This window comes from Tubulanus polymorphus, chromosome 3, assembly GCF_964204645.1.
Source record: "Tubulanus polymorphus chromosome 3, tnTubPoly1.2, whole genome shotgun sequence".
Classification (NCBI taxonomy): domain Eukaryota; kingdom Metazoa; phylum Nemertea; class Palaeonemertea; order Tubulaniformes; family Tubulanidae; genus Tubulanus; species Tubulanus polymorphus.
Window position 1 is genome coordinate 15,696,807 of NC_134027.1, and position 251,545 is coordinate 15,948,351.

The 251,545-nt window shown below is 35.2% G+C and overlaps 3 protein-coding genes and 1 long non-coding RNA gene across 4 annotated transcripts; 2 read left to right on the forward strand and 2 right to left on the reverse strand.

Moving 5' to 3' along the window:
- Positions 1 to 71,362: 71,362 nt before the first annotated feature.
- Positions 71,363 to 72,474, reverse strand: LOC141902824 (uncharacterized). The gene is made up of 5 exons (XR_012618951.1): positions 72,325 to 72,474; positions 72,165 to 72,249; positions 72,003 to 72,085; positions 71,806 to 71,876; positions 71,363 to 71,518 (listed from the first exon to the last, which is right to left on the reverse strand). It is a non-coding gene; the product is annotated as an uncharacterized LOC141902824 (long non-coding RNA).
- A 366-nt stretch (positions 72,475 to 72,840) lies between these two features.
- LOC141902125 (uncharacterized) lies at positions 72,841 to 77,355 on the forward strand. Its single transcript, XM_074789764.1, has one exon. It carries the CDS (start codon positions 72,841 to 72,843, stop codon positions 77,353 to 77,355), a length of 4,515 nt encoding a protein of 1,504 aa, XP_074645865.1.
- Positions 77,356 to 77,535: 180 nt separating this feature from the next.
- LOC141902126 (uncharacterized) lies at positions 77,536 to 78,249 on the forward strand. Its single transcript, XM_074789765.1, has one exon. It carries the CDS (start codon positions 77,536 to 77,538, stop codon positions 78,247 to 78,249), a length of 714 nt encoding a protein of 237 aa, XP_074645866.1.
- Positions 78,250 to 118,221: 39,972 nt separating this feature from the next.
- On the reverse strand, positions 118,222 to 240,928 carry LOC141901192 (SLIT-ROBO Rho GTPase-activating protein 3-like). The gene is given in 17 exon segments (XM_074788302.1): positions 118,222 to 119,393; positions 119,996 to 120,176; positions 132,820 to 132,899; positions 142,012 to 142,227; positions 158,398 to 158,503; positions 170,366 to 170,497; positions 174,051 to 174,128; positions 178,667 to 178,830; positions 178,911 to 179,026; positions 179,177 to 179,344; positions 193,260 to 193,361; positions 197,684 to 197,905; positions 203,829 to 203,957; positions 217,637 to 217,849; positions 222,892 to 223,057; positions 227,110 to 227,293; positions 240,796 to 240,928. Coding segments are annotated over 17 exon segments (2,982 nt in total). The 5' UTR covers positions 240,896 to 240,928; the 3' UTR covers positions 118,222 to 118,768.
- Positions 240,929 to 251,545: the final 10,617 nt, after the last annotated feature.

A 251,545-nucleotide genomic window follows, 5' to 3' on the forward strand; every position in this document is an offset into this window, starting at 1 on the left:
GTAATTAAATGGTTGTGAAGGAGCGCGACCGTTATATTTCGAAATTGATTGCCGAAATCATAACCGACTCGTCTCCAGAAACCGAAAACTAGCGAATTGTTCAAATATTTGCGCGCACCACCGCTACTACTACTACTATTGTACTTATGTTCCACCACGGCACCACCGACAACCTCGAGTGATATGGTTTCTTTATATTTCATTTGTATTTCTACCCTTTGTTGTTTTCTTTCAGACTCAAAGCATTGTAATATTATGTAGGCAGGGAATTACGGAAGTGAGAAAGGGAATTGGGTAATGCCAATTAGTTACTTATATCACCGTATTAGGATAGGTTCTTTTTTCTTGAAAACTCCATCTGCACCGCCAGTGGCTAGCGTAAGACATGCACCTGACAAAAGACTGTACGTGCCTTTAATATTAAAGCTTTTCATGTACTTATCTCTATTTCTATCCGACGGCATACCTATTATACTTGTCCGGTTAGTATTATTTGTTATGGTAGTCACGTGCTTTATGATTGGGTGTCTGATGGTGTATGCATGGGTAAAATTCTTAGCAGCAAATAGCAAGCATACTTTCAATTTACGCAGTATCTACTTAACTATTTTGGCTATTTTTTCAGTGATCCTACTCCTGGGTAGCGGAAACTTAGTTTATATCTATAAAACACGCTATTATATTTTACTTCTATGTAATGATGTCGAAGTCAACCCTGGTCCTGAGACAACAACTGATCTTACTATTTTATTTTCAAATATTAGAAGCATCACTGCTGACAATGGACTACGTTTCGATTGTCTCAAATCCCGTATCACTGAATCAAAAGCAAAAGTCGTTGCTCTTTGCGAAGTTGGAGATATTTCAACAAGACTTGATGACTTCACAATAGAGGGTTTCTCCATAGGGTATTATACGCCAAATAATCGAGGATTAATTTTATATTATCACGACTCGTTAATCTGTAATGTTAGAAATGATCTGATTTCTAAGTGTAACCACTCGATATGGTTAAATATTAAAGAAAAGTTTAAAACGATGTTGTTGTGTATCACTTATAGATCCCCCTCACAACCTCCGAATGAACGGAAGCGATTTTTTGATTCGATGAAAGCTATTATATGTGACGAACAGAAAAAGATAAATCCACTGAATAATTGTATACATATTATAGGCGATTTCAATGCAAAAAAATACACTATGGTGCAACAGCGATGTTACAAATACACCTGGCCGCGAACTGTATCAGATCGCCAGGGATCTTTTTTCTCCCAAATAGTACATTCTCCAACCCGCGTTACAGCTAGCACCAGCAGCTGTATTGATCTACTTTTTACAGATTCTCCGAGTCTCATTAATGAATGCTCAGTGACCATGCCTATCGGCAATACAGATCGTAGTACTTTTTTGATCAATGCGGCGTTTCAAAACTCGAAACTGCTACTGAGACGGAAAATAGTCTGGAACTATAATGCTTGCGATATTACTCGCCTCAACGAATCTATTGAACAATTTGATTGGAATCTTATTTTTCAAACTTTGGACACAAACAGTTTGGCTGAGTCATTTACAAATTCGCTATTTGCTATTTACCCCTCTCATGTACCGCATAGATCAGTGCACATAAAATCTAACGACCAACCGTGGATAAAAGATTATGTCAAACAGGCCATGAACACCCGAAATAGGCTATATAGGCGCTTTAAAACTACTGGCTACGCTTCATACTATTACCGATACAAATCCCAAACCAATATTGTAAATTCTCTAATAAACAAAGCAAAACGCGAACTGGAAAATAATCTTATCAACAAGCTTGAAAACTCGTCAAAAACCAAGTGCGACTATTGGCATTTGCTAAAAACTTTTCTTGGAGATAAATTTTCATCTCAGATTCCTAGCATAATTGATCCTGCTACTTCAACCATGTGCGATACTGAAAGCGAAAAGGCAAAAGTGTTTCTCCGAATCATATCTGATAAATATCACTCAAACTCTAAAATTGATGCCTTGCCCCCCTTTGCAAATAGAAGCCCGCACGATATATTCATGCCACTTCGCTACCGCTCCGCTCCGCGACCAATTGATTTATTTACAATACACAAATTCATATAATCAAATATATTCAAATGATAATAATTATTCTATTATTCAACTGAAATACACACGGTTATGAAAATATATTATAGTTTTTAATTACTTTTAATATATGTTTTTAATGAACTCGACCATTCAACCTTTAACCCGAAAGCCCATTACCCCTATTACTCTTAAAATATTCATATATATGAATAAAATATAGATGAATAACTTCTAAAATCAATTTTAATAAAAAATTTAGTATTAAAATGGAAGCAAATAAGTACTACTGTCCAACATGTAATATCAATATAGATAAATCCCAAAAAGCAAGACACAATAAAACTAAAACACATTTAAAGAATAAATTGAAACTAGAATATGAAGATGATATATTAGAAACTAAATTAGAAGAATTAAAGAATGAAAAAGAAACATACAAATGTGATACATGTAATCAATCATTCAGTGATAAAAGATATTATAAAGAACATTTAAAATCTATAAGTCATATTAGAAATAAGAATAATGATATTTTAGGTGAAGATTATTTTGATAATGATAACGATAAGAAACAGAAGACAATTAAAAGCATAAAAAATAAATTAAACAATAAAAGACCATACATGGAAGATGTAAGAAATTATATTAATTCATTAGATAATAAAAAAGATATAGAGATAACCGAAGCATTTAAAAGTGATATTGGTCCAGCAGCTATCGAGTTTAAATTTCATAAAGGAAAAACATTAGAAGAAAATAAAAAACATTTAGAAAATATGAAAAATATTATAAAAATAATTACTGATGTTGAATATCCTAAAATTAGTATATCAGTTAAAGTAAAGTTTATAAAATCTGAAGATAAACCAATATATAATATAAATTCTCATTCACAACATATTATATCTAAACAACATATAGATGATAAATTAGATAAATGTTATAATGAAGTAAAAACTAAAATAGAAGAGAAATATTTTGAAAGATCTGGTTTAATATTTGATGAGATAATATTTATAACTTTACATGTTTATACAAAATATAATAAGTTAACTAAATCAAAACCAATTGATGAAAATAATTTATCATATTATAAAGATGATAGTATAAATGGAACAAGTTATATTAAACTACCATTTAAAACTAATGCTGTAATAAATGTACAAAATTTTGATAATAAATGTTTTCTATGGGCTATAATAAGTTGTTTACATCCTGCAACTTATAATATTTGTAGATTAACTCATTATAAACCATTTAAAAATAATTATAAGATAGATAAGTATCCTGTTATAATTAAAGACATCCCAAAAATAGAAAGAGATAATAATATAAAGATAAATGTGTTTGATTTAATCAAATTACCAAATACAAAAGGTAACAATATAAAACATTATACATTAGAACCTTTATATCTATCAAAAGATTATGATTCAAACGATGTTATAGATATACTATATTATGAGAATCATTATATGTGGATTAAACAAATAGATTTATTTTTTAAATCAGAAAATGATCACCATAAAATATATCTTTGTAGAAAATGTTTACATAGATTCAGTAATGAAAGTACATTATTAAATCATAAACAATTATGTGAAAATCATGATTATTGTAAATTAGTTTTACCAAATGAAAAAGATAAAATATTAGAATTCAAAAAATATGATTACAAAAATAAAGTACCATTTGTAATATATGGAGATTTTGAATCATTAAATAAAGAACTAACTGATCAAGATAGAAAAGAAATATATTATAAAAGAAAGAAATTAAATTCTAATGAAAATGATTTTTCAGATGAACCACCAAAAACAAATACTATTAAAAAGATTCATCAATCAGCTGCAGCTTTCGGGTTATATATTAAATCTGATTATCCAGAACTAATTGAAAGTGAATATTATAATTATAGAAATGAAAATGTTATCAATCATTTTTGTGACTTATTGATTGAATATGAAATAAGATTTAGTAAATTATTGAATACAAATATAGAAATTATAATGACAGAAGAAGATAAAGAAGTATTTGCGTTTGCAGATAAATGTTATTATTGTGAAAAGATATTTAATTATAAAGATAAAAAAGTAAGAGACCATTATCATTTGAATGGAAAGTTTAGAGGCGCTGCACATGAGAATTGTAACTTACAAGCTAAGAAAATTAACTTTGTACCAGTTATATTTCATAATCTATCAGGATATGATGCACATTTATTTATCAAACAGTTATGCTATAAAATAGAAGAAATCAATAATGAAATAGAAATATTAAATTCAAATAGATCAAAAGATAAAATACCAACTTATAAATTTAGAATGTTAGCTAAAACATCTGAGAATTATATATCATTCCAATTTGGTTGTCTAAGATTTATAGATTCATATAGATTTTTAAATAGTTCATTAGATAACTTATCAAAATCATTAGTTGATGATGAATTAAAGATATTAAAAGAATATTACCCAAATAATGATGATTTTAAATTAATGAGATATAAAGGAGCAATTCCATATTCTTTCTATAAAAATCATAATGATTTTAAAATAACTGAATTATTGAAAGAACAATTTTATGATGAATTAAAAAATGAATATGTTAAAGATGAAGTCTATAATAGAACATTGAATATTTGGAATCATTTCAAAATAGAAAATCATGGGCAATTAGTAGATTTATATTTAAAATCAGATGTATTATTATTAACCGATATATTCGAAAGGTTTAGAGATGTAAACCTAAAATATTTCAATATTGATCCTTGTCATTGTTATTCATCACCAGGATTAACATGGGATTGTGGATTAAAATTTACAGATATAAAAATGGATTTGTTAACAAATATAGATCAATTATTATTATTTGAAAAATCTATAAGAGGAGGTGTTTCAGGTGTATTAGGTGATAGATATTTCAATGTAAATGATAAACCCGGATATAAGTTATTATATATAGATGCAAATAATTTGTATGGTTGGGCAATGATGGAACCACAACCTTATGGAGTATTTGAAATAAGTGAAGTTTTACAGAATGAAAATAATGATAAATTTGATTGGAAGAAAAGAATTCTAGATATTGCAGATGATTCAGATACTGGTTACTTTTTTGTTGTAGATTTAGAATATCCTGAACATATTAAATTTAAATCTAGAAATCTAGCTTACTGTCCCGAACATAAAACTGTAACTCATGAAGAATTATCAAATTATCAAAAAAGAATTAAACCTGAAAATCATATTCATACAGAAAAGTTAATGGTAACTCAAGAAGATAAATATAATTATGTAGTACATTATAGAATGTTAAAGTTTTATCTAAATCAAGGAATGATTCTAAAAAAAGTACATAGATATATTTCATTTAACCAATCTAAGTGGTTAGAAAAATATATAGATTTTAACACCAAACAGAGAACTAAAGCTAAAACTGATTTCGAGAAAGATTTCTTCAAGTTAATGAATAATGCATTCTATGGTAAGACTTGTGAAAATATTAGAAATAGAAATGATATTGAGTTAGTTAGTAATGGTAAAAGAATTAGACATTTACAATCATATCCTAAGTTCATTGGTAACAGAATATTTGATGAAAATTTAGCCGCAGTTAAAATGAGAAGAACATCAATGAAATTTAATAAACCAATCTATGTTGGCGCTTCAGTTTTAGAATTATCAAAATTACTAATGTATGAATTCTATTATAATGTATTACAACCACTTTTTGGAGAAAAACATATAGAAATATTATATTTTGATACAGATTCTTACATATTAAAGATAAAAACTGATAACATAACTGATGATTTAAAAACATTAAAACATCATTTTGATTTTAGTAATTATCCTAAAAATCATGAATTGTTTAGCAATGATAATAAAAAAGTTCCAGGGAAGTTTAAGGATGAATTAGGTGGTGAAGAAATGATTGAATTCATCGGTATTAGATCTAAAATGTATTCATATAAAACTAAAGAACATGAAGCTAAAAAGTTAAAAGGAATAACCAAAAGTGTAGTAGAAAAGAATATTCATTTCAAAGATTACATCAATTGTATATTCAATGAAGAAGTTAGAAAACATAAAATGAGATGTTTAAGATCTGAAGATCATGAACTGTTTATTGAAGAAATTGAAAAGATAAGTCTAAACCCATTTGATGATAAAAGATATATTTTAGATGATGGAATTCATACAGTTGCTTATGGTTGTAATTTAGATGAATACTTAAAATTTAAAAGAGAAGAAACAAAAGAGAACGAGATAATGAAAAGAATTCTAACGTGTTAATCAAATTTTAATAAAAATATGTTATTAAAATGGAGAGTAAACAAGCGCACAGTGAGAACAACAAATCATTTCTAGATAGAATAAAAGATACTACAAATGTAAAATCTGTAGATTATAAATTCAAAAAGTTAACAGAATTAACAATCCATAAGAAATATCTACTTACAAATATTGATACAGTTACTAATAACTATGGAGATAAATTAGTTATACACTTAGAATATGAAGGATTAAAAGGAAATACATATAAATTCAGAACATATTTACCGGATAGATTTCATAGATTATCAAGTGAAGATTTAGAAGAATTATGTTCTGGAGATTTCTATTTCGTATATAAAGGTAAGAATGAAAAAGGTCACCATGAATTAGATTTCGAATGAGAAAATATGTAAAATAAATGGCAGAATTAAAAGAATACAGAATATTTGTTGATTCTAGAAGGCTTACAAATTATATATCACATAATTTAATAGTTCAATTAGATAGAGAATTTAAGAATTGTGTAGATTTGAAATTAGTTAATATAAGTTTATGTAATTGTTTTTACAATATATCGAATAAAACTATTGAACATAGAGCTTTTTTAATTTTTAATAAAAATAAAAATGAATGGGTCTATATATATTTAAAACCGGGGTTATATAATTTAGATACATTAGCACAAGAAATTAATAGAAAAGCCTGGCAAAAATTAGGTAGTAGTTCTGGGTTTAGTATTAGATTTTTAAAAAGTGAGAGTTCTGATAGAATAAAGATAAGGTTGTCTAATAGTGAAAAACATAAATTTATGGTAAAAAAACCTATAGCTAAACTGTTAGGAATTCTTCCAGATAGATCTTTTACAAATATTGACGCTACTACACCAAACTTAATACCTTACACACATTTTAATATTTATTGCAATTTAATCGATCCTACAAAAACATTCGAAGCAACTAAAGATATAACTTGTAATTCTGGTTTACTAAACATTTTACCATTGAAGAATGTTAAAGAATTTGGAACGCAAATAAATTATAATTTAACAGAATGTGATTTCAAACCATGCATTCCTCGTTTTAATAATTTTAGATTAGAAATTAGAAATCATAATGGATACTTAATTGATTTAAATAATTTCCCTGTAATTTATGAATTAGTTATAAGATGTAAAGAGTAATTTTTTCATTATATAAATGAATATAACTGTTGGACCGAGTATATGTTTTGGGTTTGATTTTAAACATGGTAAAGAAATGAGAATTAAACTAAATGATGTAATTACTGATATAAAAAGTAAATCATTTAACAATGCATCAATGATTGATAAAGAAAATTATAATATAGAAAAAGTAATTGATTTTATTAAATCACCTTTAGAATATTATGAATTAAATGAAGATGGAATTATTGATGATATTAAAAACATATTAACCAAAATATATGATAATCATAAAACTAGTAATGAAATAAATGTTGAAATAATCATCACTAAGATAACTAAATATTTTGATGATAGTAATTTTTTTGATAAATAAATGAGTGATAATAAGTGGATAATAACTGGATTATATAATGGAGCATTACTATCAGTTGGAACTGTTGGTTATTCAATGGTATTAAAAAAAGTATTCAAAATGGGAAGTATTAATGTTGATAGATTTGATATAAATGATATTTTAAAATTAACATTAGCAGTTACTTTATCTAATTTAACAATTGATTATTTGGAAAAACAAAAATATATTCCTCCCATATAAATGCATAATTTTTTTGCTAAATAGATGGCTTCTGCAATTATAACTATTATAGGATCGGCAATTGTTAACGCTTTAGCATTTACTGGTGGTGGTTATTTATTTAAACATATTGATAAAAATAGTTCATTAGGAGAACAAAGAAGGCATAACTTAGCGTTAGAGAAATATAATAAAGCTGCAGAAGAATATAGAGAAAAGAGACAAAACTATATGGATTACATCAATAAAGAATTATATGATCAGAAGATTTCACATAGAGATTTTCAATCAGTTGATGATGCAATGAGTTTACATAACGCGGTAACCAATAAAGAAAAATTACATCTATACAAACCTAAATTATCAGATTATTATACCCCAAGTAATGAACAGAAGAAATATGAAATAATTTGGATTTTAGGTGGAACAGTTATTGTTATATTTGTAGCATATAAATTTACTAATTAGTAATTTTTTTTCTAAATAAATGGAAGATAAAGTTGATAATATTGATATTATTCCTCATGATATAAATAAAACTAAATTAAAAATATATTTAGAAAAACAAATATTAGAATTTGAAAGTGACTTAAAAGTTAAAAAGAAAAAATATCTAAAAAGTAAAATTATATATTATTTGATTATAAGTGGTTCGGTTACAATTAGTTCTGTAATAACATTTTTAGCAATATTCAGCCCATTAACACCTTTAGCTATATCAATTGGTGTGTCAAGTGTTTTAACCGGTATAAGTTCAAAATTAAATATAAAAAGTAATAAAGAAAAAATTAAAACTAATATAAAAGAAATTAATAAATTAAAGAATACACTAGATTATATCATAAGTTTAAATGGTCATATAACAGTTGAAGAACAAGATAAATTATTAAAAGAATTAATAAATTATTAATGTTTTAGTATATAAATGGCAGATAGTTTTCCAAAAGCTTTCCAATATAATAAATCAATTAAATATAATATTCCAGCAATAGATTTTAATAAAGATATTACATATAGAAATGAAGTTTTAGATTCATTAACTAATTTAGAAATTTATGTTACTGAAACTAATAATTTTAATGCAAAGATGGAAAATATATTTCATGTATATTTAATTAATCTTAAAAAATTGAAAGATGAAAAACAATGGTTATTAAAATCTAATATGAAGTATTGGCAGAATCAATTAAATTTTGCTGTTTATTGTGCAACAACAGGTTGTGGAATTAGTTGGAATGATCATTTGAATAATTCTAAATATAAATTAATTCAAAGTTTATTTATATTTCATACATACTTTCAAATCAGAATAATATTAAATAAATTAGAGTGTGCTTTACCAGGATCTAGGTATTTCAAAGATTTAGATAATAATATTAATTTATCTAAGTTTTATAAAATTTGCAATGAATTTAATATAGATATAAATAATTCTGATTTTAGAACAAAAATTGGGACAATAAGATCACTTCCTTGCCCTAAAAAGATTGCAGAATATTGTGCACTTCCCATACCATCCAATAAATTAGGTTATGGTAAAATAGAAACTAAGGATTTAGAAACATTAAATTTCAATAAATTACCGAAATTTTATGATCATTTAAAACAAGAAAACAATAATGGTTGGGTTTATTTTATTTTAGAAAATAGTGAAGGTTTTACTAAATCAGGTATAGAAAGAATAAATCAATCTATTAGAACTTATTTGATTTGTATTCTAGGATCACAAGTTGAAACAAGATCACCGATAATTGGAAATTTGAATACATCATTCGAAACACAAAAACAATTTAAAGTTTTATTTGAAGATTCCATACATAATGATAAAAAAATAGATCGATTCCAGAAAACATTATAAGATATCAAAATTATTTAGATAAATCTCATGTAAGACTTAATTATTGTATAGGCCCTAATCTATTAATTATTTCTAATGATTTAGTATTAAAGATGGGAAACATAATTGGTTATAATAATCTAATTAAAACTGCAACAATAAATAATTCATTTGGATTGAATGATATAAATAAAAAGATTATTACTGCTCCAAAATTAATGGAAGGAGAAAAAAATAAAAAACATTCAATCAACTGAAACTAAAACTAAGAATATTAAATTAAATAATGATTCTAAAATAAAAGATTATAATACATCAGAAAATATAAAAACTGATATTATTCAACATGATATAATTAAACCAAATGATGATAATAAATCCCATGAAAATACTAAATTAGCTATAACTTGTATAGGAATTGTAATCGGAGGAATATTATATTTTAAATTTTAATTTTTTTATTATGTAAATGGCAGAAGGTGGGGAAGATATTCCATTTGATACTTTTGGTGATGAACCCGGTATAAGTGATGAACCAAAACCTGATTTTAATGAAACTAATATTGATAATGATGATGAATCAGCATATAATTCTAATATAGCAGATAGTGGTTCTAAAGTCCCATCAACAGAAAAAATGATAGAAGAATTAGATCGAGAATACCTGCTGAATATGAAAATCAAGGTTTATCGAGTCGAGATTTAGAAAATAAAAAATTTATATATAAATTCCAACCTGTATTTGAAAGATCTGGATATAATATAAATGACAGAGGGGCCAGATTTTTAGTAGAAGATTTAAAATATTTAGATGGTGAATAATATTATAAATTGAAAGATGATTATTATATTAATATCACTAATCAAAGTACAAGACTAAGTAAAATATTAGCAGAATCAACTTTGCTTAAGTTAGAACCAGATAGAATTAAGAGAATAATTAATAGTAATGAAATAACCAATGTTACACAAGAAGAAAGAGATGATAATATAAGAGTATTTAGTCAAAGAATTGATGACTTATTTGAAATAATCGATAATAATTTAGAACCAGAAACAAGTTCTGAACAGAATAAAACTTCCAAAACTAGTAGACCTAATTCAAGAGAAGTTCAAACTGAAAAAATTTTACCGAAGGGATTACTTGATGCAACAGATCAAGAATTAGAAGATTTAGATATATTTTCTGATAAAGCAATTAGAGAAATTATTAGTATAAGAAATGCATCTGATAAAATTGCGCATGATAAAAGTATAAGAGATTTTAAAATTAGAACTGTAGAAAAATAATTAACTGATAAAAATAAAGAAATAGAACAATTAAAATTAGATATAGATAATAAAGTTATTGAAGAAATTGAATATAGGCGAAAAGAATTACGCTTAGAAAAAGAAATAGATTATTTAGAATATAACATAGAATTACAAAAAGAAGAAATTAAATCATTATTAAAATCATATGATTATAATATAAATAGATTAAAAGATGTTTTTAAAAGATATCTAATAAAACCAGATTCTGAAATATCATTGAAAGATAGAATAAAGTTATTATTTAAATTAGAAGGAATAACAATTCTTTCAATTCTAACAGCTGTAACTATGTTATTTACAACAATAGGTTTAGCTATATCAAATGCTTTAAAATCTACTCCTACTCCCACTCCCAATAAACCAGATAAACCCCCAGGTAATAATTCTATACAAGATAAAGTTAAAGATGGTTTAAAGAAATTAGCAAAATATTTATGGGAACTATTAAAAAATCTGCTGCAGCTTTACCAGGAATTATTGCATCAATTGTTGGTTTTAAATTGAAATCTGCAGGAAACATTATTAACTTTGCTGCTGAACATATTATTTTATTTTTAATTACAGTTGTAAGTGCTATTATTTTTGGGTTAGTAAATATGATATCAAAAAATATCAAGTAACCATGATATCAAAAAACATCAAGTAAACCATGATCAAAAATAAATAATTAATTTTTTTGTTAAATAAATGAGTGGGAGTTATATCAATCCTTCTAAGAATCATAGAATATCTAATGCTATTAAAGCAGAAAGATCACATCATATAATTACTAATAACCTTTCAAATATTAATCCCGATGAAACTTTATACGTTAGAATCCCTCGATTAACACAAAATACTTTTTATGTTCCAAATAGTATTTATTTATCGGCCGATATAAAAGTAATCGGTAATAATAATAATTATGTTGTTGATAATGTTGGAAGATATTTGATTAAAAAGTTAACAATAAAGATTGGTCCAGAAACAGTTTTCTCATTAGATGATTATAATTTATTTATGCATTATAAAGATTTATGGTTAACTAAAGAAAATAGAAATAATATGATATTTCAGGGTATTCAATCAGAAAACCATAATAAATTAAGATCTGAAGCCAATAATGCAGTAGTAACTAATGCTGTAGATAATTTGATAAAAAAGATTTATGGAAGCAAATATAAAATTCCATTAGACTTTGAATTGATAAATAATAATGCACCTTTATATAAATACGCAATTCAAGAAGACGTTATATTCGAAATAACATTTGCTCCTGTTAATGAAATTGTATTATCTAGCGTTAATAAAGATATGAGTTATAAATTATCGAATATATGTTTAGAATATGATACAGTAACTGATGAAAATATTTCAAGTATAATTCAAACTAAATACAATCAAGGATTTTCATTATTATATGATTATATTGATAAATTTAAAACCGTAACTATTAATGCAAATGATGAAATAATTAATGAGAATATTAACTTCTCAAGAAGATCTATTAAAGGCATATTAATATTTTCTACCATTGCAACATATACTAATGGCGCAATAAATGTTGATAATTATTATAATCCTGAAATAACAAAAGTAGAAATAACTATCGAAGGAATAGCAAATAAAATATTTTGCCAAGGAATGAGAATGATAGATCAGTGGCCAGAAATTAGAAAACATTTTATGAATGAAAAAGTAAAATCATCTGAAAATTGTAATATTAATCAAATTGATTATTATACCGGCAATAAATATGCATTATGGTTAGATTTTAGAACAACAGAGGATAATTCATTACATGGTTCTGGAAAAAATTACAAAACACTAAAGATGGAATACAATTATTCATGACAAAGAATAAAGGAATCAAAAATTTTAAAATGCACATTTATATTATATCTGACGCGCAATTAAATATTGTAAATTCACAATTAGATAGTGTTATGTATTAAAATTTTAACTTTAATAAATATTTATTATATAAATGGAAGGAGGTAAAGTATATAAACATATTCCATACATCGATACACATGAAAATAATGATGGTTTATATTATGTAATACCTTGTAATATAGCTTTGATATTTGATCCTATTTTCAAAATTTATAAAACTAAACTAATAGAAATCGATAATAATAAAAGTGAAGTTGTTGATAATTTAAGTAATGTAATTGATGATAATGTAATACCTACTACAGTAATACCTACTACAGTAATACCTACTACATCTAATAATGTAATACCTTCTACATATAATAATGCAATAATATTAAATGTTAGTAAAAATAGAAATTATTGTGATTATTGTAAAGGTGAATTTTCAAACGCTCCATCAAATTGGAATAAACATATGAATACAAGGGTACATATAAATAATGTTATAGAACGTGTTGGTTTAAAAGAATTTATAGAACACCCATTTAGATATGTTACAAAGTTTGTTTCAAATCAAAAAGTAAATGGTAAAGAATTATATAAAGATTTATTATTAGCAACACCTAATAAAGATGAATTAGATCTAACCGATGCTAATGAAATATTAGAATCAAACACTGTAAATGAAATATTAGGAGCAAACACTAATAAAGATTCTATGAAACATAAAGTAGAAAATAATGATAACTTTGATTGGATGAATAAGCATAACAATGAAACAACTATTGATGATGCGGTAAAAAGGGCGAATAATAAGTATAAAAATAAGACAACTATTGATGATGATACGGTAGAGAGTTTGAATAAATTGTTAGGGTCTGATAGTGAAAGTGATTAAGATATTAATTATATTTAACTCAAATAATAATATTAGTTGAAAATTGTATAAAATAATATTTATTTTAAAAAAGGGGGTTTTAAGTATTTAAGGTATCTAATAGGGTATCAGGTATTAGGGTATCAGGTATTAGGGTCTCTAATGGGGTATCAGGTATTAGGGTATCTAATACATAGTCATACAAATAGTTATTTTATAAATTTATATTCATAGGGAAATTGTAGTCTCAGTAATAATTTTGAACCTTTATTATTCTTTAATTTATTCATATATTCATCATGTAATTCAGTAGGTATAATTTGATTTTCTTCCAATGATTGTTGCATAGATTTTTTATCTTTGTTATAAAATAAAACTAGAAATCTAATGTTTTCTCTAAAGTCTTTAACAATTGAATTATATTTTTGATTTAAAACCCAAGTTGTTATCCCAAAATGTCTTCCAGAGAAAGCTAAATAACATAACTCACTTTCTCTAACTTTTGAATTATGTAAATTTGCGCAATCATCTATAATGAATAATGTATTTGATCCTTTATAAGTATCAATTGCTATTTTAATACAATTATCTAAATTTTCTTTTACTGTTTTAGGATCTAATATAATAAACTTTTTCATCTTAACTATATCTCTATTATATGTTTTATTCATTTCATAAGTAGGACAGAATAATATTATATTATCAAAATGATTCTTATAAATAGTTTCTAACAAGTCTAATATGAAATGTGTTTTACCACAATTGGTTACTCCAGTTATTAACATATTATGCGGTTCAAATATAAATATATTAAAAGTAATTAAAAACTATAATATATTTTCATAACCGTGTGTATTTCAGTTGAATAATAGAATAATTATTATCATTTGAATATATTTGATTATATGAATTTGTGTATTGTAAATAAATCAATTGGTCGCTCCACTTCGCTACCGCTCCGCTACGCGACCAATTGATTTAATACAATATGCTTTTTAGATTATTGATATCTTAGAATAAATATTTAGTTTTAATATAAAATACACACGGTTATGAAAATATATTATAGTTTTTAATTACTTTTAATGTTTTGTTTTTTAATGAGCTCGACCCTTCGACCTTTGATCTGAAAGCCCATTACCCCTATTACTGCCATTTCACCAGTGCTAGCACGTCTCTTTAATACTTTAGCCGATCGCAGTAATTATATGGAAAATCGCTCAAGTTTCAGTAATCCATAAAAAGGACGCTCGTGATGACCCTAACAATTATCGACCAATTTCCCTTCTCTGCACCATTTCAAAACTGTTTGAAAGATTGATTTATCCAAATATATACAATCATGTTATAAATAATATTCTAATTTTCTCAAACCAGTCAGGTTTTCTTCCTGGTCATAGTACTACTGACCAACTACCATCTATTTCGGCCTTTATTAATGCCAAATTGGAACAGGGACTTGATGTTCGGGTGGCTTTTCTTGACATATCAGCTGCTTCTTATACACTACCTCATAAATTATTACTTCACAAGCTAAAGGCATATGGAATTAACGGCAAAATACATGATCTTATCTCCTCCTACCTATCTAAACAAACTGGAGAGGATTCACTACAGAGCTGCGATCCTTGTCTCCGGTTGTACCCATGGCTCAAACACTAATAAGGTCCTGCATATTTTGAACTGGCAAACTCTAGCCGCCAGGCTTAAAGAGCGGCAATTGCTGTATATGTTTAAAGTAAAAAACCGGTTTGTCCCACCATACGTAAATTCAATTTTCATAAATTTCCATAACGCGGCCAGCAACCAACCTCGTGCCCTTAGAACGCAGCGACCTTTTAGAATCCCAGCATCTTATTCTTCATTTATGAGGCGATCACCCCTTGTTCAACTTATGGAACAATGGAATTATTCCGAATAATGTTACACCTGAGCTTCAAAACTGCGATTCATTTTCCCTTTTCAAATCTAGAACCTGCTTTAATAAAGACCACTCCAATGTTCTTAGTTCAACCATAATAAAAAACCTCAATCGAAATGAAGAAATCTGCCTCAATCGTCTGCGTGTAGACCTCTTCCTGAGATCTCATTTCTATTCTCATAATTTCGTTGATGTAAGTGATCCTGACTGCCCCTACTGCAACCAAATCCAATCGACAACACATTTCCTTCATCAGTGTCGAGAACCTTTCCTCCATCATGACTTTTGCAATCTCCTCACTTCGCTTAATTGCCTACAACTACTTCCGTACTTCAATAGATTAAATATGTTGAATAAATGCGAATTCCTACTTTTTGGAAATTCCATTTATAACTATGATTTAAACTCGACAGTAATCTGTCTTGTTGCAAAATTCATTTCTAGGAACCAAAGAATCTCAAACTGATGATAATAATCATCATTATCATTATTATCATTATTATTATCATTTACTATTATTTATTATTATCATTACTTTTATTGTTACAACTCATTGCATATTATCATCCTTTAGTGTAATTATCAGTTTACGTGCATTTATTAATTTTCGATCACCGTCAAATGTCTCTGTAATTTCGATTATAATTGTAATTGCTTGTAATGTCCTCTGGACCTTAGCATGTATTCATTTTGTATACCATTGACTTGTTCAATAAAATTAATTTGTACTTTAAAAAAGAAATGGTTGTGTCACAAAGGGAGAAATTTGCCTTAGACATATCATCCCGATATCTGGAGTTCTGGGCTTAGTAACGCATATTTAGAATGGATTCTATCCGATATTCTTGTAACATAATGTCTTCTCTCAGCAAATTCCTGACGTTTTCTGGGTGCTAACGTTCAGTCGGTTCCTGAACTTCGCTGAAAAAGCTGAAACACTGAAAAGCTGAAATAAAAACGCTGAAATTTCAGGGAATTTCCGAAAAACGCCGAAATTTCAGGGAATTCCCGAAAAACGCTGAAATCGTGCTTGGTACCGGCAATACACGTTTTGAAATATTTTCCGGGCCGGTGTCCGCTGACGAGTCCTGAACCGTGTTTTATGCTCAACCTTCGGTTACAGAGACATGCCTTAAGGTCGTCGTCATGATCGACTTGATCGATTGCGGATTGCGTGGATTGTTAGATGTGTTTTTTGCCATAGTTTTATGTGCATATAGCGGTACGATCTAACAATGAAGTTATCAGTTCATTTGAATAAATACTTAATTACAGTAATATTAATTCACAATATTTTTTCTTATGTTTGGTGATTTCTTGCAACTTATCATTGCCAAGTCTCATACAAGTAGTAGCTGAATGATGAAAGTACAATTAGGCTGAACCTGATAACCCAAATTAAGTGCTAGCAGGGAACTAATGATTATTTTGATTCTATTTTCGGTGTCATTGAAATTCGTTAATAAAGGTTCAACCGTCATAGTATACTGTACTGTACTGCATTGCTACGATTGGGTGCCATATTTCTACAATTTCTACAAGGAGGAAGGAGTCTAAGTGTCTTTGTTCCCGGGTAGGGTACGGGGTAAAACCTGGTTTACTTTCTCTTTCGACTTGCCGGAGACTACTATCTGCATTGCATGCATCTGTATTGCATGCATTGATTTGTCTGGCCTATAGGAGTCGAACGATATATTCCCATACACAGGCTTGGCTTTAGTGTAGATGAAGGCTAGGCACTGCACATTGTGGATTGACTGGAACTCTTAACTCACAAAATTAAACGAGTCAACAAGAAAGATCCAATAATTGGACGTTTGTCTAACTATATTATCTAACAGCTTAGAATAATACATAACACATTCTGCAAGAGTACACAAAGGAAATCAGTTCTTACATTATATCAGAATCAATACTTCGCTTAACTCTGGCTAGAAATCTGGTTCCATTGCTTCATATTCTAATGAAACTCACTAGCATACCTTAGAATATCGCTTAGCTTAAGACTAAAAATTTGGTACCAGGAAACAGGGAAGAAAAGTGGGTGTACTGTACATCCGCAATTGACTTATTTCTCTCTGGTTGAATCCAGTTATTATTGAAATAGCATTCGAATAGCCATTTTATTTTTAAAAATTGTGTCGTTCAGCTATCCTGCTGCAAATTTCGCAGTTGAAATTTACTGGTGTCATCTGATTTCTCAGTATCTCAAAAAATTTGCACATTCTAAGCCTGAATCTAAAAATAGAAAAAGGTGCATTTTAGTAGGATATAAAAGATTAGTGGCTAATACACCCTGAACTATATAGCCTATGGGGTGGGCCTAGTTTGAAAGCACTGAGGTCCGAGGGAACAGCACTTAGTAAATAAATACTGAAATTAAACTTACAAAACACCCAGTACTTGAGATGATGTTCTTGACAAGAAGTGTCTCCAGCTAAGCAAATCAACTTTGTCTATGACTCCTCCTTTTATAGATTCAGTAGTAGTCTAAAAATAAGAATCTGTACATTCTAACAGTTGGTATGTCATTTCTTCAAAAAAACTAATTATTATCACGCCACAGCAAATAAATTATTCACAGTTGTTGAGTGGTTTGCCCGATTTAGATTAATTGGTTGACGCTAATCAGTATGACCCATACGTAGGGGCCTACTGCATGCCATTGGCGTCAATCCATTCCATTCCATTCCACAGTGAATTAAAAATAAATTTAGTTAGATCCCTTTTGTCCAAAAGCTGCATCATTTATATAACTAGCTGTCAAATTTAATTTACCTCCTTCAGAGAATACCATAGTGACATGGGCATGTCCGTCGCCCATCAACGTGTTGACAAAAGAAAAGTTGCTCCATGTTTTATACATGAACGTTCAAATAAGATATTTTGCGTCTTGCAGGGAATAATGAGCATAGTGTTTAAGTTGGCTTGCACGGTTTGTGAATGGGTTTTCCTCATTATGCTGCCTGTATGCATTAAAAATCCAGATTTCAAGCAAATTAATTTGTCCAACAGGTGGCCCTCTAGAAGTATACTCCACACATACTGTCCATGCATGTCTCTGTAACCGAAGGTAGAGACTAAAACACGGTTCAGGACTCGTCAGCGGACACCGGCCCGGAAATTATTTCAAAACGTGTATTGTCGGTACCTAGCACGATTTCAGCGTTTTTCGGGAATTCCCTGAAATTTCGGCGTTTTTCGGAAATTCCCTGAAATTTCAGCGTTTTTATTTCAGCGTTTCAGTGATTCAGCTTTTTCGGCGAAGTTCAGGAACCGCATTAAGAGGACCGCTATTGTGAAAATTGACCTTGAGAGGAATATTCCTCCCAAAGTCAATCGATGGAAACTTGACCAAGGGGTTCGATATTTAAAGAATTGACTTTGGGAGGAATATTCCTCCCAAGGTCAAACGAAGAGAATTTGACCTTCAGGTCTGATATTCAAAGTATCGACTTCGAGAGGAATGTTCCTCCCTATGTCAAACGAAGGAAAATGGACCTGGTCTGATATTCGAAATATTGTCATACGTCAACTGAAGGAAAATAAACCCGAGTCTTAGATTCAAAGTATATTGATTTAGGGAGGAATTTTTTCTCCCACCACTAAACGCTATAACCTGAATTTTTAGAAAGATAGGTATTGGTTTTTTGGGTGTAATTAGTTTTTTTAAAGCCATAAAGCCAGGTAGATTTATGAATTTCGAGTGATACGATACACAGTGTTCGAGGTAATGAGACGGTATGAGACATACATACAATCTTAGAAAACTAAATAGATTTTGTATTTTCTTTGTCTAACAGTAAATTGCTATAACTTTGTTGACAATAAATTGTAATCAGATTGTAATCAGGCACTTCTCGATAAACATGTAGAGGGGAAATCGTATTTAAAACACGTGCATATATCATAACATAGAAATTAAGTTTTGATTATACAGGGAATATATTAGGACTAGGTGATACGATACACAGTGTTCGAGGTAATGAGACGGTATGAGACATACATACAATCTTAGAAAACTAAATAGATTTTGTACAAGTAGTTAATCTAGCAAAACAAAGTAAATTGTTCATTACAGTGCATTGCTAAGGGTTAGCGTTAAAAACCCCAGAATGTTTGAAAATGGCCAAGGAAAAAATGGCCAGGAAAGAATGGCCAAATGGCCAAGGTAATTTGTCTAGGAAATAAATGGCCAAGAAAAAATGGCCACGGAAAAAAAGGCCAAGGAAAATTTATGAGAACTACTGCTAATGTTAATAAAACATTAAGCTTTCAATTTAATGACATCACATATTTTTCATGGGGCTAAAAACAATTAAAATCGGTATTAATGAGTTCAGAAATGTGATGAATTTACATTTCATTTCATTGCATATAATGAATATATCAAGAACTATCATGCAAGTGGTCAATGAATAAACTTACTAAAGATGAACTTAAACTTAATAAAATAACTAAGTCAATAATTCAAAACATCTAAGTAAGCGAGTAAAAATCCCCTAGGTAAAAATCCCCAATTCTTCAAAGTAGGTGATCCCCTTCCTTTGAAGGGATTATAGGTAGATACAATTTATTCATATTTTACTGTCGAACACCATAAGGATATCAATATGCCCATACAAATTACGCTATTTAAATTAAAACATACTCCAAATTATTAATTGATACTAAATTAGTACATATACATGTAGTTATTGCACAGCTTAGTAAATGGGTTCATCGCACATTTCAAATATATTACACTAGCTTGAATCTAAAATATTTAATATCAAAAGTACGTTATTTCTAATAGTTCATGGCATCGCACAGCTGAAATATACCACAAGTTAACAAGAGTCCGCAGTTCAAAAATATTCCAGTTCGAATCTTAAGATATTACAAATAAAAGTTTATTACTCTTATTAATTCTTACAATTTATTTTATCCGTAAGAATTTATCGCAACGAAAGATTTCATTTAAAAGTTCAAACATATTTCAGTCTCATTGCAAATTCGATAAACATCGTGCTTTGAAATGTTCTTGACAATCACCAAGTATGAATATTTGGGGGATTTTTACCCAGGGTATGTTTACCATGTTTACTTAGGGTTTAGATTTTTTAGATTTCTACATAGGAAATCTTTACCAGGGGATCTTTTTTGAACGGATGAAGGTATTTTGAAGGAGATATTCCGGAGGGATTTTTAATTGTCATATCTAGCTACGGTAGATACTTTTCTCATTGATTATTCGCTACGATACTTATTACATATCGCACGTGTCACCGCGTATACGCTAGAATCAATACTGTTAGCAAAAATCACTAAGAATCGCAATTTGCTCATTTTGTAATATTTTTGATATCGTCCAATTTTATTGCAGAGATTCCCCGATATATCACGAGTAATGAAACAGATATCACGTTTAAACGTAGATTTTTCTTTTATTTTGAAATACATACAGCAAACATTGGAACCTAATGTTATTGAACATAAAGCTCCCGACCCTCCCTGCATTTATACATCGAGAAATCCAACTCGACTATAATAGGCTTTTTATTATGGTGTAATATAGCTTGTGCAACAGGACGTCACTGAGTCATTACGTTAATTGTGAGGTGTTTATACATAATAGTTTCATGAGGAATTCATATGGTGGGATCATAATCGGGAAAGATCTGCCTTTAACAGTTTATCGCCTTAGGGAGTTTGAGCTTCTCAATAAAATTCCCCAAAAATAATTCAAAATCGCCCTATCCAATATCTAAAGGCCATTCAAAGCAATGTATTTTGTCAATTCTTTTTGAATTTATTCATAATTAGTAACATATTCTTAATAGTAATGATTTTATTATTAGCAATCTGATCTAATATATTTCTAGTTGTAAAACGTAGCGTGTAAACGGATGAACGAGCAATTATCTCATTAATGAGATGATCGCTTGTAGGTCGGATGGATGGACGTATTGGTGTGTACCGGTTTACAGTGTCTTTAATCAAAGATTCCATTTGATATCTGTCGTATTTCTATGAAAGAGTACAAACAGAAATATAAACCCCTATACAGGGTATAAATCAGAAATTAAAACTAGGACAATGGCTAATTTGCAAACATAAAGGGAAAGATTTCTCTCAACAATCATGACCCACATAAACCGCGATCACACGGAGACGATTTGGCCCGGGCCAAATTAGCACCGATCAGGCTCGGGCCAAATTTGGTAATTAGAGAGTGCGTTCACACGCATACCATTCACTCGATACTAAACAATGCTCAAATAAAGCGAAGTGGATCATTTACGGTGCTAGTTGCAATTCAAACGCAGTCATTTGTCTGGTGCTTGGGCCAGGTCCGACGTTTTTTGTCGGGCCAAATTTGGCCCGGGCCAAACAGACTCGGGCACATTTGGCACCCGTGTGAACAGTTGTTCCGGGCCAAATTTGGCCCTGGCCAAATATACACGTGCGATCGCGGCTATAGAGACGATTTGTCGGGGCTAAATTGGCTCGAATCAGGTCCGACTTAAATTTTACGTATGGCTCGCCAAAGAGCGCGCAGATTTTCATGTTCAAATTCATTTCACATTCAAATTCAAACCCATTCATTCGTTAATAAACAATGCTTAAACCATGGAATCTAAACCGAGTCCATACTTAAACCAAGCGAAGTGACTGTCTCCCAGAACCAGTTTAAATCAACACGCTTAATTTAATTTGACTCAGGTCTGGTCCGTCGTTTTTGGTCGGGCAATTAGGCACGGGTCCATTTTGCGCCCATTACTGTTTTTTTCGCCAGATCTCTCCGTTCCTACACCTTTTAACTTGATTTTTATCATCCACGTATTTAAATTTCGATTCTTTCAGCTGGTGTTAATTTAATACTCATGCAAAGCACACTGATTACAATTTGCAGCAGTGCGTTATATAATGAAATAAGTAATATTGATTGTTAATATCAATATCAAGTGTGAATTTGCAGTTGTAAAATAATTGATTTGATTAACAGTATAGTTTGATCTAGACCTCCCAGCGTCAATCAATGAAGAAAAAATTTAACTAGTCAAAGACTCAAGATCAAGTAAAGAAAAAGGAAGATGCATTCTAACAACTGATTGCGATGTGAAGACTATATTAGGCTTATTATTAGAACCTGCACTACAGCTATTCAACTTTCTATAAACCATTCGTCCCAGACCCTCAAGTACCGTGTACATTATCACTCAAATTGCCTAAATATGTCTGGTGTCGTCGCTATAGTATACTACTTATTAAAACAATTATTACACCAATATAATTAATATATATACCTATCATTCTAAAAGCTCAGGTTTTTAGCGTTTAGTGGTTTTGAAGAACATTCATCCCAAACTCTATATATCGAATAACAGACCAGGTCCAGTTTCCTTCGTTTGACATTCGGAGGAACATTCCTCCCGAAGTCGATACTTTGAATATCAGACCTGAAGGTCAAATTCTCTTCGTTTGACCTTGGGAGGAATATTCCTCCCTAAGTCAATTGTTAAAATATCGGACCCCATGGTCAAGTTTCCATCGATTGACATTGGGAGGAATATTCTTCCCAAGGTCAATTTTCCCAATAGCGGTCCTCTTAATTGGTGACACTCAAAGCGGTGTTGTCATATCGCGGAAAGACGGAATCGCGGAATTTTTTCCAAAAACGCGGAATTTCTTCATTTTTACTTTAAAAAGTAAACGGGTTTTCCCACGGGGATACCCACTGTCGGACAGGGCACCGGACCGATCGATGCAACGAGTTAGGTTCGAATCCCATTATTTGCAGGCAATTTTATATGGAATTATTATATTACGATAACGTTGACTGGGCCAAATTCGGTTTTCGTATCTAGTCAACTAGTGGTCGGAACTAATAACCGAATGCGCTTGATTTTCGAACTATTTCCGGAATATAGTTCCGACTATCGGACATTCGGTTTCGTTTAGTTCGACTATACTCGACTAACTCAGATAACCGAAGGTGGCCCTGGCTGCCACCTGTAGAAGAAGTCAGAATCAAGTGGGGTGAAAGAGACCAGGCACCTAATGTCTATTTCTACTAGGCAAACTTCGGTTATCGAAGTTCATCGACTTTTTGAGAACTTCAGAAACGAATATTATCAGATAAATATTGAGCACGTTCGCGGTGTCGGACCGTAGTTGTAGATGGTTGCAAACATGAAATCCTACGACCAAACAAGTACCGGTTCAAATTCCTTTGAAATTATTATAATTTTACGGCCGTCCAGTACCGGTACCAATAAGATTCTTTCGATCCAAATAATCAGCATAGGGACATATATGTTATAGCAGTCACAAAGTTAACATTAAAAAAAACGAAACCATTTTATAATCTTTCATATCATTTAATTCTAAAAGATAAACCACATTCGCTTATAACAACAATGTAGACACACAACACGCATGAACAATCCTAAGCCAGAATGAAATATACATAATGTCTATTTATTTTCGTCTGACATCGATCCAGTTCCACAGTTGTGAGTTAACTCACAGTTACTTAGAATCAATTCATTTCCAATGTTTTAAATCCAGAGACCAGAGTCAAATCTTAACTCGGAAATGAGTCCTGGAGAATTACCCATGGTGTCATCACAAATCCTACGTTTACGTACCATCGATTTGTATTCCTTCAGTTAATGCAGCGATACTCTGTATCACTGAATTCGCAAAGCACGTATTGCCTAGGTTCTCCATTATTTGGAACAGTATCGTTAAGTTGTTGACTGGCGATATAATAAATTATCAAATACTAATTCCCGGTGTTGAAAACCTGGGTCCGGTGCCCTGTCCGACAGTGGGTATCCCCATGGGAAAACCCCGTTTACTATTTATAGTAAAAATGAAGAAATTCCGCGTTTTTGGAAAATTCCGCGATTCCGTCTTTCCGCGATATGACAACACCGCACTCAAAGAACGCGCGGCTCAGATTTCTATTGTGCGCCTATCGCGCGCTGCGCGTGAATCACTTACGTGATCTTTTCTGTAAATGTGAAGACCTCGCGGGCATTATGTTCTCTAAAGCCCAATATTATCCCAAATTCCGGACTGTTAATAGGTTGATTTTACGGCAGAGTCGACATTTTTCAACAATTTTTAACTGTTCATTTATGAATATTTGAGGACTTATGAACTAAAAATTAGTTAAATTTTTGATACATATTGAGAAAGTCACAAAACATTTGAGACTGCGTTGAAGAAGAAATCGAACCTTTCCACGAAAGCGGTGCTCGTTCGACTCTTTGCCCATTGGCGTGTCGTTTCTTTCGGGAACTGGGGTTTGCCGCATCCGGGATCATTCGCCTCACATTAGCTATTGTCCCCTGATGTGAGCTAACGTGTCCAACTGAAGACGATGTGCCTCTCGATACATCTCCGCATAGCCGGTGCAATGAGCGCGAATGTTAGGTTGTACAAGCGAACAGCGTAGTCGTAGTTTACTTGGCGGGTCGTCGACTACCAGCCACGGTATCGCAAACGTGTGGAACCACGCACTATCCCCGTTATGCACTACACCTATTCTGTGAAAAGCCGAACCGTAGTTCGGCCTCAAAACTGTAGCTGGCGTTGACCCATAAGCTTGGGCGGACCAGAGAACCAGTAGTACGAGCGCAACCTGCATTCTGAAAAGATAACAATGAGCCGCGTCAATACGGCAAACTTTGGAACAGTCATAGTTCTTCTATCGGTGCCTCTTTTTAGTTTTCCGACCCATGGACTTGGACCTAGCCGCTAAGTCATCCCAATAGGCTTCAATAACTTCCGGGGTCTAGTTTTCAGCTGGCTCAAACGTATTGTCCCTGTTGTCACAACCAACCCATTGGATGAGGTATTTCAAAATTCCCTTTTCTATCTCGTAACGAATAATCTTTTCTACGTAGTAGACAGGGTCCACGTCACTCGTAGTTGGTCTGTCTGGCAGGGCCTGTCAGGGATATTCATTTGATCCCCCATGGTCGTCTGTCAAATTATTTGGCTGGTCGTCTGGGTGATCCTCGTCCTGGTCGCCATCGTTCCCATAATCGATATCGTCGTCGATCCTGTCCAACGGTCGAATGTCAGTAGAAAAGAAGTATTTCATCCGATTACAATGAATCGGCACTGCTAATTCCTTATTGTTTTCGTCCTCCAAGATGAAAGAAACAGGAGAAAGTTTTCGAACAACCCGATATGGGCCAGTCCATTGATGTAAGAGTTTCTTACTCAGCCCTTTTACTTTCTTTGGGGAGAAAACTAAGACTTATTCACCCAAGTCAAAAGTTTACGGGACTGCTGTTCTGTCCAGACGTTCCTTCATCCTTTCTTGAGCCCTTTTGATGTTATCTCTGGCTAATTTCCTGGCTTCTTTCAACTTCGGTAACATGGCCTGAATAAAACCTCCTGAGTTGAAGTAGACATCTTTCGGGTTGAGAAGAGCAACATCCATTGGGAGCTTTGGCTCTCGACCGTACATTAAAAAGAACGGAGAATATTGTGATGTGTCTGACGCTGGATTAACAAAAACCTGTATGCAAAAAGAATTGGATCTAAGTACGTATCCCAATCTGTCTGACGGTCGTTACAATACATGCTTAAAGCCTTGACCATTACCAAATTAATGTGCTCAACTTGACCTTGAGTCTGTGGTCTATAAGCACGAGAGCGTGCCCGAGGCGTATAACAGAGTCGCGACACCTCATTCATCAATTTACTCAAGAAATTGGTTCCGCGATCGCTCTGTAACACAGATGGGGCCCAGTGTCGGCAAAAGATTTGCTCATAGAATATTCTTGCAACTGTCGTTGCCTCTTGGTCTTTCATAGCAAATGCTTCGACCCATTCGATAATCAACGAAAACTAGAATATACTTATTCCCTGAAACAGTTGTTGGAAATCGACCATATACATCCATTGAGACCCTGTCCCATGGTCCAGTGACAGCGATTGGATTAACTGGGGCTCGTATTGGCTTTCGCAGCTTATTTTTGGTTGCACAGTCTCTACAAGATTTGATCCACTTTTCTATAGACCATGTTTTACGAGTATCGAAATTTAACATGAATGATGAATACAATCAAAAGCTAATCTGGAATTGGAAAAACCTGAGACCTCTTGAAAAGAAGGAAAATATTAGGAAAGGAAATGAACTAGATTTACAGTTATACTTGGAGCAATTAGATAAAGCAAATACATTTATTGAATTATGGAATAGTAGCTCGCAGAATTGCCCACATACTGAATCTTTAGAAGCGCTTATCATAACAGCCTGATAGCACTTAGCCTATATAGCTGCATGTAAATAGCTCTGGGTGTGTTTACTAAAACATCTGTTACCAGCTTACACTTCAATTGGAAAGAATCAATTAATTTCATTAAGCCTATAAAAGAACAGCTGTCAAGCGTTTCCATGGCACCAGACAGTGCCTTGACGTATTGAGACATAGTGAATCACCCACCTCTGGCGCATTACATCATCCTCGATCGCATATACAGGACGCATAGGATATTCTCTCTCGAAACACAGTTTACAGTTCTAAATCTAAATGTAAGTACCGTTTTTTGTAGTTATTATGAAGTAGGGAGAGGGGGTTACTAAATATTGCTAAATATACCTTTAAACATATCTAAGTACAGTAATTCATATCTAACAACAACGCTGTGAGTATAAGACTTCCGAAAGGGGTTATTTGTATTAAGATATATTCAACAACAGCTCTGTGACTTTGGAATACTCCGAGCTGTAATAAAGTGAGATAAGAGACACTTCCTAAACTCACAAGCTATGTTTTGTCTTGCTATTTTAAGCATAAACCTGGTTCAACTTCAAGTTAATTATGTTCTACGCTAGATATCTTTTAGATAACAAAATGAAGACCATTTGAATCAAGAAAGTGAAGATGGATGGATGTGGAATCAGAAATTATGGATATTTTATCTCAAGACTCTGAAGCTGTTTCATGACATTGTAATGTATATACCGGAATTGCAGTTGCGCGTACATTCGTCGTTCGGCTGTTGTTAATGGTGGCAGCTGCTCTGTACTGATTGGTGATTACGCAATAACCGGTCCTATAGGACCGCATTTCTATTGTTCTCAATTATTCTATCTTCGATCGTTGTTGATAGAAACAGCTTTTCTGTATTGATCGGTTACAGTTCTATGTTTGAATATTTTAGTTTACAGAATAAAAATATAACTATGTTTTACGCAATAACCGGTCCGATCGGACCGCTTATTGTTCTCCATTGTTCTATCTTCGATCCCTACAATTTGCAAAATAAATACATGTGTTTATGAAATAGTAATTCCACCCGGTGTTTTCGTTATATTACTTTTCAGTTGAGGATTTTTTATCGAGGATCCGAAATGACTTATCTGGACGGTTATAGTTACCGCTCCTATAGATAGACAAAAGTAGTGAGATATTGAATCCTAATTTAAATAAAATATATTTAAAAAACAATAACTTCAACTAGCTAGTGAATTCTATTATATTTCTAATATTTTCTTATGCAATTCTAATCAACACTAGATTAAATATATTTTGATAAGATTTGAATAAAAATTACATATCTTCAAATAGATAGTGAATTCAATTATATTTTCAATATTTTCTTTTGCAATTCTAGTTAACACTAGATTGAATAGATTTTGATAAGATTTGAATAAAAAAACAATAACTTCAAATAGATAGTATTCTTAGTGTTAACACTAGAATTCTTTAACTTAACTAAGCTAGTATTAACTAAAGAGTTACTAGAATCATTTGAAGAATACTTATAATATTTTTTCGCTTTTTTTCTCTAATATAAATGTCAAAGAAATTGAGTAAGAATAGTATTGATATTGAAAAGACAATTGAGGATTTAGGTATTACAGATAATAAGGATACGGTTGTTTCTAATTGTGCTCAAGTTGATGATAATATTGATTACGAATACTATTTATATTGTAAGCCACATCTAGAATTACTAATTGCCGGCGGCAAATCTAAGGATTTCTTGTGGAAAATTATAACTTTTCAAGAATAAGATAACATGAAACCAGATAAAGTAATCAAACATTTCAAAATATATGAAGAAGCTAGATTAGCTAGAACAAATGACTCTATAAGTGATAGTATTATCAAATGTTACTCTAAGTTATGTAACCGAGATAATTGTAATACCAATTGATGATGAAAATAAATTATATACTGATTTAAAAAATGATTACTTAGTTATGACAGAACTACAAAAATGGGTTGGGTACGCTTCATTCCAATTAGGTGGAATAATGACATTGATTTCTACTGGAGTTATAACATTTTCTAATATCAAACCTATAGAATGTAAAGATAAAAGTAAATCAGAAGATATTGAATCAGAAAAAAAATTAAGTAAAATAAATGAGTGATGATATTCAGAAAAAGCCTAGATCTGAGAAACAAATTAAATGGGCTAGGGAATTAGGTAAAAGATCTTCAGAATTAAAAAGAGCTAAGAAAAAGAAATTAACTGATATAAATGAATCACAGACTTTATCTGGTATTGATTCGAATGATAATCCATCTAATTCTTCTAATACTGGAAGAAATAATTACTTATACATTACAATTCGGTTAATCACAGTTATTATATTCTCTGGTGTAATATATAAATATAAGTATAAATCTGATGATAATGATAAACCTATTATACCAGAAAATAAGTCAAATGACAAATCTAAATTATTATTAATGGATTAAAATAAGATGAAAAAAGAACAATATTTAAGAGATTTATATTATAACCCAGAGAGTGAAGTATCATATTCTAGTGTTACAGAATTATGGGATAAAATTAAATTTGATAATGAAAATATAAAATATAGTGAACTAAGATTATGGTTACAAAATCAACCAACATATCAAATCCATAAGAAAATGCATAATAATTATTCAACAAGAAAAGTTATGGTTTCATATATTGATCAACAATGGCAAGCAGATTTAATTGACATGAACAACTTAGAAGAACACAATAAAGGATATTTTTGGATATTAAATGTTATAGATATATTCAGTAGATACGCATGGAGTATACCAATCAAAAACAAAACTGGTTTAGAAGTAACAAATGCTGTTAGAAATATATTTAAAGAAGCTATTCCAGGTAAGATACAATTTGATGAAGGTAAGGAATTTTATAAAAAACATTTCAAAAAATTATTATCTGATAACGATGTAGAGTTTTTTCAACGCATTCAGATAAAAAAACATCTATTATAGAAAGGTTTAATAAAACATTGAAAACTAGAATGTGGAAATATTTTACTGCCAATGAAACATATAAATATATCATATTTTTCTTTAAGCTTATTATATTCTTACCCTATATTCCTTTTCAGTGATATTGGTATAATTCCTAAATGATTCCCGAGTTTATATCAATAGAATGTTTCTCTTGAAAATATTTTTTCGAGAAATAATCTATAAATGTTTTTCTATACCACCGATAATCTAAAGGCTGGCGTATGTCGACAAGCTACGCGACGCCTACCGACTCCTACCGATGCAACTGAGAGCAACTGCGATCGCAGCCCAGCTTATGTCGACTGCGCTCCGATTCGCAGCAACTGAGGCCGACTACCGGGATATGAGATCCTCCCAGTTGCTTCCCTGCTTATTTCGGTTGCGATTACTAGTAACTGTATTGGCTCAAATGGTCACGTGATTAGCATTTTGAGAATAAATTTGAATTATTGGGAAATATATTTCTATTAGAAAAGCTATTTGTTTAAGACTTTGTTCTTTCTGATTCTGTTTTGAATACAACGTGCTAGCGACATTATATAAAGATGGCCGCTCACACCATAATTCTACCAATTTCGTTTCTAGATCTTCGGTCAAGTCCTCTGCCGTGCTGAAGGTTTGGTTTACGTTTTGAACAACTTGAATTTGAAAGTTTATGACTAATTACGAATGACGCTAACTAGCGGTGATAATTTGCACTATGTATATGCGGTCTCTCATTGGCTGGAACCCCTGCGCTCAGTTCCGTCGCGTCACAGATGAGCTCATGTCGGCTGCGATCGAAAGCAACTGTCCGCCCACCGTAGGCCGGAGTAGAACATGGGCAACTAGCCGGATACGGCTTGCGACGGCTCGCAAGCCGGCTTATGTCGAACCGATAGAGCAGCAACTGGCGGCCTCTCGTAGGCCGCTAGTTGCTGCTAATCGGCGATAAACCCAGTTGCGTCGGTAGGCGTCGCGTTGCTTGTCGACATAAGCCAGCCTTAATATATTCATTTTATTGAATTTTGGATTTATAATTAATGGATTTTCTATTACATTATGTGTACCTATATGTTTAATTGAGTATTTATGATTCAATTGTTTATCATATATTACATATTCTCTACATTTTTCACACCAAGATTTAAATACCTGTATTGCATGGGCTGAATCATTTCCACCTTTGGTTTTTAATTTATAATGTTTTGACCAATTAGGGAGCGTTCACAAATTACGTACCTCAAAATCTCCCGTTTTTCTGACCCCCCCTCCCCCTTGTACCACCTTTGTACCAAATTCACTGACCCCCTCTTAGGTACGTACCATCGCACCCATGACCACCCCCCCCCCCAATTATATTGATGCAAAGAATTAAGCAAGTATTGTTGTTTATTGATTTTATATACCCGGTACTAAAAGCCGATAAAACACCAACGGCTATTTTCATTTGAGTTTGGTACATAAAGTACGTACCAAGATTGATTAATACCCCCCTCCCTCAAAGTACGTACCTTTTTTGCTGACCCCCCTCCCCCATGTACCACTTTGTACCAAAATTTAGTAACCCCCCTCCCCCAACGGAGGTACGTAATTTATGAACGCTCCCTTAGCCTTTGTTATATACAAGTAATTGTAAAAGTGGGGTTTCAGACCAGAGGACGAGAGGACGACACACCACTCATCACCACAAGTAACTTTTCGGCATAATAAATGGGAGATAGAAAAGCATTCTTAGCAACAATAAATAACAGAACAAAACCAACAAAAAAACAATTTGAAATAAAAAAGTTAGTCGATGTTACAAAAGAAATTGAACGCAAAATATTGAAATTAGAGAAGATAAAAACTTATGGAGAGAAAGTAACAGCAAATTTAAGCTAATGTAATGTTAGTACAACGCGAGAATTTAAAGTATTTTTACCTGATAAATGGGTTTTATTGAGTACAGAGGAATTAAAAGATTTAGAAGGATTTAAAATAATTTACCATGGGGAAAATGAAGACGGGCACCATGATTTCGAAGTTGTTGACTAAATAATTAAGAAATAAAATAATTTTAAAAAAAATTAAAAAAAATGAATATCAAGAATCCGAAATGACTTATCTGGACAATTCAATAGCTCCGCGTAGATAGAAAAAAGTAGTGAGATATTCAATTAATTAAAATAAAATTTTTTTTTTTTTTTCTAAAATATTAATGCATTTCTTTTATTGTGAATTTTGGAATTTCAGAAGTATTTTTATTTTTAATAGCAGTAGTTTCAGAATTATTAATATCATAGATTTTATTTGATTTTTTATACCAACTACACCCAATCAAAATGAATACAATTACAAATCCAGTTGTAAAATATGAATATTTATCAAATATTCTATTATCAGGAGTATAAATAACAATATTATCAATATTAAAAGTGTGAGTAAAGTGTGAGTAAAATAATTTAGATTTTCAATATTAAAAGTGTGAGTAAAATAATTTCGATTTTCAATATTAAATATGTGAGTAAAGTGTGAGTAAAATAATTTCATATATTCGATAATTTATAACCTATATCTTTAACAACGCTGGATATTACTATTTCATTAACAGGAGCAAATGTTATCTCAAATATAATATAAGTCTAATGGAATTTTATATTTGCTTCTATAAATCTTTTTTATTGAATTATCTTTAGCATTAGTAATTATTGCATTATTAGCTTCAGATCTTAATTTATTATGGTTTTCTGATTGGATACCTTGAAATATCATATTATTTCTATTTTCTTTTGTTAACCATACATTTTTGTAATGGATAAATAGATTATAATCATCTAATGAAAAAACTGTTTCCGGACCAATCTTTACAGTTAATTTTTTAATCAAATATATTCCAACATTATCAACAACATAATTATTATCATTGCCTGTTACTTTTATATCAGCTGATAAATAAATACTATTTGGAACATAAAAAGTATTTTGTGTTAATCGAGGGATTCTAACATATAAAGTTTCATCAGGATTAATATTAGAAGGATTACGAGTAATTATATGATGAGATCTTTCTGCCTTAATAGCCTTATATATTCTAGAATTCTTAGAAGGATTTATGTAACTCCCACTCATTTATTTAAGAAAAAAAATTGATTACTTATATTTGATCATATCACTAATCCAAAAATAATTGCACTTACAACTGTAACTAAAAATAAGATTATATGTTCAGCAGCAAAGTTAAGAATATTCCCAGCAGATTTCAATATAAACCAACAATCGATGCTATAATTCCAGGTAAAGCTGCAGATTTTTTAGATAGTTCCCATAGATATTTTGCTAATTTTTTAAACCATCTTTAACTTTATCTTGTATTGAATTAGTACTCGGTGGTTTATCCGGTTTGTAAGGTGTAGGTGTAGATTTTAATAAATTTGATATTGCTAAACCTATTGTTGTAAATAACATAGTTACAGCTGTTAGAATTGAAAGAATTGTTATTCTTTCTAACTTAAATAATAATCTTATTCTATCTTTCAATGATATTTTAGAATCTGGTTTTATTATTAAATCTTTAAAAATAACTTTTAATTTCTTAATATGATGAAGATCAAATGATTTTAATAATATATCTCTTTCTTTTTCCTGTATATCTTTGTTATATTTTAAATCATCAATTTCTTTTTCTAAAGCTAACTTTCTGCTTTCATAATCAGGTTCCTCGATTAATTGAAGATCTCTATTTAATTCTAATTGTTTTAATTCTTCATTTGCATCAGTTAATTCTTTTTCTAACATGGTTATTTTAGAAAATCTCATCTTAATATTAGCAATTTTACCAGATGATTCTTGCATACCTTTAATTTCTCTACGCGCTTGTTCAGGAAATATTCTTCTTCATTTAAATCAAGTAATCCTTTTTCTAATAAATGTTGTATTTGATTTGTTCCAGTTTCAGTACCAGGTGTATCTAAAATACTATTCATCTCTTATTCAAATGAATGAACTGTATCTAACATGCTATCAAAATATTTTACTAATTGTAATTGACTTGAACCGTTATCAATTTATTGAATATCTCTTCTCGATGTTTCTGGTGAAGTTCTTAATTTATCTAATCGATCTCCATACTCTTCCATTTCTGGATCAACATAAGTAGGATTTAAATTTGGATTTTTAAATGGTGAATATTTGTTAATAGCAATACCAACATTTGGTTCTTCTTCATTTATTCTATCGAGTGCATTCCATATAATTCTGAGAAATTCTGTACCACCTTATGAATGTTCAATTGAAGATCCTGCTCGCATTTCAGGATGGTACAGATCTTCTTGCCCCATTTTAGAGAATTGAATTGATACAGTTTTGTTATTTAATTCAACATTATAGTACCATGAATCATTTTTAAATTCTAAATTATTCATGAAATGTATGTCATCTTTTGCTAACTTGTTCTGAAATATCTTCTGGTTCAATGTTATCTGTTACATTTTTTGGTAATAATTCTTCAATAACTGTATTTGTTACACTATGTTTTATGTATAATAATTCTTTTTTGAATTCAGGGTTTTCTGTTCTTTCTAATCTATTAATTAAATCTTTTCTTTCTGGTCTAGTTTTGATTATTATCTCATCGCGGGTTCTTAAATAATCTATTAATTTTTCACTTGTTTCAGTATCATCTTTAAATTCATCGTAATCAAATAATATAGGCCCACTAGAATCATCTTCATCATTATTTAAATTATTATTATATGCTGATCCACCATCATTATCAATATTAGTTTCATTAAAATCAGGTTGTGGTTCGTCCCCTATACCAGGGGTGTCACCAAAAGTATCCATTGGAATATCTTCTTCCATTTATATAATAAAAAATTAAAATTTAAAATATAATATTCCTCCTATTACAATTCCTATACAAGTTATAGCTAATTTAGTATTTTCATGGGATTTATTATCATTATTACTTTTAATTATTTCATGTTGAATAATATCAGTTTTTATATTTTCTGATGTATTGTAATCTTTTATTCTAGAATCATTATTTAATTTGATATTTTTAGTTTTAGTTTCAGTTGATTGAATATAATTTTTAATTTTTTCACCTTCCATTTATTTTTGAGCGGTAATAATCTTTTTATTTATGTCATTTAACCCAAACTTATTATTTATTGTTGCAGTTTTAATCAATTTATTATAACCAATTATATTTCCAATCTTTAAAATTAAATCATCAGATATAATTAATAAATTAGGTCCTATACAATAATTTAATCTTACATGAGATTTATCTAAATAATTTTGGTACCTGACTATATTTTCTGGAATTGATCTATTTTTATCATTATGAATTGAATCTTCAAATAATACTTTGAATTTTTTTGTGTATCAAATGAAGTATTATCATTTCCAACTATTGGTGACCTTGTTTCAACTTGTGCACCTAAAATACATATCAAATAAGTTCTAATTGATAGATTTATTTTCTGAATTCCAGCTTTAGTAAAACCTTCACTATTTTTTAAAATGAAATTAATCCATCCATTATTATTTTGTTGTTGTATATTATTATAATATTTTGGTAATTCATTCCAATTAAGTGTTCTTATATCTGTACTTGTTATTATTTTACCACATTCTCTAGTATATAATATTCCTTATCCGCCTATTGTACCTATTTTGCTCTTAAATCGTTATTTGAATTAATATTAAATTCATTACATATTTCATAAAACTTAGATAGATTTATATTATTATCCAGTTCTTTGAAATATTTTGATCCAGGTAAAGGACATTCTAATTCATTTAATATTAATTTTATTTGAAAATATGTATGAAATCTAAAAAGAGATAATATTAATGGTAAACTTGGTTTATTTAAATGATCATTCCAACTTATACCACACCCTGTTGTAGCACAATAAACAGCAAAATTTAATTGGTTCTGCCAATATTTCATATTAGATTTTAATAACCATTGTTTTGCCTCATTTAAATTTTTAAAATTAATTACGTAAATATTGAATATATTTTCCACCTTAACATTGAAATTATAAGTTTCAGTAACATAAATATCTAAATTAATTTATGAATTTAAAACTTCATTTCTATATGAAATATCTTTATTAAAATCTATTGCTGGAATACTATATTCAATTGATTTATTATATTGAAAAATTTATGGAAAACTAATTGCAATTTATATAATAAAAAATTAATAATTTATTAATTCTTTTAATAATTTATCCTGCTCTTGAATTGTTATGTTACCATTTAAACTTATTATATAATCCAGGAAGAAAGACACTCTAAATATTTGGATGGATATATGAAAGCTGTGGGTACTGGAGTGTGTAATGGGTAGTGTAGTGTGATCTGTGTGCATTTGTGGCCAGCACATTGTTCATTGGGGTTTGGTCCAGGACTCGCGAGATTTTCAACAACACGGAAGTAACGTGTAATAAATGATGACTTGAATTGCATGACTACCTACCACCCCTCATTATTGTTGGAAAACTAAACGTTCGGCACCGACTAAAAATTAGTAATAACATTTTAGAAATGGCCAGAATTTTAACTTAGGTTCTATCTCATTTTTATTTTACAATTGCGATTGGTATAATTTTTTTTAAACGGCCGTTAAGGCTTCATGTTTCGTCTGCAATTCACTGCAAATAGTTACGCAACTACGCACATTCCATTGTTTTGGCAGCTGTACACTCAATCGGCACCGTTGTAATTGTAACTGAACTACTAATAATAAAATAATATATAATATTTTTTCTTTTTAATTTTTAAATCATTTTCAAATTCTAATATTTGTTTTTCCAAATATAGTTTAAATTTAGTTTTATTTATATCATTAGGAATAATATCAACATTATCAATTTTATCATCCATTTAATTAGAAAAGAAATTACTTATTAGTAAATTTATAAGCAACAAATAATACAATTACTGTTCCACCTAAAATCCAAATTATTTCATATTTCTTATGTTTATTACTTGTGGTATAATAATCTGATAATTTAGGTTTATATAGATGTAATTTTGTTTGTTTGTTACTGCGTTATATAAACTCATAGCTTCATCGACTGATTTAAAATCTCTATGTGTAATTTTCTGGTTTTATAATTCTTTATTGATATAATCCTTATAATTTTGTCTTTTTTCTCTATATTCTTCTGCTGCTTAATTGTATTTCTCTAATGCTAAATTATGTCTTCTTTGTTCTGCTAATGAACTATTTTTTATCAATATGCTTAAATAAATACCCACCACCTGTAAATGCTAAAGCATTAACAATTGCCGATCCTATAATAGTTATAATTGCAGATGCCATTTATTTAACAAAAAAATTACGCATTTATATAGGAGAAATATATTTTTGTTTTTCTAAATAATCAATAGTTAAATTAGATAAAGTAACTGCTAACGTTAATTTTAAAATATCATTGATATCAAATTTATCAACGTTACCCCTTCCCATTCTAAATAATTTTTTTAATACCATTGTATAACCAACAGATAACAACTGATAATAATGCTCCATTATATAACCCATTTGATATCCACTTATTATCACTCATTTATTAATTAAAAAAATTAATTTCTTCAAAATATTTTGTTATCATACTTATAATTATTTCAACATTGATAATATTATTAGTTTCATTTTTATATATTTCAGTTATTATTTGTTTAATATTTGTTTCAATAATGAAATCTTCATCTAATTCATAAAATCTTAATGACTCTCTAATTAAATCAGTAATCTTTTCTACATTAAAAGATTCTTTATTTATTGTTGTTCCATATACAAATGTTGTTTCATTAAAAATGTAATATTTTTGATATGAGTTATTACATCATTAATGTTAAATTTCATTCACGTTTAAAATCAAATCCAAAACATATACTCGGTCCAACAGTTATATTCATTTATATAGTGAAAAAATTATTCTTTACATCTTATAACTAATTCATAAATTACAGGAAAGTTATTCAAATCAATTAAGTAACCATTATGATTTCTTATTTCTAATCTAAAATTATTAAATTTAGGAATACATGGTTTGAAATCACACTCAGCTAAATTATAACTTATTTGTGTTCCATATTGTTTAACATTTTTTAGTGGTAAAATATTTAATATACTAGACTTACAAATTGTATCTTTAGTTGCTTCAAATGTTTTTCAATTAAATTACAATTAATATAAAAGTGTGTAAAAGGCAATATATTTGAATTACCGTCTATGTTTCCTGTAACAGTATCTGGTGCAATTCCTAGCAATTTAGCTAATGGTTTTTTTTTGCCATAAATGCGTTTTGACTTTCATCATATACCTTTATTTTAATTTTTGTTGTGCTATCTCTTTTTATAAATCTAATAACAAATTTATTATCTCTTCTAATTTTCAACCGTGCTCTTCGATTAATTTCTTGAGCTAATGTTTCTAAATTATATAATCCTGGTTTTAAAATTAGATGAAACCATTTATTTATATTTCTAATATGAATTAAAAAAGTATTATCTTCAATAGTTTTATCCGTTATATTATATAAAAAGAATTACATAAACTTACATTTACTAATTTTAAATCTACGCAATTCTTAAATTCTCTATCTAATTGTACTAGTAAATTATGCGATTTAGAATTTAACAGTTTTCTAGAATCAACATATATTCCATATTCTTTTAATTTATCTTGCATTCATTTTACATATTTTTTTATTCGAAATCTATATCATGGTGCCCTTTTTCACTCATACCTTTGTATATGAAATAGAAATCACCAGAACATAATTCTTCTAGATCTTCACTAGATAATCTATGAAATCTATCTGGTAAATATGTTCTTAATTTATATTTATTTCCTTTTAACCCTTCATATTCTAAGTGAATAACTCATTTATCTCCATATTTATTAGCAGCTGTATCAATATTTGTAATTAAATATTTCTTATGAATTGTTAGTTCATTTAACTTCTTAAATTTATAATCCACAGATTTTACATTTGTAGTATCTTTAATTCTATCTAGAAATGATTTGTTGTTCTCACTGTGTACTTGTTTACTCTCCATTTTAATAACAAATTTTTATTAAAATTGAATTATAGCCGATTACCATGTAATAATCCTTTTCATAATCTCATTCTCTTTTGACTCTTCTCTTTTTAGATTTCAAGTATTCATCTAAATTACAACCATAAGCAACTGTGTGTATACCATCATCGAGAATATATCTTTTATCATCGAAAGGATTCAAACTTATCTTATCTATCTCTTCAATAAACATTTCATGATCTTCTGATCTTAAAACATTTCATCTTATGTTTTCTAACTTCTTCATTAAATATACAATTGATGTAATCTTTGAAATGAATATTCTTTTTCACTTCGCTTTTGGTAATTCCTTTCAATTTCTTTGATTCATGAGTTTTAGTTTTATATGAATACATTTTAGATCGAATTTCAATGAACTCTATCATTTCTTCACCTCCTAATTCATCCTTTAACTTCCCTGGCACCTTTTTATTATCATTGTTAAACAATTCATGATCCTTAGGATAATTACTAAAGTCAAAATGATGTTTTAATGTTTTTAAATCATCTGTTATGTTATTAGTTTTTATCTTTAATATGTAACTGTCAGTATCAAAATATAAGATTTCTATATGCTTTTGATATGATATGATATGATTTATTTGCATAAAAGATTGTTACAGAGTTTACAAATGAATACACAATATATGGAAAACAATGTACCAATAAATTATGCGAGGAATTAGAAGCCAAAGTTGGCTTAATCTAGTCCTAATCCCTCGTCCATACACTCTCACATACACACAGACATATACACCAATTCACATTCATTCCTAGTTTACCAAACAAACCAAATATACATAATATACATAGACAATTGCAGATAAAGTAATGTGGCACGTTATAAAAGATTACACAGATAATTAATAAGTGGAACGAAGATAACGCTGAAGCTGAATTTTGAAGTTGGATATCGAGTCTAGATATTTTAATTTCTCTGGTAAACTATTCCAGAATTTCGCTCCTTGAATTTTCATAGATGTATACTTGTATTTAGATTTAGCAAATTCTATTGATAAGGCCATAGGCCTGCGACTAGAACGAAGATTTTGGGTGTTCCTGGGAATGAAAAAATCTTTGAAAATAGTCGGTAATAAAAGGTTGATACTTAAGAAGGCAAGCGATCCAATTTGATGTCTGTAAATGTCATCCAGTTTAAGAATTTCTAATTTCCTGAAAATCGGGGATGTATGTTCAAGCCAATCTGAACGAGTGATTATCCGAAGGGCTTTTTTCTGAAGGATGTATAATGGTTGCAAATAAATTTTACAGGCATTTCCCCAAATAAGATTGGCATAATGTAGGTGTGAGTGAACGAAACAATAGTAGAGATTTTTTAGAATTTTTTCTCCAAAATGAGGTTGTAATACGTTATAATAGAATTCATACATTAATAACTTTGATATTTCTAAAACTGAAGCACCAACATAGATTGGTTTATTAAATTTCATAGAAGTTCTCCTCATTTTAACTGCAGCTAAATTTTCATCAAATATTCTGTTACCTATGAACTTAGGATATGTTTGTAAATGTCTAATTCTTCTACCATTACTAACTAACTCAATATCATTTCTATTTCTAATATTTTCACAAGTTTTTCCATAGAATTCATTATTCATTAACTTGAAGAAATCTTTCTCAAAATCAGTTTTAGCTTTAGTTAGCTTGTTTGTAGGATATCATTGGAAAAAGGTAGTTTTTGCCAGATGTTTGAAAGAATGTTTTGAGGTGAATTTTGATGCGGGGTTGGCGGTGTTTGTTTTGAAAATAAAGAATATGCGTGGTCGTAATACGTTGTAATACGAGGTTGTAATGCGAGAATGTAATACGTTATAATAGAATTCATACATTAATAACTTTGATATTTCTAAAACTGAAGCACCAACATAGATTGGTTTATTAAATTTCATAGAAGTTCTCCTCATTTTAACTGCAGCTAAATTTTCATCAAATATTCTGTTACCTATGAACTTAGGATATGTTTGTAAATGTCTAATTCTTCTACCATTACTAACTAACTCAATATCATTTCTATTTCTAATATTTTCACAAGTTTTTCCATAGAATTCATTATTCATTAACTTGAAGAAATCTTTCTCAAAATCAGTTTTAGCTTTAGTTAGCTTGTTTGTAGGATATCATTGGAAAAAGGTAGTTTTTGCCAGATGTTTGAAAGAATGTTTTGAGGTGAATTTTGATGCGGGGTTGGCGGTGTTTGTTTTGAAAATAAAGAATATGCGTGGTCTAAATATATGCTTTTTCTGATGTTGACTAAAGGAGATAAGTTTTCCGCGGTGAAGTAATTAGAAAAGTAATGGGGTGAAGATTTGATGGTGTTTTGAATAAAAAGTGCAGTTTTAAGGATGAGGACATCATTGATTTTGAGGATTTCAAGATTTTTGAAAAGTGGGTCTGTGTGTGCAGTGTACTTAGAGTTGGTGATTATTCGAACAATCTTCTTTTGGATTGGGAGGCATTTTTTATTATAAGGCGAGTGGCCCCAAGCCAACAAGCCATAGTTCAAATGAGGATAGACTAAGGTGTAGTAAAGAGAAAGTAAATTTTGTGTGTCTAGGATGTTTTTAGTTTTGTTTATGATACCAGTAATTTGTGAAATTTTCTTGTGTATTTTGTCGATATATGGTTTCCAGTTCAGATTTTCATGTATTGTCAAGCCGAGGAAATCTATTTGTTTTACTCTTTCAAGTTCAAAGTTGCCTATTTTGATTTGTTGTATGTGGTTTATGAATGGTCTTCTCTGATAATTATGAAATATGATATATTTAGTTTTGTTCAGATTAGGGGTTAGTTTATTAGCGATAAGCCAGTCATTCAATATGTTTAGGTCATAATTAATATACTGTATGAGTGTGTTGAGGTGTGTATGAGATACAATGCAATTTGTATCGTCAGCGAATAATATGTACTTCATGTTTACCGTGGAGGCATAGATATCATTGATGTATATTAGAAAGAGAAGTGGACCTAGGATGGAACCCTGGGGTACACCGATGTGTGAGGATAGTGTAGAGGAGTTGTAGGATTTGTACGAAACGTATTGTTGACGATTAGAAAGATATGAGGAAAACCAATCTCTTGCTATTCCTCGGATGCCGTAATGTTCAAGTTTATCTAGTAGTATATCGTGGTCGATATTTCAATATTCATATTTGTGTGAGTTAGATTTTTAAACATTAAAAGTGTTAAAGTAAAATTTATAAAATCTGAATATAAATCAATATATAATATAAATTCTCATTCACAACATATTATATCGAAACAACATATAGATGATAAATTAGATAAATGTTATAATGAAGTAAAAACTAAAATAGAAGAGAAATATTTTGAAGGATCTGGTTTAATATTTGATGAGATAATATTTATGACTTTACATGTTTATAACACAAAATATAATAAGTTAACTAAATCAAAACCAATTGATGAAAATAATGTATCATATTATAAAGAACCAGATATTGAAGCATCGAGTTATATTAAACTACCATTTAAAACTAATGCTGTTATAAATGTACAAAATGATGATGATAAATGTTTTCTATGGACAATTATAAGTTGTTTACATCCAACAGAAGATATTACACATAGTTTTAGATTAACTCATTACAAACCATTTGAAAATAATTATAAGATAGATCCTGTTAGAATGTAGAAGTATCCTGTTAGAATTAAAAACATCCCAAAGATAGAAAGAGATAATAATTTAAGAATAAATGTATTTGATTTAATCAAATTACCAAATACAAAAGGTAACAACATAAAACATTATACATTAGAACCTTTATATCTATCAAAAGATTATGATTCAAATGATGTTATAGATATACTATATTATGAGAATCATTATAGGTGGATTAAACAAATCGATTTATTTTTTAAATCAGAAAATGATCACCATAAAATATATCTTTGTAGAAAATGTTTACATAAATTCAGTAATGAAAGTACATCATTAAATCATAAACAATTATGTGAAAATCATGATTATTGTAAATTAGTTTTACCAAATGAAAAGGATAAAATATTAGAATTAAAAAAATATGATTACAAAAATAAAGTACCATTTGTAATATATGGAGATTTTGAATCATTAAATAAAGAATTAACTGATCAAGATAGAAAAGAAATATATTATAAAAGAAAGAAATTAAATTCTAATGAAAATGATTTTTCAGATGAACCACCAAAAACAAATACAATTAAAAAGATTCATCAATCAGCTGCAGCTTTCGGGTTATATATAAAATCTGATTATCCAGAACTAATTGAAAGTGAATATTATGATTATAGAAATGAAAATGTTATCAATCATTTTTGTGACTTATTAATTGAATATGAAATAAGATTTAGTAAATTATTGAATACAAATATAGAAATTATAATGACAGAAGAAGATAAAGAAGCATTTGCGTTTGCAGATAAATGTTATTATTGTGAAAATATATTTAATTATAAAGATAAAAAAGTAAGAGACCATGATCATTTGAACGGAAAGTTTAGAGGCGCTGCACATGAGAATTGTAACTTACAAGCTAAGAAAATTAACTTTGTACCAGTTATATTTCATAATCTATCAGGATATGATGCACATTTATTCATCAAACAGTTATGCCATAAAATAGAAGAAATCAATAATGAAATAGAAATATTAAATTCAAATAGATCAAAAGATAAAATACCAACTTATAAATTTAGAATGTTAGCTAAAACATCTGAGAATTATATATCATTCCAATTTGGGTGTTTAAGATTTATAGATTCATATAGATTTTTAAATAGTTCATTAGATAACTTATCAAAATCATTAGTTGATGATGAATTAAAAATATCAAAGCAACACTATCCAAATAATGATGATTTCCAATTAATGAGATATAAAGGAGCAATTCCATATTCATTTTATAAATCACATAATGATTTTAATATAACTGAATTATTGAAAGAACAATTCTATGATGAATTAAAAAATGAATATGTTAAAGATGAAGTATATAATAGAACATTGAATATTTGGAATCATTTCAAAATAGAAAATCATGGACAATTAGTAGATTTATATTTAAAATCAGATGTATTATTATTAACCGATATATTCGAAAGGTTTAGAGATGTAAACCTAAAATATTTTAACATTGATCCTTGTCATTGTTATTCAAGTCCAGGATTAACATGGGATTGTGGATTAAAATTTACGGATATAAAAATGGATTTGTTAACAAATATAGATCAATTATTATTATTTGAAAAATCTATAAGAGGAGGAGTTTCAGGTGTATTAGGTGATAGATATTTCAATGTAAATGAAAACCCTGGATATAAGTTATTATATATAGATGCAAATAATTTGTATGGTTGGGTAATGATGGAACCACAACCTTATGGAGTATTTGAATTAACTGAAGTTTTACAGAATGAAAATAATGATAAATTTGATTGGAAGAAAAGAATTCTAGATATTGCAGATGATTCAGATACTGGTTACTTCTTTGTTGTAGATTTAGAAATTACCAAAAAAGATCAAATTACCAAAAAAGAATTAAACCTGAAAATCATATTCATACAGAAAAGTTAATGGTAACTCAAGAAGATAAATATAATTATGTAGTACATTATAGAATGTTAAAGTTTTATTTGAATCAAGGAATGGTTCTAAAAAAAGTACATGGATATATTTCATTTAGTCAATCAAAGTGGTTAGAAAAATATATAGATTTTAACACCAAACAGAGAACTGAAGCTAAAACTGATTTCGAGAAAGATTTCTTCAAGTTAATGAATAATGCATTCTATGGTAAGACTTGTGAAAATATTAGAAATAGAAATGATATTGAGTTAGTTAGTAATGGTAAAAGAATTAGACATTTACAAACATATTCTAAGTTCATTGGTAACAGAATATTTGATGAAAATTTAGCTGCAGTTAAGATGAGAAGAACATCAATGAAATTTAATAAACCAATCTATGTTGGCGCTTCAGTTTTAGAATTATCAAAATTACTAATGTATGAATTCTATTATAATGTATTACAACCACTTTTTGGAGAAAAGCATATAGAAATATTATATTTTGATACTGACGGTTACATATTAAAGATAAAAACTGATAACATAACTGATGATTTAAAAATATTAAAACATCATTTTGATTTCAGTAATTATCCTAAAGATCATGAATTGTTTAGCAATGATAATAAAAAAGTTCCCGGTAAATTCAAAGATGAATTAGGCGGTGAAGAAATGATTGAATTCATAGGTATTAGATCTAAAATGTATTCATATAAAACTAAAGAACATGAAGCTAAAAAGTTAAAAGGAATAACCAAAAGTGTAGTAGAAAAGAATATTCATTTCAAAGATTACATCAATTGTATATTCAATGAAGAAGTTAGAAAACATAAAATGAGATGTTTAAGATCTGAAGATCATGAAATGTTTATTGAAGAAATTGAAAAGATAAGTCTAAACCCATTTGATGATAAAAGATATATTTTAGATGATGGAATTCATACAGTTGCTTATGGTTGTAATTTAGATGAATACTTAAAAGAGAAGAAACAAAAGAGAACGAGATAATGAAAAGAATTCTAACGTGTTAATCAAATTTTAATAAAAATATGTATTATAAATGGAGAGTAAACAAGCGAACAGTGAGAACAACAAATTACTTCTAGATAGAATAAAAGTTACTTCAAATGTCAAATCTGTAGATTATAAATTCAAAAAGTTAACAGAATTAACAATTCATAAGAAATATCTAATTACAAATATTGATACAGTTACTAATAACTATGGAGATAAATTAGTTATACACTTAGAATATGAAGGATTAAAAGGAAATACATATAAATTCAGAACATATTTACCGGATAGATTTCATAGATTATCAAGTGAAGATTTAGAAGAATTATGTTCTGGAGATTTCTATTTCGTATACAAAGGTAAGAATAAAAAAGGGCACCATTAAATAGATTTCGAATAAGAAAATATGTAAAATAAATGGTAGAATTTAAAGAATACAGAATATTTGTTGATTCTAGAAGACTTACAGATTATAAATCACATAATTTACTAGTACAATTAGATAGAGAATTCAAGAATTGTGTTGATTTAAAATTAGTAAATATAAGTTTATGTAATTCTTTTTATAATATAACGGATAAAACTATTGAAGATAATGCTTTTATGATTCATATTAGAAATGTAAATAAATGGTTTCACCTAATTTTAAAACCAGGATTAGCTCAAGAAATTAATCGAAGAGCACGGTTGAAAATTAGAAGAGATGATAAATTTTTAATTAGATTTATAAAAAGTGATAGCACAAATAAAACTAAAATAAAGGTATATGATGAAAGTCAACATGCATTTATGGCAAAAAAACCATTAGCTAAATTGCACCAGGAATTGCACCAGGTACTGCTACAGGAAACATAGATGGTAATTCAAATATAATACCTTTTACACACTTTTCTATTTATTGCAATTTAATTGATCCTACAAAAACTTTCGAAGCAACTAAAGATACAATTTGTAATTCTAGTATATTAAATATTTTGCCATTAAAGAATGTTAAACAATTTGGAACTCAAATAAATTATAATTTAACTGAATGTGATTTTAAACCTTGCATTCCTAAATTTAATAATTTTAGATTAGAAATTAGAAATCACAATGGATACTTAATTGATTTGAATAACTTTCCTGTGATATATGAATTAGTTATAAGATGTAGAGAGTAATTTTTTCACTATATAAATGAATATAACTGTTGGACCGAGTATATGTTTTGGGTTTGATTTTAAACATGAGAAAGAAATGAAATTTAACATTAATGATGTAATTACACATATTAAAAATATTGCATTTTCTAATGAAACAACATTTGAGTATGAAACAACAATAGATAAAGAAACTTTAAATGTAGAAAAGATTACTAATTTAATTAGAGAATCTTTAAGATTTTATGAATTAGATGAAGATTTTATCATCGATGATATTAAAAAAATAATAATTGAAATATATACAAATGAAACTAGTAATGAAATAAATGTTGAATTAATCATCACTAAGATAACTAAATATTTTGATGATAGTAATTTTTTCGATAAATAAATGAGTGATAATAAGTGGATAATAACTGGATTATATAATGGAGCATTACTATCAGTTGGAACTGTTGGTTATTCAATGGTATTAAAAAAAGTATTTAAAATGGGAAGTGTTAATGTTGATAGATTTGATATAAATGATATTTTAAAATTAACATTAGCAGTTACTTTATCTAATTTAACTATTGATTATTTAGAAAAGCAAAAATATATTCCTCCAATATAAATGCATAATTATTTTCCTAAATTAATGGCTTCTGCAATTATAACTATTATAGGATCGGCAATTGTTAACGCTTTAGCATTTACTGGTGGTGGATGTTTATTTAAACATATTGATAAAAATGGTTCATTAGAAGAACAAAAAAGACATAACTTAGCATTAGAGAAATACAATAAAGCAGCAGAAGAATATAGAGAAAAGAGACAAAACTATATGGATTATATTAACAAGGAATTATATGATCAGAAGATTTCACATAGAGATTTTCAATCAGTTGATGATGCAATGAGTTTATATAACGCAGTAACAAATAAAGAAAAATTACATCTATACAAACCTAAATTATCAGATTATTATACCCCAAGTAATGAACAGAAGAAATATGAAATAATTTGGATTTTAGGTGGAACAGTTATTGTTATATTTGTTGCTTATAAGTTTACTAATTAGTAATTTTTTTTGCTAAATAAATGGAAGATAAAGTTGATAATATTGACATTATTCCTCATGATATAAATAAAACTAAATTTAAAACATATTTAGAAAAACAAATATTAGAATTTGAAAGTGACTTAAAGATAAAAAAGAAAAAATATTTAAAAGTAAAATTATATATTATTTGATTATAAGTGGTTCGGTTACAATTAGTTCTGTAATAACATTTCTAGCAATATTCAGTCCATTAACACCTTCAGCTATATCAATTGGTGTATTAGGATTAAGTTCAAGTGTTTTAACCGGTATAAGTTCAAAATTAAATATAAAAAGTAATAAAGAAAAAATTAAAACTAATATAAAAGAAATTAATAAATTGAAGAATACACTAGATTAAATAATAAGTTTAAATGGTCATATAACAGTTGAGGAACAAGATAAATTATTAAAAGAATTAATAAATTATTAATTTATTAATTATATAAATGGCAGATAGTTTTCCAAAAGCTTTCCAATATAATAAATCAATTAAATATAATATTCCAGCAATAGATTTTGATAAAGATATTACATATAGAAATGAAGTTTTAAATTCATTAATTGATTTATATATTTATGTTACTGAAAGTAATAATTTTCATGTAAAGATGGAAAATATATTTCATGTGTATACAATTCATTTCAAAAATTTAAATGAGGCAAAACAATGGTTATTAAAATCTAATATGAAGTATTGGCAGAACCAATTAAATTTTGCTGTTTAATGCGCAACAACAGGATGTGGAATTAGTTGGAATGATCATTTAAACAAACCAAGTTTACCATTGATGTTATCACTTTTTAGATTTCATACATATTTTCAAATAAAATTAATATTAGATGAATTAGAATGTCCTTTACCAGGTTCAAAATATTTTAAAGAATTGTATAATAATATTAATTTTTCTAAGTTTTATAAAATATGTAATGAATTTAATATTAATTCAAATAAAGATTTTAGATCAAATATTGGAACAATGGGTGGATTAGGAATATTATATACTAAAGAATTTGGAAAAATAATGACAAATTCAGATATAAGAACACTAAATTGGAATGAATTACCAAAATATTATAATGATATACAACAACAAAACAATAATGGTTGGGTTAATTTCATTTTAGAAAATAGTGAAGGTTTTACTAAAGCTGGAATACAAAGAATAAATCAATCTATTAGAACTTATTTGATATGTATTTTAGGTGCGCAAGTTGAAACAAGATCCCCAATAATTGGAAATGATAACACTTCATTCGATGTGCAGAAACAGTTTAAAGTTTTATTGGAAGATTCCATTCACAATGATAAAAATAGATCGATTCCGGAAAACATTGTAAGATATCAAAATTATTTAGATAAATCACATATTAGATTAAATTATTGTATAGGCCCTAATCTATTTATTATTCTAATGATTTAGTATTAAAGGTGGGAAACATAATTGGTTATAATAATCTAATTAAAACTGCAACAATAAATAATTCATTTGGATTAAATGATATAAATAAAAAGATTATTACTGCTCCAAAATTAATGGAAGGTGAAAAAAATAAAAAACACATTCAATCAACTGAAACTAAAACTAATAATATTAAATTAAATAATGATTATAAAATAAAAGATTACAATACATCAGAAAATATTAAAACTGATATTATTCAACATGATATAATTAAACTAAATGATGATGATAAATCCCATGAAAATGCTAAATTAGCTTTAACTTGTATAGGAATTGTAATCGGAGGAATATTATATTTTAAATTTTAATTTTTGTATTATGTAAATGGCAGAAGGCGGAGAAGATATTCCAATGGAAAACAGGGGAAATAATGATGATGCCAATACTAACAATGATGATTATATGACTGCTGATACTAATATTGATAATGATAATGATACAACATATAATTCTAATTTAGCAGATAGTGGTTCTAAAGCCCCATCAACAGAAGAAAATGATAGAAGAATTAGATCGAGAATACCTACTGAAAATTTAGACCCAGGTTTAGAAAGAGAAAATTATGAAAATTATGAATTTAAGTATGAATTTCAACATGTTTTTAAAGAATCTGGATATAATATAAATGATAGAGGCGCCAGACTTTTAGTGAAAAAATTAAAACTTTTTAAAGGTAAATATTATTATCGTTTGGATGGTGATTATTATATTGATATCACTGATCAAAGAACAAAACTAAATAAAATATTAGCGGAATCAACTTTGAGAAAATTAGGTTCAGATAAAATTAAGAGAATAAGTAATAGTAATGAAATAACTGATGTTACACAAGAAGAAAGAGATGATAATATAAGAGTATTTAGTCAAAGAATTGATGACTTATTTAAAATAATCAAATATAATCCAGAAACAGAAATGGAAGATAGAGATTATAGAGATCGATTAAATAAATTAAGATCTTCAACACCAGAAACATCGAGAAGAGATATTCAACAAATTGATAATGATTCAAATCAATTACAATTAGGAAAACATTTAGATAACTTACTGGATACAATGAATTCATTTGAAGAAGATATGATTAGTGTTTTAGATACACCCGGTACTGAAACTGGAATAAATCGAATACAATCTTTACTAGAAAAAGGATTTCTTAAATTAACTGATGAAGAATTAGAAACATTTCCTGAAAAAGCACGTAGAGAAATTAAAGGTATACAAGTATCAGCTGATGAAAATGCTTATATTAAGATGAGATTTTCTAAATTACCATGTTAGAAAAAGAATTAGCTATTGCAAATGAAAAATTAGAACAATTAAAATTAGATAAAAATCTTCAATTAATCGAGGAAGCTGATTATGAAAGCAGAAAGTTAGCTTTAGTAAAAGAAATAGATGATTTAAAATATAACAAAGAATTACAGGAAAAAGAAAGAGATATATTATTAAAATCATATGATCTTAATCATATTAAAAAATTAAAAGTTATTTTTAAAGATTTGTTGATTAAACCAAATTCTAAAATACCATTAAAAGACAGAATAAGATTATTATTTAAGTTAGAAGGTATAACAATTCTTTCAATTCTAACATCTGTAACTATGTTATTTACAACAATTGGTTTAGCAATATCAAATGCTTTAAAATCTACTCCTACTCCAAATAAACCGGATAAACCCCAAGATAATAATTCTATACAAGATAAAGTTAAGGATGGTTTAAAGAAATTAGCAAAATATTTATGGGAACTATCTAAAAAATCTGCTGCAGCATTGCCAGGAGTTATTGCATCAATTGTTGGTTTTATATTGAAATCTGCAGGAAACATTATCAACTTTGCTGCTGAACATATTATTTTATTTTTAATTACAGTTGTAAGTGCTATTATTTTTGGGTTAGTAAATATGATATCAAAAAATATCAAGTAACCATGATCAAAAATAAATAATTAATTTTTTTGTTAAATAAATGAGTGGGAGTTATATAAATCCTTCTAAGAATCATAGAATATCTAATGCTATTAAAGCAGAAAGATCACATCATATAATTACTCATAACCCTTCTAATATTAATCCCGATGAAACTTTATATGTTAGAATCCCTCGATTAACACAAAATACTTTTTATGTTCCAAATAGTATTTATTTATCAGCTGATATAAAAGTAATCGGTAATAGTAATAATTATGTTGTTGATAATGTTGGAAGATATTTGATTAAAAAATTAACTATAAAGATTGGTCCAGAAACAGTTTTCTCATTAGATGATTATAATTTATTTATGCATTATAAAGATTTATGGTTAACTAAAGAAAATAGAAATAATATGATATTTCAAGGCATCCAATCAGAAAACCAAAATAAATTAAGATCTGAAGCCAATAATGCAGTAGTAACTAATGCTGTAGATAATTTGATAAAAAAGATTTATGGAAGCAAATATAAAATTCCATTAGACTATGAATTGATAAATAATAATGCACCTTTATATAAATACGCAATTCAAGAAGATGTTATATTCGAAATAACATTTGCTCCTGTTAATGAAATTGTATTATCAAGTGTTGTTAAAGATATGAGTTATAAATTATCGAATATATGTTTACAATATGATTCAGTAACTGATGGAAATATTTCAAGTATAATTCAAACTCAATACAATCAAGGATTTTCATTATTATATGATTATATTGATAAATTTAAAACTGTAACTATTAATGCAAATGATGAAATTATTAATGAGAATATTCACTTCCCAAGAAGATCTATTAAAGGTATATTAATATTTTTTACCATTGCAACATATACTAATGGTGCAATAAATGTTGATAATTATTATAATCCTGAAATAACAAAAGTAGAAATAACTATCGAAGGAATAGCAAATAAAATATTTTGTCAAGGAATGAGAATGATTGATCAATGGCCAGAAATTAGAAAACATTTTATGAATGAAAAAGTAAAATCATCTGAAAATTGTAATATTAATCAAATTGATTATTATACCGGTAATAAATATGCATTATGGTTAGAATTTAGAACAACAGAGGATAATTCATTACATGGTTCTGGAATAAAATTACAAAACACTAAAGATGGAATACAATTATTCATGACAAAGAAAAAAGGAAGCCTAAATTTCAAAATGCACATTTATATTATATCTGACGCGCAATTAAATATTGTAAATTCACAATTAGATAGTGTTATGTATTAAAATTTTAACTTTAATAAATATTTATTATATAAATGGAAGGAGGTAAAGTATATAAACATATTCCATATATCGATACACATGAAAATAATGATGGTTTATATTATGTAATACCTTGTAATATAGCTTTGATATTTGATCCTATTTTCAAAATTTATAAAACTAAACTAATAGAAATCAATAATAATAAAAGTGGTGTTGTTGATAATTTAAGTAATGTAATTGATAATAATGTAATACCTTCTACATCTAATAATGTAATTCCTACTACATCTAATAATGATAAGATTGAACCTGATATCAAAACCAAAAAGACAAATGAAAAATATTGTGATGTATGTAAGAAATATATATCATATAAAAATTGGGCATCACATAAGAAATCAAATAAACATATAGAAAAAGAAAATAATAATGATAATAATATATCTGATAATAATATAATAGATAATATCATAGATAATGTTAATACAATTGAAACAAATGATACCATAGATAATATAACAGATAATGTTGATACAATTGAAACTAATGATAATGAAACAATTGATGATTCTAAAAAACATTGTAACATTTGTGATTTAGATATTTGTAAAGGTAATTTTTCTAAACATAAAAAATCTCAAGCGCATATCGAAAATGAAAGGAAGTTAGAAGAACATGAAAAGAAATTAGAAGAAATAGAAATAAATAAAACGTGTCAATATTGTAATAAAAAAATTGAACCTGTTGATGAAAATACTCATTATAAATCAAAGTTACATCTAATTAATGTTTATAAAATGGTGAGTATGATACCATTGTTAAATAACCCAAATAAATATATCAAATATTATAATCCTAAAACTAACCAATATTATATATTCTATTAGTTGTTATTTGATAAATTATTAGCTTATGCAGAAGATAATCCTAAACAAATATATAAATTATTATATTTAAGAAAAATAGATTTAAGTTATCTAATAAATAATTTTGGACATCATTTTGATATTGATTATGATGATTTTGATGAATACTTAGAAAAATTAAGAGAAAAAGCTAATTTACCTACTAATAATTATGTTAAGATGGCTCAATTAAAATCAATAAATCTACCTTTTAAGACTTTTGGTGAATAAGATATAAACAGAGATGATTTTATAAATATATTAGAAACAAAATTAGAATAATTATTATAAAACTAATTTATATAACTATATACTAGACGTACGAGTAAGAATCCAAGAATCCAAGAATCCAAGAAATCTTACTTTCTTACTCGTACGTCTAGTACATAAATATATATAATAGTTTTCATAAAAATTAAAAACATAAAATTATTAATCTAAGTATAGAAATAGTTATAATATAATCTATTTTTATTATTATTAAGAGAAAACATATAATTTATTCATTTTTATATAATTCATTTAATAATTTATATATCTATATACTAGACGTACGTAAGAATCTAAGAATCTTACTTTCTTGGCAAGAATCTTACTTTCTTACTCGTACGTCTAGTACATAGATATTTATAATAATTTTCATAAAAATTAAAAACATAAAATTATTAATCTAAGTATAGAAATAGTTATAACATAATCTATTTCTATTATTATTAAGAGAAAACATATAATTTATTCATTTTTATATAATTCATTTAATAATTTATATATCTATATACTAGACGTACGTAAGAATCTAAGAATCTTACTTTCTTGGTAAGAATCTTACTTTCTTACTCGTTCGTCTAGTACATAGATATATAAATTAGTTTCTATAATATTCAAAATTATAAATAGTTATTTTATAAATTTATATTCATATGGAAATTGTAATCTCAGTAATAATTTTGAACCTTTATTATTCTTTAATTTATTCATATATTCATCATGTAATTCAGTAGGTATAATTTGATTTTCTTCCAATGATTGTTGCATAGATTTTTTATCTTTGTTATAAAATAAAACTAGAAATCGAATGTTTTCTCTAAAGTCTTTAACAATTGAATTATATTTTTGATTTAAAACCCATGTTGTTATCCCGAAATGTCTTCCAGAGAAAGCTAAATAACATAACTCACTTTCTCTCACTTTTGAATCATGTAAATTTGCGCAATCATCTATAATGAATAATGTATTTGATCCTTTATAAGTATCAATTGCTATTTTAATAAAATTATCTAAATTTTCTTTTACTGTTTTAGGATTTAATATAATAAACTTTTTTATCTTAACTATATCTCTATTATATGTTTTATTCATTTCATAAGTAGGACAGAATAATATTATATTATCAAAATGATTCTTATAAATAGTTTCTAACAAGTCTAATATGAAATGTGTTTTACCACAATTGGTTACTCCAGTTATTAACATATTGTGCGGTTCAAATATGGATAAATCTTTATTCATTTATTATTTTAATTTTACTAGATAAAATCCATTCATTAAACTTATCATCGTATCCTTTATATTTCACCAACGAATATTTTTTTCCTTTAAGAGTTTTTGTTTTCAATACTTTTTCTATTTTGTATTCTATTTCATCTGGATTTGGTACAAGTGATAATTCTTGTTCATAGAAATAACCTAATATTTCTTCATCTTTTAAATCTTCTAATTTATAAACAAATGGTTTAGTTAATATTATCTTTTTAATCTTGAATATTTCTTCAGTAAAATTTGGGGTATAACCTTTATAAAAGGTTTTTCTATATTTAGATATTCTTACGTGTTGTCCAATTTTAAATTTAGGTTCTCCAAAATCATGTGTAACAAATGCTCCATATAAATTATTTCATACTATTTCCGAATTATCTTCTTTTCTAGCTTGTATAGGTTTCATATTTATAGAACAATGTTTAGAATTATTATAACCTTTCACTAAATCATCTAATACATCGATATATTCATATGTTTCATTAGCAGTAAAATATTTCCACATTCTAGTTTTCAATGTTTTATTAAATCTTTCTATAATAGATGCTTTTTTATCTGAATGTGTTGAAAAATATTCTACATCGTTATCAGATAATAGTTTTTTGAAATGTTTGTTATAAAATTCCTTACCTTCATCAAATTGTATCTTATCTGGAATAGCTTCTTTAAATATTGATTTAAAAGCATTTGTTACTTCTATACCAGTTTTATTTTTGATTGGAATTGACCATGCGTATCTACTGAATATGTCTATAACATTTAATATCCAGAAATATCCTTTGTTGTATTCTTCTAAGTTCTTCATGTCAATTAAATCTGCTTGCCATTGTTGATCGATATATGAAACCATAACTTTTCTTGTTAAATAAGTTTTATCCATTTTCTTGTGGATTTGATATGTTGGTTGATTTTGTAACCATGATTTTAGTTCACTATATTTTATATCACCGTGTGGGTGCCATACGGCACCATTACCATTTTCATTATCAGATTTAATTTTATTCCATAATTCTGAAACGTTAGAATATGATACTTCACTTTCTGGGTTATAATATAAATCTCTTAAATATTGTTCTTTTTTCATCTTATTTTAATCCATTAATAATTATTTAGATTTAGTTTCAATGGCTTTATTATTTGACTTATTTTCTGGTATGATAGGTTTATTATCATTGGAATCATTATTGTTATAATCAGATTTATACTTATATTTATATATTACACCGGATAATATAATAACTGTTACTAATCCAATTGTAATATATAATTTATAATTACTTCCAGCATTAGAAGAATCAGATGGATTATTATTTGAATCAATATCAGATAAAGTCTGTGATTCATTTATATCAGTTAATTTCTTTTTCTTAGCTTTTTTTAATTCTGAAGATCTTTTACCTAATTCTCTTGCCCATATAATTTGTTTCTCGGATCTAGGCTTTTTCTTAACGCCATCACTCATTTATTTTAGTTAATTTTTGTTCTGATTCATTTTCTGTTTCGACGTTTGGTTGTAGTATAGCGTCATCTGTTTCGTTCTTACCTGATTTATATTCCATAGGCTTGATGTTCGAAAATGTTATGACACCAGTAGAAATTAATGTCATAACCGATCCTAATTGAAATGAAGCGTAACCAACCCATTTTTGTAATTCAGTCATAACTAAGTAGTCATTTTTCAAATCACTATATAATTTATTTTCATCATTAATTGGTATTAACTGGTTACATAATTTTGAATAACATTTGATAATACCATCTGAAATAGAATCATTTATTCTAGCTAATCTAGCTTCTTCGTAAATCTTAAAATATGTTATTACTTTATCGGGTTTCATAGAGTCTAGTTCTTGAAAAGTAATGATTCTATTTAAAAACTCCTTAGTTTTTCCACCGGCAATCAATAGTTCTAGATGATGCTTACAATATAAATAGTATTCATAATCTATATTACAATTAACTTGAGCACAATTAGTTACAACTGTATCTTTATTATCGCTTATACCCAAATCATCTAATGTCTTTTCAATATCAATACTATTCTTATTAGATTTCTTTGACATTTATATTAGAGAAAAAAAGCCAAAAAAAATATTATAAGTATTATAAAATGATACCAGTATCTCTTTAGATTAATACTAGCTTAGTTAAAGGTAAAGAATTTTAGTATTAGTTATTGTTTTTTTAGTATTTTTTATTTGTGATATAAAGTATTCTTTTTTGAAAAGAAAATATTAAAAATATAATAGAATTCACTAGCAGTTAAAGTTATTGTTTTTTCATCATATTTTATTCAAATTCTATTATTCTTCAACCACTCATTAAAGACTCAACGTATTGTTCATTAGTTGGATCATTGTTCCATTGATCAATAAATTTCTTTGCCTTTGTTAACTGTTCTAAATATAACTGTAAATCTAGTTTATTAGATTTAATTATGTTTTCCTTCTTTTCTAAAGGTCTTAGATTCTTCCAATTCCAAATAAGTTTTTTATTGTATTCATCATTCATGTTAAATTTAGATATTGGTAACACGTGATCAATATGGTAATAATCCCCATAATTATCTATATTCATTTTATCATCGAATTGAAATATAATCCATGATTTGAGAAATTCATCTGTACAACCCAACAAATTATATAATGTTTCTGAATGTGTTTCTTTGTTGAATAATTGTGTTAATCTAGATCTTAAGCATTGTTTTAATCTAAAATTAAGATCTGTTTGATATCTTTCTCACATATATTCTGTCATATAATCATTATAAGCTTCTCTATTATCTTCTCGGTATTGTTTGGTATATAGTTTAAAACAAGTTTTACAGCAATATTGAAAACCATCTTTGCTAATCTTACGCTCACTAAATTCTGTTAAAACTAATTTATCTAATTCACATTTAGAACACTTCTTGTAGTATATATTCATAACACCACCAGTGTTATTTGTAATATTGATAGTTTGTGGTTGTTCTGATTCCATTTATTATACATATTTTTTACTAAATTGATTTTAGAAGTTCAATGATTTATATCATGTATTATTTCAATCACACTTTACTAACACTTTTAATGTTTAAAAATCTAACTCACACAAATATGAATATTGAAATAATGTTGTAAATATATACTTTTATATCTATTCTACAAGAGCTCACACTTTACTCACACTTTTATATTGAATAATCTATCAATTTATATGTTATTCATATATATTTTATTCATGTATATAAATATTTTAAGAGTAATAGGGATAATGGGCTTTCATATCAAAGGTTGAAAGGGCTAGTGAGTAAAAAATGAAAAATATGAAAATAATAATAATTTCTATTTGAATTAGGAGTGAAACTCATATAAAATGAAAAATAAATTCGAGTGTGCGAGAATCATTTTTCATTTTATATGAGTTTCGCTACTAATTCAAATAGAAATTGTTATTATTTTCATATTTTTCATTTTTTATGAGCTCGACCTTTCGACCTTTGGTATGAAAGCCCATTATCCCTATTACTACTGATAAAATTTTTTGTGTATGTTTGTTTACTATTGGGTTTTTGTTTTGTTCTGTGACTACACGCAAAAGCGATAAAATGGTCCGAGAGTGGTGTTGTAAGGATGCCCAAGTAATAGTTATGTGAGTTAGTAAATATGTTGTCAATTAGAGTGGCACTTCGGTGAGTGACTCTAGTTGGCAGGGTAATGAGTGGAGTAAATGAGTTTGTGCTAAGTAATTCGAAAAAAAGAGAGCTTTAATTTTCTTGATTTGTTTTTATCAGGTCAATATTAAAGTCTCCACAGATGAGGATATCTGTATTCAAGGAACTGAGTTTAGCGATTTCCGTTTTCAAAGCTTGTAAAAATTGATGGGTGTTTGATGCTGGGGGTTTGTAAACTATTCCAATTATTTTCTGTGCGTGATTTTCATTTTTTTTCCAAATTTTGTAGAATTTCCATTGTACATTATTATCTGTTGGATTTGAGACGAAGTTACATTCTTTGTACTGAAAGGTTTTAGAAAGGAAAAGACCTATCCCACCTCCATGGGAATTTCTAGGTTCAGAGATGAAATTATAATTTTTTAGAAGAATTTGAGGTTCGATGATAGAGTTGAGTTTAGTTTCTTGGACTGCAATCGCGTCAAAAGATAATTTACAGTCAGAATTTAGAATGTTTAGTAAGTTTTGAAGATGGTTGAGTTTGTTCAAAAGTCCATTGCAGTTCCAGTTCAGGATTTTAAAGTCGGAGTTTTCATAAGGATGCTGTTGGTTTAAAGTTTCCAGATCATAGTAAGGGGAGCTGTTCATTTTAAGGGATTTTTCAGAGTCATCGGCATTTAGTAATGATGATAGATCTAGACTTTGATTGCTTACTCCATGGTTAGCGAGAATTTTGGATTTAAGATAATTTAGATTGTCTTGCAGAGAGGGGGTCATTACAAAGAAAGACAGTTAACACAAACGTACTAGTAATTAGCAGTAGATGGCGAGCTCGACTCATTGATGAATTAGTGTAATAATTAGGGGGTGACACATGAGTAGAATTGATAGAATAATAGTTGTTGTAGGTTGTTGATAGAGTAATTAAAAGCTGATAGTTAGTGTATGGTTTAAGTATTAAGGCATAGGGAAGAGACACAAGTTAGGTGAAAGATGGAGGATATGAAAATAGAACATAAGTAAATCACGAATATCAAACCATTATATCCATGTCCAAGTTCAATACTGATCAGTCCATAAATCGTTATTGTTTGTCCATTAGTCCCGAGTATTAGCGATTAAGTAGGTTCATAAGTAGAGATTTTAAGTCTTTCATATTCATGTTGTTTTCTGATCTTTGGACGTTTCTTGGTCGGCGAAGAGAAGACGGCGGATTTAGAGCGGATTTCCAGGCTAACGCTACCTTGTAAATCGAATCCTTATTCACGTGTTTGTTGTCGTAGAGTTCATCACGAGAAATACGATGTTTCACAAAATTAACATTATTTGTCTTACTATAGTTTTCCAATCGTTGATTCATAGCATCAATTTCCTGATCGGTTTTGTCCTTTCGAGGAAGGAGCGACGCAATTTTCACTTTGGCGTTTGGCCACGTTTTTTTAACGGTCTCGATGGATTTCTTCATCTCCTGGAGAACTTTTGCATCTGTTTTTGTGTCCCAATCGTTTGTACCGCAGTTGATGAGTACGGAATCAGGGCTGCACGGTTTTTCGTTATTCCTTGTCGTAATCACATCCTTAACGTCCGAAAGTGTAGAGCATGGATATACGATCGTTTTTCTGTTTTCCCCGGCTAATCCAGCTGGAGAAACAAATTTACGATTGCTGTCGGCAATGACGATACCAGTAACTTTGCGAGGTTCAGTAGATGCTAATGATGGTGGATTCTCGGATATTTTCTCTTCTTTAGTTATTTTTTCCTTTTCTTTTTCTTCGAGAAGAGTTAATCTTAGTTTGACTCACAACTGAGAGGTCGAGGGTTCGAATCCTAGTGAAACCATGCATTACCACAGTACAGCGCCGGCGCGCAACAATTGTTTTATTAATGAAACAACATGGTGGATAGTTGAAATTATTTTCGGCTTAAATTTATCGCGAGTTTTAGGACTTTAATGAATTTCACGAAACCATGATTTCTAAAATGAGTCAATTGATTAATTCTATTCGTAAATCAATTTACGTTGGCTACATTTCCTGAAGATTTCGGGGTCAAATCAACGTGATATGGACAGAAATTGTAGGAATTTTGGCGCTATTGCACTTTCGTACCCCCCTCCCAAAAATGTTTATTTTAGCATATTATTTATCAGTGAGGTCTTGGGAATAAAAATCAGTAATTTTTATCCAAAAAAAACTTACTTTTTTTGGGTCAAAATTTTAATATTTTGGGCCTGAATTAGAGCCGTTTTTCGACCGAATGAGACGCCATATTGGTTTCTCCGACTCCACAGTCGTGCTAACTACCCCCGAAAACCGTCCTATGGAGCACTCCCACTTTCGGTCAGAGAAAACTGCGGGGTCGTGGTTTTCGGGAGTGTTACAACTCGTGTATTTTCATATGGATTATTTCAATGAAGCAAGCTAGTGGTTCAGGCATAGCCAGCCATTTCTTGGATATTTAGGTTGGCCCTTAAAAGGGCCGTTTTGACGGAAGGATGACAGAGGGACTAGACGACTAGACGACATAAAGATCAGTTGCTATCTGATTCCAAAAGTTGAAATAGGCATGATCACCAAAACGTTGGACCCACATGAATTCGGCTAGGTAATCGGGTATCATCGCGCGATTTGACGGACCAGCCATCGCTTTAAATTTCGCCTTGGCTCGCTGCCACATCGCCTCCACACGGTTTGTCGTTACGGCTGTGGCTGGGTCGACGAAGTTGACCGTATGGTTGACTGTGCCGTGTTGGTACCCCAGCTGGCCAATCTGATTATATGCCTGCCACATATCAGACCATATGGTGGAGCCGGGACGAATCCATCGTTGTATGATTGGCAACAGCGTGGCAGCATCTCTCCTGGGTACCGGTACAAGGAAACCTTGTTTCGTCTCTGCCTCGTAGCCACCGAATATCCACTGCTCCGCCACGATTCGTCCCTGTTTATATTTTCGCCGAGCAAAAAGAGATTCGTCTATTTCTACCAGTCTACCTGGTCCACCAAGCTGTGTCGGATTATTTACGAAGTAGGGCACACAGACATCGCGGCAGAACTGATTCCAATCGACGATGGTATGCTCCGACTGTATTTCAAGCTCGTGCATGGTGTCGGCAACACTCATGCCACGGCTTGAACCAGCACTTCGGCTCCAGATGTAGGTGAGCCCCAGCAGCTGCCACAAGTGAAGATGCGACTTCTCGAAAAAACTCCCACGTCGAATACTAAAAACTCGCTTGCATCGTCGTGCTGTACATCTCCAAGCCACTCCGTCGACGTAACGCGCCATACCCTGTTCTCGGCATTGGCCTCCGCAGTTTGGACACACCATATTATTCGCCAGCAGGCCATGCTGTCTACACCAGCCGATCGTGTGTTCTCTGTCATCCTTGAAATTCGCACCGATCTGAATCAACGAAACAAAGTCGAACTCTGCCAAATCTGGAACGCGGGCCATCTTCTCGCAGAAATAAGACGTTATGAACGAATTGAGCAGACCCATGACGACTTATATACTATTCACCCGTGAGAAAATCCAGAAGTCTCACGGCCACCAGCACCGGGATTGCCTCATGTAAAGTCTTTGATCCTGGCTTGATTGACATGGGAACCAGTAACCCTTCCGATTTTTGTCACGTACGCAGAAGAAAATACATTCAAATTAAAAAATAAAATGCTCTAATTGCTGCAGAAAAAGAATAAACAAGTAGATGATACAAATTATAGCTTTATTTATATTTTTCCAATGTATATTACATATGTTCTATTTTTAAGAATCTGGTCACAGTCTGAAAATATCATAAACTCTAATTTAACCGATCCCAATTAGCAAACGATGCGTGGGCGGGTTGCAGCGCTTGACATGTGTCAATATGCGCGCGTCGCACGTGTCCGTTCGGTGACCGTAGCCGGAGCGCTCCATACGTGGGAGTGCTCCATAGGACGGTTTTCGGGGGTAGTTAGCACGACTGTGGAGTCGGAGAAACCAATATGGCGTCTCATTCGGTCGAAAAACGGCTCTAATTCCACAGGGACTTGTCACGATTGATAATGGATGAGACCAATGATGGGGGTACCAGTATCCCTGCAACTGTATAATAAAATAACAAGGTTGGCAACAAATTTTCAATCTGACAATGACTTCTCCACTTCAATCGACTGTAATTCCAAAAATTCTCAACCGATTCACATGAAATAAGCTTTAATACAACCTAGAAGACTTTCTGCTTCGAACGAGCCTTCAACCACCACTCTCCGATTATCTCACAACGAAATCACCTTTTTTGACGAGAGATAGCTCAAAATGGAGGTCTACCGATTCTATGGTGGACAGCAAAATGGTCGTTTTTTTCACTTCAAACGATGATTTCTATGTGAGATCTTAGAGAAAACCCCAACAAACCATACATTTTTTAAAACTACGCGGTCATACCTGTACGCTTATCTCATTTATTTGTATAATCCACGCGATGTTAATCATTGACTTGTTTTGGAGTAAACTGAATAGCCCTAAAAATACCAATGCCACGTGGCTTGGTGTCTATGCTCTACGAGACTGTAGTAATAGATTTTCACAACAAACTCATGATTTCAAATAGTATCCTAAGATATCTATATATTATTTCGCTCCTTACCTAAGTAATTCTTACATTTGATTGCTTAATTACAGATGGAAAGAGGTCAGATGGCATGAAAATCGACTGTGGCTGACTAATTGGCGCGAGTAACCAAAATGCTTCAATCATCAGGGGTAGACAAATTAGCCGAAGATGAATGAAAACTTCACCTTGACGATCATCAGTTGATTTTGCTATAATTATTTGCCTGGATATATCCTTCATTTCAAAATCTGTCTTCGGTAGAATTTCTTTCAATAAAATATTTTGAATTGATCTTAAAACCAGAGAAAGCATTCAGAAATTTAGAAAATCCTTGACTCATAATCAAATTCTGTGAAGTCAGTTAAGATCTTTTTGGTCGAATCAAGCCGAGGGCTCAGGTGACTAAAACTCAATTCCTCACTGTCTTATAATGCCGAGTACGACGGAGTTTACACACTGAAACACGTTGGGCTGTGTAAGTGTTATTTGGATAAGTCCACAATATAATGACCGCCCTGCCCCGCTGCATCTGAGACGTCAACAAGTTAGACTGTATTGCTTCGATGACAAACTGACTCCTACGCAAGATGACCATCCAATTCAAATGTAAATTAAGAAAGAAAACAACAAAACTAGTTGCGTTGATCAACAAAAATAAATCAATAATTTATTACGATACTTCAAATTCAAAGTAAGGATAGGAAAAAGTGAACAATAAGTGTGTTTGCCATGCGTCTTTGAATATTTCCCAAGAATGTCTTTGTCTGGCCACCACCTGCCTCGACGTCAGACTTTTTCAAGATTTTCGCTAAAAATACGAAACTAGACAAAATTGATGGATGGGAATCATACATGCTACATTCACTTTTACTGCGAACATTGGAATGAGCTAAAGCAATTTTCTAGGAGGAAAAATTGAGTCAAATGATGTTTCAAAATCTGGACGGGAAAAGTTTTACTGAATTGTATGGCTAATGGCAAATACATGTTTATATTGATAAGGTAAATATCTGTATAAAAGGTTGTATAGCAACTTGAATTGAAGGATTAATGCAATAGGTCTCTTATTCTAAAAGACGAGTGAGCCATACTTACTAAATTGGTCATGTGAATCAACATCAAATTTAGAACTATCATCCATTTTTAGTTTTCAATCAAAGACTAACCTATGAAATAAAGTACATATTTTTCTGATAACAACCTGGAATAAATTAAAATAAATCTGAGGAATTCACCAAATTTCTGTATCGAACCCCTAATAGGGCCTATATAACCTATAGATTGATACTTACATACGACAAATTGACGAAGAAACTTAATTTGACAGTATACAAACTCGCGGACAAACTCCCAAAATGAATCATGTCCTATTCACCTAGAATCAAACAAAATACAACTAAAAAATTCACAATACAGATTTTGGTTTCGAATCCTTCAAATAGCTGTTTACTTACATGAAACGAATTATCAAACTACTTCTGCCGACAGCATACCAACTCGCTGACAAACCCCCAAAATGAAACGTGTCATGATAAACATCTGGAATTAAACGTAATAAAGCTACAAAATTTACAAAATGTCGGTTTCGAATCCCTCAAATAGCCTTACACTTACAAATGATGGATTATCAAACAACCATGAACTCCCAAAACGCCACATGTCTTTGATAATCTACAGTGAAAACCTGGAATTAAATGAAATAAATCTTAAAATTCCGATTTGAACCCAACGTAGGCCCTCTCTCTACTTGTAGGCCTAAGATCTTGAAATAGGATAAATAATGTTATGATGAAAGAGGCATAATGGTTCGGAAAAAATTGAATTCAATATGGCTCTTGGCCCGGCAAAGTTTGCTTTTGAAATATCCTTTTGATTAGGCCTAGTTACACATTTTAAAAGCAAATTTCATTTTGCATCAAACTAAAAGCGGCTTTGTTGAGGAAAAGATTCGTTTGAATCGTAAAATTTATAGCCTAGAACCAATTTCTTGGTCAAAGCGTGATGCACAATTTTGACTGGGTCTTATTATTTCCACGTGGTAGTGGACAGAAAATTTGAATAGGCCTAAATAATAGAATAATCTTTCTTAGGTTTCATGATAAAGATGTAGTCAGTAACCTGTCTGTGGTTTAGTTTCACGATCGGATATTTTCACAAACCACAGTCAGGAATGGGAAGGTCATTTTTGTATGAAATCTTCGTCAGCCAATTTGACTGACGAGTAATTTGCCTGGCATTTCATTGTCTCTTAAGATATCCGTCTAATTTTTGTTGTAATCGACGCACAACAGATTCGTAGTTTGTCTGATACCTATAACACCTAACCTGACGATCTTAATCCATGTGCAAATCGGCCGTAAAGTGAGAGTAAATTTCCGTCCAGTCAACAGCTGCCATTTTGAAAATTACTGGAGGTGCTGGCACCTGTGGACTGACGCCAGGACAACAGCACAAACTAACAAAGCGAAACGACGAAATTAAAAAAAATTAAGAAATCAACACTTATTCACATTTTTCTTTTAACAGAAATGTATTATTTCATTATTTGTTATGGAAAACTCGAAGATTTGAAATAAAAGTTGGAAAACCATCAAAAATAAAAATTGTCGTTTCGTCTTGGAAGTTTTATATAAATCCTTGTAGGTCCCCTTGTCTTATCATGCCACATGTGCAATACAGAGAAATGGCGGCCAATGGCGAAATTTGTGGAGAAATTAATTAATTTCTCAAAATAATGTTGATTAATCACTCGAAACATACATAAAATTGGATTATTTCGAAAGGTACCTGTGTTAGTTTGGGAATTAAGCCATTAATTGTGGACTGAAGTGAATAGAAAGTATATTTTTGAAGTGTTACTTTTTTCAACCGTGTTTTGGTCCTTGTCATCCCTAACGTTGGTATAAGCCCATCCGATTATAAAAAGCTTACCACCAACGATTAGGTAACTAACTAGATAAAGATGCAGCATTAACATAGATTAATGCTTATCTTTTACAATTAGGCTTATGTTTCAAAGGAAAACGCCCACAGTTGGTCGAACAGGGGTTAGGCATTGATGGTAGAGGGGCTGTGTGTGTGCTGAAACAGAGATAAAAATGCACGGGAACGAGTTTGTCGAGTGGAGCTTATTATTCCATCAGGGATAGTGTACTTATAGTCATGTTATATATCAAAATGTTCCTTATTAGTTCCGCTGCATCTCTAAAAACAAATTGAGATAGGTTTCCCTGCATTTTTTACATATTACATCACTTACAACGATAAACGTCCGTCGCCGACTGGAAAATTCACAAAAACTTCCGTATTGAGAGCGCCACCGCACCAATTCAAATTGGATCGGAAACCCTCCAGCAATGCACTCTATGATCTTTAGAACCTGTCTTTGCTGACGGGGAATAAGATATTTCTCAGCTGGAAGGGGGCGGGGCGCAGCGTCACCAGGTCCCGCTCCGCGAGGAAGCTAGATTTTCTAAGAAATGAGTGCACGCGACGGCCGTGACCACTTGTTAGTGACGTCATCAAGAATGATGGCTCCGATGATCGCCACATCACAGGTTACTGTGAATAAATGGGATTCGACCATTCAAAAGTTCAAAATGTACTTTCTTGTTTTGTAAAACAAGTTTATTCATGTCGTTATATAAAGCATTTTGTTTGAAACATTCTTTAATAATGTTTGTTGAGTTTAAAGCCAATTGTCGTTGTGTAATTCCATACTACTGGTCACTGACATCAAAGTTTTAGTTTCTGTTCACATGTTTCGACTTATAAATATCCAATTTGTATGTTCTATCTTTTAATACAGGCCATGTGATTAATTGCGTATCACTCCATTAGTTTAAAAAGAGAGCACATATTTCGATATTGTTAAATAATTAACTACATTTTTTTCTGTCACACGTTGATTTTTTACCCATCACTTATAAAATTCAAATGTACGTGATGTATTCTGTAAGCTATGTAAGCTTGTTCTTAAAAATACACTATGAATTTTCAATTTGTACTGACCATAATAGTTTTTTTTTCGTAAATAAAATTTATATTTTAATTAAATAATTTCAAAATCTTTTCTATGCCCTCTGCAACAGAAAGTTACTAAGGACTATTACATATTCAGATGTACGTTGATAATTGATTTCAGTCGTCCCTTCAAATAATTATATGAACATTATTTCGGAAAATGCAGGTGGCGCACAATCATAATACATACAACTCATCAAGCTGACGAGTCGTTTCTAACCAATGTTACAGACGGGTAACCAATCTACTCGACTCCACAGACAACTAAACGACCCGAGTAACCCCCAATTTGACTATAATTATAAATTATGTTATGTTAAACCGCATTGGTGTGACTTGACACATCAAATGCGTATCCCGTATTGATATATTTCTTTTATCCACTTTTCAAATTATGAATAGCACGCCTGTTCAGAAAACCCGTTATCGCTGCTTTGCAGCTATATTTATTTTTTTCCCTTTTCCACATAGTTTTTGTTAAAAGTGTAAAGGCTTCCTTACCTTACCGCTGTCGCCGATACAATCCGTATGATATCCTTCAGCTCACTTCAATCTCCAGATACTGCATGGGAATTTTGATAAATCCACGTTATAAAGGCACTGTCGAGCCGTAAACGTCGGAAATTTGGCTCCGTTCAATTAGTAGCCATGTTGTGTTTTCTTTCCGAAATTTCTCTCTTCTTTATGAGGAAGAGCTATCGAATTATTCCCTCTCTTCTCCACAATCAATTTCAAAGTCAATTTTATGAATTTATTGCTCAGCAGTTTACGAGTCCGGCGTTCGCGTGTCTGACAGGTTTACGGGCATTTGTTTGTTACCACTTTAATATTTTTGATTTCTTGTTATTCCGGTTATTTCATTTAAGTATATTGCTGATCAGTTCATGTAACCAAAAGCGTCAATAAACAGATTTTGAATTGATCAAGTTTAAATCAAGGTCGTTGAGTCGCGGAGGGCTGCTAGAATTACGGCACAAGGTATATTTCTAAAAGGAAATATACTGCGACAGGTGGTTTTGCAAAGTCATTAAAAGTCAAGATCAAAAGCGTCTAAGGATACAATTATTCCGATTTTGGAGAGAGAAGTCATAAAGAATGAATAAATTAATGAAGATTAAAAAATCGGAAGTAATAAACGAACAGTTTAAAAGCGGAAGCACCCGTCGCGATAAAATGAAGATTTAAATAAATTACAAAATCATTATGAAAAACGAAACGAAAAGAAACAAATGCTACCGTTGATAGTATTCACGTACAAATTGTAGAATGAGAATAGAAAATTTAATTGAATACAAGTCACGATGAGCAAAGAGATTTAGACAATCAATCCGGGGCTTGAAATAAAGAAACTGCTTAAAATGAATAAACTCGAATGCAAGATCTTTGCTTTCGAATGATTTGTTAATTACAAGGTAGACCTAAGGTTCATATAAATCTATATTTTTGAATTTTGAAATCAGGGGTTCTAAAAATAGTATTCATCATTAGCGGGACGTCGATTCAGCAATTAATTTTTCAGGGAAGAGCCAATCAGCCTTCCAGAAAGGGAATGCGTGAGTGTCGCAAAAAATTATCTCATTGCTAATTTAAGTTGAATAATAACATGTACGTTGTTTTCTGAATACTAAAAGATTCTTAATTAGGGTTTTCTGTTACATCACAGAAAACCCTATTGAGATTCGCGTGTTTCTTATTATTATTATTAGGGTTTTCTGTTACATCACAGAAAACCCTATTGAGATTCGCGTGTTTCTTATTATTATTATTAGGGTTTTCTGACTTTCGTCGAAAACCCTTTTGTAATTCTGTTGATTGTTATTATTATTATTTACATATTTTCCACTTTTTTTTCGCACATAAAATTCATCTTCTATCAGATTCGACAACTAACTGCTTCTAATTGAAATGTAGAATTCTGATAGTAATATAACACGCATTCGCTCCGCGTAGATTATACCTATGCACTCTCCGTCCTATTTTAAACTTAAAATTACTTACTGAAAGATAACACCGGATGATAGTAGCAATCGCGACTCGCCCTGTCCGGTACTCCCACTAACGATAAAAACAGCGTCCTGTCCTGTGGCATGGTGGATAAGGTGTTTGACTCCCAACTGAGAGGTCGAGGGTTCGAATCCTAGTGAAACCATGCGTTATCACAGTACAGCGCCGGCGCGCAACAATTGTTTTATTAATGAAACAACATGGTGGATGGTTGAAATCATTTTCGGCTTAAATTTATCGCCAGTTTTAGGACTTTAATGAATTTCACGAAACCATGATTTCTAAAATGAGTCAATTGATTAATTCTATTCGTAAATCAATTTACGTTGGCTACATTTCCTGAAGATTTCGGGGTCAAATCAACGTGTTATGGACAGAAATTGTAGGAATTTCCACACGGAATTTTACTTCCGCGTTCAGTTGACGACTCGTATCGATGACAACGACAGCGGAGTTTATGTATTCATAGAACTATAACGGATATTCCGTTATAGTTCTATGATGTATTTTAAGGTGAGAATCCGTTAACCAGGGAATGTATAAATGATTTCTTTAATAATATGAGTAATGCTAGCAAATGAGTAGGCCTACTCGGTGAAGCAATGATCATTGTTGGCTACTTACTTAATGCCTAGCTTTTTTGGGGGATGCGCCTAGAATAGATTTAGGCCCTAAATATAATGGGTAGAGCCAGTCAGTGGAATGCCTTAATAGCAGCTAGTTATGGCCTGGTTTACACTGAATGTGCATGACAATTTATTTTGATTACTTTCTTTCCAGCTATTATTCGTGGAATGAACTGGGCACTACGGTCTTCAATTCCTTTGCGGATTCTTGCAGGAATATTAAAACACAGTGCGCAAATGTATGTTTAAAATTAGGCTTTTTCGACATTGACAGCCAAAGACGTAACTTAACAGGCTAACTTAAGCGCAACTGTCTCAGATGCTGTAAGTACTTGACGTTTTGCGTAATTTTTTTTTTGTAATGCAATATTTGGATTAGTAATCAGTCGTGCTAACGTACATGCAGAATTGGATTCATTGTAATTATGGGATGATAATTCATGGGCGTCACGAGTCCTGCAACATACCCTTGATATGAAGCTTTTTTAATGTTAATCATTGACTTGTTTTGGAGTAAACTGAATAGCCCTTAAAATACCAATGCCACGTGGCTTGGTGTCTATGCTCTACGAGACTGTAGTAATAGATTTTCACAACAAACTCATGATTTCAAATAGTCTCCTCAGATATCTATATATTATTTCGCTCCTTACCCAAGTAATTCTTACATTTGATTGCTTAATTACAGATGGAAAGAGGTCAGATGGCATGAAAATCGACTGTGGCTGACTAATTGGCACGAGTAACCAAAATGCTTCAATCATCAGGGGTAGACAAATTAGCCGAAGATGAATGAAAACTTCACCTTGATGATCATCAGTTGATTTTGCTATAATTATTTGCCTGGATATATCCTTCATTTCAAAATCTGTCTTCAGTAGAATTTCTTTCAATAAAATATTTTGAAGATTGAATTTGAATTGATCTTAAAACCAGAGAAAGCATTCAGAAATTTAGAAAATCCTTGACTCATAAGCAAATTCTGTCAGTTAAGGTCTTTTTGGTCGAATCAAGCCGAGGGCTCAGGTGACTAAAACTCAATTCCTCACTGTCTTATAATGCCGAGTATGACGGAGTTTACACACTGAAACACGTTGGGCTGTGTAAGTGTAATTTGGATAAGTCCACAATATAATGACCGCCCTGCCCCGCTGCATCTGAGACGTCAACAAGTTAGACTGTATTGCTTCGATGACAAACTGACTCCTACGCAAGATGACCATCCAATTCAAATGTAAATTAAGAAAGAAAACAACAAAACTAGTTGCGTTGATCAACAAAAATAAATCAATAGTTTATTACAATACTTCAATTTCAAAATAAGGATAGGAAAAAATTGAACAATAAGTGTGTTTGCCATGCGTCTTTAAATATTTCCCAAGAATATGTCTTAGTCTGGCCACCACCTGCCTCGACGTCAGACTTTTTCGAGATTTTCGCTAAAAATACGAAACAAGACAAAATTGATGGATGGGAATCATACATGCTACATTCACTTTTACTGCGAACATTGGAATGAGCTAAAGCAATTTTCTAGGAGGAAAAATTGAGTCAAATGATGTTTCAAAATCTGGACGGGAAAAGTTTTACTGAATTGTATGGCTAATGGCAAATACATGTTTATATTGATAAGGTAAATATCTGTATAAAAGGTTGTATAGCAACTTGAATTGAAGGATTAATACAATAGGTCTCTTATTCTAAAAGACGAGTGAGCCCGACTTACTAGATTGGTCATGTGAATCAACATCAAATTTAGAACTATCATCCATTTTTAGTTTTCAATCAAAGACCAACCTATGAAATAAAGTACATATTTTTCTGATAACAACCTGGAATAAATTAAAATAAATCTGAGGAATTCACCAAATTACTGTATCGAACTCCTAATAGGGCCTATATAACCTATAGATTGATACTTACATACGACAAATTGACGAAGAAACTTCATTTGACAGTATACAAACTCGCGGACAAACTCCCAAAATGAATCATGTCCTATTCACCTAGAATCAAACAAAATACAACTAAAAAATTCACAATACAGATTTCGGTTTCGAATCCTTCAAATAGCTGTTTACTTACATGAAACGAATTATCAAACTACTTCTGCCGACAGCATACCAACTCGCTGACACACCCCCAAAATGAAACGTATCATGATAAACATCTGGAATTAAACGTAATAAAGCCACAAAATTTACAAAATGTCGGTTTCGAATCCCTCAAATAGCCTTACACTTACAAATGATGGATTATCAAACAACTATGAACTCCCACAACGCCACATGTCTTTGATAATCTACAGTGAAAACCTGGAATTAAATGAAATAAATCTTAAAATTCCGATTTGAACCCAACGTAGGCCCTCTCTCTACTTGTAGGCCTAAGATCTTGAAATAGGATAAATAATGTTATGATGAAAAAGGCATAATGGTTCGGAAAAAATTGAATTCAATATGGCTCTTGGCCCGGCAAAGTTTGCTTTTGAAATATCCTTTTGATTAGGCTGTTGAGGATTTATGTATTATGATTTATGTATCATATGTTCATGTATTATACACAGTTGTAACTGCTTTGCGTAGTTGACTGATTTTCTGTAACATAGTTCAATGAGCATGACTGTACGTACTATAAGTAGCCAAACTGCAAATAAAATCATTATTATATATCAAGTCTATACCAGAGTTCGTGTCTGTAGTCTTGTTGAGGACCTAACCTAAGGGAAAACAGCACATTTTGGTCCCTCGAACCGTTCAGAATGGCAGAAATCTTGAAATCTAGCAACTATCAGGCGTTGGTGAGAAAAAGAACTGCACAGAGAGCTCAATCTACTAAGATCATCAACGTAGCCGACGAGATCACGAACAGCCAAACCTGCCAGCCACCAGACATCAAAAAACTTCAACGTAGTTCATGTCAGCTACAAGACAAAATCCGAGAACTCGATATGATTAACGAATCCATGTTGGAGATGATCGACAACGATGAAATGTACATGAAAGTGTCGGAAGAGGCGGAGGATGTAATCTCCAAAGTGAAAGACCGTAAGTTGTTTTACGACCAATATGCTAATGCGCGAACGTCTCCAAACTGTCCGTCAGATATTAACAGTTCAAACACCCGAATTAAAGTTAATCTCCCGAAATTAGAACTTACCACATTCAACGGAAATGTTATGAAATGGTTACCATTCTGGGACTCTTTCAATGCAGGCGTTCATTCAATACATTCGATTCCGAATGTTCAGAAATTTCAGCATTTGAAACCATTATTGTCCGGTCCAGCTCTTGATTGCATTCAAGGGTTGACACTAACTGACGCAAATTACATACATGCGATTGATATTTTGACTCGACGTTTTGGCCAGGAACATAAAATCATCGACAGCCATATGCAAGCGTTAATGTCCGAACCAACACCTTCGTATAACTCTTTCTCGATGAGGAAATTCGCAGATAACTTTAAGTGTCACGTACGAGCGTTAGAAAACCTTGGCGATATGTCATACCGAGATATGTTAGTTTCTTTAATCTGGAATAAATTGCCACCAGAATGCAGAGGTAATATTGTTCGCTTTCATGGCAATAGAAGATTTTCCCTGAATGAAATACGACAATTTCTGTTTAATGAATTAGATATTTTAGAAGCTGGAGCAGGGAAGCGAGAATCATCAGTTTCAACATTGTTCACTAATCAGAAACAACCTGTAAACGTATTCCGAAATCCTAGGAATCAAAATTTTACTGATAAATCGAGATCTGTGCATTGCACATATTGTAAGGCTAAAGACCATAACTCAGAAAACTGTTCGAATTTGAAATCTGTGGATGATAGGGTTGCTCATATAAAATCAAATAAATTATGTTTTAACTGTTTAGGTCCGCATCTCATATTAGCTTGTAAATCTCGATATAATTGTAGATTGTGTAAAAGAAGACATCACACTAGCATTTGTGCATCAATATATCAAGCTAAATCAAGAAATAATCAAGTACTTGATAATCCAATTGTATCTTCTCATCAATTTCAGGCTTCTCGACAGTTGTTGGCTACTAATACTTCAAATGCTCATTCGAACGTTGACAGGGATCAGTCGCGTTTACAGCAACAGGGTGATTCAATGTTGAACTCGGTTCAGTCTCATCAACCGACTGCAGACGTATCCTTATCCATTGGCACTGAGCGAAAATCAGTGTCTACGTTATTCACAAAAGGTCATAGTACAATACTTTTAAAGACAGCAATAGCGCCCGTACTCAACCCTGAATATCCTCAACTCCGTCCACTCGCTAACATAATTTTCGATGACGGTTCTCAGAGATCTTTCATTTCACATGACTTGTCGCAACAACTCAATCTTCAACCATTGAGGCAAGAAGAACTTAACATTTCTGGTTTTGGTTCAACGAACTCTGGTCATCAAATTCTTAGTGTAGTAAATCTTCACATTGTTTGTAAAGATGGCAGCTTGGTACAATTAGAATTATTAGTATTTCCTACGATATCGACTCCAATTGACGTTAGTTCGATAACACAAGTACATAATTACTCTCATCTTCGTGATCTCGAATTAGCACATTCCCCAGGAAATGGTACCTTCACAATCCAAATTTTGATAGGTGCAGATAATCACTACAAAATAGTTGACGGTCATTGTATTAAAGATGTGAATTCTAATTCCCTGACTGCCGTAAAAACAAAACTAGGTTATGTCTTATCTGGTCCAGTAGAATATCCAAATCCTAGTTCTCAATCAATTTCCATGATTAGCTTAGTAGAGAATCATTCCGAGCAAAACCTGAATGAGTTTTGGAAAATAGAATGTTTAGGGATAGATGATAAAATAGCAATCCTGGAAAGTGAAACTGATTTCATGCAACGTTACTCCGAGACCATTATTCAACAAAACAATGGTCGATACATAGCTCCGTTTCCTTGGAAAATTGAGCATGAATCACTGCCTACCAACTATGATATATGCATGACTCGCACTCGCAAAACAGCTCGACGTTTAGGCAAAGATCCAGACATGTTACGTTTGTATTCCAAAATTATCCACGAACAAGAATCCCTCAAAATCATTGAACGAATTCCTCTTCACGAAAAAGTTCGTTATGATGGAAAATGCCACTTTATTCCTCATCACTCCGTGTTTAAAGACTCGCCTACAACGCCGATTCGCATCGTGTATGACTGCAGTTGTCATGAAAATTCTGACTCTCCTAGTTTGAACGACTGTCTTGAGCCCGGCCCTGCCTTACAGAATGACATTTCATCCATTCCTTTACGCTTCAGGTTATTCGAGTATGCCGCCATTTGTGATTTAGAAAAGCCTTTCTTACAGATTTCTTTAGGTAACGACAAAGACTTCACTAGATTTCTGTGGTTGTCTGATCCAAGCGATCCTGAAAGTCCATTCGTTGAGTATCGGTTCTGTGTTGTTTTGTTTGGTGCAACTTCCTCCCCGTTTATACTAAATGCAACGATTATCAAACATCTACTACAATACGATTCTACTGTTTCCAGATCCATGCTTTCTAACGTTTATGTTGATAATTTCGGTGTATCTGTTCCGTCATCCGATGAATTGGACAACTATTATCTTGAATGTCGCGAATTAATGAATGATGCAAGATTCAATCTTAGATCTTGGGCTTCTAATTGCGAATCTACACATGGACTTGCTGTTTCCGATGGGGTCTCTGACAATTCTACAACTGTCAAATTTCTAGGTTTAAAGTGGAACGTTCATTCCGATAAACTCAGTTTAATATCGAAGCCCTCTTTGACTGCACCAGATGAGCTCCTAACCAAACGTGAAATCTTGAGTGCAGCCAGCAAGATATATGATCCACTTGGTCTGCTTACCCCTGTAACTATTCGCGCGAAAATATTCATGCAAAAACTCTGGTCAATGGGCGTAGAATGGGACGAGCCACTGAATGATTCAATTGTTGCTGAATGGTCGAAACTATCCATGTGCTTACATACTATAAGTTCTACTTTTTCTATTCCCAGATGCCCGGATCCAATTTTTCGTACTGATGTATTGAATTTACATGTCTTTGCCGACGCATCAGCAAAAGCGTATGGGGCATGTGCCTATCTTTGTTGCAATAGAAGCTCGATTTCAAATTTGATCATCGCCAAAAGTCGAGTAACTCCGGTAAAGACAGTGTCTATTCCGAGACTAGAACTGTGTGCAGCTGTTGTTGCTTCGAAGCTAGCAAAACACATCATTGAGAGTTTAAATTCTGAGATCAATCCACATGTTCATCTTTGGACGGATAGTCTGGTTACTTTAGGGTGGATCCGAGTCAAAGTCATCAAAGAATTGGTCGGTACAAATCCATGGAAATACGTTCCATCTCAAGATAACCCGGCTGACATTCTCAGTAGGGGCTTCAACGGTCAATCTTTGAATGAAAGCCAACTATGGTTAAAAGGGCCCAGCTGGCTTACCATTACTGATAAATGGCCCTCAAATCCTGGAGTAAAGGAAACCGTTTCTGATGATACGGAGATATCTTTGTTGAGCAGAGATACATTCGTCTACCTCGAGCCTATTATTGATATTTCTCATTTTTCTTCACTTCGCACATTGCTACGCGCGACTGCGTATGTTTTTCGTTATATCAATTGTCTGAAGTCAAAGATTAGAAACACAGACGAATTAACAATATCGGAGTTACATGCATCTGAGTTATTCCTTGTAAAATCAGTTCAGAATACTCACTACAACCATGAAATAAAATGCCTCAGTGAAAACCTACCTTCTAGGCAGTATCCAATCATCAATCAATTGCGTTTGTTTTTGAAGGACGGCATACTCCGATCTGCAGGTCGTATTCATAATGCTCATATTCCATTTGAGACGCGATTTCCAATTCTATTGCCGCCAAACGATCCATACACGAAGTTAGTCGTTTGGGATAGTCATAATCGGTCATTCCATCAGGGAGTCAATCAAACTGTGACGGTAGTTCGAAAAAAATACTGGATTCCTAGAGTACGACAAGTTGTCAAATCTGTCATTCGTCCATGTGTTACATGCAAAAAAGTGATCGGAAAATCTTACATGGCACCTCAAAGCCCCCTTTACCTTCACTGCGAGTCTCTGAAGCACGTCCTTTCGCTATCTGCGGTGTGGATTTCACAGGGGAAATCCTGGTCACTGATCAACCTGAGAAAATGTACATATGCCTATTTACTTGTGCTGTCACAAAGGCTCTTCACTTGGAGTGCGTGTCCAATTTATCTGTTGAAACTTTGATGCATACTTTCCGCCGTTTTGCAAGTCGTCGAGGCACACCTCAGAAAATGATGTCGGATAATGCATCAACTTTCTGCTCCGCATCACAGGAAATAAAGAATCTACTGACCTCACCTAGCTTAACATATAAACTGCAATGAAAATGTGGAGTGGTCGTTTATTCCAAAACGAGCCCCTTGGATGGGCGGATACTGGGAGAGGCTCGTTGGTATCGTCAAAACATGCTTGAAAAAGGTACTCGGCCGGTCTCGTGTCAATAGTACTGAGTTGATAACAATCGTCACTGAAATAGAGAGTGTCGTAAATGACCGTCCATTGACATGCGTGTCATCCAACATTACTGATCCCGACCCTATCACCCCTGCACATTTCCTAACAGGACACATGATACGAAATTTGCCACATGTTGAGATTGATGAGACTGGATCAAAAGATCCCGAATTTATCTTAACGAAACAAAATGTTTCCAATAGATTACGAAAAATGAGTTTTATTTTCCAACAGCTGTGGAGAAGGTGGCATTCTGAATATTTACTTTCGCTCAGAGAAAAGTATAAATCCGTGTCAGGTAAATACAATGATAAAATCCGGGTCGGAGATGTAGTTCACATATACGATGAATCGCCGCGAATAAAATGGAAACTCGGCGTTGTTATGGAAATACATACCGGGAAAGATAACCTTCCGCGATCAGCTACGGTGAAGACTGCTGTCGGTAGGACCAACAGACAAATCGTTAAACTTATACCGCTCGAAATAACGTGTACGCCGGACTTCGTATCTTCCGTACCAGGAAATATAGATGCTTTTCGTCCAGAGATCAATCGTCCGCGTCGTCTTGCCGCCGAGGAAGCGTCCGTGAGAATCAGGAATATTCTCCAACAAGACGATTGACATTTTGCGCCCCAGAGGATGCGTATTATAATTTGTGCAAAGATACGTGTGATTGATTTGTGAAAGTACGAAGTTTTTGTGAAATCACGTATATTATTTGTGTTTATATTTTTTGTAATTTTCATTTTTCGGCCCGGAGAATGTTGAGGATTTATGTATTATGATTTATGTATCATATGTTCATGTATTATACACAGTTGTAACTGCTTTGCGTAGTTGACTGATTTTCTGTAACATAGTTCAATGAGCATGACTGTACGTACTATAAGTAGCCAAACTGCAAATAAAATCATTATTATATATCAAGTCTATACCAGAGTTCGTGTCTGTAGTCTTCTTGAGGACCTAACCTAAGGGAAAACAGCACATAGGCCTAGTTACACATTTTAAAAGCATATTTCTTTTTGCATCAAACTAAAAGCGGCTTTGTTGAGGAAAACTAAAAGCGGCTTTGTTGAGGAAAAGATTCGTTTGAGTCGTAAAATTTATAGCCTAGAACCAATTTCTTCGTCAAAGCGTGATGCGCAATTTTGACTGGGTCTTATTTCCACGTGGTAGTGGACAGAAAATTTGAATAGGCCTAAATAATAGAATAATCTTTCTTAGGTTTCATGATAAAGATGCAGCATTAACATAGATTAATGCTTATCTTTTACAATTAGGCTTATGTTTCAAAGGGAAACGCCCACAGTTGGTCGAACAGGGGTTAGGCATTGATGGTAGAGGGGCTGTGTGTGTGAAACAGAGAGATAAAAATGCACGGGAACGAGTTTATCGAGTGGAGCTTATTATTCCATCAGGGATAGTGATTAGTGTACTATAGTCATGTTATATATCAAAATGTTCCTTATTAGTTCCGCTGCATCGCTAAAAACAAATTGAGATAGGTTTCCCTGCATTTTTTTACATATTACATCACTTACAACGATAAACGTCCGTCGCCGACTGAAAAATTCACAAAAACTTCCGCACTGAGAGCGCCACCGCACCAATTCAAATTGGATCGGAAACCCTCCAGCGATGCACTCTATGATCTTTAGAACCTGTCTTTGCTGACTGGGAATAAGATAATTCAATTTCAATTTCAATTAATTCTTTATTGTTCCGTAACGTAGTTAAACGTTATAAGATTAAGTACAATAAAGATAGGGGGATAAAATATAACATTTTACAGATAAAGATAACAAAAACAATAACAGTTTAATATACATATATACACGATGTAGACAGGTTTTCAGTAAGTGAATCAGTGATAGTTTAATTAATGGATACTGCGACGTAACACTCAGATTTCAGATTGTTTTTTTTTCATGAGTTAGACCCTTTCTCGATGTTTTTCCCTAAATATTTGGCCATTTCTATAGAGGACATTATAGTTACAAATTTGACTTTATCATTTACATTCGACATGCTAGGATATTGATTATAAAATTTATTCAACAGATCTGTTCTTAAATTATCAAATTTTGCACACTCCATTACAAAGTGGAACTCATCTTCTACTACTCCGCATCTGCTACATAAGCATTCTTCGGTGTTGTCATATCGCGGAAAGAGAGAATCGCGGAATTTTCCAAAAACGCGGAATTTCTTCATTTTTACTATAAATAGTAAACGGGTTTTCCCACCGGGATACCCACTGTCGGACAGGGCACCGGACCCAGGTTTTCAACACCGGGAATTAGTATTTGATAATTTATTATATCGCCAGTCAACAACTTAACGATACTGTTCCAAATAATGGAGAACCTAGGCAATACGTGCTTTGCGAATTCAGTGATACAGAGTATCGCTGCATTAACTGAAGGAATACAAATCGATGGTACGTAAACGTAGGATTTGTGATGACACCATGGGTCATTCTCCAGGACTCACTTCCGAGTTAAGATTTGACTCTGGTCTCTGGATTTAAAACATTGGAAATGAATTGATTCTAAGTAACACATAGTTAACTCACAACTGTGGAACTGGATCGATGTCAGACGAAAATAAATAGACATTATGTATATTTCATTCTGGCTTAGGATTGTTCATGCGTGTTGTGTGTCTACATTGTTGTTATAAGCGAAATAATGTGGTTTATCTTTTATAATTAAATGATATGAAAGATTAATATGTAATAGATGAAATCTAAGTGACGGACGCTTCGTCACTGCAGCTTGATTTAATTTTTACGACTAAGATTAAGAAATCATAACGATTCGAAAACAACCTCGTTCACGGAGTGTAACAAAACCACTCAAAATAATGTCAGTGACTAAAGGAACACCGAGAAAATTAATTGTTGTCAATGAAACTGCCAAGAAACTCTTACTATAACTCTGGTGGTTATAAAAGTTAATTATACGCGAAAATGCATCAAATCGGTAGTCTTCCTAATTCACCGAGTACTGCTAAATTGGTAGTTTTTTTGTTTACATGCAATATGAATTTGCAGAATTTGACAGTTAATTTATTGAGTAGGTCATCCTTTTCCATTACTTCCTCAATTGGGAATGTACCCTTGTTTTTGAATATTTTCTTAGCAGTGCTCGTTTTTGGTAACCAAATCTCACAACCATATAGTAGGATGGGTGTTACCAAAGTGTCAAACAGCTTTAACGATACATTGGGTGGACAATCTTGAATACCAATAATTTTTTGAATACTGAGCATGGCTCGGTTAGCCGATTTGAATAGATCTTCTCTAGCTTTGTTAAAACACCCTGATGCTGTAAATATAAGTCCTAGATATTTGTACTCTTTTACTAATTCAACATTAATTCCATTTATATAAAAATGTGTGTTAATTGGTATATGGCCTTACTCTTTTCAATGTTTATTTCTAAATTCCATTTTTGACAGTATTCTGCAATTTTGTCAAGGCAGTTTTGAAGACCATGTTTAGAATTCGACACTTATACAAGATCGTCGGCATATAATAGATAATTTATCAGTATGTCGCCCAGTGGAACTGGGTCACAAGACTCATCGAATATAGACATAATATCGTTAATAAAAATGTTGAAAAGCATCGGACTCAGAGTGTTTCCTTGTTGTAACCCAATATTTGAGCTGAATTTGCTGGATGTTTGGTACTTGTTAAGTTTCACTCTACAGGTGATATTCCGATACATACTTTCAATGATGCGAATGAAGTGATCTCCTAATTCTAATTGTTTCAATTTGTATATTAGACCCTGGTGCCAGACTGAGTCAAATGCTTTTCGGAAATCAATGAAACAGGTATAGAGTTTATTGGATGAGGATAATTTCTTATCGACAAGTCTCTTTAGTGTGAACATATGATCTGTGGTCCTACATTTAGGCATGAAACCAATCTGCTGAGGTACAATCAAATTGTTTGATTTCAAGTGCTTTGTTAGTCTGACATTCAGGATATGACAAAACACTTTACCGAGACAACTGCTTAAGGTAATTCCCCTATAGTTATCGGGCAATGATTTATCGCCCTTTTTATAGAGAGCAATCAGACCTTCAGCCCATGAATCTGGATAGAAGCCGCTAGAATAAACGTAGTTAAATAATTTTGAAAGGGGCTTGACAAGATAGTCTTTCCCGTACTTTAAAATTTCGTTGGTTAATCCATCAGGCCCTGGTGACTTGTTGTTCTTCAGGGCTGATAGAGCTTCCGAGATTTCTCTTTCCGTGATAAGAATGTCCAATTCAGTAGAAGTAGGTAAATGATTTGGTAAACCCCCCAGGTCTGCTCGGTTTAGTGAGTTTGCCTTTGCTAAATTTATAGACTTGAAATGGTCAATAAATATTTCCGGATCACAGATATCATTTTTATTCATTGTTTTCCCTCCATCGTTCTTTAACTCTTTGATTATATTCCAATAGTCACGGGGTCTGCCTTTTAGTGAGGTAAGCATTGAAAGCTTGGATTGCCGAAATGCATTGCGTTTTACTTTAAGAAGTTTGCGGTATCGTCTTTTCAGTATGAAATATTTCTCTCGGGTGACCCCATTAGTTTGCTTATGCAACATTTTCCCTGTGGCACGCAAATCATTCCTTAGAGGCGAGCATTCTTTATCAAACCAACACTTTTCGCAGTTTACCTTAGTATTCTTTTCCATGCGTTTTTTCTTGGGCATTTTGATATCTTTATGTAGTATGGCTACAAATTCATCAACTATGTTGTTCACAGTGTGAATATCAGCAGTGTCTGAGGACCAGATATCTTTGTTGCATAGGTTATCTAATTCAATGATGATATCTGGGTTTGATAAATACGAGTCTATTTCTTCTGGGTCTTTTAGTTTAGCAAACTGACTATTGTAAAAATCTGTATAAGTTGGTGGGTTATAGGCTCCCTCCAGAGGTCCAACTGTTTCGTATTGCAGGCCTAATCCTATGGCACAATGATCTGAGAGCTCACTAAGTTGGCTATGGACATGAAAGTATTTGATAAGAGGGAAGATTTCATCATTAATTAGAGCCAGATCTACAACACTACTTCCATTCCATTGGTGACAGGTATATTCACCAAAGTGGTCACCGGGGCACCGACCATTTAGAATACATAAATTATTGGACATACACATTTCAACTATATTCTTGCCCATTTTGTTAATCGTTCTATCTTTGCTCCTCCTTATGGGCATTTCATTGACTGGTATGTATAATTCGTTTAATACTGGTATGTATTCACTGTCATTTAAGTTAACATTATTACATTCATTTATAAGTCAAGTCCGAGCATTAAAATCCCCTAATAATAGGATATTTCCAAGACTTGAGTATTTGGTGCACCCTAATTCAAGTAACTGAAAGTTCTCGTCTGAATTCTTCGAACCAAATGTAGAATTAATTGGGCTTATGTAACTTGCAGCAATAAATAAAGGTTTCTGTTGGATATCATGACTTGTGGTAGGGGTATATTTTAACCAAATTATTTCAGACGAAGACCTTTCAATTACTTTCACATTATTCTTTAAACTATTTTTACATAAAATCACTATTCCACCATAGTTTCTCTTTGCATTTATACTACGTTTCCTTGTTAGATGGATGCTAAAATAATCCGATATTTGTGGAAACGAGTCTTCATCGGTGTGCGTTTCGGTGAGACAAACAATGTCATAATTTTCTATCTGTTTTAAAAAATAACTGTCATTTAACTTGTTAGTGTACTGGTTAGACAGTCCTTGGGTGTTCCACGCACCTATGTTGAGCATATTCACGGACTCTGGTAGTTATTGCGGTCTAACCAAACTCTCGTCTACGAGTGAAAAGGTTTAAGGCTCGTCGCACTGAGCTTGCAAGATTGTTCGCAAAACGTTTTATACCATCTCTATCGTTAATATGCACTGGATCTCGGTAAAAGTGTTGGCGATTGTTGAGGTTCTCGTGGCGGCATACGAAAGTGTTTTTGTCGAATTCCGCATGGCTTTCAATAGTCGCATTGAATATACGTGACTGTATGTCGTATCTGTTATGATCAAATCTAGGCGGCACTAGCGATGTCACTAATTTAGTCTCCGGAAATTTGTTTTTGATTTCATTGACAAGATCAATATAACGGTCCACACACTTATCGGCACTATTTGTGTTACGGATATCATTGGTCCCTACATGAAGGACAATACACGACGGATTTTCACTGATATCCCTGACAGCGCTAGATACTTCATTTATTGTGTACGCTGTTAGTTTCTCGACATCACACGAATCGTTAACAAAACGGTCAGGATCAATGAGCTTCGTATTAGAATCACCTATGATAACCACTCGTCCACGCTCACGACGACTACGAGTGCTGCGGCTACGCTTGTCGCCATGGTGAGATGTTCGTCGACTTCGTTTATGGACGACTTCGAATGACGCATGACGATCACTAGTTTCCGGACAGTCGTATACGCTTTCATCACTGGGACTATCGGTAGTCAGTGGGTTACGGTGAGAATGGGCATCCGGACTGCGCGACTCATTCAAGTTCTCTACGTTCGATTTTTCACGCGAGACCCTTTCCTGCAGGTCTTTCACCTCGTTTCTCAAATCATTGTCATCATTAGATTTCTGTAGGATGTCTTTTATCCTGCAGGCGTTCCTGTCGACAACTTTTTTCAGGTGGTCGACGCCCTTTTCCAAGTTCGGTAGCGGCATTGACAGTTCAGAGATACGGTCGATTCGTATGATCGCGTCATCAATTTTAGTATGTATGGATTTTAGTTGAGGAGTCTGTACGCATTGGTTCACTTGTTGAGTTAGGGTGACTATGGAAGCCTGTAGTGACTTAAACATATCCAGAATCTCGGCACCATCTAGTATTGTAGAGCTGGAGTCAGTCTGGCAGGCAGCATTAGCAGAGAAGTCGTGGATTTCCACAGACGTACTGCCATCTTTAAATGACTTCATATCGGCAGGTTCGGAAGTTTGGGCGTCATCGGCTTTTCGAACCAGGTTAGACGGGTTACATAGCGGGCAGATGTAGATCTCATGTATGTCGGACGTTATCCGGGCCATGTCTTGTTTCGTGAGGCCAGTACATATATTATGCGTCCAACTTTCACATAAAGAGCATTGAACCATCTGTCTGTTATCTGGGTTTTGGCAAACGGTGCAACTAGACTTTTGAGGAAGTTTTTTGGGTCCATTCTGGGGCGACTGGTGGCCTAACTGGCTCTGTTTGGGTTTATTCAGTTTTTCCAACATTTTCGGGAAGGTGTCACTCACCCAGAGTAGGTACGAGTTCCCTTGGATATGCAGCTTGGGAGTCTTTTTCGTTGACCCTCTATACAGAGTTGCGTAAATGGTACCCAATTCGTTGTTCTGGCTGTCAGTATACATTCCAGTAAACTGAAGACCGTGATCCCCGCGGTCTATCGGATTACCATAGCTAGCACGGAGTACCTCGAGGATCGACTTCGCTTTTTCTTTGCATAGCTCTATTACCACTGACTGTGTTTTCTCACTTATCACAACCTTGCGGCTTAACAAACCTAGTTCATCATCAGATGAGTTTACCGTAGTTCTGCTGCTGGATCTCCTCTCAGATTTCTGGCCTTGCTGGAGTATATGGTCTCTCAGTTGGGTGTACGCAGAGTTTAGTTTCTGGAACGAGGTGGTGGCATCAGATCTGTTGCACTTATCAGGGTGTATTTCTTTAGCAATGGAGATGTATTTGATCCTAACATCATCAAGGCTTGAGGGCAGCTTATCGAGTTCTAAGATTTCGAGAAGTTCCGCGATGTTACTTCCGGGTTCCATGGGCGCCGCCATATTGGAATTTTTATGCAATCCCGATGGAAAAGTTTCACAATAAATTTCACACATGAATTTACGACGATCGACGAATATTACAGACCAGAACGTTGCTCGGTTTTCTTATCTTTCTATAGCACATAGCCTTTTCTGCCTACGTTGGGGTAAACAGCATTAAATTGTAATTTTCTCCGGACACGTAGTTTGTTGTGATCACACGTGTGTAATTTCTCAGCGCGAAGGGGGTGGGGCGCAGCGAGAAAGCTAGATTTTCAAAGAAATGAGTGCACGCGACGGCCGTGACCACTTGTTAGTGACGTCATCAAGAATGATGGCTCCGAGGATCGCCACATCACAGGTTACTGTGAATAAATGGAATTCGACCATTCAAAACTTCAAAATGTACTTTCTTGTTTTGTAAAACAAGTTTATTCATGTCGTTATATAAAGCATTTTGTTTGAAACATTCTTTAATAATGTTTGTTGAGTTTAAAGCCAATTGTCGTTGTGTAATTCGATACTAGTCACTGACATCAAAGTTTTAGTTTCTGTTCACATGTTTCGACTTATAAATATACAACTTGTATGTTCTATCTTTTAATACAGGCCATGTGATTAATTGCGTATCACTCCATTAGTTTAAAAAGAGAGCACATATTTCGATATTGTTAAATAATTAACTACATTTTTTTCTGTCACACGTTGATTTTTACCCATCACCTATACAATTCAAATGTACGTGATGTATTCTGTAAGCTATGTAAGCTTGTTCTTAAAAATACAATATGAATTTTCAATTTGTACTGACCATAATAGTTTATTTTTCGTAAATAAAATTTATATTTTAATTAAATAATTTCAAAATCTTTTCTATGCCCTCTGCAACAGAAAGTTACTAAGGACTATTACATATTCAGATGTACGTTGATAATTGATTTCAATCCTCCCTTCAAATAATTGAACATTATTTCGGAAGATGCAGGTGGCGCACAATCATAATACATACAACTCATCAAGCTGACGAGTCGTTTCCGTAACCGATGTTACAGACGGGTAACCAATCTACTCGACTCCGCAGACAATAAACGACCCGAGTAACCTCCAATTTGACTATAACTATAAATTATGTTATGTTAAACCGCATTGGTGTGACTTGACACGTCAAATGCGTATCCCGTATTGATATATTTCTATTATCCACTTTTCAAACTATGAATAGCACGCCTGCTCAGAAAACCCGTTATCGCTGCTTTGCAGCTATATTTATTATTATTAGGGTTTTCTGTTACATCACAGAAAACCCTATTGAGAAAACCCTATTGAGATTCGCGTGTTTCTTATTATTATTATTTTATGTCACACTATTTTCACTAAAAGAACTAAGGTTTTGTTACCTTGCCGCTGTTGTCGATACAATCCGTATGATATCGTTCAGCTCACTGAGATCTACAAATACTCCGCGTGTTTTTTCACGAATCATCGTTACAAAAGCACTGTCGGGCTGTAAACATCGATAATTTAGCCCCATTCAATGGGGCGACATGTTTTTCGAGTCGTCATCCCGAAATCAACCCGCAGGCCGATTGTCACTTCGATTATCAATTCAAGTATAAATGAACTAATTTATTGCCGCAGATTTCACATTCAGCCGCGGTCTTCAAACAGTAATTTTAACAATAGCCCATCTTGATATTCGGAGTAAGCATTCGCTGTGGGGGAAAGGAGATCGTTCGCTGTGTCGCTTGAAGTGTTTATCGAGTTTTACGCGACCTTAAGGCTTTAGGCCAACCGGTACTGACATTTACTGTCTCAAACAAACACAGTATAATTGTTGCGTTTATTAACGGACTCATTGGATTGAACTTCAAAACAAAATTAACGATATTTAGGAGGGTTGTTATTCAATAGGCCTACGACCAATCTGTCCGGATGTTAGGCCTACGCATATACATAGGCCTACATAGGCTAGTAGCCTCTGCTAGGTTAATGCTAAGTTCACTGTAAAGGAGGAATCAGATTTATTAAAATGCATGTTAATTAGTGATTAACTGGCTCTGGCTTGCAACGATCAATCACAATTATCAATTTTATTGCCAAAAATAAAGATTTTTTTGAAAATTTCGTATGAGCAGACAGCTTTATAAGCCAGACTTTTCATTTGAGTTTTTTCATCATAAATGAAACTGGTATTTCATTAATTCCTAATGACTTAAGCCGGGCGTAGGTCGGCCTTGCGACGGCTTGTGACTCACTGCGACGCCATTCACTGCGACTGCCAGTGACAATTGTGTCGCAACGACTCATCGACCTACGCTCCCTTGCGATGGGTTGCGACTGTCAGCAACGTCAGTCACAAGGAGTCGCACGTGTTCTACTTACTAGGACGCTACACGACTGTCACAATCGACCTACGCGCTCTTGCGACTGGCAGAAACTAGTCGCACACAGTCGCTGACAATCGTATCGCAACCGACTTGCACAGAAACTTGCGATGCAACGCGAGGATCGCATCGCGTCTCAAGGCCGACCTACGTCCGGCTTTAAGTTACTGCGGAGCCCCAGAAATATCTTTTTTTCGTTCAAAAGACCTTTCGCTTGAAAATTCTTTCGTCGGAACAAAATTTATTTCGTTCGAACCAATAATATTCTGTTCGATTGAACCAATTTGAAAAAATCGTTAGAACAGAGTTGAAGAAACTTTTTTTGTCCAAACGAATGGTTTTTCGTTTAAACAATCGTTCGATCGATCAGAATCATTTTCATTTGAACAGAATTTTCTTGTCAGAACATTAAGTTTTTCGTTCGAACAAGTATATTGTAAAAAGCTTTTTTTCCGAACAAAAGTATCAAGTATTTCGTTCAATCGAACAGAATTGTTTTCATTCAAACATTCGTTTGAAAAAATTGTTTTTGCTCAATCAAATTTTTTTGCCGGGACAAAAAAAATTTTCATTTCAACAATAACATAGCTTTTTATTCGACCGCACTTTTTTGTCAGAATGAAGAAAAGTTTTGGTTCAAACAGAAAGCGTATTGTTCGATCAAACAGAATTGTTTTCATTCGAACAAGATTTTCTTGTCGGAACATTAATGGTCAAACAACGTGTTAAGGTCGTTTTGGAAATTTACTCGGTCTGGTATATTTTGGATTACTGTGTATGTCATTTGTCAGGACATTAAACAGAAGACGACTTAGGATACTACCTTGCGTGACTCCACTAGTTAGACCGTCTCATTCCAAGATGAGGCGTTCCGTTGATTTCGGTTACAAGTTTCCGTTCAGAGATAACTGCTGAGCCGTTTGGGCGACCTATCATTGATACTGTTTCCTAATAGCCTGTTTAGTAATGGCTGATGAGCCTTATCAAATGCTTTGTTGAAATCCACCGTTGAACAGGATTCTAAGACTGTGCAGAAAACCCGTAATCGCTGCTTTGCAGCTATATTTTTATTTGTGTTCTGTCTACTTAATTGCGGAAATCCGATGTATTTGCAGTACTGGGAACAATAAAGTATTGAATAAAGTAACAATTAAGTATATTTGATGAGTATCAATAAAGTATATTTGAACTTGAATTTGAGCCCACTAGGTGGTGGTATTGGAGGACACCAGATGGTTCGATCGACTTAATATGCTCCAGCGCCGTGGCGCTGTCGCAAAAAGGTAGAAAGTTTCTAATGTCCGATTACGATTACGATTACGATTACGATTTATTTACACTCCAACCATTTCCATGGTATATGGAGGAAAACTATTACACATGTATATACAAATATTTACAAAACAACACTAAAGTGATTAAAATTTAGAGAATGAAAACGTAACGAAATATATATATACATCAACTATTTACAATACTATATATACTATTATATACATCAACTATTTACAATACTATATATACTATTGGAGGGATCTATATACATCTAAGCCGGTCTTAATGAATTTAGCTAAGTTGACCGTTGGGTTTTTCAGAATATCAAGGGTATTAAAGGTATTCAAATTCAAAAAGTTTTTGCGTTGTTCGTTAAGTAAGGTACAGTCAAACAGAAAATGGGATTCGTCACCTAAAGTATTACAAGTGGGGCATATTCTATCGGCTCTGTCTAAATGAAGGTTTGAAAATTTGTTCACAGGTAAAATATAGGACCCGACCCTAAATTCAAATAAACTAGTTCCTAAGTCATCACCAAGTTCTATTATATACTTCTCTAACCTAATATCATTTTTATATTGCCTAAAGTTAGTGTATATCGGATTAGTATTTATGGCAGATACAGTTTCTTGAAGGTGCTGGTCACGGAGTATCTGTTTTATTCGTTTTGAAAAAGATTTACTGTTAGTCATGAATTGCTGCGTCCAAATGCAGGACAAACCACAGTCATCAAACGTTTTCTTTATATATGATAACCAAGGGCTCTTAAATTTATCCCTTAAAAATAAATTGAAAGATATTTTATAGAGTATTGAATTAAGTTTGGTTTGCTTTCCAGATACTGTTTTCACCCAAAAGTTAATCATCCTGCGTCTAACATCTATATTCAAAGGGTAACGTCCTAGCTCTGATAAAACTTGTAAGTTGCGAGAATATTTCGTCACTTTCATTAAGATTTTACAGAAGAAGCAATGAATATTTTCTAATAAATCAAGATTTTCATATCCCCAGATCTCACACCCATACATGGCTATTGGAGCAACACACGTATCAAATAATTTAAACATAACATCTATGGGCAATTTCAAACGTCTGCCTTTTTGAACGATCGAAAACATAGCTCTGATAGCTTTATCGTAAAGATACTTTTTTGCCTTAGCAAAGTTACCATTCCAATTGAATTTTACTCCGAGATAAACATAATCTTCAACTACCTCTAACTCTTGATCACCAAACATAAATTTCGAAATCGTTTTTATCCGGGATTTACTTCGCGCAAATACTAGTACTTTAGTTTTCTCTGGGTTAACAGTGAGACCATTAGCCGCGCAATATTCAAATAAGGTATCTAAGTGTAGCTGAAGAGATTTCTCATCCTCAGCAAGAATAACTGTATCATCTACGTATAGTATTATGAATAAATTCAGTAAAGTATCAATATCCTGATCACGATTCAAATTTAGTTTTTCTATAAATGACAAAGTCGGTTTTCCACGATCAATGAAAAATTCTTCAATGTCTTTTAAGAATAACGAAAAGAGGATAGGTGAGAGATTTTCGCCTTGTCTTAAGCCTCTATCAGCTGCAAAGTATTGTGACGTGCAACCATTTAATTCAACACATGATTTTATGGAGTTATACATATTTTTGACCACATTGAAAAAGTTTCCATTAACATTGTTAGCAATTAATTTTCGCCATAACTTTACCCTACAAATCGAGTCGAAAGCTTTCTTAAAATCAACAAAGGCGCAAAAAAGTCTTCTTCCCTGACAAAGATACAGCTCTACGATTGTTTTAAGCGTGTAAATATGATCAATGGTGGAATATTTCGATCTAAAGCCAGCCTGGGCTTCACTTATAATGTGATTCGTATCTAGAAATGTTGACAATCTTTGATTTAGGATACTTGTAAATAATTTACCAAGACAGCTAACTAAGGTAATACCTCTATAATTATCAGGATTAGAGGGATCGCCATTCTTTTTGAAAATGGGTTTGATGACGCCTATAGACCACATCTCTGGAACATATCCTGTTTTAAGAACTAAATTGAATAATTTTTGTAATATATCAACTAAAAACGGATACTGACTAACTCCCAGCAGCTCATTCGTGATTCCATCAATGCCTGGGGCCTTATTGTTTTTGAGTAAAGAGATAGCCTTAATTACCTCATCACTGGTTATATCACTGTTCAAAATATAATTGTCATAGACAGGATGGTCACCCACGTCTGGGGGCTCATCACCGTCATCGGTTTCATTGTTAACATTATTCAAATCATTTAATCTCATAAAATGTTCAAGAAAAATATCAATATCTATATTAGCCTCATTATTTTTTGTTCCGCTCGCAGAGTTTAGCATCGACCAATACTTTTTTGGGTTATTAATTTCGCATTCTCTCAATTCCTTAATAAATTCATCCTTTTGTTTCTTCTTATTTTCTCGGATGACCTTTTTATAGTTTTTAGACGAGTTCTTAAGGGATTCAAAATTGGAAAGGGTAGGGCAACCCCTATATCTTTTTTTCATATAATTATATTTCTTCTGTGCATCTCTACAGTCCCTGCCAAACCATCTGTTGCGGACCGGTTTTTTGCAGTTATTACTTTTCCTACTTTTTCTATGGTACATCAAATTACACTCAACAGCACTTGATAATAAAGAAGATACAAATCTATCGGTAAGTCCATTAATGTCATCTGGCGATTGATTTCCTAGATCTTGCAACCCGTCCAACAGTAACTTATCTAAATCATTATCTCGTAATCTTGATTCTACATTCAGGAAAAATTGATTTGATCTAGTACTGACCCACCTAATTGAAGTTTTAAAGTTCGCGTGTTCATTACCCCTTTCATTATCGCTAGCAATGGTGTCCCTAGAATTCGTATACACGCACAGATTAATAGGATTATGTCCATCAGATAATAATGGGTCAAAAGGCATTATTTCAAAGTCCTCAACATAACCAAACAGTTCTAAATCACACACAAAATAATCGATGACACTAGTGTTCCTAAAAGTATAATTACCTGTCTGATCATTGCCACATCTGCCATTGAGGATAATTAGTGAATGGTACCGATCGACAGTACCGGTAGCGCCGCTTCTTAGCAATAATAAGAACTAATGTTATTGACGATGTTTTGTTAAGCGGAAAGACGCCGAGTACCAGTATATAACCGATAGGTTCGAATCCCCAATTTCTTCGGGATGTTTTGATTTTAAAATAGCGATCGTTTTAATAGATTTGGTGTACCTTATTAAACTTACCCACCGGCACCACACCTGCCGGATGTGAAACAGGGGACGTCCTATTCCAATGACGCTAAAGATTTAGTGTGAATTTTATGGTACTGTACGGCGGTATGAATTAAATTCAGTTTAGACTGAGAGTAAAGTTTTTTAAGGCAAACTCTAATGGGCTAACTGCACATCGTCGAAAGACTTCTCATCCATCGATACTTGATAAAAATGAAATAAAACATCTAGTTCCAATTATCTCATGTAAGCATAACATTTATTTTGAAAATCTCAACCATACATCAAAACATTTTAAAGCCTTCTATATCAAATGCAATCTTTTGCTAACATAAACAATAGACAAATGGCCATATCTCTATCATATTAATTATATCACGAATGCTAAATATTGCGATATTGATTGAAATCGTTCAACCAACAAATGAATTTAGTAAACATAATATCATCACAAACCATTCATATCCTTGGCAAAGGACTTATAAGCTTTTAGAATATCCAAACAGGAAAACTTTAGTCTCATTTCTATGCGAGTAGAAATACATAATCATTATAACATCCATATCTTTGCATTATATATAACATCCATATCTTTGCATTATATATATGTTTATAATGTCATACCTCTTAATAATAATCAATCCACTAATTAAATTAATAATACTAATTTATTTATATTATAGGCTAGGCTATTTGTAAAACAAATTTTATCCACCCTGCAGTTACGTTCTGTAGCACAGTGGGTAAATAAATGGACTACAACTGGATTTTTTTTTTCGTTTGGTTTCGAATCCCAATATTGCAAGTCTGAGCGTCAACATACATACGGCTAACCTGTAGAAATCACCGTACAGTCACGTACAGGTAACAACAGCGTTTTAAGTACTGGGTATTAAGTGAGTACGACAAGCCTACCATGCCTATGTACTACAAACACAACTTTTTCCCTCTCGTCGGCCCTACAGTGATGTTACTATAACTGGTGCAATTATAACATGGATAGGATTTGGCCAGGACTAGCCTAAAGTCTAATTCAGTCTATGTACTAATTCACTCGATAGGCCTATTTTTAAAACAGGGATCATTCATTTATTACGTACGCATAAAATTTGAATTTTTCAACCCCCCTCCCCCTCTGTACGCAAAATCTGCCATTTTTTCATGTACATTAAGCATTACAGTACGTAATTGCCCTGACCCCTCCCCCTCCCCTAATGCGTACGTAATAAATGAATGATCCCACAATAGTGAAGTATTCACACGCAGAATAGCTAATTGATTTGAGCCATGTGATTAAATTTGGCCAGGCCTTCTCTGACCTGCTGACATTAATAGTCAATGTGGTCACGGCTTGTGTACCAGAAATCATTGTAGGCCTGTACATTTTGCTGTTCGTAGGTTAGGTATACCGATTTCTCCATTCTTGACTGATAAGTGTACAGTATAGCGTACGCATTATACAATTGTTCCAATGGGAATAGGGCCTATTGATTGGGCTTATTATTTCCTGCTTTAGAATACTGAAATAAGCCCAACGTTCATTCAAATATCCAACATCGGTGAAAGTTTGATTACTGTATACATGTACTGTAGGTTTTCATGTTGTATGAATATTTTGCAGTTCAAATGGGTATGATGCTGATTCCAATGTCGAATGCAATGTCGACCGATGTTGCACCATAGAAGATCTGATTCTTTCAACTCAAGGAAAGTGATTCAACACGATCGACATAACACTGGAATAGGTTTGCAGTTACTAACGGTTCATTTCATTTAGTCCTATGTACTTTTTAGCCAATTTGGATTTGATTGTAATTGAAACTCTGGAACAAAAGACAAGTTGAAAAAACACAAGTTATGCTTGATTCTCATGTTCAAATTTAATTCAAATTTATTTTATTACATCATATTTACAAAGCATATCATTGGTTCATACAGATATAAAAATTAGGACAGAACAAATATTATTACAGAATTTCCAAAAAGGCAATGAATTTCTATAACTAAATGAACATTATTTTTCTAATAACTCAGATCAAGAGTGACTTTCCCGTTTATTAGGAAACACACGCAACTAGTGGAATAGGTTTGATTTACACACATGTTGCAGGTATCAATTCTTTATCACTATAGAATTTGTAATCCATAAAAGCCAAAATCAACATCAGCCGGAAACCCAGACCAAATCAATTCATAATCTATTGATTGAATCTACACTACAATATATGTATTTATTCAAATATTTCAATAAAAACATTAACTTCTTAAATCTATTCTAAATCATAATACGTTCTTATCTGTAAATTCACTCAATCGATCGACTCAGCAGGTGCTTAAGATGAGTTGTTAATAGGACAGATCCATTTTTAAGCATGGTGATAATACAGTATCATGATGTTTGAATGCCAAAATAAATGCCTGGTCAAATAAATTCATATTTGTTGATTGTATGTCCGCGTATGTTCGGTTTCAAAGCTGAATCATATTTGACGTTAACACAGTGTTTGCATATTAGGTTCGAATCTGTCAATGCATTTTATTTTATGAATCGGTATTTCAATTTACTACAATTCCCATCATTCTGAATGGCTTTGCAGAAAACCCGTCATCGCTGCTTAGCAGCTATATTTTATCTTTAAAATTAAATATCTTTTCACAATAATAACATTTATCTGCAAACTCAAATTCTTCTTTATCTTGTTCTGTCATTATAATTTCTATATTTTTATCTAATAGTTTACTAAATTTCATTTCATATTCAATTAACAAGTCACAAAAATGATTGATAACATTCTCATTTCTATACCCAGAACTAATTTAAAGTGAATATTATGATTATAGAATATTATGATTAGTCAGATTTAATATATAACCCGAAAGCTGCAGCACTTTGATGAATCTTTTTAATAGTATTTGTTATTAGAGGATCTGAATAATCAATTAAATCATTTTCATTAGAATTTAATTTCTTTCTTTTATAATATATTTCTTTTCTATCTTGGTCAGTTAATTCTTAATTTAATGATTCAAAATCTCCATATATTACAAATGTTACTTTATTTTTGTAACCATATTTTTTAAATTCTAATATTTTGCCCTTTTCATTTGGTAAAACTATTTTACAATAATCATGATTATTGCATAATTGTTTATGATTTAATAATGCACTTTCAGTTCTGAATTTAGTTATAAATTTTCTACATAGATATATTTTATTATCAAAATCATTTTGTGATTTGAAAAATAAATCGATTTGTTTAATCCACATATAATGATTCTCATAATATAATATATCTATAACATCATTTGAATCATAATCTTTTGATAAATACAAAGGTTCTAATGTAAAATGTTTAATATTATTAACTTTTGTTTTTGGTAATTTGACTAAATCAAACACATTTATCTTTATATTATCATCTCTTTCTATTTTTGGGATATTTTTAATTCTAACAGGATAATTATCTATCTTATAATTATTTTCAAATGGTTTATAATGTGTTAATCTAAAACTATGTTGTTTATAATCTTCAACTGGGTGTAAACAACTTATAATTGTCCATAGAAAACATTTATCATCAAAATTTTGTACATTTATAACAGCATTAGTTTTAAATGGTAATTTGATATAACTTGATCCATTCATATTATCATCTTTATAATATGATAAATTATTTTCATCTATTGGTTTTGATTTAGTTAACTTATTATATTTTGTGTTATAAACATGTAAAGTCATAAATATTATTTCATCAAATATTAAACCTGATCCTTCAAAATATTTCTCTTCTATTTCATTTTTTATTTCATTATAACATTTATCTAATCTATCATCTATATGTTGTTTTGAAATAATATGTTGTGAATGAGAATTTATATTATATATTGGTTTATCTTCAGATTTTATAAATTTAACTTTAGAAGATATGCTAATTTTAGGGTATTCAACATCAGTAATTATTTTTATAATACTTTTCATATTTTCCAAATGTTTTTTATTTTCTTCTAATGTTTTACCTTTATGAAATTTAAACTCGATAGCTGCTGGACCAATATCACTTTTAAATGCTTCAGTTATTTCAATTTCTTTTTTATTATCTAATGAATTAATATAACTTCTAACATCTTCCATGTATGGTCTTTTATTGTTTAATTTATTTTTTATTCTTTTAATTGTCTTCTGTTTCTTATCATTATCTCTATCAAAATAATCTTCACCTAAAATATCATTATTCATATTTCTAATAGGATTTTTAGATTTTAAATGTTCTTTATAATATCTTTTGTTACTGAATGATTGATTACATGTATCACATTTATATATTTCTTTTTCATTCTTTAATTCATCTAATTTATTTTCTAATATATCATCTTTATATTCTAGTTTCAATTTATTTTCTAAATGTGTTTTCGTTTTATTGTGTCTTGCTTTTTGAGATTTATCTATATCAATTTTACATGTTGAACAGTAGTACTTCTTATTTGCTTCCATTTTAATATCAAATTTTTTATTAAAATTGATTTTATATTATTCGAAATCTATATCATGGTGCCCTTTTTCATTCTTACCTTTGTATATGAAATAGAAATCACTAGAACATAATTCTTCTAGATCTTCACTAGATAATCTATGAAAACTATCTGGTAAATATGTTCTGCATTTATATTTATTTCCTTTCAATCCTTCATATTCTAAGTGAATAACTAATTTATCTCCATATTTGTTAGTAATTGTTTCAATATTTGTAATTAAATATTTCATATGAATTGTTAATTCTGATACCTTCTTAAATTTATAATCTACAGGTTTGACATTTGTAGTATCTTTAATTCTATTTAAGAATTCACTGTGTACTTGTTAACTCTCCATTTTAATAACATATTTTTCATTAAAATTGATTTTAGAAGTTATTAGATTAATATTTTAAAAGTAATAGGGAATAAGTTGTTTCAAGTCAAAGGTTGAAGGGTCGGAAAATAAATTCGAGTGTGCGAGAATTATTACCTATTACTTAGATTCATACCGAAGTGGTAATAAACTTATTTTCCGGTAAATTGAACACCTTTTTGTTATTTTGTTATTAAATTTGGAGATATATTCCAGGTTTATTTTTTCAAAAAATATCAACATCAGGATAACGTCGATATAACGTCTTCAAGACGTCATTCTATGACGTAGTATATTGGTTGGAATTTGGTCGTATATGTATGGCGATGTGACGTTTTATGAAGAGGTTCTATCAACTTATTAACAAAACATCTGGATTACGTCTTCATAAAACGTCATATCGCCATACATATACGACCAAATTCCAACCAATATATGAAGTCATAGAATCACCTCTTGAAGATGTCATGTAAACGTTTTGGTGTTTGCTGGTTTGATTGGGGTCCACATGGCTGCCACTTGTCTTTCTGTTTCGTGCAGTACCTTCCATTGTTCGACAAATATCTCGGCTCAGCAGAAAACAGTCATTTTGGATTTCAAACAAAGATTATTCGAATTTTAACCGTCAAATGCAGTACATGTTGATTGTATATAGAGTAAATTAAGTTCTGTTATTCAAACACCAGCCTAGATTCGTGTATATTCTGAGGACTAAGGAGACAGGCACACCAAAATAGGGCATGTGATATAATTACAAGAGCATACACAAAGACTGCTAATCGGAAACAATTAAAATTCGTTTTGAATTTCAACTTTTATAGGTCAGTTTAATATTTTTCATTTCCCTGGCACCCCCTGTCGAATTTTAACCACAACTTCCGGTCACCATTTGAATGATGTCCCTTCCATCAACTATCTTGGATGACGTCACTTCGTTGATATCACTTCCTACTTTTCATTCCTCCGTTCTGTAGTCTCTTAGTTTTACTACTAAAAAGGTCATATAGATGTTTTCGCATACATCATTGTCAAGATACTGATCCGCAGCAAGATTTCGTAGTAGCTAAAAAATGTTTGTAATGTTGATTTCCTGTATGCGTTGGTGGTTATTAATGGGTGTCAGACAACAAACGTAGTAAGATGTAGTAAGCAGGTTGTTGTTTGATGCTTTGATCTATAAGCACTGACCATAAATCAGCCTGGTGTAAAATAATTCTTTCTCGGTTCTCCTGCTGCGATATCTGGCAAACATTCAGAAATCTTTTCTTAAACTTAAGAATAGACGGAACCGTATTTGGTTGGGTCGGAACAATGGAGTGCATTAATTTTGTGGCTGGTGAAAGGATCGCGCTGTTACTTCATGATACTCCCGAGTACTTTCTATAAAAAGAAAAACGGAAGTATGGGGAGACATTGTTGTTTTGCTTTATCCCGTATTGTAATAAAATTAGTATAACAGTTATAGAATGATTTTAAGAATGATAATTGATCACAATGTATTACGAATCAAAAGTAATAATGATAAGTCGAAAAGAAACAATGAGTTTGTACCGTAATTTGACACGAATACTAAAGTTTCGAAAATATATTTAATTTGAGTATTCTGGATGTTAGTTGAGAACAAAGTCTCTATAATCGCTAAAGTTTTAGGTAAATTAATTTGTGTAAAATGTTAATACTAGCTCTCTGAAGATTCTTTTGTTGTATACGTCTGTTGGTAATTCGCAAAGAATAGCTGTTCTCTCAACGATGATAAGCAAGGAGTGAGTAAATCATTTCCCGTCATGACAGGAGGGTTGGAAGGAAAAAGTTATTTTAGCAAATCAGTTTAAACAAAAAAAAATAATAGTTTTTAAATAATTTTAGATCAGCGAATCATTAAGGCTAAATTCTACATGACCAAAACAGTCATGACAGTTAGGTTGCGGCTCATTGCCAAAAGTCGAGTGGGAGAGTCGATATTTTAAGAACCCGATTCTTTCTATAAAAGGGACCCGCAGTCTTGGGGGAGCAGACACTCGATAGAGATCGAATGGGAGGTTATATTCAAGACCTTGTTTAGAGAGTTTTGTTCGGGAAAACGGTTACCAACAAGAGTGTAGGCTAGAAATCATTTTAAGAGCTAGGATCTGGATTGTGTTCTAGCTGGAGAGCTCAGATTAATTATTAAGGTAAATAAATTCGTTTTATTATCATTATATTCATTCAAATTTCCGGCATTCTAGTTTTTACTTGGGTTTGTGCACGGACACATTCTCTCGCCAGGGACCGATCATTGCTTTCATTAATATACGACTAAGGAGAGGATTGTGACCGGTGTATCATTGGTGCCGAAACCCAGTCTGTTGGTTAACGTTGATGCCAAAATCCGGTCTGTTAATTATTATGCCGAAACTCGTACTTTTAATCTATTGTTCTGGAACCTTTTATACTGATTATTCGTTAATGAGATGTGAGATTTGAATCCTCCAACCACATAACAATCTGAAATACTGGCAGCGTTCGTGAATCGTCGTGGGATTCAAACCCACCACTGCACGCCCATGTGTGATACCGGAGGAGTGTCGGGGACCTCTGTGGGATTCTAACCCACTAGCACCCACTGCAGGTCGACACCGATGGGGCTGCACTACAGCCATTGAGATTTGTGATTTCCCAAAACCGTCCAGCCAGGATGGGGGATCGAACCTACCTCTGTTTTTTTGGGTAAGAAATTTTTAAAATGTCATTTTAGATTAGTATTCGTTTAAAGATATATAATGTCGACAGGAGGGGGATGACGTACGGCGCACGTGGTTCACGGGAACGACCCGCTGTAAGCAACGACACTGTTCTGCTGGCCCTCTCTGGCCTTCGCGAACAGGTGGACACAGCCATGTGGACACGGCATTCATGAATTTCTCTATGCTCCCTAAATTTACGGGACGAGACGACCAGTGCGTTTCTGATTGGTTCAAAGGATTTGACCGTTTGGCCGATCTAAGGGGTTGGGACGATGACGCTAAAAAGAAACAGTTGTATTGGTTTTTGGCTGGCCCAGCCCTAGTCTTATTTAATGATCTTCGAATTGATCAGGGTATCGATGCGACCGGTAGAAATATTGCTACTCCCTGGGAGCATATTGTTCATGCATTTTACTCACAATTTAGCCCTGCCTCGTGGGCCTTGGTTAATAAGTCGACCTTAACGATTATGAGACAGGGAGAGACACAACCGGTAGATAGGTTTGCGGAGGAAATTGATCGATTGGCATCGAGTCTGAAATTCTCGGATCACCAGAAAAAAATTATATTGATCAATAACTCTAGGCCTGACATTTCAGTCTACCTGCTGTCGCAGTGTCCAATGACTTTCAGGGATGCATGGGAGGCAGCCAAAATGGCTGAGCACATTGAACAACGAAAGGCTCTGTCGTCTCCCAAGGTATCGCAAATTGGGACAAAACCAAATAAGGCGATAGGAGATGTCATGACTGAGCTACGGGACATGTTTCGCCAGATATTGGACACACAAAAATCTACCCGTACTCAGCGGAATGATAGAGGTACCTACTATAGTGGAAACCGTCCATCACAAAGGTCACAAGATGGGCAGGTGCTGTGTTATCAATGTCACGCCCCGGTCATTAAGCCAGGAATTGTCCAACTTGGCGTTACGAACAACAAAGGTCACGGGTCTCGCCAAACCGGGACGCATTCCAGCGTGATAATCGCCGTCCAAGAAATTCTGGTAGGGGTCAGTTTCGGTCACAGAATCTTGGGCGTGGTTCCCAAGGGGTTAATCGAACACTTGGTCAGGGAAACGACGAGGCCTCATCCTATGGACCGACAAGGGTGGGGTCGCGCAATGAATGGCCAACTGAGCCCTCGCTAGATTCGGCAATGAGGAGTGATTTTTGGTGGGATGACACATATTCGGGTTATCATAGATATGACGATGACAGTCTGGCAATTGACAATTATATTTTTGATGATGATTATTATTTTGAGGACAATAGGGATGATATATTTGACATGTCATTTGATCAGGGCGACATGCTAGCTGATTCAGTTGACAATTATTTTGAACCTGAGGAAAACTGTAGTGCGTATTACTTTCATGACGATTAGTCGTTTAGATTTAGATAGGTTTGTCGGCCATCACACTCCTTCATGGGGTGCCGATGATGTTTATGACATTCAAGATTGTAACTTTGGGGACAGCTTGAGGGACAATTCCCAGTTGTCATTAGGTGAAAATTTTCATATGGATCGGGGATCCAATTTTGAGGACATCTGGAGGGACAATTCCCAGCTACTTACGAGCATATAAATTGACACAGGAAGGTTACGTTTAGCGATCCGGTTAAATTGCAGGAGGTACGTGCTGATATGGCGTGCTCGGGTGACAATATTAGTATTGATAGGTCACACCCTAGAGGGGTTCATGGTCCGATGGATTCGGCGCTTTTGATCAATATAGATACCCAGCAACCTCCGAATCAGCAATACAATGATCTTGTGTCATCGGATTCAAGTAGTAGTAATAGTCTTAATGATCAGAGTAATATGGAAACTATTTTGTCAAAGATATCTAGTCAGGAGTCAATGTCGGAGAATTTGTGTCACTCGTTTGAAAGAGGACAGAACTTTCCTGTCACCTCAAATGCCAGCAGTTTTCACCATCCAGTTGGGGATGGAATGTCCAATTAACAGGACAGAGGTCAAGTTGTCCCCACGTCTAAACCGAATATGCCAATCAATGACAATGTTGGGATAGGAGATTTGAACTCCGAGCCCCACCAACTGTTCACTGTCAGGTACAACTTCCACCTGTTACGACGACTTTAGGTAACACGTTAACCAACGACATAGGGTCCTTTTCCAGTAGGAACAACACTATTGGACAGGAGGCTTATTCCCCGTCAATCATGGCAACTGCTGCCAACCGAGTGACTGGTAGTCATTCAGGGACACCGTTAAACATTTTGATTGATACGGGTGCCGAAATTTCTGTACTGTCAAACTATTACTTCATCAATCATCCTCAGATATCGAATGGCCCTTTGCAGGAGGGACAATTTCAGTCCGCCCGTGGGGTAGACGGTACTAAATTTGATTTAAAAGGTGTTATTCCCGTGGATTTTGTATTAGGAAATTTGGACGTGTCACATTCTATGTACGAGGTGGATGGAGTCACCTCGGACTTTATTTCCTGTAACAAAACCAGGCAGTTATCGATTATGCTGAAAAGGTTCTCTTGTTGCCAGGCGCCGACATAATTTACTTTAGTAATGATGCCATCTTGGGAAAATCTTCGTCGGTTTAAGTCATACGTATGACTGTTATTCCCCCTTCATGCGATGTCACCGTAGACCGTAAATGGTTAAGTGACAAGTCTCAGTCATTGATTGCGGTCTTTGAGCCTGTAAATTATTTGAGAATGCGTGATCTCATGAGCGCAAGGTCAGTTGTTAGCGTCATGCCATCAAGGCATCGGCTTCGGGTCACGAACCCAACGTCACGAAACGTCACCCTCTTTGAAGATACGTGTTGTAGTAATTCGTGGACAGATGGGTGGTCACTTGACCGATCACTCAAAACAGAGGGGAATCAGGACAGCTTCCTCGGCCACCGGAGGTGTCTGTCACACATGTGGAAGACCCTCAGACGTCAGACGAAATTTGTAAGTATAATCGAATTATTTAGAGTTTGGATCAAGATGCATACGTCCTATTGAAAATTATGAATTGTATACGGTAAGCGTCTCTTCAGTAAGTTATCAAAATATAATTACATGAGTATTGTGAAACTGTAGTATATATAACGCATTTGCCAATGAGTTAACTCATGATCTGGGTTTAATTTAATACAGGAAATAAAGACAACCATGAATGAAAATGAATAATAGCTTGATTGTCGTGATATTGGTTTTTTGCTGCTGATTATATATGGGGCAACTACGTTGCTCTAAAAATCTTGCAACACTGAAAATATTAATGAAATAAATTGTTTTCATATTTCTAGTTAACTACTAGAAAAGGATACCTAAGGATTTTGGAGGAATCTACGTAGCATCAGTATTACGAAGCATTTGTGAGTAAATTCCCCCTACTTTCTACCTTGTCCAACTATCTTAACTTGAGCTCTGTTGAGTAAAACACTTCTCTTCCATAGACCAACTGGAGCAACATGATGAATGAACAAAGGAAAAGTGAATGCGAAGCTTTCTTGAGACTTCACCCTCAGGCCTAAAGTGAATTTTTGCAAAAAAGAACTATAATATACCGGTACTTGCTATTCTTTATTTCGTTAAAAACAATATAAAATGAAGTATATATCACCATTTATATAGTTATTTAAACTATGATAAATATCTCGGTTTAAACAATATAATAAGCTCTACATAATATTACGTACCGGTACTAGAGTAAAACGTATTCCCCGCTAAATCATATAAATTCGCCTTATTATACATTATACATACAATTTGTACATGAGAAATGTCTCTACTCTATAAATAGTAGTCGCCTGTTTATCAAAACAGGCCCCGGAGGTCTGTAATGCATCGGAAAAACGCCCAAATTCGATTTCGTCAATTTGTCAATGCGGCTTGACGAATTGACGAAATAAAATCACCCGCACAAGCATTGCAATAAAGTTTATTGCTCGATGAAATAGGTCATAGCACCAGTAGGACTACGGGCCCTATATGACATTTATTTTGCACCGAATTATAAGCCAATGCACGCTTTACTTGTTATAATTGTACTGATTTTTGCCGTAACCTTTGTTATTACTAGTCATATAACCTCGTGGGCCCGCAACTGGTCACCTATCACGCGTCTTATATTCTAAAGGGCCCCTGAAGAGTGCCCCTATAGTGCCCAAAGATGCCAAAATATGACTTGGGCAATTCGTCAATGCAGCTTGACAAATTTATGGAAAAATTGACGAAGTATGCACTCACTTGCCAAAATTGTAACAGCGTTCTGAATGACTGACAAAAAATTCTCGACGCAATGGTTCGATGGAATATGTCATCACCAGGAGGACTAGGCCCTACAGGAAATGAATTGATTGATTTTGCAGCGAATTAGACGTCATTGCGCGCCTTTATATACATGTTTTAATGCTATTGATTTTGACATACCTTTGTTATATTGCTAGCCATATTTTATACCTTAACCATGCTGGTAAGCTAGTCCATATTCAACTTGCAGCTCATACATTTTTATAAGAATTTAAAAATTTATCATATGAAACACAGTTTGTAGTTACAGTTTTTTTGGGCCAGTGTATGTGCCCACCTATTGGTAATTGGAGATATTAAATACCATCGACAAAGTCTAACCTCAATTTGTATGCACAAGTCAGAAATGCTGGCTTACTGCTGGTAGTCAGCTTGCTCATGTTTTTGATACTGTCAGTTTTAAGAAATTTTGAACTCCTGTTAAGTTTTTCCTTAATATAGAAAAGGACGTTTCATAAATTCAGCTAGTCCATATTCCGACTTTCAACTTATACATTTATATAGGAATTCTAAAATTCATCATAAGAAGCAAGTTTTCAGTTACTGATGGTTTGTTTGGGCCAGCGTATGTGCCCACCTTATGTCAGAAATGCTAGTTACCGCTGGCACTCAGCGTCGCTCATGTTTTTGATGCAGTTAGATTTAAGATTGTGAGATCGAGATTGTTCTAGGTCGATATTTTTTGTTCGTTGACCTAGTTTTGCCGTCTGGACGCCTGTTAAGTTTTTCCTATACTTTTACAGTGCATCAAGTACCTTGTCTTTCATATACTAAAAGATGTTTCATAAATTGATAGTGTCACATAATCGATGTAGTAATAGGATATGTGACTGAAATATATATCACAAGTAAGTGTGAAATAAAAGTTAAAGATAAACGAATTTGTGATGTCGTCGTGTGAAACCTGCAGGCATTGTCTTTTTAAACGTATCAGCAGCAAGAGGTTTCTGATTTATTGCAGAACAAGCACTCAAAACAGATACATGTCCGTGAGCACAGAACTGTCATAATAAGACATATCGTTTGTCCATCCCCCATCAGGGATTCGCTAGACTCAGCCCAGGGTTGTCATATAGCGGAATGACGACGGAATTAAAAAGAAAAACACGGAATTTCTTCACTTTCACTATTAACAGTTACCGGGCACCGGACCAATCGATGCACGAATTAGCTACGAATCGCACTACTGTATTAGCACGCAATTTTATCTGACATTTTTCTATGATACCATTCAGTTACCAGCCGCAGCAGCAGTCAGAATGTAGTCGGACAAAGAGATTGGCAACAGGGCAAACATCGGTTATCGAAGTAAAATGACTTTTTGTAATCTTAGCAGATTTGAGCACGGTCGCTCTAGGTTGGGCCGTAGTTTCAGATGGCTGCAAACGTGAAATGTGCTACTACTAAACTATGTACCGCGGTTCCTTAAAAATTATTTTGATAGAAATCGCCATCTAGTACAGATATTACGTTTTTTTGACCCAAGGAATCAACACGGAGAAGCAACTAAGTAACAGCTTTCTAAAATAAAGCAGTAACAGCTTTCTTAAAGAAAACAGCTTTCTTAAAAAAAGATAAACTTTATATATAATCTTTAATATCATTCAACTTTTATTAACTCTTCTAGATACACCACACTCGCATTAATTAGAATTTAGATGCACGAGACGCATTAAAAATCCAAAGCCAAAATATGCATAATGTGTATCTGTTTTCGTCTGGCATCATTCCTTTTGGGATATTTCTCATATTACAATGCAGTATTTATTTAAATTAGTTTAAGGTTTATTAATGGTAATATACACCTCGTAGATGCGGTCTCAATGTTGATAGATTAATTGCCTACGTAGGTTCTCCATTTTCTCGTTTGGAAGTAGGCCTATCGTTAATTTGTTGAGTAATAGATTATCACATAGGGCTACCAGGTACCGGTAATGTAAACATACGTCCAGTGCCTTGTCCAACAAGGGGTATCCTGTGCAAAAACACAGTAACTACGGATAGTAAAAATGAAAAAAATTCTGAGTTTTTGGAAAATTCCACGATATGACAACACCGGACTCAGCCACAGTAAAAAAGGCTGCAACTCTAGACTGGGTGTGCAGGTTTGCCGCAACAATTGGATAACAATGACAACATCTCATCTGCGCATGTAGCTACACACTTGGGCTTGTGTGGCTGGTTCTAGATACCATCAGGTTCAAATTCCTGGCTAGGGTAGGGTGCATTCGTCTGGAGCAATTGTTCACTACCTGGTAATTAAAGGAGCCCTCTAATGTCTCTTTATGGTGCCACAAAGATAAAAAGACAGCAAAAGCAGGAATTGGAAATGAGGAGTCATCGTGGACAAATATAAGAACACAGATGCTCAGCAGTGCAGATCAGCAATCATCAAAATAGCAAACACAGGGCAGTGAAAAGCATGTATCTACTCGAGCTATCAACAGAGGTAGCCGATGCCAGAGGATGGTCGATTGGACACGGCTGGTGCCAGCAGTGACACAGAAGACTGCTGCTAAATAAAGAGTCAAGATGCAGCTTGAATTGGGCAGCTGTGATGGAGATTAGTCTCAAGTTAATAGGGAAGGATCTTAAGGCACCCATTCCCCTGAAACCACAGTCTGAAATAAGTTCATTTCATTGAGCTGTTATAATACATATACATATACTTATATGACAAACAGACGTATTTGAGCAAAAAAATCATAAGAGTGCATAGTTGTGTTGTGTATCCCTCAGAAAAATTTAAAGGAACATGGAATCCTGCTATAAACATTTCAGGAACTAGCACCAAACAAAAAGAAATCATATTTACATCGCTTACTCCTTTGTCAACGTTACAACAGCAACTGAGAAACAACTGATTATAGACCTGCTTTTCCAGTAGCCAAGTTTGACTAGCTGAATATGATCCTCCACAAGTTGCTCTAGTCGGTCACGATTATAAATGTAGTTGGACACTAAGCGATTGACAGAAGACAAAATGTTGCCAAAAAGGCCGAGGAGCAGTATAAAAGCCCAATCAAAGTCAAAGATGGCAGTACCCATGAAGCAATAGTGCAGTGGAGAGCTCCAACGGTTGAAACTGGAATTCTCCTATTTTCTCTGTCAGTTATCCGATTTGAACCCTCCTTTTTGTCAGATGTATGTGTTAATGTGTAATATATTCATTTCTGCAGTCAAAAATGTGTTTTAGGGCCTCCTCTACGAGACATTAAGCTTTTTAGTTGGTATTTCCTTCAAAATTTGAATCTTTGAATGACATAGAGGGAGGAGTTATCCAGTGAATTAGTGTAGCTCACAGAGCACAGTAACAGTAATTTGATACCTATAGTCATCAGTATACATAAACAAAACATAGCCTCATTCATAGTACCAAAATTTGGCAACATCAAAACTTTTTCTTTGGTCAATGGATCAGTCTGAATTTCGTACACTTGTTTAGCTATCTACCATCAATGTTGTGTCCAAATTTCATCGAAATCGGATAAAAATTAATGATTTTCAAAAAATTTGAAATGTCTCTAAAATCTTTAATCTTGGCCCTATCTCTACAAAAAAAGATCGCTTGCATCAGATTTTCATTCCCACTATGACTAGATTATTTAAAATTAGTTTAGAACTTGTTATGAAAACTTTTATGAATTTGTCAAATTTAACTGTGTGTGACCTGCTTTCTGTTGTGAGCCAACCTCGCTCACTCTAAACATTATAAACAAGATACTGTAAAAGTGGGACGGCCCATCTCAAGTGTTTGCCACCCGGTTAACTAGCATCCATACTCCTCGGCCTTTAAAATCGCTGAGAACCTAGCATTTAAGCTAGGCTTGTTGTTGCTCTTCTAACAATCATCGTGATGCCTGCATCGGTAGAACTTAGAAGGTAAAATTACTTCTTTAAGTTTTCAGAGAAGCCAATCCAGGTATTAACCTTTAACTTGCCGCAGGCGACTGTATGTAGTCGACACACTGGGGAACTGCCGTAGGCGACAGCCCGACCTATCTCGCATTCAATGTTTGTTTTTATGTCACAAGCCCCTCGCAGCACATTGAGACATAGTTCTCAATGCACGGCACTGCCGATACTCGAGAATCCGAACCCGGAATTATTTTGATATTTTGAAGAATTTTGACCTCAAAAACAGCCCGTAAATTCGATATTTTGGGATTTTAATGAAGATTCAAACATTTAGACTGTAATAAGATGCATAATAAAGGTTTTAACAATGGCTCTAGTAATCTACAGAGTCTTTATTTATGAATATCGACGATGTAACACGAAATTGTTAGTATTCTGACTTTCTAGGGGGTCATTTTGCGCTCGACCCCCAAAAATGACCCCACCCACAGGACCCCCTCTTTCAAAAATCGGAAGTTAAATTTTTCAGCACTATCCCATGGCTATGACTATAAACTACAAGTTTGTGAAGTTTCAATGCCCTATATACAATAGTTTGGAAATTATGAGGATTTGATGAGTAAATTTCATTAACACGCAAATCACATGGCACACACAGGACTTAACATTAAGGCTGCCGACAGGTTGAGGGTTAAAGCAGAAAATTTGCCTAAACGTGTGGGTTTCGTTGATACAAAGGTAGTTACCATTAATAAATATGTTGCTGAAAATCATTATGCATAGGTACAGGGGGTGGGTTAAAAATCAGCTATTCTTTGCGTATGTATGAAATTGAGCGATCCCTTTCTATTTTTTGTCATTCCACCTGATGATGGCTGTAGACAACAGCTGAAATGTGGTTTCATTGTAATGTATCTGTTTTTTAATATTTCATTGGGGATTTCTAACTACAATTCCTTTCTCTAATGCTTTATTAACAGTGGAGCACATGAAGTCAAAACATCATTCAATCCAGAATAAATCAAGTGTAATTCATAAAAGAAAACTAGAGGACCAAAGGTCCTGTGCTCTCGAGGTCCATTTCTTGTACATTATATTATATTATGTATAAAAACTGGACCTTGGGAGCACAATTCATAAAAACATATTACATTGCCCATTTTACTACTCTTTTAATTATGTAAATCTGTTCACTTTAACAAATTCCCTGGGCACTACGAAGCCTCAGACAGTGATAGGCAATAACAAATACGCCAGATCGATTTGTTTTACCTAAAATCCTAGAGTGATATATGGCCTAATAAGAGTCGGTGACAGTTCAAAAAGATCGACAGATACAACGCCCTTCCCGAGACTTTTCATGTACATCCAATGTATAGCAATGACCAATGTATATCATTTTAAAATAATTTTCAATAATTACTGGACCGATAATAACTTAAATGAAAATCTTTGATGAAGTTTATTTCATTCAAAAAACTTATTTTTCAATATGAGCATATGCTGTCACTACCGCGTGCAGTGTGAGACAATAGTGATCTGCCAGCGTGTGCTTGCCTCGCAGCGAATTTATTCAAGAGATCTGCGCATGCGCAACAATGAAAACTACGGCTGTAGGATGATCTCAATTTTGATTGTCGATAGAAAATGGCAGCCTTTTAAAGTAGTAGTTACTGTATCTACTGAGTCCAGAGCGTAAGGGTATAGGTTTACAGGGTACAAAGGGTCAGGCTAGGATTATAGTAGGCTTTAGGATTAGGGTTTTATTGGGAAAGCAATAGGTGAATGTAGATGTAATAAATAAATATATAGTAAAAAGTTGCTTAGCCTCCACTTGAACTTGCGTGCATGTTCAAATCCCATTTTTGAAATATCAACTTCAAATTTTCTAAGACGACTTAACATACTGAACAAGAGGCCCACGGGCCTTATACCTTCATGACGCAGTGGAAGTAGAATCATTCAGTATTCAAAGTTTTTAAGAAAGATTTACATTGTAACGATGTAACAAGTTTTAAAATAGTTAAGATGGTATAGGCTATGTGGCGATAATGTTCATTTTCTGTTAATATATCCTTACATGAAAAGACAAGCCCATTTTACCTGCTTTAAAGATCACACCACATGAAAAAATTCATCAAGAATTGGTGGAGGCATCGTGCTGAAAAGAAATCTAAGATGGATGGCAACCCTGGTGACCATACTTGAACCCAATTTTCAATAAGCGGTAGATATTTCACCTACCAAAATTCTTACACCTAGTATCATGAAAACGCATCAAGAATTGCAGGCCGTTCTGTGCTAGAAATACAAGATGGCTGACCTGGCAGCCATATTTGAAAGCCGATGACCTCAATACACAAAAGGCATGGACAGCTTACCTACTCTGATCCTTACACCAAATCTTGTGGAAATCAATCAAGAATTGCGGGCTGCATCGTGAAAAAAGAAATTCAAGATGGCCACCCCAATGGCAGCCATATTTGATCACCAATGACATTTTTTTACAATAGGGGTGGACATCTCGCCAGACCCAATCTTCAAGCTAATCTTCAAAAAGATTCATCGCAAATTACAGGCGAATTCAATTCAATTCCAGAGGGCCTAGCTAATCAGGCCTATGGCAATAGGAGTCAATTAAGATTAGACTTTTTGAAAAACCAGCACACAAGCCAAATCACATGTAATTAAAAAATTCCGTGCTTCTTAGTTTGATATCTCTGTTTTCATAAAACGTCTTCGACAGCTGATACAACCGCACCCGCATCTGTCAATCATTTTAATTGATTCATATACTAAAATGCTCACCATGAAAAAACTATGCGGTGAATCAATACCGAATTTTTCAGTAGAATGTCAGATACTAGGTACCTTTCTTTAAGGTTTATTTGTTGTAACAATCAGTTATATAATACTTTATTCATAACTTTGAAGTGGCGTGCCGGCAGCAAACGCTCAAGCAAGGTCAGTCACGTAGGCCAACGATAACACGAAACAGACCACGGTTTGGCCGGTTAAGAGCGTCTCTCCGCATAAATTAGAGGGACTATAATGGACCATTTGTTGACACTAATTAATGGACCCTTTGTTCACACTGACCTTTAATAAACTTCGTATAGATACAATCATGATAATTCCACCCTATAATTCCACTATTAAACGATCGACGCGTAACTTAAACATGGCGCCGCCATTCAATACGCTAGTCACATGATGTATCTCTACACACATCAAATCACACTTGAATTACAAGTGAGAAATGATCGAAATCTAGCAATTTGATTGGGAAAATAGCCGCACTATAATTGAAAAAAGTTGATAACCCCCTCCGACTGTCTAATCATTTGAAAGCTTTGCCTTCAAACGGAACTATTTCCGCCTAATCACAGGTGCACTCTGCCGCTGTGATTCGCCCATTCAACGATAAAAACCTTCCCACGGTCTTACTATTGGCATTTTCTAATAATTTAGGGAAATATTTTTAAAAAGCGAAATTTCACACTCTGCATTAATAAGATTGAAGTATTTATTCGTTTGACAAATCTTCCTCTGAACTTCTGAACTCCCACCAACAAGTTACAAGTGGCGACACGAAAATGACGTCATCGACTCACTACCATCTTATAACCTTCATGACTACTTCATGAAGGTAAAAACTAATACACATAATTATTGTGAGATCTCACTGCTGAAAGATCTGCAATTCTGTTCAAAATCATTTAACTCCTCCTGAAAACTATTACTGCTATAAGTTTTGGATGGATATCCATATATTCTGAGTTTACTGTCACAGAACTAGACGTTTTTTGAAATTATCATTTTGGTTGACCTCAAAAGGCATTGGTAGACCTTCCTAACTTGGGTTTTATCTTCTTAAGGTAATGATGGCCAATTCATTGATCCATTATCAGTTCAGTCAATTACTCTGCTTGCATCATACAGTGAATCCAAATCTAACACTAAATCTAAAGATTGTTGACAATATTGTTATACATGTACAAAGTAATGCAACTCTTTCTCTGAAGCAGAGGTTCTTTTCATTCCATGCCAAACCACGTGGGTTTATTATTGTTATTGTTTACGTCTAGCAAAAGATGTGGTCTGCGCATGCACCGGTCTCTTGTGAAAAATAAATTTGCTGCCTCGCGTATGCTGACATGGAGTGTTGTCGACTGTTGCTTCGCAATATGTCTGCAGTTAATGAATCAACACACGCCACACTGCCATACAACTCATAATTTCAGTCTAAACTTTAACAAGAGCCCCAAGGGGCACAATGGCCAGCCTGTCAGATTTGCTTTTTATAAATGATGTAATCTGTGGGTTATATTTATCAATATACACTCCCTGCTCAATATCATTTACATAGTAAAATCGTGTGTTAACACAGACAGCAGGAACGAATGTAATATAGAAATACTAAGTTATTGTATTGTGCAACGCCCCCTGGTGGCCATAAAAAAAACCAATGAGCTTGAAACTCACCTCGATCATAGAACATGTCATGAGCTACAACTTTCCAATTGATTATAGTAGCAAAATATGCTTAAGTATCAATTATGATGTGGAAAAACTTTTTTTCCACCTACGAATGAGTACTGATGACCCCAAGATGGCCGCCAAGTGCGTCATAATTGCCTGGTCAAAAATACCCTCTCGGATATAAAAGATCCCTTTCCAAAGAATACCCATTACAAAGTGCAATGAAACATGGCGCACCATTAGAAAGCTACAGTACTCAGAATTCAGGCCAAAATTGACATTTTTGGGAACAAAAAAGGTCACAGTACGGCCATCTTGAGTCCGATCAACTCAATTTTTCACATGCCGATGGGCCCTCGGGGGATACAAATATATACGAATGATCAAGGTTATTGATAAAAGTGTCTTCAAAATTTCCCTCGAAAACTTCAAAAATGTGTAAAAGTGCTGATTTTGGCGAACAACAATGGCTGCCAGTCGGCCATCTTGAATCTGACAGGGCCAGTTTTTGGCCTGAAGATGTGTCTAGGGTAGATACACGTATAAAACAAATATCAAGACATTACCTTGAAGCGTCTTCAAAACTTTGGAACTCTCACGAACTATCTAGATGGTTATCTCTCGACCTCAATAGCTTCAAGACCCATCTCAAAACAACTTTGTTCCATGCAGCATACCATTAACTCTCGGAAAGCGAATTGTATTTAATATTTTTTGGCAGAATAAAATTTGATTGAATTTGCAATTCGGGCACATGGCTAATTAGCATATCAAGGTCATACACCCGATTTGGTAAAACCTTTTTTTCGCGAACCTTGCGCAATTGTCAAGGATGAATTTTCTGTAGAGCAAATAAAAATTCCTCCCAAACACCAAATCAACTAAAGATTTCATAGAAATCGATCTTGAAATACAATTTTAAACCTTAAAATAAAACCCGGAAGTAAAACAGTAGACGATACCGCGGATTCACGTGAACACCTGATTTCTGTAAACGAAATGTTGGTTGTGACAAAATTGTTCAGACGGTTTTAGGTGGTAATAAGTACGGAAACGTAACGACCATGGTCGACTTATTCGATGAAATCAGGCCTATGTGATATCCAAATTTTGACTTTTTTATTCTCCAGACCTCCCTGATATAGAAATAAAAAATTTTGGTGGTACGAAAGTGCAATCACAGCGCCGACGGGGACAGAGCCGTGTCAGAGATCGGCGGAGTGAAAATTGAGGTGGACGAACTCGAAGAAGTAGGCTATTGCGCTACTTGAATCAGGAAAACTCCTGGCGCGGCCCCGACGCTTTTCGTTGATTAAGTAATACAAATATCATGCAATGGGTTTTCACAATCTACCGCTGGTATTTACCGGATTTCAATATCACTCCAAAATTCAAAGAAACCTCGAAATATCGAACCGGAACACATCCGGTACTGTAGATATCCGCGGCTGCCCAACCGGGAAACTTATTTGTTTCAATAGATATTGATAGGATCCATCATCTTCACCCGTCAAGGGATTCGAACCCACAAAGCTAAAGCCATGCCAGAATCGGGTCGGGCCAATCACAGCGCTTGTAACAAACCACATTAGGCTTCTGTGGAATTTCCCAGTAAATGGGCCAATCAGCGAACACGTAGCGCACGCGGAAGTATTGTCGCGTGTTGATACATGACGTCATGCGCAAAAGCGCCAGTAATGAAATCGCGATAATTCACGTGAACAGCTGCTGATATTTTCAGATAAACCAATCACAGGGAAGACACAACTTCCTGATTGGCTGATAAAAATTGAAATTTTCCCGATTTAACTTTCGTGAAAAATGCAGAAAACATTTTTATGAGACCCTATTTCAAAATTCTGCTCACTACGATTCCGAGAATGGATTACGCTTAAATACGTGATTTGTTCGAATATGCCCTCACTTGGCAAGCAAAAGAGCCTTTTGTGTGGAAACCATGTCATTTAAATTCGCTCCATTTGTATAGTAATAGGCTCAGCCTACGGCTGGCCTAAAAATTAAAGGCTATCAAGGACACTGTGTCAAACTTTTAAAATTAAAGACTTTCACCGACTTTCCCAGCAAAAAACTAGGAATTTAACTACCGATCCTCAGTGCAAGGTCCCTGTTCACACAAAGTGATGTAGTCATCCGCATATCAATAAATTTATCTGCACGAATTATTGATATAATATTATTCAAAAATCTTTTTTATATTGTTGTGATCACTTCTAACACATTCAACCCAATGTGAAAAAATCTGAAATACAAAGTTACCGGAACTATTTTTGCAGTGTATTTAACCCCATTAATCGGATCTTTTGTCAAGGCAAAGACTGTAAATACGGTGTGCTTTCCATTCGCGATAAACATACATGACACGATGCTGACCCACTAGTAAAAATGAAGCGAGTATGCTTTGCAACCCCATAAATCTTCTTTCTTTGCATCTTCAAATCAGTTGATAAAACAGGGGCGGATCTTGGGATGGTTTCGTGGTCCAAACCCTGCCTTCCCATTGAAGTCACCCCTTTTGTCAAAAATGTGTATATTGTATTAACACAGAGCCAACCCCATTTGGGGCCGTTAGTCCATTGTGTTCTCATTTTTAGCCTTTCAATTTTCCTAGATCTGCCCCTGTATATGATATCAGTAATAAGTTTGAGATGAGATAACAGTATGAATCCTTTTAAGCTGAGTGTTTTTATGAAAAAAGCTTAAACGATCGATTCCCAAAAACTGACTGCTTGTAGGGTTTACTGAGGGAAGAGTTTATGGATATTCAGGTAATTTCCAGGCTGGACGTTTTTACAATACAGGACCATGGGTCTAGTAGGATCAACCAAGTACATTTTACTTTTGAGCTTAAAAATCAATTTGTTCTGGGATTTGCAATAAGGTATTAAGATGAAACCTTAGTGCACAACACTATTCTATTAAGCAGGTTCAACAAAGATAATATACATCATAATGGGTTCCCCTGGCTCACTAGCACCCGACAGAACAATCAATACTATGTTCTATATACATTGAACTTGGATGCTGAAGGGGTCTCCCAGTGATGTCTTAATCAAGAAACAACGTCAAACATTGAAAGATAAGCATTGAAATTTTGCTCATGTTCTCCCAGTGCTTTTGAATGACTAAGGCGCTTTTTTTAATTACTTGGATTTCTCGACTTAGGGAGGAAATCTTTGGTGGGGTAAAGGGAAAAAATCCAAAAAAAACTTCAAAGGCAGAATTCAAAGGAATCCACACAAAAATTTAGAAATGACATTTTTCAGTCAAGAATCTAAGATTCCAAAGTAATTGAGCTGTTTTATGAATTGCTTGGATTTCAGATCGATCGCCGGGAATCCAGTCATGTAGGAATTCCAGTTTCATCTCAAGTATATAGGATAGCTAACGGCTCTCGATTAATCAATCTACATCTACAGAGATGTATCGCAACTCTCTTTCAGACTATTACGGACTGGAACTTACGCCATTTCACTAGACAGTTTATAAATCGACAAAGAATAGAATTAAATTGACACACTGATGAGATTTCAAGCTTCACATGTATTTTAGTTGCGTAAAGTCTTTAAATAACAAATTTAATTGTCGCGGGCTTTACCGTTGAGGGCTCGAGTCCTGACACAGTCAGCTTAACCGAATGAATGCGTTTTTCAATACGTGTGTAAGTTGCTTGCAATTTGGAAATTTTTTTTGCTCTGGGATAGAAAATACTCGCGGGGAACGCATAAGAAAATGAGATGAAAGATTTTTATTTTTAATTTCTCTTACATCCGTTTTTTGTTAGGGCGGGTAGCGGACATAAAATTGAAAAAAAAAAATTATTTTTTTTTATTCAAGAAAAACAGGAATTTCCAGCGGCGGATCCGAAATCCAAGTAATTAGAAAAGACGCGCCTAAGAGCTGATGGCCGACTCCAACACCTATTTCACTCCTAATGACAAAATATCAGCTATGTGGTTACAATTCGTGCCACCAAGAGCTAACTCTCAGAACCATTCTATCAACATAGTTGATTGAGAGTATGCACCATAATATCACAAGTAGGGCATTGGTGATAACAATCACATTTGAGCATTTGATATACATACCTACAAACCAAAGTTGTTGGATGATGAATGTTTTTGCAATGTACACAACTACACAACTTAAATATTTTTGTTTATCAAGGATCCCAACTGTAGTTTCCCAAAAAATTGGAAATCAATCTGGTCTCATTCTGTCCTCGCGAATGCCGTAGGCGCGAAGCCACGCTTCACAGCGAAAGGTGCGAAGCCTTTACAGGGGGTTTGGGTGTCCTCCCCCAAGGAAAATTTTTGAAATTTGAGGCAATTGCGAAATTCTCGGGGCCAGAATCTAGCAAAAACTAATATCAGTTTGATGTGGAAGCCATGTTTGATTTATAGAAAATGTATCGAAGACTCTGATTGGTGGTTGAAATCTTCAAACAAACAATTGAAAGCGGGTTCGAATCCTTAAAGCAGCAGATATTTTTCTTGGTAGAAAGATTTCTCAATAGTTATAATTAATTTTATTCGAAATTAGAAAAATACATTTGCGGGCAGTCGACATTTTGGATCCATTGGTATTGATTTATTGAATAGTTTTGATTGACGATATGTATGCATCACGCGCGTGATACAGTCTGATCATTACTGCTGTGCGCTGATCAAGACCTGCAGGCTGCTCGTTTCACTCTGCGGAGTACTCCAAACAGTGCCATCTAGCGGAATTCTCGCTGCCCCACCAAATTTTGTGGAGTAGCAGAGTAGCGTCTGAAAGAGTCACGTGACCTGTTCTAGTGTATTTCTTTGCTCCGCACAGTGTTCGGAGTACTCCGCAGAGTGAAACGAGCAGCCTACACGTGCACGCAGTAATGTATAGACTCTGCTCACTAGTGTGAGGCACATGTATGAATGCTATCGTACATCGTTCCACTATTTTCTCATTCATATCGCGTCAGCACGTGGCTGCCTACAATACTATACTTCAGTACGCGGTACAGTATCGATTTTCTAGATGCACACCCAGGTGGCATAACCGATCATAACCCCCTATATTTAACATCAAATCTTTATCGATCTCAGAGACCAAAAAAAATTCTTAAAAAGTCGGAATTCCGATTAAAGTCGAAAGATTTGGATCCCTGGTTTATACAGTCAAGTACGTTTACTTTAACAGATTAATTGTTATGAATTAAGCGGACTTGACTGTAACTACTTGCAGGAGCCAGCACAAAAATTCATGTCTCCTTCTGATATTCGAGTGGATATTCATATCCCCATGTGAAAATATCAAGCTGATAACCAATTTAAACGAAAACTATTCAAGACCTAAATCAAGGAAGACACAAGATGAATCAATACAAAATGAATTCCAATCAAATATCTTTTTCCTAGGGCTATGCCATAATGATCAATTTCTGAACAAATCATACATATCTGTCGAAATGTTCTATATAAAAAATACAAAATTTACCATCTACCCATGAGCAACCATCTTAAATCCATCAACATCAATAGAGGATTTTGGTCAAAAACTTTAACAACATCAGCTGATTTTCAAGATTACATGTTGATGCTCACTGCCTACATTGTCATTGTTGATTTGGACTGACATAAGCTTGTGCATGTGGCTATGAAGATAAGAGCAGGTACATTCACTTATCAAGTATCAAAGGCATGAAGGGTGAAAATAATTTGCAACTGGAAGCCAAAAACAAAGGGTAGGCAAAAACCATGTTTGCCACAATAGGGACCTTTTTGATCACATTGTGCAACTGCAATCTAGTGAGCACCCTAGTCTAAATCAATGATGATGAAACACTCTGCTCTGACACAAATTCTTTTGATAAGTTTTTGAAGGATAGGTCCGCTGTCAATAATTCATTCACATTGCTACCTTTTCAGAAATGGCTTCACCATTATTGGCCAGAGGTACTGTCAGCAGTTTAAAAGCTATTCAGCTCAACATTCTGCTGACAAGTGGTGTTCAAGTAGAGAATTAAATTCATTCCTTTTGATTGCAAGTTGGTTATTGCGTAATCGAGTACAGTACATATTTTCCTAAAACTTTTATGGTTTGTAGAGCTTTGTAATGCTAGCCTTTTTTGACCCTATCACTTGCATGAATGATTACTTACCAACTGGCTTTTTCATGACTGGTGGTCTAGGTTTTGTAAGACCAATTGGTTTAGGTGGCAATTGTGGGGGTGGTGTACTAGAAGGATTAGTTTTAATCACATTCAATTTTTCTGGTTTAGTAATAGTTGACAACGTTGATTCAGTTTGTTCACCAGTGCAATCTTTCTTCCCTTTCTTCATGGTATTTTGAGAAGAGGCAAATGTCTCAGCACTAGATAAGGGAAGTGGATCTGGTTGATCAGAAGTCTCCACGGGTAAATCTGTAACAAGATCTGGTTTAGGCTTTTGATTTGATGAAATACTTTTTGATTTTTGCCCATCCTTTCTTTGCTGGATTTCAAGTAACTGCAAACCAGACATCACTTCTGCCAAAGCATTGTCTATGTCTAGTGCTAAGTCATCAGTGGTCACTTCTACATTTGCAAATGTATTACTTAGTAATGCAGGACCTATCAAGCTACTACCTGCCCAATCATCAGGTCTTGTCTGGGTCATTGATCCAGACTCTTTTTCAAATTGAGTTATGTTTGATTGAGCAACACTTGTGTCATCTTCAATTGACACCTTTCCCGCAACCAATGTTGACTGTTGTTGTTCAAGCATGTTCTTCTTATCCCTAAAATTATAAACAATCCCTAGGCATTAACCTTGCTGCTTTGAGTGCTATTGGCAACAGGATCCTGGTAACCTCTTAATTAGCCACATTATCATAATTGCGATGTTTGATAATATATGTATTTTCAAAAACTGTTCGTGTTACCGGGAGTAAGTTGAATCAGACACCTGTGATTCATTCAGCATATATGATCAGGCTTGACAACAGCATATTGACTATAAGATGGCAGTTACAGGCGCGTTGGAAGCAATTTTTGATTGCCACAGCCAATTGCTGATTTTGACAGGTTCTAGTATATTGTCGCAGCGAATTTACTGAAAAGTTCATGTAGTGGCAATCGTGTTATAACTCTTACACGTGATGACGAATGTCACGATATAGTCCTAATGTTGCTCAATATGTATCTTTTTAGTAAAAGAACAAGATCTTTTCACCGTTTTCACTTGTCAATGTGGCAATTCATTAAGGCAACATGAGTTACCAAGGGTTGGTTATGTATATCACTTACACATCAACAAAACTTTACTCATGTGTACTTTATTTTTAGTGGTCTACTAGTTTAAATTCTACATGCGAATAGAAATCTAAAATTTAAAACCTACTTGTGCTGAAGTTTCACATATTTGTCTGGTATGAGACCATCACACCCGTTCAAACTTCCTGACCACCAATCATGTGATTCTTGTTTGTAGATAGTCAAAATATCACCCTTCTTGAAAGACAGCTCTCTATCAGTCCTTCCAGTAAAATCGTATTGAGCGAGTGCTTCTAAAAAATCCATGTCTGAAAATAAAATATTGCATGTTCGTTTTCACATTAAGAATATCAAATGTTTTAAGATAAACTAGGAAGTGGTGTTACACCATGTATGTCACCCCAGTGTGTTTAAAGTTCTTACATGCCTATTTAAATAATGATCAAGTTAAATAAACCATCAAACTTTCATAGAAATTGCACAGTATCTAGGAAATCAAACAACATTGAAATGGGCAGAAACTTTATTTTAGATTGAGTATTATGGGATGGTCTAATCCGTGGACCTAGCAGGGCCACTTAATGAAAGATGACCATCGGGGCCGCCATTTTTGGAAAGCAAATTTACCTGGCTGATGCATTTAAGATTCCTTTTCCATAGAATACCCATCACAAATTAAATGAAAAAATGGCAAACGAATAGGAACCAACAGGTCTCAGAATTCAGGCCAAAATTGGCATTTTTGAGCACAAAAAGGTCACAGGACGGCCATCTTGAATCCAATTGTCCTAGATTCGCTCATGCTGATGGACCTTTGGGGAATACAAATATACCTAGAGGATCAAGATAATTGATCGGAGTCTTCAAAATTTCCCTTGAAAACTTCAATAAAGGAACAATGGTCCAGTGGCTTGCAAAACTGGTGTGAAGTAAAAATCTGTCATGTAGGCTACCAGTATGCAAAAAATCATTTCATTGAAAATTAAACAAGAAAAAAACATATATAAAATATAGCTGCAAAGCAGCGATAACGGGTTTTCTGCACATTCTTAGAATCCTATTCAACGGTGGAACCGAACGCGTCATCTTGGAATAAGTCGGTCTAACATGCCGTTCGAACAAAAAAACTTTATGTTCCGACAAGAAAATCTTGTTCGAATGAAAACAATTCTGTTTGATTAAACAATACGCTTTTTGTTTGAACCAAAACTTTTCTCCATTCTGACAAAAAATGTGTTCGAATAAAAAGCTATTTTATTGTTGAAATGAAAAACTTTTTGTCCCGGCAAAAAAATTTGGTTGAGCGAAAACAATTTTTTCGAACGAATGTTTGAATGAAAACAATTCTGTTCGATTGAATGAAATACTTAGAAAATTCTGTTCAAATTAAAACGATTCTGTTCGATCGAACGATTGTTCGAACGATAAAGCTTTCGTGTGGACAAAAAAAAGTTTGTTCAACTTTGTTCTAACGATTTTTTCAAATTGGTTCAATCGAACAGAATATTATTTGTTCGAACGAAATAAATTTTGTTCTGACGAAAGAATTTTCAAGCGAAAGGTCTTTTGAACGAAAAAGTTCAAGGGGCTGGGGCTCCGCAGTAACTTAAAGCCGGACGTAGGTCGGCCTTGTGACGCGATGCGATCCTCGCAAGTTTCGGTGCAAGTCGGTTGCGATACGATTGTCAGCGACTGTGTGCGAATAGTTTCTGCCAGTCCCAAGAGCGCGTCGGTTGGTTGTGACAGTCGTCTCGCCTCGCAGAAAGTAGAACACTCGCGTCCTTGTGACTGGCGTTGCTGAAAGCCGCAACCCGTCGCAAGGGAGCGTAGGTCGATGAGTCGTTTGAGTCACTGGCGGTGGCAGTGATTGGCGTCGCAGTGAGTCACAAGCCGTTGCAAGGCTGACCTACGCCCTGCCTAAGTCATTAGGAATTAATGAAATACCAGTTTCATTTATGATGAAAAAACTCAAATGAAAGGTCTGGCTTATAAAGCTGTCTGCTCAGACGAAATTTTCAAAAAAATCTTCATTTTTGGCAATAAAATTGATAATTGTGATTGATCGTTGCAAGTCACAAACAGTTAATCACTAATCAACATGCATTTTAATAAATCTGATTCCTCCTATACAGTGAACTTAGCTTTAACCTAGTAGAGGCTACTAGCCTATGTAGGCTTATGTATATGCGTAGGCCTAACGATCCGGACAGATTGGTCGTAGGCCTATTGAATAACAACCCACCTAAATATCGTAAATTTTGTTTTGAAGTTCAATCCAATGAGTCCGTTAATAAATGCAACAATTATACTGTGTTTGTTTGAGACAGTAAAGCTCAGTACCGGTAGGCCTAAAGCCGCGTAAAACTCTAAAACACTTCAAGCGACACAGCGAACGACCTCCTTTCCCCCACAGCGAACGCTTACTCCGAATGTCAAGTGTGAGTCCAGCATACGGAAAGGAGTGTGTTATATACTTGTATTTAGTAAATACCTTGTGCATTTGACAATGATCGGTATGTACTGTAGGAAATATAGAGTATTGATGGTATTGATATAGAGGTTGAAGCCCGCGGCCGAATAAAGTAATATATTCTTTTATTTTGATACCGAAATCGACATAACAGCTTTTCTCCGCTATATCTCTTCGGCGTGTTTTGTTTAGGCCTACGACTCCCCGGTACACTTATGATTTATCTTAGTAAATACACGGTTAATTTGATAAAGAAAAATAGGTATTGCTAAACTAACAGCTTGACGCCCGCGGCCAAATCACTGGTAGTAATAAATTAATTTGTACTCGATTTGATTCTCATGATGAGGAGAAACTCGCAGCTGATCCTCGGAACGACGATGTAATGACACACGTCGATTCGTTGATGTTTACGGCTCGACAGTGCTTTTAAAATCTAAAATAGTAAATTTCCTGTCTATCGGTAATATGATTTGATGAGGAAAATGGGCTATTGTTAAAATTACTGTTTGAAGACCGCAGCTGAATGTGAAGTCTGCGGCAATATATTCGTTCATTTATACTTGAATTGATAATCCAAGTGACAATCGGCCTGCGGGTTGATTTCGGAATGACGACTCGAAAAACATGTCGCCCCATTGAATGGGGCTAAATTTTCGATGTTTACACCACGACAGTGCTTTTGTAACGATGATTCGTGAAAAAACACGCGATGTATTTGTAGATCTCAGTGAGCTGAACGATATCATACGGATTGTATCGACAACAGCGGAAAGGTAACAAAGCCTTAGTTCTTTTAGTGAAAATAGTGTGACATAAAATAATAATAATAAGAAATACGCGAATCTCAATAGGGTTTTCTGTGATGTAACAGAAAACCCTAATAAAAAAAAAAATGACTCAATTTTGATCAGTGTGAACTTTTAATGATAACTGACTTTTAATGAGAATGAAATCTTCGAAAAATTGATTATGGGCCTTTTGTCTGAACAAATGTTCATAATTGTAATACATCCCTAGAATGATGTAAAACAACTAAAACTATGAGTGACCCGATAAGATACGGTACAAACTTGTTGAGAGCCTGGGTTTCATCGGAGGTTTTTTCATTTTCATCATACGGACCCAATCAGGACAGAAGCTCCCAAGTTCTTCAAATTTGAGGCCTGTCAGTGACGAAACAAAGTTTATCGACTGACACGATTTTTAATAATTTCACGATAGGATTGCTTTAAGTAGTTTACATCTTCACTCAGACAAGTCGTTGTTACGCGCGACCTACACCATGGCGCGCGTACTCTATAACTGACACATACACGCAGTGAAAACGAGAGTATAAGGCTATATTGCCTACGCGACAAACTAATACAAATAATCAGGCTCCAAAACGGATCGCAAATGTGAACGTTAATAAAATGACTTCAATTAATGATGATAAAACAAGTACTCCAGTCGTGTAAATATCAGACTAATCTCTAAAAATTCGATGCTATCAGTGAATCAGCCATGTGGCGAACACGGAAGTAAATTTCCGCATTTTGAAACCACATTTTCGTCAGATATCTTGATGCAACGTTACCTTATGCACGGGATATCAAAACTAGATGAATCATTGAACGCATCGCACATCATAAATCGTTATATCATACGCCTTGGATATCAGTATTCGCGCTAGAAATGATGAATATCAACCTATTCAACCGTGCCACCATTTTTTTGTGTAATAAAGCACACCAGCTGATCCAACTCGTTCAATGTTATGATGTCATGATGGAAGTCAAAACAAGGTCAACACAAATTTTATAGAACCAAGTTTTTGGGGGGTTACGTCTTTAAAAGACTATAACTACCAAACCAAGCGTTGGATCTTGGCGATGTTAAGTTCTTCCGACAAAAATACCATTGAATTTTCACATGTGTTATTTTGGACAGTTAAAGATGCTGCATTAAAAAATGTGCTCAAATAAATCAAATTTTTGAAACTTTTTGGTAAATTTCTCAAAAAATATGAAACCCACGGCTGTCAACTGTGCGCACCATAACAACTAGGGGTCCAGGGACACCATCCCCACTTGGGAAGTGGTTTCAGATATTCAACAATCTACCAATTTCAATATTCAACGCCCCATCCAATGACCTTGAAAAAATCTAATGACCTTGAAACTCACCACAATCATAGAACATGTCAGCAGTTACAATTTTGTAATTGATTGTGGTAACAAAATATGCCTAGTTACCAATATGATATGGAAATACTAACTTATTCTACTATTCAATGCCCCCTGGTGATCATAGGCAAAGCCCAATGACCTTGAAACTCACCATAATTATAGTACATGTCATAAGCTACAACTTTCCAATTGATTATGGTAACAAAATATGCATAGGTCCGAATATAATATAGAAATACTAAGTTATTGCATTGTTCAATGCCCCCTGGTGGCCATATGCAAAAACCAATGACCTTGAAACTCACGACGATCATAGACCATGTCATGAGCTACAACTTTCCAATTGATTGGGTAACAAAATATGCATAGGTACGAATATAATATAGAAATACTATGTTATTGTATTGTTCAACGCCCCCTGGTGGCCATATACAAAAACCAATGACTTTGGTACTCACCAAGATCATAGACCATGTCATGTCATTGTTGTTTTTCTTCATTCACAATCTTATACTTTGGATTTATGATGAATAAATTGAAATTGAGCTACAACTTTTCAATCGATTGTGGTAACAAAATTTGCTTAAGTATCAATATAATGTGGAAAAACTTTTTTCCACCTACGAATGAGTACTGATGCCGCTCCAAGATGGCCACCAATTGCGTCATAAATGCCTGATCAAATATACCTGTCTCGGATATAAGAGATCCCTTTCCAAAGAATACCCATCACAAATTGCAATGAAAAATGGCAAACCATTAGGGAGCTACAGGATCAAGGTAATTGATAAAAGCGTCTTCAAAAGTTCCCTCGAAAATGTGTAAAAAGTGCTGATTTTGGCGAACAACAATGGCTGCCAGTCGGCCATCTTGAATCTGATAGGGCCAGTTTCTGGGCTGAAGATGTGTCTAGGGTAGGTACATGTATAAACCAAATATCAAGACATTACCTTGAAGCGTCTTCAAAACTTCCCAAAATAACTGGATTCCGTCTACTTACGGACGGACGAAAAGTGAATGCAATAGCGCGCTGGGACTGAAGTCCCAAGTGGGCTGAAAAACCAATTGCAAAATATATCTTTGCTTAATCTGTTCAATTCCCCCTTCAGAGCTGAAATCACAGGCTAATGAAATTGCATTTGAGTGTGGTAAAAATAGCTTCGAGCGTAGTGTATTTAAGCATTCGAATGATTATCGCTCGGCCAGACCGTTGACATAGGCCAAAAATGTGAAAAAATGCCATTTTTGTCGAACAACAATGGCCACCAGTCGGCTATTTCGAATTTGATGATCAGGCCAATGAAGACGATGCATAGATGCGTCTTCAAAACTTCCCAAAATAACAGGATTCTGTCTACGGATGGAAATTGAACGCAATAGTCAGCTAAAAATATGCAGAACCGTTTAACCTTATCAGTACCAATTTCGGTCTGGCCTATAAGAGCTTTATTCATGACATAATCTCGGCCTTGTCAGTATCAGGTCTCTGTAATATCATCATTACAACTGAGTTATGATTTCATGATGTGAAGTCATGTGTACTCAAAGAATGATGAAGTCTAGTATTGTCGATAGCGAAGGTCAGATGTTGTTTTTTGTCTCTGGATTGATCGCTAGAATCAATGAGTAGCGATCACAGGCTCTTGATCTTAAACTATAAAATCTAGTCTGAGTTACATAACCATTAACCTAATAAGTGTAATCTATATATTTTCAATATTTTCTAAATTATTACGAATAATGCAGTAAGTTACTTTGATAAGTTGCCAAGTAAAATAAGTATATACAATGGAGATAGCGAAGTCTTAGTCATCTTCTGGTCATTGGTTAGTACATAATGAAGTTTCTTCAATAGTCCTCAGAGTAGGCATATTCATGACCGCCAGACTTGATGAGGGAAATATGCCACGATGCCATGGATGAAAAATATAATGCAATAGCCCGCTTGGGCTTTACCAAAAGTGGCAATAAATGTTGGCTGTAATGGGCCATCACAGTTCTAATTGAGCCAATTTTCAGGCAGCACCTGTGTCTCAGGAAGGTTCATGTATAAACCAAACATCGATCCCAAGATCCTTCATTATCATAAAGTGCACTTAAAAATGTATCGATTTATTACATTGAATGCATGGATTATGAAAAACTAGAATGTAAAATCATAGGCTGTGTCAGGGTTCATGTCTCAAGCTCAGGTGAAATTCAAGCCATTTCAAGCTAGATTTATACCATTTTCAAGCTATTTTCTAAGGCACATTGGAAGCAATTTTCGATAGTCGCAGCTAATTTGCCTATTTTTAACAGGTTTGTATAAAAATGTTAAAAAAGAGGTAAAATTTTGATTCCAGTGGAACCTCCGAGTTGATACGATTCTGTTAGAGATGAAACCTGTTTATCACAATGATTTTCAGCATTTCCTAGCTTAAATATTCATATCAATCAAGATTTGGATATTAGGCCATCCCAAATCAATTGTCTGTTTTGCCGTTACACCTACTAAAATTTTTGGGATAAGTCAGTAGGAAGGTAGAAACATTTTTTGCAAAATTTTGGGGCAAAAAAAAACAACAAATTTATCATCAGCTCTTTTAGTGGAAACAATATCCCAAATCTGCGTTCAAAATGAAACAGTATTGAATATATGCACGCTATAACATTACCAGCTTTAATATAGTCACTAAGAATGAATGGCAGCTTATTGGAACACTGCCAGTTTCCTGGAAAACTTCAATTATAGTCGAGGCATGTTTTCACACAATGCACACTTAACTTCAAACATACATAGCTCATACATGGGTAGTGGGTTGGCCATTTGTATCAAAAATAAAATTTATTTCAATGAATCCAAGAAAAAAGTTTCCACTCGGTACCTTTGAAGTCGGGTCGGTCGGGTGATGGCAAACAGACCATTATTTTTGGATGGCCTAATACGAAATTTGTAATGTTCAATGACTTTGACTAGGTCGCGGTGCCTTCAACATGGCTCTCACACCTGGTGTGGGATTTCAATGCCATTTTACATCAATGCTCGATAACATGCATGACTGAAATTTCCCCATATGTTCAAGTCTCCAGACACCGGAGAGTTTCACCACAAGTCGCAGTGCAAGCAAGTCTCGCGATTCAATACAATTCAATTAATTTCTTTATGGATGCCTAAAACATGATGCACGCGTAGAAACGACTCATAAACATATTTTGTCTGCGATTTCATCGAAAAAAATTCGCAAAGAAGAAATGTGTGTTAATCAAGCATTTCATGCCATATCTTTTTATTTCAAGTCAAAAATAATCATTTCAAGCTTTCGATCTATTTTCAAGCTGTTTTCAAGCGCTTGAGTAGTATTTCTCAAATTCAAGCATTTCAAGCTTTTCAAGCACCGCGACGAACCCTGTGTGTTGCACTAAAAACTAATTTAAGATGGCTGCCATATTCAATGGCCAAATTCGCTAGATCTTCAATAGGGGTAGAGATCTCTCTTACCCCGATCCTAACACAAAGATTCATCGAAACCTATCAAGAATTGTAGGCTGTATTGCGTCAACAAGAAATTGGCAGCCCTAGCGGGGTGGACATCTCACCTGCCCCAATCATCACACTGAGTTTTATGAAGATCTATAAAGATTTGAAAGCTGTATCGCTAACAAGAAACTGAAGATGGCTGCCCTGGCGGCCACATATATTAGCCGATGATGTCCATTTTCATTGGAGATGAACAGCTTGCATGTCTCTCTCCTGATTCCTATTTCAAGAATTATAAGCTGTATTTCGCTTACAACTTAAATTCAAAAGGGCTGCCCTGCAGCCATAGTTGCTGACCGATTACCTCCATTTTGAATAGGATTGCACATCTCACATGTCCGAACTCACCCAGTAAATATCATGAAAATCCACCAGGAATTCTGGACGAAATCGCGCTAACAAGAAATTCAAGATGGCTGCCCTATTTGATATTTGATAACCTCCAATTTCAGTAGGGATGGACATCTCACCTGCCCAAATCCTCAAACTAAGGTTAAGATAATAAATTGCCCATATGCAAAGTGCAAACTTTGAAAACTGCAAACTGGACATAGTTTGAAGCATATTGCTTATGAAAAATCTTTTTAATTCTTGAGTTCAAAGTTCTATTTTATATTGATTTATCTTTTTCAAAGAATTATTTTGTAGTCAAATATGGGCAACAATATAAATCTATTCAGTGCTTCATCTAGCCAAAAATAGAGGGGCGGTCCGCCCCGCCCCCGAAAATAGCCGCCCTTGTGCCCTTCAGATGTGTCCCATGCTCGCCCTTGTGCCCTAATCACTTGCCGTAGGTCTGCCCTCCTGCCCTTGTCAGTCACGAGTAATGAGTCAGGGCTTTCAAAATAAGCCGTGGCATCTGACTGTTAGTAAGTATCCAGCGACGGCAATGAAATATCTCGTATGATATCAACGATTACATGTGATCAGTGGTTATATTTAAATGTACTGCAGTCAGTGCACATCCTGTGAAAACGTGCCTCAGACGCGTGGCCTAGGTTAAGTTTCCAGGAAATTGGCTTACTTCCAAACTACTGCCAATCATTCTAGCGACTGCCGTTGTAAAGCTGGTAGTGTAAATTCGATGGATTGTTGCATTTTGAACACATCGTGATGCGCGCTCTGGATCTTTTTATCTAGACTATTAGACAAATTTTATATATAAAGTGAAAAACTTTGTTCGGTGAACTCACAGAGAGACTCGCAGAGACAGTTAGTTTGAGTAGCCTAATAGCAATAATGTGTTCTTAAGCTGGCTACTTACCAATTATCAACAGTTACTTGCCAATCACTATCACTATCAATTTTAATCAATTAATTTGACATTTCTAAGATTAAAAATATGCAACTTCATGTAGGCCTAAACTATTGCTGGCTCTTTTTCGCTGTATCATTTGCTTTTAGAGATTGCTTGTTTCTGCTATTTTTTTGTCTGCAACTGGTTTTCCAAATCATTTTGAATGCCCATTCTATCATATTATTGATAAACTTTTGTTCATTGACAGGCATAGGTGTAAGGATGTACTGTGGTCAAGTGTGTCACTCATCGCAAAATCAGAGTTAAACATAGTTTCTAGTCATCAATCATAGTTGGGGGTACCTCAATTCTATGCAATAGGGAACATTGCAGGTTGCCCCTAAAACACACGTGAGTACGTTATTATGTGCCCTTGCTCCAATGGAATCACGCACAAAAATGCCCTTATTTGAAATCAGCACCCTGCCTTTTAATGCTAGATGAAGCACTGCTATTTATGGTCCATGTCCAAAATGTGGTAGGGTACAGGGAGGTAGGGAAATTATTTTCTTTTTTGAAAAAAATATTTTCACATTATGAAACATATCTAAATACAAGCAGCCTATCATCTGATACAGCTCTGCTTTTTTATGATAAGATTTTACAAGGACCTACGCAGCACTCTCAATACTTCAAATCCAGAAAACGGCTCTATAACTTATTAGCCCTAAGCCCAAAGTATCTACACACCAAGCTTTGTCAATATCATATAATGATCGTAGGACTAGTAGCAATTGAAAGATTTTACAAGTGTGGCCTGTACAGCGCCCCCAAGATGTCAGGAAAATGGCTCAATAACATTTTAGCCCGTGGCCCAAAATATTGACATACCAAATTAAAATTAAACATTGGTACTCTAAAGATTTAAGAACAAATGAAAAGGACTGATAACTTATGGATTGAATTCAAATGATGGGAGAAAATTGACTTGTTACAGACCGAAAATATCAGAATATACAGAAAGAAAAAAATGTATTTTCTCAAATTATGAATGGAAACGGATACCTATCTTCATCATGAAGTTTTTGGCAGAATTTCAGAGAATACGTGCTCCAAGTAATCAAAAAAGCCTAAGATGTCCCTCTTGATTAAATAGTTTTCATGAAAATCTGTCTATTGATACGATCTCCATCACACACAACTGCATGATGATTCATCGTGAATATACATGGTAGTGAGTTTTCCCCACTGACTCAAATAGACACTCTCCACGTTCATGGTGTAACGATATCATTTATTTCATACACTATGTACGAAGTTTGTTAAAGTTAGACAATTTATTTTCGTAAATTGAACAATTTCCAAGATTCACTTCCCCCTTTCCCAATTTTACTGTCCTTCAATAGATTTCACTGCTTTTCATGGCTGCCCGCGATGAACCCTTTGTTGAATCATTTGCAGTTTCCAAGAAAACTTTAACTACGCCACGCGCGAGGTGCACTTTTCATATACATGCACAAATCAATACACCACACTGCAGCGAGTCTGTGCCTAGCATGTGTATGAAGCATTAATATACGTAAAAGGGCATGTGTTCTTTCGAAACGAAATGTAGTTCCAACAACTAATAAATAACTAAATTAATAAATAAGCAACGGATTCCGATGAAATTCAATAGGGTAAGATATTTTAATACTGCATTGAATGTTTTGAAAGTTCCGAAGAGAAACTAAGCCTAGTTTTTTAGTTATTTGGTACCAAAGCAGGAAAGTTTCATATGTGATAACAAAATGGACTTGAAAGTCCATAATAATTGTAGGACAAGTAGCGATTTAAAGATTTTACAAGTGTGATCTGTACAATGCCCCCTAAAGGTCAAATTGGGAAAACGGCTCTTTTTAGCCCTTGGCGTGTTGTATCTATAAACCAAGTTTCGTCAAGGTCGGAATTGTAGGAAAAGAAGTGATTACAAGATTTTACAAGCGCCACCCGTACTGTGCCCTCATGGGTTTCACGAAAGGGTTTAATTACGAAATTAAATAATTACATAATTAGGCAACTTAATTACTATTTAAGTGTATCAAAATGGCGGAACGTTAGACAGCCATTTGCTGTCCAAGCATCAACAACCTTCCATGTTTAGAGAAAAAGAGAAATTCACTCCTTTGGGAGTTAAAGTTTGCTCTGAAAGGTCTCAGGAACCAGTGGAACAATTTAGCAAGATATCTCAAGTTTTTAAATAGAAACTCACCTCCAGTCAGCAAAATAAAATCCTCGTAAATGGGGTTTATTTCCGAGCAGTGATACTTTTTAACACTATAACTGCATAGATATGTACTCTACTGACAGAAATCTATCATATCTATGGACAAAATCAATTAATTTAATACTTGTAAGTATGTGGTGGTCGTGCTGATAAAAACATAGGATGTTTGAAAATAAATTAATAAAATTTAGAGTATCATTTTTACAAAAGGCAAAAATTCCAAATTATTCAGCCAAACAATTTGAAAAACTAGGAATAAGTGTGAAATGCCTTCGTCAATTAATAAACACCAAATTCCATGAATAATATCTGCAGCTTTTTGTTTTTAATAATAAACTAATGATGATTGAATGGTTTAATAACACTCTTAGGGGAGAATTAAATTTTGTAATTAACTTGATTATAATTAAAGTTAATTACGTTTAGTGAAACACCTAACCTTGATTTAATCATGATAATTTAATCATGATTAGTGGTTTAATCATAATTAAGGGTTAATCATGCTTTGTGAAACCGGCCCCAATTGGTATTAAATGAAACACTACCTACAGCGAATATGTCAAATAATTATATTCTCACATGCAATGAACATTTGGAATTCACACATGTATGGTAACTGGTCCAATAAAGCGACTTTCCCATAATTATGTTAGCAGCGCCAGAATTCCCAGAATTTTCCCGTATATCCCCAAAATAGCCAATCACATTCACTTGTACAGACGACGCTCCAATCAAGGTCAATGCAATTTCATATGCAAAGGCTAGGAATTTTCCTGCCAAAACAGTTTTTTGAAGAATTCTAACGAATTAGACCATGTCATCGACAGAGGTTTTGCATGCCTTCAATTGCTTTAATTATACGTCATTAAGGCTGAGATGCAATGAAACTGTACTGCGTTTTTCATAATTCACTCAATACCAACACCCTTATCGTTAACACAGCCAAACCAAAAATTCATCAAGAATTGCAGCCTGTATCGCGCTAACAATGTGTCAGGGGACAACAGACACATCACACCAAACAGCGGATACCACACGGCAGACTTCAGACACAGAGTGAAATATCATGTCTACCAAACATACCGTACTATATTAATACAATCCAACGGAGCTTATTAAAAGTCTCCAAAATTAATTTAGTTCAGCCACCTCAGACATGAACGAACAGACAAAATATCACCACATACAGCTTTGGCAAACATCTGCAAAAAGTACTTATTTTGGTCAACAACAATAGTTGTATCTGGGGTAAATATTCAAATGCAAAAGCCAATGGGGCAAACATACCAGTATCACTAGGTGAATTATCATCTTCATCATCAGATAGATTTTCAAGTGAATCAAGTACATCTTCTTCTTTATCTTGACTGAAATAAGCCATATCAAGTATAAATAAGAGCTGCAAAGTAGCAATAACAGGTTTTCTGCCTTGATGACTGTACAATGACGTACACAAAGTTCCAATGAATTGAATATGAACGAATATGGTTTTTTTGTAGGAGCGTCATGTAGGGGTCAACATGTATTTATATATGGTTCAATATGGGCTACTGAGACAAAATAGCTTTGGGCAAAAGAGATGTGGGTATTTAACTATACAGTCCAATGGAGGCAGGTGTATGAACTTATCATGCCAATTGGCCAGTTACGTGTACATTTGATATCTTTGCGATTTGTATGAGTAAAGCTACTGAATAATACAAAACAGCGAGTGATGATACAAGTTTTAAAGGATTTTGCCCCTCGTGGTAAGCATAAGAACTAATTCTGGAAAGAATTTGTTGTATTTCAATATCAGGCACGTGTTTATCAATTTCTATAGGAATTCCTTCATCCCATCATCTTCGTGGATAGATGAAGATGACGCTAATGGGGACCCATCTGAGATACTCAATCAAATGATACATGTCTAAGTCAAGGGCCTGAAGCCAATTGCAACCATCATTCTACATGTTAATGAGCAGGTAGCAGACATCTCTGGGGTACCAGTCCCTATATTTGACATAGGACCTAAATCTGTGCATTGAATAAATTCACTCAATGGAGTTAAATTAACTTTAATTCATAGAATCATTGGTGCTTATATCAAGGTGAAATCTCAAAGATAAAATTCTTCCCAGCACCTTAATTTAAGCCTAAACAGTTTTTTTCTAAATTACTGATGTCCAACTTCTCTTAACCCTTTCAGTGCTGACTAATTAATACCCTAATGCTTGAAATAATTTGAATTTTTTTTTAGAAATTCCACCCCAGTGTTTTGAATAATGGACATAAGGCTATAGTGCGTCTGTCTACACTGCGGTGCGTATCAGTAGTAACTAATATTCAACTGTGTTTGACCATCTACCATCTTTAAAGAGATAAGAGCCCCAAGGGGCACTATGGCCAGCCTGTCATCCTTTCATAAAATGGCAAACGATGCATTCTGTGGGTTACATTTGTCAAAATACACTCCAAGCTCGGAGTCAATACCAACACAACCGTGTTTTCAAAAGTAAAACATACAGGGAGTTGGCAGGGACAAATAACCAGATCAATCTTTATCCTTGGTCCTATGATTTTAATTCGGAATATATCAAATTTTCTGAAATTTGATCAATAGAACAAAATTGAATTTGATTTGATGTTTTATATGTTCAAAACAGTAAATTTGAATTGGATTTGATACTTTTCATTCAGAAAAAAATTTGATTAATTTGCAGTTTGAGCACATGGCTAAGTAGCATATGAAGGTTATCCATCCGATTTAAGAAACAAGAGGCCCATGGGCCATATACCTTCATGTGGCAGTAGAAGAAGAATGATTCAGTATTCAAAGTTTATTCAAGTATTCAAAGTAGAAAGATTTACATTGTAACGATGTAAAAAGTTTTAAAATAGTTTAGATGGCTATGTGGCGATAATGTTCATTTTCTGTTAATATATCCTTACATGAAAAGACAAGCCCATTTTACGTGCCCCAAAAAAGATCACACTACATGAAAAAATGCATCAAGAATTGGTGTAGGCATCGTGCTGAAAAGAAATCCAAGATGGATGGCAACCCTGGTGGCCATACTTGAACTCAATTTTCAATAAGGGGTAGGCATTTCACCTACCAAAATTCTTACACCTAGTATCATGAAAATGCATCAAAAATTGCAGGTCGGTTCGTACTAGAAATTCAAGATGGCTGACCTGGCGGCCATATTTGAAAACTGATGATCTCCATATATAAAAGGCATGGACAGCTTACCTACCCTGATCCTCACACCAAATTTTGTGGAAATCCATCAAGAATTGCGGGCTGCATCATGAAACAAGAAATTCAAGATGGCCACCCCAATGGCAGCCATATCAACAATGGTATTTTTACAATAGGGGTGGACACCTCGCCAGACCCAATCTTCAAGCTAAAATTCCAAAAGATTCATCACAAATTACAGGCAAATTACTGCGAATTACCGCAATCTAGCAATTTGATTGGGAAAATAGCAGCACTATAGTTGGAAAAAGTTGATAAACCACCTCCGACTGTCTAATCAATTAAAAGCCTTGCCTTCACATGGAATTATTTCCGCCTTATCACAGGTGCGCTCTGCAGCTGATTGGGTCTGATTCGCCCATTCAACGATAAAAACTTTCCCACGTTCTTACTATCGGCATTTTCTAATAATTTAGGGAAATATTTTTAAAAAGGGAAATTTCACACTGCATTAATAACATCAAAGCATTTATTCGTCCGACAAATCTTCCTCTGAACTCCCACCAACAAGTTATAAGTGGTGACACGAAAATGACATCATCGACTCACTACCATCTGTTATGTGCTTGTAATATATAATACTGTATAAATATTTGTTATTCACACATTCAATATTGTATTGCTTGAATGGTTCTGGGCAGTATTGGTTGTTCCTATTTTCATGGTTATCCGAACATAACATTGATTTGCAATATAACCAGGAGGACCAGTACTGTCAGGAGTTCATTCTGCGACAACTTGTTGTACTGATAAGTACCTGGAAATATATTACGTGTATATATCGTGAAATGCCATGCGTTGTGTGTTTGTTGTCTTGCTGCTGGTTTCGTTTGGTTCTTTCTGACCATAACACCATCTTATAACCTCTTATAACTGCACTTTGCAATGATATATTCGGTAGTGCAAACTAAATTATTCCTCCCAAAATCCAAATCAACTAAAGCACAGCTGCCAACCTAGATTTTATCTTTTGCTGAACACTTGTCGAAGTATATCAGTATTTCCAAAAACTTTCCAGTAGTCCCCAATTTTCAACCAGAAGATGTTCTATAAATCAGTATTGAGGTCTTAAAATCAGTATTAGGGTAAATTACTACGAACAAAATTTGTGTTCCCGTTTTCTGACACCGTACTAGCGCGCCATCTACATCTAAGAACAGATGGTGCACTAGTACAGTGTCATATTGAGAGTTTAATCTGAGTTGACAAGATTCTGAGAGATTTAAGAAAGAACGATGGAATTTGCCTAAAAACGATTACGTGTTCCGTAACTTACCAAATTTTTTTCAGCGTTCCAGGTGGAAAAAAAATCAGAAACAATTCTTCTAAAAACAGAACGCTGCATTTTCACACGATATGCCAGAACAGTTACAGAAAAATCAGAACGGTTGGGAGCTGCTAAAGATTTCACAGAAATCAATCTTGAAATACAATTTTAATTTATAAGATAAAACCGGGAAGTAAAGCAGTAGATGTATCTGTGGGTTAATGTGAACACCTGGTGATTTATGCAGCTAAGCCAATCATAGAGGTATCTTTGCTTTCTGATTGGCTATTTAAAACCAATATTTTTATGTTCAGATTTTCGCAAAAAAAGCTCATATAAATTTTAACAAAGACCTTTTTCAAAATTCAGCTCCAGAGGATTTGGAGAATGGATAATGCTTAAATACATAATTTGTATAAGAATATGCTCAGTTGCACAGTCAAAGGGCCTTAGCTCTGGAAACCATGTCATTTTAATTTGCTCCATTTGTAAGGTAATAGGCTCAGCCTACGGCTGGCCTAAAAACTAATTACTAATTACATCAATACACCACGATGCGGTGTACTAGAAAAGTCCATAACCTCACCACGGTGTGGATGCACTGAAAGGGTTAAGAGGATAAAAGAGGTCGTACTTATGATACCTGGAAGTCCATGGAGCTTAATACCTTGAGGGTATTGTTGTTGCAAACCAAATAATTATTGGTCAGACATATGATATAAATAAATCACTAATCGCTGTGTGCTTAGGGTTCGGAGCATGCATCAATTGGCAGAAACCTTTTGAAAATTGACTATGTAAAAATTAAATTAAGAAAAAAATTTAAAATTAAACAAAACATCTAGAACCAATCAGAAGAACCACCTTGGTAATTATTGGTCTGATATACATTGGACAAAGCGCACCGATAGCTACGCCGCTGAAATTGTCTTAAGTTTACATAGTACGTGAATTCCATTGGCATATAAGACCCATATTTGACCTCCTGGAGCCCAAATATCAGAAAGAACATGCCATCAGTTTTTCAATCTTCAGGCTGTTGTGAACAACTCATGTGGTTGCTCTTTTGCCATGAGCAGAATTAAACTAGGGGTCGAGGGACATGATGCCCACTTGGGAAGTGGTTTCACATGCTCAACAATCTAACATTTTCAATATTCAAGGCACCCTTGTGACCATCTACAGAAAGCAATGACCTTGAAACTCACCAAAATCATAGATAACGTTATGAGCGCCAACTTTCCAATACATTGTGGTAACACAATATGCTTAGGTATGAATATAATGTGGAAAAACTTTTACCCACCTACAAATGAGTACTGATGACGCCAAGATGGCTGCCAATTGCGCCATAATTGGCTGATCAAAAATACGTGTCTCAGGTATAAAACATCCCTTTCCAACGAATACCCATCACAAATTGCAATGAGAAATGAGAAGCTACAGGACTCAGAATTTGGCCCAAAATTTACATTTTTGGCCACCAGAAAGGTCATAGGACGGCCATCTGAGTCCGATCGACCCAATGTTGATGGGCGCCTGGAGGATTCAAATATATACGAAAGATCAAGGTAATTGATTAAAGCGTCTTCAAAAAGTTCAAAAATGTGTAAGAAGTGCTGATTTTGGCAAACATTAATGGCTGCTAATTGGCCATCTTGATTCTGACAGGGTCAGTTTTTGGGCTGAAGATGTGTCTAGGGTAAATACATGTGTAACGTAAATATCAAGACACTACATTGAAGCAACTTCCCAAAATAACTTGACTGCGTCTACGCACGGACGAACGGACGGATGACGAACGAAAAGTGAACACAATAGCCCGCTGGGACTAAAGTCCCAAGTGGGCTAAAAACCAATGACCTTGAAACCCACCACAATCATAGAACATGTCAGCAGCTATGATTTTATAATTGATTGTGATAACAAAATATGCCTCGTTACCAATTTAATATGGAAATACTAAGTTATTCAACTATTCAAGGCCCCCTGGTGACCATATAGAATAACTTATGTCCTTGAAACTCACCACAATCATAAACGATGTCATGAGCTACAACTTTGCAATTGATTGTGGTAACAAAATATGTGTAGGTACAAATATGATATAGAAATACTAAGTTGTTGTATTATTCAATTTGTATCATTCATTGGTGGCCACATACGAAAACCAATGACCTTGAAACTCACCAAAATCATAGAACACGTTATGGGCTACAACTTTCCAATTGAATATAGAAACAAAATATGCTTAGGTATCAATTTAATGTGGAAAAACTTTTTCCCACCTACGAATGAGTACTGATGACACCAAGATGGCCACTTATTGCGTCATAACTGGCTGATCAAAAAAACCTGTCTCAGGTATAAAACATCCCATTCCAAAGAATACCCATCACAAATTGCAATGAGAAATGGCAAACTAGTAGGAAGCTACAGGACCTAGAAGTCTGGCCAAAATTAACATTTTTGGGCACTAAAAAGGTCATAGGACGGCCATCTTGAGTCAGATCGACCCAATTTTTCTTATGCTGATGGGCCTATAATATAAATGAAAGATCAAGGTAATTGATCAAAGCTTCTTCAAAATTTCCCTCAAAAACTTCGAAAATGTGTAAAAATGTGCTGATTTTGGCGAACAACAATGGCTGCCAGTCGGCCATCTTGAATCTGACAGGGCCAGTTTTTGGGCTGAAGATGTGTCTAGGGTAGATACATGTATAAACCAAATATCAAGACATAACCTTGAAGCGTCTTCAAAACTTCCCAAAATAACTGGATTCCGTCTACGGACTGACGAACGAACGCACGGACGACGGACGAAAAGTGAACGCAATAGCCCGCTGGGACTAAAGTCCCAAGTGGGCTAAAAAGTGCTGATTTTGATGAACAACAATGGCTGCCATTTGGCCATCTTGATTCTGACCGGGCTACTTTTTGGACTGAAGATGTGTCTAGGGTAGAGAGATGTTTAAGCAAATATCAAGGCTTAACATTGTCATTGAGGCGTCATTGAAACTTCCCAAAATATCTGGATGCCGTCTACCGACGGATGAATGAACGGATGGAAGAACAGAAAGTGAATGCAATAGCCCGTTGGGAATGAAGTCTAATTAAACTGAATGACTAGTCTCATATATTGCTGGTTTGAAACCTGTCTAATCAAAGTTTTCTTATCTATTGCCCGAGTGCATACGGTGTAATGAAATTCATAAGGCAATGAAATCTGCTACCGGTAAAGTGGTTTACTTTCCTGACATCTAGAAGTAACTTCATTTGATAGCATTCACTTGCAAGCAGTTAGAAGTTGGGTTTGAACAGGACCAGATACCTCTTATGATTAGGGGAAGCATGACCTGTGAAAGTTTGATTTGGCAATTTTGTAATTTTTTTTACTTAGCAAACAAGAGCCCGAAGGGCACAATGGCAGCCTGTCGGCTTTTCATAAATGATTCAGTCTGTCAAAATACACCCCCTGCTCAATATACAGGGAGATGACAGAAACAAATACCTCAGATCAATCCTTTCCCTTTGTCTGTTTGATTTGAATGCGGAATGAAATTGAATTGGATTTGATAATGTTTTGTTCAATAAAGTAAACCTGAATTGGATTTGATATTTTTTGAGAAAAAGAATTGATCACAATTTGCATATCGAGGTCATCCATCCAATTTAAGACTAGGGGTCCAGGGAGACACCATGCCCACTTGGGAAGGAGTTTCAAATGCTCAACAATCTAACAATTTCAATATTCATTGCCCCCTGGTGACCATATACAAAAATCACTATTCTTGAAACATATAATAAGTCACCATCTACGATTCTATAATTGATTGTGATAACAAAATATGCCTTGTTACCAATCTAATATGGAAATACTAAGTTATTCTACTATTCAACGCCCCCTGGTGACCATATGCAAAACCCAATGACCTTGAAACTCACCACAATCATAGAATGTCAGCAGCTACGATTTTGCAATTCATCACGGTAACAAAATATGCCTAGGTACCAATCTGATAAGGTAATAATATTAAGTTGTTCTACTATTCAACGCCCCTTGGTGACCATATAGAGTAACTAATGTCCTTAAAACTAACCACAATCATAGACAATGTCATGAGCTACACTTTTGCAATTGATTGTGGTGACAAAATATGCATAAGTACAAATATAATATAGAAATACTAAGTTATTGTATCATTTAACGCCCTCTGGTGTCAATATACAAAAGCCAATGACTTTGAAACTGCTCACCAAAATTAGAGAACATGTTATGAGTTACAACTTTCCAATTGATTGTGGTAACACAATATGCTTAGGTATGAATATAATGTGGAAAAACTTTTTCCCACCTACGAATGAGTACTGATGACACAAAGATGGCCGCCAATTGCGCCATAATTGGCTGATCAAAAATACCTGTCTCAGGCATAAAACATTCCTTTCCAAAGAATATCCATCACAAATTGCGATGAGAAATGGCAAACCAGTAGGAAGCTACAGGACTCAGAATTCTGGCCAAAATTGACATTCGACCCAATTTTTCTTATGCGGATGGGCCCTTGGGGGATTCAAATATAGACGAAATATCAAGGTAATTGACCAAAACATCTTCAAAATTTCCCTCAAAAACTTAAAAAAATGTGTAAAAAGTGCTGATTTTGGTGAACAAAACTGGCTGCCAGTCGGCCATCTTGATTCTGACAGAGCCAGTTTTTTGGCTGAAGATGTGTCTAAGGTAGATAGATCTGTAACCCAAATATCAAGACATTACATTGAAGCGTCTTCAAAACTTCCCAAAATAATTGGGTTCTGTCGACGGACGAAATATGAACGCAATAGCCCGCAGGGACTCAAGTCCCAAATGGGCTAAAAAAGCATTTCCCATCCTTGCGCTATTATCAGTGATGAATTTTCTGTTGTGAATATATCATATAAAATTCATCCCAACAACCAAATCAACTAGATTTCACACACATCAATCTCGAAATAAGATTTAAAATCTTAAAACAAAACTCTGAAGTCGATGATATATCGGGTTCGAGTGAACACCTGCTGATACTTGCAGCTTATCCAATCTGAGGAGACTGCTTTCGGATTGGCTTTTTAAAAACTGATATTTTCATGCTTCAGACTTGCAAAAAAATTCATGTAAATTCATCCCAGGCCTTCTTTAAAATTCGGCATCAAAGGACTTGGAGAATGGATGATGCTTGAATGCATGATTTGTAAGAGTATATGCTCAATTGAACAGTGAAAAAGCCTTCTATCTGGAAAACAGTCCTAAAATTAGTATTTTATCAGCTTTATGATCGCGAGAAGTGATATAGGTTGATATATGTTTTAGATACTATTAGGTATGTTTGATGTTCCATCCGATCATTCCAGTTTCAAACGCACTGTCAATTGGCAGACTGCCATCCAACTGTTACTAGCATAGGTAAATCAAAAAGGATGGATCCAACACAAATTTATTACAATCGGGCAACCTCTCATAACCGTATAGTGCGCTCAGTCATCACATCAGTTAAGAATCCAAATAAAGCCATACTTAGATTTTCTAGTACTCACTTCATTTTTCATATGGACGACAAAATTCTACAGAAAACCTGTAATCACTGCTTTGCAGCGACATTTTTTCTTATTTAAATGTTTTGAATAAAGTGCCTTTATTGATTTTAATCAGGATGGCATGCAATAAGAAAATGAACTACTATCGTCATTATTATTTCCATGAAAATTATAAAGGTGTGCCATTGATCACTGCAGCTGGTGATCATCAGAACCAAGGAAAATATGTAATAGGGCTTAAAAAGTGCGGTCATAAAACCCAAAAGTTCATTAGAAACAAGATTTTTATTGGGTTGATAACAATGGATAGTTTGTAAGTACCAAGGTCACTAGAGCAAGGTTCCATTGAAGATGAAATAAATAGATTATATTACATTGAACATTGCATACTTACTCTTCATCTGGCATTACTATACATTTCTCATACATAAGTCCACCTTCTTGGGGGAAGATCTCTTCATGGTGAATAATGATATTTTTGATTAGATCAATAACATTACCATGGTATTGAACCTGATCTCGATCTGATGGTATTGGAAGTAGTGTAGGTCCAAAGCATATGGCAAGGTTAAAAGGGTCCATCATATTTTCATCACTATATTCAGACAAACTGAAAGGAATGAATAAATGCTATGAAAAATTGTGAAAATATAGAAAACTAATCTTATGTGGACTGGGAGATATACATATCTAAGTGGACATCTATTCTCTATCCCACACAAGATGTGCCCAGATAAGGATAAATGCGAACCAATCAAGGAGCAGTGCAATTTAGATATTTTATGGCATATCGTGAGAATAGCCAATATCAACAAATCAAGCCTGGAGCTCTCTAGCATTCAGTGAATCAAACAAGAGGTCCATTGGCCTTGAAGCTACAGATATATCATACACTTTTGTATCTATAACAAGTGACATCATCATGTTTGGATTGTTAATGAACCGTCAACAAAACAGTATTTTGTCTGTATAGGACCGGAAAGTGAGTTTTTAACTGGACATAACCAATTTTTACCTTCATGTGATTGTCTTTCCATGTAAAGGGGCACACAGTGAGACTATGTAATTAATTCAACGAAGACAGAAAACTTTTCTTTTTTTTCAGGGTTCAATTACCAGCTAGAACTTTCTGGCAAACTATTCCAAACTATTAGGTTTATGATTGATGCTTTATTCAATCATTCAAGTTTCAAACATCACAACACATCACAAAATGCTTCTTAAAAGCATATGAATAACAGCAAATAAACCTCATACTATCAGGGCTTCCAACATGTTTTGATATTTTTGGCTGAAAGGGCAAAACATCTCTAGGGTGGATTATCGAGCCAGAGAATATATCATGATGTTTCATTTTGTGGTATAAGATCTGAATGAACCTTTTCGGTGTCTCGATTATGCAAACTCGTATTGCATAATCTCACGTATTAATAAACAAGTGTTTTTCTTAGAAATAAGTGGAAGACAAAATTCAATACCTTCAAATGAATATAAGAATTCATTTGTAAAAGAATAACCTTAAAACTATGACAATAATTTGCCACAGGCAAAGTGGTTTACCTTTCTAGCATCCAGAAGAACGTACAATTATACATGTATTCATTTCAAAAGCTTTCATTTGCGTGCTGTTAGTTTTGGTTTAAATATGACCAGAAAACTCAAAGGGCTCTGGAAAGCATGACACAAAATTTGATATTGGCAATTCTTTGTATTTAGCATAAAAATCCAGGGAGCCAATTAAACAGTCCCAAAATTCTCATTTTAGGCCTACCAGCTCACTTTCTTCCTGATCAATGTGGCAATATTTTCCTATAGGTTTAGATTACGCCCTATCCAATCATCCAGCAGGTTCAAACGTCATCTTGAAGGCAGATAGATGACGAGACAGCAAATACTCATCAGAAAGTGACAACGCATGACTAACTTTTTTGACTAACTTTTTGAAATTGCCATGCAAAATCATTTTATAACAAGTAAACAATTGAATATCTTATCATACAGGGGTCCCCTACAATTTTAAGGACCCTAAAAAATTTCAAACTCAAATATTCCGAATTGAATATTTAAAAATAGATCAAAATTTAGATTTGTCACATTGTCTCAGATCGTTTTTCAGCAGTTTTCACATTGAAATTTCACTCAGAAATCAAACAACATCGTCCATGTTTTATCGTGGACACACTGCTTGTTCAAAGAGGAGTCAAGATGCTTATCACCTATTCATTTGCATAAGAAAACAATATAGGTGGGGCAACGTTACGAGCCGCAAAAGCCGTTTTTCAGCACTACACAAGCAACACTCAAAAAAGATCGGGAAACGCTTTTATGGTCGTACCAATCTATCCTTAAGATGCCATTATCCTTACCCCCACCACCCAACGGATTTGTGTTGATCTGAGAAATGATAAAAATTGATTGAAAAGGCGGAAATCTGTCGGGCTGGCGCCATCGTCTAACTTTTCAAAGAGAAATTATGTATTTTGTAGTCAACGAATTGCTCGCCATTTTGTGACCATACCATAATTGCATCAGAAGCACCGAAATTCCTGGAAATTCCTCGAGTTTCCCGATGATTTGTATTATATCCCCGGAGTCCTCCTTACTCCAGTGGTCCAGCCAGTGCGGCCATCGATAGTAGTGGTCGAACTCCGGAGAATCTCTTCTAGTAATTGGCTCTGAATGAGCTATTGTTCTCTCCTGTTTGGGACAATAAAGCGAAGGCAAGTGTTAAGAAGTTATCAGGTTGAGTTGTTTATTAGATGAGCGATTTGGACCCTAGTGGACCTCCAATTGTTTCCACAAGCCATAACTTTTACATTGGTGGCAGCGATTCGGGGTTTTTATATCGTTTTCTTTAACAAAAAAGCCGAATTTATTTCACCAAACAGGCCCGCACATGAGAGGGTAGTCTGGGTGACCTACTTTACGAATATAGTCTATGGTTGCTATTTTCTTACTGTTCATTGACTTGAAGTAGTGCAGTAAACAGCAGAACTTCTGTACTGTAACCAATATTTGTCAAAGTCACTATTTTTTGCTTTTGACAAGTTTATTTGATTTCTTTTCCCTTCCGAATATTATATTTCATAGACGTAGGCCTGATTGCTTATCCAGTCTTGGTGTTTTACTCAGATTTATACAAGGCCTACGTTTCAACATGATTGACACTGACCAAATTACTGTCGAATCCGTTGTAGAGCCTGCCAATGGGACGGCACGCGACAGAGGGGTGCACTCGTCCCCAAAACTAATCAACGGGGAAAGGAGTTTTGAGCTAGATAGTAGTAGTTCAAGTGATGAGGAGGGGAAAGGGCAATATGATGAGCTGGCTAGGGAGCCTTCTCATCGTCTAAGCGGCTCTAACAAGCGGCTCCCGGACACACTCTCCTACAAGGAGTTTTGTGCAAGCCTGTCTGACAGGATCAAACAGTCGAAGACCATGGAGGACATTAAAATGCTCCTTAGTATGAGGGAGAAGCGCTCCGGGGAGTCGATCGAGCATTTTGCTGACGAGCTGCTCGAACTGAGCCGAAATGCATACCCAGAGATTACACTTAGGGTACAGGATGAACTTGCAATGGACAGGTTCAAGCATGCTGTCTACCTGCACCCGAGCAATAGGGAAGCCCTGTTTGTACATCGGCCAAAAACCCTGGCCAAGGCCGTGATGCAAGTGATGTCACTGGACACAGCTCATAAGATGACGGTAGGCCGAGGGACACAAACAGCAAACCTGCAGGCCCGTAAATGAAGTTGCCACATCCGTTAAGCCGTCACACTTTTAACTTTGGTGCAGGGGCTATCATTACGACTCGACAAACTTGAGACGAGGCAGCATACATACTATCAGTCGACCGGTCGACGACATTTGCTTGCGCTGCAGGGCCCCAATTACACAGGGAGCCAGTGGCCACTTACGCAGTGTCTCAACTGCGGTGAACGCAGCCATCATTTGTGAAGCTGCCCGGCACCGAAAAGCGGGAACCCGGGAAACAGACCACAAGGTTCCACAAGGGGCTGGGGAACTCCAAACCAGCACTATCCCCATTCACAGGGAAATACACTATTACACTGCGGCGACCAGACTGCCACAGCAATAAATCTTGGACGATCCTGGATATACCGCACCTGGTGATACCGGGTTATTCAAAAGAGGCCGCACTAAATATAGTTCCAGCTAAGTCAGTGGTACGTATAACTGGAAACAATGAAGATCCTGCGTCTGGTGAGGGGAATGGTAGCTTAGTGCCTCGTGAGCAGCCGGACCAGTCAGTGGAAAGCCCTGGATATACCGGTACCTCAAGTGGTGACTCCCGACAAACAGGATGTAGCTGCACTTCAAGTAGTACCAGCTGAAACTGGTGAGAATCCGACGTAGCCCAGAATTTACTATGATGGACAGAAAGACAGACACACGTGACACTGCACAACTCAGGACGATCACAATTCAGGATGGAGGCCTATATTGCGCAGCTCGTGTGAATTCTGCAGTGCAGGCATCTGTACTGCTAGATACTGGCACAGCGGTCACCATCATGAAGACAACAGTGTGGCAAGCTAGCCAGCTGTCAGGTGACTTTGCAGAACTCAGACCACCCAGTACATCTCGCTTTTCCGCGTACCAATGATCATAGCGGATGAGCTGACGCAGGACTGTCTACTGGGAAGTGACTTCTTTAGCACCTATCGCTGTAACATTGATTACGTGGCTAAAGAGTTATGGTTTGATTTCGCAAGTGTTCCGCTACGACAATGTTCGCAGAGAGCGCATTGCTGTAGAATCTTTACGAAAATGGATTTGTTTGTCCGATGCTCTTTGACTCACGTAGCTAGATGTCGTTTAGTTTTTCCTATGTAGGAAACATTTACATCCCATAAACAATTGAATTTGTATACAACATTAGCCTTAAGGGATTTAGGAGTAGGACATTTCAATGAGAAGAAATTCTTAATCTTTGTGGTAGTGATTGAGATCAATGCAATAATGTTTTTTGAACAAATTTCTGATCTTACGGGCAAATAGTATGGAGGGGTAGCCCACATATGGAATTAAGATAAATTGAGAAATTTCATCGCGTTCAGTCTGTTTATTACCCAGCGTAAATCTAGAATCCAGAATCCAGCATCGGACAAACAAATCCGCTATAGGACACCATTTAACTATCTGTTCCACTTGTAGTCAGGACTTCAATGAAAACAAATTCAAGATTTTAGACAAAGCTAACTCAGACTTTGAATGTACAATCCGAGAGGCTTTGTTTATTAAATTAGAAAAGCCGTCATTAAACTTACAATTGTTTCAAAATGGATCCTCATTCATTTTAAATGTATTCTGTTAAACTGGCCTGTCCTGGTTGTTGCCAGGTTATATTATGTAATCTTCTGCTATTTTAAGCACCTCTGTTGACCTGTTTCTGTAAACTTATATCTTAACATACTGTAGTTTTGCATCATTTGTTACTTGTCTTGACAAGGGGTATATGTTTACCCAAAAACTTTCAACTTATTCAACATGATTTATATATATGGAAAATGAAACTTTTTGTTCTTTTAAGAATTTTTAATCTCTCTATTTGATCCAGCAAGCGCGGGAGGACTGGGGTGGGCGGGAACGCATACGCATGCATCCCCGACCAGTCCAGAGAGAAGGCATCGACCCCCCCACGCTTCCGCGTTTGGAAATGGGGAAACAAACAGAGGACACCTCTGATTGAACCGGTCGGCAAACAGATCCAGGAGCGGATTGCCAAACATGTCTCGAACCCGATCGGCTACTTCTTGGTGGAGAACCCATTCTGTCACAATAGCCTGACCTCGACGAGAAAGAGCATTGGCCATCACGTTCCTTTTCCCTGCTTAATGTGCCACAGTCAGGGACACGCCCTTTGTCTGGCACCTAAGAAGAATTTTGGCTGACAGATCCGTGAGGATATCTGAGTGCCCCCTTGATTCTGAAGGTAAGCCCTCACTGTTGAATTGTCTGTGGCTAACCAAACGTGGTGGCCCTCCACTCTCCTGTGAAAGAACTTCAAGGCCTTCCACACCGCCAGCATTTCCAGGAAATTTATGTGGTTGGTGGCCTCGTAGCGAGACCATCTCCCGGCTTTGACTTGGTTCTCCCGATGTGCCCCCCACCCTTAGTGACTGGCATCCGTGAATACACGAACTGGAGCCTCTAACGAGACTAGTGACACCCCCCGCCGAAGATTCGTAGTTGTCGCCCACCAATGAAGATCCGGACTTAGATCGGTTGGAGGTACGGGAATCAAGGTCTCCCAGTTGCCCTTCGACTGGGACCAGAAGACCTTCCAATATTGTTGCAAGCGCCTGCTTCTGAGGCGGCCTATGGGCACCACCAGACCCATGGAGCTGATGGAGCATAGAAGCCATGACCAGAAACAAGCTGTTCTCGGGGTTGTGGACACTCCCGCTACAGCTTCTTGAAGTTTGGCTACTCGAGCCATAGACGGAAAGACTTTGCCGATTCGGAGATCGAAGTCCATGCCCAGATAAGTGAACTGTTGGGCCGGCGTCAACTGAGATTTTTCCTTGTTTATGCGGAACTCTAGCTGATGGACTAAGTCCAAGACTGAGGTCATTGCCTCCCGACATTCTGGAGCAGAGTTCGCGACTATTAACCAGTTGTCGAGGTAAACGAACAGTCGTATACCCCTTGACTGAAGTACCTTCTGAACGGACGTGACCAACTTGGTGAAAACCCACGGGGCCGTACTAAGGCCAAATGGAAGAGACCTGAATTGGAACTGGCGGCCTTTCCACTTTATCCTGAGAAATCGCCGAGATTTTGGGAGAATTGGAACCTCAAAGTAAGCATCTTTCAGGTCCAATGAAGCCGCCCATTGACCCGGACGGAGCCCTTGAATCACGTCCTTGGGTTTGGTCATCGGGAACCTTGGAATGTCTAGGTGCTGATTGAGGGATGACAGATCTATCACCGTGTTGACCCCCTGTGGCCTTTGGTACCATGAATATTCGAGAAAACCAGCCGGGAGAAGTTTCGTTGCAAACTGGTTCTATCGCCAATTCCTTGAGATCCGGAGAGATTAAGGCCTCCTGACCTGGTTTCCGCCGCATGTCGGGAGGTGACCTCGTCAGGCGCGGTCGCCTTAGGAAGCGGAGACGGTAGCCATGAGAGACGACCCGGGAGGGCCAACCATCTCTGAAAAGGTCGGACCAGTGGGTGCCTGCTGCAGACAACCTCCCACTGGTCCTGAGAATTCATTTCGAGTTTTTCCAAAAGGAAGAGCCCCTTTTTGGAGCCTTCCCCTTGCCCCGATACGAACCGGAACTGTTACGACTGGATGAGGCTTGACGTGATTGTTGAAGTTGCGCGCTAGTTTTCCAACCGGCATCCGTAGCCGCCTGAGAAAGCGCTAAGTTTGAGTTGGTCCTGTTTGTGTCCGTGCCGAACCTTGCACCGCCGGCGTCTGACCCAAATGCTTTTTCTACGGAGTTCGGACGGTGGACTTGGTCTTGACCTCCCGAATCTTCCTCAGCTCAGCGGAAACAGGAGCGCACCAACCAGAGAAGAAACGTGAAGACATGCCGAATGGAGCTCTCAGCAAAAAATTGGACACCATATCCGGTAGACGAGCTTTGGAACTGGAGTCCATAACTGACTGACGGGAGGCTAACACAAGATTAGCCTGACCCCGAACCGACAACGGAATTACATGTGAAACAGACCGAGCCAAAGATTGGATAACCCGGTCCATTCCCTCCAGTTTTAGGGCAACTGACTCTGGGTCGGAGTTGGTGAAACGCATGAACGGCAGCGAGAGTTTCGCGAAACTCACCCGTCAACACCTTTAGTGCCATATCCTGCAACGAACCAACCCTGGTAAGATTTCCAGGATTGACGTCATGGCCACCACACCGGACTTAGGCAAACGAATACCCGACTGTGCTGAAACAGTATCCGGGCTATTTCCCAGATTTCACACCCCGTTCTGGAAGGGGAAACGAAAACCTTCCAGGGCGACATTCACCCCATAATTGCGTATCTAATCGAGCCCATTCTCTTGAAACCGCTGACGATTCCCGTAAAACATTAAGATCGGAGTCCGGAGGGCGATAAGCTTTCATTGACTTACTGACCAGGGAAGCTGCTGTGGGCTTAGCGCGAGTTGCCATGTGTTTGACAAAAAACTCACTCATCATCGCTCTAAATGGCATGTCCCCCGCTGGTTCGGATAAAACTGAACGGGACGGAGATACATTGCGAGCAAGGAAAGTCCCCATCGTATGGGGCAACCCAAAATTGCTTGCGACAGGAACGACCCCAAAAGGAATTGCCGCTTCGCGGACCGGATCCTCATTGAAATCAGACCCTCCCCCAGCATCCAGGAATTCAGTGTCAGAATTCCGAACAACTGAGTGGGCTGGCGAACTTCTAACCAGACAATCAGGAATAGGCTTACCTGTTGTAGAGGTTGTAGTGACTTTTAGAAATTTAAAATTATCTCTTCAAATTCATGGAAATCCTTCTGAGTCAGGATTTCCCCTATCCCGACGATCATGCCGACTTTGGTGACGGTCCCTCGAACGGGATCGAGACCTACTAGAAGAATCGCCTTCATCGCTAACCGACGTCGACGAACGATGAGAGGACCGACGGCGAAGCTTCCTGCAATAACGATCGTAATCCCTCTCGCGATCAAACCTTGATCTGCGAGGAGACCTTGCGCGTTTTTTACGCTCACCACGTCTGGATCTAGTGGGAGAGCGAGCTCTATCCCCGGAGCGACGATCAGAATCAGACAATTATTTCCTTAATACAACAATACGAATATTACTTTATAGGGAAATGCGTTTATTTCATGAATGAGCTTTCACTATTAATAAGTAGTAACTTCATCAGAAGCGCGTTCACACGTTTAGATCGGTCCAATTTGGACAGGACCAAGCATTCACATATGCGAAATGTCTGATCTCGATTGGTCCGAATGTAGGAAAAATTCCCCCGAGTAAAAACATCCCCTAGATAAAAATCCCTAAATATTCACACTTGGTGATTTTGGTAATTTTCAAGAACATTTCAAAGCAAAATGTTTCTCCAATTTCATTCACTTGCAATGAAATTGAAATAAATTTGAACTGTACAATGAAATCTTGTATTGGGATAAGTTCTTAAGTAAATTGTAACAATCAAATAAATTGTAAGAATTGATATAATAGTAATGAACTTTTGATCTTAAATAATGAACTTTTTTTATTTCTAATATCTTGAAATTTATTCTTAACTGTGAATGCTTGATAACTGGTGGTGTATTTCAGGTGTGGGATGCCATGAATTATTAGAAATAATGAATCTTTTATTCGAAATATTTTAGATTGAAGCTAGTGTAATATATTTGAAATGTGCGATGAACGCTTTCATTAAGCTGTGCCATAACTTTAAGTACTAATTTAGTATTAATGAACTATCAATTTATAGTATGTATTAATCTAAATAGTATATACTATAGTTTATATGCTCAGGTTGTAGGTAAAGTTCCCCTGGGTAAAAATCCCCGTGGTAAATATCCTCAAATATTCAAAGTAGGTAAAAGTCCCCACTCGTTGATTTTTAAGAACATTTAAAAACAAGATGTATCTCCAATTCTATTCATTTGCAATGAGACTGAAATATGTTTGTACTGTGTAATGAAATCTTTCGTTGCAATAAATTCTTAAGTAAACTCTTAAAATAAAAAAGAATAATAAACTTTTCATTTGTAATATCTTAAAGTTCGACCTGGAATATTTTTGAACTGTGAACTCTTATTAACTTTTGGTACTAGTTTTGAGCTGTGCGATGCCATGAATTATTAGAAATTATGAACTTTTGATTTGAAATATTTCAGATTCAGGCTAGTGTAATTATTTGAAATGTGTGATGAACGCTTTCATTAAGCTGTGCGATAACTTTAAGTACTAATTTAGTATAAATGAACTGTTAATTTGTAGTATGTTTTAATAGTATATTATAGTATAGGCCTAGTATATATTTTCTATTCATCACAGTTGTACAAACTGGTCTGATGGGAAACATAATTTGACAATAATTTTACAATAGAGGAAGATCTGTCACTCAGACAAATTTTCGATGAAGAATCTAGAAGAATTGATGTCTGGGACCGAATAACTTTCTGCGACATAAAGAGTGGAATGTATAAAGGACGGAAATTAAATCAACCTGCGTTGCCAAATACATTGGAGGTATTGCCCGCTTGCACACAATGTTCACAATGAGATGGCTGATGGTACTCCATTTTTTTGCAGTGTGGTTGATGCTGGTGCCGATGGATTTGCGATGATATTTGCTAGTGATGCACAGATCCGACTACTCACTGGCAGAGAATCAGTCAGTATGGATGCAACCTTCAAAATAGTCCCGCAGATGTTTTATCAAATGTTCACTGTTTTCGTTACCCTTTTCCCGACAATTTTTGGACTAATGACTCGAAAGACTGAGGCGCTTTATAAAACAGTTTTTGATCACCGGAGATTTTAGTTCTGTCATTGGTTCCAATGTTGGTGTCAAACAAGGTTGTGTACTTAGTCCCATCCTTTTTAATTTATTTATAAGTGATCTTCCCCTTATCTTTGACAAATGAAACCCGGTTTCCTTATATGATGTAGACATAAACTGCTTACTTTAAGCCGATGACCATGTCATTATTAGCAAATCCCAATCTGGTTTACAGTGTGCCCTTAATAAACTGGCCCTTTATTGTAATACGTGGGGTCTATCTGTTAACCTTGCCAAAACTAAAATAACTATATTCAATAAGGGGGGTCGGATCATAAGCAAACTTTCTTTCTTCTATTCAGGTTCTCCAATTGAAATTGTCAACAGCTATTGTTATCTAGGTATCACATTCACTCCTTCTGGTAAATTCAATAATGCATGTTACCTCCTGCTTGAACGCGCTTCTAAAGCCCTATTTAAATTAAAAACTATTAACATCAGAGATTGTGTCCCTACTGCATATTTTCTCATTAAACAGCCTAATCAATCCCATTATCGGTTATTGTACTGAGGTCTCGTGTTCCTTCTTTGTTTCCAAGCTGGAACCCTCTAATCTTTATAACACCTGTAACTCTCTGCCCTGCAAAAAGCTTTATCTGAACTTTGGCAAAAACCTACTTAGTGTCAACAAAAGGTCCGTTAATACGGCTGTTCGCGGCGACTTAGGCCAGTTCCCCTTGCTCATATATTCCCCTGATGGTTAAATTTTGGTTTCGCCTCTGTAAATTGAATCCCGCCTCATTAGTGTATAAATCCTATCTGGACTGTGTGCAATGTATGGACACACTCCCAAATTGGTGTTCGGGCATTTTCTCAATACTAAAATCATTTGATCTTCATGGTGTTTGGTCTAATCATGGCTCCAACCACCCCAATAAAATTTTTAAGCTGCTCCAGTCTAAAATGTATCTTTTACATTCTTCATCGTGGCTATTTTGAATCACCGACAGTAATTCCAACCCCAAATTAAGAACTTATAAACTTTTTAAAAAACGCTTTGAACTAGAAAAATATATAGTTTCGAACTCTTTCCTTAAAAGACGCAAATTTTCCAAACTGCGTCTCGGTTCCCATCGGCTTAGAATCGAGACGGGGTGTCACTGTCGTCCATTTTTACCAGCCAATGAGAGTTTTTGCCTCTACTGTACTGATAATAAAGTCGTTGAGGACAAATCCCACTTTTTACTAGAGTGTCCCTCGCTTCATCCTGGCAGAGTTTCCATTTTGTCCTCACTTGTATGTTTCACAGAGTTTGAGTCTTTTTGTGTTTATGATAAATTCTTATTTTTGATGTCTTATAACAACAGAGACTATGAAATTGCCAACCTTGTGTGTAACCTAGTTAACTTGTGTGTAACCTAGTTATTTGCCCTCCGTTCAACACTTTGATTCTTTTTATATTCTATTCACTTGATTGTATCGCCACCTAGTTACCTTGCTGTAGTATTATATTTTGTTTTACATTTCACATATTTTATTTGCAAATATTCTCTATTCCTATGTAATCCATTATAAATGTATGTCCACTTTTGTACTGTTTTCCCTGTGTTTTGATGTTGATATTTTATTGCATGTCATTTCTTATGTAACTTGTATATTATATGGAGCAATAAAATTAAAGTTCAAGTTCAAGTTCAAGTTCAAGATCGATTTGGTAGCTCCTGCATTTAGACCAGACCATATTATGGCTGATTTCGAACAAGCATAGACCAACGCAATTAAAAGAACATCTCAGTTTCTGGTTGCTGGTTCCACTATGCACAGGCAGTTCTACACCGACTTCAAAATCTTGGATTGATTGTTTCTTTTCGTACGGATCAAATCTTGCGCGAGACAGTACAGAAAACAATGTGCTTGCCACTTCTGCTTGCAGAATCGATTGCAGAGGACTCCAGTCGATAAAACTGGATACCCCCAAAGTTGTACGTAGGCAACTCAATCAGTTTTTCATCTCTTTAGATATTAGTATTGGATTAACAGGATTGGTGTGAATCGGATATCAGTTAATGGTTGTACCGAAAGAACCAACAACGGTGTCGACATTTTTCACGCTTCCCTTAGAAAAAAGTTGGGTATTCATCCCAATTTATTTGTTTACTTGAACAATCTAAAGAAAATTGCGGTTAGATTCAGAAATGAAACTCCCGTCTTCAGCGTGGACTAGAAATAAGACAGCCGCGTAAACGTAAAGTAGTGTTAACGGATAACGTGATAAAATTGTGCACGAAGACTTTCGAGTGGACATTATTCTATTGTCGAATTTCTGAATGCCACACGACATGTGATTGGAGAATATGCTAATCCCGATAACTGGCTACAAGACATCAATTCCGACAATGAGAATGATGATGGGGGCAACAAGTTTAATAATGAAAGTGATCATGATGAAAGTGGCAATGATGACCTTGATGATGAAGATTTGCCAGAGTTGGCTGAGGAACCAATTGTGGAATATCCTCCTCATGCAAATGAGCCAACAGTACCCGTTATAATTAAAGAACTAATGTGCGTTATTTGTTTGACCGAACCACGGGAACGCCTTGCATTGGTGCCATGTGGACATATGCTGTTCTGTTCAGTATGCGTAGACAGGTTGATCAAGATAAGAGGTGCTATCTGCCCTGTCTGTCGTTCAGAAATTATGATGAAGATAAATTTATACCAATAGAAATTTGGTATGAACAATTCCAAATTAAGAATGGAAAGATAGAAAAAAAACAAGAAATGATATTCTTAATATGGACTTTGCTAAATCTACATGAGTGTATGTTTAATCAGCATCAAAATCAAACATAGGTACTCTAGATTAGAGATTATAAGCAGAACAAATGAAAAATAGTGAAAACTATTGGATTGAATTCAAATGATGGGAGAAGAATAACTTTTTAGACAATTAGATCCAAAATAAGGACGGAAAATATCAAGAAAAAAATGTCTTTTCCGAATTATGAATGGAAATGCATAGGCCTACCTATCTTCGGCAGAATTTCAGAGGATCCGTGCTCCAAGTAATCAAAAACGCCTAAGATATCCCCTTTGATAGAAGTTTTCTTGAAAATCTGTCTATTGATACGATCTCCATCGCACACAACTGCATGACGATTCATCATGAATATTCATGGTAGCGGGTTTTCACCACTGACTCAAATAGATACTCTCCACGTTCATGGCGTGATGATTTCTATACACTTTGTACGAAGTTTGTTAGACAATTTATTTTCGTAAATTGAACAATTTCCAATTTTACTGCCCTTCAATAAAATTCACTACTTTTCACGGCCAGCCGCGACGAACTCTGGCAGTTGAATCATTTGCAGTTTCCAGGAAAACTTTAACTAGGCAATGCGCGAAGCGCGCTTTTCTCATACATGCACAGATCAGTACATCAAATAGCAGCGAGTCTGTAACGAGCATGTGTGAAACATGGATATACGTAAAAGGGCATGTGTTCTTCTGAAAAGATATGTAGTTCCACCAACAAAAAAATAACTCACTTGATAAATAAGAACCGAATCCGATGAAATTCAATAGGGTTAGAGCTTTTATTACTGCATTGAATGTTTTAAAAGTTCCAAAACATAAAAACTAAGCCTCGTTTGGAAGTTATTTTGTACCAAACGAACAAAGTCTTATATGCCATAACAAAATGGACTTTGCTAAAGCGAAAGTCCATAAAAATTGAATGAACATCTGCAGTGGTGGTGGTTTTTTGGAAATAACTTATGCAATCGCTAAAACTTACGCCGTTGCAAATTCATACTTACATTGGGAAGTGGGGCCATGTCGTCGCATGTGCATATGTATTATGTCGTCACATTAAGATATGTCGCGTTCCATACTCTTCGCACATTATCAGCGTGAGCTTTATTGGATTTTTCCTACTCGATGCCAAATGAATTCGTGATCAAGCATTGGTATTATAATTATTTTCATCATAACTGTAATCATTTAAACATAATCAAGATATAAAACAATTATCTAACCTTCAATCGGCACAGCTGTGCGGTACCCGGCAAGGTAAACACACCTACTAAGACAAGATTTCAACAGTAGTCAGATCATATCCATCCAATAAGCCAATCACGATATTTTGGGTAAAAAAAAATCTGAGGCTAGAAAATCGGCTCATTAGCCGGAAAATACGGTATCAGTACTTTCCCATGCCTCTAGACACTGCATGCTGATCAATGCACTATGCATAAAAAGCATGTGATATAAAATAAGTGGGGATACTTTGAATACCATAAATATCAACATGAAACTTTTAAAGATAACAGCAACATCAAAATTAGTTTTTTTTTACTCCAGGAAAATTGTGCTCCACAAGGAAGTTTGTGAATAATGTTTCAGCGCGGATAAATCCCAGATCAGAGTCATTATAGTCGTTGGCCTTGAAAAAGGTTGTCATTTTTTGTCATGTTTATTTGTTCGGCACATGTACCTTTTACATCGTTTATTTCCCCCATCAGCTCACAGGGGCTTGTAAACTGGTTTGGATTTTATTTCCGGGTTGTTGATAATCTCGTGAGAATGTACGAGAATTACTATAAATCGTTAATAAATGTAGAAATCACTCTGAGGCCACACAAAGAAATAACCTAGTTTCTCATCAGATTTTTTTTCTGGAAAGTGACTTGATGGTGTAACCATGGGCAGCCCATTAGGCTCTACTTTAGCTAACTTCTGTCTGGCACATTTTGAGAATTTACTATTGACTGATTGCAAATTCAAACCCACATTGTACCTTAGATATGTTGATGACATTTTCTGTATTTTTCGAATCAACTCTAACTACAATTCATTTTTTGATGCATTAAATACTATGCATCCCAATCTGAAATTCACTTTTGAACTTGGCCCGAACATTTTACCCTTTTTAGATACTCTCATTCAAGCTCCGACTGACACTGGCAGTACTAATTTCATCTCACGCGTCTATAGAAAAGCTTCTAATACTGAATTACTTTTGAACTTTAATGCAATGTGTCCTTACAAATGGAAAACTGGTCTTATCAACACGATGCTTTTTCGTGCATACAATATATGCAGCAATTGGAACATTCTTTCGGAAGAATTTGATTTTTTAAAGAAATTATTCAACCTTAATGGTTTTCGTAGCCATGTTTTTGATCACTGTGTTAAAAAATTTCTCGACTCTAAATTCATTACCCAGCCTAAAACCGTCGATGAGAATAAATTTTCTCTTTTCATTTCCATACCGTATGTGGGTTTCCCGTCTATTCTATATGCTCAAAAATTAAAGAAACTGTTTGAAATTCGAAATAGACCTTCAATGCTCGTTCGTAACCACTAAGATTAAGAATTTCTTTTCACTTAAATGTCCGACTCCTAAATCCTTGAAAGCTATGGTTGCCTACAAGTACACTTGTTCATGTGATATAAACGCTGCCTATATAGGTAAAACAAAAAGACACCTAGTAACAAGAGTTAAGGAGCACAAACTTAAGACTTCAGCAATTGGCCAACATCTGTCAAATTGCCGTGACTGTCTCGTTTAGCGAAAAGAATTTCAAAATTTTAGATAAAGGTTCTTCTGATTTAGATTGCAAAATTAGAGAAGCACGTTTTATCAAAACTCAACAGCCCACCCTTAATCAAAAACTATTCGATCACGGGTCAGGATTCATTCTCAATGTTTTTAGATAATTTACTACTAGTCAAATATCTTCACTCAGTAATTTAGATTGTGTGTAATTAATTATCTTCGTATTGCAATTATCTTGTCACTCAGTAATTTGAAATTGTTTGTAATTAGCTTCGTCTTATTCTATATACATACCAGTGTGATATGTAAATTTAATCACTTGCGCTATGCCTGAAGAGGGGATAATGTAACTCCCGAAAACGTTTGCTTAAATAAATATATATTACTCATTAGAAAATGAGATTTGTACTCTTTTTGCATCTTTGGATTTTGAATTATCTAGACTCTCTACCTAAGATCTAAGACGGAAGAATTCGTTAAAATCAGCTATGGACTTTCTGAAATTTTTAAAAATCAAAATTCCGCCGAAATTTTGAGAACTTTCATCTCTGCTTTAAACTTCAGCAACTTAATTTCATGTTCAACAAAATTTGCAAGCTCTACTCTAAGTCTGCATATAATTTCATGATCCTAGGTGAAATACTTCAGTAGTTATAGATGTCGAAATCTATATACTATTGTCGAGTGGGGACATAAAAACTTTCCATATCATGTAAATGGTATCAAACTGGTTTACTTACTGATTGAGGAATCCAAAAAGATAGCGCATTACAAAAACAATCGCTAATGGCAAAGTATTTATCAATTCACGAATACGTTCTTGGTAATTAGCATTGTCTCCTAATTCTGAAAAATAAAAAACCTTCACTCATAAATACATATTTATAATGTACAGCACACAATTTTTAAGTTCTCAGCTTAATATATTCGTGGAAGAAATGCAGTAGAAACCAGCACGGGTTCAGCCCAGTACTCCAACGATCCACTAGTTCAGGGGTAATATGGCAAGCTAATTAGTAACAAGAGACTTCGTCGAGATAATCGGAAGTTCCAGTTTTGGAAAAGGAAGAGGTCCCGCCTTGCCGGGGAGGCTGGATCAATGTTTCTAAACGTATCAATTACATTTACATGTATAATAAATATACATGTCACCACTCGTGCTGAAATGTAATTTAGAATTCAATACTGTCTTAATCTTAAAATATGCTTGTTTTCTGGGCTTATTTTCTCAAAGATCCACACGAGCTGAAACTTTTCGCTGGTAATTCCTTTTGAGGTTTATGTTTGATGCTCTATCCAACCACTCCAGTTTCAAACTGCATATCAGTGAATACCTCTTAAAAGCAGATGAATAACAGCCACAGCAAAAACTTTAGGAGAAGGCGAAAAATAGTTGTCCAACTTATTCAAACTTTATTGAAAACATTTTCAAAAATATTGCAATATAAAATCTCTCAATAAAAAATTAACATTACATAAAGTCCTGATTATAACACATTATTTGTCGATACAAACACAGATAATAATGTAACAATATAAAATATTTCAGCAATTTCAGTAAAAGACCAGTTAAAATGTAAAAAAACCAACAAGACTGTCTATTAGGACTTAAAGGTTAGTCGTTATCACTAGCAAAGTATGAATAAGCTGGGACATTTTTACTAACTTGTACAACAAACTCTATGGTCACACGAAAATAAACATAGAACCATGCTCTTTATTTTCTGGATATGAAGTGAAGATAAGTGGCTGAATGAAACATACATGTGATTAGATCAAAATCGACCTGCTTCTTGATGTTTTTGAAAACGCACAACAGTTTCATTGCTAACAAGTTGTTGACGAACAGTGAGTGCATTGAGACTTGAATTATATTAACTTCAACTTTTTTTAAATGTGAATTCTGAGGGAAATTCAATATCCGATCTATCACTACTGCCGGTGCTGGTTCCACTAGGTTGTTTCAGATAGGAAGTGCAGGTGGAGTATCGATTTTGAAGTTATTCCAAGGAAAGCGGTGTTTGCTATAATATAGGCGAATAGAAACCACTGTCTAGTGTAGATCGGGATTGTACGTATCATTCAACATCCATTTGACAAATCTAAAACAGAAATGTACCTATTTAGTTTCTGCCTAATCAAAACACAAATAAAAAGTATTCAATACACTGTCAGGGCTTGTCGAGTATGGATATCTATTAGGCTGGCCATGGAAAACCCCATGATCTAGTTACCATTGGCGTTGCTTGCGAAAAAATCTAAGTCAAGACCTAAGAAAAATTTGGGCAGACGCTCCCACCCGGTCAAGCCATTTTCATTCATTCCCCAACCCCATGCAAGTCTACAACTGTCACAATAACTTGCCCCCGTCCCATATTGAAATGACAGAAATGCTGAAAAAAAATCTCACCAAAGGCGAAATCCTGAAGCAAATATTGAGAAAAATGAATCTGAAAAAATGGAAATATTTTACTCATTTTATGGTTACATAGGCCCATACCCATACGCAACTGAGAGCAGATCGTCTCCCAGGCAAAATAAATAAAGTTGAAATTTGATAATTGACAATTATTAGAAGGGCACACAAATGCGGTTGAAAATAAATCAAATGCAACTAAAAATTACGCTGCATACTTTGATATCGACACAATGTAGCTCCGTTAATCATTAGACTAGGTAAATGAACTAGGTTTGTCGCAAGAAACCGACAGAAAACACCACCTAACATCACAGCTGTCAGATTGTTTAATTTACTTTTCGTAGGAATTTTGCATGTTTAAGACAATCAAAGTCAGAATTCCATCAACATTGGACCCAGCAAGAACCTAAGAGCAAAAATCGTTGTTTTCACAGTCCCCACTATCATACAGTGTATAATATCTGAAAGCGTTCGGCACTTACGCACGCGGTAATATACATAATCGATAATATACATACACATCGCAGTAGACACAAAATCAGTGTCGCAATGCAATACGCAATAAGTAAATAAAAGACCAATGGTCTTGTAGCTCACCTGACCATAAACTAATAGGCAGTGTAAAGACTTGTTATATCCCATGTCTAAAATGGATTAGACGCTGGTCTTATTGCAAGGGCCGGTGGCAAGATGGGAAGAGGAAAATCGATATACACATTACCTTTCAAACCTTCAAAGGAGCGATCAAAATCGAACGGCAACTCCAGTTTTAATAACCATATTTATTTTCAGATAATAATATTCATATCAAAAGATAGGATAGGAGCTAGGCCTAATCATATCAAAGAATATTGGTTGAAACATGTTTTTTGAAAAAAAATCTATAATTCCTGCTTCAATGAGTCGAGGTGGTGATTCATTCTTGGCGTACCGGTATCAATAAAACAATGCGTAAGATCAATAGAAATAAAGTGAAAATTAAATTGCATTGAATTGAATTGCAATCGAAGTGTAATACTAGACAAGAGGATTGATATCCTGTCCGTCGGTCCCGTACTAACATCTAGCTGTAGTATACATTTTCGGGGCACTAAGGACCAATGACAATCATTATTCATAGTATATCTTACCTTCAATGAGCAGAAATACTGTGTAAATACACGTGTGAATAAGCCAGGAAATGCGGTAGTGCGCGGTGTCTAGTGTACGGAGACGCATCAGGGTATAATCAAAGAAACCGAAAATTTGATCTGTTGAAACAAAATGTCAACATTGCGACTGAAATATTATGAAATAAAATTTAACCTTGATCTCGATTGATTCTAATTTAAAACAAGAGATCCACGGATCTTAATATCTCATGCGCAGAATGTTATCTTTGTAATGTATAGGCGCCTTCTGATTGATACACCTTTAAGGTTTTCCTTGAACACTTCATGGATGTGTAAAATCTGCTGATTTCGGTGAACAACATCATCGAAATCTAATCAGCAATCATCGCGGCAATACACGAGGTTTGGGCCTATTCGATTGTGCGCGCATAATCTTCCGTGAAGTAGAGTGTCGATTGAATCTTCGGTTATTTGCATAATGAAATAGATATGGGGAGACGGAATCGATACTACGGCTATCAAATTAAAAATAAACATATAAGACGCTCTAAAGACTGGGAAATAAGAAACTAGGACCGAGCAGATTAATAGATGAGAAGATTAATAGGCCTGTTTGTCTACGTCAATCGAATGTGCCCTTACATTGATTGACAGCGGGAGCTCAGCCAACCGCAGGGAGCAGTTATTTTACTTCAATGTAACGTTGTACATCGGCCTTCTAGCCGTTTTATGAAACAAAATGCTCCTTATCCTCTATCTGGTCGAGGACTGCTGTTAAGACTTGAATCAGGGGGTACGCATACACTAGGATCTCGTCCCAGTGGAACGAGAACGCGTCTATCTTCCAGGCCATCTGGTCCGGAAACAGGGACACAAAAAGCGGGAACCTTGTTGAAGCTGGTGGCGAACAGATCTATTAATGGATCGCCTACCAGGGACCTCACTTGAACTGCCACTTCCGGGTGAAGCGACCATTCGGTAGAAATGGCCGTATCCTAACGGGAAAGGGCATCGGCTCGGAGTGGTGCCAGAGATGTACCCTTCCTGAGATTGCGAAGGGACGTCCACCAACTTAGCTCTGGATCCAGACCTAGAGGAGGAAGCGGCAGCAGAGCCTCCCAATCTCCTGTCGATCGCAGCCAGCAGGACTTCCAAAAACGTTGAAATTGCCGGCTGTGTAGGCGACCCAGCGGAATCACCAGGGACATGGAGCTCATTTGACCGAGAACTCGGGACAGGTACCGCGCTGACCGACGTGTGCTCGACAGGCCGGATACAGCTTCCTGCAGTTTGTCTACCCTGGCCTGAGTGGGAAACACCCGGCCCTTGCGAATGTCGAACTCCATGCCCAGGTAGGTGAATGTTTGCGAAGGGTGTAATTGGGACTTCTCGAGATTTATCCTGAAGCCCAATTCCCGCACCAGGTCCAGAACCAAGTCGATGGATGCCTGACATTCGTCCCGAGAGTTGCCCACAATTAACCAGTCATCCACATCTTCACACCTTTCTTTTGAAGATATCGCTTGACTGGTTTGACCAGCTGGGTGAACACCCAGGGCGCCGAGCTTAGACCGAAAGGAAGAGCCGAGAACTGGTACTGACGACCCTTCCACTTGAACCGGAGGTAGCGACGCGACTTGGGATGTATCGGTACCTGGAAGTATGCGTCCTTCAGATCGATCGACGCTGCCCATTGACCGGGGCGGAGCGCCTGAACTACTTGCATCGGTGTGGTCATGCGAAACTTTGGCACCCTGAGATATCTGTTGAGAAGGGACAAGTCTATTTCCGTGCGTAGGCCTCCGGAGGCCTTGGGACTGTTAACAGTCTCGAGTTCCAGCCTGGAGAGGATTGGTTTTGTAGGGGTGATGTGTGCCTCCTGACCTCTCTTGGGTCTCATGTCTGGAGGTTGTCATCAGGCGAGGCTTCGTTTCGAATTGGAGGCGAAAACCTTTCGAGATTACCCTCGTGGCCGATCCGTCTCCAAACACATCGGACCAGCGGTCGGCCGCCGCTTGAAGACAACCGCCCACTGGCCCGGAAACTTCAATTTCGGGCTTTACGAAAGGGCTTGGCAGAGGACTTACCCTTAACCTAACCCCTAAACGATCTGCCTCTTCCCCGGTTGCTCACCCAAGCCGAGCGACCGGAAAACGCAGAATCCTGGCTCGGAGGGGTTGCTGGAGACGCCACTGAGCTGGCAGTCTGTGCACGCTGCTTCCTAGAGATATTAAAGGCTCGATGCGACTTAGGCTCGATGCGAATGAGGTCCTTGCTGCCAGGATCATGTTGGCATGAGCTCTGACGGCAAGAATAATCGTATGCGAAGCCGACCGACCCAGTGACTGGATGATTCTATCCATACCCGCCAGGGCATCCGCGACCTCTGAAGGTTCCGCCGTTTCCCTTTCCAGGAGGGCCTGAACGTCTCTGAGCTCCCCAATCAGAGACAACAAGGCCATATCTTGGATTCTCCCGATACGCGTAATATTTTCCAGGAATGACAAGGAAGAGGTCACCCCTGCCTTAGGCATTTGTTAAGGAAGGGCGCGATCGACGGTGAGGAAAAAATCGATCTAACGTCCGCGTTGACTGAACCATGCAAACATTCAGTTGACCCGAGCGTATGATAATAGGACGTTCTAAAACCGGGGATCGGTGGCTCAGCAAGAGAAAGGAACTTTCCCTGCTTGAGACCCGATTCCGGCGGGGGGTAGGCAAAACCAGTTGGCCGATCCTGAACCCACAAGTGCCTATCGATCCGTGTCCACTCGGCCGTCACTGCAGAGGACTCGCGGAGAGCATGAGAGTGTCCTCAGGAGGCAGCATACGAGGCCATACACTCAGCCTGATCCGTAGAATTATGAGGCTTAGACACGGTGGCTGGCGCCATGCTTGCGGAAAACCTCTTGAATGAGAGATCGAAAGGGCCTATCTGCCGGTGTCGAACTGTCAAAAGTCGTGTTGATCGAGGCCGCAGGACTGGGCGGTCGGTCAAACGCCAACGGAGGATGGGAAGTGGACCCTCCGGGCGGGACCCGAGGCGATGGCTCCTTAGAGCCTGAGCGTGTGCCGTGGCCTGCCTCCAAGGAATATTCATCAACATCCTTAGGGTCGGGGACCGTGAGGGGAACATCCTCGAGACTGGAGTTTTCCGAGTCAGATGAAAGCAGCTGGGGCGCTCCGGCTCCGGTCGAGCCAAGGTGACCCTTTACCGACTCCAACAGACTACGCATTTCTGCCTGAAATGCCTTGAAATCCTCAGCCGAAACGAAACCGGACGTAGAGGCAGCCGGCTCCGGCGAAAGGAACCTCCTTCGACGGCTACGGTAATAGCGTGGAGAACGCACTCGACTCCTACTCGAGGATCGAGACCTCGATGAGGAGCTGGACTGGGAACGTACCCGTCTACGCCGGTAACGGTCATACGTCTTCCTACTGGATGAGGACGAGTCTGAGGGCGACGGTGACCGTCTCCAGCGCCTCGCTCTCGGGGAGCGACGCATGGGCAAGCGAGCTCGTGGAGAAAAACGAGACTCCGGCCTTTTGGAGGACGGCAGTCCTGGATCGGCTGAGTGAGTTGACCCAGTCCCTGGTCCGGGAGATTTGAGTCTGATCGAAATCCCTGTACCAGATGAGGCGAGGCTTTTCATTGGTACAGCAACGAACCCCGGAGACCCGGTAGTTGGTTCCAGCTGGGTCGGGACCGGCTTTCTTACGGACGGAACCGGAACAAAATTAGGAACCGGTTCGGGCCGAGGTTTAATGGCCTCTTGGGCCACTGTCGTAGCAAGAGCGACGGGGGGCGGTTGGCCGAGACCTGACGACTCAACGACTTTCTTCGTCCTCTTGTTGCCGGACTGCCGCCCGGAACTTACAACCGAGGGCTCCCGTGAGGGAACACCGGCCCGCACCCTACCGGAGGTCGTACCGCGGCAGTAGGAGAGGAGGAACCTGCTAGCCAACAGAACTGAATCATCACGAACACGAACACGAATAATATCGAAAACGGCAGCTCCCAAATTGAAAAAACCACACAAAAAAAATGGCGGCGCTAAGGAAGAAACTGAGTCACGTGGCTTGTGGGGGCGCCACCGTACGGTACCGGGTACTCCAAAAAATTTATAGCGGTATAGTTCCCAAACTAAGGTAACTTCTAAAATGTGCCCCACGTAACGTGTCCTGAAGGAAATAATTCAAAGTCGAAACTTGGTGAAGCGCACAGCCAGAGTTTTAATGAATTAAATAAAGGCGAGTGCCCTTTCGGCAATTGATATAGAATTCTACGTTGTAAAAAAAACAGGTTTTGGGGGGCACGTGCTGGTGTGCCGTGGCCAAAGAAAATCACCCAAGATTTCGAAGATCTATTCGAGCAAAGATTCGCCGTGATCAAATACATGTATAGAAAAGGAATTCCTTTTTGCGAAAAAAACATGCTTTGGGAGTGTTGATTACAAATTGAAAGCCTTGCTTGTTTTATCTTTCATACGACAGTAAATCTTTCGTTATCGTCAGATATGTTCTACGAAAGGCTTTAAAAGTTTATGTTTTACACAAGAAATTTGTTTCCAAGTTCTACATTGTAAAAAATGTAGGTTTTGCTGAAGGAAGGCACCCGGTGGCGTGACCAAAGAAAATCACCCAAAATATGATAGACCTTCGGACGAATTAAGGGACCCGTGATTAAATTTAAAAAGAAAAAAATCATTTTCTGCGAAAAACAACGTGGGAGTTTGGGAATGTTGATTACATATTGAGAGCCTATTGTTTTATCGATTACATTTTGTTAAAAATTTTTGAGTTAAAAAATGTCAGATTTCTACATTAAATCTCATGGCATTAATAGTTTTATATGTTTTACACTAAAGATTTCTTCCTAAGTATACAACGGATTGCATAGGTACGGAATTAATGGAACAACAGCATTTTAACGGATTATAGCGTATACCAATTTTACTCCAAACGGAAAAGGGGAATAACGTTTGAAGGGAGTAAAAGACACATAAATATAAGATACGTTACAAAAACGCGGCATTTTACTCCCTGGGATTGGCAAAATCTGAGTTAATTATTCAGTACTTATGTGGGACGGTCATTTTGTAACACGCAGACCGCACGCGTGCCTTATTCTCCGGGACACTACCCTTAGTGATGCTGTGAAACCGGCGCACTTGTTATTCTAAAAAATTCGACCCGTTGCTAGGGACTGAGGCTTTTTGTGGGATTTGAATCCAGTCTTCCAATCGGTTTCTACGGAGAAATACGAACTAAAAATAACATTTTTTGACATTATTTTGTGAATATTCTTTGTAAATATTCTGAAAATTACACAAATTCATTTTGTTATCCTTCAATCACGTATTTTAACTACCCGCGCGACACGGCCCGCAAGTTTCGACGAAAGTCCGTCCGTGACCGTCATTTTCGTTGCCGCGATTTAGCCAATGCCCATGTGTCCCGGATGTAAACTACATTTTTTGAGAAGGACAGTATGGAGAAATGAAAGGCTGAATCCAAGAACATGTCTATCGCCCTTTTGAGCCCAAACATCTACTTTTACTTAGTAGCCACTTGAGAACAATAAGCAATTAACGATATCGGCTACTTTTCCAGTATTATACATTTCAAAACAGTCACTCTGAAATTGTATTCCTTTCAATTCGGTTGGTTTTATATAGTGGCTGTTTCGAAGAGTCTACTATAGAAAAGTGACCATTTTAAAACATCTGGATTCGATAGTGCACACTAGCAGTTGAGGTGACTGTAAAACCACCCGTCTGTAAACAGTGACTTTGTGATAGTTACTCCTACCATAGCAGCTACTCTCAAAACACATCGTTCCTAAAAGTCAACTATTGAAAAGTGACCATTTTGAGATCGCTTGCCAGATTCCCTGTTATAAATACACTGCAGCAACATATGCTTCAGATTTGCAGTGATACGTGACAATATAAACATACTCAGAAACTATAGTGAAAACTCTACTCACTGATACGCTATAGTTTTGGGTATAGTTCTATTTAGAGTGACTCAGTAAAGATCTGAAGATATTGAAGATACTCTTTGAGGATGTGAAATGTAATGAGCGATTCCCAACTCTAACCAATTAAAGTCGAGATTGGAGTTAAATTTGTTTACAAATTGTCAATAGTTATGTAGTTTTAAGATAAATCGAAATTTCCTTCTTTTCATGGTGATATAATTCAATTAAGAATTCAATTCTAACAAATGCAGCTATTTCAAAGCATAGGTCTGCATTTATTTTTGATTTAAATTCTTGAATTAAAAGCGCAATCATACATTCAGGCTAACCTTTCTTTAACAAATCCATGTGGATTTTAAACATCCTAAAGAAATCATCTAAATTGAGCCCATATTTGATCGAATTTAATAGCAATAAGAAACTTTAATAGGTATTCAAGATTTCATTTGGATTACAGTAACGGCCTTTGGTAATCGTCACCGGGGTCATGAATGAAGAACTCCCGTAATAGAATTTTAAATATGATAAAATTTGGTGAAACCGCAACGTTTCGACTGTTGACTAACAGCCATCATCAGGTGGAATGTAGGCATTCCTAAAACGGAGTGGTTTAACATTGATAAATTTTATGATACAAAATTCTATTGCGGAATTTCTTCATTTATCTACAGTTAACGGATTAGAGTATTTTATTCCACTTCTTCAGGTCCTGTAATCGTTTAGTTCTAGCCCACATTCGCTTCCAAATTCAAGTATTGGTAACGTTATTCTTACTCTGAATGCACTTTTGTCGTCGAATATGGTGCCACATATTAGTAGTTATTATTTTATGACAATTTGAGAAAAAGAGGTTAGTTGGAAAAAACTGACAATTATCTTATAATTCAGCGATTCATTGGTTCTTCGATTCAGCGAAGTTCAAACATTGTACATTTTGGCAAATTATTTTATTGGCACCTTGAAATAAAGTCAAATAGAGATATTGCGGTGCTAAGTTTATTACTAAGAGGTAAAACTTTTGGTTCGTGGTCTTTTGGTGGCCAATGCAATTTGTTCATTCGTTCATTAATCACTGTCTAGTTAGCCAGTGTAAGTAACCTGCTGACCGATAGCTGCTGCTGGGTTTTTGATAACCTATATATAAACAATTTACTCAACTAAGTAGGAAAGTATGTGAAACTGAAATTACAGCCTATCACATTTCTTTCACTTCTTAAGCCAAACGAAGTTTTCTCTATCAAATGAAATTGCTGATTTCAAAATTACGTGAACATCTCAACACCGCACTTTTATACGCTAATCGTGTGATCTTATATAATAAGTTTGTAATTTCATTTCAACCAAACTGTATAATTATGAAATAAGATTTGATCAGGGAATCACTTCTAGCAAGCGATAAAATGATTCAATATTCATTAACGAACAAGCAGAGAACAGCGTGACAAAGTGAACATCACATGGATTACTTAAAAATTGTTTGTATCGAAATAAACAATAAATTCAAGGTTAATTCTAAGTATTTTACATACATTTTTTCGGAATATTTTGTGTAGTCTTCATCCAGATAATGAGATAAATAGGACGTAATTAATTTTATGAACATATGATTTTATTTGTATATTCCTCTCTCATATATCCTTAAAAACAAACTAAGCCTAAAAGACAAATTTATTCTTTTATCTTTCTTTTCTACAAAATCAAAGATTTATGAACGCACCAGAATGTTTTATAATCGCAAATGTAAAACAAACATCTTAAAATTCTAAATTCAGGGGCGGATTTAGACCGTGCCGAATTTCAAAGTGCCTTTTTATTCTTATCTCTGTATCAAAAATTGTCGTTATAACCACCCGAGATACACAATAGATATTTTTCCTAGATATATAACCTATGTTTCTTGACCTCTCAGAGATGCTCAGAAAGCTCAAATGATAGTGAAATTTAAAAAACATTGCTGATATGCCTTTCCACCCTAAATTAAGAATATATGCCCTTTTTATTGGTCGACATGGTCACAACATGCCCCTGGATCCGCCCCTGAAATTAGGACTGGCACTATACAATATGTATTAGTATTAACGGATTTAATCCATGATGATGTTATACAAATCAATAGTTTTCCTATTAGATATTGCTATTTTGTTGAGCGTAATATAAATTAGGGGATTCTTAGCAACTCAAAAACTTTGATTTTCTATTCACAGAACTGTATTCAAAGCATACAGAGTTCTGTATACAAAGCATATAGGGTTTAACGGTACCTTTGAACCGGTCACGTATCACTGCAAATCTTTAACAGATGCTGCTATTTTGAACAGGAAATTATCAAGCCATCTCAAAATGGTCACTTTTCAATAGTTGACTTTTAGGAACGATGTGTTTTGAGAGTAGCTGCTATGGTAGGAGTTACTATCACAAAGTCACTGTTTACAGACGGGTGGTTTTACAGTCACCTCTACTGCTAGTGTGCACTATCGAAACCAGATGTTTTAAAATGGTCACTTTTCTATAGTAGACTCTTCGAAACCAACCGAATTGAAAGGAATACAATTTCAGAGTGACTGTTTTGAAATGTATACTACTGGAAAAGAAGCCGATATCATTAATTGCTTATTGTTCTCAAGTGGCTGCTAAGTCAAAGTAGACGTTTGGGCTCAGAAGTGCGATAGACATGTTCTTGGATTCAGCCTTTCAAATATAGAAAATTTGAATTTGCCTCATACGCACGATTACCTCGAGGAGCTTCCAGCTCGCGTGAAGGCGCTCGCTGTGCGCTTATTAAGCAAGTAAGAGGTATGAAATATTATGAACCTTCTGATATGAAGTCGTAGATATATATGATTATAAAATATGTGACTTATATCAGGGTGACAGATTCTCAAGTATCAGTAGTTGCTTTGTGTTAAGAACTACAGCGCAATTCACTGTGAGGCGCTTGCAACATTAAAACAAACTTTAAATGCGAGATAGGTCGGGCTGTCAACTAGAGTCGCCTGTGGCAGTTCCCCAGTATGTCAACAATAGTCACCTGCAGAAAGTTAAGGCTTAATCAATGCTTTGTATGAATAAATGCACAATTGCACAGTCAAAGGACCTTAGCTGTGGAAACCATGTCATTTAAATTCGCTCCATTTGTATAGTAATAGGCTCAGTATAGTACTGAAATGCATAAGAATATGTAGTTAAAAACTTACTACTTGCAGCAACAAACTCATCAAAAAGATGCAGTGGGAAAAGTGGCTCTTGAAGTTCTCTGAAGTATAACTTGAAGACTCCAGCAACAGAATTCATATCGGTAGCATCTGCACCTAGAAGAGGGTCTTCCCCTAAATTATGGATGAGAAAAGAATATCTCAATGGCAGAAGGAGTATAAACATGTATAATCTTCTCTCATTGGCTGCCGAAGTACATGTACTTCCAAGCATTGGCCAGTCTGTATTTTTCATCCCCATCAGACCTGCTTACCCTAAAATTTCAACATCAGTAGTATTGCATATTTATCTCAGTAAAAATAAGCTCACATCAGTAGTTTTTAATATTTGTCTGTCAGTAGTTTCCGATTAAGCATCAGTAGTTTTATATCATAAAATCAGTAGTTTCATTGAGAGTATCAGTAGTATATCAGAAAACAGAATTAATCGAAAAAATAAAATTGAATATTGTTTACTTTTTAAATTTCTTATTGTTCCTCCTGTCAATGAGAACCAAAATCTGAGGATCGGAAGGATAACAAGGTGCCCATCGACACTGTTAGATTCACCGCAGAAGTTAGTAAATTGAAGGAGTTTATCATATCCACCATACTAGACCGTACATTGGTTTAGTAAGGTGCCCTATCAGCTTATACTTGACATAAAAGGAATGCATGTTATGAAAGTATAAGGTAATTAGATTTTAAATGACAAACAGTTGTTTATACCATTTTAAGTAGGCCTAATAGATTTTGAAATGAAATACATATATAATCATTATAAATTATAAGCCTCGTAATAAACTATAAGGTTTCGTTAAATCAAAAGCATCTCAGATGTCATATTCATTTTTTTTTGCTGAAGCTGAAATCAAATCTAGCTGTATAGGGAGATGAGAAAGTATTCTAAGTTCCATACAATTTCTGTCAGGATTTTCAGGAGTCAAAGCCAAGACCTAAGGTTAAACAAGAGCCCCAAGAGGCACTATGGCCAGCCTGTCAGCTTTTCATAAAATGGCAAATGATGCATTCTGTGGGTTAAATTTGTCCAAATACACTCCCAGTTCGATAGACTATAGTCAATCCCAGGCTAATAATTTATACAATTCAATTGTGCTTTAGTAGCACAGACCGGGACTGGAGCTGGCAGGAACAAATACCTCAGATAAATCTTTTCCCTTGGTTTTATTGATTTGAATGCGGAATAGAATTGAATTTTTCTGAAATGCGCTCAATAAAGTAAAATTGAATTGGGATTTGATATCTTTTTGCAGAATAAAATTTGATTGAATTTGCAGTTTGAGCACATGGCTAATTAGCATATCAGGTTATCCATGCAATTTCAGAAAAATCTATTTTTCCCGGACTTTGCAAAATTGTCAATGATATTTTCTGTAGTGCAAATAAAAATATTCCCCCCAAAAAACAAATCAACTAAACATTTCACGGAAATCGATATTGAATTACAATTTTAGATCTTAAAATATAACCCGGAAGTAAAACGGTAGACGATACCGCGGGTTCACGTGAAAACCTGCTGATCTACGCGGCTAAGCCAATCATAGAGGAGTCTTTGCTTTCTGATTGGCTTTTTATACCAGATATTTTTGCAATCAAATTTTCGTCAAAAAGCTCACATAAATTTTAATGAGGCCCTCTTTCGAAATTCAGCTTCATAGGGGTTGGAGAATGGATAACGCTCTAATGAATGATTTGTAAGAATATATGCTCAGTTGCAAAGTCAAAGAGCCTTTACTCGGGAAACCATGTCATTTAAATTCGCTCAATTTGTATAGCAATAAGCTCAGTCTATGGCTGGCCTAAAAATTGATACCTTGTCTCTCCACTCATTGCTAAACTTAATAGTTGACATAGCCGGCCACATACCTTGTACATTACTTTTTTTTTAAACCATGATCAATGACCCAGATACGATATCAGACCCAGCAGTTTAGAAATGAACTGATAAAGTTTTTAACATTTTACAACTAAACAGATTCTTTCTGTGTGGTCGGGTTTATCAAGTTCAGCTTCCTAATGAATTGTCTATCTATTTTTACACAACAGTGCACCAGCTCGACATGAACATTAAGTACGTGTGAGCGGCATCTATGCGCCCGATAGAAGTGACAGTCAACATTCCCTCGTAATATCATTCTGACGGCGAGGCAGCTTAAACCACGCCATATGAGAGAGGCGTAAATCGTGCCTTCCCTACTACCCTACCGTCTCATCATAAACCTTAGCGTCAAGCAGTAGTGCAAAAAAGACGCTGAGGTTAGGGAGACTATTCCCTCGCGTAGGCAGGATCGTAGCGAGTCAGCCGCGGCTAAAAAATATGTTCGAATTTAAGTATATACTACACAATATTGGACGACATGTATGGTGTTTTTAATGTGAATTAGAATTGCTTAAAATTCATCTGCATATTGATACAAACGTTTTTTTCATCAAGATAATCCTGAGCGTATGCATAATTAAGTTTAATTCAAATATTTTCAAACAAATCTTTTTTTATTAACAGAATATCCTTCATCTAAAGATTAACGGCTTTGTTGATTTTGGTGAGCTTCATGAGTTACTAAAACGAGGGCGCTATCATCACAGTTCCGCAGTAAATACTGCAAACGACGCTGCACATCGACATGCAATTTTCAGCACAGCAAATGAAAAATCATCGTCAATTTTATTTCTTCTTTTGTAGTTTGTAGAATTTTATTTGTTGTATCAGTAATATAAAAAGCCTACTTGTAAATTCAACATCAAAGGTTGTACAATTCTGCTCGTGTTGTTTACGTAAGTAGATCAAGATGATGTCACACTACATAGCTAAAATCCCCAAAAAACGACATAAAATTGCCAATTTACCCAATTTAGGCTACATCAATAGCCTTCAAAAGCAGTTGCCACTTAGCTGCCGTTATAACAGCCAACTAAATGCAGACCTTAGCCCGTGAATCATTTCACACTCGGAGGAGTTAGCGGTCAACACGAATTCAGCACACCGTTTTATACAAATAGATTACTCCGCGCTGAATCTAAAAACCTCAAGTGTTCTTAATTAACAGACAGTATGTTCAAAATGTGGAATTTAATTTAGCAATATCAATCTTTTCCCGGGAGTGAATCTACTTCGGTTTTACCAGCTGAACAAATATTTATCTCAATGTTTATTCATACTTGTCTACCACTTAGCATTTTTCAGGTCATGATAAAATATTCATTCAAAGTTTTTTCATTTCAAAAACTTTTCATTCAAAAACTGGATGAAAACGTAATCATAATGCGTGCACCAATGTGAACATTGGGATGCTGTCACGAGTGACTGTGTGTATCGCGTGTGTTATATTGATCACACAAAGCAGCAGCAATGTTGTGAAAAAATAGATAGACGCACGTGTACGCCACTACCATAACTCAGTGCTAATCAATACTCCAACCCGATTTCCGAGCAGTAGAAGTAAACGAACGGTACTCCTGTTTTTGAAAGTTCATAACCATATTCACAGATGTGATGATATACTTTAGCCCTATTTTCATAAAGGAAGATAAAACAAATCCGTATTTTGAAAAGAACGGATGAAAAACCGTAGTTTTAACGGATCATCCATACTTCCCTATTTAGCTATTTAAATCCGTAGCAAATACGGAAATCCCGTAGGGGTAAGCAGGTCTGCCCCATACTCACCTCTCTCAAAAGCAGCCTTGAATTCATTTATCTCAACTTGTGATCCAGATATACGGAATATACCTTGATGGTGAAGACCTATAACATACAATAGACACGATGCATCTTAGAATTGAAATACAAAACAAAGAACCAAGACATAATGCCCGAAATGAGCTACTGTCATTAGAAAACAATATATTAGGTTTGCAAATCTACCTAGCCCACAGCCCAAATCCTCACACCAAGTTTCAGGGAGAAATCCAACACACAGAACTTGACTCCACTCGAGAATGCATGACAATCCGACAATTGGGAACCCGCAGTGCTACTGTGGCAATCGAGGATTCCACGTATGGCAGGCGGGGATCTGCCAGGTTCGCTAGTAGAAATTTCGTCATCCACATTTAATTTCTTCTACATTTCGATTAGATCAAAATGATCTTATCTCTTAAATTTACAATTAGTTGAGAAAACTATACCGATATCTGAGTAAAAGAATGAAAGTGTTGTGTATTTAGTGGGTGCTGTGAAAATATATGGATTTGGGAGTCTAAAAATTTAGTTAAAAATTCAATGAAAATGAACCAGTATTGACAACGGATGACCTACTGCTCATCATGCCATCTGGCAGGATAGCTGGTTTTGCGGGTACCCCATTCAATATTCAACACCCCGGTGAATGTATACATGTTTGAGGGTCCTCCGGGCTTTTTACAGTGAACCCATGAACGACTGTTACATTTTGGAAGGTAATGGCTATTTCCAATGTGGCACATTCACATTCGATGACAATAGAACATCTCCTGCATTACAGGTCGAGCCCCTGTATTATTGCAGTTAAAATTGTGCTGATGAATGCTCACTAAAAATCATCAGTGTATAATATTTAAAGGTATTTGCCACACGGTACCTTTAACAGTAGTAAAGTATACAATTAATAGTTATATACACTAATACTGTTGCGGCGCACATGTCTGCAACCGATCAATAAATACATAGACATGGAAGTGTTGTAGCAATACCCGGATACGCATTGAAAAGCAATAAACAGCGATAAACCGGCATTGAATGCTTTTACGGTTCACCCGATTACCAGTCGCACTGGACCAGTGAGACCATCCCCCTATACTTTTACATATGATGGACATACCACTGTGATAGGTTTGCAATGATTAGATTGGATTGCCAGATTACTGGCCTTTTAATTATTGTGTAATTAGGAATAACTAGGGGTCCAGAGACACCATGCCCACTTGGGAAGTGATTTCAAATGCTCAACAATCTAACAATTTCAATACATAACGCTCCCTAGTAACAATATACAAAAACCAATGACCTTGAAACCCACCACAATCATAGAAAATGTCAGCAGCTATGATTTTGTAATTGATTGTGATAGCAAAATATGCCTCGTTACAAATTTAATATGAAAATACTAAGTTATTCTACTATTCAACGCCCCCTGGTGACCATATGCAAAACCCAATGACCTTAAAACACACCACAATCGTAGTACATGTCATGAAATACAACTTTGCAATTGATCATGGTAGCAAAATATGCCTAGGTACCAATCTAATAAGGAAATACTAAGCTATTCTAATATTCAACGCCCCCTGGTGACTATATGGAATAACTAATATCCTTAAAAACTCACCACAATGATAGATGATGTCATGAACTACAACTTTGCAATTGATCATGGTAACAAAATATGCCTAGGTACCAATCTAATAAGGAAATACTAAGTCATTCTACTATTCAACGCCCCCTGGTGACCATATAGAATAACTAATGTCCTTAAAACTCACCAAAATCATCTAAGATGTCATGAGCTACAACTTTGCAATTGATTGTGGTAACAAAATATGCATAGGTACAAATATAATATAGAAATACTAAGTTATTGTATTATTCAACGCCCCTGGTGGCCACTGACAAAAACCAATGACCTTGAAACTCACCAAAATCATAGAACACGTTATGGGCTACAACTTTCCAATTGAATATAGTCACACAATATGCTTAAGTATGAATTTAATGTGGAAAAACTTTTTCCCACCTACGAATGAGTACTGATGACGCCAAGATTGCCGCCAATTGTGTCATAATTGGCTGATCAAAAATACCTGTCTCAGGTATAAAACATCCCTTTCCAAAGAATACCCATCACAAATTGCAATGAGAAATGGCAAACCAGTAGGAAGCTACAGGACCAAGAATTCTGGCCAAAATTGACATTTTTGGGCACTAAAAAGGTCATAGGACGGCCATCTTGAGTCAGGTCGACCCAATTTTTCTATGCTGATGGGCCCTTGGTAGATTCAAATATAAAACAAAGATCTAGGTAATTGATCAAAGTGTCTTCAAGATTTCCCTCGAAAACTTTGAAAATGTGTAAAAAGTGCTGATTTTGGCGAACAACAATGGCTGCCAGTTGGCCATCTTGAATCTGACATGGCCAGTTTTTGGGCTGAAGATGTGTCTAGGGTAGATACATGTATAAAGCAAATATCAAGACATTCTAATTGAGCTCTTAAAAACAGTAATAATATGAATTTATGGTAATAAAAAGTTTGTTGTTGAAGATGGTGCTGCGGATGGCTATGGATCAACGTTGCGGGTGAGGATGGGGCGCTATTTGACGCTGTGGATCGGGTCCGTACAAATGACTAGCTGCGCTGTTACCGGTATGCGACCCACTTTTTTTTGCTGGATCGCCTCTGTCCCGGCACTAATTTGCTCTAATTTTCGTTTCCCGGCCCCCGTAGGGCGGTGACTTTCATTGACTGGTGCATTACTATGGCCACTGGATACAATCTGCTCTCGGCACAAACGCCAACAACCCATGACATAGGCCAACTAAATTTGCTATGCAATACATGGGGTACAAGCTTCACATCCATGATTCAACACAAGTGTTTTGAAGCTGTTCACAGACTGAACTGCAAGGCCAACTGCTAGCTGTACCCTGAGGGCCTATAGCTAGTCTAATGATTGACCAAGTGGAACAGGAAAACAATATTCACCAACGGAAGAACGGCAGTTACACAAGATTAATTATGGGCAAATTGTACTTAAAAAATTTTGATCCCATGAGACAATGACATAAAACAACTTAAAAACTTTAGCATCAACTACGATTCGGGGTAGTAACAAAATCAAAAGCTGCGATATAAGTTTTTCAAATTTCAGGGTAGTACATATTAAACCAGGCCAACTGGTTACTGATGAAATCAAGTTTATCAACTGAATGTGGCTTTCAATAGTTTCATGATAGGATATCTTTTAATATTAAAGCAATTAAGGCCTTAAACTTAAAACGTTTTTATATGTGACACGACGTCTTCACATTATCATTGGACAATTCAAATGTCGGTCTGTCGATGCATTTCTGTGTACGCGAAAAAACACAAATCTGCTCCGTGGGAAGCATTATCTATTACTAACTAGAGGCCCACGGGCTTTGTGAAGTCTGAGCATCGGGTAAAGTACTTTGCATAGCCAAGACATTTTAAAATGACTTCGAGCACAGGTTCTCAGTCGCCCCATTTTGCAAAATTCATTGAATTCAAAAAAATTCTTTTAGTCCTTCATGTTTTCATCAGAAAAACATTTTGTGGCCGGCTTGACTTACAATCGGGTAGCTCTGTCAGTTCTTCAATTTTGGGATTAACCAAATGCAAAAGTTTTTTTCATTTCTCGTATCTAATGGGTCACAATATCCACCTCGTTGTTGTGTTCAAGATGCACTACACGCTATCATTCGTGTAAAGACAATATTCCCTGCCGTTAGGAACCGCATAGGCATGCGTCTTTAGTTTCTCCAACTCACGGCATCAACCTTGAGCACCGACCAGCTAGCTAACGTCAGTCGCCAGATCGACATCCGCAGAGCAGGGGCGCTCATGAACTGCAGAGACTGCAGCGCTAAAGGCGTTATTGAAGTCATACATTTTGTTTATATGCTTCAGAAATCTGGTTTATATGACCAGTGTTCAGTTATGCAAATTAGTACAGCGCAGCAATCGTCAGCACATCAAAGTTTTTTCATCAAGATAACCACTGGCTTGCAAAAAATGAGTATAGAAATTTCAAATACGTTAGAATAGATTTATATTTTAATAGATTATCCATTATTTAAACTGACAAATTTAATTAATATTTTCTCTTTTTAGTTTTAGACTTCTCCGATAGTACACTTAACGCAGCGCCACTAATGCTAGTGACTCATTCATTGATCCGAGTGATACCAAATTTCCTACGGCCCAGCCCACGAAAATGAGGGCATTAATCAAAAATCCGCCCGATAACTCTCTGCTCGCCCACCCACTGGTTATTCATGAGAAATTTCAGCGTTCAATTCGCAGTAGTTATCGCGGAGATGTTCAAAAGGCTACTGTTACATTTCAAGTCATTTCAATTGATACACGGTTAACACGATATTGATTATAGATTTAGCCATTAGAGGCTGGGCGACACAGTCGAGTAAATGATCGAGTTTGAAGCTAATGTTTGTCTTTAAAAAGTGTTCCAGGAAGTAGGTTCTGCAGGTGCGTAAATTAGGCAGTGACAAAGTTTCATGGTAACTATGAATGAATATGAAAAAAAATTTGAGGGTCTGCAAGACTTACCATACCAGTTGATGAACTGAACACAACTTAGTATAATAAGAGGAATTTCCTGCTTAGTCAGGCGAATAAATTCTTCTAAACTTCCACCGAAAAGTTTTGGCTGACCAGCTACAGGTGTTGCACGGCCAATTCTTCTCTTGAACTTGCGTGGTAGAAAAGGAGACCTTGAATGCCAATTTCAACCAAATAAATAATCAGAAATATAACATAATCTTTTCAAATGGTAGTACTTTTGACTTTGGACTTAATTCCTTTCTACCTGTCGTCTTTATCTCTGTCTCCGAGAGCCTTTGTAATTGAGTTATATTTTGCCTGAAGACGTGATATAAGATTGTTTCCAAGAAAATATTCTTTGAATTTCTGAAATAGAAATCAGGTAGATACATCCAATGACAAGGACAAAATCTATAGCTACTTATGTCAGGGTTAGTTGTTATAACCAGTTTGAAGAATGTTGTGCAAAGACCTGATTTAAGTAAGAAGCATTGAACTGAACAACATGCAACTCACAGCTAAATAGTAGTCTTCAGTTTCACATCTAGTCATTCGTGATTTCTGAACATCTTGAGGTGATCGATTGACCACATTTTCATCATTGAACATTGCAGGAATATCAAGATCTCGTTGCTTTATAAGATCCATGAATGAGGCCTCAGCAGTTTCAATCGTTTTCCAAAGCTAAATATGTCCAAAAAGAAAATCATATTCATATTCAAACTAATTCAATGAATAGCACCATGCATGCTGTTGAAGCTACAATGCCAGGGTTCATAGTTGCCAGGCCTTGGTCAAAATTGAGCCTTATCATCACCTTGCTTTGGATGCGAAGGCATCCCCCCTCCCCACTAAATTTTGAGTTTCACAATCAAATAAATTGCCCATGGGCAAAGTGGTTTACCTTGAGAAAGGTTAATGTTGTTTGGAGCAAGGACATTGAAAACCTTTTTAATTCGTGGCTTCAAAATTCTAAAAGTTAATATAGCTGCAAAGCAGCGATGACGGGTTTTCTGTAAAGCCATTCAGAATGATGGGAATAGTAGTAAATTGAAATATCGATACATAGAATTAAATGCATTGACAGATTCGAACCTAATATGCAACCACTGTGTAAACGTCAAATATGATTCAGCTTTGAAACCGAACATACGTGGACGTACAATCACAAATATTAATATATTTGACCAGGCACTTATTTTGGCATTCAAACATCATGATACTGTATTATCACCATCCTTAAAAATGGATCTGTCCTATTAAGAACTCATCTTAAGCACCTGCTGAGCCGATAGATTGAGTGAATTCACAGATAAGAACGTATTATGATTTAGAATAGATTTAAGAAGTTAATGTTTTTATTGAAATATTTGAATAAATACATATATTGTAATGTAGATTCAATCAATAAATTATGAATTGATTTGGTCTGGGTTTCCGGCTGATGTTGATTTTGGCTTTTATGGATTACAAATTCAACAGTGATAAACAATTGATACCTGCAACATGTGTGTAAATCAAACCTATTCCACTAGTTGCGTGTGTTTCCTAATAAACGGGAGAGTCACTCTTGATCTGAGTTATTAGAACTAGGGGTCCAGGGACACCATGCCCACTTGGGAAGTGGTTCCAAATGCTCAACAATCTAACAATTCAGGGGCCGGTTTCACAAAGCGTAATTAACCCTTAATTATGATTAAATCACTAATCATGATTAAATTATCATGATTTAATCAAGTTAGGTGTTTCACAAAACGTAATTAACTTTAATTATAATTAAGTTTATTACAAAATTTAATTCTCCTCTAGAATGTAATTAAACCTTATAATCATCATTAGTTTATTATCAAAAACAAAAAGCTGCAGAGATTATTCATGGAATTTGGTGTTTATTAATTGACGACGGCAATTCCTACACTTATTTAGTTCTTCAGATTGTTTGGCTCAAATAATTTGGATTTTTTGCCTTTTGTAAAAAAGGCATGTCAATACTCTAAATTCTATTGATTTATTTTCAAATGTCCTATGTTTTTGTCAGCACGACCACCACATACTTAGAAGTATTGAATTAATTGATTTTGTCCATACATATGATAGATTTCCGTCAGTAGAGTACATATCTATGGAGTTAGTGTTAAAAAGTGCTAATCACTGCTCGGAAATAAACCCCATTTACGAGGATTTAATTTTGCTGACTGGAGGTGAGTTTCTATTTAAAAACTTCTGAGACATCTTGCTAAGTTTTTCCACTGGTTCCTGAGACCTTTCAGAGCAATCTTTAACTCCCAAAGGAGTGAATTTCTCTTTTCCTCTAAACAAGGAAGGTTGTTGATGCTTGGACAGCAAATGGCTGTCTAAAGTTCCGCCATTTTGATACAGTTAAATTGTAATCAAGTTGCCTAATTATGTAATTAGTTAATTTTGTAATTAAACCCTTTCGTGAAACCGAATTTTAATCGTAATTAACCAATCATGATTAAGGAAATTTAATCATGATTTAGGTCCTAAGTATAATTAAAGTTAATTATGCTTTGTGAAACCGGCCCCAGGTATCAAAGGTATAAAACATCCCTTTTCAAAGAATACCCATCACAAATTGCAATGAGAAATGGCAAACTCAGAATTCGGGCCAAAATTGACATTTTTGGGCACTAAAAAAGGTCATAGGACGGCCATCTAGAGTCCGTATCCAAATTTTTGTTATGCTGATGGGCCCAGGGGGCATTCACATATATCCGAAAGATCAAGGTAATCTATCAAAGCATCTTCAAAATTTCCCTCAAAAAGTTCAAAAATGTGTAAAAAGTGTTGATTTTGGCGAACAACAATGGCTGCCAGTCGGCCATCTTGATTCTGACAGGGCCAGTTTTTGAGCTGAAGATGTGTCTAGGGTAGATACATGTGAAACCCAAATATCAAGACATTACATTGAAGCGTCTTCAAAACTTCCTAAAATAACTGATTTCCGTCTACGGACGGACGGACGACAGACGAAAAGTGAACGCAATAGCCCGCTGGGACTAAAGTCCCAAGTGGGCTAAAAATAATGTTCATTTAGTCATAGAAATCCATTGCCTTTTTGGAGTTTCTGTAATAATATTTGTTCTGCCCTAATTTTTATTACTGTATGAACCAATGATATGCTTTGTAAATATGATGTAATAAAATAAATTTGAATTAAATTTGAACATGAGAATCAAGCATAACTTGTGTTTTTTCAACTTGTCTTACTTGTCTTTTGTTAACAGTTCCAGAGTTTCAATTACAATCAAATCCAAATTGGCTAAAAAGTACATAGGACTAAATGAAATGAACGGTTAGTTACTGCAAACCTATTCCAGTGTTATGTCGATCGTGTTGAATCACTTTCCTTGAGTTGAAAGAATCAGATCTTCTATGGTACAATATCGGTCGAAGAGAGATATATGGTGTTGACTGTCCTTGACCATCTAACTTCATGCATTTGACATTGGAATCAGCATCATACCCATTTGAACTGCAAAATATTCATACAACATGAAAACCTACAGTACATGTATACAGTATTAATCAAACTTTCACCGATGTCGGATATTTGAATGAACATTAGGTTTATTTCAGTACTCTAAAGCAGGAAATAATAAGCCCAATCAATAGGCCCTATTCCCATTGGAACAATTATATAATGCGTACAGCTGTACCGTACACTTATCAGTCAAGAATGGAGAAATCGGTATACCAAACCTACGAACAGCAAAATGTACAGGCCTACATTATGATTTCTGGTAATACAAGCCGTGACCACATGAACGTTTTGGTTTGACTATTAATGTCAGCAGGTCAGAGAAGGCCTGGCCAAACTTAATCACATGGCTCAAATCAATTAGCCTTTCTGCGTGTGAATATCTCACTGTATTGTTTTAAAAATAGGCTTATCGAGTGAATTAGTACATAGACTGAATTAGACTTTGGGCTAGTCCTGACCAAATCCTATCCATATTATCATGGCACCAGTTATAGTAACATCACTGTAGGGCCGACGAGAGGGAAAAAGTTGTGTTTGTAGTACATAGGCATGGTAGGCTTGTCGTACTCACTTAATACTTAAAACGCTGTTGTTACCTGTACATGACTGTACGGTGATTTCTACAGGTTAGCCATATGTGAGTACGTTGACGCTCAGACTTGCAATATTGGGATTCGAAACCAAACGAAAAAAAAATCCAGTAGTAGTCCAGTGATTTACCCACTGTGCCACAGAACGTAACTGGTGGGTGGATGAAATTTGATTTACATATAGCCTAGCCTCACCTAACCCAAACTCTATTCTTTTACGCATGCGCGTTTGCAGATTATAGGAACTCACGTACAGCGTTTTTAGGAAACTCACGTACCGTTAACCTGTGGATATCACCGTACAGTCACTGGCACGTACGGGTAACAACTTCGTACTTAAAAAATGGTATTGGCTACTAGGAACTCACGTACGGCATTAGTAGGGAACTCACGTACGGTTAACCTGTGGATATCACCGTACAGTCACGTACGCGTTACAATTTCGTACTTAAAATGGTATTGGCTTCTATATAATAGGCCTATAGACAAATAAATACCGGTAGGCTTTCTTATAATCTTAGCTTCCACACTTCACAACCGAACCAACTGACCAACCAGTAGTATATTTAGTCCCAGTACGCACCAACCGGCACAGGCCTAACACTGTTCGTCAACTGTGTGTACCGTTGTAGGCTATCGATAATCACCTGATACTTTTCTGTCGTTTGTTTTCTCTCTCTGAGACGAAGACGAACGTAATTCTAGTAGCCTTCCGCGACTCAACGACCTTGATTTAAACTTGATCAATTCAAAGTGTGTTTATTGACGCTTTTGGTTACATGAACTGATCAGCAATATACTTAAATAAAATAACCGGAATAACAAGAAATCAAAAATATTAAAGAGGTAACAAACAAATGCCCGTAAACCTGTCAGACACGCGAACGCCCGACTCGTAAACTCTTGGACTCGGACCCGCTGAGCAATAAATTCATAAAATTGACTTTGAAATTGATTGTGGAGAAGAGAGGGAATTATTCGATAGCTCTTCCTCGAAAAGAAGAGAGAAATATCGGTAAGAAAACACAACATGGCTACTAATTGAACGGAGCCAAATTTCCGATGTTTACGGCTCGACAGTGCCTTTATAACGTGGATTTATCAAAATTCCCATGCAGAATCTGGAGATTGAAGTGAGCTGAAGGACATCATACGGATTGTATCGGCGACAGCGGTAAGGTAAGGAAGCCTTTACACTTTTAACAAAAACTATGTGGAAAAGGGAAAAAAAAAATAATAATCACGCGAATTTCAATAGGGTTTTCTGTGAAGAAACAGAAAACCCTAAATATTGAAATTTATTTTTCTCAAAGAATTATTTTGTAGTCAAATTAGACCAAAAATATACATACTCTACGGTGAAAAGTCAAAAATTTTGTAGGGTACACGTACGTAGGGACACCATTTTATATTTTGAAAAAATATTTTTCACAATATGAAAAAATATTCAAATAAAATTCATATGATGTCACCAATCAGAGGGTGTTTGGATATTGAGTCTTGCAAAGCTCTTCCATTGTATGGCAGCAGAAGCTTAAATACCGGTACCGTAAAAAATAAGCGTATGTCGTGAATGTTTTAAATCTTGGATTTTACTACAAAAATATTCAGACCTCGACCTATACCTAGTCTGTATTTTCAGGTCACAAGAAATTACAATTTATCAACTTAAATTATAATTAAGTTAATTACAAAATTTAATTCTCCTCTAGAGTGTAATTAAACCATTTAATCATCATTAGTTTATTATTAAAAACAAAACGCTGCAAATATTATTCATGGAATTTGGTGTTTATTAATTGACAAAGGCAATTCCTACACTTATTCAGTTTTTCAGATTGTTTAGCTGAATAATTTGGATTTTTTGCCTTTTGTAAAAAAGGAATATCAATACTCTAAATTCTATTGATTTATTTTCAAACATCCTACAGGGATGATAACAGACCATTATTGAAAAGGCGGAAACGAGCGCCGTAGGCGCGAAGTAATTACGGGGGGTCTGGGGGCCCTCCCCCAGAAAATTTTTGATTTTCACATCATCTCAGATCGTTTTTCAGCAGTTTTCCGATTGAAATTTCACTCAGCAAAGCCAAAAAATCAAACAACATCGTCCATGTTTTACACAACACACTGCTAGTTCCAAGACGGCAGGGACATAATTGATGCAGAGACAACTATAATGTAACTAGTAGGTTCGAATCCCACATTGATCAATCTTCTTGAAAGCGACGATCACTTGCCCACGCAATAGATAATTGAATTAGACTTTATTTTCCAGCATGCATCATTAAAGCACTAATTTTTAATAAACTGATATCACAACAAGCTAGATTTCCATAAAAAAAACTTAAATAGAACAGTGGGTTATCTTATGAATTTTCTAACGAAGTAAGGTTTGGAAAAATATTCTATAAAACACATGTACACATCATTACCAATCTAAACATACTACATGTACATAGTCAGTACAGTCAGTCGGCATCATTTTATTTAACAAAACACATAAATGTTTTTCCAATAGTGGACAAGCCAGAGATTACTTCTTTTTTAATAGTCTTACAAGTTCCATCTGCTTATGTCTTTTAGCTTGTCGTTGTTTTGCACGCATAGCAGATACATGTGCCTCTCGGGCTTTCTTTGCAGCTGAGATGCACTGTTCGCGGGCTTTGCGTTTTGAAACTTTCTTAACCTCTTTAGCCTGAAGTTCCTCCATACGAGCCGCTTTCTTATCTTTTTCACCCTGCAATTCATCCTTGTATCGTTTAGCTGCAGTGTTCATATTTTTAACGAGATTTGGACACACAGGGTCATGAAGAATATCTTCTCTTTTGAAAAAGTCTACAGCTGACGTTTTGCCTAATCCGTATTTCACACTCTGGATTGCGCTGAAAGATTTGACATGAAGTCTATTGGTTGTGCTGTTCAGAATTTCGCCCATAATGCTAAACGAGCTCTCGACAACTGGGCAACTGAAACAGCTAAGTAAAGCAAATACCATGCGACAGAGGTATGGATATTTGCCCAAATCATGTACAGCAGCCCACCAGGAATCGATTCTAACTTGCTTTCCATCTTTATCAACTGCTGCTGGCAGACTGGAATCCGAGTGGAATTTATGCACTTCTAATTTATAACAGTTGATCTCCGTTTCATTAGCCAGAACATTGACGACTAATTGTGGGAGTTTTTTCATATATTTCAGTGCCGTTTCATGTCGCTGGCATTTTGGGTCTATTGCCGAGATATACCGGAGAAGTTTATTGTCGATAGGCATTTTTTTAGCGAGGTACTGGGCGGTATTGAGATAGGCCCTCTCGACACGATCATGAAAGTCTTTGACAAACTGGGATGATTTATTTTCCCCCGCAATTATTTGGGATGCAGATTCGCCTATGAACATCTCAGTGGTTGGCAGGAGGTTTTCTGAGATTATCAGAGAAGACAACTTTCGATCCGATTCAGGAATTGCAGATGGTTTAACACAAAGGGAAATGAAATCCCTGAATAATTGACATTGCTCATCATTGAGCTTGTGGACACATGGCTCTTCAACAGTTTGGAATAAGAGTACATATCTTTTTAGAACTGGCAATACCGCCGTGTAAAAATGCACATAAAGCTTAAGCTTTTTACGCTGAATGATGAGTTTATCGATAATTCGTAGCTTTCTTTCTTTTCCTTCCGCTGTCAGATTTTTCCATTTGGCGGCAGCAGCAACATAGATTTTTTTGATCTCATCTTTCGTGGGTTCAGACAAGTTAAATTTGCGATATATGTCAACACATAGAGCCAAATACACGATTTTGTCTTTCTGTATAAATCCATAGTACAGCAGAGTATATCCATCGATTTTGCGAATAAGGTCTGACGCCGCATCATGGACCGCTAGCCATCGGGTTCCGACGTACCGCTCGGGCATCGAAAACCCAATGCCTAAGAGATCAAGGATAATTTGGAGCCAGTTTTCTACGTCCTTAGAAAAATGCAAATCACTTGCAATATCGGTTATCAATTTCTCTATGAATCCATCAAATTCTTTTGTGAAATGTTTCGCGGCGTTGTGAGTGTGATGTATCGAATCACCGTCGATGTCAAGCAAATGCTGGGCCAAATTATCCTTTATTAACTTCTCCAAGCCAGTTTTACTACCTCTCATGACGTTACAGCTGTCGAGGAGGACAGACATTAATCGGTTATAATCTAAATCACGCTGCTGGAAAACCTCAACCAAAGCACTATAAACAGATGCGCTAGTGGTAGAAATAAGATTACATGAGGCCAAATGTCTGACAACAACTTGTCTCTCCTTCTCACTAAAGTAACTGACAAGGATCGACAGAACTTTTTTTGTGGATTGGCTTGTAGCCTCATCGATGTTTAGTGAATAGAACGTATTTCTGAGTTCATCCGCTAACTGTTCTTCGGTGGTTTGCGCCAGACCCAGTCGCATCTTATATGAAGCCGCTAAACGACCCATAGACAATTTGCTTAATGCTGCCCGATCCATGGCAAGTGCTTTTGCCAACTCAATCAATTTTGGAGACTGAGAAAACGGCAATGAGTTTTCAGCAATATATGAAAGAACTAAAGCCTCCTGGCTTACGACCCGGTCCGATATTGGGACTTTAGGTTTAGCGGTCGTCGTAACGGCCTGTTGTTCATTATTTGGATTTTGGAATATTGGGCAGATCCCGTAAGATCGACCAACATCGGCTCCCGAACTACCTGAAAGTGAATGCAAATTCTAGTTCTTTATTCGGTTTGATTTTACAATTTAAGAAAAACTTGAAAATCGTCTAATTTTATTTACAAATATTAACCTGTGTGGCATGTGAACGTAGGCCTACTTACCTGGAAGTACGTAATTAGATCTCCGTTCTTTGACGATGTCAACGTGTTTCTGAGTTTTAGCGTGGTTTTCAAGCGCAATTCGACCCTTACTTCCGTATTTTATTTCTGTTTGGCACCAGAGACAATAAGCTTTCCCCGGTATGTCTATCTTCCTCACGAAGTCAGCGAGAGGAATCCCATCAACCATTTTCTCCAGCCAATCCCACTTCCATAGGTTTTTTTTAAATTCTTTTTGGTCGATTGTCCTGGGGTCAATCGTCCCAACTCTCTCAACAATTTTCCACATGATTCTATATCGCAATTTCACACTACGCACACGTGTTTAAAACACAAGCATGTACTATTAAAAACGACCACCGCTCGGTGAAAAATCAATAATGTAGATACATGTATATACATATATCCAGACACGCGCTCGCCAACCGACAGAGAAAACTTTGTTAGTATACAAATGCCGCTAAATGATCGCATTTAAAAATAGATCGGGAAACGATTTTATGGTCATGCCAATCTATCCTTACAATGCTGGAAAACCACAGTCATCGTCCTAACCCCCACCCCATTTTTTCAACGGATATGCATTGATCTGAGAAATGATAAAAATTGATTGAAAAGGCGGAAATCCGCCGATCGGCGGAAAATTATCATCCCTGATCCTATGTCTTTGTCAGCACGACCACCTCATACTTAGAAGTATTGAATTAATTGATTTTGTCCATACATATGATAGATTTCTGTCAGTAGAGTACATATCTATGGAGTTATAGTGTTAAAAATTGCTAATCACTGCTCGGATATAAACCCCATTTATACGAGGATTTTATTTTGCTGACTGGGAGGTTAGTTTCTATTTAAAAACTTAAGAGACATCTTGCTAAGTTTTTCCACTGGTTCCTGAGACCTTTCAGAGCAATCTTTAACTCCCAAAGGAGTGAATTTCTCTTTTTGTCTAAACAAGGAAGGTTGTTGATGCTTGAACAGCAAACGGCTGTCTAAAGTTCCACCATTTTGATACAGTTAAATTGTAATTAAGTTGCCTAACGTAATTAGTTAATTTTGTAATTTAACCCTTTCGTGAAACTGAATTTCAATCGTAATTAACTAATCATATTTAAATTTTATCATGTTTTGGGTCCTACTTATAATCAAAATTAATTGTGCTTTATGAAACCGGCCCCAGGTGTTGAAAAAAAAACTGACAAAATAATGAACAGAATGCGACTGCTGATGAGATAAATAGCTGATAGCGCTATTGACTATTGAGTCAATTGTTTTATCGTGGCTCAGAATTCATGACTGTCCTAAATAGAGAGTGACCATAACACCGTACACAAAAGCCCACAGCCATATACAGTGAAACCATACGGGTTGGCAGGTCTGATCATGGCGCACTGTGGAGTAAGTATGTTCAACTTTGATGATACACATGGTAATGGGTTTTCCCTATGACTCACTTGCACATGGCAGAAAAGCATGGCACTGTAGCTCGTTTGGCAAGGGCAATGCCTATGAAACACCTCGTGCCTGAGAGAATGAGGGATTCTGAACGAGTGCCCCCTTTATTTGAAGGTAGGCAAACATGGTGCCGTCATTCCACACACTATTCATAATGTGTCTATGTACTATATCAAAATCACACTTGAATTATACAAGTGTTGACTTATGAGAAATGATCGAAATCTAGCAATTTGATTAGGGAAATAAAAACACTATAGTTCAAAAAGTTGAACAAGAGCCCCATGGGGCATATCTAGGAACAGATCCACGGACCCATGGACAACGAAAAAGGCAAGTTAAGTATCCATGCAGACAAATCAAGGGTTTAAAAACATGAAATTTCAGTGCAATTTTATACAATTTCTAGGTACTGAGACATCTCATTAGTTACTGGTGGAAAAAGTGCCCTGAAAAATATTGCCGTTGTATTTTCAAAACGGCATAGGCAAATATATTGCAACAGGAGCACGTGCCTGTTGTGTTCCTGCCACTGAGGTCTTTATTAGATCATTTCCATTACTTTTTTTGCAGAAACTTCGGAAAGATAGGAATTATCTTACCTTAAAGAGTGAAGGAAACACATCATGTTCAGGGGTCCGTGCATTAATATATAATAAAGTAACCTACATAGTTGAACCAAGTAAACTTTATGAAAATCTGTCAAATGAAACGATCTCAGCATTATACACACGTAATAATCACACACAGCGGCTTGACTCATCATGAATATTTAAGAGGTAGTGGGTGTTCCCGAATGACACAAATAGACATGCTCCTGTGTACAGCATAAACCGCTGATGCTGAATGATTTCCTTTACGTATAACATACACTGTGTACGGAATTAAAATGAAGTTTGTTAGACAATTTATAGTTATAAATTGGAAAATTATCAAGATTCATTGCCTCTTTTTGGATTTCAACATATTTTGTTCATTTAGCCAATCAGTGCGTATCAAAAAATATTTTGCCTGGGCGCTAGGTGGCGGAGCCTTTCTCTATACACAGATAATCACTTTTGCAACAAACCAACCTGCTACAACTGCACAAATACACAGTAAAATAGTCTCATCTTTCCTGGGTGCTCGCTTTAGCAGCCTTTAGGCTTTGCTTGGCCCTCATAGAAAATTATATACGTAACATCATTTTTTTTTCTCTAGCATCTTAATCATATATTTTATTAAAATATCATACTTTTCTAAAATCTGTTATTGTAAATATTATTATGTTGTACGTTCTTTTCAATGAAATAAATAAACTTGAACTTGAACACACTTCAGAGGTTCATATGCGGAGAAAATAGGCCGCCAAAATATTTCCTCAATCGACGATTTTTTTCACTTTCACATGTGGAACCTGGGCAATTTTACCTTCAATCACCAGGGTTGGGCCTACCCAACCAATGTTTTGCTTCTGATGTGTGTTAGATGCATGTTCTTTGATCACAGGTGCTTCGACATGTAACACATTTACATTTACACGTTTGACATGTACATGTTACAGGATAAAACCACAATGTTACAGGATAAAAACCACTCGCAGTGAAAAGACTGCAATTTTTGCTAATTTTGAGAATCGCATCAACGCGGCTCATTAATCAGGCTTATCGATTAGGGGCAAAACTTTTGTCGGAAGATTTAAAGGAACGCTAGTTAAAGATAATGATGCGTCTTTGAAATTATATTTCTCTCAGCTGTTTTAACAGAAGCTAAGCGATATTTCACTGATAGCATTTTATTTTAATACAAAGCCATTGCAATAGACAGCCCTACAGGGCTGTCGGCAGCAGAGCTGCCGCTAAAAACTACATCCAACGGTCTAATCATTTAAAAGCTTTAACCTCAGGCCTTTTTTTCAAAAGCTTGGTTTACGGGACCCGCCTCCTGAATAAAAAAATAAATTAAACTAGGGGTCCAGGGACACCATGTCCACTTGGGAAGTGTTCAAATGCTCAACAATCTAACAATTTCAATATTCAATGCCCCCTGGTGACCATATACAAAAACCAATGACCTTGAAACTCACCACAATCATAGAATATGTCAGCAGCTATGATTTTGAAATTGATTGTGATAACAAAATATGCTTCGTTACCAATTTAATAAGGCAATACTAAGTTATACTATTCAACGCCCCCTGGTGACCATATGCAAAACCCAATGACCTTGAAACTCACCACAAACATAGAACATGTCATGAACTACAATTTTGCAATTGATCATGGTAACAAAATATCCCTAGGTACCAATCTAATAATGAAATACCAAGTTCTTCTACTATTCAACGCCCCCTGGTTACCATATAGAATAACTTATGTCCTTGAAACTCACGACAATCATAGACAATGTCATGAGCTACAACTTTGCAATTGATTGTGGTAACAAAATATGCGTAGGTACAATACTGTAATACTATAACATAGAAATACTAAGTTATTGTATAATTCAATGCCCCCTGGTGGCCATATACAAAAAGCAATAACCTTGAAACTCACCAATATCATAGAAAACGTTATGAGCTGCAACTTTCCAATTGAATATAGTAACACAATATGCTCAAGTATGAATTTAATGTGGAAAAACTTTTTCCCACCTACGAATGAGTACTGATGACGCCAAGATGGCTGCCAATTGTGCCATAATTGGCTGATCAAAAATACATATCTCCCATATAAAACATCCATTTCACAAATTGCAATGAGAAATGGCAAACCAGTAGGAAGCTACAGGACTCAGAATTTGGGCCAAAATTGACATTTTTGGCCACTAAAAAGGTAATAGGACGGCCATCTTGAGTCCAATCGACCCAAATTTTCTTAGGTTGATGGGCCCTTGGGGGATTCAAATATATACAAACAAACAAGGTAATTGATAAAAGCGTCTTCAAAATTTCCCTCGAAAACTTCGAAAATGTGTATAAAGTGCTGATTTTGGCGAACAACAATGGCTGCCAGTAGGCCATCTTGAATCTGACAGGCAGGGCCAGTTTTTGGCCTGAAGATGTGTCTAGGGTAGATACATGTATAAATACCAAATATCAAGACATTACCTTGAAGCGTCTTCAAAACTTCCGAAAAAACAAATTGATTCTGTCTACGGACGGACGAAGGCTACGACGTACGAACGGACGGACGGACGACGGACGAAAACGCGAACGCAATAGCCCGCTGGGACTAAAGTCCCAAGTGGGCTAAAAAATCTTTTTTCTATTTTTATTCCCGTCTGTGGAACAAATTCAGTGGAAAAACAAGCAACAAAAAGTTTTTCACCTCCGCCGAATGAGAATCCTGGCTTGAATGAAACAATTGAAAAACGCAATGTTCTTTTATGATCACAGCGTGCAGAATTCGAACTTTCCAAGAATCATTTGTTAAGACATATGTTTATTGCCCTATCAACAGTTCACTCTTCCTTCAAAGTGATTTTATCTCACTGAGGGGATTTTTTTTTAGTATCATTTCCTCCGAAATGATATTTTAATGGGTCTACACCATAAACCAAGCTATTAAAAAAAGGCCTTATCACAGGTACACTCTGCCGCCATAATTTGCCCATTCAGTGATAAAAACTTTCCCACGGTCTTACCAATTTTCTAATAATTTAGGGAAATATTTCTTCAAAAGCAAACTTTCCACTCTGCATTGATAAGATTAAAGGATCTATTCCTTTGACAAATCTTATCTCAACTCCCACCAACAAGTTTTTAGAAGTGATATGAAAATGACGTCATCGACCCATCTTATAACCTCACTTCTATCACTACTATCACCTTCATGATTATGCCATGAAGGTAAAAATTGTCATGAGCTAAAATCTTGCAATTGATTGTGGTAACAAAGTATGCCTATGTACCAATACGATATGGAAATACTAAGATATTCCCCTATTCAGTGGTGACCATATACAAAAACCAATCCTGAAAGTCAACACAATCATACAACATGTCATGAGCTAAAACTTTGCAATTGATTGCAGTTACAAAATATGCATAGGTACCAATATAAATAGACAAATTGTATATAGCTGAGGGGTAAAATTAAATGTCAAAATTAATAATCGATGCTGCTCAGTAATAAATGTATTTGATTCACGATGAGGATGACACTATGAACATAATTTGATACTTGTAGGGTTAGACAAACTTCAAGGAAAAACATACTTCATCATTTTCCAATTTAAGCCCTTCAATTCGACATGTGAGCTGTTTCTGTCTTTGAATCAAGTCTTCCTGAATATTAAGCTGAGTGCATATATGACTATTCTGAAAAAGATAATAAAGACAAAATGATAATAACTAGAAAGTGCTATAGCACCACATATGTCATCCTGGTATGATTAAAAATAACCGAATCCGCTGTGACACTTTTTTCATCTGCTGCACAAAAATGGTTAAAGGTGGATTTGAACCCATTAGCTAATAGGTTAACTAGACACCCAATTCCTTGGAATACCATACAGAAATCAACATCTTCCTATTTGAAATTCTCGAGTATTTGGAACATGAACATGACAGATCCGAGCATTCACTTCAAAATCAAGTAAGTCTGGATGAATTTCAAGGGGGAGGGGTGAATTTAGGGGGGGGGATAACTGGTAATACATGAAAATAAACTGGGAATGAGCTATTCTGTATCGTGGTAAATTTGGATATTCCCATGAATTTTCTGAGTAATAGACATGTACATGATGTAGTGAAATTCCTGAGTGCTAATGGGTTAAGTTTTCCTTGGAAGAGCGAGAGTGCTCACAAGAAATTAAAGATGCTCACTGTGGAAGCTCGTTAATTTTTGGTTGGTTTGTTTTTGACGTGTACCTCAATTTACAAACTAAGTTTTAGAGAAATCGAATGTGTATAGAGCGCCAGCAAGAAATTCAAGATGTTCACCGTAGAGGCCATATTGGATGAGGGAGAAATCTAATTTTCATGAATATCGCATGTACTTTTGCAGTCTCAAGTGCGCTAACGAGGGAAAAGCGCACGGCTCAGGACGTACAAGTAAAACAGAATGTCATCCCGCCCTATTGGGGTGACATAATTAGTTTTTTTTCATTCTAAACACAGTAATGATGCTCCAGACAAAGTTAAAATTTTAAAATCATTCTTAAACAAGCCGATTTGTGATATTCTTTGCCATGTAAAAAAGATGATAAAGTTTTTAGCCCTAAAATTTTGCAAAAAAGTATTTCTTTGTACATACGGACTCACTCGAAAACTAGTCTGTGTTAAGCCAAACAGACAATTAATTAGGGATGGCCTCGGGATGGCCAGGGTACCATAAAAGGAGGCACTTTTTTATTAAATTTATATGCTAGGGCATTATTAGACAAAGCAATTTTTGAGTACGTCGAAAATCGAAAAGATTATCTTGGTTTTTTAGATCTAAAAATTCAATTTTTAATTGATGACAATGATTCTGTCTACAGTTGGATGTAGGTCCAGGACGGTGAAAAGTGAGCACTATAGCCTGCTGGAGCTACAATGTTTACTTTCATACCACCTACAATACCACAGGCTAGCCCTGAGATAAATAACAATTATGAACACTACACATCCATCGGTTATAAGAACCTAGGATTCCACAGCAAAAATCCACTGCATGATGGACAGGAAGACAGATGAACAAACAGATGAAACACCTAATTCCAGAATACCCCCTAGGTTGCAGAGGTAAAACTAGGGGTCCAGGGACACCATGCCCACTTGGGAAGTGGTTTCAAATGCTCAACAATCTAACAATTTCAATATTCAACGCCCCCGCGCCAAAATTGACATTTTTGGGCATGAAATAGGTCCTAGGAAGGCCATCTTTAGTCCGATAGACCCAATTTTTCTTGTGCCGATGGGCCCTTGGGGGATTCAAATATAAACGAAAAATAGAGGTAATTGATCAAAGCATCTTCAAAATTTCCCTCAAAAAACTAAACTAGAGGACTTCAAAGTCCTGAGGTTTGAAGAAGTAAAGTCTGATATATAGATTATGAATTACATAAAAGAAAGGCAAATTATGAAAAGAAATTAATATTTCATTGGAGAAGTTAGTTCCAAAAAAATTTCAATTTGTTTTCCGTTTGCATTGCGCACGTGGTAATGATATTATTTACATCTGACGTCATCGATAAAATGTGTCACTCAGCTGAGCCTGCTTGTTAATCAACATAATTGGTTTACACTAACTAGGGGTCCAGAGACACCATGCCCACTTGGGAAGTGGTTTCAAATGCTCAACAATCTAACAATTTCAATATTCAACGCCCCCTGGTGACCAAACCAAAAACCAATTACCTTGAAACTCACCACAATCATAGAACATGTCAGCAGCTACAATTTAGTAATTGATGGTGATAACAAAATATGCCTCGTTACCAATTGAATGGAAATACTAAGTTATTCTACTATTCTACCCCCCTGGTGACCATATTCAAAACGCAATGACCTTGAAAATCACCACAATCATAGAACATGTCATGAACTACAACTTTGCAATTGATCATGGTAACAAAATATGCCTAGGTACCTATATAACAAGGAAATACTAAGTTACTCTACTATTCAACGCCCCCTGGTCACCATATAGAATAACTAATGTCCTTAAAACTCACCACGATCATAGACGACGTCATGAGCTACAACTCTGCAATTGATTGTGGTAACAAAATATGCATTCGTACAAATATAATATAGAAATACTAAGATATTGTCCCTTTCCAAAGAATACCATCAGCAATTGCAATGAGAAATGGCAAACCAGAAGGAAGCTAAAGGACTCAGAATTCGGGCCAAAATTAACATTTTTGGGCACTTAAAAGGTCCTAGGACAACCATCTTGAGTCCATTCAACCCAATTTTTGTTATGCTGATGGGCCCTGGGGGGTTCAAATATATACGAAAGATCAAGGTAATTGATCAAAGCGTCTTAAAGTCCCAAGTGGGCTAAAAATGCGCTTATTTGAAAAACTATGTAGTGTATCAATCTGGAATTTTCGGTACAACATCTGATGCTAAATACCTTTCTTCAAAGGTTTATCTGGTGTAAATTGGAACACAAACAATTCTAATATTTTGTTCATAACTTTTGAAGTGGAGGCCCCTGTCGGCACCAACGTGTGTATGGGTGTATGGATACTGGCGCTTACAATAGTCGCAGCATGGATGGTGTATTTATGCGCGAGTAGATGTGTTCTAACCGCTAAATCGGCATTCACTATGCATGATTTAAAAAAATGATATCATTCATTTAAGTATTTAAAGGCTGGCTTATGTCGACAAGCAACGTGACGCCTACCGACTCCTACCAACGCAACTGAGAGCAACCACGATCGCAGCCCAGCTTATGTCGACTGCGCTCCGATTCGCAGAAACTGAGGCCGACTAGCGGGATATGAGATCCTCCCAGTTGCTTCCCTGCTTATGTCGGTTGCGATTACTAGCAACTGCAACAGCTCAAATGGTCACGTGATAAGCATTTTGAGAATTGAATTATTAGGAAATATATTTCTATTAGAAAGCTATTTCTTTAAGACTTTGATCTCTCTGATTCTGTTTTGAATACAACGTGCTAGCGACATCATATAAAGATGGCCGCTCACACCATAATTCTACCAATTTCGTTTCTAGATCTTCGGTCCAGTCCTCTGCCGTGCTGAAGGTTTGGTTTACGTTTTGAACAACTTGAATTTGAAAGTTTATGACTAATTACGAATGACGCTAACTAGCGGTGATAATTTGTACTATGTATATGCGGTGTCCGATTGGATGGAACCCCTGCGCTCAGTTCCGTCGCGTCGCAGATTAGCTTATGTCGGTTGCGATCGAAAGCAACAGTCCGCCTACCGTAGGCCGGAGTAGAACATGGGCAACTAGCCGGATACGGCTTGCGACGAGTCGGTAGGCGTCGGGTTGCCGTCGCAAGCCGGCTTATGTCGAACCGATAGAGCAGTAACTGGCAGCCTCTCGTAGGCCGCTAGTTGCCGCTAATCGGCGATAAACCCAGTTGTGTCGGTAGGCGTCGCGTTGCTTGTCGACATAAGCCAGCCTTAAATCTAGTTATCATGATAATTATAATATTCTTAAGACAAACGAATTTCTGTGGACCGATTTCATTGAGGCGAATCACTCAATCTGGAAAAGAAATCTTCCGGTCCTGTCACGTGACTTCATGACTGCAACTTGACAATAGCTAAGGTTCTCATTCTTCGAACCAAAAATATGTAAAAAATGCTGATTTTGGCGAACAACAATGGCTGCCAGTCGGCCATCTTGATTCTGACAGGGCCGGTTTTTGGGCTGAAGATGTGTCTAGGGTAGATACATGTGAAACCCAAATATCAAGATATTACGTTGAAGTGTCTTCAAAACTTCCCAAAATAACTGGATTCCGCTACGGACAGACGGATGGGCGGATGCTATGACGAAAGGAAGACGGACGAAAAGTGAACACAATAGCCTGCTGGAACTTAAGTCCCAAGTGGGCTAAAAACAAGGTTTGACAGAGCCTAACATACAAAAAGTTTAACATACTGGGAGCCAAAAAAGTATTCCTCGGAGAACCAATGATGCTAGTTTGCTATTTTCATGCAACTGACCTCATCTCCTTTGTGTGGTTGAAATTCAAACCTTTTCGGCAGGGAGAAAACAATACTGTTGTTATCTATGTAATTCTGCTTGTCTGTACGAGCATCTATATCTTTTATACATTTATTCATCAGGTTAACACATGCTTGTTGTGTTTTTCGCAAACAATCATCGCTCTCACTATGCATCATCATCGAATGGGCAAGACTTGTATGATAACCAATATCCATGCACTGAAAACAAATTGAGATTCAAGCAAGATTATACAACAGATAATTACAAAAACTAGCGCAGTCCAAGGTTGTAACAAATGAAATAACTACATATAACTGGTAGTATTCCATATAGAAAGGATGAGCTAGCTCCCCGTTAGCAACTTCGCTTAGATTAAAAATCCATAGGATGTTTAATACTTTAGAAACATAAACATGTCCAATCAATAAGCAATTACAATACACGTTCATTCATAAGGCTTTTAATTTTAAACAAGAGGACAATAAGGTCCATATGGTCGAAGACAGTGTTTAAAATTGACTTAATAGTAGTGAACGGATGCATGAGGAGATATCAGTTTTATCAGTGAAAACAAATTAACGTTTCCAGGGTTTCCATGAGGCTATTTTTTACTGTTAATTGGATATATATCACCCAGCCAAAAGTGGTCCTTTTCCCCAAATCCTGAAAATTCTTTGAGGAATTGTGAAAATGAATTGATTATTTTTTCTCTCAAGATATTATAGTGTTCTTATTTTAGTTTATATATTTCAATGTAATGATCTGTTTCAATATTCAATAATAAAATGAGTGGCTGGCCATGTAGTGTAATATTAATAGCGCGTAGGCCATATCTACCTTCGCTTAGTGAAATCGCCCAGACAGATCCTACCCCCCTATCTTCCATAATGGTATAGTCGACTCATTAACCAATGAAACTGTGTTCTAAGTGTGTGTGATGCTTCAATTAATGAAGTTCATGTGACAGGCAATTTTTTATCTGATTAACAGTTCTATATGACATAGCATTATGGGACTATATCTATGACAGTAGAGATACTACAGGTGTTGTACGGTGAACGGCTAGATTTTTACTAGCGACTATGCCTATATGGTCTTGGACCATAAAAAATCCCAGACGGGGGATTCTAAGTTGCAGTAGCATGACTGCTATAATCTCTAGATCATTGAGAATTGCGGTCTAAAAAAACTTAACACAAAACTTAGTACACCACACTGCGGTGTATTGATGTAATTAGTAATTACTTTTAACTCTATTGAAAGGTGGCAGCATCGATCAAACAGTGAAATATAAGTAACTAACAATACACCGCAGCGCACTATGGTGGTTTTCCCGTTACTCAACACACTAGGGTGGAATTTTTCTAAATTTTCAAATTATCTCCATTGGGTATCAAATAGTCAGCCCTCAAAGGGTTGAGAGGCAGTGGCTTAAGCCACCCCTCACTGATATCGTCACGATTTCGTGCGGGTTCATCCCTTTCGGCCCGTTGAAAAGCATTTGTATCAGCTCAGCCTACATCCACATTTACGTCTAGTAGGCCTAGCTCCATATGAAGGCCTATTTAATTTTGTTTTATGTCTGGTCTGATCAATCCTCCCCGGTAGGGATTTGAACCTGATGGCATCGAGACCCAGCCACACTAGATTGCATGTGCAGCTACACGCACAGCTTAGAAATCCTGTTTAATTTCAGCCTGGGTTTTTCCATAGTTCTTCCATGAAATTTGCCTCAGCGATTGTACAACGGACAATCTGATTCTATCGAGTGTATCAGGGGTTAGGTCATGGCTGAGTGTAGCGACGCCATCAGGTTCGAATCTGGCCCTGCCGATGGAGGATGCATTGGATCTAGCAAAACCTATTAGAATAATGTAAAAATAGATTCTGCTTCTCGGTCGCAACGGGCGATAGATATAGGGCCTAGTTTAGACTCCCAAAACGATTAACATGACATTTCACCTACCAAAATTCTTACACTAAGTATGATGAAAGTCCATCAAGAATTGCAGGCCGTTTCGTGTTAGAAATTCAAGATGGCTACCCTGGCAGCCGATGACCTCCATAGGCATGGACAGCTTACCTACCCTGATCCTCACACCAAATTTTGCGGAAATCCATCAAGAATTGCAGGCTGCACGTGCAAACAAAAAATTCAAGAGTGCCCCCAATGGCAGCCATATTTGATCACAAATCACCATTTTCAACAATAGGGGTGGACATCTCGTCAGACCCAATCTTCAAGCAAATTTTCAAAAAGATTCATCGCAAATTTCAGGCGAATTGCTGTCAAATTCAATTCCATACACATCTAAGGGCCTGGCTTAGGCCTATGCAATAGGAGTCAATTTAGATTCGACTTCTTGAATAAAGGACCAATGGCCCAGAAGCTCACCGACAGAAGCTCACCGACATGATAATCTGAGAAGCAAAAGGAAGAAAGCGAAATATGCTTTCAAAGAAGTGGCTGCTGACCTGTTCCCAATAAGTAATCGGTCAGGTAGATCTCATCGAGAGATTAAGTCTGGCATTGTTTATCTTACCAGTCAATCCTGTGACAACATTGAACTTAGCATTTGAAATTGGGGTGGAGGGGGGGTAATAATCAAAGCTTAGTTGAAAAAGAACTGTGAGATGGAGAGGTAACACTTCATACAAAATAAAATGTTTTATTTTTTTGCAAAATAACAAGCTAATTTTTTTACAATAACTTGAATCTTGAATAGTTCAGATGTTCCGTCGTACATGTATCTAGGTTATGGTTTTCCGTGAACGTCGTAATTTTTGTTATAAGTTTAATGACTGCTACTCGCCAGATCATTACCTAAACGAGAGGCCCACTTGCCTTGTACTTTCATGACGCAGTAGAAGAAGAATGATTCAGCATTCAAAGTTTTACAGAATGATTTACATTGTAACGATATAACAAGTTTTAAAATAGTTAAGAGGTACAGGCTATGTGGCGCGATAATGTTCATTTTCTGTTAATATATCCTTACATGAAAAGACAAGCCCATTTTAGCTGCCTCAAAGATCACACTACATGAAAAAATGCATCAAGAATTGGTGTAGGCATCGTGCTGAAAATAAATCCAAGATGGATGGCAACCCTGGTGGACACAAGGGGTAGACATTTCACCTACCAAAATTCGTACACCTAGTATCTTGAAAATGCGTCAAGAATTGCAGGCCGTTTCGTGCTAGAAATTCCAGATGGCTGACCTGGCTGCCATATTTGAAGGCCGATGACCTACATATACAAAAGGCATGGACAGCTTGACCCTGATCCTCACACCAAATTTTGTAGAAATCCATCAAGAATTGCGGACTGCATCGTGCAAATAAGAAATTGAACATGGCCAACCCAATGGCGGCCATATTTGATCACCAATGACATTTTTTTACAATATGGGTGGACATCTCGCCAGACCCAATCTTCATGCTAATTTTCAAAAAGATTCATTACAAATTACAGGAGAATTACTTTGTCGAATTCAATTCAATTCCAGAGGTCCTGGCTTAGGCCTATGTAATAGGAGTCAATTGAGATTCGACTTTTTGAAAAACCAGCACAGATGCCTATTCAAATCACATGTAAGTGCTTCTTAGTTTGATGTCCCTGTTTTCATCGCGCACGAGGTTAAAATTATTGTTTACATCGAATGTCTTCAACAGCTGATACGACCGCACCGGCGTCTGTCAATCATCTTAATTGATTCATATACTTAAATGCTCACTACGAAAAAACTAAGCGATGGATCAATCCGGAATTTTTTCGTAGAATGTCAGACGCTAGGTACCTGCGCGCCGGCAGCGAACGCTCAAGCAAGGTCAGTCACGTAGGCCAACGATAACACGAAACAGACCACGGTTTTGCCGGTTAAGAGCGTCTCTCCACATAAATTAGAGGGACTGTAATGGACCATTTGTTGACACTAATCTTTAATAAGCTTCGTATGGATACAATCAAAATAATTCCACCCTATAATTCCACTATTCAACGATCGACATACGACGCGCAGCTTAAACATGGCGCCGCCATTCAATACGCTAGTCACGATGTATCTCTACACAAATCAAAATCACACTTTACACACACATTACAAGTGTTGACTAATGAGAAACGATCGAAATCCACCAAGTTGATTGGGAAAATTGCAGCACTATAGTTGAAAAAAGTTGATAAACCACCTCCGACTGTCTAATCATTTAAAAGCTTCGCCTTCACACGGAACTATTTCGGCCTTATCACAGGTGCACTCTGCCGCCGTGATTCGCCCAATCAACGATAAAAACTTTCCCACGGTCTTACTATCGGCATTTTCTAATAATTTAGGGAAATATCTTAAAAAAGCGCAATTTCACACTCTGCATTTATAAGATTGAAGCATTTATTCGTTTGACAAATCTTCCTCTGAACTCCCACCAACAAGTTATAAGTGGCGACACGAAAATAACGTCATCAACTCACTACCATCTTATAACCTTCATGACGTAGGTAAAAAAGAAGTCATGAAGAGAAAATATATGTTTTACTGATGCTTCTGTATTCCATTGCCTAAGCAAACTAATTAATGACCAAATATCCCAAGTTGCTAAATTACGCTAAAATATAAAGTTCGTTCGTATCATCTCAAAATTTCAGCCTGGCCACCCTCAAGAAATGTTTTAAACGCCTGTGCAATGTTCTATCAAAATCATCGAAGAAACTGTTTTCATACACAAACACGCATTGTAGCGACAGATAAGGAGACAAAGCAATTCAAACCCACCGTTCATATCGCTAAATCAGGTCTTTAATTATGTTGTTATAACTTTTTTCGAAAATAATTCAGTGATTGCACATTCGCTATTAAAATAGCTTTAGGGACAGCGAAAATGTGGAGAGCTCTCAATTGGCAAGCTGGTGCTGCCATCATTAATCGGTATTGCGCAAATCGCAAGGCCAGTAAACCCATTGAGTAAAAAGTGGAGGGGTGGAAGATTATTTTTTTCTCCTAATAACTATAGTAGCAAACGATATAGCTGAAAGAGGTTTGTATTCCGATTCAGCAGGCATTCTTTTTACTAACGAGGTCCAGTCATGAAATAATGAAGGTTTTTTTATTGGATATACATTGTGATTCGTTAATTCATGAGGAGAAACTAAAGACTTACCTCCCTCCCACGAACATGTACCATACCCGACGACTGGTGGAAGTTAATACGCTACGGTTTCTTCGAGTAAACCAACACAGATGTCTATTCGAATCACATTCAAAAATTCAAAAATCATTTCAAAAATTCAGTGCTTCTCAGTTTGTTGTCCCTGTTTGCATCGCGCACGTGGTTCATATTATTGTTTACATTGAACTCCTTCACACCCGCGCCTGTCATTCATCTTAATTGATTCATATACTAAAATGCTCACTATGAAAAACTATGCAGTGAATCAATCCGGAATTTTTGAGCAGAATATCAGACACTAGGTACCTGTCTTTAAAGGTTTATTTGTTGTATGTTGCTAACAATCAGTTATATAATACTATACTTTATTCATAACTTTGAAGCGTAGGCCAATGATAACATGAAACAGACCACGGTTTTCCCGGTTAAGAGCGTCTTTCCACATAAATTAGAGGGACTATTATGGACCATTTGTTGACACTTACCTTTGATAAAGTTCGTATGGATACAATCAAGATAATTCCACTAATCAACGATCGACGCACAGCTTAAACATGGCGCCATCATTCATTACGCTAGTTAAAATGTATCTCTCCGCATATCAAAATCACATTTGAATTACGTGTTGACTTATGAGAAACGATTGAAACCTAGCAATTTCATTGGGAAAATATCAGCACTATAGTTCAAAAAAGTAGATAAACCACCTCCGGCTGTTTAATCATTTAAAAGCTTTGCCCTCATATGGAACTATTTCCGCCTAATCACAGGATTCTGCACTCTGCCGCTGTGATTCGCCCATTCAACGATAAAAACTTCTTAGTCTTACTATCGACATTTTCTAAGTATTTATTCGTTTGACAAATCTTCGTCTGAACTACCACCAACAAGTTATAAGTGGTGACAGGAAAATGACGTCGTCGACTCACTACCACCTTATAACCATCACTACGTCATGAAGGTAAAAATACTCACATCTATAAGATCAGATAAGTCATCAACAAAGTATCGCTGAACAGCAGCATTGGCCGATTCAATAATAAGTAAGTAATCATTTCTGGCTTTTAAAGCCTTGGTTTGACTCTCTTGAAACCTCTTCAGCCGCTGAAAGATAATAAATATCAAATGTGCTATGATTTTGTGTAAAACAGATTGATATGATAGCCAAATTCAAACCAGAATCAACCCATACACTACCAGCTAAATACTTAAACCAGCTAATTTACCACATTCACACGTGAATTAAATGAACTGAAACTAGGGGTCAGAGACACAATGCCCACTTGGGAAGTGGTTTGAAATGCTAAACTATATAAAAATCTCAATATCAAATGTCCTTTGGAAGATATTGAAACCAACGATCTTGAAACTCACCACAATCATAAAATATGCCATAGCAACAATTTGCAATCGCTTGTGGTAACAAATTATGCCAGGTACTAATATAACAACATGGAAATACTATTCTACTAGTTAAAGTGCTCTGGTGACCATATACACAAACCTTGAAACCTCAAAGCCTTGAAACTTATCACATTCATTGAACATGTCATGTTCATCTTGAATCGAAGAAGTCCCCAAAACAATAAGGTTTTACATCATACTATCACACACATCTATTATAAATTTGATGAAATTTTCTCCCTTTATGGTTCCCCACCATACCACCATACATGCACATACCACAACAATTTCATGAAATCATGTCAAACGTTTTTTTTATTTTCGTGTACACGGAGAGTTCCTGTGTCAAAAGTAAGTCATAAGTCGGCCATGTGGAAAGAGGTCCACAGTAAATTGGAAATGGAAAGCAGTACGAATCGTCGACGCATAAAACAGGCAAGGGACGCTTAACCTGGTCACAATTGTAAAAATACAAACAATTGAAACCCTCAGTGAATGCCGATTACGCAGCTAATAAAAGATTTTATTGTGCACTGGTACAAATCGGATAACAAAACGATTGTCAACCCCAAACCGTATCACTGCTTTCCGTTCTTTTGATATTAGAATAGGGATTGGCCATTTTTTAATCGGTTGGTAAATTTCGTTGATTTTTTTTATAAACCCACCACACCACTTTGATTTAAAGATACCAGTTGCAGACAAAGAAATAGCAGTTTCAAAATTTTCCCCGACCACTGACACAGTGCTTTTTTCACAGCAATATTTAGCTATCTCATAATTAGTTATCTTTAGGTTACGGAAACTTATTTATTGAAATTTCATGGACATGCGTAAATCAGATTCTCTATCTAAAAAATGCACAATATAGTGATAATAGCCAGGAATCAGGAATAGTGTATACATGAAATTGCATATTTTGATTTTTTAAAAATATAAAATTAATTGATTTGCTAGTGTAATTGACTGCAGTGATGGCAACTAGTAACTGTTGATTGGTTAAGCAGCCAGCTTAAGAGCACATTGATGCTATTAGGCTACCCAAACTAATTGTCTCTGCGAGTGTCTCTGTGAGTTCACCGAACAAAGTTTTCACCTTGTGCATCTGTGCTCAAAATGAGACAATTCATCGAATACACACTACTCCTTTACCACAGGCAGTCGCTAGTATGATTGGCAGTTGTTTTGAAGGAGGCCGATTTCCTGGAGACTTAAACTAGGCCACGCGTCTGAGGCAAATTTTCACGCGATGCACACTGACTGCAGTAGGCCTACATTAAAATATAGCCACTGAGCACAGCTATCATACTATCATTGATATCAGACGAGATATTTCATAGCCGTCGCAGGATTCTTACTCACAGTCGGATGCGATGGTCAACGGCTTATTTTGAACGAGTATTTTGAAAGCCCTGTAAATTACACAGTACACACGGCGATTGATTGGATAAATTGGATTGAAACACATCACGCGAGTAAACGCACAATTTATGATAGTTTTACGGTCTATGACAGTGTACCTTTACTTCTACATCCTGTAAACTATATCATCAGCACTCTACGATATAAATAATTACTTACTGCGTAAAATAAATGCTAAATCGAAAGAAAATCTAACAGTATAATGTCATTCAGCGCGGCACCGGGTCTGGGCCAATTCGATTGTGCGCGCCACAACGATGTAGCGGATCGATTTAATCTCCGGTTTTTTCATAATACAATAGGGAGACGGAACAATACGCCGACTATCAAATTTAAAATAAACATATAATAAGACTGTCCAATGACTGGGAAATGAGAAAGTAAATCCTAAGAAATGGCCCACCAATATTCGAGCAGATCAATAGACCGGTTTGTCTGCGTCGTATTATCGAATATGGCCTTACATTGATTGACTGCGGGAGATCAGCTAACTGCAGGGTGCATTTATTTTACATCAATTTAACGATGTACAACGGCCTTTTGGACGTTTAATGAAACAAAATGCTCCTTGGAAATTTTTTAAAAATCGCCGATTTCTCTAAAATGTACGCGAAAATTCAAAATTCCATTTCCAACAGATTTTAGCCGCATGATCAAGGTACATGTTGCACATAAAAATAGTAGATTGCATGACTTTAGGTCAAAGTTACAACCTCATTTATTAGCAAAAATTCGATTTTTGGAACCATTACAACATCTCGGGCTTTGCCCGAGATAATAATAATCAGCAAGAATACAATAGGGTTACTGGGCAGAGATTTTATATAACTGCATTGAATTCTTTAAAAGTTCCAAAGAGAAACTAAGCCTCGTTTGGAAGTTATTTTGTACAAAGGAAGAAAGTTTCATATGAGATAATAAAATGGACTTCACTAAAGGAAAGTCCATTAAAATGATGCTATATTCTTAGTTTTGCTCAAAGCTATGGCAACTTCCGAATGTTTACATTTGGCCATGTGTCTATTGATATCGTCGACGCCACCGAAGGCTACCATAAAACCGCTTTTTCAATAGTTGCAAAATGCATGATGTTTGGACTCTTTTTAATACACGGATATTTCATAATATTCCTCCCGAAAATTTTGGATTCTACGCTTTTTCTTGACAGGGCAAACCGCTATAGTATTCAGCTGCTGAATTGAATCCAAGCGAAATCAAAAGGCTGGTCCCCATTTTGTCGCAACCTCTGACACCGTACTAGAGCGCCATCTTCACTTCAATGGCGCACTAGTACAGTGTAAGAGAAACTGCATTGTAAATGAGGACCGGCAGTGTCCTTGGGAATAAACAAAATGAAGATCGTCGATCATCAGGCCAAACTCCCCTTACAAGTTTGATTGAGAGGAAAAACGTTATTTGCCTTAAAAAGCAATTTTGTTAATACGTAATATATCAATTTTTTCCGTTCTCTCTGTTGTAAAAAATAATCTGTAATAATTTATCAAACAAGAAAGAAATTCTAAAAATAGGCTTGCTAACATGGTTGTAGTGAAAACTTGCTTGATAATTGCTAGATTATTCATCAGATTGTGTTGAAATGATTTTGCATAGTAAATTTATAGCTGGAAGAAAAAATGTGACTAACTTGAATGACTTCAGGTGAAAACTAGCGAACACGAAAAAAAGATAGTATCCACGAATTTTCTTTTTAAAATAATAAAGACATTAAGCAAGAATAAATTACATTTCCTTCAAATGATAATTCACTACGATCATCCGATAAAGTTTATTGCCACCATAGACTACCGCCCCCTGGCTCTTTCAAGAGACAGGGAACCAGTCTTCAATTCAATTCAGAATTTATTCTACTAAAAAGTGGTTTTTAAGTTTTAGATTAAATTGAAAAATAGAAATGTTCATGAGATTTTTCAAATGGCCGCTAACGCAAGCACCCAATGATAGTAAGAGACAAGGAGCCTATCGGCTTATATAGCTCCGCTGTGTGATTTGAAGAAATGGAAGCTGCATACCTAGGAGTGCCCCCTTTTGGCCAAATTCAAAAAAGGCTCTGTACTTTGTAGGTATTGGTCCATAGAACATTCATACCAAATTTCGACTTGTTCTGATTAAAAATGTAGAACTAATAGCAATTTGATGAAATAGAAACTCCACCCCCAGGAAGCCCCCTGGTGGACAAATCCAAAAAATTACCGTTACTTTATAGGCCTAGGTCCATAGAACATTTATACCAAATTTGGAATTGATCCCATTAAAACTGTAGGACAAGTAGCGATTTGAACAAAATAGAAACTCCACCCCCAGGGGCGCCCCCTGGGAGACAAATTCAAAAAATGGCTCTGTAACTTTATAGGCCTAGGTCCATAGAACATTCATACCAAATTTGGAATTGATCCAATTAAAACTGTAGGACTAGTAGCGATTTGAAGGAATAGAAACTCCACCCCAGGGGGATTAGCCTGATAGCAATAATGTGTTCTTAAGCTCGCTGCTTACCAATTATCAACAGTTACTTGCCAAACACTAACACTATCAATTTAAATCAATTAATTCGATATTTCTAAGATTAACAAGAAAGAAATTCTAAAAATGGGCTTGCTGACATGGTTGTACTGAAAGCTTGCTTGGTGGTTTTGCATTTCTGTCGTAGAATTAATCGAACTTTGAACTGATTACTTGTTAAAGAGCTAAGAGATCGGTGTTGTCTTACATCGTTACATAAAATGTTACACACGGGGACTGGGAATCAGAATGGTTTTATTGTAGACGCAGACCAAGTTAGTGCAAGCTTTTGGATAGTTGTTATCTGAATATTGCAGTGTCTTTAACAGAATCTAGTATCATGTTGATAATTGCTAGATTACTTATCGGATTGTGTGGAAATGATTTTGCATAGAAAAATTTACAGCTGAAAGAAAAAATGTGACTAACTCGAGTGACTTCAGGTGAAGAAAAGCAAACACGAAAATAGATAAGAGCCACGATTTTTCTTTTTAAAATAATAAAGACAATAAGCAAGATTAAGTTACATTTCCTTAAAATGACAATCCACTACGATCATCCGATGAAGTTTATTGCCACCATAGGCTACCGCCCTTGGCTCTTTGAAGAGACAGGGAACCAGTCTTCAATTCAATTCATAATTTATTTTACAGAAAAGCGGTTTTTAAGTTTTAGATATTCAAACTGAAAAATATAAATTTTCATACTGAGATTTTACAAATGGCTGCTATCGCAAGCACCCAATGAAAATAAAAGAAAATAAAAGAAAATTAAAAGAATTTTTTAAAAAGGTGAAAGTAAATTTTTCATTATGAAATTTTGTGTCAATAAAGAATGAATTGAATTGCCAGCAGCACTATGCCACGCATGAATACCAAGGTTGGTATGTGCTGCTGAAATAACAAAAAACGATTAAACAAAATCATAAAACCATGAAAACGACAACCGTTATAGCCAATATACGAAAGGAACCTAGATTTTGTTACTGCATTAAATCTGTGTAAATATCAGAGCCCAAGAAAGGTTCTATCTAAAGTTATCGACTCCCCAAGCAAGTTATCAATCCGTGTGATAGCAATATGGGCTTGCAAGCATGCAAGCCCATGAAAATATGCTATTTCATGTAGGCCTACTCACTATTGCTGGCTTTTTTTGCTGTATCATTTGCTTTTTGAGATTGCCTTTTTCTGCTATTTTGTTTGTCTGCAACTGGTTTTCCAAATCGTTTTGAAAGCCCTATCAATGATCGTTGATTGTTCATTGTCAGGCATAGGTGTAAGGATGTACTGTGGCCAAGTGTGTCACTCATGGCAAAATCAGAGTTAAACATAGTTTCTAGTCCTCAATGTTTGTTCAAGTTTGCATTGTAGTATATCGTTTTTAGCCTAATTGGGACTTTGGTTTCAGACTGATCGCATCTGTTGTATTTGTCAAAGTATTTTGCCAAAACCCAGAGGTTCACCGAGTGCTTAGCATGACATTTTGCCAACAAAAACAACAAGAGCCCTAACGGGGGCACTATGGCCAGCCTGTCAGCTTTCATAAAATGGCAAATGATAATGCATTCTGTAGGTTAAATTTGCCACAAAACACTCCGAGCTCAGAGTCAATACCTAATAATTTACACGATACAATCGTCGAATACAAAAGTAACACAGACAGCGACTGGATCTGGCAGGAACAAATACCTCAGATATATCTTTTCCCTTGGTCTTATTGATTTTAATGCGGAATAGAATTGAATTTTCTGAAATTTGGTCAATAAAACAAAATTGAATTGCGGAATAAAATTTGATTAAATTTGTAGTTTGAGCACATGGCTAATTAGCATATCAAGGTCATCTATCCGGTTTAAGAATAACTCTTTTTCCCGGACTTTGCACAGTGGCCAATGATGTTTTCTGTAGTGCTAATAAAAATATTCCTCCCAAAAACCAAATCAACTAAAGCTTTCACAGAAATCGATCTTGAAATGACAATTTTAGATCTTAAAATAAAACCCGGAAGTAAAACCGTAGACGATACCGCGGGTTCACGTGAACACCTTCTGCGGCTAAGCTAATCATAGAGGAGTCTTTGCTTTCCGATTGGCTTTTCAAAACCAATGTTTGAACCAATGCGATCAGATATTCGCGAAAAAGCTCATATAAATTTTAACGAGGCCCTCTTTCAAAATTCAGCCACGTAGAGTTTGGAGAATGGATAACGCTTTAATGAATAATTTGTATGAATATAATGTCAGTTGCACAGTAAAAGAGCCTTTGCTCTCGAAACCATGTCATTTAAATTCGCTCCATTCGTATAGTAATAGGCTCAGCCTACGGCTGGCCTAAAAAGTGAATCTTATTGTAACACGGGTCACCATATAAAATAGTATGACACGTACAATTATATTGTTTCTGAAAGATATTTTATTTTGATTGATTTTAATGAATTTCTGGCGTATAGACTTCAGTTGTTGGGTGGTGACATGTCAGATACCTGACTCAACAGTTTGGAAAAATGGTGGAAATCTGACTGAGAAAATTTTTGGCCTTGGTGATAGTCTGTCGAATTTCGAGCGGCAACATCAGGAAAGAGTGTCGAATGTGTGAAATTGGGGGGTCAGATTTCACGTTGATAGCTGCATAACAGAAAGTTACTTTCAGAACCATTCTATAAGGGCCAACACAGTTGATTGTAAGAACGAAATGTGAACTTGATTTGATGTTTTAATGGTCATTAGCAGCGATCATACGGAGATGATTTGGCCCGGGCCAAATTGGCACGGATCACGCTCGGGCCAAATTTGGCCCGTGCCTAATTAAAGAGCACGTTCACACGCAAACCATTCACTCGATACTAAACAATGCTCAAACAAAGCGAAGTGGATCATTTCCGGTGCCAGTTGCTATTCAAACGCAATCATTTGTCTGGTGCTAAAATTTAGCTCGGGCCTGGTCCGTTTTTGGTCGGGTCAAATTTGGCCCGGGCCAAACAGGTTTCGGGCCCATTTGGCACCCGTGTGAACAGTTGTTCCAGGCCAAATTTGGCCCGGGCCAAAAATGCTTGTGTGATCGAGGCTTAGCTTAAGAACACATTTTTGCTATTAGGCCACTCAAACTAATTGTCTCTCCAAGTCTCTCTGTGAGTTCACCAAAAAAAGTTTTTCACCTTGTGTATATAGAATTTGTCTAATAGTCTAGATAAAAAGATCCAGAGCATCACGATGTGTTCAAAACGAAACAATCCATCGAATATACACTACCAGCTTTATAACGGCAGTCGCTAGAATAATTGTGCGCTTTTTCGATCGTAATAGGCGGGATTTTATCATTCGGAAACGTGCGACATTAAAGGATTCAGGGATTATAATACGCGAAGATCTTTGCCCTGAAATTGCGAAACTAGTTAATCGCGCGGTTAACTCGAGACTATATAACAAAGTGTGGACAATCAATGGAGAAGTATTCGGTTGCACTGAGAATGGTGAGAAAAAAAGAATTAACATTTTCAAACCACTGCCGAAGTAATAGCAGTACCGGTAATTAGCTAATTGTGAATAACTAACTTTTTTCCTTTCTTCATTCGTTTATGCGTTACACATTGTTAGCAATACAGGTATCTCTAAATGGATCTTACCAATAATTCAAATATTTGGTCAAACTTTCTGAATTACCAAATTATTGATATGTACATATCAAATTACCAATCCTAATATAGAGTATCAGTTTGGTTTAAATAATAACCAAAATGATTTTCTGGGTAACCAGACTAAATTATTATGTTTTTGCTAAATGATTTCGCTATATATATCATCTATTCTCAACTCATATGAAAAGTTCAATGAAACTCAATACAAGCAATATTACAACTTGTTCTGTAATACATGAATATGAATTATATTGGTACCTGGGGATCTTAGCTAAAGTTCTATTTTTGAAAATCTTAGTAAAAAGAAATGTGTTTAGGTAATACAGATCCAGAGAGCCGCATTAAAAGCATAAGAAACAATCCCAATCTATTATTAGATGTATTCGGCAATCAACCAATAGCCAACAATGACTCTCCTTATGTTGAAATTAATGAACTGGATTATCCTGATTGTCAATCGAAATTGAACATTCTTCATTTGAATATACACAGCATTCCTAGTAAACTAGAGAAACTTAAAACTTTGATAACAAAATTCGACAATAGGAAGTCTGCTTTAGACTTAATTTTATTATGTGAAACTTTTATTACTGATATTAACCGTAACCTTTGTGAAATTCCAGGCTATAACTTAATAGAAAAACACAGAATTAACTCAATGAAAGGTGGGGTGGCGATTTATGCAAGCAAGCGAGATCAGAAATGTCATAAGCGTATTTAAAGAGGGTAAATTCGAATCCTGTTTTATAGAAATAATTTCTAAAACCGGGAAAAACGCTAGAAATATTATTGTTGGAGAACTATATAGAATACCGGGAACTAGCGAATCTGATTTTTTGTTAGATTATCAAGGCATACTAGAAAAAATAAATCATGAAAGAAAAGATATAATCATTGGGATGGACCAAAACTTGGACCTCATCAAATCTGAAACCCACAGAAACACAGCTAGATTTCTTGATTTGAATCTCTCCTATGAAGTAATACCAACAATACTACGTCCAACTAGAATCACACATAATACAGCCACCCTCATTGATAATATATATATAAGCTCAAAACTAACTGACTATTATAGATCATGCATTGTCACAACTGACCTATCAGACCATCTGCCCTGTTATATATCAATCAAAGATAGGAACTACAAAATGAAAACAAAGGAAACTAAATTATTTCGAAGATTCAATTGAAGCAACTTAACCAATATTAATAATGAACTCTCTGAAATTGATTGGGCTGTAATTGAAAACATGAACAGCGATGATGGGTATAGCTTTTTAATTGAAAAGCTCACTCAATCTTTAGATAGACATGCACCCCCGACTGAAAGGAAAATTGGGCATATAAAGATAGACGAACCATGGATGACACATGGTCTACTAACATCGTCAAAAAAGTGTGATCGTTTATATCGTAAGGTACTTGGTGCTCCAAAAAGTGATCCAAAATACGTAAGATATCTTAATTATCGAAATCAGTTGAATTATTTAAGAAGAGCAAAGCATAGTTATTATGCGAATAAGATACTTAGTTTTAGAAATAACAGTAGAAAGTTATGGGATTTACTAAAGACCACCATAGGCAAACATAATGACAAATCATCTACTATTGAAAATCTAAAAATTGATGGAATAATTGAAAAAGACCAGAAAAAAATTAGTGACGCACTGTCTTTGTTTTTTAGTAATATAGGAAAAGAGTATGCCACTAAAGTCCCAACTTCTAAGCATTCATTTCAAGAATACCTCAATATCCATAACAATATTAACATTTTCTTTAGACCCACTGACACTAATGAGATCATTTCCATAGTGAAATCATTACCAAATAAAAGTAGTACTGGTTTCGATAACATTAGCAATTATCTCCTAAAACAAGTAATTTATACTATATGTGATCCGTTATGTACAATATTTAACAATTCATTAAGAGATGGCGTAGTACCCAAATTAATGAAAATTGCAGAAGTTATTCCTATCCACAAAGGTGATGATAAATCCCAAGCAACTAACTACAGGCCTATCTCACTTTTACCCGTAATATCTAAAATACTAGAAAAAATAGTTCACAACAGGCTATATAACTTTTTTATTACGAACAACTTACTCTACAGCAGCCAATATGGGTACAGAGAAAATCATTCAACTGCTCAAGCAATACTTGAATTAACCGGAAATATAATTAGTAGCTTCAACAATGGTAATAACACAATTGGAGTCTTCCTTGATCTGTCTAAAGCGTTTGACTCGCTCGATATCCCAACGTTGATATACAAATTAGGTAAGTATGGAATAAGAGGAATTCCATTGCAATGGTTGAAAAGTTACCTCAGTGAAAGGAGAATGTATGTAAAGGTCAACGGAATCAACTCAAATCTAACTAAAGTCGAATACAGAATTCCTCAAGGCTCTATACTTGGACCACTGCTTTTTCTTATATATGTTAACGATGCCCATCAAGTTTTAAAATCCTGTAAAAGTATATTATTCGCAGACGACACTAGCATATATATTACCGGAAAGAATCTTAACACTATTTTAGATCTTCTGAAAGATGACCTATCTACACTGATCGATTGGTTCTATGCTAACAAATTAACAGTCAATTTCAAGAAAACTAATTGCATGATTTTTAGGCCCAGAAGTAAAAGTTTCCAAACAGATATAGATCTCATATTTGGCACTGAGAAAATAAGATCAGTAAAACAGTGTAAATTTTTAGGAGTACTTATTGATGAAAATCTATCTTGTGAACAACAATTCAAACAAATCTGTTCAAAAATCAATAGAAACTTGTATTTATTAAGAAGAATAAAACAATTTATACCTGCTTGGAGTAAGAAACTGCTGTATTATGGCTATATACATACACATTTATCTTATGCAGTGACATCGTGGGGCACTCTTCTCTCAAAAAAGCAAATAGACACCATTTTCAAATTGCAGAAATGGGCAATCAGATATATCCGATAACAGCCGCTATAATGCCCCCACATCACACTTATTTAGAAAATATGATATCCTAAAATTTGAAGACATAATAAATTTAGACCTCGCAAAAATTGGCTACAAATACTTCGAAGGAAAATTGCTCACCCCGATAAGAGCATTGTTCCAACATAACCAAGTAAACCACACACATAACACAAGATCAAGAAATTATCCACAATCTGCCCGTCACAAAACGAATATGTTCAATAAATCGTTTCTTAACAAAGTTCCAGTCATTTGGCAAACAATCGATAACACAATCAGAAAATCTCCATCAATTCATTCATTCACCAGGCTCTACAAAAAACAGCTCATCAATAGATATTGAATATTCATCTCGTCCCCCTAAAATATTCTATCATGGTATGTTTATGTTATATAATAGTTATTGTAGTATAATTACCATTGTATGTTGTATGTTGTTTTGAAAATAGCTTACCATAGATAAACCTTATAATATTGACCTTTGTATCTTTGTCATCATCATCCATTTCATAGTCACCGGGGCTCGTCCACTCTGTTCAGAGCTACAGCCTTCAGGCTCTGGACGAATCCTTCATAGTTCATAGTTCATTGTGGCATTTTGTAAGATACATTATTATACTAAACTATGTTCTACGAAAATAAAATCAATCAATCAAAATTGGCAGTAGTTTAGAAGGCAGCCAATTTCTTGGAAACTAAAACTAGGCCACGCGTCTGAGGCACGTTTTCACACGATGCACACTGACTGCAGTACATTTAAATATAACCACTGATCACATGAGCTACTATCGTTGATATCATACGAGATATTTCATAGCCGTCGCACGATTCTTACTTATAGTCGGGTGCGAAAGCTTATTTTGAAAGCCCTGACTCATTACTCGTGACTCGAGGGCGGACCTACGGCAAGTGATGAGGGCACAAGGGCGAGCATGGGACACATCTGAAGGGCACAAGGGCGGCTATTTTCGGGGGCGGGGCTTTACCCTCCATTTTAGGCTAGATGAAGCACTGCTAACAGGAGGAAGCTCGCCCTATATCTCTGTACACAATATCAGTAACGCTGTCAATCAAACTGTTGGCACAGGGATAATTGATGAGGCTATTGTTAGCCTATTGTTTGGATTTTTGGGTGTGATGTATTCACCTCGCCAGACATGGATGAGCCAGACTATAGAATAACATCAAAACTCATATATGTACAAATTACAAAATAAAGTATTTCATGGTCCTAGAAGTAATTTTCATCTTTTATAAAGGTAATGGAGGTAACTTCTCTTTTATATTTTCATCTTTTATAAAGGTAATGGAGGTAACTTCTCTTTTATATTTTTAATCTAATATTTCCATGTTGTGTACATGTATTGCATCAAGACAATTTTCGGTCTATTTCTGTTTTAATTTTCCAGATAACTAATATTTGTTTAGTACACTAACAAAACTTTAAATGACATCATGTGAAATTGGAAAGAACAGCAACTGTGGAATTGGTTGTCCGTGATTGATGTATTCTAAGGATATATTTTTCTTGAATTCTGTTTTCATATTAGTAAATAAACAGTATCCATGTAGTTTATAATTAATTTCTGTTAAGAAGAAATAGCAACTATTTACCTATATGATCAGCGTTTCTAGAAAAAAATCGGTCAAAACGATGATCAGCCATATTGCAGGTGAGTATATTGTATTTTTGTAAGATTTTGGCAGCATTTTACCCTCATTCCGCATTCATCGGAATGTCATCCCGGCATTCATCAACACTACATCTACTCAAAACTGTATATTTTATTCACAGGAACCGTCAAGAACATACAAAATATGCGATTTATAAAATATATTTATTGAAGAACGTACTAAAAATCTCGGGAGATGCAATGATATCGTAAAAATCTTAATTATCAACCGACTTTCAAAATGTTTTCACCGAGCTGTGGATTTCGTAAGCACAGTCATAATAGTGCCAAATACGCATGAGTCATCTTAACACTACCTGTATGGATTGCTTTTAGAATCAACGCGCAGCGCTGCTCTCCAGCGATGTCGAATCCCATACACCCCTGACTGTATGATTGACAGCGTTTCTGATCGTACCAGTGTGTAGTACACTGATATAGGGCGAGCTTCCTCCTGTTAGATAATTGCTCGTAGATGATACCAACAACCGACGAAGTCTGTCACTTAAGTGAGAGGGTTTCCTACACTGATTGAATAACCTTTCGGATATGTAACAGATCCCAAATATAAAGCCTACAACTCACCACAATCTTCAATGATAAAACTATTAGGAAGCTTCAAATCTGGGAATTCACGCTAAAGATGACCTTTTTTATCATAAAAAGCCACAACACATTTCATGTCTCATCAGCCAATTCAATCTTGAACTGATGGGCCTTGGTGGGAGTTTTGCAGGCCTGCAGATGTGTCTAGGGTAGATATTAAAATAACTGGATTCCATCTACAGAGGACATTCCGTTTGAAGTGCATGACTACGCGACACCTGCTGCACCAATCGAAAAATTTGAATATTCAAAGGTGTCGTGTTACTGCTTAGTTCATATAATATTCTTCTTAAGGATTAAAAAAATCCTGATTCCGTCTATGGACTAACGAGTGAGACACAAAAAGTGAAAGCAATAGCCCACTGAAACTTATGTCCCAAGTGGGCACACAATTACATCATTGAACTTTTTGCAATTGTCTTAAAGAAACTAAGTCTCTATTGCTTGTTTTTTAGGATCAAAGTAAGAAACTTCCCATATGATAACAACAATATAGGCACCACTATTGTGAAAAGCCATAAAAGGTAGGCCTATAGGAAATAATCACCTTTTCCAATGTTTTTCCGAGAGCTTGTACTTTCTTTGACGTAGCACCTTTGGCATTAATTTCAGCCCTTTTCTTTTGAGATTCTGCATACCGCAATTTATTCTCTGATTGAAGGGCTTCTGTGTGATATAAGTGATACGTTTTCAAGGAACTATGGAGTTCATTTAAGATTTTCATTAGTTCTTCATGGCTGTCAATTCCAATATCCCGGCACTAAAAAAACAAGAAACGAAATTCTTAGTATGGCCTTTCCTAAATTTATATGAATGTATGTTTAATCAGCATCAAAATTAAACATTGGTACTCTAAAGATTTAAGAACAAATGAAAAGGAGTGGTAACGACTGCATTGAATTCATATCATGGGAGAAAATTGAATTGTTACAGACAATAAGAGTGAAAATAAGGACAGAAAATATCAAGAAAAAAATGTATTTTCTCAAATTATGAATGGAAACGGTCGCATGCATATCTTCGGCATGAAGTTTTGGGCAGAATATCAGAGAATCTGTGCTCCAATTAATCAAAAAAGCCTCTAAGATGTCCCCCTTGATTGAATCGAGATGTTTTCATGAAAATCTGTCAATTGATACGATCTCGACAACTGCATGATGATTCATCATGAATATACATGGCAGTGGGTTTTCCCCACTGACTCAAATAGACACTCTCCACGTTCATGGTGTGACGATATCATTTATTTCATTTAAGCACCTGCTTTTTTAACGGAAGAAGAAAATAATCAGAAATGTTTGCCTATCGCCAATAATACTAGTAGTTATAACAGTACACCTTTGACAACATCAATAACAACAAAAACAACAACAACCTGGTAGTGTCTTTCTCGTGTTCATATTCTATCCTTGCTCCCCACTGAATTGTGATTTTCATCTGACTGAAGTTCTAATCTAGATTCTGGAGTTTATATAGCCTTTTTTCCCAAATGTACAACAGTTTAAAATCCTCGACCAGAATTACATATCATTAATGGAGAAAATCATATAAAGTTATAAAAAGTAAATGCACAGTTACTTCAATAATTACGTCAAATTTAAGAAGATTTCAAATTTATAATACAAATAATTAAATCAAAATACATGTAGAGCCATTATTTGTAAAAATGTTAAAATTGTTATTGAAATGTATTACCAAGTTTGTTCTCTGGTTTTATTATGATGTGAAATTAACTACATTACAAAGTTAGTAATGATAGACTGGGACACTTTTTCCGGGGACATTTTTTCCCTGGGAGAAAAAAGCTGAGTCAAAGAACAATTTTGGAAGTGAACTTGGAACTGGCCACATCATTGTTTGGAAAATTTGTCCATTTTTAGCAGTACTAGTAGAAACTGCTCTATTTGGGTGCTCAGAGATGTAGAGCTGGCCAATTATCTCGAGATCAGTTGCTAAATATGGACTGCAATTTATCAGAAGTTGCATGTGCAGATTTTCATATTCTAATGCAACTACTAAACCGCCACGATTAATATTTCTCCAGTTATTTTGTGTTGCAAAAATATCAGTTCAAATTAGTGGCATTAATTCATTAAGTCTTTGGTTAACATTGAACTGACTGTCCAGTGCCATTTGCTAAGGCTTTTTTAATAGCTTGGTTTATGGGAACCGCCTCCTGAAAATTTGAAAACATTTTATTTTTATTTCTGTCTGTGGAATTCAGTGAAAAAATGAGCAAAAAAAGATTTTGAACCTCTGCCGAATGAGGATCCTGCCTTGAATGATGAAAAAATTGAAAAACGCTAGGTTCTTTTTTGATCACAGCGTGCAGAATTCGAACTTCCCAAGAATAATTTGTTTGTACATGTATATTGCCCTATCGACAGTTCACTCTTCCATCAAAAAGTGATTTTATCTCACTGACGTAAATTTTTCCTTATTTTTATTTCTCCCTCCATAATGATATTTCACTGTCTACCCCATAAACCAAGCTATTAGAAAAATGGCCTAAGACCATAGTAATTATGAGCTATAAAATACATCCACTTTCTGTTAATATGCATAAATATCGTATAGGGTATTTGTATGCCGGGTAGCTATAGTAATTCGTAAGTCTAGTATATGCAATTAATTATATTTTATCCAATATGAAGTTAAAAGACTCTTTATATATTGAGGACATGAGCAAGAATTTATACCTCGCATTTCTGCTCACATGTGTTTTGACATGCATGAACAAAAACATCTGCTCATACTTCTAACCATGAGCAGAAATAATGTGTGCATGAGCAACTTGCAAAAATGTAAACGAGTGCATGCACAACTTTATGAGCAACTTACAGACTTAGGGCTATTATATACCTGGTTATTTTGAACCAAAGCAAGAAAGTTTCATATGTGATAACAAAATGGACTTCGCTAAAGCCAAAGTCCATAAAAACAGAATTCTTTTCAAAATCGAATTGTTATTAAAATGGCTGCCTAAGTATAGTATAGGTACAGAAATAACATAGAAATACTAAGTTATTGTATTGTTCAACGCCCCCTGGTGGCCATATGCAAAAACCAATGACTTTGAAACTCACCAAAATCATAGAACACTTCTACAATGCGATCGAAATCGATCTTTTCAGTTCATTGAACAAACTCTTAAAGGTTACATCATATGTTCTCCCCGTTTTGTGGATACGATCAAAAAATGTCGAAAGCACTTTGGTCCATTAAGTGTTGTGGAGATCGAACGAGTGGAGAGCTTATGGGTACCTTAGTGTCAAGGGGTTCACTTTAGTAGTATAATTGAGAAGATGTCAAAACAGGAAAGTATAGTACCAGCTATCGCTAATCAGCTAAGATTGTTTATATCTTCTGATGGGTTTTTGCGTTGCGTTGGGAGAATTCAGAATGCTAGGTTACCAGAATCAACTACATATCCATCTTCGCTGCCTAAGTACGACAAGTTCACAAGTTCATGAACTGTGTTCATTGTACAGTTATGCATCAAGGGTTAATTGACACGATATGCTTTATTCGGCTATTCGAGATATTGGATAACATGCATTAAGAGGAGAATCAAGTCAGTACTAAGACAATGCATTGTAGGCTATGCAAGTTAATCAATGGAATGCCTATTAAACTACCTGATCCTGCCCTGCTTTAAGTTGCACCCATTTGCTATATAAGGTGTAGATACTGGTGCTCTACATGTTAAAGGTTTTTCAAAGTTGAAAACTTATGTGTCTTTTCAAGTGCGCAGTTACGCTTGCGATACATCTTTAGCTGGTTTCAGATCCAAGTACGGATTCTTTTCAACAAGCATTTTGTAGGTTTCAGCACGTCGTAGTTTGTCTAGAACCCTGATTAGTGACAATGCGTCAAATTTTGTGTGCGCTTCGGACGAACTTCCATTATTCAAAGATCCTCGAATAAAGGAATCAATGGCTTTACGCCACGTAGAATGGTGTTTCATTCCTAAACGAGCCGCGTAGCACGGGGGATTTTGGGAGATTGATCGGTATGGTAAAGTCTTGTATGAAGAAAGTTCTCGGTCCCGCTCTAATTAATTTTGAAGATACGCAAACACTTGTTATCAAGTGCGAGTCAATTTTAAATGATCGTCCTTTAACACATGTATCTTCAAACATTTTAGATTGTGAACCATTGACATCCGTTACATGGAAGAAGGTTAACTACCTTACAGCATCCTATAGTAGAAGAGAATCTGTAAATGATCCAAATTACGGTCAAACCGAGTTAAACCAGTGTATCACTCATCGCGCTCAACTTATTTCTCAGTTTTGGTCAAGATGGCACCACGAGTATCTCACAGCTTTGAGAGAATGACATCTGACGTCAGGCAAGAATGACGAAATTATCGAGGTCAGTGATGTGGTTCAAGTTTATGGCGAAAAACGTAGGGTCAGCTGGAAAATAGCAGTTGTTGAACGATTGGAGTGCGGGAATGACAGCAGACTTCGTTAAGCTCATATTCGAACTGCTAGGGGGCGTATGACACGGCCAATTAACAAATTATTTCCTTTGGAAAATAAAAGTCAAGATTCGGATATAGAAAAGGTTGTCATCCCCTGTGCTACTGCTATTCGTGTTAACGCTTCTCGGCGTGCAAAAATTAATGCAAAAAATCGTTTATCTCTAATTATCACCTTCACAAAGATGATTATATAACTCTTGAATCAGTAAATAGACATACACTGTTTTATCCATATCAAAGCTATCCAACAGTATATAACATGAGAAGAATGGGTGCTTAATTTTTTATTCATTCTTAAGTCAGTCTTTTGAAAATTGCCCGGTTACTGAAGGATCCCCAAAACAGGGATTGATTTAAGCGCTGGCCCGAAACCAGTGGATTTCCTGTCGTGCAAGTACATTCTTTATTGCTAGAAGTCCATCGGACCAGTGGATATTTCAGCTACAACTGTATAAGTAATTTGATCTAGGCCTATGTGCAAACATCTGTTTTTCCATGTCTCAGTACATGTTTTACATTGTGCTTTTCTCAGTCAACTCTCAGCATAAGTCAACCCCAATATAATCGTGTTGCTTCATTTCTTGGAGCTGTGTGTAGAATAGGCTACTTGGAATCTCTACCTGATCAGAATAGAAGGCAGATTGCGTTGAGCAACCAGAAGTGTTTTTATGAGGTCGCACTGCTCGCAGACTCGGCTAGAAGTCGTCTAGTAGTGCCATAAATCATCATTTAGGCAGGCCATTAATGGACAGGAATAAAAAAAACATTCGACATATATATCAATTCAGGTTTTTAGATCCCAATTGTTTAGGGAAATGCACTATAAATATCAGAAAATCCCCTGGGACGGTGCCGGTTATCAAAACAATCTTGGCAATTATGTAGGAGCGAACTCTCTATCAATATGTAGTTTTCCTTCCATTGGCTGTCTCTATAGCCTATCTACATCAACTTGAATTTGAAAAAAAAGACAGCGGTAAAAAAACGAAGGGGCCAGTAAAATGACCAGAGGGCCAGTTACAAATCAAATCCACTGGTCCTACAGGCCAGTGGAATTTTTTTCCTTATACATAACCCTGCAAAATGTTAAGTGCATGGGACTGAAACAGTTAAGCCTATAGGCTTAGACACAATACTGACCCAGGTTCTAAAGTTCGAGAATTCCTGAAACTAATACCCAGAAGTATTACATATACGTACACTTAAAACCCATATAGGCCGATGATCAAAATCAGCAACACAGACACAGGTTGCAACTATTTTTAGACAGAGGAGTCTCACTTAATAATCATCATTTTGTACTTTTAACATACCCTCCTATATATTCTTTGTGAATCTTCCATTAGATCTGATAATCGAGGTGTAATTTTGCTGGCATACATATTACTTAGCACCATATGGTCATGACTGAGTTTTCTAGAGCAGGATAATAACGTCTGCCAACATGTATATGTAGCAAATAATGGCCACTGTTCTCTCCTGAAATTACAAAGCAACAGGTAATTACATAAACAAACTAGGGGTCAGGGACACGTATGCCTTCTTGTTTTTCCACCCATGAATGAGTACTGATGACACGAAGATGGCCGCCAATTGCGAGATAATCGGCTGATCATAAATACCCGTCTCAGGAATTGAAGATCCCTTCCCGTAGAATAGCTTACAATCTAATAATTTCAATATTCAATGCCCCCCATAGTGACCACAAAAACCAATGAATCTTGAATCATGTAAATCATAGAGCATGCCACAAGATACAATTTTGCAAATGACTGAGATAACAAAATATGCCTAGGGCCATCCCAAGTTAATTAATTGTCTGTTTGCCGTAACACCGACTCAAGTTTTCAGGATGAGTCGGTGGGTAGGTAGAAATTTTTATTTTGCAAAATTTTAGGGAAAAAAACTAGGGGTCCAGGGACACCATGCCCACTTGGGAAGTGGTTTCAAATGCTCATCAATCTAACAATTTCAATATTCAACGCCCGACTCAACACAATCATAGAACATGTTATAACCTACAAATATGCAATGGATTGTGGCAACAAAATTAGCATAGGTACCAATATAATGTGGAAATACTAAGGGGCGATTCTCCTGAAAGTAACCTTGATTTGTGAAAAATGAAATTTGCTAGACAGCCAATTAAGGTGTCAAATATTAGCAAACACCCTATATTTGAGGATTCTAAACATGTGAAGTTCTCTACGCAATCAACAATGTGAAATTTTTCCTACCAAAGTCATATCCTGAAAATACTTGTGAAATGCTCACTGGGCACCATAAGGTCAGGGGCCTTTAGGATTGAAATTGAATGAAGTTTCAATGATTTTTGTTATTTTACATAGAATCTATAGGCCTATGTGTCTAATGACTAAAAATAAAGAGAAAATGAGTTTAAAGCAATTTCATTATTCACTAGCCTCAAATAAGAATCTGTGTATTTTGCATGTCCTGTACAACACCACAACTAGGACTACCTTTTTTTAAATTTCCAGAGTTAAAAGTGACCCATTTGCTAACTGAATCCAATTTCTCCTTAGTATATGAGTATATCATGCTATTCTAATATTCAAAATCATCATGGTTAGCATGGGGTATCCACTAACTGCTAAATAATTTTGTCCTATTCAACACTTGTCCTGTACAACACATGATATAAGGCCTTAAAATCATTTTTAATGAATCATACTCTGCAATTTAATGGTGGAAGATGTTAGATAAGGTGGCTGCTTACAGACACTTAACTCCAACCATTTTTATACCTTATTCATTACTACTTTTGAGGACTAATTTATACTACCCAAAATATATTTAGTACGTGTGCCGCACAGTTTATAGATGAAAACGACCTATTTATCAGTGGTATTGATTAATTTTATAAAATACAAGTAATAATCTTGCCAATTATGATTTTTTGATTGTTCCCTGGTCACTTAGAATATTAATAACCTATGTCTTAGCACAGGTGAATCTGAAGCTGGATTTATGCTCGGTATACTAGTTGCATAACAGACAGATACCAATTTCGTAGTATCTAAGACAGTGACGTTTCCACTGCTATTTGCATTATCATATCATTTGCTATTTGCGTTACTTTATTATTTGATCAAAGTCATCAACGAACTCCATATTTTGTACTAAGCTGGATTAGTGCTGACTTTCGTTACATTGGATCTTCTGGTGACGGTGGTTACAGATCTTGGCAGAGATGCATGCAGCAGCTGTTAATTCGTCATATACGCATTGAATTAATCATCGTTAAATTGCAACTTCTTTCGTCCCGTTCAGGCTATTCATCGTGTTAAGACTGTTGGTGTTGCGTTAAACTATTTGTCGTGTTAAAACTATTTTTGTGTTGCGTTCAACTATTTTGAACTATTGGTCGCGTTGAATTATTCGTAGCGTCTTTACTAGTGGTTCCGTCCAAACTATTCGCGCAAGGAATTTCATCAACAGCAAGTCAAGCGATTGCCGGAGATTTAAGTATCTTTCTTTTTATTAATAGTAATATCTAATTGTTGAGTATTTTTTGGCCACTAGACATTTTATACTTTGGGTATTTTTGTCCATAAGACATTTTAAAGTTTGGGTATTTTTGTCCATAAGACATTTAAATCAAGGTTGAGTCAGGCATGATGTTTTAGCTAGGAGTTAGATGTTTTATCGACTCATTTCATTTCCTATTTCATAGTTTCATCGCAGTAATAAATAACCCATTATATAAAAATATTTTTGTTGTGTTGTGTCATTAGGAGAGGTGGTTGCGATGGTTTTTCGCGGTTTTTGGACCAACGGTGCACAGTGGCTGTTTAACACTCCTTGGCAAGTGCATTACAATGATGGCCGCCAATTGCGTCATAATTGGCTGATCAAAATGCCTGTCTCGGGTATAAAAGATCCCTATCCAAGGAATACCCATCACAAATTGCAATGAGAAAATTGAAAACCAGTAGGAAGCTACAGGACCCAGAATTCGACCCAACTTTTTTCATGCTGATGGGCCCTTGGGGGTTTAAAATAAATACAAAAGATCAAGGTAATTAATCAAAGCGTCTTCAAAATTCCCTATCCAAAAGTTCAAAAATGTGTAAACAGTGCTGATGTTGGCGATTAATAATGGCTGCCAGTCGGCCATTTTGATTTTGACAGGGCAAGTTTTCAGACTGAAGATGTGTCTTGGGTAGATACATGTACAAACCAAATATCAAGACATTACATTGAAGAGTCTTCAAAACTTCCCAAAATAACTGGATCAGTCTACGGAAGGACGGATGGGCGAAAAATGAACGCAATATATCGCTGGGACTAAAGTCCTGGGTGGGCTAAAAAGGCCTAACATGTGTCCCTTTGAACCCAGGAAGAAAGCCACTAAATATTTGGATGGATATATGAAAGCTGTGGATACTGGAGTGTGTAATGGGTAGTGTACTGTGATCTGTGTGCATTTGTGGCCAGCACACAGGTCACATTGTTCATTGGGGTTTGGTCCAGGACTCGCGAGATTTTCAACAACACGGAAGTAACGTGTAATAAATGATGACTTGAATTGCATGACTACCTATCACCCCTCATTATTGTTGGAAAACTAAACGTTCCGCACTGACTAAAAATTAGTAATTACATTTTAGAAATGGCCAGAATTTTAACTTAGGTTCTATCTCATTTTTATTTTACAATTGCGATTGGTATAATTTTTTTTTAAACGGCCGTTAAGGCTTCATGTTTCGTCTGCAATTCACTGCAAATAGTTACGCAACTACGCACATTTCAGTGTTTTTGGCAGCTGTACACTCAATCGGCACCGTTCGTGGCTAGCTTCACTGCGGAATTATCATTAATTAACATCGCCATATCACATCATCAACTTATATTGTGCCTTAAAACCCTAACAGCCGAAATAATTGAAATGCACACACGATTTCTATCATTGAAAATTGAGAGAGTGGCCGTGTTTGTGTACTGCTGCTTCGCGTAAATCCTGCGCGGTGGCGCAACCGCGCGGAGTGGGGCCGTTAGTCATGAAATTTTAATGAAATCTGTCAATTGTCACGATCTCAGGGAAGCGCTACACATATGATAACCATGCAGAACTGCATGATGATTCATCACACCTAATAGTGGGTTCTTTCCTCAAATAGAGCAGTAGGCTTATTGAAAATTGTAAGTTCTTTGACAAAGCTAGCAATAGTGAGTTAAGTTAACTACACAGTACAAGTCATGCGTGTGTAAAACACTGCAAGAGGCTTTACTAAGTGACATGGAACAATGAAGTCTGTGTTTATACAATTATTGATGAACCGGTAATAAAATTGAGCATGTAAACCCGATAAATAAAATCTTCGAGCATGGCAGAACTTTTTTAGCATGGCATAGGGGCCTATCTTTTATTTGCTTGGCGGTAAAGGGTCATAGCATGGCAGGCCACCGTGTAAAAATCCCTCAGCGAGAACAATGTCAATGGTCTGTAGGCTTAAATGTTTCCCCTCAGTTAATAGAATTAGCAATTGCAGTGGAAGCATATAACATACCGTTGTTTCTCAGCTTTATGTCGTTGCATAGTATCTCTGACAAGTCGGTCAAGTTTACGTGCATATTCTTGTTCTATATCAGCCCGACGACGGTAAAAATCTTGAATTTCATTAAGCATCAAGACTTGCATATCCAACTTTTGATCCAGCAGTCTGAGTTGTTCATTTAACTGTAAGCGGATATCTGAAATAAACATAGCATCATTAGTAATTAGTCATTAACATTTAAATCAAAATAGTTTCAAAGGCAAAAAAAAATAAAGGACCAATGGTCCAGTGGCTTGCCAAACTGGTGTGAAGTATAAATCTGTCACGTAGGCTACTGGTATGCAAACAATCATTTCATTGAAAATCGAACAATAAAAAAATATATAAAAAAGGACTCAATTTTGATCAGTGTGAGCTTTTAATGATAACTGACTTTTAATGAGAATGAAATGTTAGAAAAATTGATTATTTTATGGGCCTTTTGTCTGAACAAATGTTCATAATTGTAATACATCCCTTGAATGATGTAAAACAACTAAAACTATGAGTGACCCGATAAGATACGGTACAAACTTGGTGAGAGCCTGGGTTTCATCACTTTTATCATACAGACCAATAAGGACAGAAGCTCCCAAGTTCTTCAAATTTGAGGCCAGTCAGTGCCAGTTACTGACGAAACAAAGTTTATCGACTAACATGATTTTTAATAATTTCACGATAGGATTGCTTTAAGTAGCTTACATCTTCACTCAGGTTACGTGTGACCTACACCGTGGCGCACGTACACCATAACTGATACATACACAGTGAACACGAGAGTATAAGGCTATATTGCCTACGCCACTGTACACGACTGTTTTCAACGTGAACGTTCCAATGTGCCCCAGTTAACAAACTAATACAAATAATCAGGCTCCAAAACGGATCGCCGATGCGAACGTTAATGATGAGACTTAGTTAGAAAATAGGTTTATAGTGCCGGCAATGATTTTGATGAAATGATATCGTTGTCATGGCAACGGACATCAATAACAATAACGAAGAACCAGAAACTATCCATCCTCAAGGTCATGTATATCCAAATTATTTGTCTTATTTGGAAGCCCAAAGGTTATCAACACCATGGTTTACAATGTATCAGTGTCAAATACATAGGTAACAATTTTCTGGGGGCCTCAAATTATACCCAAATGAAACCCCTTGAAAAGTTGGTAAATGATTGGAAAAATTAATTCTTTTGTTGTTCTATTGCTTTGAAATTTTTTCTACATAAAGTAAGGATATATGGCATACAATTTCAATTGGAATTGAATAGATCAGTGCATTTTGCTGGGAGACAGACCAGTTTATCTGAAACTTTTTCATGAATTTTTTTCATGGCGGCCATATTGGAGTATGTGACCTTGACCTCAAGTTCACTTATATCCAAATTATTAATGTCTACTTTGTTGGCCCTAAAGTTATCAACAACATGCTATATAATTTTTCTGTGTCAGATAACCTGGTAACTATTCTATGAAGCCTCAAATATACCCCTATACCCCGAAATTCCCTCCAGTACAGCAGTGGAGACACTATGTGGTATTGAAAGGGTTCATAAAATGACTTCAATTAATGATGATAAAACAAGTATTCCAATCGTGTAAATATCAGACTCATCTCTAAAAATTCGATCCTTCAGTGAATCAGCCGTGTGGCGAACACGAAAGTAAATTTCCGCATTTTGAAACCACATTTTCGTCAGATATCTTGATGCAACGTTACCTTATGCACGGGATATCAAACTAGATGAATCATTGAACACATTGCACTCAATAAATCGTTAGGCCTATATGATACGCCTTGAATATCAGTATTCGCGCTAGAAATGATGAATATCAATCTATTCAATCTACCGCCACGTTGTTGTGAAATAACGCGCACCAGCTGATCCAGCTTGTTCAATGTTATGACGTCATGATGGAAGTCAAAACCGAGTCAACACAAATTTTATAGAACCAAGATTTTGAGGGGTTTCGTCTTTGAAAGCCCATAATTACCGAACCAAGCGTCGGATCTTGGCGATATAAAGTTCTTCCGATTCAATTTCACATGTGTTATGGAATTTCCCGGATTTTGAATTGAAATACGTAACATTTCTGGAAAATCGTAACACCGTTATTTCAATTTAATTTACGTAACCATTCCGGGAAAAACAGAATGCCGATGGTCGGCAGGTCTGCATTCCATAGGATTTTGCTAATTCTTGTCGATACCAGTGGGTATCCGAAGATGGGTCCGAGTAGCTCGAAGTTCCATACGTCGGAATATCGCATACCTCAGAATGATTTTTTTATAAATTGAGTCCTAAAATTGTGTACTTAAATTCTGAACATCGTCCAGACAATATTTTTTCAAAAACGCATCCCTAGCCTACTGTATTGCATTATTTTTCGTTAAAGGGGCTGTTGCAAGAATGCATATAATCAGCTGATGATCATAAGAATTAGAAGCGTGCCAGTCGCGCTAGTTCTCGGCTGTCTTTAATACGAATAGCCAATTGAATAGATGTAGGCGGAGCTATAGACTTGTCACTGCACATCAAACCCACGTGTTTTTAAATTCTCTCAACTGGAAAGGAGGGGCTTTACTTGGCGTACTACAGTACGATGTTTTGATTGAAAAGATGACAAGTCAAATCTCCCGGGGGGATATGAGGTTTTGATTGAAATAACAATAAAAGCCTGTCAGATATGGTACATATACAATGTTTATTCAACATAGATTAGTATAAGAAGGATAATTTGAGCCCACGTGTCAGCAACAATTTTTATTATGACAAAATTTGCGGACCTTAAGCCGGCCGTCGAATCGTCACGTCACAAGTGGCCGCGCAAGTCGGTTGCGATGCGGTAGTCTGCGACTGTGTGCGACTAGTTGCTGCCAGTCGCAACAGCACGCAGGTCGGTTGCGACGGTCGCGTCGCAGAAAGTAGAACATGTGCGACTCATTGCGACTGGCGTCGCTGGCAGTCGCAAGGTAGCGTAAATCGGTGAGTCGCTGCGACGCTGGCGGTCACAAGCCGTCGCAAGGCCGACCTACGCCCGCCATAATATACCTCGGATATCGCATACCTCAGAAAAAATTTTGCAGTCCCAAGAATTCCGAGGTAAGCGGAGTCTACTGTACTCAAATAAATTAAATAGTTACCTTGTTTACTTTGAAAACGTGTTTTATGTTAATAAGCTTATTTTTGATGATTTAAATTAGAAACCGGAGAATTTATTGAATTGATTTAAATTGAATTTTTGCCACAATCGGGATTTACAATATGGACTAAATTGATAAAATGTAAAAATTTAATATACGTCTCCCTTAAATTACCCTAAAAGTTATCTTTTGTTGATAAAACTTGAATTAATTTAGGTGAATTATACTTAAGGATTTGAAATGAGAATAATATCTGCTTTTTTGCATCAATGTCAGTCCAAGTTCAAGTCCGAATCCTTATTTACACACCCATCATGCAAATCGCAAAGCTGCCATATTTGTAACGTTGCTTCACTTTCTACTATTTTTCAACGCGACAAATCAAAAGTTTTGAGTTACTACGGTCATCAAAAGCTACTTAGGACATTTTATACCCAAACCGCAGGGGCTCTAGTAAGCTGAGATTACGTTCATTTGTTGAATAAATTCTGGTTATGAACAAAATATAAGATGCTCTTCACTTGAAGTTGAAAGGTAGAGGATTTTGACTGCCATAGCATTTGCTGAACAGGATATTTTTTGACGCCTTATAAAACGTTACCATTATGAAACCTAAACAATGTTAACCATTCAGCGTCATTTTACCAACGACAGCCGTAAATCGATGTGCAAAACGTCACAGGTCTATGTGTACACAAATAAGCTATCTGGCAAAACATTATTGACATAGATGTAGAATGGCTTCCTGTGATTATATAATGACCTATATTTGAACGTCGAAATGTTATATTGCATTGAATATCATTAGAAGACGTATTGTAATAGTAAAGGATGTATGATTATATCAGAAGCGGCAGGCATAAATAGAAATGATAAGTAAATCGGATTATTCGGTTAAATGGCGGATGTATACACGATTTGGAAATCTGATATAAAAGTCAGACCCTGACGTGGGCATGCCGGTGGAATGACGAAGCTATCTACGATGTGTGTAGGGCCGGCGTGAATTTCATCAGCGGCTACAAGCGGTCAATATGAAAATGTGTAAACATATAATTTCAATATTCAAACGTTTTAGAAAATATGTTTGATATTAGGAGTATGCAGGTTTCGTGAGATTAGCAATTTATAATAGCATAGCTATCATATACGGCTCCGCGTCCTCTGATGGCATGTGTATTAGGTGACAATTCAATTCAATTCTTTATTGATCCTTATTACATTGAAATTTCGGGATAAAATTCCCAAATTCAATAAATACAAATTTTAAAATAAATTAATACAACATACATGACACACGGGTAATTCATACAGAACAACATAAGCATGTTATTTTAAATGACAATGTCTACTTCAACCCACCCAGACTCAAGACTCTAGGATATCGAGTGACAGCCAAACCCGTGGCCCGGGCCGGCTGGCTAGGCCACACGATATGCTCGAAGTCATGATGAAGCAGACATCAGAAGAGCTCGTTCTTCAACCATGGAGGCAATGAAGTTGCAGACCAGCTTAGAGGCATAAGTAAATGAAGTCGGTCGCAAGTTCGCGATCAATTATTGAGAATTTTCAATAAAAAAAATTTAAACCACTACTAGAGTCGAAGACCCGCTGTATCATCTACCCAATCGCTAAATCTCATCATTCCCCAAATTTCTTAAAACTTCGATTTCAAATTTCCAATTTCACATTAGCTTAGCCCAGAAATTATACATTTTTTTCGCAGGCGTCAAATAATTTTCTAAAATTAATTTTCTTGTTGGAGTCTTTGACTCGTTTAATCGCGATTTCGAGTGTTGAAATATCATCAAATGGCCTTCTAGTAGACACATTTAGAAAATATAGGATGTCTTGAACAATTCAAAATGGATTTCACGGAAATCCTTTGGATATTTTAGGAGAATAGCAAATTCAAATCGAAGTGTCTGTATACGAGTTTCCACCATTTTCTTTTTATATATGTAGTACCTTTGATAGGCCTATTGGATGATCTAAGCTACAGTTCACCCCCAAACTTCAAATACGAGCCCCTGTGGCCAAATTAATAGTTAGGCTAACTACCATTGGATTAGGCCTACAGAACACTCAGTTTGCGATAAGTTGATGATGTTTTAACCCATTCAGTGCATCTACACTGCAGTACGGTGTATGAATCGGTGATGGATTTTGTGAGTACACAGCAGTGCGGTGTATTGATTTAATTAGTAATTAGTAATTATCTCTCTTGAAAAATGGCAGCACCTGTCAAACATAGTGAAATACTAATAACTAACGATACACCGCGCCATGATGTAGACGCACTATAGTGGAATTCATGTTATTCAACACACTAGGGTGGAATTTCTTAAAACTTTCAAATTATCTCCAGCACTATAGGGTATTGATTAGTCAGCACTGAAAGGGTTAAGGGGTGAAATAGATGCTCAAAGCTTCGTCCCTAAAAATGAGGGACGAATTAACCCTATGAGCACTTTCGCCTTAGACGTTGTTTGGGGAACGACGGCTAGGTACTAGACTAAGATTTCACCTATTACATTTTGGCAGGTGATATTTTGCCAATGCGGCATTATTCCTGTTAACGCTATTTTGCCAAGGGCACATTCTGATTGTTGTTCACTCAACACCACCCGTAAGTTTTCACTACATAGCCTCACCTTACCCTAACCCTAACCCTATCCCAAGGGGTAAAACGGACCATCGCGTTCACTCAACACCACCCGTAAGTTTTCACTACATAGCCTCACCTTACCCTAACCCTATCCCAAGGGGTAAAACGGACCATCGCGTTGGAGCCGGGCACCCTTCGTACATGACCCTAACCCTCACCCTCTGGACCCTGATCCTATCGAAACCCTAACCCTAAACAATGATTTTATTGTCATATCTTATTACTATATCTTATTATATATAGGCCTAGCCATATTGGCGAAAAAGCGTTTACTCTACTGTCTAAAATAATGCTGCACTGCCAATTTTCACATTTCTATGGTAAAATGGGTGTCACCATAGCAATGTGGAAATTATCTAGGGTGTTTTGTCGTTACTCATTCCAATATATGTATAACTTGTATAAGTAATGGCAGTATGTTTAACTTATTAGGCCTAGGTTTTAAAGAGTTTGCATTGCTATCAGTCTGTTACCCCTATTGAAAAACACTTTGCTCTACTGAAAATAAGAAGCGAAATATCGCAGATTTTGGAACCTTCTAAATGAAAATGCTCGATAACTGTTGGGCAGATTTTCAAAAGTAAGGGCGTTTTAGAATCATCTTCAAGCCAGCTTTCCATTTAAATCTATTTTTTTATGAATTACAGACTTTGAAATTTCTGTGAACCTGCCTAGCATTGGCATAATATCCACTTCCTAATTCCTTACATATTACCATCTCTGACGATTTTTACACTAAAATTTATTGGAAAAATTATCTGAGACGTTGGCCTAGTATAAACTCAGGGAGTCAATCGTCTATAACCCCTCAGTCTGACTAGGAGTGCCGAGGCTAGGGTTTTAAGATCAAGTGATCAAACCCGGCCATAGTGCCGTTTTTTCCCACTTCAAAAGTTATGAACTTGATAAATTTAATAATTGTCATCCGATTTACTTGAACTAAATTTTCGAGGAAAGATAATAAGCATCTTGTACTGTGTTGAAAATTCCATGTTGATGCATGGCGTAGTCGGCGAGTTACAAGCTGTTGGACTCCAGCCAACTTTAGATTGTTGATTGACAGGTGGGCGTGTACTCTTCACCGCGGATTTCAAAAAATGCAGTTTTGAGCTTCTAGGCGATCTCACAGAAAAGGGGCGGGACTGGGGATCACGAAAAATTCACAGGTGTTTTCAGAAGTTCTTGATTGACATCCAGGTATGCCGTACTTATTTGTACCAGCAATTTGACCGATTTGGCGACACTTAAAAGATTTTAACGCAATATATTTCATCAAATTGTGAAATTTAGAAATTAGTTCTCCCCCAAGTGGGAAAACAGAGTAGTTTTAGTGTATCTTGCAAAAGGTTTTAGTTTGATTCGTTAAGCCATTGCTCTCAACATTTGGGGTAAAGTTGGGAAGTATCGAAAAATTGCTACATTCGGGTATTTTCATTCACTTCCGGGTTCGCGTAAGCGTTTGTATACATGTGTAAATCAGCCGTTAACACTAGTTTTAAGTTGTTTCAAGTCATTTTCTTTCACGAACAATGAAATGTATTATAATTATTTTATTTTGAGCAACTTGGGAGATGATGTCGGCGATAAAGCTCAAGAAATCCTGAGTATCATTCTGAAGACCTTAGGCCGACCTCATCAATCACACTGCTGAACTAGGGGTCCAGAGACACCATGCCCACTTGGGAAGTGGTTTCCAATGCTCAACAATCTAACAATTTCAATATTCAACGCCCCTGGTGACCATATACAAAAACCAACTCACCACAATCATAGAACCTGTCAGCAGCTACGATTTTGTAGGCCTAATTGAATGTGATAACAAAATATGCCTTGTTACCAATTTAATATGGAAATACTAAGTAATTCTACTATTCAAAGCCCCCTAGTGATCATATGCAAAACCCAATGACCTTGAAACTCACCACAATCATAGAACATGTCATAAACTACAACTTTGCAATTGATCATGGTAATAAAATATGCCTAGGTATCAATCTAATAAGGAATACTAAGTTAATCTACTATTCAACGCCCCCTGGTGTCCATAAAGAATTACTAATGTCCTTAAAACTCACCACAATCATAGACGATGTCATGAGCTACAACTTTGCAACTAATTGTGGTAACAAAATATGCTTAGGTATCAATATAATGTGGAAAAACTTTTTCCCACCTATGAATGAGTACTGATGATACCAAGATGGCCGCCAATTGCGTCACAATTGGCCAATCAAAAATACTTGGCTCAGGTATAAAATATCCCTTTCCAAAGAATACCCATCACAAATTGCAATGAGAAATGGCAAACCAGTAGAAAGCTACAGGACTCAAAATTTGGGCCAAAATTGACATTTCTGGGCACTAAAAAGGTCATAGGACGGCCATCTTGAGTCCGATTGACCCAATTTTTCTTACGGTGATGGGCCCTTGGGCGGTTCAAATATATACAAAAGATCAAGGTAATTGATATAAGCGTCTTCAAAATTTCCCTCAAAAAGTGTAATCAGTGCTGATTTTGACGAACAACAATGGCTGACAGTCGGCCATCTTGATTCTGACAGGGCCAGTTTTTGGGCTGAAGATGTATCTAGGGTAGATACACGTATAAACCAAATATCAAGACATTACCTTGAAGCGTCTTCAAAACTTCCCAAAATAACTGGATTCCGTCTACGGACGGACAGACGGACGAACAACAAGTGAATGCAATAGCCCGCTGGGACTACAGTCCCAAGTGGGCTAAAAATCATCAGTAGATGGACTCTGTCCCTCCCAAATAAAAATGTCCCTATAAAAACCAAACCGAAATTAAAATACAATATTTATTCATCAAAAAATCATTTATTTGTTTTTCAAATTAATGATAAGCTACAATTGAAATGGCCTAAGCTGACTCTTAGTTTATTATCATGGACTTGGGCCACTGCAAAATTTAAAATTGCTGTATTTTATTGCTCATATTAAATTCTCAATCCACAATTCCATTTGAAATACTTCCTGAGCTCCAGCAACCATTTTGATACCAAGGAGCAATTGTTGCTATAGTGGTTACCATGGCAACCAATTTTTATGTGTTGCGATGTCTGCAATTAATTATGGTCGGATATATTTATGCCTGTAAAGTTGTAACACAAATTAGTAAACATTTATCCTCTGTTTTTAGCTGATAAATGCCTGGATCTGCCAATGAGCCAATTAATTAAGCTAATTACCCTTAATTGGCTTAATGAATAATTAGTTTAAGTTTAATAATCAATAGGGTAAGTATTATTCTGAATTTTCCCTAAGTTTGATTGAAATCGGATGACAATTCTCAAAGATATACAAGTTTCTTTTCTACTTTCAATTGTTTTTTAACTAAGAAATTGATCATTTGGTCACCACTTAGGCCTACATGCCTGTAGCGTGAGTTTTGGGTGGGGGGTACTTTTCCCATAATTTTGGACCATATCCCCAGAAAAATGAAGGTGAAGCTGACAGCACGAGCGCCGCAGGCGCGACCACCAAATGTGGGGGGTCTGGGGGCCCTCCGCCAGAAACATTTTTCAAAAAGATGTGTTAAAACGTATTCTGAGCGAGTCTGTAGAACATATAAATGTAACAGTAAGGTGGCTTTCAGTTTGATTTAGGCCTATGAACTATAATTGCTGCTTTTTATAACATTTTACAATTAATTTTTCAATTCCATTCTTCGTTGCAAATGTGTCTACTTACACGAGTTACATCAATTTTACTGTCATACTGGGTGTGAATTAGAGCCAGCGAACTGAGGCGTTCCTGTCCCATTTATTTTGTCCACGGCGCCCCATTTTGATTTTGCCGCTTATGGATTGATGTGAACTCAGTGTGCTTGTGCCGCAGTGGGTGGATTATCTAGTTTATGACTATACTGAAGCAGATTGAGTGCGGCACGTTAAACAGTTTCGTATCAGTTTGATCATATCAGGTTCTACACCATAGTAAAAATAGTATTTCAGTGCAAGACACAGGTGCGGACAGCTGGCCAGACAACATCAAACTAGGATACTGAATGCCGTACTGTGTATTTATGTACGAACAAGAGGCCCATGGGCCTTGAAGCATAGGTAGATTATACTGTGGTATTAAGTGGTTATAATTTTTTACATCTGCCGGCAAATCTTCTATGACGATGTTGATTGGGACTGACCACAGACTTAAAGGTCTATTTGTCTAGTACGATTTTATTCCTGAAAATGAATTTATTTTCTGCCGAACGATTTAGCCTAGGCTATTTGTACTGTTAAACCTCATTAATGCGATTCTGTTAAAAAGATGAAACTAGTTTATTCTGATGTTTTCCATCATGTCCCAGCCAAGATATTTATATCAATCAAGATTTGGATACAAAAACCCATTTTTACGCATGAACTGTTAGGCCCCACTGAATAATGAAAACAAAAACAGAACGATTTTTCTGAATGCAATTGCAAGACCCTCTGATCTTTGAGCTCCAAGCTCTGATGCATGTACGCATGCAAAACGTCGCAGAGAGCGATGCCGGCATTGGTGTCACTGAGGCCGGCTGATGATTGTTTGTTTGTCTTTTTGTTTGTTTGGCTTTACCTACGTCGTTTGGATCTTGGTTTCCCAAGACTATTCCTATTGGATTGTTCATTTCTCACAACGGTACGGCCTTTGAAGTGTTGCCTGCACACTGTTCGCAGCCAGCAGGACTCGAACCCACTTGTAACTCAGCATTGATAGTGGATTCAACAGCATCACGCCTTATCTCACTGAGCTACCGAGGCCGGTCGATTCAATTCCAAAAAACTACAGCAACGGCAAATAACCATCGCAATATTGCAATTTACGACACACAACGCGTAAATTCAATCACTGTTGTGCAACGCATGGAAAAGATAATAAAAGGTATTTTTTCCCGGCGCGCAATGCAAAGCGAATCTCTGCCGAGTGCGTAAGAGGGTGCTACCGCCTTATGAGTGCGCAGCAGGTGGGTAGGGCGTCCTAAAAAGAAAACTTATATTAGAATATAGCCGAATCGAATTTTACAATGTCAGTCAACTGATTGATAATACAACTCGGTGTACTTAACAATGATATTTTCCTCCAATAAACAACTCTGGTAAAATTGAATAAAATGATCTATCTTTATTGGTGATATCCTATCATGGTGGTAGCCTACCGTTTACCGTTTGATGTTTCGTGTCATCATGAAATGGTTTTAACTTTAGTAAAGGCGTTCCCGCACGATTACACACGGGTTTCAGTCAAGAGTAGGCTGCCGTTCCACTGCTCTAGAAATACGTATTCTGACGCTGAGAATTAATCCCAAATAATCCCATGGATACTGATAGTTGGAATAACAGTGATATCCAAACACTGTGATATTTATAAACCGGAGGTACATAATTTTATGTTTTTCTATTCAGAAGAGGCTGTTCCCATTCTTTACTGCCAATGTCAATGCGGACATATCGCTACGCGATTGTTTAACCCGCTCTCATCTACCAGATAATGAACGAGAAAAATGCGATCGAATGACTTTTTGGACCATTAAATCAGAAATCTGGCAACGCTATGTTGTGGGGAATAATTGAAACATTTTTTTTAGTCATTTTCAGCTGTTTCTAATGTTTGACGTGAACGGAGTGACAATTTGAAGTTACTATGAAAATGAGAAGACTCGGCGCTATTTTTTCGTGCTACTATTTTCGATCCATTTTACTAGCATTGGCATGACGTCATAGACGTCAACCAATGCTAAAAATCAAAACAATGATATTTTTACGGACCAAATTGACAAACCCCCCACGCTACGGGCCTGATTTAACCTTATGACCTTTAGTTCATTTCCTAATGAAGACTCTATGGCTGAGAATACCAGTCGTCGTTACGGTTCCCTACAACGTCTGACGCTTAAGTATCATATAGAGGTTAACTCCTGTTAATTGCAATGCAACAACTGATTTTAGTGTCAAATCAAACCTTTGTACTAAAATAAATTAATAAGTTACCTTGTTGACTTTGAAAACGTGTTTTATAATAAAATTTTTGATGATTTAAAATCGCGAACAGGAGAATTTATTGATTTGATTTGATTGCCACTATCGGATTTCCAATACGGACTAAATTAATAAAATGTGAAAATTCAATATGTCTCTCTACAATTACTCTAAATGTTATTTTTTGTTGATAAAACACATAAATTTTGGTCAATTTTAACCTTAAGGATTTGAAACAAGAATAAGCATAATATCTGCATTGGCATCAATGTCAGTCCAAGTCTAAGTTCGAATCCGTAATTTACACTCCCATCATGCACCACCAAAAGCCGCCATATTTGTCATGTTGCTTCACTTCAACTGTTTTTTGAGGCGACTAGTCAAAAGTTTTGAGCTAGTACGATCATCAAAAGCTACTTAGGATTACAAATTTATGCACAAACAATAGTTTACTTCCATCTGATTACAATACAGTCAGTTTGAGGTAAGTTGATGGTGTTTTAAGGGGTGAAATAGACGCTCAAAGCATCGTCCCTCAAAATGAGGGACGAAAATTAACCTTATATGAGCACTTTCGCCCTAGACGTTGTTTGAGGAACAACGGCTACTGTCTGTCACACCTGCTCTCCCTGCAACGTTTTGGCCCGTAATTTCGTTAATAATCGGTTTATCTACCTTTATTAGGCCTACCCATCAATTTGTTAAGTGAGGAATTTGCATTCAGAAATAAACAACAATTTTTACTAAAGTTGTTTTTGTTTTCATTTATGAGCGATAGTTTACTCAGCATACGCTCGCGTAATGCTGAAAAATCCGCTCCGCGGACGCTCGGAAACGTTACAGTGACGTCATCACCTGCGCATTAGCATATCAAAATACAGTGATATGACAGTTATATATCCTATTATTCCATCCAATTGTGAGACACTATCAATTTGTGAAACGTCTTTACTAATATAAAAGAAAAGGTACTTGACGAAGCGTGGGCGTATAGGAAAAACTTTACAGGCGTTGAGACGGCAACACTAGGTCACACGGGCACCTGCTACAAGTATTCCCCTTCTATATTCAAATAAAGCGGGATTTCGTTATGACGTCACTCAACGGTTGAACGACGTTCGGTGACCTAGTGTTGCCGTCTCAACGCCTGTAAAGTTTTTCCTATACGCTCACGCTTCGTCAACTACCTTTTCTTTTATATTACTAAAGACGTTTCACAAATTGATAGTGTCTCACAGTCGGATGGAATAATAGGATATATAACTGTCATATCACTAGTAAGTGTCATATAGGCCTAAAATAAAAGTTTTGATTTTAGATTGAAAAACGAAGTTTGTTCAGTATTTTGTGAGGTCGCCGTGTGTGGAGCCAGCGGCCATCCAAGACGTTTTTTCTCGCATTTATTGCAGAATAACCACTCAAAACACAGATACACTATCAAAAACCCCAGGAACTGTATCCCAAGCCCATCGGCGAGTGCCTGTGGTCAGACGTTGTACGGAACCGTAACAACAACTGGTATTCAGACTAGGGATTGACTACAATTAATTTTCTATGTGTTCCTAGTCACTGACAATATTTTGTGTGTATTTCATTATACACTCATAATACACAATACATACACAACACAAATTACAATATCAAAATACACGAGGACGAGGTTGTTTTCGAATCGAAATTTGTTAGTATAAAAAATTAAATCAAGCTGTGACGAAGCGTCCGTCACTTAGATTTCATCTATTACATATTAAACCCTTCTTTCATTTAGGCCTTTTAAATTGTTTCTATCGTGTTTGGAAAATTTTCACTTGAAAACCCTACTGAGGTGCAATGTCAATAAGTCTGGGCCTGACCAACCTTTTATTTGACTTTCTAGGTCTAACACTATGTCTTTGTCCTTCCGCATTATTGCAACGTTAACACTATCGCAATCACTACTTGATGAAAAAGAACTCATTTTTAAGTAGAACAAAAACACCAAACTTATGGACATAGGCCTAGGCTATAGGCCTACAGTGCACTGTGGAGTGTGAGGTGCTGAGGCGCGGCCATTGAACACAAATATACCATGTTGCCTGAACCGTGTTGTCTTCACATTCGATATTCAATTCAATTTAATGTAGTTTTTTCAATTCAATTTAAATCAGGCAAAAGTTCATGTCTTGAGGCCGAAGTTGGCACTAGCTTTATAGACATAGATATAACTATAATACGTACTGCCCACATATAAGAAAAGGGAGTACCGGTACCGGGTACCGGTACCGTAAGTTCGATGTCGTAAATTTTGAGAATTCCTTGATAATCGGGCATAACCCCACAAGAAAAATAACTTCATTTCGTAGGCAATGTGACTATGTTCAGATTCAAGAAATTTCACAAAATGGAGGATTTTCTCTCTTATTCAACTTGACTAATGGAGACTTTTTGCCAACCATTATGAGTTTTCCGGTTTGCTCGGCTACCAGTACTCTGGCGGGGTAGTCTAGAGAGGCCAATGAAAACTTCGGTTTGCTGAACTACCCCTCTTTGCGGGGATGCGGTATGATGTTTGATCTGACAGTTTCAAGTGCTTACAACGATGCTTATTACTTCTTGGTACATGGGTGTTACTAAAACTATGCACACTAAAACGAAGACCGAAGACCTATGCACTTTGCGAGACTAAAACTATGCATGACAGTAATATGGGTAATAGGCTTTCAGGCCAAAGGTCGAACGGTCGAGCTCATAAAAAATGAAAAATATGAAAAAATAATAACAATTTCTACTTGAATTAGTCGCGAAACTCATAAAAAATGAAAAATAATTCTCACACACTCGAATTTATTTTTCATTTTTACTCGCTAGAAAAAAGTGTGAGTAAAGTGTGAGTGAAATAAATTCGAGCGTGTGAGAATTATTTTTCATTTTTATGAGTTTCACTCCTAATTCAAGTAGAAATTGTTATCATTTTCATATTTTTTAATGAACTCGACCATTCAACCTTTAACCTGAAAGCCCATTACCCCTATTACTCTTAAAATATTCATATATATGAATAAAATATATATGAATAACATATAAATTGATAGATTATTCAATATAAAAGTGTGAGTGAAATAATTCATATTTAAAACATTGAATATTTATATTTGAATGAGTTTTAATAAAAATTTTGTTATAAAAATGAAGAAAGAAGAAGAAGAACCCAACTTTAAAATCGAAATCAATGAAACCAATAAATCATTGTCACAGTTTAACATTAAAAATTATATTTCAGCAACAAATTTAGTGTCTCCCAGACATTATAAAATTGAAAATATTACTGTAATTAATCAAATATTATCAAATGAAACATATTTAATTACTAAACTAATTGATACTTTTGATAATGGTGTTAAAAATCCTAAATTGTTCGATACAGTTTTAAATTTTAAAGGAACTTTAGATGAAAACATAATTAATATTCTTAAAACTCCTTTCAATGAAAGAAATGATGATATAATACTTTCAAAAGATTACAATGATTTGATTAACTTAAGAATTGAAAAAAGACAATTATATTATTTCAATTTTGATAATAAACAAATTATCTATAATGAAAATTCATCAAATATTGGAATTCAATGTGAATTAGATAATGAAAAATCATTTAAAGATATTGCAGTTCAATGTAATTTAGATGATGAATTTAGAAAATTCAATCCTAATGAAAAAGTGCATTGCTACTGCGGAGGTAAATACTTAAAATCACATAAATCAAAGCATTATGAAACAATTAAACATAAAAACTGGCGTAAAGAGTAACAATTTTACATTATAATTATTGAATTGAGTTAAATGATTTAAATATCTAATAGACTGTTAAAATGATAAATTGTTTGACAGTTGAAATGATAAATTGTTTGACAGTTGAAATGATAAATTGTTTGACAGTTGAAATGATAAATTGTTTGACAGTTGAAATGATAAATTGTTTGACAGTTGAAATGATAAATTGTTTGGCAGTTGAAGAAATGATAAATTGTTTGACAGTTAAAATGATAAATTGTTTGACAGTTGAAATGATAAATTGTTCTACAGTTGAAATGATAAATTGTTCGACAGTTGAAATGATAAATTGTTCGACTGTTGAAATGATAAATTGTTCGACTGTTGAAATGATAAATTGTTCGACTGTTGAAATGATAAATTGTTTGACAGTTGAAATGATAAATTGTTTGACAGTTGAAATGATAAATTGTTTGACAGTTAAAATGATAAATTGTTCGACAGTTAAAATGATAAATTGTTCGACAGTTGAAATGATAAATTGTTTGACAGTTGAAATGATAAATTGTTTGACAGTTGAAATGATAAATTGTTTGACTGTTGAAATGTAAAATTGTTAGACTGTTGAAATGTTAAATTGTTTGGCTGTAAATTTAATTGTTATTTGATTTGAAACATATAAATATTAAATATTTTATAAACTGTTTAATTTTTCTCTTAAATAAATGGATGGTTTCATCCCAACTGGGAAAAGTGATTTGAAACATTATTTAGTAGCAGGCGGATTAATATTGGCTGCGCTTTTCTTTTATTATGAAAATATCAGTAAGGATTTGATGAGGAATGAAAATATAAAATTGAGCAAGAAATTAAAGAAGTTAAATGGAAACAATCACAGAAAGAATAACAATAAAAAAGTTAATTTAGAAAATGATTTAGAGGAATAAAACAGCATCTTTTAATTTAATTTATTCTATATATTTTGTCTATAAAAATGAGTGAAAATAAGGTATTAGAAATATTACATCTAATATATAAAAATCAACAGAATATTAAATCAATTATTATGATTTCAGGTTTATTTTCATTCTCAGTTTATACTATAAAACAGTTGTTAGAATTCTATCATTGTTGTAAAATTAGATACACTGAATTAAGAGAAAATATGAATTATATTTCAGATAGATTGAATAATATTAAATGCTGTGAAATATGCAATAAAAGATATAAAAGTTAAAAGAGTTTGAGAAATCACATGTATATTCATGAACTTGATGAAAAATTATATGAATCAAAATAAGAAATCGACTGTTAAATTAGCTGAAAATATAAAATATATTAGTTGAAATGTATGAAAATAAAAGCTAATAAAAAAGGGGGTTGAGGTATCAATTATTATCATTTCAACTGTCAAACAATTTATCATTTCAACTGTCAAACAATTTATCATTTCAGCTGTCAAACAATTTATCATTTCAACTGTAGAACAATTTATCATTTCAACTGTCAAACAATTTATCATTTTAACTGTCAAACAATTTATCATTTCAACTGCCAAACAATTTATCATTTCAACTGTCAAACAATTTATCATTTCAACTGTCAAACAATTTATCATTTCAACAGTCGAACAATTTATCATTTCAACAGTCGAACAATTTAACATTTCAACAGTCGAACAATTTATCATTTCAACTGTCGAACAATTTATCATTTCAACTGTCAAACAATTTATCATTTCAACTGCCAAACAATTTATCATTTCAACTGTCAAACAATTTATCATTTCAACTGTCAAACAATTTATCATTTCAACTGTCAAACAATTTATCATTTCAACTGTCAAACAATTTATCATTTCAACTGTCAAACAATTTATCATTTCAGCTGTCAAACAATTTATCATTTCAACAGTAGAACAATTCATCATTTCAACTGTCGAACAATTTATCATTTCAACTGTCAAACAATTTATCATTTCAACTGCCAAACAATTTATCATTTTAACTGTCAAATAATTTATCATTTCAACTGCCAAACAATTTATCATTTCAACTGTCAAACAATTTATCATTTCAACTGTCGAACAATTTATCATTTCAACTGTCAAACAATTTATCATTTCAACTGTCAAACAATTTATCATTTCAACTGTCAAACAATTTATCATTTTAACTGTCAAACAATTTATCATTTCAACTGCCAAACAATTTATCATTTCAACTGTCAAACAATTTATCATTTTAACAGTTTATTAGATATTTAAATCATTTAACTCAATTCAATAATTATAATGTAGAATTGTTACTCTTTACGCCAGTTTTTATGTTTTTATGTTTCATAATGCTTTGATTTATGTGATTTTAAGTATTTACCTCCGCAATAACAATGCACTTTTTCATTAGGATTGAATTTTCTAAATTCATCATCTAAATTACATTGAACTGCAATATCTTTAAATGATTTTTCATTATCTAATTCACATTGAATTCCAATATTTGATGAATTTTCATTATAGATAATTTGTTTATTATCAAAATTGAAATAATATAATTGTCTTTTTTCAATTCTTAAGTTAATCAAATCATTGTAATCTTTTGAAAGTATTATATCATCATTTCTTTCATTGAAAGGAGTTTTAAGAATATTAATTATGTTTTCATCTAAAGTTCCTTTAAAATTTAAAACTGTATTGAACAATTTAGGATTTTTAACACCATTATCAAAAGTATCAATTAGTTAAGTAATTAAATATGTTTCATTTGATAATATTTGATTAATTACAGTAATATTTTCAATTTTATAATGTCTTGCGGACACTAAATTTGTTGCTGAAATATAATTTTTAATGTTAAACTGTGAAAATGATTTATTGGTTTCATTGATTTCGATTTTAAAGTTGGGTTCTTCCTCTTCTTTCTTCATTTTTATAACAAAATTTTTATTAAGATTCATTCAAATATAAATATTCAATGTTTTAAATATGAATTATTTCACTCACACTTTTATATTGAATAATCTATCAATTTATATGTTATTCATATATATTTTATTCATGTATATGAATATTTTAAGAGAATAGGGGTAATGGGCTTTCAGGTTAAAGGTTGAATAGTCGAGTTCATTAAAAAATGAAAAATATGAAAATAATAACAATTTCTACTTGAATTAGGAGTGAAACTCATAAAAAATGAAAAATAATTCTCACACGCTCGAATTTATTTCACTCACACTTTACTCACACTTTTTTCTAGCGAGTAAAAATGAAAAATAAATTCGAGTGTGTGAGAATTATTTTTCATTTTTTATGAGTTTCGCGACTAATTCAAGTAGAAATTGTTATTATTTTCATAATTTTCATTTTTTATGAGCTCGACCGTTCGACCTTTGGCCTGAAAGCCTATTACCCCTATTACTCATGACTAAAACGGAAGACCGAAGACCTATGCACTCATTAGAAATCATAACTAGGGGCGCTATCTGTATATTCAACCATCTGTAAATCTGCTATCTGCTATCTGTAAATAACGTTTGTTATGTTTCAAAGTGCTTTTATCTACTGTTTTTGTAAATAATTGTAAATACTGTTTTTTCCTCCATGTACCATGGGAATGGTTGGAGTGTAATAAATATTCGTATTCGTACCACCTCTGTCGATGAGTATAGGCAATCGGGACCTACTAGATATGTAACGTAAAATGTTCGGTTATTTTTCTCGGGTGCATAGGTCTTCGTTTTAGTAGTGCATAGTTTTAGTAACACCCACACACGCAAAACTAAAACTATGCATGACTAAAACGAAGACCTATGCACTTTTACAAAACTTACTTCAAACATAGAATTATTCACGCAACCACTTCGGGGAAGCTCCAGTTACGACTATGCCGATAAATGTACGTATTTACGTATGTACGCATATGTGAATTGTGTAGACATCGTTCAGAAGGTACTGGACAATCCTAAGATTAGGAAAGTAGGTATTGAGTAAATGGCAGAAACAATTATACTTAATGATTCCTTCTTAATTGTATTATTATATTCTTGCATGAAAGTTTAATATGTGTATGATTAACATGGATGATGACCTTTTATTCTTTTACACTGAGGCCAGAATTTGACTGCTCAGTGTCATACCGTTTAAATTATGTTTACGTAGAATGTATGACGAAGTGAATGTGCACCTTGTGTATAACGCTCAGAAGAGAGTATTATTTAGTTTCTAATTCTAATCGTCTTTTCAAGCTGACAGGTGACCACACGAATTGTTTTTCATTGTTAGTGGTATAATCATGTACATTATAAGCATGTACCGACGACCCAGTATCTAGTGGAAGCTGCACTACAAGCAAACGTTTGAATTCAAAATGGCGGCAGTTTAAAGTTGTGATTCGTTATCGGTCTCTGAAATTTTGGATTATTTATACGTTCATCTTCGACTATAATCTAGTCAACCTACTGCAAGATGGATTTAAAGCGACCGTTAACTATTATGTGCATCGGCAAATTAAAACTTTTATGGTTAATGAATTGCCCAACACTACGAATGTAACCATAAAAGACGCTCCGGTCGAATTATCTGATGCGTTCATCGCCGCAGAACTGTCCAGATTCGGCAAAGTTGTAAACGGCAGCGTTCGCCGTGGAAAGATAAAAAATACTGAGATTCTGAATGGGACAATATATGCAAAGATGATCGAAGTAAAAGATATAGTTCCAGTTGAGACAAAATTTGGCAAATTCGATGTTAGAATTTATTGTGACAATAACAAGACGCAGTGCCGGTATTGCGGGGGTACCGATCACCCATATTTCCGTTGTCTTTTGCGCTCGCGGAAATTGTGCTGCAAGTGCAAAGCTGCAGATCATCTGGCGGCGGATTGCTCATTAGGCATTGTTTGTTTTTATTGCCAGACTGAAGGACACAAAAAAACTGATTGCCCTAGACTACGGGAAGTTCAGACAAAATTATTCAATGAACCGGACTCGAACTCAACTAGTGAACACAGTTCTGATATAGTTGAATCAACACCAGCTATCGTCAGATCAAAACCAACCGCCCGTAACTGAGGCGTGTTCAGCTGCCAAATCGCCTAAATCGCCCGAGTGTCTGATAATCGGCGATTCGAATTGCCACCGCCTTATGTTCACTGACATTCCAAATAATGTATGTGTGAATGGGTTATCGGGTGCCACTGCTCGTGAAATTAGTCAACAACTATTAAGCCTTGACAAGTCACTTGTTCGCGAAGAAATAAAAACACTAATTTGTCATTTGGGGACAAAAGACATATCTCTCCAGAAAGAGGATCACGATCAAGTAATCCTTGATATGACGAAAGCTGCGAATATCCTTCTCAGCCAATTCCCTGCCGCAAATATAAACATATCCAGTATCTTGCCTCGGAAGGGAAAAAGCAAAACCGTTATGGCTTTGAATTTAGTTACATCCCTCGTAAACAGATACTTAAAGAAACTTTGTGATAACGAGAGCAGGCTTCATTACATAGATAATGATATAAAATTCTGCCCAGATGGATCAGCGATACGATCGATGTTCGACTCTACTGACACCAAGGGTGTACATATCGGTATTGATGGGGCGAAAGAACTGACCCGCACGTTCTTGGATGTTCTCGGCATCAATGCTGAAGCGAGCAAAAAAAGGCTACGAAGTCAGTCATAATCTTCGGGTAGTCCGAATAGTGTTCAGGCTTCTAAAATCCTTATTACCAATGATTCACCGGTAACAGTTGCATAATTTCTATGCATTGTTCTTTACCTATACATCTCTGAATATATTATAATTTACTATAATGGACTTTTCTACAAACGTTGATAATATCTCACAGAACTGTTTAGATTGTAAATATTTTAGTGATAATGATTTTCCTTTTCGTAAGGATACGTTTTCTATTTTATCCCTTAATGTACGAAGCATGAGTAAAAATTTTGAAGCTTTAACTCATTATTTGGATATTTTAAAACTCAAATTCTCGGTTATTGGTCTTTCTGTGACTTGGGCTAGCCAAAATAACAACAACAGCAACATGTACCATCTGAATGGATACAAAAGTATTTTCAAATGTAGGGAAAATGGCAAAAGAGGGGGTGGGGTATCATTGTATTTGAAAAATAATTTAGTTTTTAATCTGCGTTCGGATTTAAGTAAAGATGAGTTGACGTTTGAGTCTTTTTTGTAGAAATTAATTATAAAAAGCATAAAAACACTATTGTTGGAATTATATATAGACCACCTGGATCAAGTATGCAAAGTTTTCAAGATGAATTTAATACACTCTTAGACAAATTAAATCGTGAAAATAAAAATTGCTACCTTTTTGGTGATTTCAATATAAATCTGCTTATGTCTGATGTACATCATCCTACAGATGTTTTTATAAACACATTGATTGCAAATTCCTTTTGTCCTTTGATTGATAAACCGACTAGAGTAACCAGCGACTCAGCTACCTTAATAGATAATATCTTTTGTAACAACTTAGACCAGAGTTTCAAGTCCGGTATTTTATGTACCGATATTTCAGATCATTTCCCAGTTTTTGTTTTGTGTGGTGATCAACAACCCACCATTCAAGCGAGCAATATCAAAACGAGGAATTTTTGTACGCGTAATATCGATATTTTCACTCGTAAGCTGCAATCAGTAGACTGGCCGATTGTAACTAATAATCTAAATGCAAATCTGTGTATGATGAATCCTTCCCATTAATGAATTCTAAAATTGATAAAGTTACTCGTAACAAACCCTGGTTGTCAACAGGCCTTTTAAAATCAATAAGACGTAAAAATTGTTTATATAAAACATTTTTAAGAAATCCTACGGATGCCCGTAAGCTTAGATATTCCAGATATAAAAACATTCTTAGTAACTTATTAGACTATGCAGAGAAATCTTACTACGGTGAGCAACTATTTTCGGCTTCTAATGATATGAAACAAACAGGGAAAATTATAACGATATTCTTGGAAAGACTTCGAATTCGGAACATTTACCTGACGTATTTAAACTTGATGGGTCACTAGTAAATGGAAAAGCCAATATTGCTGATAGTTTTAATGAGTATTTTGTAAATATCGGCAATAAACTTGCCGACAATATCCCTCTCAAAAACACACATGTCAAAGTTTTTTTGCGAAACAGTCAAAATGAAAACTTCTTTTTATTTCCAGCAACACCAGCTGAACTGACGAATATTGTAAAGAATTTTGATTCCAGGAAAGGTTTGGGTATTGACGAGATTAGCACGAAAGTAACTAAAAATGTTTTTGACTTAATCAAAGATCCTCTCTGTCATGTTTTTAACTTAAGTTTACAGACTGGAATTGTTCCAGACAAATTAAAGATTGCTAGAATCCAACCTCTTTATAAAAGTGGTGACAAAGATAATTTCAATAATTACCGGCCTATCTCAATCTTGCCTTGCTTTTCAAAAATTCTTGAAAAAGTCGTATATGATAGACTAATGTCTTATTGCGATAAATTTTCTATCATTAATTCTAACCAGTTCGGTTTTAGGAAGAATCATTCCTCTGCCATGGCACTTATCAAAATTTATGATGAAATTTCTTACAATCTTGAAAATAAAAATCCCACTATCGGTGTTTATCTGGATTTGTCAAAAGCTTTTGATACAGTCGATCATGAAATATTATTGTCAAAATTGGATTTTTATGGAATTAAAGGTCAAGCTTTATGCTGGTTTAGAAATTATTTGGAAAATAGACAACAAAAAGTTCAAATTGGTAATTTCAAATCACGACTTTTGAATATATCTACTGGTGTGCCTCAAGGTTCAATTTTGGGACCATTGCTTTTTATAATCTACATCAATGACTGCATTAATGTCAGCAAAATTTTGAAATTCACGCTTTTTGCAGATGACACAAATGTCTTTGCGAGTGGTTCCGATATTAATCAACTTGTTCCGACCGTATCTAGCGAACTTGACAAACTAGCCACGTGGTTTCACGCTAACAGATTATCCTTAAATTTGCCTAAAACTCATTGCATGGTATTTGGATCGAAACTACCACTTAACACTTCGATTAAAATTAACGGAATTAATATCAACCAAGTTCATAGCACAAACTTTTTGGGTATAAATATTGACGATAAATTATCATGGATTAATCACATCAATGATGTTCAACGTAAAGTATCTAGGAGTATCAGCATGTTAAATAGAATAAAACGATTTTTACCGGAGAAAAATCTTATTCAATCATATTTCAGTTTAGTGGAACCGTATCTCAGTTATTGCAACATAGTCTGGGCTCAAAATTTCAATGTGTACTTAAATTCCTTATTGCTACTTCAAAAGCGTGCGGTTCGAATAATAACAAATTCAAACTATTTAGAACACACTGAGCCACTTTTTAAAAGACTGAAAATACTAAGAATCAGAGAAATGAACAAATTACAGTTAGGATGCTTTTTGTTTAATTATAACAAATCCATGCTACCTGATTGTTTTAATAATTATTTTCAATTTCGATATGAAATTCATAATTATCGAACTCGTAGCTTAAACAGTATGGAAATCCCTCGAATTCAAACTCGAAGAAGTAAGTTTTCAGTAAAGACTTCTGGTCCACTACTTTGGAATTCACTCGATCCAATTTTAAAGGAGTCGAAGAGTATCTTCGTTTTTAAAAAGAATTTCAAACATCATCTGTTAAGAGGTCAATAGTTATGTTTAATCTCTGTTCAATGTATATTGATTTATTGGTATGGATTTATTGTGTCATTTTTTCACTGCCTTGTCATGATTTTCATGCGTGTGTCTGTCCAAGTGCGATAGTTTGGTGAAAGGTTGTGTGCATGTGTATATGTTTG

What these genes read in the sequence shown, in the direction of transcription:
- LOC141902126 (XM_074789765.1), top strand. Translation starts at nt 77,536, where the DNA reads ATGGGCGGATACTGGGAGAGGCTCGTTGGTATCGTCAAAACATGCTTG.
- LOC141902125 (XM_074789764.1), top strand. Translation starts at nt 72,841, where the DNA reads ATGGCAGAAATCTTGAAATCTAGCAACTATCAGGCGTTGGTGAGAAAA.